At 42.8% G+C, this 268,700-nt stretch overlaps 25 protein-coding genes and 1 long non-coding RNA gene across 37 annotated transcripts; 14 read left to right on the forward strand and 12 right to left on the reverse strand.

Annotated features, from left to right (window-relative positions):
- Window positions 1-10,518: 10,518 nt before the first annotated feature.
- Window positions 10,519-20,661, reverse strand: psmb5 (proteasome 20S subunit beta 5). Its single transcript, XM_085804959.1, has 3 exons — window positions 20,423-20,661; window positions 17,557-17,863; window positions 10,519-11,165 (listed from the first exon to the last, which is right to left on the reverse strand). Exons 1-3 carry the CDS (start codon window positions 20,645-20,647, stop codon window positions 10,882-10,884), a joined length of 816 nt encoding a protein of 271 aa, XP_085661085.1. The 5' UTR covers window positions 20,648-20,661; the 3' UTR covers window positions 10,519-10,881.
- A 404-nt stretch (window positions 20,662-21,065) lies between these two features.
- Window positions 21,066-22,073, reverse strand: psmb11a (proteasome 20S subunit beta 11a). The gene has a single exon (XM_085805963.1). It carries the CDS (start codon window positions 22,071-22,073, stop codon window positions 21,066-21,068), a length of 1,008 nt encoding a protein of 335 aa, XP_085662089.1.
- A 710-nt stretch (window positions 22,074-22,783) lies between these two features.
- On the forward strand, window positions 22,784-32,513 carry prmt5 (protein arginine methyltransferase 5). Its single transcript, XM_085804960.1, has 16 exons — window positions 22,784-22,965; window positions 23,270-23,388; window positions 24,314-24,399; window positions 24,575-24,709; window positions 24,812-24,924; window positions 25,034-25,083; window positions 25,190-25,353; window positions 25,436-25,597; window positions 25,690-25,767; window positions 28,803-28,861; window positions 29,009-29,131; window positions 29,777-29,952; window positions 30,169-30,372; window positions 31,328-31,438; window positions 31,541-31,605; window positions 31,712-32,513. Exons 1-16 carry the CDS (start codon window positions 22,799-22,801, stop codon window positions 31,862-31,864), a joined length of 1,965 nt encoding a protein of 654 aa, XP_085661086.1. The 5' UTR covers window positions 22,784-22,798; the 3' UTR covers window positions 31,865-32,513.
- A 6,101-nt stretch (window positions 32,514-38,614) lies between these two features.
- On the forward strand, window positions 38,615-51,511 carry slc7a8b (solute carrier family 7 member 8b). The gene is made up of 12 exons (XM_085804961.1): window positions 38,615-38,743; window positions 39,293-39,555; window positions 43,706-43,910; window positions 44,640-44,791; window positions 46,391-46,516; window positions 47,409-47,562; window positions 48,036-48,159; window positions 48,475-48,578; window positions 49,025-49,121; window positions 49,257-49,406; window positions 50,540-50,717; window positions 50,993-51,511. The coding sequence occupies exons 2-12, from the start codon at window positions 39,360-39,362 to the stop codon at window positions 51,103-51,105; spliced, it is 1,599 nt and encodes a 532-aa protein (XP_085661087.1). The 5' UTR covers window positions 38,615-38,743; window positions 39,293-39,359; the 3' UTR covers window positions 51,106-51,511.
- A 1,356-nt stretch (window positions 51,512-52,867) lies between these two features.
- ap1g2 (adaptor related protein complex 1 subunit gamma 2) lies at window positions 52,868-77,321 on the forward strand. 3 transcript variants are annotated; one of them, XM_085804963.1, is made up of 22 exons: window positions 52,868-53,006; window positions 54,039-54,320; window positions 54,931-55,055; window positions 57,025-57,166; window positions 57,585-57,681; window positions 57,773-57,849; window positions 57,960-58,055; window positions 58,348-58,428; window positions 60,224-60,322; window positions 60,432-60,487; window positions 61,246-61,359; window positions 62,545-62,685; window positions 64,591-64,645; window positions 65,250-65,372; window positions 66,457-66,546; window positions 67,258-67,385; window positions 68,915-69,019; window positions 69,163-69,310; window positions 71,190-71,352; window positions 71,591-71,742; window positions 74,641-74,739; window positions 75,858-77,321. In XM_085804963.1, exons 2-22 carry the CDS (start codon window positions 54,120-54,122, stop codon window positions 75,948-75,950), a joined length of 2,385 nt encoding a protein of 794 aa, XP_085661089.1. In that variant the 5' UTR covers window positions 52,868-53,006; window positions 54,039-54,119; the 3' UTR covers window positions 75,951-77,321. The 3 variants fall into 3 exon arrangements, with proteins under 3 accessions (XP_085661089.1, XP_085661090.1, XP_085661088.1); XM_085804964.1 differs by having other exon boundaries at window positions 52,879-53,006; window positions 54,118-54,320; XM_085804962.1 differs by having other exon boundaries at window positions 52,902-53,013; window positions 54,118-54,320.
- A 61-nt stretch (window positions 77,322-77,382) lies between these two features.
- On the reverse strand, window positions 77,383-79,671 carry nedd8l (NEDD8 ubiquitin like modifier, like). The gene is made up of 4 exons (XM_085804966.1): window positions 79,627-79,671; window positions 78,098-78,145; window positions 77,915-77,997; window positions 77,383-77,805 (listed from the first exon to the last, which is right to left on the reverse strand). The coding sequence occupies exons 1-4, from the start codon at window positions 79,642-79,644 to the stop codon at window positions 77,691-77,693; spliced, it is 264 nt and encodes an 87-aa protein (XP_085661092.1). The 5' UTR covers window positions 79,645-79,671; the 3' UTR covers window positions 77,383-77,690.
- Window positions 79,672-80,849: 1,178 nt separating this feature from the next.
- LOC146971017 (zona pellucida sperm-binding protein 3-like) lies at window positions 80,850-83,535 on the forward strand. Its single transcript, XM_085803971.1, has 10 exons — window positions 80,850-80,952; window positions 81,036-81,226; window positions 81,305-81,408; window positions 81,809-81,900; window positions 81,978-82,158; window positions 82,243-82,348; window positions 82,770-82,858; window positions 82,989-83,080; window positions 83,166-83,250; window positions 83,337-83,535. Exons 1-10 carry the CDS (start codon window positions 80,886-80,888, stop codon window positions 83,350-83,352), a joined length of 1,023 nt encoding a protein of 340 aa, XP_085660097.1. The 5' UTR covers window positions 80,850-80,885; the 3' UTR covers window positions 83,353-83,535.
- A 1,329-nt stretch (window positions 83,536-84,864) lies between these two features.
- Window positions 84,865-86,769, forward strand: zp3f.1 (zona pellucida glycoprotein 3f, tandem duplicate 1). Its single transcript, XM_085803972.1, has 10 exons — window positions 84,865-84,938; window positions 85,044-85,210; window positions 85,291-85,394; window positions 85,481-85,569; window positions 85,650-85,830; window positions 85,924-86,029; window positions 86,113-86,198; window positions 86,284-86,375; window positions 86,450-86,523; window positions 86,627-86,769. The coding sequence occupies exons 1-9, from the start codon at window positions 84,872-84,874 to the stop codon at window positions 86,512-86,514; spliced, it is 957 nt and encodes a 318-aa protein (XP_085660098.1). The 5' UTR covers window positions 84,865-84,871; the 3' UTR covers window positions 86,515-86,523; window positions 86,627-86,769.
- A 2,748-nt stretch (window positions 86,770-89,517) lies between these two features.
- Window positions 89,518-97,927, forward strand: LOC146971019 (E3 ubiquitin-protein ligase RNF212B-like). Of its 2 annotated transcripts, none has more exons than XM_085804971.1 (12): window positions 89,518-89,614; window positions 89,730-89,803; window positions 89,908-89,982; window positions 90,245-90,351; window positions 90,441-90,543; window positions 90,643-90,671; window positions 90,782-90,822; window positions 90,917-90,941; window positions 91,030-91,096; window positions 91,653-91,710; window positions 91,855-91,885; window positions 97,506-97,927. In XM_085804971.1, the coding sequence occupies exons 1-12, from the start codon at window positions 89,518-89,520 to the stop codon at window positions 97,648-97,650; spliced, it is 852 nt and encodes a 283-aa protein (XP_085661097.1). In that variant the 3' UTR covers window positions 97,651-97,927. The 2 variants fall into 2 exon arrangements, with proteins under 2 accessions (XP_085661097.1, XP_085661098.1); XM_085804972.1 differs by lacking the exon at window positions 97,506-97,927 and adding an exon at window positions 91,985-92,125 and having other exon boundaries at window positions 89,751-89,803.
- homeza (homeobox and leucine zipper encoding a) lies at window positions 93,247-97,478 on the reverse strand. 2 transcript variants are annotated; one of them, XM_085804967.1, is made up of 3 exons: window positions 97,106-97,478; window positions 96,243-96,334; window positions 93,247-95,863 (listed from the first exon to the last, which is right to left on the reverse strand). In XM_085804967.1, exon 3 carries the CDS (start codon window positions 95,839-95,841, stop codon window positions 93,832-93,834), a length of 2,010 nt encoding a protein of 669 aa, XP_085661093.1. In that variant the 5' UTR covers window positions 95,842-95,863; window positions 96,243-96,334; window positions 97,106-97,478; the 3' UTR covers window positions 93,247-93,831. The 2 variants fall into 2 exon arrangements, with proteins under 2 accessions (XP_085661093.1, XP_085661094.1); XM_085804968.1 differs by having other exon boundaries at window positions 96,150-96,334.
- A 457-nt stretch (window positions 97,928-98,384) lies between the features above and the next one.
- Window positions 98,385-103,656, reverse strand: dhrs1 (dehydrogenase/reductase (SDR family) member 1). 2 transcript variants are annotated; one of them, XM_085804969.1, is made up of 9 exons: window positions 103,198-103,656; window positions 102,229-102,374; window positions 101,827-101,970; window positions 101,017-101,096; window positions 100,592-100,724; window positions 100,309-100,452; window positions 100,154-100,223; window positions 99,178-99,258; window positions 98,385-99,080 (listed from the first exon to the last, which is right to left on the reverse strand). In XM_085804969.1, exons 2-9 carry the CDS (start codon window positions 102,370-102,372, stop codon window positions 98,944-98,946), a joined length of 933 nt encoding a protein of 310 aa, XP_085661095.1. In that variant the 5' UTR covers window positions 102,373-102,374; window positions 103,198-103,656; the 3' UTR covers window positions 98,385-98,943. The 2 variants fall into 2 exon arrangements, with proteins under 2 accessions (XP_085661095.1, XP_085661096.1); XM_085804970.1 differs by having other exon boundaries at window positions 103,211-103,395.
- A 5,566-nt stretch (window positions 103,657-109,222) lies between these two features.
- Window positions 109,223-111,621, reverse strand: c17h14orf119 (chromosome 17 C14orf119 homolog). The gene is made up of 2 exons (XM_085804975.1): window positions 110,851-111,621; window positions 109,223-109,421 (listed from the first exon to the last, which is right to left on the reverse strand). The coding sequence occupies exons 1-2, from the start codon at window positions 111,145-111,147 to the stop codon at window positions 109,248-109,250; spliced, it is 471 nt and encodes a 156-aa protein (XP_085661101.1). The 5' UTR covers window positions 111,148-111,621; the 3' UTR covers window positions 109,223-109,247.
- A 182-nt stretch (window positions 111,622-111,803) lies between these two features.
- Window positions 111,804-129,159, forward strand: acin1a (apoptotic chromatin condensation inducer 1a). 2 transcript variants are annotated; one of them, XM_085804974.1, is made up of 19 exons: window positions 111,804-112,031; window positions 113,577-113,642; window positions 113,788-113,899; window positions 114,008-114,063; window positions 114,198-116,847; window positions 116,893-117,164; window positions 119,214-119,369; window positions 119,611-119,696; window positions 122,106-122,163; window positions 124,176-124,215; window positions 124,735-124,871; window positions 124,983-125,126; window positions 125,260-125,443; window positions 125,590-125,735; window positions 126,359-126,466; window positions 126,549-126,656; window positions 126,740-127,046; window positions 127,135-127,235; window positions 127,799-129,159. In XM_085804974.1, exons 1-19 carry the CDS (start codon window positions 111,894-111,896, stop codon window positions 128,147-128,149), a joined length of 5,220 nt encoding a protein of 1,739 aa, XP_085661100.1. In that variant the 5' UTR covers window positions 111,804-111,893; the 3' UTR covers window positions 128,150-129,159. The 2 variants fall into 2 exon arrangements, with proteins under 2 accessions (XP_085661100.1, XP_085661099.1); XM_085804973.1 differs by having other exon boundaries at window positions 114,198-117,164.
- Window positions 129,160-138,283: 9,124 nt separating this feature from the next.
- mmp14b (matrix metallopeptidase 14b (membrane-inserted)) lies at window positions 138,284-151,040 on the reverse strand. Its single transcript, XM_085804976.1, has 10 exons — window positions 150,402-151,040; window positions 143,458-143,606; window positions 143,223-143,345; window positions 142,760-143,067; window positions 142,048-142,209; window positions 141,626-141,783; window positions 141,405-141,543; window positions 141,125-141,275; window positions 139,836-139,951; window positions 138,284-139,736 (listed from the first exon to the last, which is right to left on the reverse strand). Exons 1-10 carry the CDS (start codon window positions 150,498-150,500, stop codon window positions 139,240-139,242), a joined length of 1,902 nt encoding a protein of 633 aa, XP_085661102.1. The 5' UTR covers window positions 150,501-151,040; the 3' UTR covers window positions 138,284-139,239.
- A 941-nt stretch (window positions 151,041-151,981) lies between these two features.
- Window positions 151,982-161,993, reverse strand: sall2 (spalt-like transcription factor 2). 4 transcript variants are annotated; one of them, XM_085804978.1, is made up of 4 exons: window positions 161,361-161,993; window positions 159,413-159,559; window positions 153,765-157,618; window positions 151,982-153,396 (listed from the first exon to the last, which is right to left on the reverse strand). In XM_085804978.1, exons 2-4 carry the CDS (start codon window positions 159,486-159,488, stop codon window positions 153,103-153,105), a joined length of 4,224 nt encoding a protein of 1,407 aa, XP_085661104.1. In that variant the 5' UTR covers window positions 159,489-159,559; window positions 161,361-161,993; the 3' UTR covers window positions 151,982-153,102. The 4 variants fall into 4 exon arrangements, with proteins under 4 accessions (XP_085661104.1, XP_085661106.1, XP_085661105.1 ...); XM_085804980.1 differs by lacking the exon at window positions 161,361-161,993 and adding an exon at window positions 160,547-160,565; XM_085804979.1 differs by lacking the exon at window positions 161,361-161,993 and adding an exon at window positions 159,811-160,177.
- Window positions 161,994-168,616: 6,623 nt separating this feature from the next.
- On the forward strand, window positions 168,617-175,227 carry trim110 (tripartite motif containing 110). The gene is made up of 7 exons (XM_085804982.1): window positions 168,617-169,149; window positions 169,241-169,336; window positions 170,031-170,264; window positions 172,606-172,628; window positions 172,789-172,934; window positions 173,752-174,023; window positions 174,496-175,227. Exons 1-7 carry the CDS (start codon window positions 168,658-168,660, stop codon window positions 174,763-174,765), a joined length of 1,533 nt encoding a protein of 510 aa, XP_085661108.1. The 5' UTR covers window positions 168,617-168,657; the 3' UTR covers window positions 174,766-175,227.
- Window positions 175,228-175,821: 594 nt separating this feature from the next.
- On the forward strand, window positions 175,822-176,842 carry LOC146971027 (uncharacterized). Its single transcript, XR_015038076.1, has 2 exons — window positions 175,822-176,052; window positions 176,584-176,842. It is a non-coding gene; the product is annotated as an uncharacterized LOC146971027 (long non-coding RNA).
- Window positions 176,843-176,999: 157 nt separating this feature from the next.
- cbln12 (cerebellin 12) lies at window positions 177,000-179,013 on the forward strand. Its single transcript, XM_085804983.1, has 3 exons — window positions 177,000-177,521; window positions 178,044-178,163; window positions 178,250-179,013. Exons 1-3 carry the CDS (start codon window positions 177,237-177,239, stop codon window positions 178,445-178,447), a joined length of 603 nt encoding a protein of 200 aa, XP_085661109.1. The 5' UTR covers window positions 177,000-177,236; the 3' UTR covers window positions 178,448-179,013.
- A 1,732-nt stretch (window positions 179,014-180,745) lies between these two features.
- chd8 (chromodomain helicase DNA binding protein 8) lies at window positions 180,746-202,358 on the forward strand. Of its 2 annotated transcripts, none has more exons than XM_085804984.1 (39): window positions 180,746-180,875; window positions 182,052-183,073; window positions 183,565-183,876; window positions 184,920-185,033; window positions 185,132-185,637; window positions 186,416-186,527; window positions 187,291-187,497; window positions 187,726-187,794; window positions 187,880-187,935; window positions 188,039-188,156; window positions 188,249-188,332; window positions 188,425-188,562; window positions 189,883-190,004; window positions 190,164-190,407; window positions 190,492-190,668; window positions 190,861-191,004; window positions 191,162-191,260; window positions 192,063-192,222; window positions 193,059-193,269; window positions 193,414-193,609; window positions 193,756-193,926; window positions 194,297-194,590; window positions 194,710-194,930; window positions 195,346-195,548; window positions 195,691-195,847; window positions 195,942-196,031; window positions 196,116-196,219; window positions 196,320-196,443; window positions 196,635-196,707; window positions 196,817-197,088; window positions 197,192-197,424; window positions 198,312-198,974; window positions 199,066-199,169; window positions 199,306-199,527; window positions 199,648-199,743; window positions 199,861-199,971; window positions 200,114-200,215; window positions 200,314-200,418; window positions 201,215-202,358. In XM_085804984.1, the coding sequence occupies exons 2-39, from the start codon at window positions 182,153-182,155 to the stop codon at window positions 201,584-201,586; spliced, it is 7,707 nt and encodes a 2,568-aa protein (XP_085661110.1). In that variant the 5' UTR covers window positions 180,746-180,875; window positions 182,052-182,152; the 3' UTR covers window positions 201,587-202,358. The 2 variants fall into 2 exon arrangements, with proteins under 2 accessions (XP_085661110.1, XP_085661112.1); XM_085804986.1 differs by having other exon boundaries at window positions 187,294-187,497.
- Window positions 202,359-204,366: 2,008 nt separating this feature from the next.
- Window positions 204,367-210,635, forward strand: tox4a (TOX high mobility group box family member 4 a). Of its 2 annotated transcripts, none has more exons than XM_085804987.1 (9): window positions 204,367-204,852; window positions 204,944-205,009; window positions 205,120-205,419; window positions 205,523-205,768; window positions 205,861-206,199; window positions 206,727-206,807; window positions 206,900-207,616; window positions 208,867-209,003; window positions 209,548-210,635. In XM_085804987.1, exons 1-9 carry the CDS (start codon window positions 204,748-204,750, stop codon window positions 209,603-209,605), a joined length of 2,049 nt encoding a protein of 682 aa, XP_085661113.1. In that variant the 5' UTR covers window positions 204,367-204,747; the 3' UTR covers window positions 209,606-210,635. The 2 variants fall into 2 exon arrangements, with proteins under 2 accessions (XP_085661113.1, XP_085661114.1); XM_085804988.1 differs by having other exon boundaries at window positions 204,467-204,852; window positions 205,123-205,419.
- On the reverse strand, window positions 209,619-215,600 carry LOC146971031 (nuclear factor 7, ovary-like). The gene is made up of 8 exons (XM_085804989.1): window positions 215,458-215,600; window positions 215,043-215,340; window positions 214,082-214,399; window positions 213,370-213,462; window positions 213,206-213,278; window positions 213,039-213,128; window positions 212,548-212,604; window positions 209,619-211,846 (listed from the first exon to the last, which is right to left on the reverse strand). The coding sequence occupies exons 2-8, from the start codon at window positions 215,298-215,300 to the stop codon at window positions 211,305-211,307; spliced, it is 1,431 nt and encodes a 476-aa protein (XP_085661115.1). The 5' UTR covers window positions 215,301-215,340; window positions 215,458-215,600; the 3' UTR covers window positions 209,619-211,304.
- Window positions 215,601-216,818: 1,218 nt separating this feature from the next.
- LOC146971032 (uncharacterized) lies at window positions 216,819-221,854 on the reverse strand. The gene is made up of 4 exons (XM_085804990.1): window positions 221,504-221,854; window positions 221,063-221,208; window positions 220,289-220,382; window positions 216,819-218,541 (listed from the first exon to the last, which is right to left on the reverse strand). The coding sequence occupies exons 1-4, from the start codon at window positions 221,757-221,759 to the stop codon at window positions 217,583-217,585; spliced, it is 1,455 nt and encodes a 484-aa protein (XP_085661116.1). The 5' UTR covers window positions 221,760-221,854; the 3' UTR covers window positions 216,819-217,582.
- A 3,537-nt stretch (window positions 221,855-225,391) lies between these two features.
- casq1a (calsequestrin 1a) lies at window positions 225,392-236,197 on the reverse strand. The gene is made up of 11 exons (XM_085804991.1): window positions 235,833-236,197; window positions 232,130-232,223; window positions 231,856-231,956; window positions 231,559-231,670; window positions 231,203-231,276; window positions 227,532-227,662; window positions 227,379-227,424; window positions 227,165-227,219; window positions 226,964-227,064; window positions 226,716-226,790; window positions 225,392-226,465 (listed from the first exon to the last, which is right to left on the reverse strand). Exons 1-11 carry the CDS (start codon window positions 236,067-236,069, stop codon window positions 226,106-226,108), a joined length of 1,386 nt encoding a protein of 461 aa, XP_085661117.1. The 5' UTR covers window positions 236,070-236,197; the 3' UTR covers window positions 225,392-226,105.
- Window positions 236,198-240,012: 3,815 nt separating this feature from the next.
- On the forward strand, window positions 240,013-244,704 carry LOC146971034 (crystallin J1C-like). The gene is made up of 10 exons (XM_085804993.1): window positions 240,013-240,176; window positions 240,550-240,616; window positions 240,896-241,072; window positions 241,759-241,857; window positions 241,955-242,047; window positions 242,148-242,304; window positions 243,591-243,706; window positions 243,964-244,041; window positions 244,167-244,306; window positions 244,399-244,704. The coding sequence occupies exons 2-10, from the start codon at window positions 240,550-240,552 to the stop codon at window positions 244,495-244,497; spliced, it is 1,026 nt and encodes a 341-aa protein (XP_085661119.1). The 5' UTR covers window positions 240,013-240,176; the 3' UTR covers window positions 244,498-244,704.
- A 657-nt stretch (window positions 244,705-245,361) lies between these two features.
- eif2b5 (eukaryotic translation initiation factor 2B, subunit 5 epsilon) lies at window positions 245,362-252,808 on the forward strand. The gene is made up of 16 exons (XM_085804992.1): window positions 245,362-245,558; window positions 245,815-245,939; window positions 246,016-246,201; window positions 246,299-246,476; window positions 246,561-246,641; window positions 246,722-246,799; window positions 246,890-247,202; window positions 247,303-247,448; window positions 248,849-248,993; window positions 249,080-249,181; window positions 249,278-249,379; window positions 250,008-250,098; window positions 250,186-250,309; window positions 250,430-250,555; window positions 250,672-250,782; window positions 252,402-252,808. The coding sequence occupies exons 1-16, from the start codon at window positions 245,400-245,402 to the stop codon at window positions 252,462-252,464; spliced, it is 2,130 nt and encodes a 709-aa protein (XP_085661118.1). The 5' UTR covers window positions 245,362-245,399; the 3' UTR covers window positions 252,465-252,808.
- A 1,514-nt stretch (window positions 252,809-254,322) lies between these two features.
- On the reverse strand, window positions 254,323-258,770 carry mul3 (mitochondrial E3 ubiquitin protein ligase 3). Its single transcript, XM_085804028.1, has 4 exons — window positions 258,625-258,770; window positions 258,441-258,528; window positions 256,554-256,674; window positions 254,323-255,010 (listed from the first exon to the last, which is right to left on the reverse strand). The coding sequence occupies exons 1-4, from the start codon at window positions 258,739-258,741 to the stop codon at window positions 254,518-254,520; spliced, it is 819 nt and encodes a 272-aa protein (XP_085660154.1). The 5' UTR covers window positions 258,742-258,770; the 3' UTR covers window positions 254,323-254,517.
- Between the last annotated feature and the right edge of the window lie 9,930 nt (window positions 258,771-268,700).

Raw genomic sequence — 268,700 nt, forward strand, 5'->3', positions numbered from 1 at the left:
GAAGGACAGGCATTGCTGTGCCTCACAGATACAACATCGTCATGAATAAACCTCAGCCTGGGGAAGAGTCTATATGTATACTTAGGCAATTGTATACGAAACCAAAGGTGACATTTATATACTTTCCATATTAATAGTGATATATTTTAGTTGATTTATGCTATGAGCTGCACAAGTGACTGACTTTGTTGCATTTAACTTTTTCATTTTTTGTACTATTGGTCATAATTTCACAACAGTTACTGTCAATTCAATCACTTCTTTACAAAGTAGTTTGAACTACTTTCCTTAGTTAACCACACTAGATTTAGCCCTCGATGAAGTTCAACTTCCTCCATGTAAAGTAATTGGTAGCTTGCAAAGTTCTGCTTTCAAAGTTTCTTCGCCAGCACTGCATCAAATTTAATGATACACTACTAACGTGGGCTCTTTCTAATGGGACAGTGGGACGGCCATTAGAAATTCATGCTGTGCAGCCAAGCATTGTTCCAACCTACAGATTTTTAATTTGAACTCTAGCTGAGGTCCCTAAGTGTCGAAATATACCAAAAATGTCATGCAGAATTTTGGAGAGTTGTGTTTAAATTGATGCACAAGACAGCTTGAATATTTCCATTTGATGGAACAGCACCCAACAACATGGAGTCTTGGTTTGAATATTTAACTCAGTGTAAATATCATATACAGTTGCTTTAAGGAAGAGGTCCAACCAGCCGGTGCAGGGAATGTATGATTCTGTCAAACAGTGTGGGGCAAAGTTAGGTTTCCGAGCTTAAGCGGAAACTTCATCAAATACATTGGTGTACGTGTACAGGTATTGGAGGATATCACTGCATAAGTGGGAAAAATGGTATAAACACTTTAGTGGCTCCTGAGAAAAATGTGCAAAATCCAGAAAATTGCCTCAAGTAATGGCACATGAGTCAGTGTTTGAGTCTGAAGACTAGATCAAAATTGAAAATATATATCAGTGAATGTTGAGATGGGAGGAGGTGAGCTCAGAGGGCTTTCACTCCTCATTAGCTGCTTTAAGTAAAACACTGTTAGAAGTTGAGTTGTGGGTAATGTGGAGGCCTGGAAGAAGAGTACATGGCATGGAGAAGTTCTGCTGCATCGATTTTGATACTTTATTCATAACTGTCCATCATGTGTCAAGACAAGGAGTGCTCTTTTTAGGTGACTTACTGGAGAAAGAGGATGTGAAGGGGTGAAACTGTGCTATGAAGAAAAACAGTGATGCCCTCCCCCATCACCACACCCAGGTTTTATGACATTTTAGTGTTGCAAAATATCGGGAATTTTTTTGCCAGTTAATTCCCATAAATTCCTATAAATTCCCATAATTCCCATAAATTCCCATAATTCCCATGGAAAGTTTCCAATTTGGAATATTTCCCAAATTCCCCATCTTAACTTCCCATGAAAAGTTTCTGGAAATTTACCGGAAATTTACTGGAAATTTTCCGCCCCTTTGCAACCCTAATGACATTACATTCACATGAATGTTCGGACAGACGGAGGAAGCATCAAGGTTGTGGGTGGAGAGACGAAATTGGACACAGCATCAGATCGAGCCAGCTCCATTTGCATTTCAGCAAAATGCAGCGGTTGTAGCGAGAGCCGGTTGGAGCGGAGGCAAACCAGAGGAAGCTGCACTGCAGGTTATTCTGAATATGTGAAACATGCACCATTAGGGATGAATAATAGAAGGTGGTTGTGGTTCAGGTAGCGTGTGATGCCGGCAGTCTCTGGCTAGTGCCAAGATCAAAGAGAAAGTCTTATACCCCAGATCTGAAAATGACTGATTCTGTATGAGAAACATGAACAGGTTTAACAAAATTTCACATTCACTCTATAATGTACTCCCACGTAGTTATCAATACGTGCAAACATACACTCCTACAACTAGCACAGGATCATTCCTCCCTGCATCTCAGTGTTTGCTCGTCTTTATTACTGCTACATTTACACCTGGAGAGCCCTGGTTAAACAGAGTACATATCAGTACACAAAATCTCCCCGTGAACTATATGATAATATCAGGAGGTCACAGGGCTGAGTAGCAGGTGCCATGCTGTCATTGTGCCCACAGAAAAAGAGCCAAAGCTGCTGTCAGTGCTGAGTGCTGCTGCATGAGCAGGCTGCTGAGAAAGGCCTTGGAGAGGCACTGGGGAGAGAGTGCACCATTCAATCAATGTAATGAGAGCAGATTGGTCCTGAGCAAAGAAAGGCAAGAAGGGAGACAGGGGGAGTGCAAGAGGGAGTGGGTGAGGTATAATGGGGAGAGCAGACAGAGAGAGAGGGTGGATGGTAGAAAGCAGTGGGGCAGAGAGGAAAGGAAAGTGGGAGAAGAGCGGATCGAGAATATAGCCTATAGGAGAGGGAAAAGTTGCTGATGGAGGGATAGATGGGAAACAGGCGGCCGGGGGCTGTGCATGGCAGAAATGGAGAATGGTGGTAAATACTCGAGGAGAGACGAATAAACAATTATTTTTTATCACCGCAGTGCTTACATGAAAACATTGGAGGTTGAATAACACAGAAGAGGCCTACTGCTGGGCTCTCAAACTGTCAGAGAAAAACCAAGCCACAAAGGGGAAAGGCAGAGGCGAGGATGACAAGATACTGGGGGACACACAAAAAGAGGCAGTTAGCAGAAGAAAAAGCAATGTAGCATCATTTTCTAGGCACGGCATCCAGCAACAATATTGATCAGCGAGAATGTCTCACTTGTTGAAATGTTGTTCATAGCAGGGTCCTGATATTTAATTAAACTGCCATTTCCATGATTTAGTCCATTAGCTTCTAATTCTCATAACGCCATCAATTCTGTCATTTCCACAGCAGTGACAACCTGGGCTATTGTTTGCGATCAGAGAAGCTGAACATCCAAGAGGTCATTACTCATTTCTGGCATTCGTCTCGGCTCCGGATGAAAAAGTCATAAATTATTTCTCTCACACATAATCCCGGAGCCGGAGCTGCGTGTCAATCACTCCAAGAGTCACTCGCGGCCCCCTCACCTCAGTTCCGTCACGTCCGGCCCAGCGGATCATCTATCAGCGGGCGATCGTCCGTTTGGACGGGTACCCTCTGTTATTACCCTCACGTCCTGCCCCCCAGCTGAATTACAATTGCATAGTCAGTGAAGAGCCAGGAAACTGTGAGGGCTGAGCCTGGGTAACGAGCTTTGGGGTGGGTAATTAATGCCTCCATTTCCCTGTTGGTATTGTTTGGGGGGGAAGGAGGTGGCATTGATCAGAGCAGGATCAGGCCGCAGGGAAGTGGGCGACAGGCCGAGGGCACCGTAGGGGGGCGCGAGTCAAAATGTAGAACAGAAAAAGGCATGGACGGGTGGAGAGGCGCAATAGAGAAAGGAATAAGTGTAGGGGGTTGAGGGTCTTCCGCAGGGGCTGGCCACTCTGTCATAAAGCCTCCAGCGCTGAGTGACACTTCATGCCAATAAAAACACACTGTAGTGCTGTGTTCTTCTATCAGAATAGTGAAGCAGAGACATCCAGAGGGAAATCTGGTGGAAGTCAAAGCTACATTTTTTTATAGCAGATGCTGGAGATGCTGCACTCGTCAATGATTTATACAAAATGACAGATGACAGCCTCCTTATCCCACAGTTCAAAATTATAGAAACAAAGTATAGGGTATTGCATGCAACACAAGGTCAGTCAGAGGGAAGACAAAACACCAAGTTCTACATAAACAGATCCAACAGCTCACATAAGTGAACTGCCACTAAGAACAACACGAAGTCAGGGAGAAAATCCCATTGATACTATGAAAACGACAGAATCCGCAATTCACTTTTCTCTATACCCTGAGGGACTTAGTCACCACGTATTAAAGGACGCAGTGCCATATATATATTAAAAAAAAAAAGCCAGGAGCCACATGGGAGTAAGTGGAGTGACCGTGGCAGCCACCATCGCTCTTACTGCCACATCTTTAGCTGTAGTCTCCCTGACCCTGTCTCTGTTTGCCTGGGAGGCAAGGCCCGGCGCTGTTGACGATAAAACAAACAGACAGGCCCCATTTATACAGTCAGGTGTCATGACAAGGGATAAACAGCCGACTGCTTTGGGCCTCTTGAGGCACAGTTGCACTAATAGCAGGGGCTATCATCATCCTCATCCTCACCATCACCCTCATGATCATCATCATCAAGAGCAACGATAGCGGTGTTGGCAGAAGCTCCTAAGTGCCTGCTGGGAAACGGACAAGTACTGACTCAGATTGGACAAAACTCAAGGGCTGCACTGTTTACTTTGCCGGGCTGTATTCATTCGTGTCACTGAATTAATCGAGTAAAAAAAAAAAAAAAAAGAGGAAGAAGAAAAAGAAAAAAAAAAGCAATTGCTGAAAACATTGCTGGAGAAGAGGTGGGGGCGAGGAGGGGGGGAAAAAAACAGAACAGTCTCGAGTAGTGCGAGGCGGCTGTGGCAAGCATGCGGCGGGAATGACAAGAGCACGGCTGTCATCGCGAGGGATGAAAAACAGCACCCCCCAAATGAGGCGAGGCAGCGGCTGCCTCTTGCGCCAGCGAGGAAGGGGATGCACAGGGACCGCAAACACAATTATCTTCATGCCAGCTTTGTTGTTTGTCAGAACTGGCACGCATTTAAGGACTTGGGTGTACTGATTATATGACGCCCGGAGAGCCTTCGGGGTGGACAAGAAGCAGCCAGCCGGGAGTCATTACCCCAGCCAAATAGACTTCTCATTTGTTTTTCCATCGGGGTAAAAGCATCAAAAGGAATAAATAATGGCTGCTAGATACTCAATCACCAAAGGTGTGCACCCTTGCAATGGGTGCGTTTTTCCCCTTTGAAGATCCAATTACCAAGTCCTTGCATCAAATCATAGAAAGCAACACCTCTTATGTTTGTGTATGAAAAAAAGATAGGGTTGCCAGGGCAGCCTAGGGAACGAGTTAAGATATGATCTGGCGTTTGGAATCGCATACGACCACCTGACAGATGGCATCATGTGGGCACTGAGGTTATTTTCTGACAGTGTGAAAATCATTGTGCTGGCACCTTCGAAAAATTTACCAGCTGGTCTTTTTCATGGCGTTGCTTCTAATTTAGGCAAAAAATAAAAAATAAACAAACAAACAAAAAAATAAAGCTATTTTAGGCCTTTTCATTTGGTTGTGGCTCCATCTTGCCCTGATCTTGAAAACTCTGTGGAAATATTCTGAAAGCTGGTACTGATAATAGCATCAATACCTGTTGACAACCTGCAATCTTGGTGCCAGACAGACCGCCGTCTACAGCGGCAGCACACTGTCCGTCTCTGTAAATCCGATGCCAAGGTCACACCGCGCGGACAGAGTGTGCGAGTCTAAACATGGTGGGAAAAACCACGGGTGAGAAGTGTTTCCCCCGTACATGACTAGACAGGACAGAGGGCCAGATGCCACACCAACCACACTACACATCTACACACCTTGAGCTATGAACACAATCATAACCTCAAAATGTGAACATGAGCAGCAGGAAAAGGCCAGTGAAGCCTTTAGACTGACCTGTTTTGTCAAAAAATGTGGCCCAACCTTCAAAATCACAGGTGCAGGAAAACACAGTGGTCTTTAGCTGATAACAATTCATGTTCTCAAGGGGAAGTATGCAAGTCTGGTCGCTTTTCCGCTGTTTTGCTAACCCTCCTCCTTGCCATGTGCAATTGTTTTTAACGAAGCCTGCCAGAAAGCAATCCAAGATGGATAACATTAAAGGTATAATATGTAGGAATTTCCCCCATCTAGCTGTGCGGTTGCATATCGGAACGTATTCTTGATGTTGCATTCACGTGAAATCGGGCAGATGTCAGACAGACAACAGACGCTGCATGTGAAAGGATAAACAAGCGTCTATGTAAACAAGTGGTCCGCCAGCACGAGGCAAAACAATACAGGTGTGACAATATGTTGTCATGGTGATGTCGTATTGTTTACCTGACCCACGTTTTACCGTCTTTCTCTCGTCGAGTAAAATGACATCCGGCCGTGACTGCACCTGAATGCAACATCAGTGCCTCCGTCCATCTCACACTACACCGTGGTGACAGTTTTAACAGGCGCTACCTCGAAAGCTTTCTCCGCTGCCTCTGAATGTAAAAAATGGCGATGCATGGGGCGGTGCGTGGCGCAGTGGGTAGAGCAGCCGTCCCATGTAGAGGCTAAGTCACCGGTTCGAGTCCCGCGTCGGGCAGACCTTTCCTGCATGTCATTCCCCCTCTCGCTGCCTCCCCCTTTCCTGTCTATCTCACTATGTGCTGTCCAATAAAGGCAAAAAGCCCAAAAAATATACTTAAAAAATAATAATAGGTAGCCTAATAAATGGCGATGCAACATGGCCGTCTCGGTTTGGTGCGTCCCCCCTATTTGTAACAACCTGTAACAAATTAGATTAGAAATTAGAACCTACTTTCCCGAGGGGAAATTTAAAATGTCACAGAGCAGCAGCAAGACAATACAGACAACAACACAGATCACAAACACTGAGTAAAAATACATGAAGACATAAAAACACTATAGGCCTAGTGTATTAAAACACAGAATAAAAAAAGAAATAAATATATGAATACGAGATGCATGTAGAAGGTTAAAAAGTTAAGAAGTTAAAGAAGTGCTGGGTCCAGGATGCTTATGGTGACTGAATTAATTAATTAATTAGATTGAGGAGTTGTACAGCTGTATTGCAGTGGGTATGAATGAATGTTTATATCGCTCTCTTGAGCAGCGGGGGAGTCTGTATCTGTGACTGAAAGTAGCCTAAGTAACAACTCATTCTAAGGTAGCCTACGAGAAAGCTTTCATTTGTATGTGGGTGTGATTCGACTGACAGTGAAATACACATTTATGAAAGCAATGTTTGATTTTTGCTAATAAAAAGCCAAATAAGTTACATACTGGGGCTTTAATGTGTAGGCTATGTCTTATCTGTCATAAACAAGAGATTACAGTTGCAGGGCGCGTTTGTGTTGCGGTGCCGCTGTGACATGATCTGAAACACCAGGTCAGAGGTGCTGATCTTGCAAGGTTGGGTTTCGGTCAAAAGACATTACGTGGAAGCAGAGATCCTCTATTCTTCCTGTAACAAGTTACAAGTCGGTTATTAAAGCATCACAGTTACTCCAAAGCTGTTTAATTAAGGTAAAAATGTAGCACTACTTCCTCTTTAATATTTACAGTGTTGGAGGAAAAAGTCAGAGAAAGCTTGGATTCTAGTGGTTGGACCTCAGTGGGCAGCAGTAACCTTAAATAAGCTCTTCAGTAGCTGCTGATCAGCCCAGCACAGCGTTGAAGCCGTATCCTTCAGCTGTCTGCTGTGAACCTTTCTCTACAGGTCGTTCCGCAGCATCTCTATTGAATTAAGATGTGTGCTGTGGCTGAGGTCTGACTCCATCCTGCAGAAGATCACGGCGCTATACACTGTCGTGTCACCCAGCCTCAGTGACTGAGTTACTTTCAGTAGACAGCCGCCCTGACATTAACCTGTAAAACACCTCAATAAACTCAAGCCATCCTGGTCCTGAGGCAGTAAAAAGATCAAAATCAATTCTGTCCATACTTCACCATGTTGGTATAGCACTTCCCCTTTTTACACGATAGATTGTGCTGCATGTTCTTCTCAACAAATCTGACCTTAGTCTCATCAGAGGAGCGTTTCAGATTCACAAATGTATAATTAATATAATATAATATAATATAGCCTAATATAAAATATTATATAATACTATCTATTTCTGCCTTTCTGCAGATGACACACAACTTTGTTGACATGGTGACCTTGGTAAAAGAAAAAAAAACGACTGCCTTCATAATCACGGTAAGTGGTTTTTCTCACAACCTTTCCTACAAATTTATACCGACAAGACAGATACTGATCATCTCATTTGGACAGAGCAATTGTCCATCCATGCAATGGCTATACCACTGGGGGCCGGAGCCAATCCCAGCTGACGTAGGGCGAAGGCGAGGGCGGGGCACACCCTGGACAGGTCACCGGTCTATCACAGGGTCGACATGAAGAGACGAACAATCTCAATTCACACCAATCTAGAGTCACCAATCAACCTAGTGTACATGTCTCTGGACTGTGGGAGGGGCTGAAGGACTTGAAACCCCACACTGGGGGACATGGGAACTCCACACAGACAGGCCTGGGGGTCAAACCCAGGACATTCTTGCTCTAGGGATTCCCAAACGTTCCCATGCCGAGGCCCCCGACTAGCATTAGCTTCTGGCCAAGGACCCCCATTTGCAAACACACTGAGTCTGAGGCACAAACCGCCAGGTCAACACTTACAGCTTATGACTTCATGAATGATATTTTGACTGGCAGGCAGAAAGATGAGCATGGCAAATAAGGTTTTATGTTATGTAAATTATATTTTTCAATAATGCTCTAAATATAATAATTAGATTTAATTTTGTTATTTGCATGTGTTCTCATTTTTCCTCCAATTTGTTGAGGACCCCTATAGCATCCCTTGACCCCCCAGGAGGCCCCGGCCCCCAATTTGAAAACTACGGCTCTGAGGTGACAGAGCAATTAGTTTATTCTCAAATTCTTTACTTAAATCCTGTCAGCCTTTGATCACTGTCTCAGTCTAGGTAATCTCAAACCACTTCTCTGCATTTGAGACAGACAGAATGAAGGCAAGAAGGAAAGAAAGAAAGAAATTTCAAATATCTAATCTTTTCACCCAGTGGAAAAACCTTAGACCTGCTCCACAGCCTTTATCGGCTCTCAACTGGAGTATTATTGTAACTCCCTGGGCTCTGGCAGTCTGAAGAAATATGTCCACCTTCTTTACTGCTAATTCAACACTCTGCTACCAGGGATTTCAATGGGACAACGCAACAAGAACATATTTTAGATATCCTGGCACCTTTTGTATTGTTTACGTGCTGCCTTGTGAATTCATTACAAAGTCTTTATAATTACTTTAAAAGCCCTGGATGGCTGAACGAATTACATTTGTGACCTTTAGGTGACGTGATGAAACCTTCAAAACATTACTCTTTTCTTTTTTCCGAGATCTAAACTTCTTAAGATCTAGACAAACACTGAGGTGAGGTACTTTGCCGGTCCGGCTCCTCGGTTTCAGAAGGAGCTGTGTGAGGATCCAGGCAGCGAGTCTATTCTGACGTTTTCATTGATCTACCTGCTGTAAAATGAAGTTTTTAGTGATCAAAGCCAGGGCCTCAGACCTACAGAAAACTGAAGATATGTAATTTGATTGGGGATATGTGTAACCACATTGATTTTCAATGGATGTATTAGTCCAAATGGGATGATCCTGGGTGATTTGCTTAGATTTTTTTTAAAAATTATTATTATTATTTGGTACAATTGGTACATAGGATTTTTAAGTTTACTGGTCAACTCTGCTCCATATACACACACACTGAACTGAGCCTTTCCTCAAATAGTGTCTCATTAAGCAATTATGGAGTGAAATTGCAGCCTCTCACAGAAGGCTATTTTTTTTTTTATATCAAGGCAGCCCTTCCCACGCTATACTTAGATGACAATGCAGCACGCTGGATACTTAGTGGCAGAGGGTGCAGACTTTACCCGTTATCATGAGGATGTAATTTATAGTCATATTGAGTCCATCTGAGAAACCTCTCTTTTAACCCATTGAAAGCTGGATCCTGGAAGCTTCAGGGATGGTTAAGGATCCCTTAGTGTTAAAGCTTTTATAATATTCGTTCCACTTTAGAAAATCTTCATGGACACAGTCACTGTCACTCTGCAAGTATATGCTTCTATTGATGGTGCAATTCCCCGTCAATTCTTTTACCAAGAGCAGAATCACAGTTGAGACCCGCTCGCTTCCATTTATCGAAATCCCATTTCTATTCCATCTGCTAACTAGTCACCTGTGAAACTAGTTTTTAACCATGGTTTGGAAGCGCTCCGGCGTGGGATGTCTACCCCATCCCCTTTATTAGTGTTTATTCCTAACCATAAAACTGCTGGAGGGGCACAGACTGCCAGCGCAGGTCGTTACATTGTAAAACACCATGGCAGGGTGGTACACAACATTGCACATTGAGAAGTTAAGTGTGTCGGGGAGGAATTAAAGAATAAATTTCCCCTTCCAATTAAAAGACGTATTTGTGCAACGTGAGCAGAGGAAGGGAACATTATCAATGAGGGGAAGAAAACACATTGTTACAACCGAGGAGGCACAATTACTGGGGCTGGTGGTATGCAATTAAATAGTTCTATTTAGACAGTGCTACTCTGTGGTAATAAACACACAACGTATAGATGAGACAAAAACAGCCTTTTGCATGTACCTCCAAATGCCAGCAGCTGGGGGAACAGATGACTGAAATGTAAACACAACACAATGGCAAAAGAGACGACATCAAAAGGAAGATGAGGCGATGAGACTATTTACATATAGAGTAGACTCTGAGATATACAACAGAATACCGTCAGAGACCTAAAGGTGAAAAGCAGCACTCAAACAAAAACAACACACTTGGAAAAAAAAGAACATGACAGGTTTTATTGAGAAAGATGTAGTTTCCCAGGGTATGAACCAAATTAAATATATGTAGGGCAAGCTCACACTACTCCCACACTATATTAAAGCATGTTTGAGTCATCGGGCTCCTCTCTGCAGACACTCAAATCATACTCCCATATTGTGCGGGCTGAATGGAGCTCACTGAACTGGTTAAAAATGTACAATATAAAGATTGAAGCTAGTAACAGGTCAAAACTGAGCCACAGAAGTGACACAAGTGAAGCCAATCGGCAGATGAGTCCTTTTTATTTGTGTGTCAACCCTAACTGACATTTCAGCACAACTTAGACATTGGATACTAGAATAAACTCCCGACTACGCCTGGTCTTTGTACTGCTGGTGCAGCATGAGCACGTCTTCCTGGGAGACCCTGGTCCAGCCCTCGCTGTGGACGTGGTACAGGTTGACCTGCCCTCCGCTGTAGGCGTCGCGGTACGTGGCCTGGTAGATGGCGCGGCGGCCCAGCTCGCAGGCCTCCTCCACGCTCAGGTCCTGCCGCAGGCCGCTGTCCATCACCCCGTAAGCGTACATGGAGCCCGAGCCCACGGCGAACAGGTCGCCGCACACGCGGTTTCCCTCCGAGTCCACGTAGTAGAGACCTGGAGAGAAACGACAAAAAAAAAAAAACAGGTCTCAGTTTAGTTTATTTGAAAAGGGACAATGCACATTAATAAACATTGTATAAAAAAACACACACACACATGTAAATGCACTCGAATTAGCTTAAAAAGCTAGTTTTCATCAATTATCCCTCTGCCAGATTGTACAAGGCAACCCTCATGTTGTCCTCCTGGGTCAAGGAAGGAAGGAAAGAAGGACGAAGGGGAAGATGTGAGGAGAGAAGGAAGGTAAAAAGGAAGGAAAGATAGAAGGAGGGAGGGAAAAGGTTGGGTAAATTGGGTCAAAAAGTAAGGATGAAGGGAAGGAAGGAAGTGAGGGAAAAAGGAAAGAAGGAAGGAAAGAAAAGTGGAGGGAGGGAACAGATTCGTTCAAGGAAGAAGAAGACAGAAGGAAGGGGAAAAGGACTGTGGAAAGAAGGAAAGGGAAGGATGGAAGGAGGGAACAGATTTGTTCAAAGAAGGAAGAAGGGAAAGAAGGGAGGAAAGAGGGAAGGGGAAAGGGAAGGAAAGAAAGATGAAGGGATAGGGAACAGATCAGGTCAATTGGATCAAAAGAGGAAGGAAGAAGAAGTAAGGACGACGGGAGGGAAGGAAGGAGAAAAGGATTGTCGAAAGAAGGATGGACGAAGGGAACACAACAGGGGGTTAAAAAAGAACAACAATGGAATAAAATTTTCTACCACATAGGGTAGAACACAAACACATACCAACTGCCCATAAATACATACATAATAAAATACACATTTGGACGACAACAAAGTGATGTGTGTCCACGTTCATAAATACACTCTGGACAACAATATCAACATCAGTGCTCACATCTTTGGCCGTCTACAAGCCAGTTCTTAACATTTGCTTGGAATGAGTGATATGATGGAGATTCTCTGATTGATTGTGGCACTGTGTTCCATTGATGTGGTGCTTTGAATGAGAACACAGCCTGGCTGAAAGTGGTGTTCCTTAACGGGATTATGCAATCTTTTTTTTGTCGCACCTTGCGCAGTTCTAATAGCAGAGGATTTGAACTTAATAAAACTGGATGATGGAGGAGGAGCTGAGCCATGCATGATCTTGTATACTTGACAGATGTTTTTGTATGTAATTAGGTTGTCCCAACTCAAAAGTGTATAGTTTTTAAGGATATGGAAAGGTCAAGAGAGAAGAAAGAAAGGTAAAGAGAGGGTAGGAGGAAACGGTAGGGAGTTGTGTTCCCGCTAAAGCTTCCTCTGATCTCCTGACGGTAGGTGCTGAGCTCTGTCAGGAAAAGAAACAGACATGAGATGGTGGTGTACATCCAACATCGCTGCTCTCCCACACACACACAACAAACACATGCGCTTACGAGTGTGTGCGCTCACATACACCGTGTCCTCAAGAGAGAGAATATGAACAGCTGCAACCTCTCCAAGTGAAGTCAGGCTCGCAGATATGAACAGCTGCATCCTCTTCAAGTAAAACGAAACCGGCCGCGGAACCTGCTGACGAGGTGCAGGCCGCATCACTGTCTGCCCGGGGGCCGCACTCCGGGCCTTATTGATCCCCGCGCACGCACGCCAAAAATTAACTATCGACCCGCAACATGAGCTGCACAGGTAACTGCACCTCGCACCTCAATGGGGAGCAACGACAAAAAAACAACAGCGTGTTCACATCCTGTGGACATCAGACGAGTAAAGCACACCGATGTCCCTCCACTCCATTCTGCAGTTTCTCTTCTCACTCGAATGTGGCACGGAGGGCGCTGCTTCTCTCCACACAAAACCGACTTAACATGTAATCCCCATGCGCACACTGCAGACCCACAATGCTCTGATGAACCTGTGAAGGACAGTTTGCTCCACAGCTTTGCTCGGCGGACACATGCGAGACATTTTGTTCCACGCCGTGACACACGCACGCACACAGACGCACACTCGGCAGGCCGTAGCTCTAGAGTGACGTGGATCATGGTGACTGTAGCACCAGCCTGCGAGCTCGCCCACAGCAAAGCCTGCAGATGGTAAGAAAGACTGGCTGCAAAAAGAAAAAAAAAAAAAGGCATGTTTTTCATAGCGCTTTCACAAAGACAAACCTGTGAAAATGATACTCGCACGGAGAGATGCGGGAACACATGCATACAGAGCCGCCTAATACCCACTGCTATCGCTCATCTCACACATTAAAAAACACTTCAAAATGTCCTCAGATTCTACATCCTCGCTTGCGGAGTTCCTCAGCTCCACTAGTGGCAGTCTATTAGGGGTAGAGAGCCACTTGCTTTTCCGGAAAAAAAAGAAAAAAAAGAAAAAAAAAGCAGCTTACCATTGCTTTCAACTAGCAAATTGCAGCTTCCTCAGCCTGTCGTTAGCTTGCCATGATAATCATCCAGTGCCTGTCTATGCACGGGGGTAATTTGCCATTCTGAGACCTGCCTGTTCCTCTTGAAAACTGTAAGGGACTCGTTAAAAACATAATAGGCTGGGAGAGAGTTGTAAAAGGCAGGCTCTCGTGTTGAGTAGCGTAGTTGACGGAGGTGGATGAGGACTCTTTAGGAGGTCCAAGTATAGAAGCAGAGCGGCACCGAATAACACTTCCCACATCCATTCCTTTTTTCCAAACACACCTGGGGTCTTTGTAGAGCCCCGATGCAATATCACTTATCATGCAGCTTAAACAGTGACGCAAGAAAAAAAACAAAAAAAAAACACTTAGGCTTCAATGAGCGCTCTCTGAAAAAAACAAAAAAAAATGGATGGGTGAGATTCATAAGGCCCACATTGAAGGATAAGTGGGGGCACGCTGAATGGATGGTGGAGCATTGTAACACTGGCAGCCAAGACAGACTCCTTCCACTCCATCAATCAACTGACAGGTGCTTAAGGAGGATTTTTTTTTCTTTTTTTGAAGAAACAGAGGCCGGTGCAGCTGGCTGTTCTGACAGCTTTTAGAGGTAGGTGAGGAGCACAGTGCAATGGATGGGTGGCTAGCATCAAATAGGTCAGTGTCTATCCGTCATCTGTCCTTCCCAGTAGTATTCACCACCGGATCAAGAGGAAGGAGACTCAACAGAATGAGTTGGGGTGGTGGGGGGTGGGGGGGGTCGTATCACACTCTTGGGAATGGTTATAAAACTGACATGGTACAGTTGCTCTTGTGTAATAGACTACTTCACTGTTTTGTTGTGACACATTTAATCATATCTATTATTGATCTTTTCCATGTCCATGTGAAGAGCATCAGAGGGAACTTTTTGGATCAATATAAAGCAAAGTTATGGCAGGGGGAAATCAACTGTACCATGATTACAAGTGTCACAACATTTATGTTGTTACATAGATACATATTTGTGAAGCTTCTCAACATAGCTTTTGTTTAATTCATTTCTCCATGCAGCTTAAAGGCACTCCATCAGGGGAATAAGTGCTCTTGACGTGATTGTAGCCAGCTAATGAGCTTCCCGCCTAATCACGATTGATTTAATTTACATGACATTTACCTCTGCGTTCAATCATTCACACTGCAGGACCACGGCTAAGCTCGCACACCTACTGAACTTATAAAAAGGGATCATTATTTCCCCAATTGATTAGCCGGGATTTAAAAACGTGTCATTTGTGGTTTGTTGGCATATACCGCGGGGGGGCCGTCATTGTTCACGCGGGCCGCTCTGCTCTCCAGACAAAGCCGGCATCGATCTCCACTGGGGTGTACCGGCATTATGCATGCGACCCAATTGTTCGGGGCTGAGACCCAACGTCCATCATCCCGCCGCACTCTTGCTGGCCCACAGTCCCAGCCTCATCGATTTCCCATTACTGTCTGGCTGTGGCGGCCTCTTTAAGCACACCTTCTGTGATGAACGGCCCCACACTGCGCGCCATCCAAAAAAAAAATAAAAAAAAATCAAATCACAGCTTTTGAGTTTAAGAGGGCCAGAGCATAAGAGAAGCGGCAGCACCATCTAGTGGTTGACTCTGCAAACTACTAGTGTGTTTGTACTTAGTGCAGCAGCATACAGTATGTCAAGGGCAACAAAAAACTGGAGATTTTCTTTCAACTATTGAATGCATTAAGTTTGTAGAAGGTTATTTTTGTCTGAACTGCTACTGCATTACAGGAACAGACCTGGATTACAGATGCTGTGTTAACTACAGATGTTCAGCCACAGTCTGAGAAATGATGAATGCTACCAATAAGGACACTGCCATATGATCTGTGCATTCAGAGTGGAATATTATGCTCATCACTTGAGCTGAGTGTCATCACAATGAGCTTGGTACGACACTTGCTTTAATGTCTCAATTTTGAACAATTACCACAAATCTGTTCTCATTTATTGTCATTTTAAATCTAATTTGTCTGAATAGAAACCTAGAAAAATGGGCTCAGAGTGCAGACTTGTGTCTAGGAGGTGTACTGAGCTTTTTGTCTTCAGTCTACTTCGGAGCACTGCTGCAGTGTGCGGGCTAACAACCACTGGGTTTGAGTTTCATAATTAGACTACATCCTTTATCAGCCCTGCTTTTTCTGATAATAGAAATAATTATTCTGGTTCTAATAATAGAAATAATTATTGAAACAAAATGTACATGATAACCATTACCAGTGCTGATTCAGTCCAAATTGTGTATTGCCTCTGTTGCTATGGTTTCTTCCTCGGCTTTTATGGATTTATATCTCTGTTGTTGTTGTGATTTTCAATCACCTTGCAATGTGAAAATTATGTTTGCATATAGAGATGTTTCCAAAATAAGTTAGTTGATAAGATAAATGAGCAAATTCAACAGGTATCATTTCCCTACATTGTCTTGTCTATCTCAGATGGTGGGAAAAAAAGTCACAAAATAATCAGACAGGTTGTATGTCTGTCAGCCTGTCTGAGTTGAATGTCGGCTCCCTTGGTCTCCACAGATTTAAAACATCTTTCAGACAGGCTTTGCGGAAATAATGCCTTTTTTTTGCTGTGCGTCTACTTTGCCGACAAGCTGTGAACGGACTGCAAGAGCACTTACGTTTTCAGCCCTACCTCTCATTTTGTTGCTGTCATGTTTAGTGAAATCAGAGCACAGGGAGAGAAAGCTGAGGACAGCACACACACAGCTCCCACACACAGACACAGGATATTGGTGTTAGTGTTGGTACTAAACAAAACATGGTATTTTTTTAATAATAGGCTAGTATTGGAATACTGTGCTACAGCTCTATGATAAAGTTAGCATGCTACAATAATGTTTCCCTGCACACTAATATGCCAATAGAAGGCAAATTATTTGTGCTCAGTTTTAATTTGTCCCTAAAGGTGCGTTCACACCGGACCTTTTATTTTTGTCGCTGTCGCTCGTATCGCTCTGAAAAAACCGCTCCGTCGCTCAGCTGCAGACGCTCGTCAATTTGGCACAGAGCCAGGACTCACATTTTCGCATCGATGACATCATGCCCACTGCCATGTGCTTCTGTTTACACCGGCACCACCGATTACGGCAGCCAATCAGAGCTGAGCGACTGACGGCCGGAGAGTTGGGATTTCTCATCTCGAGCGACAGGAGCGACTCGAGCGAAAAAACGCTCCGACGCTCCGTCGCTGTCGCTCCGAGCCCCAGCGTTTTTTCGCCTGGGCGATAAAACGCTCCATCGCTCGTTTGTATTGACTTAACATGTAAACCCGTCGCTCGTTCTAAAAACAAAAGGTCCGGTGTGAACGCAGCTTTACACATATTATCAAAGTAAATGGTGTTGGTGTTATCTATAGATAACTGGTACAAATAAAATAACATAACTTTAACATAAAAACTGCCTGTTGAAAACTCTACAACAGTGTTTTTCAACCTTGGGGTCGGGACCCCACATCAGGTCGCCTGGAATTCAAATGGGGTGAAATGTCCAGTAATTGATTTTTTAAAATTACTGATAAAAATATTTTTGCTGGCGCATCTTGATTGACAGCCGAAATTTGTGATTTCAAAATGGGGTCACGAGCCAAAAAAGGTTGGGAACCACTGCTCTACAAGCTAAAACAGGAATGAGGAGACCTCTAAAATCTTCAGTTAGAACTCTGAATATTCACTGCAATAGGTCACAAAATCGTGTTGTCTGTCTCTAGAGGACAAAGACAGTTTTGTCTTTTACATCTAGTTTTCAGCCGTTTTCCTTGAACCACTGAAATCTGATATTGAATTGTAGTAAAGGGCTCCAAAGCATTTCCATTGTTGATTAAGCTGCAGTTGTCTGCCAGAAAAGCAGAAAATCCTTATATTGGAACCAGAAAGCGTAAAATTGCCACTTTAACTCGCGACCTTACATCGTTGATTGATCGTGTACTAGTAAATGTATTGATGTTACCCCTTATAGAATTGCCCATTGAGAACAGTACATAAATAGCTGCTGTGTTTACCTGGGCCTCTCTTGTCCCAGCCGCACACCATGGTTCCCATGCTGAGTCCCATGCCCTTGTACTGGTACACCATGTTAGCCAGCAGCTTGGAGGCCGCTGCCACCGAGATGCGCTCCTTGTTGCGGAGCTCGTAGATGCGGCACTGTCGGGCCAGAAGACGTTCCCAGAAGCTGCAGTCTGCGGCTCCTCCGGCCATGGTGCCCAGCAGGTAGGGGTTGATCTCAATCACCTTCTTTACTGTCTGTGATGCGATGTAAGAGCCTGCGGTGGCCCGAGAGTCCACTGCAACAATAACACCATGCTGGAACTGGGAGACAACAAGGGGGCCATGTGTTAGTCGCACAAACCACACAGCAGTCGTTTGATCATTTTGTTCACATTTGGAAGCACCATTTCTGTGTGCATGTTTGTTTAAAGGGATAGTTCAACATTTTGGCAAATTGGCCCATTGCCATAATCCCTATAGTCCAAGGAGTAGGTTTGTTGCCTTTATGCCCTGTTTTCGAGGCAAATGCAGAGACTGCGTGTTGAAAAACTGCCCCCGACGGGAATGCTCATGAGCGGTTTTGCATGAATTTCCCTCTAAAACAACTCTGTCTCGTAACTTTCTGTTATTATATCATAGCGTGGTGAATGTGCAGGTCACAACTTGTCCACCAGAGCGTTTGAGTTGTTGGATTGTGTATTTGATTGGTTTGATGAGGTAAACCAAGAAATCCCATTAGCCTCCGTAGCATAGCTCTGAGCAGCTCACGGCTCTGCTCCGCCGTTCTAAAAATAGCTTGCACCGACAATTAAAGGTAACGAACCTACTCCTAAAACTATAGGGATTATGGCAATGGGCCAATTTGCCAAAATATTTAACTATCCCTTTGACACTACAGATTGCAGGATTAATAAACCAATGAAAGTGTGCATGTTAGAATTACTGCACCTGTTAGCTTCTGTGTAAACAAGGCAGAAATGTGCAGCAGCTCTACAGCTGTCACAGAGCAATACATGGTTTGAGCTCGGCCAGAAAGATAAGAGGCCAGAGGTTTTTCTTTTCCTCTTTGCTCAAAAATCCACAATCAGTGAACTGACAGTCACAACAGTGGTGCATTACTGAAATGAAGACAATAGATTTGTCCAGTCAGAGGAAGATGCCTGCTGGGGAGGTTTTCACGGAGCCGGCCTCCACCTCGCTCTGGGATTAAGGGATAAAGTTGCCGTTATTTATCTTTTCTTTTTATCAGTAAATCCCCTGAAGAGACCAAAACCTACTGCAGGAACAGTATTCAGTATTTACACTGCTCTGCTCCTTTGACAAATGGAAAGGAGAAAGTTGCTATGGCTTTTCATTCTTATGACAAGATATGAGTCTCCCAGATGGAAGACTGTGGCTCTTTTATGTGTTTTTAATAGTTTATGGACAACAATGTGACACAGAGGCAGAATTTATATGCAGCCATTACCCCATCTTGTTTGCATAAAATCCATTGTTGTTACTGGTGTTTTCATCTGTCTTGTTGATAATTACAAAATAACAGTATCCACTTATTCTTTTAGGGGAATGCAAACCCTACAGGAATCACTTGACTTTAATCTAATTTTAAGCTCTCACTAAATCTTTGCAGTACAAGTAAGCAGTGTGCCTTGAACTTTTTAGAAAACCCATCCCCTGCTTGACAGCATTATTTATATGACAGCGCTTCAGGATCTCCTACTTTGTTCTGTGCTCCCACACGAGATCCAAGGAGAATACACATGTGTGGGTGGCTGCTCGTGCTGACGTCTTGAAGGAAAATGTTTTATACTTAAATTCTTGACATTGGTGAGGTTTTACTGAAACCACATATTCAGTTTTTCTCCATTTGAATGTCATTCTCTGTTCAATTATAGTTAGATAAACACATGGAAAATACTACATGCAAAAAATAAGTTTTGATTTGTATGGTATGTTTTCCTTCCTACCATAACACCTCTTCTTTTACAACTTTAAAGCTTGCCTTGTGAATACATTAACTTACAATTTGAACTGAGATCACTTTAAAGGTTGAAAGTCAAGATTCAGTCAAGATTCATCATTAAAATTTTATATTTAACTTCTGACCTTCTAGATCCCATAATGTACAATTAATTTCAATTTCAAAAACGTTATTATACCTAGCCTCAGAGGGGCATTAATACTTTATTGGGGTTAAAAGTTTGCACTAAATGTCAAATCTGATGACTGAATGTGCGTTTTATGTATATCCCCTTCTCCTTCGCCTCTATGAGGGCGCTGTTTAAACTAGTTAGCCTAACTAGTTTAATATACTAACCTACGTTAGTACATTTCCATTTAGTTGCAACTGCTCAACAGAAGAAAGCACCTGTCACACTCGAAACGCAAAAGTTGATAAAGCTTTATGTTAAACCCAAAAAGCAGTTAGTCGGTATTCGTCATTTGCGCCATCGCCTTAACGTTACTAACATAAGCCGACTGCATGTGAGTTTGAGCACAGGCGCGGTTTACAAATTCACAATTCACAACCTGTGTGCACGTAAGGGCATAGGGCAGATGGTTACACAATGCAGGGTGCCATTAGAGTCAAAACCACACACAGACATTGTTATATTACGCATTTGCTCTTATGACAGACACGTCAAACACAAACAGTGACAAGTGGCTCCGTGAGCATCTGCAATGAGAAGGCGGTTTGTAGCCGAGCTAGCTATGCTAGCCTCAGTGTGGGTCCGTATCTACAGCCTGTGGTCCTTCCGTTAGCTCTAAAACGTGAAGCTACTCTCTGTATTAGTCACCTGACGTTTACTTGGACGGCTATGTCTATAATTTATTGCTGTTCGATGCCAGCAAGCCACAGTTACGTACTCGCTAACTTACTTTGAATGCTAAGGTGGTGGTCCCATGCAGGAACTCTATTTTCCTCTCGACGCCATCGTCGCCCCCGGCACACAGCGGGTTCTTCACCGAAAAACTGAGGCTGTCTCCGGGAGTGGCGTCAAACCCCAGGCCGCTCTGCTCGGCTCCGCAACCAAATCCAAAAGGCTGACACTTATCAAAAGAAAAATCCGCACAATCACTGTTCAACACACTAGCGAGAGCCATCTTTGTAACTGTCTGATGAACGAGCCGCTTCCGCCGCGTAAACCCAGGGACATTTATTTGAGTCATTGCGGCAGGACCCCGCAGCGCCCCCAGTGGCTGTGGAGGACTGAGGCTGGAGCGCAGTGATGGACAAAACAAGTAGCCTTGGTCAACTGGGAGGACAGACAAAGACATAAAAAAAAAAAAAAATGATTCCAAGGCACTCTCTTATTGTATTGAGGTTTATCAATTATTACATAAATACATAAATTAAATAAAGTTGCTGGAGTAAAAAAAAAAAAAAAAGAAGAAATTTCTGGCAAGAAAAGGCAGTTAAATTACGAATAGTCAAAAACTAAAAGGAAGAAATGTTATCTCTGAAAACGTGACTATTCTAACCAGTCTACAACTTGACTCCATCCCCCTTCCACTGCACCATTCATTTCAGTTCTGTCAGTCTTTTTCTTTCCTCCACTATCTTTGCCCTCCTCTCCATGTCTCTATAATACTCCTCTTTCAGATCCTCCCTCTCTCTTTGTTTCCATCCCTGGGCTGTAACATGGAAGAGGTCTACACTGTTTCCTGAGTAGGCGTCCCTGTGAGTGGCTCTGAACACAGCCTCTCTTGCCAAAGAGATGGCCTCCTCTTTGCTCAGGCTCCACCTCAGTCCTATATCCAGGATTGCATAAGCATAAGGAGAACCAGAACCCACAGAGATGACATCTCCCTGCAGTCTGGCTCCATCGCTGCACACATATATCAGCTGTGGGCCACTGTTAGAGGATGTGGGACATGCCATTGTAGGAAAATCATGGCTACTAACAGTAGCTGAGGAGCTATCGCCAGTAAAAGAGGATGCGTCTGCACACTCAGTGTTGCCTGCTTCCTTGTCCCAGCCACACAACGTGAGAGCCACACACACGTCAGTCCCTTTGAAGGGGTGCAGCATGAATGACAGGAGTTTAGCAGTGCCGCGTATTGAGAGGCGGCGATTGTGCCGCAGCTGGTAGAGTCTGATCTCTCTAGTCAGAATTCGCTCCCACAGCATGCAGTCTGCGCCACTGCCAGAGGAGGTGACCACCAAGTGGGAGTGAATTGGGGTAACCTTATGAACAGCTGGGCAGGCAACAAGCCCCCCAGCACTGGCACGTGAGTCTGCAGCTGCAATGACACCCCCTTGGAAAATAAAACCGAGGGTTGTCGTTCCATGAGACAGAGGGAAAGGCCTGCGGACTGACGTCGACCGCTTGGTTGGGAATGAAGGTCTGTGGTTGACAAAGGCAGAATTCGACAAAGGTGGTATCAAAAAGTTTAGTGGTACTTCTTGGGTTGTTGAATAGTCAGTCAGATGAAGAGATGACACTGTACTACTTCCCAAAGATGATGCAGAAAACCATTCTTGATACACAGGAGTCTCCTTGAAACCGCAAATATCTTCTAGAGCCATACTGGTGACACAAATGCAGATAGTATGAGATTTGTTGATCAGAAAATCAAAGTCAAATCATCCTGAAAAAAAGCTTTGTATATCCCTGTGTTTTAAGTGGTCACTGCTGCAACTGCTTACTCTGTTATCTACCATCTAGTGTCTATAGAAGACACACCTTTTATAGGCTAGCCCTCCAAAATATGAAAACACACACACATACACACAAAGCATTTGAGTGGACATAAATGATATTGCCTGCTGTGAAAGTGATATCCACAGAAGCCATTTTCTGCAAACGTTGTGTTTTGCTTTGAGATCAAACCATTTTGTTATTTGTGAGCAAGTCAATACTCATCTTTGTCATCATTTTCAGTTTGATGTTGAATGAGGGAACAACAGCAGGATTTTCATTTTTATAATACATTTTCTTTCGATATTCTGTAACAATTTCTCAGTAGCCTAATAATTTGTCTGAGGAAACATAAATGATAATTTGTCTAGTTATTCTTACTACTATTTTAATATTTTTCCACCTTAAAAAGTGATTGTTTTGCTAAATATTTCTGTAGAAAGTAAAAAAAAAAGAAAAGAAAAGAGAGAAAAAAAAGACATCACTGCTCCAGACCCTCGATGCACAGTTATCGCGGTAATTTACGAGTCGTGCAACTGACGGAGCTTTGAAGGCATTTCGGCTCTAAACTTCTTTGCTGTGCAATGACCGCGCACGTCCTTGCAGATCCAAGATGGCGTCAGTTTCCTCGAAAACCAGCACAACGAGATGGTCCCAGTCAATCATTCAGTCGGCTAAAATCATGGCGTCTGCCAGTACGGGGAGCAGGGTGTCCTGCGGGAGAGACTTGAACTGTGTGCCGGAGGTCGCTGACACGTTAGCCGTGGTCGCCAAACTCGGGTGAGGAACGTGCAGCACGCTACGGGTCATTTTTTCAGTAAAAGTGTTTATCAGAGAGGCGGGCTAGTTTGCTAGCGTAGTGCGTGATGCTTTGCTAAGCTAGCCGGTGAATTACCAGCACGTGCCCAATCACAACGATGCTGGACTCGGGTGTCCTGTCTCTCATACTCGTACAGGCTATACTGTCAAAGTTTGCAAGCTGCCTGGGGAATGGTTAAGCTAAAAGAGGATTTATGCTTCACCTCTGGTTGACATTATAAATCACACCAGTGTTAAAACTCTGCTTTCTCTCTCTGGTGTCCAGGTTTGATTTCCTGTGCATGCCCCTGTTCCACCCGAGGTTCAACAGAGAGTACGAGTTGGATCCCGCTAAATCCCGACCTGGTGCTCAGACCCGCTCCGATCTGCTGCTGTGTGGAAGAGGTTAGTGTTTATAGTCTGTCATCATCTGTTATGTCAGGTATTAACTTGTTGTACGCTCTTTCTATGCATGTGATAACTGTACCCGTCTATCCTAGATTAGGCCCATTGTAACACCATAGATGGATGCAGGACTTGATGGTTTTATTGAATGACAGATCAAGACTAAATTATTAACTGCAATAAGAACTCTGTTCTTCTGGTCGAACCACTCAGATAAACTCATTGTAATGAATGAACATGGTCACAGCAATTTCTGTTTCTGTCCCGGTTCAGATTCAGTTGCACTTTGACTTCTGACACCAAGGACCCCCACATTGATGAGACAAATGAAACCATGGATCCACAGTTGATAAGAATTTAGCTTGTACATGTTTTATTACAGTTAGTGTTTGAAAACCACAACCAAAATAGTCATATCTTCTGCCAATATGGTGCTTATGGATGGGGTTGTAGTTTTTTTTTGCTGGAAATCCCCAAGAACCCCACTTTGGGGTCCCTAGAGCAGTCTCACATTTTGTTTTAGAATTGGTTTATGGTCTGAGAGAATATTGCTCCTTTTGTTTGGTTTATTAACAACATGTTGATATATTTTTAAATAAATTACAACATCTGTAATTTAAAATCTGTTGGTGGAAAGTTGTTCTTCTCTGTTGATATAAGAATAATAAATTCTGGCCTTAAAAAGCAAAAAGACTGAAACTTTTATTATTGTTGCAGTAACACTGCATTTTTCAATTGGGATTAATATAAAACTCTTTCTCTGATCATCTCTAACATAAAGGACTTTCAGGACTCCCTCTTTGCTTTTTTCCATACTTGATTTTTTCCAAATATGTGTCACTGAAAGCTTAGATGACTTAGGAGAACAAAGGGTTTTATGACACTGAATATGCTTTTTTAACACGTCTATTATGCTCTGATCTAGATTGGAACACTCTTATCGTTGGGAAGCTCTCTCCATGGATCTACACAGATTCAGAAATCGAGACAGAACGCAGAAACTCAGAGGCTGTAAGTCCCTCACTTTGGACAATTGCTTTGATTTACACTTGTAAAGATGGCTGTTTTGATTCAAAGTTTTTGTGGCATGAGTGAACTCATGGCGCCCAGTCTGATTGTCTGTATCCCTTCTAACATGTCCTCCCCTTCATGCTCTCATTATTCTCTGTCCTGTGGTTCTCTCCAGGCTCTGGTGCAGGAGCTAAACTTCTCAGCTTACCTGGGTCTGCCCGTCTTCATGATTCCTCTGCGGGGCCCTAATAACGCCAATTTAGCCCGAATGCTACTAAACCATGTCCACACTGGACACCACACCTCAAATGTAAGACAAACATGCTGTGTCACAAAACAGTTTAAATGTAGGTTGCCTTGAAGGTTGCCTTGAGATAAATTAACCGCTGCTGTCCTCTCTGTGTGTGCGTAGTTCTGGATCCGTGTCCCGTTAATGTCGACAGAGGACATGCGGGAAGATCTCATTGAGAATGAGCCGACCTCTTGCATCGATGACACTAGTGTTGATGAGAAGACCTGGAGCTGGTGAGTGTCATGAAAGTCCCACTCGAGTGCTGTCTGCATGCTAAAACGGTTGTCATTGATTTCCTTTAAAATCCTGATTCACTTTGTTTACTTGCCTCTGGTCTTTCAGGTGGCACTCATTTAGAACCCTTTGTGATTACAACAAGAGGATCTGTCTCGGTGAGAGAGCACACTGTGAAGCAGCTGCCTTGGGCAAAGTCAGCGTATTAAGAAATAATTATGGTCATGTCTGCTACTAAAAATTTACTTTGTTCTATTCTTGAAGCGATTGAAGTGGGAGCGGACATGCCGTCAGAAGCTGTGATAGATAAGTGGCTCGGGGAACCTATCAAAGCAGCCATCCTTCCCACCAGCATCTTCCTAACCAATAAGAAAGGATTCCCTGTTCTGTCCAAAGCCCATCAGCGAATAATCTTCCGACTTTTCAAGGTACGAAGGAACAAGTTGTTGAAAAATTAATTTATCGACCAAATGTGGAGTTGTTTTTTAATAAAACTACCTCATTACACAGTTGGAGGCTCAGTTCATCTTCACGGGCACCAGTCGACACACTGACAAGGACTTCAGATCCTACCTGCAGTACCTGGAATACCTCAACCAGAACCGGCCAGCACCAAACGCGTATGAGCTCTTCGCCAAGGGCTATGAAGACTACCTACAGTCTCCTCTTCAGGTTAGAAAGTTCTTATCACTGTTTGTGCATCTGACTTGTTTTTAACCTTGGGATAAGGAAGACTAAAATGTTTTTTTCCCTCTTCTTTGTAGCCCCTCATGGACAACCTGGAGTCTCAGACGTATGAAGTGTTTGAGAAGGATCCCATCAAATATTCACAGTACCAGCAAGTAAGGCCATTAGACAAAGCACTAACTGCATCCACCTGAACCAGGGCTGTAAACTAACGGTCGCCACTCGCCAAATGCGACTAAAATATTCCCCTGGCGACTTAAATTTGGAGGGCTACACGCCACCGGGGCGGGTAGATGTTTGTCCTGCTTGTCCCGTGTTGTTGTTGTTGTGTCGCACTGAAGTAGCTCCCCCGACGACCCCGCTGTAGAAAACAGTTTCCCTCAGAAGCAACGTAGCCTCACGCCAGTGTCACACGCGGACACCACGGAAGCGCTACAGCGCCGCGCGCCGCGTGAGCCGGAGCCCTCCCTTCCACACCAGACGTGCATTACTCCGCGCCGGTTGACAGCGCTTTTGCCCCGCAGCTGTGTGTGTGCGCGTGCGTGCCTATCTCTCTCGCGCTCACGGAGCTATGGACCAGAGATGAGGACTCAGTTTGCGACTCAAACTCGAGTTGCACACACAGAGACTTCAGACTTGACTTGGACTCGTGTTTTGGGACTCGTGAACAATCATTATTATTATTTTTGGCTGGTGCCAGAGTGCAGCCAAACACAAGAGAGAGAGGGACAGCAGCTCCTCTGACAGCTCAGTCAGCTGCGAGTGAGTGACAGGTGACTGTAAACCGGCTTTTTTTTTTATTTATTTTTTTTATTACAGCCTATAGCCGCACCGTCCGTACAGGTGAGGCACAACGTTTGTTGTCTGGCCCTCCTTCACGGGGACTAGCTGCTGCATAACTGGTCTGGCACATATCAGGCTACTGTAGGATAAGTTGTTGTTGTTTTTTTGCTGCGAAATATGACTGAAGGCCCGTATGGAAGTCTGCACGGGTCGACACGCCCCCACGAGTTGACTGAGCTAATTAAAAAATAATAATAACAGCAGTTCATCTGTCAGACACATGCAGAGGGGCAGAGCAGCCTTGATTCTAGATACAGTTTTTCTTTAAAGGAAAATTCATTGTGTGTTTTCTTCATATTGCATTGCAATAGCCTATTTAAAATGATCATAAACAACTAATAAATAGGTACTGTATGCTAATAAAGGAGTGATAATAATACAGTAAATGCTTTAAATTTCTTAGATTTAGCTGTGCAGTATTCTTAGTAGACCGGATAGCAGCAGATGATAGAAGGGTCATTACAACCAGAAGAGACAGGAGACTTTTATTTTTTGGAGACTTGAGACTTGACTTGAACTCGTGACCAAAGACTTGAGACTTGATGAAGTCTCACCCCACAAAGACTTGAGACTTGACTTGGACTTGCAAAAAAAGACTTGTGAACATCTCTGAGTAACAGAATACAGAATAGAATAGAATAAAAGGAGTGTTTCGTTTGTTAGTTTTCCCAATTTGGAATGTTTGGATTATTCAATAAGATTACAATTATTTGGCTTTGGCTTATTTTCTAAGCATGTATTGCTATAAAATACTGTTATCTCAATGAAAAGTGCTGAAACTGATGTATATGTAACGAAAAGAGGCAATTTATTATTTGGCCGGTAAAAAATGTCCTTGGCCGGTAGATTTTTTCATCTACCGGTCCCCTTGGCAGGTGAGCCAAAAAGTTAGTTTACAGCCCTGACCTGAACATTATCACAGCGGTGGAAAACCATAGAGCGCTAGCTCTAAATCCACAAACAGAGATACAAACATAGTGCACAGAGCTGTTTTGTCTATAAAGTTGTAGTAGTAATATCGAATGGCCCTTTTCCACTAGCGCTACTCGACTCGACTCAGTTTATTGATTTTCCACCAGGGATAGGACCTGGTACCTGGTACTTTTTTTGTATTGCCTTTAGCGAGGTTCCAAGTGAGCTGAGACCGATACCAAAACATGACGTCAACTGGCTGCTGGCCACTGATTGACCAGAGTGTCGTCACTGGAAGAGTCATGAGCCCAACCTCTGACATAAGAATCGAGATTTAAAAACACACCAGAAAAAGCGACCATTCATCTGTAGTGTGACTATTATTGTTCTTTCACTAAGTTTATTGGCTGCTGTGCAGAAAACCACACCGTCGTCTACCAACTAGGTGCAGACGATTGGGTTTTGAGCTGATGAAAGGATCCAAAAAAAGAGAGCTAGACTATGACGATCCTGCCGATGTTGGGGAGGTACTATGAAGTCCTTAGTTGTAATGGAAAATGACCAAAACCAAGTCGAGTAGTGCTGTAACTGTGTAATAGAAAAGGACCATAAATGTGCAGCAGGAACTGTCTGTAGTATAGTGATCCACAGCAGTTATCGAACGCCTCTCCATCAAGAAAGCTTTTTGAAATGAAAACTACAGGTAGCCACCGCAGCACACTGAGAGGACTTAACCCTCATTCTTATTCTTCACTGTGAATTTCATTGAAGCTGTTCCTGCAAACAAGGAAAACCTGATCATTAATATTGGCGGTGGATAGGGAGTTTGTCTTATAGTCGAGCAGATCTTCAATCAGCTTGAAAAACCTTCCCTGCTTGGTGTGTAGCCAGCTAAAAGCCTCACCAAATAATTTCACCGCTAAACAAATATATGCGTTTACTTGTAGCACGCCACTGGCCTGTCTCTTTTTGTGTAAATTGAGATTAGAGGCTTAAAGGTGTCAGCGGTGAAGAATCATATGACATCATGCACAGTATATTTTTGGCGGGTCCAACAGTGAATCATAGAATAGAGTTTGATAACAGTGGTTCACTGACCAACTGTTGGGTTATTTTTTTAAATATACATCACCAGGAAGCATTTACGGTGGATCCAGATTCCTTTAGTGACTTTCTTCGTTTCTGAAAAAACCTACCTGTGATGCATTTACTGTTTGGACAGTCTGACACAGACGAGTGATCATTTCCAAGTAAATAGAGCTGAGATAACAAGTCTTTGTCTTTAATTTATATTGTCAGATGAAAATCTTGGTTAACATCTAGCGTTATTTTGTTGATCATATTTTATTCTTGTTTGATTATCTTATTTATAAAACCTGATTTAAAAGCAAGTTGATCTAAAAAGACATGCTTTGTGTTGTGTTTATATTTGCAGGCTGTATACAAGTGTCTACTTGACAGAGTTCCTGAGGAGCAGAAAGACACAAATGTCCAGTGAGTAGCAGAACACAACAACAACAACAACAACACTCTCTTCAATGAATAATACCAGACAAGTGCTACAGCTTTACAGCTGTGAGGAAAACCACAGAGCATCGACCGTAGAATTGTCTCTCAAATGATATTTTCTCTTTCACGCAGAGTGTTGATGGTGCTGGGAGCAGGCAGGGGTCCACTGGTCAATGCTTCCCTGCGTGCTGCCAGACAGGCAGACAGGAAGCTGAAGGTGTATGCTGTGGAGAAGAATCCCAATGCTGTAGTCACGTGAGTTCATTACAGCTCTGTTATTTTTTTATATACTAGTCCAGACACACTGAAACATACATAGGAAAATGTCAACACACTAACACCGAGGTATCGAATGATACACAGATGTAGGTGTGTAAAACTTTCCCAAAGTTGCACTGCCCCAGGGTTCCTATGCAAGTATGGAAAATATGGAAAAGTATGGAATTTAATATTGTACATTTCCAGGTCTAGAAAAGTATGGAAAATGGAAACTATTGTATGGAAATGTATGTCTATATTTATCTTAATACATATCTGTGTTTGGTCTTATCTGAAGTTATTTGGGTTAATTATTTTGTATGCGCTACTGTACCTAGCCACAATCTCCTGGGAATTATTTGGTGACGTAATGGCATACAAATAAAATGATGAAAACAAACGATTAATTGCACTAATTACTAAAATGTCACAAATTACTTAAATTCTTTTGACCAAGAAGTCTGGAAATTAGGGTCTGGAAAAAGTATGGAATTTAGAAATTTCAAATGTGTTGGAACCCTGTGCCTGGAATTCGATTTTTAGTATTTAAACTATAAATGCAACAACTTTTGGCACCTGGCGTTTTGAATGCTTATGTAACTGGTTTTTGCACTGCTAACATTTTTGCTGTAACTTGTTCAGGCTAGAGAACTGGCGCTTTGAGGAGTGGGGCGATCAGGTGACGGTGGTGTCATGTGACATGCGGGAGTGGGCAGCACCAGAGAAAGCTGACATCATCGTCAGCGAGCTCCTCGGATCATTCGGCGACAACGAACTCTCCCCAGAGTGCTTAGATGGAGCGCAGCGCTTCCTCAAGGGTAAATCACTGCTGTGGTTGGACACGATTCCTACAGTGGTTCTTATTTCAGAACATCAAGTATGTAGATACTGCAGCCGCTGAGCACCTTCGGCTGTTTACCATATTAAACAATGTGGAACGCGGTTTTTTTTTTACCCCTCATTACCTCCTATGCTTGGGTGCATCACCAATCGCTTTCTCTTTCCCCCTCCCCATCTCATCTTTTCACCTCCAGATGACGGAGTCAGCATCCCCTGTTCCTACACGTCCTTCCTGGCTCCTCTGTCCTCCTCCAAGCTTTACAATGAAGTGCGCAGCTGCCGCGAGCGTGACAAGGACCCAGAGTGCCACTTTGAGACTCCCTACGTCGTGCGTCTCCATAACTTCCATCAACTGGCAGAACCCAAAGCATGCTTCACCTTCACACACCCCACAAGAGGTAGATAAGAAGCACACTAAACTCTAAAGTCCACAGACATTTCCTCTAAGGAGAATTCCGGTCATTTTTGACCCCTAAATCAGTGTTGGGGGGAGCAAAAAACGTGACAAAAATTGATGCAGGCAAACCGGAGTTACACCATTGGCTAGACGGCGCTAGGGATAGCAACAACGCTAACCTATGGGGGCAATTCTTTCAACCACAACAAACACTCAAAAAACAATCAAATATCTATGGTACATGACTGGAATCCTTATGACACACCACTGAACTCATATAGTGTACAGTATAAACAGTACAAACTTTGTGTTTTTGCATGTAGTCACTCACCTCAGATAGCCGAACTCTGAAACATCCTGGAAAGACATTACTATCCAATCACAGAGCGCCTGCTCTCCCCGCCACAGAAACAAACACTTTTTCCTTGTTGTGATGATTTCTTTACAAAAATAAACTTTGGAGCAGTGCAGTGGTAATGTCCAAAATATCTCTGACCGTTTATTATTGTAAAGAAATCATCACAACAAGGAAAAAGTGTTTGTTTCTGTGGCGGGGAGAAGGCGCTCTGCGATCAGATAGTAATGTCTTTCCAGGATGTTTCAGAGTTCGGCTGTCTGAGGTGATTACATGCAAAAACACCAAGTTTATACTGTTTATACTGTACACTATATGAGTTCAGTGGTGTGTCATAAGGATTCCAGTCATAGATATTTGATTGTTTTTTGAGTGTTTGTTGTGGTTGAAAGAATTGCCCCCTTAAGTTAGCGTTGTTGCTATCCCTAGCGCCGTCTAGCCAATGGTGTAACTCTGGTTTGCCTGCATCAATTTTAGTCGCGTTTTTTGCTCCGCCCAACACTGGGTGACCATCAGGACAACGATTTAGGGGTCAAAAATGACCGGAATTCTCCTTTAATGCGACATGAAAATATTGACCATCGTTTCTCTCCTCTTTCAGACATGAACAATAACCGGTATCAGTGCCTCAGATTCACAGTTGGTTGTAACTCAGTGCTCCATGGCTTTGCTGGCTACTTTGAAACCACGCTGTACAAAGACGTCACACTCAGTAAGTCGGCTTAATGAAAAGAAAGTCCTTTCATGTTGAGATTAGGTAAAAAAAAAAAAAAAAAAAAAGAACACTAATATTGTGTGTATTTGTTTGTGTCAGGTATAAAACCAGAAACACATTCACCAGGAATGTTCTCCTGGTTCCCCATCCTCTTCCCCCTCAAAGTGAGTCATTCAGTCACTACTTATTCAATGTCCCTGTGACTTTTAGATATAAAAATAACCCAAATATTTACAGGGCAATATTCTTCTCCCCTGTCTCTTTTAATAGCAACCCATCTCCATAGCCCGGGATGACGACATCACAGTGAGATTCTGGCGTTGCAACAATGGGAAGAAGGTGTGGTACGAATGGGCCGTGACCGAGCCCTCCTGCTCCGCCATCCACAACCCAGCAGGACGCTCCTACACCATCGGCCTGTGAAGATGACACATCACACACCCGTCAACTGGCGTACACGCACACCATTCAGTCCAACTTGGTGACAGTTGAAGTGGGGTGGCCTGATGCTTTTTTTTTTTTATATATATACACACAGTTTAAACCTGGACTTAAGGTGTGAGCCCTTAGTCCCATCTGGGTTTTAAACGTTCAGTGGTTGCACTTCTGAGCTGGCCATGAAAGTTTAAGATCGGGTAAACCAGATCTTTCAGTCTGTGTTCTCAGAATTTGCTCCAGAGGTCTGTCTCAGCAGGCATGGACCATCACCTCGACACAAAGTGTGTCATTGCTGTGGCTCATCCTGATTAGGTCAAACACCTCGCCACTGGTTTGTCATGCTTTTTGTTTCTTTTTCAATGTGTTTTCCCTACCGTTCTGAACAGGCTCAATTCCACACACACACACACACACATACACACAGACACTATCCACCTAGACCTATGCCTTATCAATACACATTCCATACCAATTCTTACATACTGACAAAGCACCCTTTTCCTCAGCACAGGAGGGTGAAAAGAGGGTTACGTATTCAGGTCACATACCACGTTTTTTGGGGGCTGTCTCTTCATACCTTTTATTTTGTTTCTGTATGTTTGAATCATGTTAATAAAGACAACACTGTAATGTTCTCCAAAAGCTCTGCAAGTTCTTTGGCTCAGAGGTTAAAGGGATAGTTCACCCAAAATTCAAATTTCACTCATTATCTACTCACCCTCATGTCATCGACTAAGAGCTGTGAGAATTTTCAGAGTCCTCCGTTCCTTCTCTGATTTACGAGGGGCTCGGTGCAGCAGTATTTGTCCATATAATGGTTGTCAATGGATACCAACTTTCTTCGTCCAAAAAGACACACCAAAAAACATCCAAATACCTCCATACTGCTCGTCTGCAATGTCCCTCTTGTATTGAAGCCCCGACATGAGAAATTGTTCCGAAAAAAATTAAATAAGTCTATATTTTAAGCTTGTTTGTAGCGGAAGCTCCCAGTGTCTCATTCACTGCTCTTCCTGTGTCAGTGCAAATCTCGCGTGATTTGCACTGACCGGCGGAATAATTTCTCATGTCGGGGCTTCAATACAAGAGACGAGCAGTATGGAGGTATTTGGATGTTTTTTGGTGTGTCATTTTGGACGAAGAAAGTTGGTATCCATTGACAACTATATGGACAAATACTGCTGCGCGGACCCCCCTGTAACTCAGAGAAGGGACGGAGGACTCTGAAAATTCTCACAGCTCTTAGTCGACAATGACATGAGGGTGAGTAGATAATGAGTGAAATTTGAATTTTGGGTGAACTATCCCTTTAACAAAGTTGTGAAATATTGCATACTGACATCAGGGGCAGGTGGTAGGGATGTGACTTGTCCAGTAGATGTCACCCTCAGGGTCTAACATGCGCCACCTCCTGAGCCCCATCTGCTGCAAGTACCTCGTCTCTGGTCTCCTGACCATCACCATAAAGCCCACTAACACGCCCTGCCTGGTCTTATCATGCTTGGCGTGCTTGGCATGATAACAGCAGTTGTTTGCACGTCATACATACTGGAGTTTGTGAAGACGCACACAGAAGGGCTTTCCCTACCCGCTCACGTTCAAACAACTTTTTGGTAACGTCTTCAAAGATTGATTGTGGTTTTCATGTCATTTTTATTTGATGCTAAGGATCCCCCTTGAAAACGAGGTGATCCACCTCAAGAGGCTTTTCCTTCAATAAATAAAAAAAGTTAAAAAAAAAAAATAATAATAATAATAAAAGTTGATAATTTGACAGGTGATAAATTGAAATGCAAATTTTATCTACACGTGTAAAGAGTTTCTGTATTAAGTGTATAGACTACAGTTATTATGGTTTTAAGAAAAATGCTAAGGGTGCTATGAGAAACTGAAGACGTTAGCCTAATTATAGTTCTTGTTCTTGCAGGCAGCTAAACAATATTACACTGCCCACAACTGACCAAATAAATACCTAGATTTTCATTAGCACTCTCACAACAGTCTAAGTTCAATATTTCCTACAATATATAATAGGCCACATACACAGATACAGACAATTCCATACAAATTATAAGTAGGAAAAGTTCACCCTAATAAAACATATGAACAAAACTGAAGATATAGTCCATGAGCCAGACCACCAATCGCAATCGAAAGGGTGGGCAAATTCTTGTTGCTATTTTATTATTTCTATATATGTCCAGATTATTAATTGGTATGATAACCTTCGCACAAGAGTAGCTTAACAATATTTATCATGCATTCACTATTTTGACCATAAAAATGCCATATACACCAATTATGGCCATTCTCCGATGTTGCACATTTCATAATTTGTGTGCCACTACTGATGATTTAGAGCGCCTTTGCAGTTGCAGAAAGGCCCTGCAGATAATATTTGTTTGCACCACTAGTTTGATTGATTGATTGAAAACTTTATTGAACAACGTTAAACAAGTGTTCAAAAGGATTAAAACACAATAAAGCCAAAAGGCTTGTTTCCATTGTGGTCCTGTGTTGGCGCTAATTCCACTGGGTGCATGAGGGAGCGAGGGGGAAAATCGGCTTTAATATTGCTGTTAGGAGGAAGTAGCAGAGGACTTTTGTGAAATCACATTATACAGGTAACATTTTTAATGGTTTATATATACATCCAAGGTTAAGAAGGCTAAGATGTAGTGAGTAAAGATGACATTAACATTATAGCATATTACATCCATAGGTTTAGGGTTATTTAGGGGGAACTGGGGCATTGTTCATTAGGCTGACTGCAGAGAGGAAGAAACTGTTCTTGTGGCGTGAGGTCCTGGTCCGGATGGACCGGAGCCTTTTGCCAGAGGGGTGGGGCTGGAAGAGTTTGTGTCCAGGGTGAGAGGGGTCAGCAGCTATTCTGGCTCTGGTCTCCGGGTCCTGGAGATGTACAGCTCTTGAAGAGATGGGAGGCTTCAGCCGATCACCCTCTGGGCAGAGTGAATGACACGCTGCAGTTTGGCCTTGTCTCTGGCTGTAGCTGCAGCACACCAGACTGACATGGAGGATGTGAGGATGGATTCAGTGGTGGCAGTGTAGAAGTTCACCAGCATCTTCACAGGGAGGTGAAACTTCTTCAGCTGCAGCAGGAAGTATAGCCTATCCTCTGCTGAGGCTTCTTGGTGAGGGAGCTGATGTTCTGCTCCCATTGGAGCTCCTGGGAGATGGTGGTGCCCAGGAAGCAGAAGGACTCAACCAGGGTCGCTGTAGAGTCACAGAGGATGACAGGGGGGAGGGCAGGTGGGTCCTTTCTGAAGTCCACTATCATCTCCACTGTCTTCAGAGCGTTAGGGTTGTTCATGCTGCACCATGACACCAGAGGGTCCGTCTCGCTGCTGTAGGCCGACTCGTCCCCATCAGAGATGAGGCAGATGAGGGTGGTGTCAGCAAATTTCAGGAGCTTGACAGACTGGTGCCCAGATGTGCAGCTGTTGGTGTACAGGGAGAACAGCAGAGGAGAAAGGACGCAACCTTGGGGGGATCCAGTGCTGATGGTCCGGGTGTCAGAGACATGCTTCCCCAGCCTCATGAACTGCCGTCTGTCAGTCAGGAAGTCCGTAATCCACCTGCACATGGAGTCAGGCACATTAAGCTGGGAGAGCTTGTCACGGAGCAGAGCTGGGATGATCATATTGAAGGCAGAGCTGAAGTCCACAAACTGTATCCTGGCGTAGGATCCTGGGGAGTCCAGGTGCTAGTGGAGGGCCATGTTTACAGCGTCATCTACAGATCTGTTGGCTCTGTAGGTGAACTGTAATGTCCTTAAGGTGGGTCAAGACGAGGCACTCAAAAGTCTTCATGACCACAGAAGTCAGAGTAACGGGTCTGTAGTCATTAAGGCCTGTGAGCCTTGTCTTTTTGGGAACTGGAACAATGGCTGAGGCCTTGAAGCAAGCTGGCACATGACAGTTCTCCAGTGAGGTGTTAAAAATGTGTGTGAACACCGGAGACAGCTGATTGGCTTAGTGCTTCAGGGTGGAGGGGGAGACTTATACCCCTTTCCCACTGGCCAAAAAACCCGTTTAAACCCACAAATGCACCGACCCGCGTCAACCCGGGACGTCTGTCTGACTACCCATTTCTCCGACCATACATTTCTTTATTTTTGAGTCCATTAGTCCGACCTCCCATTTCTCCAACTTAAGTAGCCCTAACCCTCAACCTTACCCTAAACCTAACCTTAACACTGTAGAATGGGTAGTCGGAGAAATGAGCCGTTGGACTTTTCAATCGGACTGATGTATGCCCCCCCGTCGACCTGCGTCAAATGACTCGGCAAGCGACGCGGGTTAAAATCGCCTTCAATTGGCTCTGCTCTGATCGGCTTGCAGTGGGAACACCAGACCCGGCTCAACCCGCTAATTTATGTGATGACATTGGGCGTTACGTGATGCCACATCATCGCACCAGTCACGTCTCACGTAGGCTACCAAAACAAAGCTCTGCTTGCATTCAAGACTGGGATTTGAAGATCAAAGAACACTGACCAAAAAAGATTGAAAAAAAAGAAGCGACAGTCTGTTTAACTGACATGTTGTGCCGCGGACGTCCATCATAAGGCGGCCGCGGCAGACTCGCTGTCCTCCGTGGCGGGCGGCTGGGGCATGACACGGTGTTTCTCGCACTGCGAATGAAAGCGGGGCGACTGGTTTATGCGGGGGTTAGACAGACAGACCCGGCTCATTTTGGTCAGTGGGAAAGGAGCCAAATGCCGATTGTTAGCGGGTCGACCCGCATTTAAAAAACCTGCGTCGACCCGCTGATGTTAGTAGGAAAACGGCTAGAGTTTGGGCCTGCAGCTTTGCACGGGTTCAGCCGTTTAAACAGTCTCTTCACCTCTCCTTCTTTGATTTGATTTGATTTCTATGATGGAGAGAGGCGTGAGAGGTGTGGGGGAGGGTGGCACTGGGGTGTGGGGCTGTGTAGGTGATCCAAGTTTGGAGGAGCTGTTGCTGATCGATGGCTGGTGGTTGGAGGTGTGGGGGATATCAGGTCTGTCCCATTGTCTTTCAAAGCGGCAGTAGAACTGGCTGTTGGCCAGGCGTAGGTCATTGACAGAGGGAAACTTGAAATACTGTACTGGCAGTATGCTCCACATTATTTGTGACAGAAGGAGCAAGCTCTTTAGTTGATTTTAATTGTGTAAAAAAATATTTGTTTGTTCTTGTTATTGCATGAAAAGTAAAACACTCTAAAAACGTTGGCTATTTCATGTGTATGTTCTAATTTTTATCACATTTTCATTCACATATTCCTGAGGTGAGTCTATTATTTATTTATTTTTTTAAACTTTATTTTTAAGTGCAAAGTTTCAGTGTCATACAGAGACAAACATGACATATGAAACAAACAAGTCAGAACATTCAGGACACCAAGGCAAATCAATCATTTTGTCTCAGGAAGAAAAGAAACACACTACAACATTACTTCATGTAATATAGGGCCACAAATTTCCATAGATGGGAGGTGAAGAGGAAAGGGGGGCCTATGAAGAGCCAGCATAGTCCAACCAGCCAGGGGAAGGAGTACCTCCAGAGCAAGTCCATCAAAACATCAATCACAGCACCAAGGGCAAACAATGCAATATGAAAGGGAGAGAAAGGAACTGCTCTATTCTGTGTTCTCATTTACATACAAAAACCATTTTGACCAGTATTTTTGGGCTTTATTACAGTTCAGCCTTAGAGAGAAAGTCAACATCTCCATTTCATGTATATCTTTTACTGTGGCTGACCACTCTCCCACCGTCGGCGGCTCTCTGTTAAGCCATTTCCTAGTTATTGGTTTCTTGCCAGTTGTCAGTAGTATCTTTAGAAGGTATTTATCCTGGGAAGTAAGGTCAGTTGGTAGATTGCACAAATATACAGTTTGGAAATTATACTCAATGTCAAAACCAAGAATTGAATTTATTTCTTTAACGACATCTATCCAATAGTGTTGAATTACTGGACAGCACCAAAAGATGTGACTGTGGTCAGCCATTAAATTGTTACAATGAGGTGAGTCTATTATTATTACAGTAGGGTATTGATAAAAGAGAAAAACATCCTTGAAGTGATTTAGGCACCCTGAGTGGTCAACAAACAGCATAATACCGAACAAGCACTATACACAGTTTTCAAGTTTCCACTCTTCCGGTCCACCTATTCAACACATGATAACCACCACTAAGCTACCTGTTTGCAATGGTTATCATGCCAAACTGTTCACTAGAGATGTCTACCAAGTCAAAAAAACAAACTAGAAATTGCCCACCCGTTCGATTGCGGGAGGCCAATTTTGGGGTCTTGGCTCATGGACTAATAGTGTATACTTGACCTAGCCTAGAAATCTAGACGCACCCTAGCGGCAGCAAATATATTTGCTCCGTATACATTTTAATGATATAGTCTGGCTTGTCTTGACCTACATTTGAGATATAGGCTATCTGAAATGCAGTGTTTTGGACAGTAGAGTACTCAATTTAATTTGGTTATAAAATATCTAAAATTTTCAGTTTAGACTTGTTTTTCTTTTCTTTTTTTAAAATAAAAACTAAACAAAAACGAGCCTAGACACTGAAGTCGATTTGAATGGACATGGTGTATAATTTTTCAATGGAGGAGACAGACCATGGGTCCTCACCACAGGGGGCGGGGCATACGATATGTTGACAATCTGGGCTGCGCTGATTGGTTGGAAATAACCAGCTTTTCTATTTATCGAGGCTGGTCAGCTGGAGGTCTTTGTTACCCCGCTCATCGCGGTCTCCAGACAAGAATAATGACCAACATGCAACCCGTCACTTAACAGCAGCTTCCAGGGGGTTTTCAGGTCACCGCAGCTGCTGGGGAGGTGGGTCAGCACTCTTATCAATTACTTTCTCAAGTTTTATCCAGTGAAACAAAGAGCAGCGGTCTCTGCTGATGGTTAATTGCAAATTCCAGCAGCTTCGTCGGTAACTACGAGAACTCGGGTTCGGTCGCGCGCCAGGCTCGTTAAAAGAGTAGCTACATTTGAACTTAAATTCGAAATGTATCTGTTTTATTTTAACGTTTTTTAACATCTTGTTGTGTTAAACACACTGGAGAGGTTGCACAGTCTGTTTGTGGCCACTACTATAAATCCTCCAGGTGGAGTGGCCGGGCTGCTCGTCGTGTAGCACTCTGAATTATTAATGCTGGGATGTGGGCTCTAATTTTAGCTCGACTGTAGCCAACTGAAATATGGAAACCACTGCTATCAGCGTTTTTCAACTCCATCGGCTCAAGGGAAGGGAAGGTAGTGGATGAATCACTCAGCCAGTGTATCCGGGAAATAGACAATGCAATGCTGCTTTTAACTTTCTTTCTTTCTTTCTTTCTTTTTGTAAACGCTATCTTTAATTTTTAATCCATGCATCAGCTTTAGTAGGGAGACGCCGCCCCCGTCACCTGGACCACAATAGAAGGAGGGAGACACACCGGACACAATGAGTGAGGGTCCGAAGAAGCGGACCACCAGCAGCAGCAGCAGCGGGGGAGGAGGAGGTGGAGGAGGAGGGGGGCAGCCGGGGCAGCCGGAGCCCCCGGCCGCTGAGTCCGGTGAGGGGAAAGATGCAGGAGAAGGCTCCGGGGTAGCTCTGAAAAAACAGATCGGCCTGGTCAGCGCCTGTGGCATTATAGTGGGTAAGTCCATCCACACGGGCTTTGTTACCTCCTCATCAGGTGTGCTGCTACTATCACATCTTACCTTCAGACTTTGACTTTATTTTTTATTTTAGGCTATTTTTTTTTTTAGAAAATCTACAGTATTTTTTGATAAAAGGACAATCTGATGATTAATATTTACCTAATTTCTTAACAGCTACATGCCATCACTTCCTTTAAACCTAATATAAGTACTACTACCAATAACAAACCAAAGTCATGGTTTTACTTAATATTGCGTCCTCAAAAATAAAAAAAAGTCACTTTGGTTGAGTTGAAATTCCCTGCAGCTATTTGACAGCTTGACCCCAGTCATCCAGGTTATCTTTGTTAACTGTAAGCTCATGTTTAAAGTCCTTATTTAAATTTGACTTTTACAGTCGTGTAAACAAAACACAGAATTCAAGCTTCAGTGATTTTAAATAAACAAGGCATTTGCTTCGCACCCTAGGTGCTTTAACATCATCTACCCAAATCTGTCCCTTCTAAATCTAATTTAATTTCCCTGGGTCTCTCTGTTTGATTACTGGGCATGCTCACTGCTCTCCCAGCATCATGCATCCTCCATGTGCTTTCTTACTGCTGCTTTCAGGGAACTGTCATGAAAACTCTGCAGTCCCTGCCCACCTCCACATACAGAGGGAAAAAAAAACATGAGTCAATAAAAAGCAATCCCTTTAATGGGTGTTCCCCAACTGCAATTTCCATCACCATCAGAAATGCTGGAGTTTGGTTGCTGCACCACTGACAAGAAATGTCTGTTCGTAGGTTGTCTGCCTTGGCCCAAGTATAATGTATGTATGTTTATTAGGGATGTCCAACTATGCAGTAGACAAAATCTGGGCCTGTGTGGTGCCACTGTGTGCTTAAAACTGTAAAACATGTAGTCATCTCATTAAAACACTGCCCATATCAGTTACAATCTAAAGAACAAAGCTGAAGTTTAGATGTATTATGGATCAACAAAATCAGTGATACAGGGAAAAAAAATACAAAGTAACATACATGAAAAATGAACACAAAAAATGGCTGTTATAATGAATCAGTCTCTTTGAAGTATATCTGTTGACCGAAGCCCCTGTCTGTAGCTTTGCTGAATCCAACTCTAAAGTCCAGTCTTTACATGACGTGGGCTGTAATTTCATTCAAACTGCCTCTATTGTCAAAACGACTAAGTACTGTTAAATCATTATTCATCGTTTGAAGTCTCTCAGTGAATCGGAGACGACAGTTTTACCAGCCATGTAAAACTTTACAGAACTTGTTTTCAACAAAGACATTATTGTATCTGTCTCCAGACTTGGGTATGTTATTTCCTGCTGGTCTCAAGAGTCACAGGATATGAACTCATTCTTCCATTTCCTTGGGCATTAAAAGAAAAACATCATCTCTGTTAAGGCAACGGCAAATATGACATCAAAAGTCTTAGCAGCACCAATGTTGCTAATTTTTTTTGGCCAGCAGTGAGATGTATTTGACCAGTCTAAGCCTCGTCAGTTTTTGGTTTCTGGTTTTGCAACAGACTCTGAGGCTATAGATCTCATTAAAGGGATAGTTCACCCTAGAATGATATTTCGCTCATTATCTACTCACCCTCATGTTGACTAAGGGCTGGAAGAAGTTTCAGATTCCTCCGTGGCTTCTCTGAGTTACAGGGGGTCTCGGCATAGCAGTGCATGTCCATATAACGGTTGCAAAGGGACACCGGAGCTCTTCGTAAAAAAACACACACAAAAAAACATCCAAATACCTCCATGATGCTCGTATGTAATGTCCGTCTTGTGCTGAAGCCCCAAATTGCGTAATTGTCCCGAAAAAAATTAAATAAGTCTATATTTTAAGCTTGTTTGTAGCGGAAGCTTCTCGAAGCTCCTCTTCCTGGTCCGTCCAAATCTCGCGTGATTTGCGCCGGCGTCAGTGCGGTTACTGCGAATCACGCGAGATTTGGACGGACCAGGAAGAGGAGCTTCGAGAAGCTTCCGCTACAAACAAGCTTAAAATATAGACTTATTTAATTTTTTTCGGGACAATTACGCAATTTGGGGCTTCAGCACAAGACGGACATTACATACGAGCATCATGGAGGTATTTGGATGTTTTTTTGTGTGTGTTTTTTTACGAAGAGCTCCGGTGTCCCTTTGCAACCGTTATATGGACATGCACTGCTATGCCGAGACCCCCTGTAACTCAGAGAAGCCACGGAGGACTCTGAAACTTCTTCCAGCCCTTAGTCAACATGAGGGTGAGTAGATAATGAGCGAAATATCATTCTAGGGTGAACTATCCCTTTAAGGACCCACAAAGACTGAATGTTATATGCCCAATTTTGGACATTTACAGAAGAATCCATTGGGGATCAATTAGTGAAAACACTCAGTTGGCCAAGGCTAAACTGAGCACATTTGGCATGAGCTCCAAAGGAAACAGGTGATCATGTGACAGGAAATTGTAGATGTTCATTAAGTCTGCATTCTTCTTCAGTGATTCTCCAACTGCTCATCATTAATCAACAACATACCTGTACTATGTATACTTGTATCTCTTTGTAAGGAAGAGGGGTGGTTTAATTCATTTTATTCACTTTTTTTAATGTAGCCTACATTTAAAGTGGCTACAAGCAACTCTTCAGCATTATCAGCACTTGCCACTTCTAGTGTTTCCATGTTGTATTAATGGTGGCCTCATTGTTGCAAAGGCTGGATTGAATATAACAGAATGTAGTTTAGTTCAGTTTCACCACTGCTCATTTTAGAAAGGGCATCAGAAAAAGCAAAAATCTTCGCACATCTATTTCCTTGGCCGGTGCGTCGGAGGATGACAACAATTAAGTCCAAATCAAACAAAGAAGAGTTCCCGTACACATGGCCAACTTGCAGAATTTATTGCGACGTTTTGGTACTAGACCTTTTTCAAGCAAATGTTTGTGCCAACACAGGAAGCCACCTTAAATAGGAGTGGCACCAGCAACGCGTTTCGCCCTGTGGGCTTCATCAGCCTGATGAAGCCCACAGGGCGAAACGCGTTGCTGCTGTTTTTAACAATAAATTAATTGAATGTACCCCATTGTGTGCGGTGAAACCTTCTTTTCTTTTTCCATGGTTTTTGTTCCTGATACCACCTGCACCAATGTGGAGTTTTATCTGAGCTGTGCAGGGGCAATCTCTTCTCTATTTTAGAAGACAGAGGGACTTGCAATAAAAAGTGTGCAAGTAGGATACAGTAAAAATCTGAAACGGTCTGAAAGAAAAAAAGAAAGGGCATCAGAAAACACGTTCTTAGTTCAGATGGTCAAATAGACATATATAATCACTGCCATAAATCATAGGTTCACAGATGTTTCTGGCTGTCAGTACCAGCGTTGGCAGCATGGCTCCTGCTATCAGCCATGGCTGCTCTCCAAAGCGAGCAGGAGCTGTAAGAATCCCAAATTGAACTAGAAACCCAATCTCAGTGCTACGGTACAGACAGAGTCAAAGGCAGTGGGACAAATCCTGCTGAGCTGATGCCTCAGTGGGCCAGTGAGTCATAAAAAAAAAACATTGTTTTTACCGGCCCTGTCACTCTCTATATCAGCCTTCCTCTTGTCCGAGCCGATATGTTCAGGGCTGAGTGTGACCATGGCTCTCCTCACCAAGGGAATGCCCTGCCAAGGTTCTCTCTTGTTTCACCTTGTTTGCCATGTTTGTCATCACCTTCTTCGCCTCCTCTGATAATTGGGCTCTTTTTCTTTGGCTGGGTAGAACATCCACAGCTTATCTGGTTGTTCCGTTGTCTGCCCTTTCCTTTACCACCTGAGGAAAGCTACCATTAGCAGGCAGGGAAATAACAGCTAAGTTTTTGTTTTTGTAATCACAGACAACCTTTCCTTTGTGCTGTGAATCGAGATTTAATTTTTGAGCGATATTTTGTGCCCAGCAGCAGACAGAATTGCAACATGAAAGCCAGGCTTACAGGGGACCAACCCATACAGAGATGGTGTCAATATTCCTTAGAAATCACATTGTGAAATCCACATTGAAGAAGCAAACCACTTGTTGTCTATTGTTGCTTTGAATGCTAACGTTTGCCTACAGTCTCCAGTGTTCTTAATCTGTTTCTGTCTGTGTCTCTCTTTCACTCACTCACTCAGGCAACATCATTGGCTCGGGGATTTTTGTGAGTCCTAAGGGGGTCCTGGAGAATGCCAGCTCAGTGGGTGTGGCCCTCATTGTGTGGGTCACCACTGGAGTAATCACAGCTATTGGTGCTCTCTGCTACGCAGAATTAGGCGTGACCATCCCCAAGTCAGGGGGAGACTACTCCTATGTCAAAGACATCTTTGGAGGACTGGCTGGGTGAGAAGAAATGCTCTTCATGATAAACACCTGAAGGATTTACAACATTCTCATATGGTTGTTTGGTCTCAGCTCTTCTAGCAAAGCCACTACACAGAGTTAAAAAGCAAAACATGGACTGTGCTGGTGCCATGGAGTTAATGTATTATCCCCAGAATTCTTTGAAAGATACCTGAACCATATTGTACTCAGAGGGACAAATATTTGCAGTTATTAAAAATTTGTTTTCCATTATGATTTATACACTATTATATAATAATAATAAGATGTATGCCTCAAAAACACAGGACAATGGTACAAACAGAAAGATTAGATAAAATTAAAACTAAAAACTAAAAATATTTCCTGAACCTGATTAGCATGACATAAATAAAAAATGACATGGCACATTGTAGCAAGCCTTTTGTAATTAATAGGAATTTTACAGTTCACCATGTTAATAAAGCCTCATGTAATCTAGTTAGCATTTTCGGCATCCCTGAATGTCATTGACCCAGTTCTCTCATCTTCAACAACAATGCTCCAGTGCATTATTATAATGTACTTTTGTTAATATGCTTAATTCCCTTTGTTTTCCACTGCATTTTTCTGTAACAAGGGCGGGTGTTCTCACACAGTATGTTGTGCTCGTTTGTGTGCATCTATGCAGTTCTGTGCCTTTGTTGGTGTGTGACAGGAATCTTTTGCTGCGTCTCATTAACCCCCGGCTCCCTGCGCTGTCTCTCTCAGGTTTCTGCGTCTGTGGATTGCAGTGTTGGTTATCTACCCCACTAACCAGGCTGTGATTGCTCTCACTTTCTCCAACTACGTCCTGCAGCCTCTCTTCCCCTCCTGCCTCCCCCCAGAGACTGGGCTTCGACTGCTGGCTGCCGTCTGTCTGTGTAAGTGATTAAATAATACAGAACATTGAATCACAATCGGTTGAGGTTAGTGCATCATTAACAGATCATGAAGGAACATGATGCAGCCCACTTTGATGGGGAATTGGGGATGGTCATTTTAAGGCTTTGTTTCTTTAAAAAAATAGCACTTCATGTATTTCTTACAATCTAGAGCACAGTCCCTCTGAGAAACACTTGTAGGTGGAGGATTATATTGTTGGTGAAGCTTTGCAGAAACTGCTTGGCTTGACAGTGAATGCTTCATAATGTCTTTGTGTCTGTGGAGGTGTTTTGTCAGGTCTTAATTTGATAACTCTGAGATAATTAGTCTTGGGCTGGGCGACAAGTGAGATCCAAACTGCAAGCGTGGGATTTGAAATGAATGTATCAGACAATGAGGGTCGAACAAAAAGGCTGTTGAGTTGTATTCTAGGAGGCCAAAGCTGTCTATAGGAGCTGTAGTCATGATATATGGGCCATATGTGTTCACATCTCTTTTGCAGTGTGAACACACTGAGGGACCGCCTACTGACGTCCTATGTCAAATTAGTCGTAACAAAGCTTTATTATGACCTGAAAATATTTCACTAGTTGAAATTAATCTTTTTTTTGTCACTGTAAGAGCTGTGCTCTCTCACTCACTGAGTACACCAGGTCTGAACAGGGGCTTGGCCTTATTCCTGGATACTCTGACTTGACCGTAAATCTTCATAAATGTCATGTCTTTGCTGTGTAGGGGGGAAACTGACGAGAAATGCTGGTACATGCTGTGTATTATCACTCCCTGTAGTTGAAACATCGTAACTTTTAAAAAAATATACTTTATTGCAGGATTGCACAAGTCGTTAGTTCATGTTCCAGTACACATCTTTTTAGTCATTGGAGCATTCCTACAAAATGTATGCAATTTATAGTGAAAAACAAAGAAGAAGAAAAAAAAAAGTTCATGGTAAAGGGAAAAAAAGCATAAAATAGAACAAAAAAATATGTATACACAAAATTATTCTATTCAGAGATCTAGTAAACATTTCTTCCGGGCTGGACTCTTCAGTTTTATTTATTTATATAATCAATCCACTTATTCCATCTTTTCAGACATTCTGGTTCTTGATTTCTGATTCTATATGTAATTTTTTCCATTTCCAAAATATTATTTCCAGTTAATTTCCAGTTATTAAAAGAAGGTAAAATGGGTTTTTGCCAATTTCTTGTTATTTGCTTCAGAGCTGCTATTCTGAGTATTCTGTATAAGTATTTGTCTTTTTCTGTTGTAAGTTCAGCTGGTGTTATTCCTAAAACAATGCATTGTGGTTCCAATGTTTTTTTTAAATTGGAAAATCTAAAAAATAGATTCTGTAGTTTTTTTTCCAGAATGGTTTTAGTGATGGGCAGAAATAGAAAATGTGTGAGTGGTTTGCATGGTGCTCGGCACAATTTCTCCAGCAGTCTGGGGTGATGGGTGTTGTGAATTTAGACTGTATTTCTGGAGTAATGAAAAAGCGTGTGTATACCTTCCATGAGAATTCCCTCCAATATCCAATCGTCGTCTTCTATTTGTGAACATCGTAACTTAAAGCGATGTTGTCTTTCTTTGCACAGTGCTGCTGACGTGGGTGAACTGTCACAGCGTGCGCTGGGCTACGTGTGTCCAAGATGTCTTCACCACTGGCAAGCTTCTGGCCCTGGGCCTCATCATAATCATGGGCTTCGTCCAAATCTGCAAAGGTAGCTAATCTTTTCTCTTTTCTGTTTGACGTTTTCAACTTCTGTTAATTTTGTTTGATCTAATGTTCCCCAATCTTTTTGCCTTGTTGTTGAGTAGTGTCAACAAAAGCTACATATAATAACTGAATTTGCAAAACTGGTCAGCTGAGGAGTGACACTCCCCCTCTGAATGAATTTCAGTTCTTTTTTAAAGTCTGAATAGTTGAAGTTATCCAGAGGTTCAGTTCTTTATAACTGATCTCATCCCACATTCACATTCTTTTTCCTGACTCCCATTCAGAAATCATTGTCTTGGTGATAAAATGGGGAAAAACAGTTTTTGAGGAGGGCGCACAGTTACCATGGCTGTGTGTGTGTGTGTGTGTGTGTGTGTGTGTGTGTGTGTGTGTGTGCGGTCCCCTATGCCTCTCACAGGATCCGTGATCCCAGCGTGAGAGATTAAAGTCCCTCATCGCTCTTCATCCCACTCATAATCCAGATCCACTCACACATGCCCACACACACTTCTAGGCCCAACAGTGAACTCCTACTACATGTGAATTATTTGCCTCATATCCCAAAGATAGACGTTTGAGATGCAGGCTAATTAATATATAACTTTTCTTGATCAAAATTTTACCTTTATGCAGATCTAGTATTGATTAATGTTTTAAGAATATTTAGTGGGCCAAGACATCAGACCTAATCATAAAGATATTTATTTGTATAAGTGTCTAACAGATGCTATACATAAAGGATGGAGAGGAACATGTAGTACCTTATGGACACCTCAATTCAAGATCATGTTGTGTTGGGCGCCCTCTGCTGCTCAGATTGTGTTACTGAAAAGCAGGTCACCTAAAAGTTAATTTGCATTACATTGAATATCTAATATCTATTCTTTGGTTGACAGGTCACTATTACTGGTTGGAGCCAGTACACGCCTTTGAGACCTTCCGTGACTACGATGTTGGTCTCATAGCTCTGTCCTTCCTGCAAGGATCTTTTGCGTACGGAGGCTGGAACTTCCTCAATTATGTAACAGAGGAGTTGGTAGACCCATATAGGTAATACGCACTTTTTGAAACCATTCTTGCAGTATTTGCGTTCAAGTATTAACACAGAGCATTATATATGAAAAATATCAGAGTTCTAAATCTTGGAAGACAAGAAGAATTATGCACTACCCTGTGCAATACATTTTTAATATGTACCTATTAGAAAGTGAGTATCCATATCACAAAAGAGTGTGGTTTGCACCAGTTCCTCCACTTTGAGGACATGAGGAACCTTTCTGAAAGAGTGGGCAGTGTAACCTTGTATTGTCTATGTCTTGTTTTCAATATTGAACAACTCTTTATATAAATTCAGACATGATTAGACCAATATAAATGACTGTTTTCGCAATGTTGCTGGGCTTCCTGTTGTTTACACTATCCCTGCTAGTTAATTCCCCCTTCCCCCAGGTTATGTGGTCTGTGAGTTTTATCTCAGTGAATTTTCTCCTGTCTTAGTCTGAGATCTTGTCTTTTGTCCCCAGGAACCTACCGCGGGCCATCGCCATCTCCATCCCAGTGGTCACCTTCGTGTATGTGTTTGCCAACGTGGCCTACGTCACGGCCATGAGCCCCCAGGAACTGCTGGCCTCTAATGCTGTAGCAGTGGTGAGGAAACCTGATCCACAGCCTCTCTGATCTGACTGAGTGTGTGTTAATGCACGCAGAGGATGCACGTTTTTAGAAACTTGTTATCACCTTGAAATGATTTAGTTCTGTTGCCTAGCAGCGATTTAGAGCGGCAGTGCTGACCTGAAGCATGCTCATCGTTGTACCATAATGCTTGTAACGCTCAGTGCATCATGCTTTAGCATCTAGCTTTGAAATACCTTGATTAGTGGTGGATATTAAATGTGTTTTAACTGTGTACTCGTTTATCCTCCTCCTCCTCTTCTCTCTTTCTACTCCTAATATTTCTCCCAGACATTTGGAGAGAAATTGCTAGGAGTAATGTCATGGATCATGCCCATCTCTGTGGCGCTCTCCACCTTCGGGGGAGTCAATGGCTCCCTCTTCACATCGTCGCGGTCAGTTTGTCCTCCCCTGCCCTTCCCCTCCTGTCCAACCTGTCTTCTCATTGCAGCTTGTGTGCTCGCTTGCTTTTTTTTTTGTCTCATTTCCATCCAGATATTTAGATGTACACAGATAAATGGTGTAAGCAGGGTGAAAATGCACAGCTATACGGAATATAGTGGTCAAACTCATATCTGGGACCACAAACTGGATTTCAGTGAAATTACCTGATTGGAAAATAGTTGAAAATAGTGAGCCTTTGAGTGACAGTGAGAAATCTCTCATCATGTCACTCCTGGTTTGGTGCATTTTCAGCCTGCAATTCCACCTCTGCTGTTCCTTTATGCACCGTGTTTCTATAATCTCCTGAGCTGTCCCTTCAGCTGCTGAGTGTTCACGGTGAGCGAGCACCATCTGGCTCCGCTCTCAGGACTTAACCGTCCTTGGTTCTGTCTCACAGACTGTTTTTCGCCGGGGCAAGGGAAGGCCATCTCCCACGTCTGCTGGCCATGATTCATGTCACACGCTGCACTCCTATTCCGGCCTTACTGTTCACCGTGAGTCCTGCCCTAATCAGTGAAAAAAACTCAACGTTCACTTCTTTGTCCTCTTTGTTCTTTGCCCTTTCCTCCCATGTGCAAAAAATAACTTTTGTCCCACCCACCCTCCTCCCTCTCTCTTACCACATCCAGTTGATCTCCACTCTGCTGATGTTGTGCACCAGTGACATTTACACCCTCATAAACTATGTGGGTTTCATCAACTACCTCTTCTATGGCGTCACTGTCGCCGGGCAGATTGTGCTGCGCATCAAAGAGCCTGACATGTATCGACCCATCAAGGTAAAGACACGTAGGGAGTGATTTGGGTTTGAGTTTTTTTTTTTTTTTTTTTTTTTTATATATTTTTTTGGCTTTTCATGCCTTTATTCGATAGGACAGTTGAGAGTGTGACAGGAAATGGGAGGCAGAGATGGGGGGAATGACATGCAGGATAGGGCCGTCCGACGCGGGACTCGAACCGGGGCCGCCTGCAGCGAGGACTATAGCCTCAACACATGGGGCGGGTGCTCTACCAACTGAGCTAAACACCGCCCCTGGGTTTGAGTTTTGAGAGCTGTTCTGCAAAAGTATCATGCAGTGGACATCATGATGCTGTAGTGACAATACACTATACACTCACTGAGCACTTCATTGGGAACACTAGTACACCTATTCATCCATGCAGTATCCAATCAGCCAGTCATGTGGCAGCACTGTGGAGCATAAAACCATGCAGATACAGGTCAGAAGGTTCAGGTAATGGTCACATCAAACATAATAAAGCAAAGATAATTGGGAGTGTTTCTGAACCTGCTGATTAGCTGAGAGTTTAACCCAATTGAGTATTACTCAAAATGGAACAACAACAACAACAACACCTTTATCAATTAACCATTGTTTGAATAGCACCGTCTAAATATTGATGCTGGCCATGTACATCTTTATGGCAGTTTGAGGCCCTTCTCAGTAATGGTGTTGGTGTTCCTTAAAGTGTGCATTGAATGTTCTTGATATTCTGCTGTCTTTACAGGGTTTTAAAGATGACTTGATTTGGCTAAAACCTGATCTGGTAGAATCTTAATGACTTTTTCCAGTTATTTTTCACATCCACCTTTGAAATTGTGACCAGTTACTCTTCATTTATAGGTCCTGGATGGCACCCAGACGGCACAGATCAGACGGAATTTCTAATATCCAGTGTTTAACAGTACATCTCAGAGTAAATAGGAAATAGGAGTCTGATGTCTATACATGAGTGGTGGAAAAAATCGTTAATGTGAATTTTATGTTTCAGGCTTAGAACAAAATTGAATGTTAAGATGACCTGTTTACAACTGCGTACTGTCATTATTTATTTTTCCACTGAAATGCATTTCAAGATGACATGCATGTTAAGTGTCTGAGGTTTGAGAACGCTGTCCTTCATCCTGCAGGTGAGCCTCATATGGCCGGTGATCTACCTGCTGTTCTGGGCCTTCCTGCTGGTCTTCTCCCTCTACTCTGAGCCTGTGGTGTGTGGGATTGGACTGGCCATCATGATGACTGGTGTTCCTGCATATTTCCTGGGAGTGTACTGGGAAAACAAGCCACAATGTTTTGATATCACCATTGGTAAGGCAACATCACGATGGCTTGTCTGTTTTTATTGAATTTCTAGACCTTGTTTTGTTCAGTATTAGCAGCTACAATAATGTTTGATCTCTGTGGTGAATTGCTGTGTGGAGAGCTTATATTCAACCCATTTTCATTTGTAATTGGACATTTAATTCAGCTCAATCAGGCTGAAAGCCACATACTCTGTACTCTGTCAGTAGTTGTATCAAGTGTACATTCTCTTCTAATATAAAATGATTTCCCTTGCCTCTTCTATCCCCAACTGTATCCAGGTAAAATCACTCATCTGTGCCAAAAGCTCTGTTCAGTGGTCTACCCAAACATGGGGGAAAACCCAGAGGCCAGCAGTCCACAAAAGAAAGAGGAAGGAAGCGGGGAAAATTGACCCTCAAATGGCTTTTGAACACATGTACAGACAAGTCCCCAGTTGTGGTTTGTGAGTGAAGAAAGACGCATGGAGTCCCAAAAGATGACCGTACTTATTCACCTAATGAAAATCTTTGTCTAATATCGTCTTCAGCACTGGACTGTCTTACTGTTTTTCACTGGCCTTAATTCTGAAAACACTTGTTTCAGCGTCTGTGTGGTTGAGATGAAATATCACTGACACTAAACAGGTGGTGAATCACTGCCATGTTTTGTTTTCTCCTCAGTATTTATGTATTTTCCTTTGTTTGTCTTGAACTATGTTTGTGTGGAAAATATTTTATGTCTAATTTCATAATCAAAGCTGTATATAAACTACATATTGAATGTATTGTTTATATTCACCTCATCACAGCAACACTAAAAATGTCATTTCAGATGCTCTAATAATTTTTATTCTCTGTCATATTTAAATCTCTAGTCCTGATCATCACCACAGAAAGTTGATAACTTGTTTACTATCGCACATTTAGTCATCAAAGTCCTGGAGGTTTTCTGAAATATTAAACAAATGCATTAAGACAAGTTGCCCCACAAAACTGCCATGTTCATGACCCTTGACATTAATAGAAAACTCATGATAAAAATGAACGCTCCTGAGAAGTCTCTCAGCAAAACATGTTTAACATATGGCGACCATATAATTATTATATAATCTGTGTTGTGACTTTTATTAATTTTTTTGTCTCAGACTTTTTTGGTACCTCAGTTATCAGGGTTCATAGCTGCCTCCATAGTCTCACTTTGTGTTGGTTGTGCTAACTTCCTTATCTATCCATAAATATTTCATCCACCTGTTGGAACCATAGACTGTGGTTGGAACACCTGACGTAGAGGGGGTGGAGTCCACGCACAATGAGTGATCAAATTGCGGAAGTCAGTGGAAGGAATGACAAGTCTAGGTGGGTCAAGATGTCATATTGCCATGAATAAGGCTGGAAGCAAGATGGTTTATACTTCAAAATAAAGGTGAAGCCGTAATCAAGTCAAATCTTTTAACTTGATGCAGCCTATCTTATTTTTTGATATATGATAACCATTCATCAAGTAGCCTACAGTCTACATATACGCACAAAGGTGGAAGAACTTTTTGGCTTGGCATCAGCATTATATGTCCAAGTAGATAGGCTATGTTCTTAGCAATTGATGGAATTACTGAAAATCAGTGAGCACATAGTAAACGTGTTTGTCTCTTTTACAGTCTATGGTTTGTCTAGTCTTGTGGCCTGACTCCTGAGCTGTCGATGGTATGAGCAGTGGTAGAAAAAACCACAAGCCTTTAGGCTACTTACATAATGTGACTTGGCAAAGTCGAAATTTCTTTGAAAGCATATTTAAATTGCTCTAAAAAGGCCAGTTATTTCCTGAACTAAAACAAAAACAAAAAAAAAGCATGTCGGAACATAGCTGAACATTTATTAATTTGTTACAATAGAACGAAACTGTAGCCTATTTTGATTGTGTAATTCGTCAAATGTGACCTGAGTGGCGTAGGCTGCTGGGGTGAATTTAGACAGATTCATTCGCAACAAAACACAAGAATTTCCTAACTCAAGTCACAGAAAAAAAATCACCCTGAGACCAGGCTATTACATCAAATCATGTGTAATAATCATGGATGTCCAATGGTAATAATCCCTCGAGACAGTTTCCTGAAACAAAGCGGAATCTGAATACGCGGGTTTTATTTTGAAGGTCAGGACAGGAAGTCGCCGTGATTACTCGGGTAATCTTGACGCTACATGGCCGTTACCTCAGTATTGGGGTTTCCAGCCAACTGACTACCGCCGTGTGTAAGAGGGGGTTCGGGTTGAACCGGTCTACTTTGTAAATACTGGCGACTCCCCGCGCAGTGTAGAGGTACGTTGTTGTTGTTGTTTTGGACACTAAACCATTCAAACGAAGCAGCTGTCGTGCTAACTCAGCTAGCTCTTTAGCTCGGCAGTCTCTCAGAGCGGAGCGGAGCAGAGCAGGCTTGACAGCATCTGCAAGGTTAGCTCAGCTCGGTCACTCGGCTAGCCCCCGGCTCATTTCACTGACCCGCATCCTCCACCGTGGTGGGGGCGTCACGCGAACTTCTGGGATAACTCGTCAATTGAAATGTGTTTTACTGCGCCAATAACTCATTTATAAGCGGATATTGTGCAGCAACTGTCCATTAAGGCAGTTGTAGATGTGAACAAGTGTAAACAATCTGTCACTGGACTGAGCAGCCATTGTTAACCAGACTTTAAAGGTAGTTTAGGTCGTGATACTGTTGGGATCCTCTCCTCAGAGACAGTGCTGCTCTGCTTATACTACCAACCTTACAACACATCTACAGGCTGAAATACTGACTGATAATGTCACTCTTCCTCTGTTGATATTCATTCATAATATATTTGACATTTCCTTAAAGGTATAATATGTAGGAATTACCCCCATCTAGCGGTGCGGTTGCATATCGGAACGGATTCTTGATGTTGCATTCACGTGAAATCGGGCAGACGTCAACAGACTGCACCTGAATGCAACATTAGTGCCTCAGTCCTTCCTCACACTACACAGTGGTGACAGTTTTAACAGGCGCTACCTGGAAAACTTTCTCCCCGAGCCGACAGCTCCGGTGAGTTTCTATGGTTATCTACGGTCACGCTGCCACTCAACGTAAAAAATGGTGATGCAACATGGCCGCCTCGGTTCGGTGCGTCGCCCACTTATGTATTTGTAACGACTTGTAACAACTAATTTTAAGGTACGAGAAAGCTTTCATTTGTATGCCGGTGTGATTCGACTTCAGTGAAATACGTATTTATAAAAGCAATATTTGATTTTTGCTAATAAAAAGCCAAATAAGTTACATACTGCGGCTTTAACACCACACCTTATACACACATATAAACACACATACAGGCACCCCACCCACCCACACACACACACACTCACACACACACACACACACACACACACACACACACACACACACACACAGCCATGTCTCCATCAGTACCCCTGCAGGAGATGATCCGGGCCATCAGGTCAGCCAGGACCCAGTGTGAGGAGCGGGGCGTCATCCAGAGGGAGTGTGCAGCCATCCGGGCACAGTTCAGACAGAGTGACAATGGTGCACGATCGCACAACCTGGCCAAGCTGCTCTACGTGCACATGTTGGGCTACCCTGCTCACTTTGGTCAGGTGAGGGGATTTTTGCTAATTCCTGTCATGGGGTTTTGCTTCAGTTAGTGGGTTCGCAAGGGTTTCAAACCAACATGGCAGCTGAAGTGACTGTTTTTTAATTAATGACTGAATTGTTCCAAATTGCAATAAACCAGTCCAGTCCCATTGCCAAGCTGCTGTGGCTCGAACACTGATCCTTTACAGTTATAATGTGTGCTCTGCAGAAAATGTGTGGGTGCATGACAGAGCTTGAATATGTGGAGAAATTAGATATCATTGTGTATTAAATAAACACAATAACTTAGACTGATACTAGTAATGTAACCTCTTCTCTATGTGCATGCCAGAACTTTCTGCCTCAGACTTCCCCTTGCCATCCCCCAGTCATACTTCCCTCAAGCAAAGTCTTCAGCTTTTGGAGCCCATGTCAAAGTCTGTTAGTCCACGAGGCTGGGCAGCACTGGAACTGGGCCACCGAGTCCGTCCCAACTCCGGGGGTTGCTGCTCTGGAGCTGTGTGGCGCTGAGCCTGCCCTCCAGCAGAGACAGCCTTCAGGCCATCATCAGCAGTGCTAGTGGTGTTTTGAAGTAACGTCTCAGTTGAAGGACATGTTGCTTTTTCCTACTAGATGGAGTGTGTTCGGATGATAGCCAGCCCTCGCTACAGCGAGAAGCGTGTGGGATATCTGGGAGCCATGATGCTGCTGGATGAAAAGCAGGACGCCAGCCTGCTCATCACCAACTCCATCAAGAAGTGAGGACAGCACGACACTAAACAATATAAAGTCATCTTAAAGCAAAATTACAAACTCAAATTATGTTGGATATTTGATCTTTTATCCATGTGTTTGGTATTTATATTGAATTTGAGTATCATTTCATGCATTTTTATATATCAGAGTCTTTTTATAGAGCTGAGGGAGTCGCTGCACATGTGAAAGAAATGGTCTTAAACCTTTAGTTGGAGCTGTACACCGTCTGATAAATGATGTCTCTTGAGGCTGCATTAGTTGTGGCTGAAACTGAAACAATTTCAGTTCCTCAGACCACTGTAGTCTGCTCATCATCACTGCAGCATTAGCCATTACAAGCCTAGTACACACACAGTGTATGTGGGTAATGTAATCCTGACTTTGATGTTATAGGACTTTAGTGCTACGTTTGAGGACTGCTTTAATGAACACTTAGTCTTGCTCAGCCAGACTTACAGTGCTGCGTCAGCTCTGGAGAATGCTCTGGCTGCGCCCATCATCCTTCTGCTACAGATGAGAAAACACTCTGGCCTGTTTGCGTCTCTTTAAAGCGATCAGTGACGGTGCTGCTGCAAAATAGTGTCCGAGGTCGACTTGTCTTGGAGAAGCGGTCACATGTCTGGAGATGAGCACTTAAAACAGAAGGTTCCTCACAAACAGATCACCCACAAAACAACAGAGGTCGTATGTCGACTGTTAGTGTATAAGCCAAACCTGGAATAGGCAGCCAGAGTCTACATCCTGTGAATCACATTGATGAGTATTTAATAGATGGCTTGTCAATATACACATGCAAAGACATTGACACACAGTGTAAACTGTGTAAATAAAATTTGTATTATTGAGTTATATATATAAATACATCAATGTTACACTGTGTCATCAAACATTCGGTGTCACTGGGAAATTGACTTCATCCAGTGCCACTCTCACACAAACCATCAGACACTAATGTGGTAGGATAACCCTGTCTGTTGATGTAGACTAATGCGTACCAGACCACCAGTCATATGTTTGTCCATTACGTTCATCTGGCAGAAAAGTTATTCAGGTTAAAAAAACACAAACATTTATGACTGAGCAACAAATATGAACAAATTATACTCGGTTATAAATAGTTTCAGGGTTTCCGCTACATGTGATTATTTGTGGCGCACCGCCACGGCAAAATAAAAGCCGCCACACCTTCAGAATGATGATTTTATGAAGATGAAGATGTTAAAACAATGTAAAGCAGAGTTTCCACTACCAGTTACCATTACTTTGCACCCCTTTCCACTACACAGTTACAACTCTACTCGACTTGGTTTAGGTGCTTTTCAGTCACAGCTGAGTTCTTCATAGTTCCTCCTCCGCGGGGGCGGGGTCATCATTTCACGGCGGCTACGTCTCACTCTCTTTTTTTCGAGCCTCTTGTCAGCTCCAAACTCACTCATCTGCACCTCGTTACACTGAGTTTTAAACTGTTGTATGTGACAAGAGGAAGTGGAGGCCACATTTACAGTATACAAAGCAGATGTAGGTCTTAATTATACCACGGGCAGTAGTTTTGCTCTTGCATCACATGATTGCTCTCTCCCCTCAACTCTTCACTTATCTGTCTGCTCATCTACAGATATAATTATTATTATGGTCATTATAAAAGTCAGTGTATAACAATAGGGCTGGCAGTGGTGATGCAGCAGCGACAGTGTGAGCTGTCAGTCACAGGAGAGGTGATGAAAGAGGTGCATCAGCTCATTCCCACTTATTATATTATCACTAGTCAAATCACAGAGCCTCAGGCCTGCACTGCTGTCAACAGGCTGTCTGATCTCATTTCAAGTAAATACAGTAAACCCATTACACACAGTGGGGAACAGTGCATAAGAAAATAGAATCATAGCTTCTCACCAAGTAGACCAAATGGAGGATATTAAGTCTTAAATCTACACCATAATCACTGTGTGTTTCTGTGTGTGTGTTTCTCAGTGATCTGGCTCACAGTAACCAGTACATACAGTCTCTGGCTCTGTGCACTCTGGCCTGTATGGGCTCAGCTGAGATGTGCAGAGACCTGGCACCAGAGATCGACAGGCTGCTCCGAGCCTCCAACTCCTATATCAAGAAAAAGGTGAGGACCCCACCGGGGTTATTTGTGATTTATTCAGCTGTACTCACACTTATTAGCATTTTTGCCGTTAACGTTGTGTATGAGGAACCCAATCTATCGCTGTGATGATTGTGTCATTATTACATTTACCCAGGCGTGAAAGATAAATTATGTTTTTCCTGTCTTCTCAGTGAAATGTCGTATCCTCTGTTTAATGTGTAGCGATGAACCAAAATGAAGATAATTAAATGTTCATTTGAAGCTAATATGATTTATTATGTTGCACTCATCACTAGCGTTGGCAGTCGTCCAGTTGAATCCTACCGTCTCACCACTGTCGTACTATGACTTGTGAATACTGTCCTCTGTCAGCAGAAACACAGACAGTGTGGTTGTAGTGATGTAACGGTGCTGATGACTCGGCCCACTGTTCTTTCAGGCTGCTCTCTGTGCTGTTCACATTGTGAGAAAAGTCCACGAACTCGGGGAGCTTTTCACTCCGGCTGCCCGCTCCCTCCTCTCTGAGAAGAACCACGGTCAGTGGATCTTAAAGGCACAGTCCGGCGATCTCGTCTCACATTGTACTGTCTCCAAACGCTCTCACTTTATTCTCCCTTTTATCTGCAGGTGTGTTACATGGAGCTGTGGTGCTCATCACTGAGCTGTGTGAGCGCAATCCAGAGACACTGGAACGCTTCAGGAAGGTACAAGAAACACACACACATGCGCATACATATCCTGATCTGTTAAGTTCAGTGTCTCCACACACCCACTGTGTTGTAATCTGTTTGTGTTGTGTGTTTGTGTCTGTCAGACGGTGCCAGACCTGGTTCAGATCATGAAAAGTCTGGTCATCTCGGGTTATTCTCCAGAGCACGATGTGGCAGGAATCAGTGATCCCTTCCTACAGGTCAGCCAGCCTTCACCCCGACCTCTGTTACAGTATCATGTCTCTTTTTTGATTTATTTGATGATGTGTTGTTTATTTTTTTCATATTTACTTTTGTAGTTTGAAAGATGAAACGTTTTGTTGGCATTGCAGTTTCCAAGTCATTGGAAGTGTCGAGCTTTTAGGAGATTCGTTTGAAATCAGTCAGCTGCATTTGACTTACTCTGTTTATTTATGGTTTCTGTCTTTTGTTTCATTTTGTCATTAACATATACACCACTCATCTCATCCTCCTGTTTCTGCCGGTCCTCAGGTTCGCATCTTGAGGTTGCTGAGGATCCTCGGTCGCAACAATGAATCAGCCAGTGACGCCATGAATGACCTACTTGCTCAGGTCCATTACTCACTTACAGATGGGCCATTTGTGGTCTGTTGTCTGTGTTCTCTGCATCATGAAGTGAACATTTTTACTTTTTATTTATCATTTCATAAAGAGAACGTGCTGTCACATCACTTCGAAATTTTCTAATGATAACGTTTCTGCTGTTGTTAGCCTTGATTGTTATCTACAGTATTTATTCATCCATTGTCTATAGTGCTTACCCATGCAGGGCTCCATTGATTGATATATTTATTCCAAACTAACTTGAATACATCACTTCCTGTCTATTTCATTATTCTCCCCAGAAAGCCTTATCAGACACACACATTTAAAAAACGTCAGACTTGTGTCAGCTGTTCTGTAGCCATAAGCAGAACTTGGGGTTGTGTGAGGTACTTGTCTGTAGTCAGTGTATCCCCTGCAGTAGATTTGAGAGCACTGACACAGATCAGTGATGTGCTGCTGCTGTGGCACTGCTGACAAAAGCCAGTATCAGTCTAAGTGCGCTCTTTATTCTGAATATGTTCACTTCTTTATCTTAACATCAGACAGCACTTTTCCTGTGGAACTACATTTTCTCAACCGATAAACTACCACCTTCCAACACAAGGGAATCGACTGCACAGCTGTGTTAGAGCTAAGATCAGCTGAGTCAGAAGTTTGAGTCAGAACGAACTAAGAGTTGGTGCACTTGTGTGTAGGAATGTAGTAGTACAAAGGCTGAGAAAGGAAAGCTCTTGTGAAGGTGAAGAAGTGAAAATATCCAGAATAAAGTTACACTCATTCTGATCTTGTGGTTAAACACTAGGGCTGGGTAACACTACTGATTTACTGAATTGATTTGATTGCGATTCACAAGGTCCTGACTCGAGTCGATATTGATTCATTTGGAGATATTTCAGTTTTAATAACCAATTTGCTTGGTTATGAAAGAGATTTTCACAAAACTAATAATGCAAATTGTACAAAGATGGAACTCTCAAGCCTGACGTATGATTGAAAATATACATCTTTATATTAAGTTGACCGAAAAAGCAGTTACATGAATGCACATTTATTTAAAGTGACCCACTCCAGAAGTAATCAGTGAAACAGTGCAATGGTTTACATTAAAAGATTGACCTGCCATAATCCCTATAGTCATAGCAGTAGGTTCGTTATTTTTATTGTCAGTGCAAGCTATTTTTAGAACGGCGGAGCAGAGCTGCGAGCTGCTCAGAGCTACACTACGGAGGCTAATGGGATTTCTTGGTTTCCCTCATCAATCTCATCAAATACACAATCCAACAACTCCACAACGCTCTGGTGGACAAGTTGTGACCTGCACATTCACCACGCGATGAGATAACGGCGTGTTACAAGATGGAGTTGTTTTTGAGGCAAATGCAGAGACTGCTTGTTGAAAAACTGTCCCTGAAGGCAACGCGCATCAGCAGTTTTGCATGAATTTACCTCAAAAACAACTCTGTGTCGTAACGTTCCGTTATTATCTCATAGCGTGATGAGTGTGCAGGTCACAACTTGTCCACCAGAGCGCTTTGGAGTTGTTGGATTGTGTATTTAATGAGTTGATGTGGGAAACCAAGAAATTCCATTAGCTGGCGACTCTGCTCCACCGTTCTAAAAATTGCACCGACAATTAAAGGTGACGAACCTACTCCTAAAACTATAGGGATTATGGCAATGGGCCAATTTTCCAAAATGTTGAACTATCCCTTTAATGTCTATTATTGTCGATTCAGGGAGATGGCTGGATGTTGTTGACTGACTCATGTATTGATGTGTGTATGTTTGACTTGCTGTACAGGTGGCCACCAACACTGACAGCACCAAGACTGTGGGCAACGCTGTGCTGTATGAGACTGTTCTCACTGTGCTGGACATCAAGTCAGAGAGCGGCCTCAGGGTGAGCGACCAGCAGCAACCTCTCACTGCGTTTAACCACATTAATACATAGTGGATAGTGTTAGCTGAATAACTAATGCACATGTTACTTCATTGCACCTGTGCCACAGGTCCTGGCTGTCAACATCCTGGGAAGGTTCCTCCTGAACAACGACAGGAACATTCGGTGAGAGATGTTTCCCCTTCGGTCCTCCCTGCCCACGTTCCTGCGTTTCCTTCCTTTTCAATTTCTTCCTTCCTCTCTCTCTTATCTCCTGTGGTCACTCTGCTTTTTCTGTTGCACAAAAGCCAAACAGCAAACTCACTGCAGGCAGAGACACAAACCTCCCGGCCGGCTGTTATCAGTCTGAGCTCACTAATCACTTTCCCTGGAGCCTTTCCTCTAGAGCGGCAGCAGAAGGCCGCAGTCCGTCTGTTTATGCTGATCTCTTCATTTGCAAGGACACCTGTCAGAGGCTCCTTGGGAGTTTTGTTACGTTACTATTCTGTAGGTCTGTCTCTGTCGGGGGGACAGACCTGTCTGGTTTCTAGGTGCAGGACCTGTGGATGTCTCTGTGGCAGTGTGACAGTAATAGGTCTGGTTTATTCCTGCGAGAACTGCCCGACTAGATAACATCTCTCCTGTGCTGGCATAAATACTTAATCAGCTCATGAGGCATTTCAAGTGGAAACATTAATTATTCAGTCTGTGTTAATGAGAAAGTTACATTTGTACAGCGCTGTAAAGCTGTCTCCATTGTTAACGGATGGTTAGAAATTATTTTTAAAAGGATTTATTAGCTGAATATATGCTGTGCTATGCTTCACACTCAGAATCAAACTGACCTCGGTGAATGCAGCTCACGTTCACCTCTTCATCACAACGGAGCATGAAGCGTAAAGCCTGACATCTTTAATTTTTTGCCGTCGTTCACGTGTGCACAGGTATATCGCCATGACTTCTCTTCAGAGGATTGTGGGGACAGATCACATTGCAGTACAGCGCCACAGGGGAACCATAGTGGACTGCCTGAAGGACCAGGATGCTTCAGTCAAACGGTAACGTCCGCCTGTTCTCCACACAGCTGCTTTTCCACTGTCAACTCCTTATGTATGTTGTGAGAGTTTTCTTACATGGTTTAGAGATGTTTGTTTGTTTTTCATATTTATGAATAATTAGCATTTTGTGGTGGCAGTCAAATAAATCAAATTCCCAAATGTCGGACATGTAAGAATTGAAACCTCTTTAAAAGTATGTCATATCTTTGTTTGAATGTTTGTAACATTCTCCGATTAGAATTCATGTTTGATGGCAGTGGGACATGAATTGTGAATCATAGAGCCAAATCTGGCCCACTGTTACTGAAGCTGATATTTTATTATATATTGAAACAATATTTTACCTTGAGTTGTACACATCAGATCTTTACTTTACTTTATTTGTTTATTTAGTCGGGACAATGCATATTAATGAACAGTGAGTACTAGAGTACCCACAGTAAATACACCCGATTTAGCACATGTGCTAAATTACATCCGTAGTCCCCAAAACAATACAACAATTAACATAAAAAGTCCATAAAGACGGAGGACCAGTAGATAACAGAAAAGGTACATAGTTACAGGGTTGGGCATGATTCTTTAAATTGTAAAAAATCGATTACAGGATTTTAAATAAATCTACAATAAGAATTTAATAGGAGGGCACTGATGTTACCTCATGACACCTAACTCTGCTGCAGAGTGAGGAGGGGCAGGAGGATCTGATCTAGGAAAACGTTGCAGAGGAAAATCTCAAACAGTAGGAGTTGGCCTGTTTGACCAGGACAGATTTACGTCAACAGTGAAGCAAGCCCCTGTTTATCATGTATGCATAAGCAAAAGTCAGTTTTATCTCCAGGGCAACACAGATTAAACATAGAATTTGCATTTATAAATATAGAAATAATCAAAGTAAACACACTGAACATAGCTTCAGGCAGAAACACATGATTGAGGTGATGATGTGTGTCTTCCTGTTGTAAGAGCACTTGGATGAAATCGTGGATGTTGATGGATGCAGCGAGACATTCACTGTCACTCCCACTTGAACTGCACCGGCTGTAAACATCCAGAGCTCCGCTGTACCAACAGAACCAACTGTGGTCCACATTTCTGTGAAATGATTTGAGTTAATAATGAAACATCACCACGCTCACAGCAGAGTTTTATTTCCCATGACCATCTCTCTCCTCCCACCTCCAGTCGTGCACTGGATCTCTCCTTAGCTCTGGTGTCGGCCTCCAACATCCGCTCCATGATGAAGGAGCTGCTCCTCTTCCTCTCCTCCTGCCCCCTGGAGCTCAGAGCTCAAGCTGCCAACGGCATATTCAACGCAGCCGAAAGGTGAGGGAAGCACTGCCGACACACTAACATGCGCACATACGTGGTTGTATCACATACGTACACACCATGTACCTGTGCATGCAACACGCTGACATTCATCTGTGCATGTGGAAGCGTCTGATGTGTGAAACCAGGAGAACTGTGATCTGGTGTGAAAGCTGCAACAAAAACTCTGCCTGAATTAGTATGTACTGTATGTGGCTACATGTGTTGCTCTGTCCGTCTCCACCCTCAGTAGCCCCTTTTAAACACAGATCCTGCTACAACACTGTAAAGGGATACTTCACCCAAAATCAATAATTCACCAATTTTCTACTCACCGTCATGCCAAGGAAGGGTTCGGAGAACTTTCAGAGTTATGAAAACGCTTTTGGAGTTCCAGGGGGGGTCCTGCTGGCAACGGGTTTTCATATATTGGTGGCAAATGGTGGCGAATAGTGCTCACTTTTAATGCTGCGTTCATAACAACTCGGACGTCGGAATTCCCAACTCGGAAATATCCGACTTCTGGCAAAATTGCGTTCACGCTGCAGGAACTCGGAAGAGAAAAAACATGGATACCCGAAGGAAGTTTGGCATATTGTGGCTCAAAGCTGAATACGAAAAATATATGCAGCAGTAAATTGTGTTTATTTTAGAGACAAATGAAGAGGAGAGCAGACACCGCAGATGAGTGCACATATAACGTTATAGCCTAGATAACGGTAAAACGTTATTTCCGTCACATACGAGGACTACAGTTTCACACAATACAACAATCACAGCTTAATATAAATGTATTTCATATAGGCTACTGCAATAATACACAAAAAATATGCATTAAAACCTTAACAAATAACTTAAAATGTCTATATTCTAACCGTTTAAGACAAGGGCTACCATGTTTTGATGTTGTCGTGATGTCAAGTCGGAAAGTTGGAGCTCTGAAATAGTTTCCGACCTGTAATTTCCGAGTTCGACGCCGTTCAATTTGTTTTTGACAACTCGGAGCTCGTTTTTTTCCGACTTCCGAGTTGTCTTGAACGCAGCATAAATCTTCCAAAAACACACACATGAAACATCCAAATACCTCCTCATCTGTACTGACCCAAGTGTCCTGAAGCCACGACATGAAAAAGTTGTTCTGAAAAAATGTATGTGATGATCTCTGTTTTTATCCTTGTTGTAGCAGTAGCTCCCAGTGGCTCTGTTGATGTTTGTGCACATGTGCGAGATTTACTGCGAGATGTTCGTTCGTCGTTGTAAACCATCGGATGTATGATGTAAACACGGAAGAACATCTCGCTTCATAGTGTGTGTTTTGGAGCACTATCCGCTGCCATTATATGAAAATCCGTTGCCAGCCGGACCCCCCCCCTCGGGAACTCCAAAAGCGTTTTGATGACTCCGAAAGTTCTCCAGACCCTTCCTTGGCATGACGGTGAGTAGAAAATGAATTATAGATTTTGGGTGAAGTATCCCTTTAACCCAACTAAGATGTACGATGTGGCCCAGTGTGTGATTTTCAGATGGTACGCTCTCATCGTAGACAGCAGGGTCACTGTCCCACCTAGCCTCTCTGTCATACAGATGCCACTCTGGCTTTGTCACAACCTCTGCTGCCGTCACGAAGGCGGTTCATCCTCCCAAATCCTGTGTTCACATCTTTTTATACCGAACAGCGAGGAGGCAGATTAACAGAGCGGCCCTGCCTCGGAGCAGGCTGCATAAAAGGGGCTAATGACATCCCTGTCTATCTACCCTTCACTGTGTCTGCTGCACATCACTCCACCACTTAATGCACTTCTCTGTTTATGTGTGTGTGTGTGTTTTTGTGAACAAGCGGTGGTAAGATGCAGATGCGGTTGTGTGTGAGCGTTTCTGAGTCACCACTGAGTTAGCTGTGTGTGTCTCTGTCTCTGTCAGGTATGCACCTTCCCAGCGCTGGCACATTGACACCATCCTGCATGTCCTCACCACGGTAAATACAGACCGAGCCCCGCACCGCTGCACACTCACATCATTAATGTTTGATGCCACAGTGCAGACACCAGGGGCCACATGAATAAAGAGTCCATACGCACTGTGGTGCTAAATATTTTATTTGTGCATCTTCTATCTAGACTAGAAACAGTGCGCTGTATGAACTTTGTACTACTACTCTCTGTACAAACCTTCAGACCTGCAGCCCAGTGGCCGATAAAAGCTTTTTATCCTGTTCTAATTCTTTCATTTTGCAATCTGAAAATCTAAAATCCTTACTTTTCATTTTGTCCCGCGTGTCGGTGAGAGAGTAAATGACACCCACATGATCGCTGTAAAAGCTAATGCTGACACTAATCCTTTGTTTTGCTGAATGATGCAGAGAGAGGGGGGGTGTATAGACAGGGTATTGATGGAAATGTGGCATAAATTAAGAGTTCATTCAGCCAAATATCTGTTGTTATGTATATGAACTGTGAAATGAATGAAAGCGTCCCCCCCAAGTGAGGTCGTTGTGTCTTGGAGGAAATGTAGGACGACCCAGATACTACACCAGCTGTCTGGCTGTGCATGTGTTTGACTATGGTTCCCCACTCTGCCAGGCAGGGGGCGACGTGAGAGATGAGACGGTTCCCAACCTGATCCAGCTCATCACCAACACCTCTGAGCTGCACTGTTACACCGTCCACAAGCTGTACCGGGCCCTGCTCACCGACATCTCTCAGGTGTGTGTCTCTAAGAGTCTCCTGCTCTCACAGTTGTAGGTGGATTATGGTTGTTGGTCAGTTAAATGATGTGGGTTGTTTTACAGTGTTCCTGTATCATAAAATAATTAAGATAAGGAAGTGAGACAACATTCATCAAAGATTACTTTATCTCCAACTGTATATTAGCTCTACTTTTTATCTCAGTTCAAATGACTTTATTAGTATAACTGGTTAAGTCAGGTTTGTTTGTTTGTCTTAAAGGAGAAAAATAATTTAAAAGTAGGAGGAACTGTTAAGAAAATAACAAAACGGAAAAGTATAACATGTAGTATATATACTATGCAGTTCTGTTTGCAAGTAAAATAAAACAAACCACAGGACATTGTGTGTATGTTGTGAAGAACGTCATCATCCCACTGTTCAGTTGTCTCAAAGAGGAGACGTCTGGAAAACTTAAAAGTTGACATGCAGGAATTACAGGCTTGTGCACGCTCCAAATGCAGTAAAGAGAAGCATACAGTAGAAGCAGAGACACACCAACACACACACACACACACACACACCCTCATCATTTCACACACCGATGACTGTAGTTCAAGTGCACCTGATGTTTTCATATTCAGAGATCAAGAGATTCTGCTGAAGGTAAATAGCCTAAATCCGTCCTCTTAAGGTGAACCAAATGAGATTTATTCGTGTTGTAAAAATGTATCTTAATTGAGTAAATTCTGTAAATAAATTACAAAATGTTCTCATCTTAGAAAAAAAAGTCAGTGTCATTGCTGAAGCAGTGGGAGCAGGTTTGGTTCTGTGGCAGTGAGAATAGCTGGGCTTTCAGTTTGAAATTGGCTGATGCAACCAGGTTTATTTTTGGAAGCAAGTCAGATGAGCAGCCATGTAGTCATCTGCAGCGTGCTGCAGTTCCCGTCTTCTGCCACATTCATTTACCGTGAAATCAGGAAAAGAGGCGTTAATGTGTCAAACTGACACTGACCAGTGAGCCAGTCTGCCAAGAACCTCATCATGTCTTTTATGATTACGTATTTAACATGTCTTGAGAAACAGTGACTGTCTAGTAACGTGTCCTATCTTCTCGGTGCAGCAATCCCTGGTGCAGGTGGCCTGCTGGTGTATAGGAGAGTATGGAGACCTGCTGCTAAGAGGAGAGTGCCAGGAGACTGAGCCCGTGCAGGTACACCAAGGACAACAAATGCTGATCTTTTCAAGTTCATGAATATTATGGCTCTTAATCACTGAACAGCACAATTAAATATAATTGAGATAACTGTTTCATTTGCAGTCCTGGATACCTGCTGTCTGTTACTGTGGGTTTTACCTGCCACAAACACAGTGCTGTGTTTGGATGCAAAGCAGTTACTTATAGAAACTCACATTTCAGAGGCGACGTTTGATTTAAAAGGGGATTCTGGGAAGAGCAGTGTAAATAAACTCTGAAGTCTGATGAAATATGTGTGAGATACACATCTACACAGTTTATACAAAAGTAAACTAATAGATGTGAAAATAAATAAAAGTATATAAGAGTCCAGAGTGCACCTACGCTGATGGTAAGGGATGCTGTTCTTTAATACAGTACCTGTCTGGTGCTTCTAGCAGATCCTTGCATTCATTAAATAGATGTAGCACTAAGCACAGACCAGGGCTTCTCACTGCACTGAAGCTTTAGTCTCACTTGTAAGTCACTGTGGATAAAAGCATCTGCCAAATGAGTAAATTAAAAAGTAATTGAAGATTAAAATATGTCCCCGGTGCCAAAGTCCAATACCAAGAGTCTTAATTAATTCTAAGTCCTTTCTTAATTTTCTAACCCTGGAAACTGGAGGTCTGTATGTAATGTGTCTTATTAGTGTGTCTTCTCTACATTGACACGTTTCTTGATCAGGTCACCGAGGACGATGTGCTGGACGCCTTGGAAACAGTTCTGCAGTCCCACATGTCGTCTCCAGCGACCAGAGGCTTCGCTCTCACTGCCACCATGAAACTGAGCACACGCATCACTGATAATGTGGAGTAAGAGACACTTTCTGTCACTCACAGCAAATCACTGTTAAGACCAGAAACAATATCTTTGAGTGACTTGGTCAAATGTTGACAGACAGACTGGCCTGGTCGCTAATGGATACTGATAGAGATTATGAATGTTTTGCCTTTTAATTTAAGTTTAGGGCAGTGAGTTGTTGAGACAAGAGATGCAATTTCTTCTTCTTTTTTTTCTCTTTAGGTTCAATCAATAGACATTTTTGCCTCTGCATACAATTTGTGTAGAACCATACATTTTTTCTGTAGCTTCAGCTACTTAAAGATTATACATGAACATAAAATAGCTGGTAACACAACTTTGCATATGAATGAATGAATGAATGAATTTATATTTATTTAAGTACCATCCACCAATTAAGGCGGGTTTACAGGGCTTACAAGACACATTTCATATTTAGACAACAAACAAAATCATCAGAGTACAGACAAAACAAAAACCAACGGAATTCACATAAATAATTCATATATAAGCTTACATACAGACATACATAGACACACCACCACAATGACATCCATATACCAGGCAGCTCCACAGCATCCAGAACTGGCTGCCTCACCTTTGTGAAACCTTCCATGTTATCATGAAGGCTATCAGTCAGTTTTTCCAAATGACTATGCTCATTACCTCCTTGTACCAATCGTCCAATGTAAGAATGTCCCCATGAATCCAGGATTTAAGAATAGTCTTTCTTGCGATATCATTCAATGACGTGATGCAACCCAGTGTCAAATGGTGTAACTGGTATTTTTTTCATAAAAATCTGACTTTATACAGGAAAATAAATCTGGACTCAAGTGTGGAATAAATGTAATTCATTCATTGTAACACCATGTTTTTTAACAAAATTTTCACAATTTGTCACATAATTTAGAAAAAAAGCTGTGTTGTTAGGATATGTCCTGCTCACTGTTGCCAAAATGCATTAATATTTAAATATAGAAACACAGTAAATAATCTATTTCAACTTCATTTTTTCAGAAGAAGAAAGTACAAAGTACAAAATATCATTCCTTTGTGGTTACACCTTTGGACATTTCCAGGGGCATTCAGTCTTACTTTTGTAAAAAAAAAAAAAAAGAAAGGTTCAAATGTCATTTCAAATGACAGAACCAACATGAATATAAAATGTACATTTTAACAGCTCTGATGCATGCTTTTGTCACTGACCCGTATACAAGATTATCATGATGAGTTTCGCTTTGTGACTGTTCCTTGGCTGCCAAAACACACTATAGAGGTGATAGGTCCAAGTTATGTCCAATCAAGGCGTCCAACTCTTTCTTCACCTCATTCCAAAATATTTGTATCTTCGAACATTTCCAAAACATATGTGCATGAGCACCAATTTCTCTGTCACACTTATTACAGTTAGAGAGACTGAGACCAAGCCTGCCTCTCATCAAAGGCATCTGTGTAATATTTAGAATTGTCTCTCTCCGTCATTATTACAACGAGATGCGGTTTCTAAACGGCTTTCCAAATGTCTTTTCATCTCCAGCCGGATCAGAAGCATCGTCAGCATCTACGGCAGCTGTATAGACGTGGAGCTCCAGCAGAGGGCAGTTGAATACAACGCTCTGTTCAAGAAGTATGACCACATGAGGTACGCCACAGCTTGATGGAGACGTCATTTTGACCTCTAGCGCGTTTTGCTTACAGCTGCTGTTATCAGTGGTGGTGCAAACTACTTCTTGTTCTTCTTCTGGCCAATCAAAAGCTAAAGGTGTTCCTCCTCCTCTCTCACAGGGCGGCGGTGCTGGAGCGGATGCCCGTGATTGAGAAGAACTCCCCGGGTCACACCAACGGAGAGTCAGCAGGGGAAACCGTCAAGGAGATCCAGCCAGCCAAAGTGAAGCAGGGGGAGCCACTGCCCCCGCTTCAGCCTGCTAACCAGGTACATGATGGGAAATGATAGAGATGCTGTTGTGTTATATGAGAGCAGCTGAGCCACCCGGAGGCCCGAAACAAATCACAAATGTCGTGGGCAGCGTTAAGCGAAGGAGGTAGCCATGGTGCCCTCACAAAATAAGAAACTTGTCGTGTTGGAATATTTACACTATTTCATTGTCTGCTCAGAAAACACCTCAAACAACCGCAGGCTTTAGTTGTTGACGCACTGTGCACATTTTAAAACTTCAGCAAGGAAGTGGAGGAGAGTGACCAGTGGCAGGCAGCAGGCTCATACTCACTAGAACCACATCCACTGAGTCAGAGTAGGCGGTAGTAGTAGTCTTAGATCATCAAACAAGGCTCCTCTGGGTGTGAGAGTGTCAAGGGATAGTTCGACATTTTTGGCAAATTGGCCCATTGCTATAATCCCTACAGTCATAGCAGTAGGTTCGTTACCTTTAATTGTAAGTGCAAGCTATTTTTAGAGCCACGAGCTGCTCAGAGCTACGCTACAGAGGCTAATTTCTTGGTTTCCCTCATCAAACTCATCAAATATACAATCCAACAACTCCAAAACGCTCTGGTGGACAAGTTGTGACCTGCACATTCATCACACTATGAGATAATAACAGACGTTTAGAGTTGTTTTAGAGGTAAATTCAGAGACTGCTTGCTGAAAAGCTGCCTCCAACGGGAATGCGCATCAGTTGTTTTGCATGAATTTCCCTCTAAAACAACTCTGGTCTGGTAACGTTCTGTTATTATCTCATAGCGTGGTGAATGCGCAGGTCACAACTTGTCCACCAGAGCGTTGTGGAGTTGTTGGATTGTGTATTTGATGAGTTTGATGAGGGAAACCAAGAAATCCCATTAGTCTCCGTAGCGTAGCTCTGAGCAGCTCACGGCTCTGCTCCGCCGTTATAAAAATAGCTTTCACCGACAATTAAAGGTAACTCCTAAGTAGGGTTGCAAAATTCCGGGAATTTTCAAAGTTGGAAACTTTCCATGGGAATTAATGGGAATATATGGGAATTAACGGGAATATATGGGAATTAATGGGAATATATGGGAATAAACGGGAATAAATCCGAAATTTACAAAATTGACTGGTGAGGGTGAGTAAAATTTTACTCAACATTCATGTTTTTGTGGTTCAGTAAAATAATTGATTGTTCATACAAAAATTAAAACTTGATAAAGTTCTACTCACAAAATAAATCTGTTGAAATGTCATGTTTTTTAATTATATTATTTTGCATGGATGTCTGCGTATGACAAAACTATATATTTACATTTATGTTTGGATATGATACAGTTTGTCTACATTAATTACCCCCAATTTCCAGTTAATTCCCATACATTCCCAATAATTCCCACACATTTCCATAATTCCCATAATTCCCATGGAAAGTTTCCAATTTGGAATATTTCCAAAATTCCCCATCTTAACTTCCCATGGAAAGTTTCTGGAAATTTTCCGGAAATTTACTGGAAATTTTCCACCCCTTTGCAACCCTACTCCTAAGACTAAGAGTTGTTGTTGTTGTATAATGAACAGTGCACTCACTCAGTCAACCTGGACACTGGGTGCACTGTCAATGCCTGTGTGGTCATACAAATGATCAGTGCTGTGTGAGCGCAGGTTTGTGTGCTGGCCTCACATTTTCAATCATTTTCTATTAAATCTGAGGTGATGCAGCAGCAAATACTCAATGATCAAACACCTGAGAGAGGACACACAACTGCAGGACAGTTCTGTCTCTTTTGCAGTCGTCAGTTTATTTACTTACCATTCTTACCCTCATAGTATATTAAAAGCATGTTTGTGATAATGTTCAAAAGAAGACGGCTCAGTTTATCTCCCTGTCCCTGCTGACCTTCAGGTGTGTGACCTCTTGGACCTGCTGGGCGGCTCCGATGAGCCTCTGCAGCCCAGCCCAGCACAGCTCAGTTCAGCACCAGGCCTGTCCATCAACGCTGCCAGCTCTGCAGGCGGAGAGCTGCTGGATCTGCTGGGAGGGTTAGAGCCAACACCCCTGGCACCAGGTGCGATACACACATCCAAACACACACTTCACATGCAAGTAGATACTGAAAGAGAGACAGAAACATGGCGGGGGAATTTTGGAAACAGAACCAGAGTATGCAAAATGTAGTGAACTGAAACTTGTGTTCATTTCTCTCAGTTAGATATCTCCACAAATCACCTAAAATAGTGTCACTATTGTTGGTTTTGTTGTAATTGAATGCAGCATTTTTATAATACAGTATGTTCTTTCCATAGCTCCCACAGTGACGGTGTATGATAAAGGAGGTGTGACTTTGACACTCGGCTGTGAGAAACAGTCCGACTCGGTCCTGACAGTCACACTCATAGCCTCCAACTCCACTGACTCAGACATGAGTGGCTTCACCCTGCAGGCTGCTGTACCCAAGGTTTGTTGCACTATCATCCCACTTCACACAGCCAGGCCTCATGTGTCCTCCTCTGTCCTCCTCTGTCCTCCTCTGTCCTCTGTGGAGTTCATCACAAACTTTCATACGTCAGAGCAAACAGTGGGATATTTCTGTTTACTTCTAAATGTCCAGACATTTTGACACAAAATTGTGTTATTTTTAATTAGGGACAACTAATTACAATGAACAAAGTCTCTCTATGACTAGTGTTAAAGGGATACTTCACCCAAAATCGATAATTCACCAATTTTTTACTCACCGTCATGCCAAGGAAGAGTTTGGAGAACTTTCAGAGTTATCCAAACTCTTCCAGGGGGGGTCCAGCTGGTAACGGATTTTCATATAATGGCAGCGGATAGAGCTCACTTTTGAATCATCCAAAACACACACTATGAAACATCCAAATACCTCCATACTGTTCGTCTGTACTGACCCAAGTGTCCTAGTGTCCTGAAGCCGTGACATGAAAAAGTTGTTAGGAAAAAATGATCTCTGTTTTTAGCCTTGTTGTAGTAATAGCTCTCAGTGGCTGCACAAGATGCGCGAGATGTTCTTCCGTGTTTACATCAGACATCCAATGGTTTACAACAACGAAGGAACATCTGGCAGCAAATCCCGCTCATGCACACAAACATCAGCAGTGCCACTGGGAGCTACTGCTACAACAAGGATAAAAACAGAGATCAATTAAATTTTTTCCTAACAACTTTTTCATGTCACGGCTTCGAGACACTTGGGCCAGTACAGACGAGCAGTATGGAGGTATTTGGATGTTTCATAGTGTGCGTTTTGGACGATTCAAAAGTGAGCACTATCCGCCGCCATTATATGAATCCGTTGCCAGCCGGACCCCCCCTGGAACTCCTAAAGCGTTTTGATAACTCCGAAAGTTCTCCAAACCCTTCCTTGGCATGACGGTGAGTAGAATTGTTTAGAATTGTTTATTAAGGATCCCCATTAGCTGGTACCTTAGTAGCCAGCTAGTCCTCCTGGGGTCCACACAAAATATACATATACACAACATATCATACAAGAAAATTGGTGAATTGGTGAATTATTGATTTTGGGTGAAGTATCCCTTTAAAAGGTTTCTGTGGAGCTGGGCAGGTGTGGGAGCTCAGACTGATGTGGTGGATGAGTAAAGCAGTTGCAACTGTCAACACACATTTACTCCAGCTCCATCTTGTAGCTGCAGTTCCACCTTCATTTAACCAGGCTCAGGCTGCTGCTCACTACTGTTCCCTAAGGATCAGTCTGTTCCTAGGAGCTGTGGGTTTCACTGACCCGAGGGGAACCTTGTGTAAACATAGAGAATTGTAAATGGTTTTTAAACATTTCTTTAAAGTCCCACTCCCGCGACCCTTTTCGGCCATTTTAAAACCAGCTCATTAGCCATGCACATTAGCAATGTACCTCTGGGGGGTGGGCGGAGACTGCGCTGCTCTGCACCCGCCCAGCCACCTCCTCGCACCCCACCCCCCCGCTTGCTGACAGCTGGACATTGTACAATTACAGATTCAGCGCGTTTAGCGTAAAACTCCACACTGGGATTCGATCCCAGACTGGAACATAGTCCTTGCTCATGGTGCAAGCTGCTCTACCAGGTGAGCTATACCTATTATACCTAGACAGCTACACCGAGCTGTGAAGGCTTTCACCTCTGAGCCAGATGCAGAGCGGGGCGGGAGCTTGTAGCACTAGTGCCCTCCCCTGGAGCTGTGACACCCTCAACTCCAGTCTTCCTGAAACTGCCAGTTCGCGTCTGCCATTGGTTCACAGCAGTTTGAAGGCAGAAAAACTCTGAAATGCAATTTTGCACTTCCTTCTCTGCTGATAAGTGCTCTAACACAAGAAAAATGCCACAGGAACATGTGAAAAGCTCAGAAAACACGATTTTCACGGGAGTGGGTCTTTAAAGGGACATTGTGTAACGTCTCCTGTTATCTATTTATGAAAATCGATTATTTGGTTCAAAAGTCTGTTTTTCATTAATCAGTAATCCCCCCATCAACAAACTGAAGTGTTCCTTTCAGCTCTGAATTAGCCGTTCATATCATTCATATCTACATGGAGCGGGTAAGCTCGGTGCTGGCTGCCATGTGGTGTCTCCATGTTTTTACGTTCAGTGGTAGCGTGACAGTAGGAAACCACGGAAACTCACCGGAGACATCGGAGCTGTCGGCTCAGGTCGAGGTGGCATCTGTGAAAAGTCACCGCGGTAACGCAGTGAGGAGGAACGGAGCGTTACACTGATGCTGCATTCACCTGCAGTCGGGCAGACGGCTGTCGGTAACAAACCAGATGTCATTTTAGTCACAGGAGTCCAGAGAAAGCCGGTAAAACGTGGGTCGGGTAAACAATATGACATCGCCATGACAACATATTGTCACGTGTATTGTTTTGCCTCGTGCTGACGGACCACTTGTTTACACTTGTTTATGCCGTTACGTGCAGCGGCTGTCGTCCGTCTGCCGTCTGCCCAGTTTCACATGAATGCAGCATGAAATATACGATTGAGTTGCTTGCGATATACAACCGCAACGCTAGTACGCAATGTACCTTTAAATTATATCAAAATAATCATTTCTACCTTTACAATATTACTGTCATTTAAACCTCAGTGTCTGGAGATAACATTTACACAAAATAAGTCTGACACTGAAACTTGTAGAATCCAGTTTCCTTTGGTTTGTAGTCAGATGTTTCTTCAAGGTGTTGTGGGGGGTGCGCTGGAGAATTTGGACTCATGACCTCAGCATGTGTGACATCTTGGCCACGGCCCTGTTGGTGGGTCAGTGTTAAGAGTCTGTCATGTTTTCAACAACATGAATGCGTTCGGTGCTTTAAACTTCAAAGTTGTATTTGATCTCCTTCCAGAGTGTCCAGTTACACATGAAGGCCCCCAGTGGGGACTTTCTCCCCGCACGAGGCGCAGCTAAGGTGACCCAGATGGTGGTCCTCAACAACCCAAACAAGGTGGGTGTGTAAAAGGCTGAGACACAAAGCTCAGACCAACACTGGTCGGTTATAGACAGTTTGATCAATCACATGTGAGATTTTTTTAAAATGACAAGACATTGACCTCCACCTTTAAACGTAGTTAATGTTGAATTATTGTACAAATACATGAGAATTATTCTTCAAACACACAAACTTGTTGTGTCTGCAAAAGGCTATCCAGCCATGTTTAACTCTTAAGGGGAGACACTACAGGTGAACAGATATCACCATGAAACTTCCCAAGTTTATCACTCACATTAAGACAAATATTTTTTGTATTTCAAGTTTTGTCAAATTTTATGTTTAAATATGTAAATGAGGCCATATCTGACAAAAACATGTCCAGAACTGAAATCTGAAAAATGGATAAAGCTCCATTAAAAATTATTGTTTTATTTTGTTGACATATTAGAGTCTGAAGTTTTTACAGAGGGGAGTTTGGATATCTCTTTTTCACTTTAAATGAGAAACTACTGTCACCAGCCCTAAAAAATCCAATTCTGCCATGTTTTTAGGAATAGAATGTTGTATAAATCAGGCTTTGAATGATATATCAACAACCTTCAGAATATAGACAGGAATAAAACTGGAAGGTTTGGTGTCTGTAAGTGCTGCTGAAGTGGAGATTTCAGGCTCAGAGTCTGAGGAAAAACTCATTTTGAGAAAACAGCCTTTAAAGACTAAATTTCATAGATTGTTAATGTAAATCATACTTTTATGATTGGTTGCGGATACAAAGGAAATGACAATTTTTGGAGCCTACATCATTGTTCGGGCGAGAGAGAGCTTTACAATGATACCTGACATGACCTGGTAAAGCAAGCACAGCACAGTATGCCACAGTAGCATGTTAACTTTTGGTGAATTTAGGAGAAATCTACCAACAAAAGAGATAAAATGAAGTAAAACAACCACCTTAATGTGGATTTTCTACCATTTCTTTTGACTTTTCTGAGAGAATACATGTTAAGGAAGAAAAATAGCCCAAAATCTCAAAATTGATCAGTGCATGAAAAAACAGTGTTTTTGCCTGTAGTGTCTCGCCTCACTGTATCTATTAATCAATGCATCTGAATCCCTCCCTCCCCATCCAGGTGAACCTGAAGATGAGGATCCGTGTCTCTCACACCACCCCGGGATCAGCCTTTCAGGACACAGTCCAGGTCGACTCGTTCCCAGGACTCTGACAGCGTTGGGTCAGTCCAGCTGGACCATGACGACAGTCGGTGGATGAGTCAGCAGGCGTCGCCCTCACCGGCGGTCTGCTGTAGAAACCCTCCACATCACAGCCCAGGCTGCTGTTGCTCAAATTTCCCTGTTTGGTTTGTGTTTTTTAAGGCTAAAAAACAAAAAAAAACAAGAGTTCTTTCACAGGAAATCATCGCCTCGTGTATGGAGTCACATTGTTTCCCCTCCCTGCTGCAACTCAAGTACAGTTGTGTTTTGATGACACAAGCTCTGGAATATGCAGGTATAATGTGGAAATACTTTAACAGTGGTATTTCTTCTAACACCCTTTGGAACGACAGCTCTCCACACAAATGTCCACTAAATATCATCAAGGCTTTTTTCCAGCTACTCCAGTCGATTATATCCAGAATGTCTCACTCCATAATTACATACTTTAACGTGGCTTCAGTCCGTCAGTAAAAGCCACCAGATCAACTCTCCCACACAGCACTCCGTACATGTCAACACCGAGTCATTCCTCGCTCTTCCTTTATTTGCCTCTGCCTTCACCTCTGCGTTGAAAAGCAGCGCGACACTAATGAACCACTCCTGCACTACACTTGATTTTATTTGGAAATGCAAAAATGTGAGTCTGAGGAGTAGAAGATTTTAAACACAACCACGTGTCTTGCATTTAGTTGTCTTCTGTTACTCCTTGTTTTCCTGCCTCAGTCAGCTCAACAGCTCAGAGTATCTGTTCCCTAATAATTTTCCCCTGTGCCTTTCATCCCCTCAGAAACCAAGGTCTTTAAAAAAAATGTAATTATATTTAGTTTTGAAGTCTAAAAAAATGGCTTTAAATGTAAGTACTGTAGTCAGATAAACATGTTTTTATCATTCCCATACAAGCAACAATTGCTTTTTATGACTGGTATCTCCTGGTCAATTGTTTACAGAGGCTCTGTACTAAGTGGTTTTATTTTCTGAAGACTGTGTATAGTAATACGATTCAAATGATGCCATTTACAAGATGTATATTTTCAATATTAAGTATGTAAGCACAATTAGATATAGTTTGGAAATCTCTAATGCAACCCAAACAGTGGGCTGTAAAACTCATTAGATGAATAAAGTTTCAACCATTACCTTAGGAGGATAACTCATGTCATAATCACAGACCTCTTTTACAAACACTGGAGACTGGATATAAACAATGGTGCTCTCAATTGATTTCAGTGCAATCTCCACCAGACTGTTTCAGATCACCATGTTGGCTAAAAATGTACAGAAAAGACCAGGGGCAGTGTTCTATCAACTGTTTATATTGTCTTTGAATCTTCAGTCTCATGCCATTTTCTAATAAAAAAATCAGTTTTCAGATTCCTCAACAGTGACTTTTCTCTGTGTGTGTGTTTGTGAATGCGTGTGTATTCGAGGACAACACTTAAATTAACTTCAGCATTTATTCACAAGCAAAAAGACCACAGTGTTCTCAAACTGTCTCTTGTTCTGCATGGGTGCCTGCATCAACTTATCAAACTCAGAAAGCCAATGTGGGATTACGAAAAAACATCTACCAAGGAATAAGAACGTCTTTTTGTTGTTGTTCTTGATCTTTTTTTTTTTAATCTTTTTTTTTCTTTTTTCTTTGCATTGGCCCAGGAGCGTGGGATTTTGAATCTCTGTGCTGTAACATGGTTAGATGGTGACAGACACCTAGAGCGTTGGCACTGGGCTGGCCCCACGACAACAGCCACTCATGACGAGGAGCACAGGTGTCTGTGGACCGCTGATCCTCCTCTTAGCGCCAACACAAGATGGAGCACCGAGCCTCCCTGGATCTTGTAGTCTGCTGCCGTCTTCTCATCGTTCCTGAGGAGAGAGGACGAGGTGTTTGTTTTTTTTAGGGGAGGACACAGGACTAACGGAGCTTCAATGCAAACTACAACAAAGCCAGACGGTTCAGGATGGAGGAACTCACATCTGTTTTCCACTGTAGATGAGTCTTTGTTGCTGTGGGGGGATCCCCTCCTTCTCCTCTACCCGCTCTTTAATTCGCTCCACCTTGACACACACACACACACACACACACAGGACATACAGATATAATACACTGTTGTGTCTTCATTCTGGCTTGTGAGAACAGTTGATGTCATGTCATCACCTTGTCTGTGGGCTCAATGTCGATCTCTATTTCTTTTCCAGTGAGAGTCTGAAACACAGTGTCAACATCATCACATCAGCACCAGATCTGCTTCCTCATTATTTCCAACAGGACTTTTCAGTCAACACAGGAAGAATTCAAAAATCAACTCAGTTATGTATGTATGAATTTGAACTATCTATTGTTAATATTCTTATTCTAACTGATAATGACCTCAGTCCTGCCAACAGCAGCCGGTGGATTCACCATTCATAAAGGCACTGGCCACCAAATTAACGAGGATGTACCCTGATGTTGACCCTTCATGTGATAAATGTAAAGGCTCACCTGCCTCACTCCATCACATCTGCCCTACAAAGGCAAAGTGCAGTATCTGTACAAATGCCAAACTGAGAAAAACAGCTTTTTGTGTTTTTCATTGTCAGGTTTAAGCATCAAATTATGAATAACTACCAAGTTTATAATTGATTAGATAAAGGTAGACTGAATTAAATGTATTTTGTAGTTTGTCTTTCTGACCAATTTTGACCGTTTTATGGCAGATACTGCACTTTGGCTTGGTATTAGCTACAGATACTGCACTTTGCCTTGGTTTTACTCCAAATTATAGAGTAAATTATAGAATGTAGGGAGTACAGTACTCTTTGCAGATACTGCACTTTGCCTTGGTTTCACAGTGCTTTTTTGGATAGACAGCAAAATAAAAAGCCCAATGACTCTGGAAATTTTAGCAGAACCAATATCAAATTCTACCAGATTGAAGAGAATATGCCACACTTTTGATTGGTCAAAAAAAAAAATGCAGATACTGCACTTTGCCTTTGTAGGGCAGACATGTACTGGACATGTCCCTCTGTAGGTAACTTTTGGACATCAGAAACCCTTCATTACCGAGCCCAATAGCCTAATCCATTGACTGGTATTTTTTGGCATTGCTCCAGATTTGGATTTGCCTAAAGCTATTACTCAACTTTCTGGTTTTTGCTTCTTTACTAGCTCGACATGCTATGTCACCTAAGTGGAGGGATCCAGCTCCTCCTTCCCATTCACACTGGCTCAGAGACATGATGTCCTGCATGACTCTAGAAAAGATCAGACACACTATTCGGGGATCAGAGAATAAATTCTATAAAATGTGGCGCCCCTTCTCGGTGTTTTATGAGAACCCCACAACAATAATTTCTAGCCCATCATGTAGTTTGTTCTCTGGCTAAAGACTCCGTGAGCTGGTTGTCCTGCTGTGGTGTTGTGTTGTTAGCGAGCTATCAAACAACACAGCGACTACATGACACAGCACAGCAGCCTGTTAGCGGCCGACTGGCTGCTCCTCTCAGTCCCCTGTCCTCCCCAGGCTGAAACCTAACGGTCCAACACAGACTGAGCTTCACCCGAGCCGGACAACAACCTCCCCCTGCCCCGGGGCAACGTTACATTAGCGCAGCGGTCAGTGCAGTTAGCGGGAGACTCAACAACAGAGGCAGCGACGGACCGGCGGGGGAGCGGTGGCGTAGATGAAACGGTGCTCTTACCTTAACTTTGATCAGCATGTTGAATACACAGTATACACTACAAGTTTTTTAAATCACACAAAGTGCTGACTGTCCGAAACACTTCATAAACTAGCGTTTTACAACCTGCTTGTCTGGCTGCTGGAGTTTACTTCCTGTGTCACACGCTAAACGCTCCGGACGTCACGGCCGCGCCGAGGACGAGGAAAAATGGTTCCGCTCAAACAAAACAACCCTAAACAGAGAGACCCCCTTCAGTGATTTATCATTATACATCGCATAGATGTAGCCTATATACTAGCTCTGGAAAAAATAAAGAGACCACTCCCAAAATGATCAATTTCTCTGGTTTTACTATGTATAGGTATGTGTTTGACTAAAATTAAATTAAAAAAAAAAAAAGTTTTATTCTATCAACCACCAACAACGTTTCTCCAAAAATTGAAATAAAAATATTGTCATTTAGAGCTTTTATTGGCTGAAAATGACTAAACTAGTCTAAATAACAAAAAATATCAAGTCTTTTCAGACCTTGAATAAAATGCAAAGAAAACATGTTCATATTTATTCCTAAACAACACAGCAAGAATATTTTAACTCAGGAAGAGTTTATAAATCAGTTTTTGTGGGATAATGTCAATGTTTAATCCCAGCAGTTTTTATAATCTTCCTATAAAATCAGATGTGGTTCATCAGTGTCTCATTAAGTAGAATGAGTTGTGTTTGTGTCTTTAAAAAAGAAAAGAAAAGAATAACTGTCATACATGTAGCGATGCTTTTAAGAAACATTTGTGAAAGTGGTCTCTTATTTTTTTCCAGAGCTTATATATATTAACGGTTATATATGTAAGCATCATTTAATGATGTAGCTGATCAAACAGGTGTATCATATTTTAGGTAATACTCTGAGTAAAATATTAACCAGTAAGTAATGACTAATTGTCTGTCAAACAGCAGTGGAATAGCTAGAGTAGCTGCCTCTGAAATGTAGCATAAATAGTCTAACCAAAGATTTTAGTCTTTTTTTTTTTTTCCTTTTCTTTTTTGTAAATATAGCCTACTTTACCAAAAAAGCAAATAAACAAACAAAAACAGGAGGAATCATCCACTGCATTTGAAAATTAGTAAAATAGAAACCACAAAGTGAATGTAGCCTATTAATGATGAGAATCTACAACTGATCAAACACCATCCTCCCTTCACAGGTGTTGCTCGTTTAGCTAATTAGGCAGGAAGTCTATAAGGTGAGACAGCTCCACTGAGCTTTGGATCATTTAGTTATGTTGAGTCATCACTACCTCGGTGTGTTAATCGTTGCTGTTTTTGCAACAACTCTTACTAATGCAGGTAGCCTATTTGGACCTACATGTAGAAATGTACTAATAATATGCAGAAATTGTTTTCTTCTTACCATGAGAGTGTATTTGCAGAAATCAACGTAGTCTGTGAGAAAGATGGGAAGAAGGTGAGAGTCTCATGGAGGATCTCTGCGGACCTGGTGCCGTACGCAGCTCGTCTCTTCCTTGGAAGCTGCATGCCATCTCAGCTGAAGGGCTTGCCCACCGGTGAGGGGGAAGCACTGTTCAACTACGGGCTCACTGACTGCAACTTCAAAAAACTGGTAAGGTGCCTGAAATGTATGCGTTAGGTTCTATTCAGCCACAAAGGAAATTTAATAACCGGTTTTCCCTCTGCACAGATAAAAGGAAAGCGACTTATCTATCAGAATGAACTGACTTTCAGGCCACAGGCAAAACCGAAACCTGCCACCTTTGTGTATCCCATCGAGTGTGTCTATAAAAGGTAAAGTATAATTTCTGGTTGAGCCTTTAGTTCAGTGGTTCCCAACCTTTTTGGCTCGTGACCCCATTTTGACATCACAAATTTCTGGTGACCCCCGTCAATCAAGATGCACCTGCTCAGATATTTGTATATGCCGCATTTTATTTGAACTCGATTTATATTTGAGAAAGTGAAAGTATAGATATAGTTGTTTAAGACTGAGTGTGGTGTTTTTTAATCATAATTTTAAAAAGACTAATAATAAAAATAAAAAACAGTAATTTTTTAAATCAATTACTAGACATTTCAGGCGACCCCATTTGAATTCCAGGCGACCCCATGTGGGGTCCCGACCCCAAGGTTGAAAATCACTTCTTTAGTTTAATGCTGAAATGTGAGAAATCTGACTCTTCTGTTTCAGACCTGAGTCGTGGATCCCTCCCTTCCTGAACCCTGGATCAGGTGTTTCTGACGGCCGGGGTGGGCTGGTCTTCCACATGGCTCTCCTTAATGGTGGGTCTTCTCACTGCCAAATACAACACGAGCACATGCAGAGACCCATTCTAACTCTTCTTTACTTTCCCCTACAGAACAGTTGACGGGTTTAGCCAAGACAAATGTCATCCCTCTTGGCTCTTTCATGCCACTGTGGGCAGCAGTGGAACAGAAGTCCCATCAACCTTTGCTGCTGCTGATGGAGGAATGTGTGGCAGCAACAACGCCAGAGCTGCAGCCTGGCAGCCAGGTTTACCCCGTCGTCGGCAACAAGGGGTAGGATACACATACTGGTTAGTGTTCAGTTGTTGTACTTTGTAGGACATCAGATGGCCAATATAATATTTAAAACTCCTCCAGATGTCTTATGGAAAGCAAGACAGGAAATGCCATGTTCCTTCCTCGATACCACTCGTCTGCCATCATCCTCTACCTGCAGTCCTTCAAGTTTGGCCTTGGACAAGAGGTGAGAGGTTGGCAGATGGTTTATAGCTGCTACACTGCAAAAACTCAAAATCTTTACAAGAATTTTTGTTTTATTTCTTGTCAAAATGTCTCATTTCTAGTCAAAACTGATCTCATGCCACTTACATAAGACTCATCACCTAAAAATGTACTTATCTTTAGATAATTTTCACTTGTTTCAAACAAATTTTCACTTGAAATAAGTAGAAAAATCTGCCAGTGAAAGCAAGTCTTTAAGTGAAAATATGCTTGAAAGATGTAAAAAAGTGTCTAAAAACAAGCTACTTTTTAATGTGATGAGTCTTATTTTAAGTATAATGAGATTGTTTTTGACTAGAAATAAGACAAATATTCTTGGTGAGATTTTGCAGTGTATCAGGAGTATGTCACTCAAACACACTGACTCCTTTTGCACTCCTCAGGTGTACATCCACTGTAAACTTGTTGCATGGGATCCTGAAGTTCTTGACGAGAGCAAGAAAGCCTGCCATTATGTCAAGGAAAGTGGAAGGTAATCATGGTTTAGTTGTGACATTTTGGAAAATACAAGAATTCACTGATGAAGAGAAGGATGATGCCACTCACTTGCCACACGAGCCGTTTTGCTTCATCACATACCCACTACGATTGTTGTTTCTCAGCTGGGAACTACTCGATGACCCGTTTCAGAGCTCCTTCTGTAGCTGCTGTGACTCGACCTGCACATCTCGCTCCAAAAGAGGAGCTGAATGGGGTATCATTTCATGGCAGTTTAGGTATTTCAAGTTTGTGTTCTCTTCCTTTCCATCAATTTATTTGTCTCCTCTCCCCTTTTGCAGAGTCCCACAGCTGGAGTCACAATTCTGTGTTGGGACCCCTGATCGTTGTGGAGCAGTCGGACACACAGGAGCAGCAATCTGAGGTGTAAAGATAAACTGTTTAAGGTTTCTGGTATGATAGTTGGGATTGGAAAACTAACATTAAGGATTAAATGTTCTGTTTCTTGACAGGATGAACCCACTCTAAGCGTATGGTGACTCTGACCCTGCGCAGTAGTGAAGGGCCAGTAGAAGATGTCTTCTGACTTACAAGATGTTGAGACATGAACTTTACATGATCTTGATTTTTCACATGTGTTAAAATGTACTCTAGTAATGGTCCAAAACATTTGTCTCATCCTCTGATGTACAATAAAACTGGTTAAATTCCTGTTATGATTCTTCTTCATTAATTCGTCTTTTTAGCAGCAGCTTTGTCCTCTTTCTAGTCTGCTATAATAAACCAGCCAAGAGCACTACAGCTGCTATTCATCACTTTAAGCAGATTTTGGCTGAAATTTTTAATGATGACTTCAGGCTTTACTTTTAAAAATGATATGCTGCAGTAGTGGGTTTTCTGTGATCATCCCACAACTCTAGGAAATGAGCTGAAATAAAATGTGATCCTTTCAGATCATAGTTGTATATGTCTGCCTGAGGTGTAACCTACAACCTGCCACACCAGTGCAAGTTGTCCAAAGCTTATAAAATCATAACTTGCCCCAGTTTATCATTAGTGTCTGTCTACACTCAAGGCAACTGACCCAACAGACTTCCAATTTTTGGTTTTGCACTTGAAGGACTGCCTGAATTATTTATATCTGTGACACTAGATGATACATTTATGATCAGTGGCCTCCAGGTCCTCTGACCCACCTCTCTTGCCAAAGATATGAAAGGATCTATCCACTAAATTCAGACACAACCATTTTTCTTTCCCTGAATTCCTCACAGGTCTCATCCATTTATATCTCAAGCACCAGCAGAGTCTGGACGCGAGTCCTTGAATTTTGATATGACTGATTACACACTGCGCTGTCACACATCATAGGTGTATCGAGATTCCAGACCACATACAAAAGTGACTCGGATCATTACTGAAAATGTCACGGGGATTACCCCGTTAACCCTGGCATTAATCAGCTGATTCTGAGTCAGGCAGGTTAATGAGAACTATGGACCAAGATGTTCTTAATGTATGGCCCTAAATCATCACTGGCCCTAGGATTTTGGTGGCCCTAAACAAGATTTTGTTTGTGGCCCCCAAAACACTCCAAGCACAAACACTACTCACACTGCTTACAAGTGAATGAACAGACACATGTTTTTGTGTCAAATGAATTGAAGCAGCTGTTTCCCTTAAACAACCACACAGAGTGTTTATGCCATACATGTAAATTGGATGGACACAGGCCCGAGTGCAAAAAAACAATTTAGTCAAAATATGTTAAATTTATAAATCAAATTTTAGTTCTCTAGTGAAGCTGACTTTTTTTTTTTAAATGCACAATAAATCATTCACCTTAAAAGTGCCACTTCACATTGTATTTGAATGAGCTGAATTAAAAGTAAAACAAGTTGTCTTACACCTGTTGTAATTAGACTGATGGCTGCTGCACCTGAGACTGTTGACACACCAGGTGTAAGATGTTAACTTGATTAGTGGCTGCCAGTCAGCAGTGAGAAGCCATAAAAGCAGCAGTAGTGTGAGTTTCCACTACTCAGTCATGATGGCTTTCCTTTGGGCAGGTGCTTTGTTCTCGATCCTGGTTGCTGCCGTTTCGGTTAATGCAGGTATTGTTGCTTCACGGTTTGTTCAGTCTTTTATAAACAAGTCTGATTCCAACTGTCTGGGTACAAACTTGAGTTTTGTTTTTTCCTGTGTCATATCCCTGACAGACATAAAGCTGGACTGTAGGCCCAACTTTGTGACGCTGGTGTGGACAGAGAGCAGAGCCCAGGCTGACCCGTCACTGTTTCGTCTCGGCAACTGTTTTCCCACCAGCTTCACAGCCAGGGAGGCTGTTTTCAGTGTGGACCTCGATGATTGTAACTTCAGGAGAATGGTGAGTAGACTGATTTAGCTCAGTGCTTTTTTAAGTAAACCATATTCTCTACAGCTTGCTGACATTTGTTCCCTTCATAGGTCACAGGAGATCAGCTGATGTATACCAATGATCTGACCTATGTTTCTTCTCCTGATTCTCACTTGGTCCCCTTCACTCACCCAGTTGTCTGTGCATATGACAGGTTTGTGTTCATTCTACTTAATCAGTGGATGTTAAAGGTTGATCTCAATCTGATCTTCTGATCTCAATCTGTTTTACATTGTGTAGGCCAAAAGACTGGTATCCACTTATCTATGATCCTGTGTTTAACACGTATGGTCAAGGAGATCTGGTGTTCCATATTGGGCTTATGAATGGTAGGTGTCGACACACACACTAAACCTCAATGGAGCTTGCAGAACAGCCACAATAACTCTGTGACTATATGTCTCTCTAGACGACTTCTCAGGCCCTGCTGAATCTACAAGTTTTACCTTGGGCTCCTTTATCCCAATCATGGCCAGTGTGGAGCAGAAAACCCATCAGCCCTTGCTGCTCCTTCTTGAGGAATGTGTGGCAGCTGCTACACCAGAGCTGCAGCCAGAAAGCAATTTATATCCAATAATCACAAATAAGGGGTACTCTCTCTGATGATGATAATTAGTGCAGACTTTTTTTTTTTTGGCCTGACATGGAAGAAACTAACTTTTCTTTCTTTTGCTTTGGCACAGGTGTCTTGTGGACAGTAAGACATCTCGCTCAAAATTTGAACCAAGGGAAATATCATCAGAGATCCGCCTATCTCTTCAGGCTTTTAGGTTTGAACTTGGAAATGAGGTAGGCTAATTGTGTGTAAATGCCTATTTCAAAGACGAACATTGATTCAGTGCCTTACAACCCCGCTTCTCTTCACTCAACAGATGTTTATCCACTGTAAACTTGTGGCTTGGGATCCCATCGATATTGACAACACAAAGAAGACCTGCCACTATGTTAAAGACCATGGGTAAAAAAGCTTGTAACAAACTGGGACAATTTATGCTTTGCACTTGAGTCAAATCATAATTGGTGACATTTCTGCTCTATTTCAGCTGGGAACTTCTGGACAACCCTTCATATAGTAATCTGTGTGACTGCTGTGACTCAAGCTGCAAGTCCAGGAAGATGAGGAGTACAGCCTCAGGTTTGTGAAGTGCAATGTCTGGACTGAACTGGTCTCATTGTAGCCTACTTGCTCTAATGGCACTCTGTATACAGGGAAGTTTGGTGTTGTACAAAAAGCTGTTCTTGGGCCATTTACCATCACAGATGTAAATTCCTGAAGCATCCAAGTGAGAAATGACTTGATTTTACTTTACAATACATCACTCTGCTTGAACTGCCTTTTATAATAAAAAAAAAAACTTAATCTTTTTTTTTTTTTTTCTTTTCCAGAAATGGCTCGACCTTATGGACTGGCTCCTTCGATCTGAATTGGGTTTTTATTTGATTTTCTGAGCTTCGATGAGCTTTGGTCTTTGTCTCTTTGCATTTCAGATCTGTGGCCATTAAACATTTATCCAAACCACTTAACTTCAGATCATTTGGTCTGTTTGTCTTGTTTTTGAAATGTATTGGGCTAGGTAAGACAACTTGTGAAGGGAAAACAAAAAGCCAGTACATGGAAAATGGCATCAAATTGTGACTTCAGTTTTAACATGGCCTACCAGAGGTTCAGATGGCACTGTCCGTTGGAGATGCAAACGGTAGTTATAGGCTTCTCCTTATTTTGCAGTTGATCCTGTAATCCACTCTGCAACATGTCGCAAGCTGGTTTGACAGAAAACTGGTCTGGCAAATATTAATGAAAGCAATAAGGCTATATGGTCACTTTTGGCCAAGAGGGAAAGGCATCTGCAACCAATTCTCTCAAAAGAAATGGTTGCACATCCACATTAAGGTTATTTTACTCGTCTCTTTTGTTTTCTCCTGTTAACATGCTACTGTGTGCTTGTTAATGTCAGGTATCATTGTAAAGCTCTCTCTCTCTCCCTCTCTCTCCTGAACAATTGTGTAGGCTTGTCAATTGTTATTTCCTTTGTCAATTGTTATTTCCTTTGTATCACAACCAAAGTATGATTTACATGAACAATCTATGGAATTTTACAGTTCAAGTCTTTGAGGCCTTTTTCTCAATTAGTTTTTCCCAATTAGTTTTTCCTCATACTGAGCCCGAAATCTCCACTTCAGCAGCACTTGCAGACACCAAACCTTAGTTTTATTCCTGTCTATATTCTGAAGGTTTTTACAAAGGGGATTGTTGATATATCATTCAAAGCCTGATTTATACATTTCCTTAAAACATTGGTGACATTTTCTCATTTACAAAGTGATAAACAGAGATATCCAAAATCCCCTCTGTAAAAACTTCTGACTTGTCAACAAAATAAAACAAGAATTTTGAAAGGGGCTTTAGTCTATCCATTTTTCAGATTTCAGTTCTGGAAATATTAGCACATAGGCCTATCAGATATTGCCTCATTTACATAGCCTATTTAAACAAAATTTGACAAAACTTGTAATACAAAAAATATTTGTCTTAAAGCAGAAGTAAGCGGAATGTTGGTGTTAAAGTCTTAAATAATATCTTCCGACAGCAATCACTTACATAGAGTGTTTGGTCCGAAACACTGGTCTGTCAGTCACTCTGCTCTGCTGTAAGCTGAGGAGAAAACTTCTTGTATTGTATCCTACAACCTTTATCCACTGAGGAGAGAGAGCGGCATGAAGGGCTGTGTGTGCAGCCAAGGGATGCGCTTGAATGTGGTGACGTAGGGACGAGGGCGGGGACTGCTAACTCCATCGGCTGACAAGAAGTTAGCCAAAACGACCGGATCGCTTACTTCTGCTTTAAGCATAGACTGTAAAAAGTTAAGTGATAAACTTGGGAAGTTTCATGATATCTGTTATTTAATTTAATTTTTTTACCCTATTCACCTGTACCTCCCCTTAAAAAAAATACTGTTTACAACCTGAGACCAAGGCCAGCAAGAGCGAGGGGAAAACACTTTTTTTTTTTTTTAGGGGAAAACACCGGAAAACACTTATCATTAAACCGTCCTCGTACGTCACTCATAACGGAAAACGCACGAGCCACACTTATTTGAGCCGTGGTGGACTGCTGAGCATAGAAACGTTTCTATATCTATGCTGCTGAGCGTCTGAAAACGTTTTGAAAGTCAACTTCTTCTGAGCACGGTCAGGGTAATGTAATAACTCAAAAAGGCAAACATTTCCTAAGTCATGTTGTGAAAGTTTCGAATGACCAACTTTGTTGTCTTGTCAGCATGTAGCTACTGTTGGTTAGCTAGCAAGCAAACTCTGCTAATATGTCATGGCAACCGCTGGACCGAAAAACATGCAAGCAAGCGGGATACGGTTGAGCTGTGTGTATTGCGTAGGCAGCATTTCATTTTCATTTTTTGATTTATTTCATTCATGGTATACATACTTCACATGGTGGCACATATTTACATAATGTACACATAGTCACCATAATTTAAATGGAGCAGCATGAAGAAAAATGTATAGTACCTGCCCCTCTCTATTTACATTGGCTTACTATTAACACCAATATTATACTCTATTTAAAAAAAATAAAGATGATGAAACATATAATAACAAGAAAACAAACAAGCGAAATAGCAGTGGACACCACTAGTCTATCTATCTTTTCTTTTTTTCCCCGCCCTTCTTCTTCTCTTTCTCCTTTTTTGTAGGCGCTTATCTTTTCTTTTTTAAACATTTTCTTTAACTGAGATATACTTGTACAACTTTTCAGTTCCTTGCTTTGTGAATGCCATAGTTTTACACCTGCAACAGAAATACACATTTGTTTTAAGCTTAGCCTTGCAAATGAATGTTTAAAATCAAGTTTCAGTCTGTTGTCCTCTTCCTCCAGTTTGAACAAGTTCTGTAAATGTTCTGGTAATGATCTGTTCTTTGCTATACACATTATTTTTAAGATCTGAAGTTCTATTAAATCGGCCACGTTCAATAAATAATGTTGTTGCATGGGGTTGCAGGGGCGGTTTATAAGCCAGTCAAGCTCTACCACACTAAACAGGGAAAGCCATTTATTAATACACGGTCATTATGCTGATGGAAAAAGAAAAAGAGGCTAGCCTCTGTTAGCATAAACAGCAACAGTACAAACAAGTGTTTTATGTAAACTATTATTGTTCACACCTAATTATGATCACTTATGAAATATTAATATTTCAGGCAACATTGAAAAATAATCACATATGTGAGTTTGTGCTTATTTGCAGAAGAGGCAACCCACAATGGACTGGTTCCACTGTAACGTGTGCTTCAAGAGGAGCGGGTCGAAGTTTGCTGTGTCCAGCTGTGGCCACATCTGCTGTGAAGCATGCATTAAAAGTACGACAATTATCTATCTGCTCTGGCTCCCAAGTTAAATTTTCGCCCACTTTTTTAACTAATTATCTCAGACTCTCAGACCACACACCATGTGATAAAAAAGTTCACCCCCCAGCGATGATGTCTTTTCTCTCAGAGCAGTGCAGCATATGTGGAGCCACCTGCAGTTATCTGACCATCACTGATCAGGTTGGTGAGTCTGACATATTCACTGTGGATAACTGTCTCATGCCACCTACAGAGGATATCGTCACACAGCCAATACATTATACATGCACACATTTCTATTTCAGATGAAGCCACAGGAAAAAGTTTTTTTCAAGGACCCCGTGAAGCTCATCCAGTCACGGGTGGAACACATATCACAGGTCTGTCTCCTCTGTGCAGCATGCACCCTGAGCTCCGTCACGTCAGTCCATTTTAATTGCTATACCAGGATTTTAAATGTCAGAGCAGTGGGTGAGTCATTCAGCATGAGACCAAAAGATTAAAAGCTTCACTTTAGCATCACCATGCTTTAAGATCATTTGGGAATCTCTGACCTCTCCTATCCACAAGGTAAAGTTGATCCATGCGGTATTTTACTTTGACTGAAAGAATCTTTAATAGTGATGTCTTCATGCTCCTCAGGTTGCACTGTTTCAGCGGACACAGATGGAGAGAGTCTCAGCACACTTCAAACACAAGTCTGCTGAATTGGATGTGCGTCTGAAGGAAGTCAGTGAGCAGGGCTACAGGTGATTTCAGTGTCTGTTGCTGTTTCCTGGTGGCTGTGCAATTAAAACCGTGTTTACAACAGTATCCTCCTAATTTCTGTTATCGTAAGGCAACTCTCCGAGCTGAAAAGAGAGAATACAATCTTGAAAAGGGAACTTTCAGAGCTGAAAAGAGAAACTGCTGAGTTAAAAAAGCCACTTTCTCAGAGAAGGGTAAATGTTCCAAAACTTTGTTGAAAACATTTAAACAGTCATTTTAAAGTTGGTGCATCAAATGTCTCATTTACTCTGAACAATTTCTGCTTGGAACAGGTTTCTCCAGGACAGTTTCAAACAGATGGGTAAAAAAGTCAAAGAACCCCCCGAATAATCATGTATTAAACACTGTTCAGCATTTAACTTGTTAAAATGATTGAATATACACTGAATTATGTTATTTTCTGTTATATAGTGCTCAAAGGACAACACTTCCCGTGGCTGTCACCTCCCCAGGTAAAAATTTAAGTTGAACTGTTGATTATGTTTTAAATGTCAGTCAATTTTATGTTAATTTGAAGAGGATGTATACATCTTTTTGTTTTACCAGTTACCCCTCGTTCAAGAACAATCAGGTATGCATTTCATTCTCTTTTGACTTCATTATCACATATCCCTACTGAAGAAAATATCTTCAGCTCAGATATGTTGTGTCTTCCTCAGTCAGTTTGGCTCAGCAGAGTCCCAGGGGTGGGCCAGAGACAGGGTTCCCATTCTCTCCTCCCACGCAGTAAGTCTTTATATAATGTTCTCTTGACTTAGATGAATGTTTTAGTTTAAAAACATTGAAAAATAAACACAGAATATACATGTATAGTTCAAGTCCTGTTCAACCTTTAAAGTCCCTTGTTGGCGTAATAATTACTGCAAAAAAGGAAAAAAAAAGCCTCATGGCCCACTTACTGGCTTTTGCTAGAACTACATCTCATTGTCTCCCTCTGTGGATACAGTTTGTTCCCTTCTTGTGAATATACCATGATCATGATACGTGAGGAAACTTGGACAGAGTGAACTTCATCCCTTGATGAAGACAATGGAATGAGGTTGAAAGTTTTATATATAAAAAAAAGTTAGCAAGTGGATCATGATTGGAGATTTCCTTTGTCAAATGGCTTTTTCTGGGGTCAGCATTGCAGCACATTTGATAAGTAATTACACATTTATAGATCAGGTCCTTGTTAGTAAACATGATAGACTGCTACAGACTGTTGTATGTAGAATTCTACAAACTTTTTAATCCTTTTAGCAAAAGATTAAAACTTTACACCCTCTTCTGTTTTTGCCAGACTCCTGGATCAGCTACATCTATTTCCAGCCATAGTTCTCATAATGAATATGCACACAGTAAGTCCACACAGGTTGCATAAATGCTTTTCTTTCTCCGATATGGGCTCTGTTGTTAAACTGAGTACACTCACTACATCCAAAACTGAAGTTTTCTTTTCTCCTTCTTCTTTTTTTTTTTTTTTTTTTTACAATTTTATAAAGGAACACCCACAGCCTTCAGCACCTCTACAAGGTAAGAAATGATGTCCAAATAACTCTACCATGCCAAAGCATCTTGATGTGAAGATTTCCTCATGTAGTTGCTGAGTAAGTACATCTCTGTTGCCCTCAGAACTCAGCATCAGACTCCTGTTTTCCAGTTCCCTTTCATGAGTGGATTATCAATTCGGTCTCCCAGGCATTGATAAAACAGCAGAGTGCCAGTGACGTTCTTGTTGTTCTTGTTGTCAGAACTGTCACAACATGTTCAGATAAATTTGTTTTCACCTAGAAACAGTTGGCACAAGTGATGAGACACTGTGTAATTTAGATATTTCATAATTATTAATCTTACATGGACATTGTACCCATGTTACCATGTCATTATTTTGTTGAGGAATTAAACTGTGACATGACGACACATTTTAGCAGCATTGTTTTCTAAAGCATTTGTTCACATTACTTTCAGTCACTTACTTTGTTTTGCTCACAACACAGAAATTACATTGACAGTTTGATCACTCATAATAAACTGGATTCACTACATCACACAAAAACCATTGCTGGCACACATGGTTATAAATGCAAAACCTTTACTGGCTTCCAGTGACACATTTGTGAAATGAGATTTTTTTTTCAAAGTGTGAAAAAGTACATTGAAACCACCTATAAAGGTGGAAACAAAGTGTTATGGACATTGCCTCACAGCATGACACTTGCATTAACCTTTCATGACTAATAGGATGACAAAATAGTGATGCACACTGCTTTGTCAACAGTCTGGTTGCCTAACCTCCGTCCAGACATTTCTAGGAAACTATGCTCCGACTCTCCCGCAGGTCAACTTCTGCCCTTCTGCGTGTATTTTTGCACCACACAGCAATGTATGAGATAACTAATGAATACATGAATAAAGAATTCATTTTTGAACTATAATTAATAATCTGAGTTGACAGAAACAGAATGGTATTTTTCCTTTGGATTAAAACCCATTGCTACTTACACAATATATGGACCCCCTTTTGTTATCTACTTTGCCTATGTTTTAAATCATCAAGTCACACTCTACACCTATTAAGACAAAAGAGAAACATACTGACTGAATCAATTACGGCTAATCAAAATTGAAAAAGTCAGTTCTGATATATGTATGATATTAATGTGACTGCTGCTCCCCTGACACTGCTAACCTTTACTATTAAAAGTAGTTAAATGTAAATGACGAGCAAATTATTCTAATGGTAAATCATATTACAAGACTAAAAGAACATCAGGAATGTATTTTAGAGTGTGCTGTAGACTGTCAAATTAGATGGAACATTATTTTTAGTTTTCAACAGATATGACTAAAAGGGTTTTCTTGTTAATAGATCAAGAATGACACTGTCTAGTTCTGAATTCATCTTTTGAAAAAGAATTGGTTTTAATGAACATAATGGCAGCAGGCTCTAAAACCAAAGTGCAAGATGTCATTTTAAAGTGTACATGTCCAGTGTGCTTCTCATGATAAGGAATTATTGGCTGTAAAGGAATGATGACACACAGTGATCAGTCAACATATTCATAAACATAAACATATTCTGGAGCAGTTACTTATCCGCTATACTCAGGTACCAAAAGTACAACCAGTTTAAATTATACTGCTACAATAGCATACTAGAAAATCTGTAGTAGTGATATCTAAACAAAAATAATAAGCTCAAAAATATCGCAAACCAGTGTACAAGTTACTGTTCTATTTACAGCAACACAGGCAGCACAATTATAATTCAAGTCCAAATATATTAGGATAAGCAAGAAATGCAGCATATATAAAAACGCAAACCTGATTTAGGGCTTGTACTGGGAAGACTGGATGTTTCAAACCTGCCTCAATTTAAAGCAATTTAAACCAAAGTAATAACTATGCTTGTTGGTGCAAAGGATGTGAGGAGCACTCCACCTACACTGATAAACGTTCTAAAGTCCTGTTCCAGTGTCTCAATCAGTAACAATAGGTTCTTGGTCAGTCTCCCCAACATCCTGAGTTGCAAACCAGTCTCGCACTTGCTGGTAGCTCATTCTTGATTTCTTGCATAGAGAGTCAAGGTCTTTTTCATGTAGTGAGCCTGTTGAAAGGTAATACGCTATCAATGGCTGGGTGTCAGGAGAATCTGTACTTGTTCCATTTGCTTGAGATTTTCGTTTGCGGCTACCCCCAACTCGATTAGATATCCCAGAGCCACTTCCATTAGTTAAACCACTGCTACTTTGCTGGGCAGCCAATTCTGCCAAGAACTGGTCACGGACTCCCTTCACCCAGCGTAGCTGGCCATTTTTGACAGCATACCGTGTGTCACCAAACCACTGAATGACATCTGCTCTGGGTAAACCTGTAAGCTTAACAAGTTCAGTGTAATCGTCACTCTTGGGCCACTGGCAGCGCAAGAAGTGCTGCTTTAACACATCCAGCTGCTCCTTGGTCTTTCTTGGTCGCCCAGCAGGAGTAAGAGCAGGAGATGTGGATGCAGATGAGGAAGCCCCTGAGACGCGCAAGGGTGTTTGTGAAGGACTTGCTTTGGCCGAGTGGGGTGACTTCTTTGATGTACTATTGCTGTTTGAAAGCGGTTTAGTAGGTGAGGCAGTCGGTGGTGGGGTGCCAGAGGTGGAAGAGAATGGGGAGGATTTTAAGGTGTCTGATGATTCCTGTGGAACATCTGGCTCAACCTTGCAGGTCTTGGTCAATTGTAAGGGTTGCTCCTCACTTTGCTCCTCATCTTTAAAACTGTCACCATCACCAGAAAGTTCCTCCATAGCATCAGACTCTTCTGCCTCAAGAACCTTATCCCCAAATGCTTCCAGGGTGTTGGACAAAAAGTTCTGAAAGAAATGTGAATTTTTAGCCCCGTTGCTACGGGCTCCCTCACTGCCCTTCACACTGTTAAGATGACGAGTCTTTTGAGTAATAAGTGGTAGAGGTTGAGTTTGTTGATCATGTTTACCCCCAACAGCAGTGTGTTTAGAATAGCTCTGGGCTGCTGCCAGGCTTCCTCGGCCAACCCTAAGCTGGTAACGGCTGTCACTGAACCATTTACGAATGTCATTGCGGCTCAGCCCAGTTTCTTCCTGCAAACGTCTTAGCTCTGCCTCTGCAGGCCAATTCTCTCTCAGGAAGCTCTTTCGAAGAGCGGCGAGCTGAGCCTTAGACTTTTTGTAGCGCCCATGGCGGTGCTGTTGTGAAGATGACTCCGAAAGGTCAAGGGTGACATCAGTTGCTGTACTTGCTGGTGCGTCTGCTGGTGGGCGGTAGAAGTATGAATCCTGAGGAGGTGGAAGAGTGGAACTGAAACATGGGACAGAGGGTTTGGCTGGTTTATAGGAATCTGGTGACTCACACTTTGGTTTCATTTTCTGGGGAGTTAAACTGGAGGGAACACTCTCCACTTCATTGCTCTCCTTTTCCTCATTTGCCGGTTCCTCACAAATTTCACTCTTATCCTTTACATTGGCTTCCTCATTTGTTTCAGTAGAGTCGGCACAAAGCTCAGGCACTGCCAGCTTCCGCCGTGTCTCCTCTATCTCCTCTGAAGACCAGCTGATGCCATATTTAATTCTCTGCACCATAAACCACACTTTGACTTTGTCCAGTGGCAAGGAACATAGCCTGGCCAGGGTGCTAACCTCACGGGATGATGGGTATGGAAATAAGTTAAAGGCTTGGACCAGCTCTGGGATTGTGTCAAGTTCACGGGTCTGATCAGACTGTGTCCATACTAATTTCAGTCCCTCTGACACCAGAGGCAGACACACAACAGAGTTGTGGTTAGTGGTGAAACTAGCCACACCGCTTGCGTTACTCTCTGCTGAGCTAGCAGAGTGGCGCAAATCCTTGGAGGGCCGTTTAGCTATTAGCTTTCCTTCACATTCTGTCTTTGTTGCTTTTCCTTCAAAGGACTCCTTCAGGCCCACAAGTAGTCCATTTCTGCCATTGTGTTCAGTGTAGGTTGCCATCTGGGACGTCAAAATCTTTCACCTAAAAGAGAGACACAAACGGCAAGTTAGTTGTTGAGATGTTTTTCTTGTCTTCAGAATACATAGCTGCAGGGAAAAAACAAGATTTCTTCTGAAGAACACAGTCAAGTGTACAGGGTATAATGTTTTTAAAAAGTTTCTGTTCTCATTCATTCTCAAAGTCAATTATCCGACAGCTGTTTCCCCTTCCCCCCTACTTTACACCCCTTTTCTTAACTCCCAGTGAAACTAGTCGTATACTCTCGGTCCAGACTGGGTTCCCCTCCCCCCAAAGTGTGGTGACTGACTTTTGTTATGTGTGAGTGGGGGGATCGGCCACAAAGGGTGGGAGCGTGTGGAATGGGCATCTATGAAAAATCCATCACAGTCTACTTTCTCACCCCTTCCCAGTCGGGCTTTGTTCCACTTCCAAGTACTCAGTCCCAAAAGATAAGTGTAGCCTCCTCACAAAGGCCGACGCCACAACAGAAACCTGTGGAGGGAGAAAATTAGTTACATTAGTCATACTCAAGTTTAAGTCTAAACATGCTACAAAGTTAGTGTTGAATATAAAATATTCCCAAAGAAAAGTGGTTTGAAAAATAAAATACTTTTTTTTTTTTTTGCCTAAGCAACAGGTGTTGGACCAGCACCTCAACATATGACAATAGATACTCAGTGAAAGAGTCAGAAGCCTACAGGGAAATATGATTCAGATTTTACTTTTTACCCAGGAAAGACATTTTTATTCCCACTGCAGTCTTATCGGTACCTATTTATATGTTGTTTGTAACTACGGAGTGGACAGTGCCTTATAAATAACTGTATCCTCTTCATTTTTGGAAGGGGTTGTTGATTTGGTCAACAGAGGAAATGTTGCGCATTTAGTTAGGAGGTTACGCCATGGCCGACGATTTAGGTCGCTCAAGCCACGCAAGAAATGTTCAAGTGTACCAAAAACATAGCTAACAATCATGAGATTATTGTATTAGTCAGCCGTGACACACTGAACCCACAGGGATGAGCTCACTCGGCGGCCTCCCCCCTGCCTCTTTCATATTTTTTAATCGTAATTACGCTGCGAGAGTTTTCACACAGCGTCTTTGTTTTAGAGTAACAAAGCTGTAAAAGTTGCTCCCTGGGCCACTGGTAATAGCGGTCCAGTGTCTCCCCCCTTTATGGCGTACTAACTAAAAACGCTTCACACTGCACAGGCGCACTTCGCCATCAGACACGCTTCAGTGAAACATAAAAATAAACTTACCGAAAATGCCCAAAAAACAACCCTTTCTCCCCGAAGTCCGTTTGAGCGAAGGGGAAACAAAGGGAAGCCAGAGTTTCCTCTCTGCCTCGACGCTTTTTTATGGCCGAAGTTTAGATGAAGCCCAGGGAAACAATACCGTCTGTCTGTCTGTTTGACCCTTGTCTTATTTATCAAGCACCTCGACGATTTACGGGCGGAATACAAAGATGCGAAGCGACCAAGTTTGTCGCTTTTCGCGCGAGTTCAGTCGTCGGCTGATTATTCTCGCCGTGGAGGGTTTCGGGTCTGTAAATCCGTTAGGTTCGGGTTTGAATCGGAGTCGCCGTTACTTCGTCCTCCTCGGTCTGTCCGTTGTTGCTTTTGTTCTTTAACTGAGAAGTGTTTCCCCCTGTCCGGCCAGATCGAGGCGAGGCGGAGCTGAGGACCAGGAAGCCCAGAAGGCCCAACGACTCTCCCACAGTGGCGGTGGGTGGGTGTGCCAGTCTGGGAGAGCAGACCGTGGATTGGAGGGAGGAGGCGCTTGTATAATAAATCCGTGGCAGTAGGCTAAACATTTTCACGTCAACCACCCACCCGCACCCCCCTTTACCAGGGCCACAACACATCTGAGAGGGGTTTCAATGAGAATCTTTATCCTCTTGAATTTAAACACCGCATTCACTCAGCTGGAATGAATAACAGCGTTTTTCAGTGTTTATGTTGGGATCTCTTTTGCAAGACCCCCCCGAGGTCCTTGAATTTAAGCATTAGAGCTTATTCAGATTTAACAACATACAACCATTTCTAGCATTAAGCATAATTTTAGATTTCAAATACAGATTGCACCAATTTTGAAGCAATATGCATTTAGGCATGCTACTAAATTATAAGCAAAGACCAGAATCATTATTAAATGTAGTACCGTATGGCCTTTCAAACCTTCTTGTTTGGAAATTAAACTTACAAATATAGAATAAAATACAACACTTAAAAAAAAACTAACAAGAAATAGTTTCCATGGTGTACATTTCCTTTATCAAGTGTTCAGCGATACTGTGTCCCTAAGCAATATTCTGTAAATTTGTACGAGCTTCAGCTTCAGTATCATGATGTTCCGTCTCTGATGATATGGCTTCTAGATCTTAGTTTTCAGTATCTCATTCAATAGTAGTATTTATAATACGTTTAATGCCATATAGTAGAATATATGCAGAAAAGAATCTTTCTGTAAACAAATCCATTCTGTTGATGTACATGCCATTTACATCTACTTTAAAGGAATGAGAGATGTAAACAGAACCAAGTTGATATTGGTTTATTTACCAAACACAGTAGTGGTTATGTACATGTATGTGCATTTCATAGAAATATAACAAGGTTTTAGGTGTAAAAATACACAAACAACGTATGTTTCTAGAATTTAGCTTAACACATTTTGCATGCAAGAAAATACATTCTATGTAGTTATAATAATAACTAATTTTTCCACATTGTGTGGCTTAACTCACAGCTGACACTCATTAGTGTTAATGTTAAAAAATAGAAAATATGATTCTTCATGTTTACCTCAGAGGATTACATTCATTAAGTACTCAAGTAGGAATGGATATACACAGTTATTTAAATAATACTCCTTCAAAAAAAAAAAGAAATCAAGTGAGAAATACATAGAGTGATAATAGGTCAGTTTATATACTGTAGTTAACCCTGTTTGGGCTTGTTCGTTTTCTTGTCATCCTGAAGCCAGCCCTAATGAATTTGATCAACAACCATGAGATAGGCTTTTATAGGTTTGCTAGTGTTGGGATCTCCTGAAACACAACAGTACACCGCCACTTCAGTACTGATACAGGAAATGTTTAGAACCGGCTACTTGCCAGGGTGAGCACAAAGCGTGGCAGGCGGAGGAATCCTGGGACAACAACTGAGAGCCAGGAGAGATAGGGAACCTGGCTCAGGAGGAATTTTAGGGAAGTGTAATCAACTACACTCCGCCCTGTAAATAAACATGTTAAAAGTGTTAGAATTAAGTGCCTAGACACAATGATAACTTCAAAACATTAATATTCAAATATAATCAAATACAAATTTACCATCAACATCCCGTATCCCATAGCGTCTTGCCAGGTCACAAGTCATTATGATTTTCCCAGTCAGCGACATCAGTCTTTTATCTGTCAGACAGAGAACATTCTGTTTCAAAATAGGCCAAGATTGAAAATGAACAGACCTCTCTAAGATAATCAGTTGCACTGATGATGGTTTTCAGCATGTATAGTGCCAGTTTGTGAAAATCATGTTACACTGAACAGCAAATGTTTACCAACATTTACTGGACATGAGGTGTGTAACAGTATGTGTCCATGTGGCATTTTTTCCTTGAGTGCTGGTCTCTACTTTCAATTATTTCTAATTTGAAGATTCATAATGAAAATGTGTTGTGACTGCGACAGTTATACCCACTGGTGCTTAGGGCTGTCCACTTGTGATCAGATACATTGAGATTGTTGTTAAGGTAAGGTCAGAAAAGACCTAAAATGCTCCTTGTGGGTGTTGTGCTTTAATCGCTATACTATCAACAATGAAAAACAAAGCAACGTTGCTGTTCTATCATACAGTGGTGGTAGTAAAATGTTGTCAGAGAAACAAAACCCAAAGCCTGAAGTGTTGTCCACAGCCACGTGACACTTCCCTGCGAGAGAAAAATACTACATCAGGGCTTCAGACTAACTTTTTTTTTTTACTAGGAACACAGTGGCCCCTAACTTAAAATTTTAGGAGCAAAAGTAGAAAATGCTGGGGCGCACACCGTAACCTGTAAAGCAAATATTTACATTTCCTTTTCGTTCATGATCCTCACACACATTGGCCTGTTACCTGTGATGACAGATTCCAGATTCCACATTTCACCAGTGTTAAAAAAAAAAAAAGAAGAAGCAAATTTACTGGTGGCACATGGGCAAGTAAATCTTAGAGGCAAAATGCCCCCATTTAGGGGCAGTCTGTAACATGGACCCATGCATTTCATTCCATTTAACAATCTCACTGAAGTGAAGTGAATAATCCTACCTTTTGCCAGGTTGACAATGCACCTCCCACTCATCTCTGTGGTTTCTCCATTTGCAAAGACATCTTTATACTGAAGAGAAAGAAAGACCTGAGATTTGGCAAAAATACTTAAAAAGTAACCATGAACAAAAATGTGCTGTTAGAGAGCCATCTACCTTTGAGTTGACACCAGCCGGTGCTTCTTTCTCCAGTACCATCTGGGATATCAGCTCTGTTTGTACGGCCCCTGGCCACAGGCTGACTGAGGCCACTCCCCTACTCTTCAGCTCAACGGCCATGTCTGCTGCCAGCCTGTCACACTGGAAAGAAACCACAATACAAAACAGGTTCAGATAACACTGACAATGTGCCAAAATCCAACTGATGATTACATGGTTATATACTGAATATATGCTGTGTTTGTGTTGATAGCTAGGCCTTTATGAGTATAGTTCTTACTGCAGCTTTGCCAACACCGTATGGCACATTGAAGAGATACTGGAGCCCCCCCATGGATGAGATGGTGACGATCAAACCTCGACCTTGAGCCACCATCAGCCGAGAAGCATAAACTGAAAAGAAATAGTGGCCCCTGTCCCAGAGAAACAAATAGGATAAGTTGAATAATATTTATACTCTACTATAAAAATACCTCTAACAATGTGTTAATAAATACTGATGAATTTCAAAGGAAACATATCACATCTCACTCTTCCTGTTTTTCGGACACAGGGAATTCCTACTAAACATATCATGTAAACAGAGAAGCAAGTTGAGTAACAGCTGACGTCAGGGAAAACTCACTAGATACCAGATCATGACTAAACAGTTTGCAGACAATTACTCGGTCAACTCATCAGACATGACTAAGCGCATAAACATACCTCAGACCTGTGTTGTTGATGGAATCCCAAATAGACGGGTCAGTTTCCCAGAACTTCTTCCCCATACTCTCAAAAATAGCCTGAAATAACACATCATGTTTCAAGTTCAGGTAAATCACACACTGGTCCTCTTACCAGCTGCTTATACAGTGTCACTCTACATTACATGTACAGCAATTTACCCATTTCATGTACATACTCATGCTGCGTTCAAGACAACTCGGAAGTCGGAAAAAAACGAGCTCCGAGTTGTAAAAAATGAATTGAACGGCGTCGAACTCGGAAATTACAGGTCGGGAACTCGGGTATCATATCAGAGCCCCGACTTTCCGACTTGACGTCACGACAACATCAAAACATGGCAGCCCTCGTCTTAAACAGTTAGAATTTAGACATTTTTATTTATTTGTTGAGGTTTTAATGCATATTTTTGTGTATTATTGCAGTAGCCTATATGAAATACGTTTATATTAAGGTGTGATCGTTGTATGGTGTGAAATTGCAGTCCTCGTTTGTGACGGAAATAACGTTTAACTGTTATCAAGGCTGTAACATTATATGTGCACTCATCTGTGGCATCTCCTCTCCTCCAAAATAAACATAATTTACTGCTGCATTTATTTTTCATATTCAGCTATGAGCCACAATATGCCAAACTTCCTTCAGGTATCCATGTTTTTTTTCTCCCGAGTTCCTGCAGCGTGAACGCAATGATGTCGGAAGTCGGAAATTTCCAAGTTGGGAATCCCGACCTCCGAGTTGTTATGAACGCAGCATCAGTCTTGTTCCATGTCAGTGAAATAAACATACCTGTACTCCAGCATAGGCATTGTTGACCAGGACATCCAACCTGCCATTCTGTTCACGTTTGATCCGTTCAAACAGGTCTTCAATGTCTGTATCTTTAGTAGAATCACAGATGACTGGCACACAGTCGCCACCTCTCTCCTTAACCTGAGAACAAAGACACAACTACTTGAAACACATCTGCTATACCATAAAGTAATATATAATGTTTTCTAATCCATCATCCATCCATCCATCGAACACTGGCTGGAGGAAGGAGTTTATATTTTTGGGAGCTTAGCCTATTGATTACAAAGTGATGGCATCGTTGTCATCGAGAGATAGGTTAATGGGCATTGCTTTTCAATCTCTGCCCAATAACTGTCTGCTTCATCTCTACTGTCAAATTCAAGCTCAAAATTTCACCTCTGCCGCAGTTTTTTTCAGTGCCTTCTCCTGGCGCCCGGTGATGTAGACGGTGGCTCCGGCCTCAGACAGCTGGAGAGCTATTCCCCTGCCAATGCCTCTGGACGCACCAGTTACAACACACACCCAGCCAGACAGGGCCATCTCTGGGGGAGGAAAACAGCACATACACACAGTAAGCTCAAATACACATTGTAAACTCAAAGTGCACAACATGAATGTTGATATAAAGGGTTTGAATATGATTAGAGATCAAATTGGGATAAAGGGAAAAGGGAAGAGGAAAGAAAGTTGCTTAAATGGAACTGAGGTCACTGCCAATTGTCCATAGTTCACTTGAAATCTGTGGCTGTCTTACACAACTACATTTGGCTTACACAACAACTCGTTATTTGGCATTGGTGGAGTGAAACTGATACAACAAGGTTATCAAGGGAGTCATAGCAGTGATTAATGATTCACTAGTGACAGTTATTAACCACAGTAAAGACTGTTGCCCAAATTAGATGGACAACTTATTAAAAAACACACACACACACACACACACACAAATTTACCATAGAAGTCTGAGAGGTACTGATCCCAGCAGAAATACCTTAAATAACAAGGTCGATTCACCCACAATAAAAACACACCCTCCTGTAATTTTTTCTGGTACTTGGGTATTCAAACTCAATAATATTTTCAGTTACTATTATTTCTGTTGCAACTACAGTATGTTCATCTCATTACAACAAAATCTACTGACACAACTCGAGACTTTTCTAACAAGTGATTTAGTCAGAGTTTTCAAAAGAACTGCCGACACGCCTACACGACTTCATTAAAATATTGCACTGCAGCTGCTACATTAGATTGAAATTCATGCCTACCAGACTTCATCACCAAACAGTTGATCTATTTAAAGAAAACTTTACAAAGACCGCACGTGCTTAAGTGCATCGAGGGAAAAAAAGGGCAATACCTTACCACAGAATAAGTGCTGAGTGTAGTCTCTGAAGTGGAGAAGATATTTCTTACGCCGAAGCCGAGAAGGAAATGTATCGGTGACTGTATCAACGCCGTTTATATTGCTACTGTGAGTAATGCCCAACTGCCTCGAGCTACACTGTGATGACAATTGTTAAAGGCGTCCAAGAAACCATGTCCACCGTAGTATCGCGAGAAGACGAAACCATCTGACCGCCCCCCTTCCCTTTAACCTCGAAGAGACCAATATAACTTATACACCCACATTAAAAGATAAACTGGTTATGAAATGACCAAACGGTCAAAGACGTGTTGCGTTTAATGTCTCTGTGAACTACACCGACGCTCATGAACAGCGCGAGCTTCTTTCTGCTATCCTCTTGAATAGATCATATTTAAATCATGGAGCTGGCTTTTGTGGTTCAGCTGACCGCAGTTTACACAACGACTGGTTAAATCGGGCTATCGAAGGTTGTTTGAGGTATAGGTCACTACATTCATCACACGATGGCGCTGCAACCCTCCTGAACATCAGTGCATCGAGGGCAGTTTACAGACATAAAATACTGGTAATAACCTAATACTGAATGTTCCAGGAATATTTTAAGTCTCCAATGTTTTGTAATTTGTATATGATGGCAATTTGGTGGATTAAAAAGAAATGCTACACAGGATATTTAATATAATATATGGTTATATATTAATTAATTGCAGCGCATTACGTTTATTTAATTTAAAAAGCCTTACTACCCTTTAATAAGAGTACAAACATTTTAGATGTCAGGATTTTATAACAAACTAACAGACATGAACAAATCTTTTCTCATGTGCTATTGAAGGCTAACTTGTTTAATGCAGAACAACAGTTGTATATGTCTTACTATATTTTTTTGCATATTTGTGGCTGTTAAAATGTTAGTTATGAAAAAAGACAGGTCTGCACTATTTCTAGTGTAAGTATTGCTTGACTGACCAGTCACTGTATGCTGCTGTGAGTGAGCATGTAATTTCACAGCTGACTTTGCAGATCTGATATGAATTAGGTAATCATTTTTGAAACAACTGGTTTATCCACAGGAACGTGTGCTGTTCTTTCATTCTTTCTGCCAAACTCATGTTACTGCAGCCACCGCCTACGTTTTTTTTAATCTTAAGTATGCGTGACTAATTGTTCCCATGGTATCATCCCCAAGGTAGTGTTGTGTACAGTATGAATTGCCTTGGATAAGGCCTATTACAAAACTCAAAAAGGTCCATTTGAATCATGTAATAGGGCGCATAATACACTTGCTCACTTTGTATATTGTTTTAATATCACCAGTTTAATATATTGGGCAGTGAGCCCACACCCCCAAACAGTGATCACATGGATCCAGGTGTTTATAAAAGCATTAGAACTGCTGATAAAAGTAGAAAACTTCATTTCAGAGTACAGACAGACCAATGGCTAGAGGTTTTCACTTCATAAAAGGCCTCTGATTATCTCCTGTATCTTTAAAGTTTCTCACAGCAGAAATGATAACGAAGAGACAGCAATCCATTTACAGTATATTACATTAAGTTAGTAAGCCGTAAAGAACATGGACATTTTTTTTTTTATCTCCGACTATTTTATTCAGCTGATTGTTACTTTGTGTCCTCAGTCCACCATGATGAGGCGGTTTTCATCAAACATACAGACAGTTCAGATGTTGACTACAGCCATTCACAGATCCCAATGAGTCCCCAAAATTGTGATGTGATGTGAGTAAACTTTTTTATGCAATTTTATGGGCAGTCCTCAGACACCATCTATGTTTTCCTCAGATAAAATCACAGTTGATCCCAAGAATGTAAATGTATTTAATGAATACTTCTCGTGGTCAAGCATATCTCATATGTTGTGACTATACTAACTCATCACAATTCAAAAACTTTTTTTTGTCTCTTATGTAAAGTAACCTCTTAGGTTTTTGTCTGTAGAACACTATGAGCTTCTCAAACAATACAGCAAATTGTCTTTAGTTTGGCTTAATCCTTACTGTGGGTTAGGGCTGGCATGCAGTGATGACTATAACATTGCCAAACATAGTCTGGTGATGGTCTATTTCTTTGGATTTGCTGAATTTACATTTAACATCGCTATATTTCATTATTCCTTGTTTCAATACTTTCACTTCATCAGCATTACAAGAACAACTGGGCAGGAAGATCACTGAGCTGTGATGCACTGAAGTTGAAAACTTGGCTATTCATACATCTGTCCACGTCTGTCAATTTCTTCTTTTTAAGTATAACAGCAAATCAGGATCCCACATGTCCTGACACATAGTCTGTGGTGTATCCTTCAGTCCTGGAGCTGATTTCTGTGAGCAGAAAGACCACAGCAATAGTTTTTATTTAACTGCGTTTTTTCAGGTCTTGAAGTTTCTATATTAAGTGCAACTGAAGGGATTAAAGAAACAACTGCAAAACATTCAATCCAATGCCAAGATACTCAGTGTTCTTCACTGCCATAATTAAATGTAATGACCACAGTGAGGCTGATAGGGATGCGTGAGGAGCATTTAAGTTGAACACAGATTTGTCTGTTTTTTTGCAGAACAAAGGGAAAAGAATAATGAGCTGATCCAAAAACCTGAGGAGCTGACATCAAGAAGCGCTCAACCACAAAGAAGTGAGTATGATACACAATTTTTATTGATTGTTCATGTTTTTAGTGTTTCAAGGGCTTCATTCAGCGAGATGAAAGAGGCAAGAGGATAGTCAGAGCTGAGATCTGTTAGACAAGATTAAAGGTAGGAAACTGAAGGAAAATGTCTGTTTTACTCCTAATGGGTATTTAAACAAAACCTCCAACACTCCGTCTCTGTTTAAATTACAGAGAATGAACTGGAAAACATCAGAAACTGGAATAGTAGAAAAGACGCTGATGCTGGACTCATGTGACTTGACGATCAATAATCTGTGCGAGTGTTTTGCTCAGATTGGGTGAGAAGAAATACATAATTGGGGGGAAGTTATTAATTGCCTTCAGAATACTAAAAGCAGTTGTTTTTTTAAGCGGCTGATATCATGAAGCTTCACTGGATGAAATATCATACCTATCTGAAACAAATGCTGAGAAGAACAAAGTTTGTGACGCTAAGCACAATTGATGTCATTACTTTGTATTTAATAAATCTCTTAAATTTAAGAACAAAACTCTCTGTGTCTTTGTCTCTGTAAGTGAAGATCACTGACCTGAGGAAAAAAGGGCTGCTGAAAAAAATACCAATGGTTTTTCGACCTGTCACTTTCATATCTTTTAACATTTTGTATGCAAGAGTAGATGTTATAAATACTGCAGAGTTTGTTCTCTATTATAAACATCCTGGAACCCTGCTCTTTTGTCTGGAATCTGTTTGAGGATACCTATTTGGGTTTTCATCTGGTTGTGGTTATTTTTGTCCTTTCTCTCAGAGCTAGAGGAGTAACTTCAAACACAACAGAGTGAACAAAAACTGGAAAATACAGACATAGGTGAGTGCTGTTCACTGCAGTGTCTTAAATATATATGTTCCATTGCTGAGAATTAGGCTGGGACATAGTCTTCTTTAAGACTGCAACATGTTTTTTTACACTTTGTTTTTGAATAGATTAAACAAATGAGATACAACATATTAATGTGTCTTATCTACAGGTGCAGATTGGTTGGTTGTGTTACCTTTAGCTAGAACCAGATTTTCCAATTTATACGTTATCTTGGATTACTGGCAACATCTTTGTATTTATATCTTCTCATGTAACTCTCAAATGTTGAACAAGTACTGTACAGCTTGCTGCTTCAGTTTACAACATCGACTGGTATTTCTGTTTTACCCTTAAAGCAATAAGTCAATGTGCTGCAATGATGGCAGCACCCGGTGTGAGGTGAGATCCTCACTGCGACCTTATTTTCACTCTACACATACATCTGTTCATGGGATCCAATGAGAGTGTTTGAACTGAATATTTAATCAAACAGATTTACAAAGACAGCTGCCACAGAGTCAGGAGGATGCAGACAGCCTGCAGCTGAAAGAGAGGGAAACTGCCTTCAAACAGCTGCAGCAGGAGCTTCCAGACCAGACTAGGGAGAACAAAAAAGTTTAACTCTCTGTCTCTGCTCATACATAAAATAAGTGGATGCAATCAGGTTTACCAGAGGAAATATAATAGTGAACTTAAAGCAGCCAGTTTAACAGTGGGGCCCCTGCACCTGGAGGGCTTATGTTCTATTCTGTTTTTTATCTATTCATATCATCAAATACATTTCGAGAGACAAGCAGAGCGGACTGCAGACAGTGTTGATGACCTACAGCAGCAGCTGCATGAGAAGGGTGACTACGAGCAGCTACAGCAAGACTTAGACAATCAGACTGTGGAATACCACAGAGTGATGGACGACTACAACAGTAGTTCAAACCTCTGGAAATGCTCATACACACAATAAGTCAATTTTTGCAGCGTGATAGAGAAGATATTGCGGCTGATATTTTCTGTTTCAGTGCTAGACTTGCAAACAGAATATAAGGTTTAGTTTTGCTTTTATGTTTGTTTGTTTTCTTGCTTGTTTGTTTGTTTGTTTTTTTCATATTGTAACAATGTTGGGTAGCTTTACTTTTTTTTGTTTGTTTTTTCTCTGCTATTTAAAAATGGATTTACTACAATATATTTAAATACTGGTAACCTTATTGGTTCCGGTTTTTTTTTTCTTCCTCTGGTTTGGTTTAGTTTAGTTTAGTTTGTTCGTTTGCTTGTTAGTTGTTGTCTATGTCTTATTGTGAGTTTGTTTGTTTTTTATATTGTAAGAATGCTGGGTAGCTTAATTTGGTATGTAGGACAGGCATTAATATAAGCATTATGCTTCTGCCTGTGCCTTTTCAGTCACTATTTTGTCGATAATGTTTGCTATTGTGTGATGTGACTGAATAAAGAATTTCAAATCAAATCAAATCAAACACTCAGGTCTGTTCAAGATGAACACACAAACACACCATAAAAACAACACCAACACTAAAAAATACTGTTCTCTCTTTCTCCGCAGATCCTCAAAACAAACAAAACAATATGGATGATCCATAAAACTGAGTCACACTCAAGTTCAGTTCATTTATTTGATGACTATCAAGACCAGTTTAATGTCAGTCTTCCTGCCCTGAGCAGGTCTGGTAAACGTAACTGGGAGGTGTCTGTTGCTGGGATACTTTGTTACCACCTTGGCATGGCCAGTGAATCTGCTCCCAGAAGGTATTGATTACATTCAGTCCAACAAATGGCTTCTGGTCTATAATACTGAACAAACAGGACCAATACAGAGCTATTGTTTCTGTTTCAGTTAAGGTGTCAGAATATTTTGCTGGAATAAAAAAAAAAGGGTCAGGCCTCTTTTAATAATGCACACATGCATATTTGTGGATCAAAGGTTTACAGGCTAAATGTATCCATGCATTAGTTACTGTGTTGAAGATGGTGGAAGTCAAGCTCCAACTCCTGGATCACCTGATTGGATAAGATAAGGAACTGTGCATGTTTTAATGTACAAAGTCTCACTTATAATCACCCCAGGAGCTAATAATAGAATTGCAGTGAGTAGCGTAGGTCTTGCAAACACTTTTGTTATTACTGCTGTTGTATGCTTCAGACAATAAAAATACAAAAAGATAAACAATGCATTTTGTTAAATCTTCTTTGTATATCAAAAAAGATCAGTCTTTGTTCTCTTGTCTGTGTCGTTCCAGGTGTCTTCATCAATAGGCCCAGTACACAAAAAAGGCCTCTAAATGTATTTTTTCTTACACCCGGATGTTAAACTTGTTTATTTCAAGTAATCACCACTAAGCCCGTTACACACACTCACACACAAAAAACTGAGCTTAAAATGAAAGGTTTTACCTTTCAACAATAAGTCCCAGTATGGTAACAAACATTTTTCTGGAAAAAAAAAACAAAAAATATCTCTGGTCTAGTACAAAGTCCCCACCACATGTCATATCTAAAACACATTTTTATTATCATTACTTGCTTTTCTATCACAATGCAAACATTGGTCAGTCTCTTCCTGCTGTTCCAGCGACGCTGCTGTAAAAATGGGCAACAAATTCTGGATCCCTCTCCTCCAGGATGTGCAGGAAATGATTCCTCTCTTCCTCTCTCCAGGTCTCAAACCACTGGGTCCACAGGCGCAGCTGGCATTCAAAGATGTTCGGTAGCCTGTCTCTGACCTTGTCAGGATGCACAGAGAGGAACAGGTTGTTAAATATCATATAAGACACATTTTAAACCAAAACTATTAGGTATCCACTCAGTTAACTGTAACATAAGAAAGAAACAACAATTATTTTTTAGATATAGGCCTGTTGTTGGACAAAAGAGTCATTGCAATTGCTTGGGAGGAGGTGGATAGACCAAGGATAGGTAATGGCTAATGGCTTTCAGAATTAACATCAACTCTGCCCTTAGACAAGACCATGTATGCCATCAGGGGACAAGCAACCAATTATTGATTACATCTTAGAAATTTTCTTGCAAATAAATACGTATCTTATATAATGGAAGCATCTGGGGATGGCCTATAAGTGGCCCTCTGCAGTTCACTTGGAGAAGATGTTTACTGTTTGGTGTTGAATGCCAATTAACTATATGTGTAGTCAGTGTATACTTGTGAGTATGCGCAGGATACAGTTAGTAATGTGTACGTATAGCCAGGGGCGTTTCTAGACACTCTGGAGGCCCCAGGCAAGAGGTAACTTGGAGGCCCCCACCCCCAACTGGGACAACAAACATTAACTGTTAATGAATCAAAAAATCCCAAACCATTGATGATTCAATTCTGCATACTATGCCAACCCAGTCTCATATAAAACTTACCGTGGCTATGTTGGTCCAAAGTACAAAAACATAGAGGGTTTACAATAACGGCTCTTAAATTGTATGACTGTTACATTTTTTCTGACTATTTTTTTTGCGTCCACGTGCGTCACGTGACTTTCAAGTTTCTGGCCGATATTTTTTTAAATCATTTTTAGTGGAAAAATCAATATTTTGAGGTAGTTTCTGCATAAAATGTTCTTTTGATTATATTTCTAGCGAGAAATATATATTTTATTTTCAAAATATTCGCTCAGTGAATGTACATATTCACTTGATTGCTTGTTGTTGCTATGTCGCTAGGGTGGTTACATTTTTATATATGATACTGGGTTGACTAGGCACAACATTCGATGTACACAGCCAGTGGCAACATCAGTTTGTCACCGATATGGACCAATGTCAGCCGTCCCTGGGGGCCCCATTCCAGCATAGGGCCCTATAGGCAATTGCCTGGGCTGCCTGCCCTGTTGCAACGCCTCTGCGTATACCCCCTTTTTACTTATTTATTATTTATATTATCATTATTTTATTGTGTACTTAAGTTTTTTCCCCATTCTCTATTATTTACTTATGTGGCTGTTCTGTTGTTATGTCTTAATCATAGGTGTGTGGGTGGAGGTAGGTTCTACATGGTTTGGGGCAGGAGCATTATGTCCCAGTGGTTATATATGTGTGTTAATATGTTTGGAAAGAAATAACGATATTGTTGGGGGGAAGAAAATGCCACATATGACACTGTGGGACATCTATCTGGAAGTGACAGTGCAGTAGACAGCCTACCTGTAGGGTACTGAGTGAATCTAGGAGGGTGCACACTTTCCCTGGGACAGCTTTCCCCAGCAGGTCCTGGAGGAACCGCTCCCTCTGAGTGGCGGTCCAGCCCTGGAACCAGCTCAGGACGCACCGCTGCTCCTGGAGGGTCGCATAGGAGATGGGCTCTTCTTGACCCGCACTCGCAGAGACGCAGGACAGGTTCTCGAGGCTGGGGGGGCTGACTACACCCTGGGGAGCCGAGGGAAAGTCCTCCGAGCTGGGAGTGCAGCAGCCGCCGGCACCGGTCCAGTGTTGTGTCGCCATGGTCGGTGATCCTCTGTTGAACCTCTGAGCCTGGAGCGAGTTGCTGCACTGGATGTCTGTGGTTACGAGTCCGTGGCTGTTAGCGAGCCGCTGGTACTGCAGCTGATTTAGGCGTTGACTGACATACTTGGACCGTGAAACCTTTGGCTACATCGGTTTCTGTCGGCCTGGGGAGAAACAGCTACTCCTGTGCTGTTGTTTATCAGCAGCTCCTCTGGTGTGGGGATAACGATATGTAGCTTAGCATATGTCTACACACACACACACACACACAGCCGGAAGAGCAGGGATTTAAAGGTCAACATTACTATTAACGTCAACTAGTCATCACTCAATTTGGTGTGTGTCCATACTTATTAAGACGTGGAGTTAAATCACCTTAGCATCCGTGCAACTGAAGTTTAACGATGTTGAACGAGTGTTGCGCTAATCCAGCCACCAAACAGGAAGAGTGCGCAGTTAACCAGCTCTGTTGTTTGGGACATCAAGCTTGCGCACGTTTTGCGCAAAGTTCGCCGTTCACCAAATAAAAAATAAAATAAAACAATTATTTTTAAAACAATTTTATTATAATATGTGAAGAATTAATTCATTAATATGTTGATATAAATATAATAATGCCGTTTTTTTTTTAATGTTGAAACGTTTTTATTTATTTGATATTTGATTAGGGGGAAGTCGTCGACGATGACGCTGCGTGGAGGAAGGCGTTGCTCTTCGCTGCTAACTGACTAGAGGAACGGAAAATGGCGGACCTCGAAGACGTTACGCTGGACGGGAGACCGCTCCAGTCTCTTCGAGTTGCGGACTTAAAAGCTGCTCTCGAGGAGAGAGGGCTGTCGAAAAGCGGGCAGAAGAATGCGCTCATTAAAAGACTCAAGGGGGTGAGTTCGGCTGCAAACACGGGACCACGGTCGGTGCGAGCTAACGTTAACGAGGAGACGGGCTGATGCTCTCCTGAGGGCCGACAACTGAGTATCGTTACTGCCGAGCGGCGGAGTTATCGAGGTTGATGACCACAAGCCAGCCGAGAAATGCATTGATTGCACTAGGCTGTGGTCGATCGTTGTGTTCACCGCGTAGAGGTGTGGTAGCCGTAACAAGAGCAGGACTTCACACAACTTGGTGGCTAATTTCAAAGTGTGTGTAGGGTGATGTTGTCCTGTTAGCACGTTAGCTCCCCGGGCTAACGCAGTGAGTTGAGCGGTGGCCTTGGCTCGCTGCTGTGTATGTTCCCGTTAACGGCGTTTGTCCCAAACACGGCTGCTGTGCACGGGTTTAGCCGAGAGGTTGACGTTACACATGTTATTTAGTTAACTTCTATCAGCCAACACGTAGTGTGTAATGAGCAATAGTGCAAACTATCTCCGTCAACACATTTTGTCGTGTTCCGCCAAATATAGGACTGGTTCTGCTCCAAAATGTTCTCCGTGCCCATGAGCTGCCTTGGGTCCTGTCTGAGCCAGTTTGTTTACATTGCGGTGCTTATTCAGCCTTATCTACTCTGCCGTGAAAGTTGGGCCATTCTTTTCTTTTGTTTTTTTTTAACTTCTTATTTCGATCTCCACTGAATTGCCCCATGAAGGTAGAAAGTGGTTTTTACTTGTGTTTTCCAACGTTTGACGTCTTGTTTTCTGATGTGGCGCCATGACACCCCCTGTCTCAGTTGTGTAATCTGAACATGGTTATTCATTTAGAGAGGCATGTTGTTTTTACTTTAAAAAAAAAAAAAAAAATTCCCAGACTAAGGTCTGCCAAAGTCCCTGCTAAAATGTGGAAGTTATGACTGCACAGTTGTGTTCAGTTGAGGCCTGTTGGCTTCAAAGAAAGAACCAGTAATTTACAGGACATCTGTATAGTCTTGATATTGTAGTGTTGACAACACAGCAATATCAAGACATGGCAATGGTGCAGGGTGAAATGATTTAAGCAGCTGTGTTTAAGTGGTGGAAGATCAAAATATGTCAGATTTACACAGGGTTGGGTCACAGGTCTTTTCTCACATTATTCTTAACCTGCTTTGCTTTGGACTGTGGCTTGTAGGTTGACTTGCTCCTCAGGGTCTGATTGTCCCCTGAAAACGTAACCATATTGCTTGTTTGCTTCTGACCAGGGAAGTTTGCTAGTTGCCTTCCACTGTATTGAAGGCAAAATTCTCCACATCTAAAATTGTAATTGCAGTGATGCAGAGAGCTGTTTGTCCCTTCTATGTCGATGCTATGGCCCTCGGCGTCTCACAGTGCTTTGAAATGTTCGTAATTACGTATTACGTCGTAATTAGAATGAAAACTGTTTAGTGCACAATAACTAGGCTGACAAAAATGACATGGATGTTGACAAGTAAAACCGCTCTTGTCAGCTCTTCGACTCTGAAAAATACCTGCCTGTTATTTGCATTGAATGAATACAATTCCTTGTCTTAATAACAGGCTCTTATGCTGGAGAATCTCCAGAGGACCTCCACCGCTCATGTTGGACTGCAGCCAAACTCTCAGGTTAGTGATCCCAAAAATGCTTTTACTTTCTGTTCAAAAGCTAAAGCCACTTAAAATGACCTCCTACACAAAACTGGAAAAAATATTTCAGTATAATTAGCCCTTAACACTTGCAGCCTATATCTAATGTTCTCTCTGACTTTAGATTGGTGAGGAAATGAGCCAGAACAGCTTTATCAAGCAGTATCTGGCTAAACAACAGGAGCTCCTGAGGCAGCGTCTGGAGAGAGAGGCTCGTGAAGCATACGAAACAAACGGTAGGTGTTGTTTAGGCACTGCAGGTAAATGTGGCAATGCATCTATCTTTGGTCAGTATGCAAAATGTTTTTTTGATTTAATTTTGCTAACTTGTCTTTCTTAAACAGAGCAAGAGGATCATGCAGAAGTCAACAACAGCACCTCATGTCCTCCTCAAGCCCAGGTAGGATGTCATGTTTTTTTTCTAACCCATTGGAATCGGTAACATTTTGTAGTCCTTGTATCTAGAGATTTCCTAGATATAATTGTGAAAACTTATGACAAAACAAGTCTCAGTTCCCTTTCTGTTCTCATCAGGATGTTACACCAGCATTGGCTGAGCAGCAAAAACCACCCGGCCCCTCCGGCGGAGAGGCAATGTTCGCCGCAGGGAACGAAGGAGAGAGCAACAGGAACCAGGGGGCCGACCCTCCGGCTTCCGGCTCAGTGGCCATGCGCGGTCACGGCGGCGAACTCCGTCCAGAAAGGGTCTCCGCATCCAGCGAAGCCCCTGCCGACAGCGACGACGAGGACAGCGACGACGGAGAGGAGGACGGCGACGACGACGACTGGGACAGCGGTGCTCGAAGGAGAAGCCTGAGAGAGCCGGCCAGAGCCCCCGCCACCAGAGAGCGGTCCGGAGCGTCCTGTCAGCCCCAGCAGCAACACATCCCTTCCCTTCTATCTCCTCAGCTCCGCCAGCCAACACCTCCCCCCTCCCCGCCGCCAGAGCTGTCGTTTCCCCTGCCCGACACCCCTAAACAGAGCCCCCCTAGTCCAGATGTAGCCCCAGCTAGGCACTCGCCCAGCACCTCTAGCTCTGGTTCTTCCAGCAGCGGCAGCCGCAGTAGCAGCCCAGAGCCGCAGAGGAGTGGACATGCCGAACGCAAGCCCGGCCCGCTGACCCTCCTGGCGCGCAAAATGGAGTCTGAAGGCGCCTTCTCCGGAGCGGGATGGCACGGTGGCGACGGGGAAGGCGATAGGCAGGATAGCAGTTCACCTTCAGCCGCAGCGTTCCCTGGCAGAGGGCCGCCGGAGGGTCTGGTATCTGCCATCACCCACACAGCCAGCACCGCAGGCCATGCGCCATTTCCCATGATCCCCGGCACCAACCAGGGTGTCACAGGAGCACAGTCGGCCCATATTCAAGTACCCGTGAGTGTGCTCAAGGCCACTGCAACAGAAGAGAGGGACAGAGAGAGGGAATCCGAGATAGAACGAGAAAAGGCTTTTGAGTTGGAAAGGCAGGAGAAGCAGAGAAAACTCGAGCAAGAGCGCGCGATGGAGGCAGAGCGCGAAAGAGCTCTCGCATTAGAGAGAGTGGAAAAGCAAAGAGCTTTGGAGAAGGAGCGACTTGAGCGACAGCAGGCCCTAGAAAGAGAAGAACGAGAAAAAGCTTTGCAGAGGGAGAGAGAGCTTGCTCTGGAGCGCGAGAGGCAGGAGAGGGAACTCGCTTTGGCTAGAGAAAGAGAGGAGCGAGAGCAAGCCTTAGCACGAGAGAGGGCCCTGGAGCTGGAGAGGCAGAAAGAGATGGAGAGGCAGAAAGAGATGGAGAGACAGAGGGCTCTGGAGCAGCAACGCTTACAGAGAGAAAGAGAGGAGAAGGAGAAGCGAGAGAGAGAGGAGAAAGAGAAACGAGAGAGAGAGGAGAAGGAGAAACGAGAGAGAGAGGAGAGGGAGAGAGCGTTGGAGCTAGAAAGAGCCAAGGCTTTGGAGAAGGAAAGAGAGGAAAGAGAAAGGGCTCTTGAGCAAGAGAGGTTGGAGAGAGAGAGAGCTCTGGAGGCTGAGAGAAAGGAGAGGGAGAGGGTTGAAAGAGAGATGGCTTTGGAGCAAGAGAGGTTAGAACGGGAAAGGATAGAGCGAGAGAAGGCCTTAGAACAGGAGAGAAAAGAGAGAGAGAGAGCCTTGGAGCAAGAGAGACTGGAGAGGGAACGGGCCTTGGAGGAAGAGAGGATAGAGAGGGAGAAAGCGATAGAACGAGAGAGAATTGAGAGAGAGAAAGCCCTAGAGCGAGAGAGAGTAGAGCGTGAAAAAGCTCTCCAGCAGGAAAGGTTGGAGAGGGAGAGAGCTCTAGAGCAGGAGAGGTTAGAGCTGGAGAGGAAGGAGAAGGAGAGAATTGAAAGAGAGAAAGAACTGGAGCGAGAGAGGATGGAGAGGGAGAAGGCCTTGGAACGGGAACGGGAGGCAAAACAGAAGGCGGAGAGGGAGGCAGCTCTGGAACGGGAGAGGGTGGAGAAGGAAAGGGCTGAGAAGGAGAAGAAGGAAAGGCTAGAGAGGGAGAAAGCTCTAGAAGAGGAGAAACTTGAAAGGGAGAGAAAGGAGAAAGAGAGAGCTCTGGAGGAAGAGAGGGAGAGGGCCCTGGAACGTGAGAGGTTAGAGAAAGAGAAAGCCATACAGAAAGAGAAGGAGGAGCAGGAGAGGGCCCTGGAGCAGGAGAGAGAGAGAGCTAGGGTGGCTGAAAAGGAGAGGGAGAGTCACCTCCCTCCATCCAAACGTGGCCGAGAGCTTGGTCTCACCCCCCTGCCCACTCCTCCCCCCCTCTCCACAGGACCAGCTAGAAAATCCTCGGCTGATGCAGGAGAGCAGGAAGAGGTCCATGCTCCAATGTCCAGGAGTGAAACCCAACAAGCAGCAGAGTCCGGTGCGTCGGTGTCACCAACACCTCTGTCGCCACAGTCCTCATTTAAGAAGTTCCGGTTTTTAAGGGACTCACCGGTTCAGCCCCAATCTTCCTCCACTTCCATGGTCATCAAGCGGCCTCGTACCTTCTCCGATACCCCCCAGCCTCTGGCCTCGCCTGTCCTCCCCCCGACCAGCCTTGGGGAGCGACAGCAGGAAGGGCACAAGCCCCCCTCCGCCGAACAGGATCACGCACAGATGCAATCAAAACAGGAGGTTGTCGCCGGGCCTCCGGGATCTGCCGGGATCCAGCCTGAGAAGGAGGAGGCGGCCGCCGGCCCCACACTAAGTTCCACGAAAGAACGGGCCGCGGGCCTCGCGTCGGACGACAAAGTACAGGCGGGTTCGGCAAAGACTGAACAGGCTCCCGAGGAATCCACCAAACCCGTAAAAGAAGCGGATGACGGCAAACGTCCTTCAAGCCCGGTGGATGCTTCAGAGCGGAAAGGAAGAGATGCAAAGAAGGAGGCAAAACAACCAAGACAGAGATCATCATCTAATGAGTCCTCCTCGTCAGATTCAGACTCTGGATCCTCCTCATCTGGGTCCTCTAGGTCATCCACATCCTCTCAAGAGGAAGCCTCCTCCACCTCCAGAGGCAGAAGGGTAAGTGGTTTAAAAGGAACCTTTGACTGTCCTTGACATACAATGTCATTTTCCACTAATAAGCAGAAATAAAAACTTTCTCTCTCCAAAATAAAAACATGTGAAGATATAAAGTGCAACAAACTTATATTATTAGCCTGATTTAAATTAAAGTACAAAAAACATAACCGTAGCCTAATTTAAATTCAAATACAAAACACATAGTCCACTCCTTGATAAGCCATAATAAAAAAAATCACTGGTTTGTTTCTGAAACTGGCATAATAAGTTGAATGCCAAAAACATGAGTGAAGATATGACAAGTAATCTCCAGGACGTGGCTTCGGTGCACGTTGGCATTTCCAGCAGATAGACGTGTGCTGAATTTCCACACAGCGTGGATTAACAGCCTCCCAGGATGTAGACACGGCATGAGTTTTACATACAACAGGAAAGGTGTCACAGGGTTGGTGTTTGTGTATTCACAACCCAACAGGTCATAAAACTGTTGTGCCCAACCGGCTGCCCGGCATCAGCGTGCTACGCATAATGTTGCCTTATTCGTCGAGTCGTCATTCAAATCGCATTAACAGAGCAGGTGGTGTACCTGTGCTTCCTGCTGCACTTATTTGCTTGGAAACAAATATTGTGGCACAATTGGTGTTTAGACATATGACTACAAAGAAGCAGGCTGTCTTTCTGCTCACCAGATCTGCATTTTGACCCTAACCCTAAACAAAGAAACACAAAAATAAAGAGCAGCAGAAATTTGGGTATTTGATGCAAATTAAAGCAGAGGATAGAAGACAAAAGACAGACGGAGAGAAAAGCGGATAGAGAGGATTAAGGTAAATGCTCGGAGAGTTTAAGAGGACAGTAAAAATTCCTTCAGATCCTTTTTGAATATAAAGTGAGAAGACATGGACCTAATTCACTCCAAAGCTTGGGGCCTCTAAAGGTAATATTAAACTGGTGACTTGATGTTTGAGAGGACGGTAAGAAGAAACTGTTATTACTGAGCCTCGTTTCATATAAATGAACATCTCAATTATGTAAAGTAACTGAAAGACATTGTTTCCTGTTTACAAACGTATGTATGAATAGACATGTTTAATAGACATTCACTTTGTGAGTTGGTATTTTCTAAAAAGAGGCGCAGATGGTGCGTATCTACTCCAATGGGAGATCAATCTCAAAAACCTCTTATGAATTATGAGTACCGGTAGTCTTTTGAGATAAGTGGGGTAAGCTGCCCAGACAATATTAGGGGAACAAAAAGCTATAGTATAGGGTAAGATGAGCTGAGGAGTGAATTGGGGGAAAAACTCTTTCTCAATATGCCTAGCATCTTCGTAGATGTTTTGCATACAAGATCAATATGAGTGGACCAATTTAAGCGTTCATCTAATATGACACTTTGAAAATTTGGTTGACTGAGCTTGTGAAATTTCAGCTTCATTGATTAGAATTTTGGCTTGCTCCCCAGGATAGTACTTATTGATGTTAGAAAAAGATCATGAAGTTGCATTTCTTCACATTGAGGGTTAGCTTGTTACGTTGAAACCAATGGGCAGCTGTAGATAGTTCCTCAATAGCACAGCTTAGGGAAGGAGAGAAGGCTCAGGATTGTCTGCAGTTTCCAGTGCATTTAAGGCAAAGTGTGACTGGCACATGTTTCACCCCCAGAATGTCAGTCGTTACTGAAATTGTTTATCAGCAACACTGACTGGCACTGTGTAGAAGTGAAGAGTAAGTGTAAGGGCATCTTAATCTGTAGACGGGTCGTGTGACCTCTGCATTTTAAAACTTCACTGGCTCTTTCAACGGTTGTGTCCTACGTCTGATCAATATATCTTTTGTTACATACACAACACTCACTGGCTTTTAATGTGTGGACGCTTCTGAAGGTGTGTCGACAGCATAGCTAGAGTTGCATAAGTATTATGTAGATTATGTAGGTAAAAAAAACACTGCATACAAAGACACATGGTTGTTACATGTATAAGACAAACTAGATGGTTTTTTGTGTTTGATGCATTAAAATGTGTCTCTGCTGTCTGTCTCTGTAAGGATGGGAAACCTGGAAGAGATTCCTCGCCACAGCGCAGGGTGACAGTAGAGGCTCAGGCTGAGGGCTTAAAGGAAATCCCGAAAGCCTCCTCCCGCAAAAGAGAGATGTCTGGAGAGAGGAGTAACACTACTGCTGATGGAGACAGTCACACCAAGGTCTGTTACTTAGTAATTGACATGCCACCAGATAAAAAAAAAATATATATATATATCTGTGCCAACTGTGTGAAACAAAAAACAAAAAAGGTTCAAACTTGAGTTATGCAACTGACAAATCTCATTACGGCTTTTATCTGCTCTATTTTCTATTTAAGGGTGTTACCTTAACTACATCAGTGACTTCAAATGCAAGATATCTTTCACACCTAATTCATTTCCTGTCCCTTTGAATCCCCAGAAACCCTTCTCTGAAGCGCCATCCCAAGAGGAGACGCAAAGGAAAAGAAAGCACAGTGAAGGAGAGGACGATAAGGACAAGCAAAGGTCTGGTTGTCAATCTTGGACTTCTAAAACTCATCCTACTCATTGTCTTTGTGTCACCCAAGTGAATTCAAGTGCATCTATGAAGCACTGCAATCTGCAACAGGGTGTTTGGTGATGGTCGAGACTGTTGAAGTTTAGTTTTAACTCAGCTCTTCAACAGTCAGCCATGAGTCATCAGTATTATAGAACTTTTAAAACAGGCAGGGGCTCTGCTCATTTTATGAATGTTGTTTGTAAAATATTTGTGTGAAAATTGGTTTAGCATTGTCAAAACTAATTTGGTGTTCAGTATTTTCACGCTCATTCTGGATACTCTGTGTCTGATTGGTTGGTTGTTGTCGGCCTTGCCTGTTGTATAAATGCTACAGACCATGTTTGAAACCTTTTCTAGCGGTGTATGAACTGGGATCCATCCCTTTTATGAGGAGGGATTTACACTCAAGGAAATGTGCTTCCAGAGTGAATGGTTTATTCATTTGAAGGAACCGTAACATTTGATTATGTTACATTGTGATCAAGGTGACATTTTGTGGCACTGATACTTTTTCATGTAAAATGGCAATATGTATTTTATTTGGCTATAGTTTGTGTAGCATTTTAATGAAACCACTCATTGAATGTGTAGATGTTGACAATCGTACCATGAATGGCTCATAAGTCATAGCAAAGTGCTTCTTATTGGGCAGAAGCAGTGAGTCCAGTTGGTAATGAGTGTGGGCCAAATGATCTTTTAACTGTTCAAGACTGGAGCGAAGCCAAGTTTGCCATTGAGTGAAGGGGTTCAGCTTTGCAGATGAGGTCAGTTAAGTGTTGCAGTTAAAAGGCGTGTGTGAATAAATGATAGGAATAATGTGGTTGGATACATTCCCAGTTGTAAATTTGACACAGCGTCAAGTCCACACTGACGGATAGATTTACCACTCTGTTCTGCAGGAGTTATAGGTTGTGTTAATTAATTTTACAACTTAGCTATGACTCTAAACACCAGGCTTATCAAAACCTCTGGAAAAATCAATAAGTGTCTATTACATGGCTTCACTTTAATAGACTCCAGACCACAATGCCACTGGGGTCCTCCAGAGCTTATATTCCAGATGTGTAATATAATGAAAAAAGATGGAAAAGGCGTCACTGTTGTTGGGATGATCTTGAACACATGTAAAAGCTTGACAGTGTAAGATGCTGAGGTAATTTAGTGGTCATTGTTTCTATGACAAGTGTTACTTGACAATCGCTATGAGATCATAAGAAATCCCATCAGGCCGCCGTAATATGCGTTATTAAGACAATACAGTGGTGTCTCAGTAGATGCTGCTATTGAATTTCCCATCAGGCGATTGATGAGGCTGCCTTAAAGCCGGTGTGGCTGAGAAGATGCGGGTCCTTTTTAATACATGATCATTTTTTTCACTCGTTGCAATATGGCTGTGCTCCGTCGATGGTTTTAGCTGCCGATGCCGGCCCGTGGCTCCGTCCAGACTGCGGCTCGGTGAGACGGCAGGCGAGGCTTTGAACCGTCGCAGGCTTTGTTTGACAGCGGAGTGCGGACATGAACGTGTCCGAAGCGGAGTAGTCTCTGGTGAGAGGACGACAGGAGGGAGGGAGGGAGCAGAGGTGGCTCGTCGGGTTGCGACGCAGTCGTTTTTAGCAGCAGCAGCCTCAACAGCAGCCCGTGTGCTGCGTTTTTAACCGAGCACACCGTCTCTTTTGCTGTGAAGTCCCCTCCTCCCCCCACAACCCCCAAGTTAATTTTAGTCGGAACGAGTGGACGTGTTCACGTGTGCGCGCATGAGGCTGGCATGACAACGTGATGCTCGCGCTCATTTGTCAGGTGTTGTGTGGCTGTGGAAGAGCGGCGGGCTCGGTGTGGAGGAGGAGGACGGACTGCGGCGCCGGTGTTTCCCTGGACGCTGCTGCTGCTCTGTCTCTGTCTCTTTCTCAGTCACAGAAATGACTGTGGTCGACCGCGTGATGCGTTAAAGGCGCAGTTATCTTACCGTCACCTGGCTACTGTTTGTCTTTCACCAGACTAGTTTCTGCCGCAGAGATTTTTAATACGTCTTTTTTCCCTCTCTCTCTGGCTCATGTCTTGTCAAAAGGAAGTTCATATCCATATTAAGTGTTGCACTGCTTACATGCAAAATGTTCTTAAATAACTATTATAGTACTTTTCATTGCAAGTCAGTTAAATCTGAATTATGTGCACTTCACATAATTCCATTGGTCTATATCCTTAGTTCTGACTTAAATTTCATTTCAAGTTGAACTGACATGTGAGAAGTTCACTGTGTGTTTTATTGATGATATTATTATATATTTTGTTGTTACGGCCTATTTTTAAGAAGATTTTCCTCTCCTAACAATCTTCTTCCCTCTTCTCTTGCTTTTACGCATTTTGACACCACACAGGCAGGAGGAGAAGACTGCTATGGCAGAGCCTGAGAAACTCTCAGAGACCAGCGAGGAGGTAAGGCACCTGAAGAATCATGAATCATCTTGGTTCTCAAAGCTGCTAGTAGCCAAGGACATGGATGGGTGGATCCATTTCAGTCTATATAGTTGCATCTTTTTTTATTCACACATAGTTGTCTTTTATCAACCTGAATACAACACACCATAAGCCATTTGATTGTATGTCTGTATTCATTGTTGGAGATTTTTTGATTTACCTCTAAAGGTGTTTCACTTTGAAGGCTTAATGAGCCAGTCTCACAAGTGTTAGATTGTGTGTAGGAAGTTACATTTTTAAGTTGGCTGTTTGTGAAACCTTTGTTGCCACTGTCATAGGCAGAAACAGCAAGGGCATTTTCTTACTGTGGCTGATGTTTAAACCCCAAATGATTGCTTTGTTATAAAGGTGCTCATGCCTCTTCCATTGCCCCTATTGGTTACCTGCATACTACCTCTGAACTACTACCACTTCTACTTCTACTCCTACTACTGCTACTGCTGCACCTGTTCCACTGTCCCCAAGAACCCAGAGCTGGCCACAGCTAAGCCCCCGAGGCTGCACTGCAGAGGGACACTCCCGGCAACAAAGGCTGCCCCATTTTCATGGATATGGCTGGCAAGAGTAATTGATTGGACTGGAAGACTCAAAGAAGGTGTTGGCTAGTCAATGTCATCCACCTCTCTTGACCTTTTATCTGCTATGTGACCTCCAAGTCAACCTGGAGAAAAGACAGCTAAACATCTGCGCTCACATCAAGTCCAGGCTGCTGTGAAGCCCTGTGAACATCTGAGTAGTTTTTGGGGTCGTTCCACTTTGAGACACGTTCAGCCCACTTGCAAATAAATGTGGGACTAAAAGGACATTTCATTTAAAGCGGTGAACTGTAACATTCTCGTGCAACATGCATATGACGGACATTTTGGATTTTGTTGATCTCCTGGAATGGGATTCACCTTCCTCCAGCATATGCACTCCTCGGGTATGACAGGAGTTTTCAAAGAGGCCAAGTCTTTCATCTGGACTCACTGAGCCTGAGAGTTTTTATGTGAATTGAAGAAGGACTTATTTAATCTCCCATCTACCACAAGCATTGCCAGATTTCTGCTACTTTGTGACTCTCGGTGTGAAGCTACTGCTCCTCAGATACAGCCGAACACTGAAACCAGACTTCTGGATGTGTGTGCGCAGTGACTGTTGACAGCACTCATCATCTGGTCGACTACCGCCTCCACATCTTTAAAAGGACTAATGCCAAAACACCTGAGGATGACTGCTTTGGACTAAAGCATGTCCAAGTCCCTACCCCCAATGAACTATTGAATCCATCCAGCCAGCCAACCAGCTTTCAGATTTCCATCCAAACATCTCAGCCACCTTTGATTGGACCCTTGTTGCCTAGATACAGTACATGCAGTCGTGATTGGGCCATATCCAAACCAGTAAGGATCAGGTGTCAGTGGTACCAGGGAATAAGTAGATGTTTACCCAATTTTTTTTTTTTAATTTCATACAGTTGTTTTGAAAATGCTTAGTTTCCAGTCATTCCCTCAAGTAGTCTTTGGTGGGAGAAGCAGCCTTTTTTGAATGTTTATTATTGGGGTACTGCAGTTTAATCTAAAATTCTCCAAACCTTTGTTTTATAATCGTTGAACATAAAGTAAAAAAAGAAAAATGCTCAGGGATTTAAACTGCAGTATTTCCATCATATAGTTGTTTGTTTGATAGAGACTGCAACTACAGTTTACTATATCAGGAATGTATGAATGTAGATCATCAAATAATTATGAATGTCACATGATTAACTTAAACACAGAGCAGCACACTTTGGTGCCTTTAGTAAACCTGACTTAATACCCTGCACAGCAGTTTCTATCATTCACTCTCAGTCCCTAGTTGTCCCCCTCTCTATTATTATTCCACCTCTCCTCCAGCCTGTCCTTGACCATTTGTCTCTGCCCCTGGTGTCAGTGTCTGCCTCTCACCTCTCCCATGTGTCTTGGGTTGTTTTTTATCTCCTTGTGTTTCAGACACCAAAGGCCTTCTCAGCTCGTAAGATCTCTCTTAGCAGTAAGTACACTCTCCCAACTTAGTCTCTACCAAAATGTGATCGTATGAGATCATTAGTTTTCTGCTTTTTCCATCTCATCTTATTGACCTTATTGATATTTTAGGGATGTCACGATTACTTATTTTCCCAATTAATTGTGGTATTGAATTAGTTAATCATAAAGATTCCTGAATACCGTCACTTTCCCCCCCAAAAAAATGTCGGAACCATTTTGGCAGATGTGCGCCAAAGTAAAGGTAAATGCACAGATACTGGTCCATTTACCTAATATAACACTACTAGTTTGAATGTGTAAAATCAAATATAGTCGAAATATAATTACATTACTAAATTATTTACACAAAGTGTTGTGAAATTAATCAATGCATAATAATCGTAATACTGGATTATTTCTCTGACAATAATCTATAATTGTGACATCCCTAATATATTTATATTGTATTGATGGCCAAGTATGCTTATGCTGGATGTAACATAAGCCTGAGAATTAAATGAGTTTTTCTCCGTCCTTTTACTAGGCAACAAATTGTCCCCAGTCAGTGCAGAGAGTGAGCAGGAGTCTGGGGGTGCAGCTGGTCGCAAGAGGAGGTGGGGTTCCAGCACAGCTGTCACCGCTAAGAAACCTTCCATCAGCATCACCACAGACTCGCTTAAGGTACTTGCAGCCTAGTAATATGATTTTATGTTGTGGTTACACCTGCACAGTGTCTGACCTCTGTGTTGAGTGTGGGAGGTGGTGTGCATCACCTGTGCTCTTTGTCTCCAGTCTCTGATCCCAGACATCCGGCCGACTCTCGGCCAGGAGGCCATAGTGGACCTGCACCCAGAGGAAGCCGTCCTCTCTGGGATTGAGGATGAGGAGAGGGAGCGCTCTGACCAGGACCTCCAGATCCGTCGCACTGTCACGCAGGTCAGTCTACAGCTTCCTCTCCGATGCGATAGAATAAGAACTGCCTACACTGTGACGTCTAAGGTGCTCTTCAGGAAAGGCTGATGTTTACTCTTTGAGAATCGCTGATGTTGATCCCCATCTTCAATCGCAGGTGGTGCACTCAGAGAGCCAGGAGAACGGACAGAAAGAGGCGAAGAGGAGCAGACATGAGGACATGGACGAGGAAGATCTACAAGGAGAAAGAGCGCATGAGGAGAAAATGGACACCCCGTTTCCTGCAGCAGTGGAAACACACTCACCATCACATACCAGCCACGATGTAGAAATCAACACTGGTAATAAAATCATCACAAAATGGTTTTTATCTCTTAGATCCATGAAGCATCCTGAAGCGTTTTCATAGATTTAACTTTTATAGTTGTATGTTATTTAGCTTTTTAACTCACTGTATTATTTACTTTCTCCACTCTGTGCATCCCAGTGACCCCTGGCGACACGCTCATCCGACGCTCCATCAGCCAACAGAAAACAGGTGTTTCTATCACAATCGATGACCCTGTTCGCACGGCGCGGCAGCCTTCACCACCTCGTGGCAAAGTCTCCAACATTGTCCACGTCTCCAACCTGGTAAGATAACACTAAGCTGCTTTACACCCTGGTCACAGACATTAAAGTTGTCCTAAATAAGGTTAGAGTTTAGTAACTTTTTATCTATTCTGGATCCAGTATCAAATAAATGATAGAATTAATGTCCCAAACTGTAAAACTATCAGTCAACACCAGCTAGAAGTGAAAAACCAGAGCCAGAGTTGGGTACAGATGGGATCGGTTCTTAAAAACAATTATTTCAAATAATTATCAAGAAGAATACATTCACAACAGGATTAGCCAGTTATTCATTCATTGTCATGGAGGCGCTCATCCTGTTGGTTATAGGTTTAGAATAGTGCTGGCATTGTGTGGCACATATGCCGAGGACATCAGACCGTTTATGATATGATGTTGAACTTGTTGACAAAACTCTACAATCAGGCCACAGTTATTTTTGGAATTTGATTATTTCCAGGTTAATTTTTTGGGACCTCGGTATGTGTCGTCATCTGCAGGCCTAACCCACCTCAGACACATGCCTAAGAGATATCCATAGAAATAGTTTATATTTGTAGCTATATCAGGCTAATATGCCTTGTGTTATACATGCTTGGTGTTTTTATACTTGTTGTGTAACTGCTACATAATATTTCGTTTAGGTGAGGCCGTTCACTTTGGGGCAGCTTAAGGAGCTGCTCAGCCGAACTGGCACCCTGGTGGACGACGGCTTCTGGATTGACAAAATCAAATCTCACTGCTACGTCACTGTGAGTTACTGCCAGCATGTGTGAACCAGTTCGTCTCTCCTGTGGAAGGCTTGTTGTCTCATCATCCTGTCTCTTTGTTTAGTACACAAGCTCAGAGGAGGCGGTTGCCACGCGGGAAGCGCTTCATGGAGTGAAATGGCCTCAGAGCAACCCAAAAGTCCTCAGCGTTGACTTCTGTCAGCAAGATGAGGTAAGACCGTCTTTATCATCCGTCTGTTTTTTGTCTCTTGGGCCTGAGAATATCCACCGCCTCACAATACCTCCGCTTTGTAGCTGGACTTCCACAAAGGCCTGGGTGCAGCCGACAGACCTGGAGCCGAGGAGCAAGGGCCTGCCGCCGGCCGCGGTCGGACAGCAGGCCTGCCCTCGCTCCTCCCCGAGCGAGACCAGTGGGCCGAGCGCGAGCGAGAAATGGAGCGTCGGGAGAGGGCCCGGGCGGAGAGGGAGTGGGACCGTGACAAGGTGAGAGAGTTCGGGAAACCCGGAGAAGAGAAGGAGGGAGGTCCACGAAGGTCGCGCTCACGGGAGAGACGGCGTAAGGAGAGGGGAAAGAGCAAGGAGAAGAAGACCGACAAGAAGGGTAGGACATGAAGTCATGGGATGGGATTGTACTTACCTTAGAGTCAAAATAGACCTGTTTTAAACATTCTGACTGTTTTCTCTGGCAGAGAAAGCAGCTGAGGATCCTCCCGCCAAGCTGCTCGATGACCTATTCCGCAAAACTAAAGCGGCTCCTTGCATATACTGGCTGCCACTCACAGAGGAACAGGTGAGACGGTTCAGACTGTTCAGGTTAAAGTCCCCCTCCAACGACCCTTCTTGGTTATTGTAAAGCATTCTCTGTGGTCTTTAAATTGGGATTATGAAGTACCAGCACCAGTAGCTCATTAGCAATGCGCCTCTGAGTGGTGGGTGGAGACTTAATTTGTTTTTTCTCAGTGAGAAACCGTGGCGGACCCATACAGACTGTTGCGGGCCGCCTTGTACCGAGCTCTCTGGCCTTTCACCTCTGAACCAGAGCTTGTAGCACTATGCCCCGCCCTGGGGTTGTGACGCCGTCAACCCCAGTCTCCCTGCCACTGCCAGTTTCGTCTGCCATTGGTTCACAGCTATTTGAATCCAGAAAAACTCAGAAATGCAATTTTGTACTTACTTTTCTGCTGATATGTCCTCTAACATCAGAAAAATGCCACAGGAACATGTGAAAAGCACGAAAAACACGATGGAGGGGGTCTTTAATGCTGCTTTAATGTGTAACTGAGGTACATGACCTAGATGGTGCATTCATGTAACATATGGAAGTCTTACTCTGGGTGTCTTCTTCATTTTTAGTTTGTTCAGCGAGAAGCAGCCAGAGCAGAGCGGATGAAGGAGCGTGAGAAACGGAGGAAAGAGCAAGAGGAGGAGGAGGAGAAAAAAAGGGAAGAGGAGCGCAAGGAGAGGATGAAAGCCGGCGGCGGTGGCGGCGGCACAACAGGAGACCGGAGCGAGGGTGAGAAGGACAAGGACAGAGAGAGGGACAGGGACAGAGACCGGGGTAGAGACCGAGACAGAGAGAGGGAGAGGGAGAGGGAGAGGGAAAATGACAAACGCAGGGATGGCTACCGTAGGCCGGGTGGCAGCGGGGCGGGCGGGGGCCGGCGCTCACGCAGCCGCAGCGACCCGCGAGAGAGGCGGCGTTAACGGCAAATCGTCGAATGGAACTGTCCCAGAGACCACCCTCTTCCATTTGCCTTTCACTACATGTACTTTGTTACAACTAAGACCCAACAGAGGACCAACTGATGTCATCACCATCTCGCAAATTGTCACCTTTTTTTATTTCTAAGCACATCTACACCTACACCGTCATGCTTAAAAGGGGACCATGGTTTTTTGCAGTGTTGTTTCCCAGAGTGCTGTACGTCTTGCTCCCGTCAAGGTTTGATATATATTTTTCTTTATACATTTGCCTCTTTTTTTCTTTGGATTTTTGCTTTGACCGGCACAGCAGTATGGCACACTGGGTAATTTTGATTGATTCCCTCAACGTTCCCCACAAAAGTGTAGGTGCCAATTATGATTTGCAATCGATTATTGCCATCGCCTCAGTGTTTTAACAGCTCCGCAGTTTCGGATGAAGAATCCTTTTGTTGCTGCATGTAGTCCACGGTTCTCCTCGCCAGTCCTGTCTAAAGAAAAAAACGCCACCCTGCGCGCAGAGGCTGGCATAAATCTGAACATACTGGAATAAGTGTGTTTGGCTTTTTGTACAGACATATAAGATTAATCAAAATCAAGTCTTTTAACGAGGCAGCTCGGGGGTATTTTTGGACAGATGTGGAATAACTACTAAGGCAACGCAGTGTTTGTCTCTCCACTCTGCTTAGTTCATGAGATGAGACGAGTCTGCGGAAGAGAATATTTGTCTGTCACACCTGACACAAGTTATAATTATGTCCTTATCATTGATTCTCTTCTTCCTCCCTCCTTTCCTCCTCTTCCTCCAGTTCTCTTACCCTGTAGAGTCCATACAGGCCCAAGAGGGGAGGTTGCATTATGAGTTTTCTCACCAATGGTTTTAATATTGTTTTTTAATCGTTATTTTATCATTTAGTACAAAGGTTTGTTTTTGTTTTGTTTTTTAATTTTCTTCTTTGAGTACGCCTATCGTGGTGAATGTACAAATAATAAAAAATTGAAGTTTGAAATTATTGCAATGCTTCTTTTTCCGTTCTCCCTGCTCAGGGAGTTTGGAGTGGATTTTTATTTTTCATTTGTTCTCGGGGATGACAGAAAAAGTGTAAAAACTCTGGGAATAGCTTAGTTAAAACTTAGTACACATGTTGTAAGTTAAATAGGTGGTTGCACTTAAAATCCACAAGGTGTCAGTCACAGCACATTGTGGATCATATCAGCTCATGTCACTTGATTAAAGCAATCAAGTTAAACTCAAAATATGAGAAAATATTTTACACATACAACTTATCAGCAATATCCATTGTCTCTATTTTGGAAAATAATCTTTTCCCGCCAGTGCCATGTCAAGATAATGACCAGTGGCATTTTCCTTCTTTAAGCTGTTATCCTAACCCTGTGGTTTCCTCTGAACTGGGAGTGTTTACCCTCTTTACCTTCTCTCTGCATTGCCCACCCTTTCCTCCTTTTAGTTCCATGTTAATCATGCATTTGCCCTCTTCCCACTTCTACTGCCTTGTTCCATCTCTTCAAGTCTTGACGTTCATCCTGCAGAGCTCAGCAGTGCTTCTATGTAATTACAGCCCTATGGTCGCTGAGCATAACATTTTTCTGCCCTGATGCAACTCAGTGTGTCTGGACTGTGCTAGGACCAGTGAATCCTTACCCCTGGCATCTCTCTGGCAGCCCAAGAAGACATTTCTAAGTGGGGCAGCCTGGTTGGAACAAGAACACTTGAAAAAGACTTTGTCTTCCACCTCTAATGACTGTTTATCTGTCATCCTGAAGATAGTTTTTCGGCAAGAATAGCGTCTATGTGAGCATGTATGTGTGTCGCAGCATCTGTTGGTCGGTTTAATCCAGGCAGTTGGTGGTTTTGAAGATAGTTGAACTTGAGGGCAAAGTGATATTCTTGCCAAATATAAAGTTAGAGTTAAGATTGCTCCTATTGAGATCTAGGATATTGTTTTTGCACTAAGTAGAGAAGGCAAGATAATAATGGCTTATCAATGAGCCTCCGCTTCTCTCTGAAAGACAATGTCATCAGAGACAAATGTGAAAAGACCAACTGCAACTTTACAACACTTACTGTAAAAGTATGACTGGGTGTAGAATGTATAGATGAAGTGCATACTTTTAAAATAATAGTTGGAATGTGTCTGTGAATATGAGACTACATGAAAACAAATATAAAAGTCTCAGTCAGCTCCTGAGGGAAATAGCTGGCTCTGTGGTCTACAGCTAGTTGCTAACTTTTGTTGCTGGGTAGGTAGCTTTCTGCTGCGAATAGCTGTGCACACAGGAAATGATGCTGATTAGAGCAGTAGGAGTGAACCAAAACAGTTAAGTTACAGAGCCCAAAAAACAAAACAACCAGTTGAATGATGCTGAAACTCTCTACAACAGAGTGTAGCTGCAGAATCAGGTGATTAGGTTACTAACTCTGAGGGGGTAGAACCTCTCTGGGCTTGTTTATCACTATCATGTGGGTTTATGCTCTAAATGGGCAGAACCATATTTTTTTTGTACCGGTTTATTTGGATCCTGTTTTTGTATTTACTTTGAGCTGCTGTGGAAATAACAACCAGAAATGCTGTTCAAGTTCTTCCCAAGAAGCATGAGGTTTACTCCTCAAACATTAAACAGAAGTTAAATCTGCTTTATAAAAAGCACCATAGACCATAAACTCTGCCCTCTGACATTTATTTTCTCAAATTTGAATTTAAAAAACTGTTTTGAACATCTGCACAACTGAACTTTCAGATTACCACAACAACAAAAAAACTTTTATCTGTCATCACTGGGCCAGGCTTATCAAAAGCTGGACAAAGACTACTAATATCTTAAGTGTTTAAGATATTGACCGATTAACTTGAATGCAAACATCATAATTCATGCTCAATTTGTCCAGTCATCATAAATCTTGGTGGATATTTCCTGTCCATCTGTAGGAACGGGCTCTCCAGAGGAACACGAGCCCAGTCGTCCAGATGGTGGTGCTTTATTAAGGCTGAAAAATGCAATTTTGGAAAACCCCCCTCACACCAAAAGTGTGACTTCAAATTTGTCACAGCTTAATGTGCTCTACTAAAAAACCACTTAGACAATAAAACTACATCATGATGGATTTTCCCCGTTATCTTTTTCTAGGAATGACCTGGTTGATCAGCTGTTGATTGGTATTGGACGATTTTCATGAAGAAATACATGATCGGAAAATTTTAATTAATGCTTTGTGTAAAACGGATCATCCTGGGGTTAAAAGGTTCCTTAAAGCTTGACATGTTTTTGTAGTTTTGGCCAACAGACTTGAGCAGGTCATGTCTATAAGCTCAAACACAGACCAAAGTCAACAGCTGTTGATGTTTAGTCAGATGTACCACTAGGGAAGGCTACGAATGCAAAAAAAAAAAAAAGAACGAAAATAAACAGGTTGTGACACAACACAAATTAAACTATGAATCAGAAATTGTCCAAACATTGCACGATATGTTTCATGATAATGTTGAACCATGTTTGTTTAGAAATTGCTCAATGGAGTCCAGTCATTGCACAACTCGGCTTATAAAATTATCTTAAAATTGGTTAGCAGCTGCTTACTGAGCAGTCAGCGTTCAACACACTTCATTCTTCGACTCATCAAGAGCTGATGGAAAGCAATGCCAATGTTAACTCTGGTCTGGTGAAAATAGCAGGCTAACCAGCTGGCCACAGCCCAGCTCGGTACTTTCCGATAGCAACGGTAGCCTCCTCCAATCTGTCTTGAAGACAGAGCTGCTCAGTAAGACAATGATGGCTCAAGTTGTTGTGGAGCATCAATCACCACCACCGCCTGCCTCCAACAAGAAGCCACGTTCTGCAGCAGAAAGCATTTGGACCCTTTCAAAACCCTGCCAGTTTTTTTGCAGATGCTTCACCACAAGGATTTTGCTGAGAAGTTGCTTAAGTCTTTAAAAATTAGCATCAACAGCTATCTTACAACTGTTATTGTACTTCGTCAACATCTAAGCTGCAGCTTTAACCTCAGGGTGAACAACAGAGTTCAGCGAGTGCTGAACCTACCAGCTCCGTCCGATGCCAGACCTGGAACAGATCCATGAGCCCAGCAGATCTAAAGTGAAACAGCTGGTCAGCACCGTGTCCACACATGTAGAGATGACTCAAAACAATGTTTCCACAGTTGTGGGTCTTTTGACAGAACCACCGGTGGGAGCCGGGCAGGGAGGACCACCACCTGTGTACGGTGCAGATCTCAGGTCAGTGGTATAGGCCTCCGCCACCAGTCAGTCAGCTGAGCAAGGACAATCCTATGCTGAGGAGTGGGCAGTAAAAACCATATGTTTTTGCTTTGTAAGCAACCCCCCCCCTCCCCCCCATCCTCCGCCTCCACTTTACCTCCCCTCCCCTCTGCCTTCCCCTCCTCAGTGAAACCACATAGGTCTTTGTGTCCACCGCGTAGGAACGCGCTGCAGAGGCCCAACAAGCTCCACTTTCAAAGACGACCTCTGATGTGGCCTCTCTGATCTTTGTCTCGCTGACTTTCCTCTTGCCCTCCTCTGACTTGGAGTTTTTTTTAAATTTCTCTGTCTGTATCCTATTTACCCATGCTCTCTCTCTCTCTCTCTCTCTCTCTCACACACACATGCATGCTCATGAATTTCCTTTTATTCTTCACCGAGAGGAAGCCGGGTTGTGTCATGCAAACATATGTGAGAAGAGTTTGGAGAGATGATGAAAGACGGCCATATCTCCACAGTCAGTCTTAGCACTCCTTAAACTTCCCTTGATATATACACAACACACCCTCCCCCCCTCCTCCTCCTTCAGCCCCCACCTCCTCCTCTTCCTCGTGATGACATGTATGTGCTTATGGAAACCAGATGTGGCCTGTTGTGATGGAGGAGGCGGTGAGAGAAAGAGAAAAACCATGCATGAGGTTGTGTGATACTTCATTAACAAGCTGCAGGAGTTGTGGGGAGGGCGAAGAGGCTCTGGGCTCTCTTGTGGTCTCCAGAGTTCAGACAGTGACTCTACATATATTTAGATGTCAGATGAAAATGTGCCCACTATCCAGTCTGGGCCTGCAGCGAAGCAGGGGGGTTTCCTTGCGGATGCGACTGGGTCAGGACGAGGGTAGCTGGGCTTGTAGAACCTGATTCAGCATCTGCTGTGATGGAGGTGTTTTCCTGCAGCGCTTAGGAGAGAGAGGAAAAAAAAGCGAGCTCAGGAGGCTGAAATGTTGATTGTCCAACTTTCCTGCACCTGTATTTTTTTCTCCCACACAATACCCCTCTCCGACATTCAGGAGGGACTGCTCCCACGGCACCACACCCAATCCAAAGAGCACGTATTGTGTGGAGCCTAACAAAAACACAGGCATACAGCGTTTAACTGGCGGCTTTAAGCAGATTCAGCACGGTGGGGGCAGAGACAGACAAAACTGCACAGCAAAGAAAACAAAGATCTCAAACCAAGCACTTGATGAAACTGAGAAAACTGAGATTGGGACATCTGGGGTGCTCGAAGAATGTGTTCAACTAATAGTGTGTGTGAGGGGGGGAGTTATTTTCCATGCATAGCTCCTTGTGTAGCTAAATGGAATAATAAGATGCAGACATAACGGAAAAAGTATTAGTTATTGATCCCCCTGCTTCCACTGGCTGTGTACACCACAAATACACTGTGTGTGTGTGTGTGTGTGTGTGTGTGTGTGTGTGTGAGAGAGAGAGAGAGAGACAGACATGTTGGAGCAGCTCAGAAATACTACTGCACCCTTCCAGAGTGAGTAGCACTTTGTTTAAAGGTCAACATATCTTCTATTTAAAACGCCACATGAATAGAGGGCAAACCCTGCCCGGAGCCTGATGAGGTTTTTCACAGCATTTTTTGTGTGAGTGGGAAGCACAGAGTGACTAACAGCTTTAGTAAAGGCTGCATTAACAGTTTATCAGCCAGTGCGATGGTAGTGGTATTGGTGTTGGCTCTCTGGGGGTATTTACTGGCCCCTGAACAGGCCGATGACCACCGGGCTATTGTCCTGCGTCCTGACGTGTCACATCCAGTCAGTCATCCTGTTGTTTCTGCACCTTTGTTTTAAATGCTCTCTGTTATAAATTCCCACTGAACTTGCAGGTGGCAGAGGGGGCCAGTGTGCCGTGCACATCCTCCTGAAAACACGGCAAAGGAGCTGATTCCCACCGGGAGGCAGGTGAGAAAACATAGAGGGAGAAGGATGTGAATGTGAAAAAGCTGTCAGGAGTCTCTGATTTACTGAGACCATTCCCAAAATGATCAGTTTCTCTGGTTTTACTATAGGTATGTGTTTGAGTAAAATTAAATAAAACATTTTTTTTATTCTATCAACTACCAACAACATTTCTCCCAAAATTGAAATAAAAAATATTGTAATTTAGAGCTTTTATTGGCTAATGACTAAACTAGTCTAAATAACAACAAAAAATCAAGTCTTTTCAGACCTTGAATAATAATAATGCAAAGAAAACATGTTCATATTTATTCCTAAACAACACGAGAATATTTTAATTCAGGAAGATTTTATAAATCAGTTTTTGTGGGATAATGTCAATGTTTAATCCCAGCAGTGGTTTTTATAATTGTCCTATAAAACCAGATGTGGTTCAGGTGATGACCTCATCAGTGTCTCATTAAGTAGAATGAGTTGTGTTTGTGTTGGTATTTAAAAAAGAAAAGAAAAGAATGACTGTCATACATGTAAAGATGCTTTTAAGAAACATTTGTGAAAGTGGTCTCTTATTTTTTTTCCAGAGCTATATATATATATATATATATATATGTATGTGTGTGTGTGTGTGTGTGTGTGTGTACCCAGCTTCAGCTGCATCAACAGTGGATGTTCACTTTTCTCCTTCTATCTCACGGTCAGCAGACATGTTCCTTCATGAAGTGAAAACATGGCCTGACTCTGGTGGTCATTTAACAAATGTAACCTTTTTTTCTTTCCCCACCACAGCTCACGCTCAGCACTGAAAACAGATTTCATGCCAGTCCCTCACGTTTTCCTTGGACACATTCCAGCCAGCCAGACAAAAGGCCATGACATCACCTCCTCTCTGTGGAGGAGGAGGAGGTGGAGGAGGAGGAGGTGAACGCTGCTGCAAGTTCAAAGTCTGCACATCCTATATCTACATGTCTTTTAAAGTTGTGTGAGAGTGAGGGCAAACCCTCCTGCTCCCTGTTTGTTGTATTAGCGCTTGGTGCAGGATGTGGCAGAGCTTTAACTGATGCAAATGAAAGCCATGTGTAACCTATATAGCCACTCACCAGCTCCCCCAAGAAATGCAGCTTTCCACCATCCCACATCCTTGTTACCAGGCAGAGCACAACACCAACTGTTCATCATTCTGGTTTTTTTTTTTTATTATTTTGTTTTATGGGAAGGTTACTCAGTCCTCTCTCTGAGGTTGGTCCTGCAATTACTGTATTATATTCGTTTTGGCCATTTGGAGACACAATAGCCAAGAGCAGGACTTCCCCTATTGGGAAGTTTCCATTCATCAGCCTGCAGGCTACGCACATGCCAACTGAAACAGGCACAGGAAGTGTCCAGCACAAGGGGAAAGACAGGAACATAAAAGGAGCGGGCTAATGATGTTTGAATTTAACCAAGAGAGATAAAATGATGAGAATAGTAAGATGTGATGCAAGCCACTGATGTGAGTTTATGTTTGTCGCTCAGCTTTCGTAAACAGGAGGAATCAGGAATCAGAAAGGACCTTTTCATCTATCTGGGTGAAATGTGAGAGCGAGAGGAGTGGAGATGGCCGGGAGACGCTGGAACATGGTGGTGGAGTCCTTTTGTTGGACTTGGTGAAAAAAGAAGTGAGTCATTTCGCAGACAGTGAAGAAAAAGCTCTCCAGTTACACACAGAAAAGAAAAGAGAGGACTGTGGGGAGGAATTATGCTGAGGCGATCCTTTTTTTTCTTTTTTTTTTTTTCACTCTGCAGAATCAGCTGGGGGAAGACAGAAAACATCAAGTCGTGACCCACTGCTAAATTTCTGACTTGTGTGTGGGTCACAGCAACCAGTGGAGCGAGGAAAACATCGCACACACACTGAAATCTGAAACAAAAAACATGATTCCTACATGACGTATCCTCCATTGTGGCCCTGCAACAGTTGAAAAGGCAATTAAACAGATCCCAAGCAGCTCCCCTCCCCCCACCCCCTCACTGCCATGTCCTGCTGTTTGTCTGGCCCACATGATGCAGTCGGAATTCCAGATGTTGCTCATGGAATTCTGCTCCATCTCTGGCCTCCAAATGTGACTTAACCCTCCTCGCTCTTCCTTCATCTCCTCCTCCCTTGAAACCCCCCCCCCCCTCAAGCAAAAGAAAAACCCTCGTGACTGCTCCCTCCACAGCCCCAGCTCTTCAAAACACTGCAGCAAAGTGGAGACAAATGGGCGCCCTAAATCTTTTCGGCACAATAGGAAAATACTTCATCATTTTAATTGCATGAAGTCCCATTGCAGTAATCATAACATATGATAGAAACACTGACCCCCCCCACCCACTCACTTTCTCCCGCAGTCAGTCATCTTTACGGTGGGTCCAACGTCTGTATGGCAGTTGTTCATTAGTGGGATCATTAAGGAGCGGGGAGACGCCTAGCTCTGCTGTTCTGGCTTTTATTGGCTCATGGTGGATGGGAGTGTTCACATACACAGTGCATAATGCACAAATAAAAGCATTTATAGCTGTACAAAACATGAGAGCGTGTTTGTGATGCTATATTTGTGAGGACCTATGACTATGATGATCTAAAGCCTGAATCCTGAAGAAAAGATGTCCTCACTTTGCTCGACCCCCCCCCCTCATCATCCTGCTCTTCGGTCCTCACAAGTATGGAAGAACACACACACCTCTCCCTCCTTCGCCGTATAGCTGAGATATGTTTTCCTGCTGTGCAGCAATAGCTTTACACAATCGTCCTCATCCCTGTTTCTACTTAAGCTTTGGATCCAGTCCGTGTTTTCCGACCCAGTTTCTGGCCTGCCAGTTTCCGAGCCCCAGTAACACAGAGTGGTGCGGTCGGGGAGCAAGAAACCTGGAGGTCCAGGAAGACTAGGGAAGACCAGATGGAAGAGTGATGTGATCAATATGAGTGGTAAAGGAGAAGAGTCTAGGTAAGAGCTGGATTATTTGCGAACATTTAACCCTAAATTAAAATATTATGACAACCACCAGCAGTTAAAGGTCTGTATTTACACTCCTGATGCTCCGTTTGAAATGTTCATATCTATTACAGGACATATTTGTGGGTTTAACCATTGCAATGTACTCTAGTTTTATAACTCCTCTCGCTCTTCTCCCTGAAGTTCTGAGGGTTTTGTCTCTGAGCCTCTCTTCTGATTGGCTGACTGTTGTCTGAGTGACGCACAGCTGGGCGAACCACAGGTAGCGTGGCAAATGCAAATGTTGATGAATTGGACCAAACTGAGGTCAATCGAAGTCAGACTGAAATTCTACAAAAGAGTTAGCCAATGTTGTGTAGCATTACTACTCTTGGGAACGTTGTGTTGGCTTCCTGACATCCAATGATTATGCAGCTTTTTTCTCAACATCTCATTGGCTTGTAGATTTGTTAGCTCCACTGCAGAGTGACCACTTGCTGTCTATGCTTAATAAAGTTAAAACAACCAAAACAGGTTGGACGGCGGGGCCTGGTTGGACAGGAAGCATGGCTGTACAGCTGTGATGTCACAAAATTACAAAATCCTGACAGCTCATTGGAATATGTGTGCACTTTAACACTAAGACCTTCTCTATAATTAAAAACAACACATGGAAATCTCACTTTCTACAGTATGTGACCTTTAAGAGAAAGAGACAGAAAGAGAGAAAGATGAAGTGAACGGTTTACAAAGTGAGAATCAAAGCACAGAAAGCCTTTTGAAATTACTTTATTTTGTAAGAAAAGCTTAAAAATATAAGTGAGTAAGGACACACACACAATCTCGTTGAGAAAACTAGATCATTATCATTATTATCATCATGACTAGTATCATTATCATTGTCGTTAAACTACTTATAACCCCTGACTAGTAATGTAGCACCATGATTTGAAAACTGTAAACAAGTACAATGACAAAAAGGAGTCATTTTCAGATTGTCAATTTATTTTCATTTGAGATGGATTCAAGGTAAAAAAAAAAATAATAATAAACAATCAAGTTTCAAGAATACATAACCCCCTTCCCCATTCACTGTCCCCACATATAAAATTAAGGCCACTTTCAAAACTGAATGTCACTGTCCAGCAGGACTTTTTAATGACAATGTACAAAACACATTCTTTACACAGAGGACAACAACAATAATAGTAATAGTCAAAATAATAATGACAACATCATTTATAATAATAATCAGAACTAGACATTGATATAAAAAAAGGAGAAGACACAGTTGGATTTATTGCTTCACTCTGATATGAGTGTATCTCATGCTTCGTAAGGTTTAATGTTTTGTTTCCCTTTCATGGTCCATACTGGCTCTGACATGGTTCTTTACTGGAAGATTAAGGAACACAATGACTGTACCACTGTGGTTTTTCAAAATGTGTGTGTTTATGGGATTGCGTGCAAGTTTACGAGGGGGAAGAACGAACAAATCAAACACACAGTTTGCTTGCGCGAGAGAACATGCTAGAATGGGCGTCTCGATGATGCAGGTTCAAAGCGGAAATTCACGAGGACACAAACACTGACCACTGACAAAAACTAAAAATAAGACATTGAAAAAGGCTAAAACAAACAGCAATGAGCTGGCGTCAGTTACCGCGAGGAGACGGGCAGAGAAGGAAGGGAGAGAGAAAAAAAGAGGTAAAGGCCTAAAACATGGAAGGACGGAGTGGTCGAGAGACAGAGCAAAAGGAAATCTGGCAGTGGTAAAAAATATTTTTAAAATGCAAGTCTGGCGCTTTTCCTTCTGCTCTTTCTCCTGTTTCACCTCTTTCTCTCCTGCTCTGTTATCTGTGTTTGACATTTCCTTCCACTTTCTTTTTCTTTCTCTCCCTGGCTCTTGCTCCCCTCCCCTCCCTTCCCTCCTCCTCTGTCTACACCTTGTCCAATAAAGATCGTTGGCAGTAGAGGAGTCGGCGTGGGGTACCGTACCGGCGGAAAAACACCAAGGCTGCCAGCGTTGCGATCACACACACTAAGAGGAAGAGCGGCACCACCACCGCTGCTGCCCCGGCTCCACCACCGGACCCTCCTTCCTGATCCACTTCAATAATGATCACCTCTTTGTCCTCTCCCTTCTCCCTCTCTCTCTCTCTCTCCCTCTCCCTTTCCCTCTCCCTCTCTCTCTCCCTCTCCCTTTCCCTCTCTCTATCCCTCTCTCTATCTCTATCTCTGTCCTTGTCCTCCTGCTCCTTGTCTCTGTCCTTGTCCTTGTCGTGTCCACCTCCTCCTCTTCCTCCGTCCGTCTTGGGGTCTTCATTGGGACAGCCCATCCAGTCGCGAAGGGCTGATTTGGGGTATCCTGGCTCCACACGCATCATCTGGTTGTTGAACTTCCAGTACTTGTTGGCTTTGTAGAAGTAGGTGTAAGCTGAGGGATGGAAGCACACGGTGAGCAACAAACCGGTGGTGAGAAAAGCAACTTTCACAAGTATCGTCATCGTAGTAATAATAGAAACAGAATCCGTACCTTGATCTTTGCTCATGAAGGCTGCCTTGATGTTGTCAGGCACTCCCTGCCACACATTAATAGCTTTTGGATACCCATCGTCAACACTTCTCATGTCTTCATTGAAACGGTAATATCTGAGCAGAAGATGAGAGGGCAGAAGTAAAGAGAGTTTAGTTTATGGTCACATTCAGAGCCCCCAAAAGACTTGAGACAACAATGACTTTAGATTTGACTTGGACTTCCTCTAAAGGTCTTGAGGCTTGTTCTGACAAACCTAAGATTTTAAACTGTATTTCCATTAAAGCCAGCTTTAAAGGATGAGATTTGACTTGTCTTTAAAGAGACTTGTGAGACCTGACTTGGATTTGTCCAAAGGGACTTAACACTTAACTTGGACTTCTCTCAAGTAACTTGAGATTTGGCCTAGCGTCTCCCCAAAAGATTCATTACTTGACTCTGGCTAAAATCATTTAAAATGACCAAACTGTGTGATGCGTACGTCTGGGACTTGCCTTAAAGGGTTTGGAACTTGACTTAGGACTTGTTCTGACAGATGTGAAACTATATTGGGATTTTGCCTGTAGGTTTTGTGGTTTCGTTTGGAATGGCCCTAAATGGCGTTTGACTTTCCCTGAAAGACTCCTGAAAATACTTTATCCCTAAAGGAGTTATGAAGTGACTAGGACTTAAAACGCTTCACTTGAGACTTATTCCATAGAACTGAGACCTGATGTGCTTTAGAAATAAACTTGGTTGATTGATTTCAACTCTTCTCAAATGACACAAATCCAAACTGGCTCTTGACCCGGAAAACTTCAACCCCTACTCCGAATCGACGTGTGTGTTCCTGCTGAACCTAAACACTTGGCTGAATACGAAATGGTCTGCAGAGTGTTTAAGTGTTGTTTCCTCAGAAGCAGCAACTCTTCACCTCTTCCAATACGTCTGAGGACTCATGGACTTTGTTTAAGTAGGTGGCTGTTTGCACCATGATAATCACTGACTTCTGCGTATAACCCACCTTTTTTATAACAATGACTATGGTTTAAATATAAGGGGGCGCTGCACGCCTTAAAGTTTCCTCAGGGTTTGTTTTCATGTTTAAATGAGAAGCAGGTTTTGTAGCTCAGGGTTAGTGATTGACTTCATGTGTTTCAACCTTTTATGGTCAGCAGTCAAACATGCTGTATCTTTCAGTGAAGGTGACGCAAATGGACTTTCCTTGAAACTCCTTCTTGATAAACATCAGCACAGTTTCATCACAGCATGACACACACACACACGCAAGCGCAGTGAAGATGACTAACTTGTTGGCTCTGAAGAAGAATGTTTGTCCAGTCGGTGTGTAGTACAGAGCCGCATCTAGTCGGTCTTTGGGGAGTCCGCTGCCCATTTCCTTCAGACTTCTGGGGTAACCAGAGTCCAGAATAGATTCACTGAACACCCAGTACCTGTCCCCTAGAGACACAGAGAGACAGAATGAGGCACAGAGGGAACAGAAACAGAAACAGAACCATAACAGGTATCTGCAAGACATTTCCTGTTTGGCAAAGAGTAGTTTTAATGAGTTTTAAAGCTCTGGCTTACCTTTAAAGAAAGCAAATTTCCCATCTTCCCTTTCAAAAGCAGCATTAACATGAGTGGGTAATCCCCTCCAAAAGTGACCAATCGGCATGGGGTATCCATCCAGCACATGGTTGTTACGCACTCGCCAGAACCACTTATCCTGAGAGGGAAAAGGAGAATTTAAAACTGTCCAGTGGCCAAACTGTTGAATCAAAACTTCAACTATGAGACGGTGGGTTTACCTTGAACACAAACATCTCTCCTCTCAGGGTGGCGATGGTGTCAAAGTGCCCGTCACAGATGTTGGGGCCAAAGCGAGGCTTGTCTGGTGCATATGTGGGATCAGGGTTGTAAGGTGAACGGGGTGTGACAGGAGGGGGCTGAGGGCCTGATCCTGAGCCTGTGTGGAAAAAGGACACGAGGGAAATCTTTAGAGTGGATATTCTGTTATATTAAATGAGGCTTCATCACACAGTTTCACAAGGGTTTGGAGCAAAAGAGGAGTTTAGGTTTGAGCTAGTTTGTTATTTGGTCATAGATTTGTGATAGACTGTCTCTAAAGCAACTCGAGCTCCAAACCCTTTATAATGTAAACTAGACAACAAAACAGATAATGGCCTTTTTTCTGGCAATGATTTGAACCAAAACTTTGTTGATAACATACCATAGAGTTGCTGTATCCCTCTGCGGTCATCATCAGGAAGTATGAAGTTTTCGGTGTCCATCCACTGGTAGAAAGGAGCCATAATGGCTGAGGGGTCGTTGGAGTGCTCCAGACCCAGAGCATGGCCCAGTTCGTGCACCGCAACCAGGAATACATCATTACCTGAAACAATATCAACCACAAGACAATTTATGATGACTTTTTCTGGACAATCTGAGTAAAGCAGGAGACAGGAGAAAGGAACAAAAAAATTTCCTGATGAAACAATGAGTTATGAAGGAGGAGGAGGAGTAAATGCTCCAGTTTCCTCATTTTGAAGTGACTCACTCAAACTCACCCAATAACCTGACAGATTAAAGGATCAAAAATAAAAATAGCTGTGGTGTCACATGAAAATGTGCTGGACTCAAACAGCTGACACTGCACAGCCGTGTGTTTTCCACAATTCAGAAATAAACACGTCTCCATTTCTGCAGTATCAACATTCCCTGGAGGATTCACTCCTTAAAATGTACTGATACAAGACTGGACGTGTTGCTGCCTGTGTTGTGCTTGTGACAGCGAAATAAAAAACAAGGAGTCCTGTCTCCCAACATCATGTAACAACAAGTAACTCCCACTATTTGAGCTTTTTCTTGTGTTGTCAGTGATTCACTGAAGAAAACAAATCGTGTTTATCAGAAGGTCAGACTGGATGTATCCTTGTCCTTACCCATCAGATCCCGGTTTCCAACCGTCCATGGCTCGGCAGCGTCAAAGTGGGTGTCTCCGCCGATGCCATTACCAGGGAAATAGGCATGCGCCAGGAAGCCCCCCTCACCATCGAACGGGCTGGCGTCACCATGGAAACCCTCACCAAAGAAGAGCATGATGTCGGCGAACTCCTCTACCTTGTCCCGTATGTAACTGTAGGGGATTTCCCGGAAACGCAGAGAGGTGACACTCTCCCACACCTTGAAGGCCTTCCTGATGGCCTCATGGGTCTCGTACTCACCCACCTTAGGCGTGTAGTTCTGTATACTGAGGAATGTTTAAACAAGGGGGAAGGGGAGGATGGGAGAGATAAGAAAGAGTTATTTCCACTTAACTAGGAAAACTAATCAAAGTGTAAGAATAGTTTACACCGTGTCCCTGTAGATGCATCACATTCTTCAAAAGCAGCACTGTTGACTTACGAGAAAGTGACTTCATTTTTGTTCCATCTCAGGCCCTGGATGGCGTATCGCTTCCTCCTCAGGTTGCTCTTCAGCTCAGCACCAAACTTATCTGGCACTCCACAGCGCGGCCGCCTCATGGCCCTGCCACACAACACAACACAACTCCACTTACAACAAGTTGGGGAACAACTGTATCACTTTTGATATGTTTGACCCAAGCTCCATGAACAGAAAACTGCTGTCTGATACTCACGCAACGGTCTTGTCGTCGAAGGAGCCGGTGATGGTGAGGCCGTAGAACCTCTGCATGGCGGCGATGGCTGAGGAGACGGAGTGAGGGGAGCGGAGGGCGTGGGTCCTCAGGTCCCCCGGGGGCAGGTAACCATACTGCTGTAGCCATGACTACAAGACAAAGCAAAAAAAAAAAGAAAAAAAGGGAGAAAACATTGAAAATGAGGAAACTCCAGTCTTAGTATCTAAGAAAAAAAGGGCTTGGATTAGAAACAGATGCAAAAACATTTCCCTAAGTCACCTGATTTCTGTTGTGGTGATTCAGGGTAAACCAAGTGTCTGGTACGATGTTGATTATCAGACGCAGTGACCACAAGTTCAGGATGTTTGTGTGCGCTTGCAGCAAATACACATTTCTAACTGACATCAAAAATAAGCTCTTAAATAATGTCTCTCAGTGTTTTGGTATCTTGTAGCCAGCAGGAGCAACATCAGTTTCAGGCACCTGGCCCGACTCCACGCAATGACTAAACACAAAAGCTATTCAACCATCAACATTTGGCTCTCCGGCGAGCACCACTGAAGTCCAGGTCAACATGAAAGAACGCTGCCAAGTTTAAACCCCTAAGAAAAAAAAAAAAAAACTTCAAACAAAGGCAGTTCAAGTTACAATAAAACCAGAAACTGGAGAAGGAAAACCCCCACACAGAGTTAGGCTACAGATTAACTTCAGTATCGACTCTGAAGTTATTCTGTGACCACTTGTTTGTGTTTCAGTGCAGATTGTGACAGTTATAACTTAAGTCGCTGAGTTTGGACATGATTAAAGCATTTGTTTAAACCATTTGGAGCACATATTACGATGGTCACTGAGTTCTCCAGTGATCCAGATCCCTCAGTCTCCGCTATGATTGACCTTACTTTCCCCTGGAAACCCATTTCGCTGCGGTGCTGGTTTGACATCTGGACCGGTGCCAGCGGCTTCGCGCCGCACCCCCACACAGTTTCTCCTAAACTCTTTCCCTCTCAAAGTGGAGCTGAAAAATAACACTGAGGCCATTGTGAGTGCAGTGAAAACCGAGACCACTTTGATATTCTGCTGTGCACAGTGACTTTGTGCGCTTGTAATGCGCTTTTAGGATGTGTTTTATTGTTTGGATACAGTATGAGCTTGACTGATGAAAGTTTCCAGACTTTTTTGTGTCTGTGTCTTTATGGAGGCTGATTTTTTTTCCTTACACAGGACGACTTGATGTGATCTATTATGTAATTATTCCACGTTTTGTATAAGATTGGAAAAGCCATAATCCTAGTGAGTGTATATGTGCTGAGCAGGGGATTGGGAGAGAAGAGCGGAAGATAGGGAGTGTCCCAGGGTGAGACTCAGGCCTTGGGCAACCTCAGCCAACGTCTCCAGTCAAGCAGCAGCGTCAGTCAGTAATTTCACTGGGAATTTCTTCCTAGTCGCATCCAAACCTCAAAGACAAACTCTTCCCCCCACGTCCATGTCTCTGTCTTCGCCTCGTCACTCCTCCCTCATCCCTCTCTTATGGAAAACCCAGAGACTTGAGGGTAAATACTGACGAACAACCACACCCAGAGCCACTCCATTATTCCTGTATATCTGTTGCTAATAGCTGCTAAATACATTGAAAGTAAAAAAAACCTGCCGGCGCCCTTTTTCCACTGAGAAAATACAGCACAAGGCAAATGTATGAGTTCATAGACTATAGGTCTGTAGGTTTATACATGACTATACTTGCATGAATAGCCCTGGTGATTATCCAGCCTTGCACTCAAGCTTGGGCTGTAAGTGAATGGCAGTTTGGGAGCCCTTGAAGGTCTAATCTCTCCCTCTGTGTCTTTGGGAGACATGGAGGTCTCGGTGTTTAGACTTCACCCCTGAATGAGCCCTTTCTGGGTCTGACTCACCCATGCAGCTCCAGTGGACACATAAAGACTCACTGTTTGCCACTGTTACAGCACATCCACATAAGCAGGAAAGAGAGGAGCGCAAGGAGGGAAAGATGGACTTAGTTACATCTGAAGGTTGTAATTAAGAGCTATAATGAGGCTCCTGAAGTTTGTGGGTCTTCTAATAATTATTAATGTTGCTTTTCCTCTCTCTGAGTTCGACTTTAGCACCACATTCTCTGTGAGTATCACAAAGTGGGTGTTTAAGGCCTGATTTGACACATTCACTGTGTTTTCTTTTGGGCAAACTCCTGACTTTTCCCTCAGCAGTCAAAAGGCTGCTGTTGAATGACACCGAACACTTGTTTTAACTATAGGGCCTCCACGCCTCTTTCACAAGTCCCTCAGGTGACTTGACAAAGTCTTATTCACCGTCACACTAGACTATTTTTGACCACACTAATGGGGCTGAGTAACTAAAGCAGCAGCAGGAAGAGGAAATGGTCACTATTTACTGTGGCATAGGAGATGACTACAGGCTTTTGATGTAGACCGGTGGTTCCCAGCCTTGTTTGTCAGTTGGCTTTTAGACACAGATAAACTCACTTTACTGAAAGCCTGCAATTATTCATCCATGTTCAGTCTATTCTAGCTATTCACCCTTCATAACAATCTCCACTACTTAGCTATTACTTTTTGCAACTTCACCAACTACTTACCCATGATTCTTAGTACATTTTAAGTCTCTGCTTAGCTAATATAATATGTGATATATTTTCTTGCATCAAATCATTTCTATTTTTTTTAAATTCAGTTGAGCTACTCCACAGTCTTTCCATATACGCTCTGGAAACTGCAGCAGTAATGGCGCACAGAACCCTTGGTTGTGATGTGAACTGCTTCAAACCGCTGTATGGACACATGTGTGAGTGTTAGAGTCAATCCAGATAATACACAGACACAAAGAAGCAAAGGATCTTTGAGTTAAGTCAAACCCTGGGTTTTGAGGTCAAGGGCGCAGCTCGCTCGTACGCAGCCATGTGAGTTTATTGTTTAATGGAAGATCTAGAAGAATCAAACAGTGGTTGCTATGGATGTCAGTGGGCAGAGCGCTCATTTTACATAGGATGAGAAAAGGAGAAGGAGGGATTGCATTTCAGAAAAAGAAAAAGAGTCAGTTGTTCCGTTCAGTGAGGGCCAATGGAAAGAAACTCTGGTCAACAGCGATGGGAGTCCAACTGATGCATGCTGGGTATACAACACACACACACACACACACACACACACACACACACACACACACACACACACACAGCTCCTCATTACACATCCACTCACTCTGTCCAGAGGGCTGCACTATTATGTCAGATGATTCATAAACGTATGAAATTATAGCTCCCAATTCACTCGTAGAAGCCCGTTATTGGCTGTTAACGTGTGATTTTGTGTGGTTGTGTATGTGAGGGGCTTGGTGTGTGTAGCTACATTTGGTACCACACATAAAACCAAACTGTTTAAACTCTTTATTGAGTTTGCTTGAGGCTATTGCTGCAGGAGGACTACGTTTCGGAGCGTTCCTATCCACACGGCCCTCAGCACACATCTAGAAACCTTTTGCAGCATGTGTGTGTGCGTGTGTGTGTAATCCCCAGCTGCTGTCTATTAAAACAACTCCTCCATGGCCAACGACAATAAGAGCTGGTGACACAAGAGTGGAAAAACACACATCCCTGCGAGTATCATTTGACTAATGGGTCGATCCTGAACAAATCACGATGACACAGGTTTGTCACGGGGGGAAAAAAATAAAACTTCTCTGAAAATGTTGCTCATTTCTCACTTTCTTTATGATAGAAATGAGGCAATACCTTTGTGCATTACCTTATTTCCTGTAACACCTCCTGTCTGCTCTCAGGGCCTCCCACTGGTGACCATCAGGATGTGGGCTTTGTCTAAAAAGTACGCACCCTTCCTTCCTTACTCCCTGCCTTTCCTCCCCCTTCCTCTAAATGACTAGTCAGACAACAGGATGGGTCTTGTAAAGTTACTACTCTAACCAATTAGAATATTTCTTATGCTCGTTAAGGGCACGAGGGCAGATATCACACAGGATGTGTGCATGACAACTGTGATTCACACCCCATCCCATTCAGCTTCAATTTCCGACTGTTCCTTTTTTTCCCCAGATTGCATCACTCCCATGGTCACAATGCCTTCCTTTCTATGCATCAACAGCGTGCTCACTGTTCTCTCTGTCTCACCCTCATCATCTCAGCTCATGTCCATTTGTCTTCCTTTGTAGTGAATGATCTCAGCTTATAGCCATTCCTGTGTGCGTGTGCATAAGAGAGGATTTGTGGCCACTTTGGAGAAAATGTGTGTGTGTGTGTGTGTTAGGGGCAGGTGGCTGCTGACACACCAAGGTACACCAACTGCCCACTTCCTGTCTGCCACAGACCACAGGAAGTGACCTCTGCATCCTTAAAGCACCCGACTGTTTATCTCTCTCACGCAGACCCTCTGACCAACATGCAACCGCTCACTTAATTAGACTCAGTGTTAAGTGAAGCACAAACATCCCACTCAGTAGCTGAGTGGTGGTGAGATACTGCTGACTTGTGGGTTTGTGGAGGAAGCATGAGATCACGGACATGCGCTATCTGAACAAGGAAAGTTAAAACTTTTTTTTTTAAAAGACGATCATAAAACAGAGGAGGGAAATTACTAAATTAACATGAATTTAAATTAAATTCTCCCGTTGCCTCGGCTTATGTCTTACTTTAGTGCAAATCCCCACTGCAACCGTTAAAGCTAAGTTCCCTGTGTTGATACTGCTGTTGCTCTTGTCGACAGTGATGATCTAAAAAGTTCAACTTTTTTTAGATGACTCAACCTATTTACAAAGTGTTTAATATTTCGTAACTCATCTCTATGTTTCAGTTTCAACATTCAATTCTGTTTCTCTGGAACAATGGCAGGCAAAATCACCTTCTTCTTCCACCTGCTTTATTTTTATTCTTTTCTCCCACCGGCCTTTTTGTTGATATATTAAATAGGTCAGACTTTGTTTGAAGCGCTACATCTGCCCAACATGTTCAGTCTCATTTATGTCCTCCAGTGAAGCCTAGAAGATGCCTCGCTTGCTCCATTAAATATTTTTAGCTTGTACTGGAAACGGAACCAAAGGAAGTCAGGGCATTGCAAATTTAAATGAAGCCATATTTGTTATTATATCATGAATGATCTTTATGGGACTTCTTACATAAAAATCTATTCTTTAGTTGGACTTTGCCACAGTCATGGGTGACGACAGTAGCCTACGTCACAAATACTCTTGTTGTTAAAAAATGTGCTTCTGCTGTGTTATTCTTTAACTATCAATCGATTATTAATCATTAACATGTAAAATAGTCGGTAAAATAATTACTGTATGTTGGAGCCATTTCTTTACAGTAGAATATCCAGGTAGTGGCTATATGCAAAAGTGGCAGCTATAGTAATGAAGATTTCAAAGAATGTCCTTAAATTTACAATACTGATTGACATATATAGGCTATAATTGCCAAAGTGTTAGTATGTGTAATTAGATTTAGACGTGATGGCAGGCTCCACTCCTGTATTTTGAATTATGGCAGTGAGATGACTCTTGTGTTTACATTTTACAGAGTGGGCCTTTAGGTTGACAGACTAATGTAGGTCAGTGGAGTCAGCTCAGCTTTCTTCCACTGGCACAGCTGGAAATATAATTCCATAGTCGTGATTAGAGAGACATTTGGCGCCAGTGTGTGATCTAGCAGAATCATTTAGACCTCTCAACTCCCACACATGCACACACACTGAGTTAGTATTTACTAATTATGCTGAAGGAGGCAGGTGTGTAGGGGTGCAGTAACAGTCACTTCCTGTAACATTAATGCAGAACCTCCTAACACAGTTGGACTGGAGGACTGCTGATGCTGCAGACATGAAAGATCAGAACATAGCCAGAGAGAAAAAAGAACAAAGTAGAACAGAAAAGAACAGATGAGAGACAGAAAAATCTCTGACACTACTTAGTTCCATGGTGCTTCAACTCAGTGGGTTATTGAAAGTCTTTAATGTACAGAGCTGGAGTTCAAACTGTGGCGAGTGTTTTTCCACAGCTGCCCTTCGCTGAGATGCTGCAGAACCTCTCAGATTGTAAAACCCACTTCGCCCAAGTCCACAGGACACATGTCAACAATTACATCTCCCCATCCCTCAGAGTACATCTGTACCCACAGCTCTCTTGCCCCCCCTCCACCGGGCTCCTAACCCCCCCAACCCTCCCCTCCACTCCCCATCTCCAGTCCCACAAAAATTGCCTCTGTCTCTGCCCTGACCACAATACAAGCTCATGCATTTCTCCTCATTTGCTTTTTCTCTTGCTCTCGCTGCTTTTGCCCTCTCAGCATTTCTCAGTGTTTTCATGAGCGCTATCATCATTATGGGCTGCTTCCTCTAACCCAGGGTCACAGCCCTTCCCATGTTCCTGCGCCACCACAAGACAAATGCAGAGATTTGCAGTTTTAACTGTGCTATACTGGTTTTGTTTAAGGTGGCCACAAACACAACATAAGCACATCATTATGAGCAAATTTATCCTGAAATGAAATCAGACCATAACATTTATTGAAATGAGTTACTAAAAAGTTAATTCAGTCTTACAGGTAAAGAAAAGACTACTCAATAATTTAAACTCCACTTGTATTTTGTTATCTTGTGGCTTTTTCATGGTCACTTATTTTGTTTTATTTGTCAAGTATGGATTTATTTATCTATATTCAGTTATCTATTTTAGATTTAATGTCTTATTCCTCCAGTTGAGATTTATTTATGTGGCTTTATACCACAGATCTGGATTTATTTATGTGGCTTTGTCTGGGTTTATTTAACTTGATTCCTATTGTCAGAATTTGTTTATCTGCGTTTTTGCTATGGATTCATTTGAGACTCTCCTAGTCTATGTTTATGTGCCTGTCTTTAACTCTGTAATCTAGATTGATTCTCCACCTTTGTTTTTTCCCCCCTCACCTCTGGATTGACTTGTCGCTCTGTCGCTCCCTGTGCGCTCAGCTCCCACACCACCGCCAGCAGCAGCAGTAGGACAAGCGATTTCAGCTCCAGTGCCATCACTTGGTTCTCCAGCGGAAAAAAACAGTGAAAAACGAACAGATCTCCTCGTTACACTTCGCGCAACCTTCTCCTTGCTATTTGTCAAAACATTATCTGCGGAAACTTATCCCCATCAGCCAAAGTCCTGGCGCAAACGAGATCGACTTGGCGCAGAGCGCAAAAAAAGTTCCCCGAAGATGTGCAGCAGTGAGCCTCTGCAACTTATAACTTGTGTTACTTAAACCACGACAAGTATTTGTCCAGTCTGTGCATTCTTCTCGAGTTTTGGTGAATTTATTTAACACAATTATCGGACGTTACTTGAAGCAGGAAGTCAGAGAGGGGCTTCTGGAGCTGCAGGCTGCGCGTACACTTTATGTCCAAATTCGGCTTTGCGCTTTGCTCCAGATGTTGCAGCCGACTTTGTTTTCATGAAGCAATCTTAACTCCTCGCTGTCCTCTCTCTGTCCTATCCTTCAGTCGGCTTATTTTGATCCCCTCTCCTCTCCCTCTCTCTCCGCTGCAGACGTGGTAGTTTGATACTCCCCGGAGACCTTTAGCTGGAAAGTAGAGGGTTGTAAAGCTCCCCCTCCTAAATCAGCCCGCCCCTCTGACATGGAGGGCTGGAATCAACTTGGTGACCTTGGCATTAGACTTGGCACGGTCAGCCCTTATCCTCAGGCAAAGATTAAATGACTTAGCCTAATTCTCCCTAAAATGCAAGAAGCTGTATTGACAGAAAAGAGCGTAAACACTATGCTGCGTGATGAATCCCACAACAAATGTTTTTGCCAAGATGATTTTGGATTCTCTCTCTCTCAACTTTCTATAGGAATATTTTTAAGATGTGGTCATTTTTAGGTTTTATCAGTACTGTCCGTGTTAAGGAAAAAGAGAAATTGCGCCCTCTAATGCACACATTGCGCATACATTTAAATAGTAAATCACATGATCCATATTCCTGCATCCATACCTTCCACTGCTTTGTATTTTGCGTTGCTGCTTGCTTTAAAAGAAGAAACTTTGTTCTCTGACTGATATAGTGAAATCTTGTTGGTTTGGTTTCAGATCACAACAGTAAACTGCCACATGTATTATGTCTGTTGCCATGAGGTCATTTGTTCATTGTAATGGCAGCTATAGATTTCATGGCACATAGGATGACTGCTGTGGACATGATGCTTTGTAGCTGCATGTGCACAAAGTCTTTTAAAACACACATGTTTTCTGTAACCTACCTTATGTGTTCACATGCTGCAGCTCAGCTGTTGTGTTGGCCACAGCTGAGGAAAGACAGTTGGCCTCCTCCTCTTGGTCGATGTGACAACAACAGAAGAGAGATCAGATTGTCTTGGGAGCGATCAATGACATCGGTCCAGTTTGGACAAGACTCAAGTGTCTACAAGCATTCTTGCAAGCTGTGTTCATGGTGAAAGAAAAGCCAGAGCACAAGTTATGACACTTTTGAGTAAAAATTCTCTTCAACAAGATGAAGGGGGTTTTCTTTCCAAATTGTTTTTTAATGCAGATATATTGAACGTATAGCTTACAACAAACAGACATAGACTTCTGATATATATATAGTAACTTAAGAGTTTTAGTAACTTTAGTAACTGAAAATAGTGTTACAGATAATACATTTGGACCAAACAACAATCATAATATTCACAAAGCTGAAGGTCAAAGGTCACACAAAAGACCATGTCCTCACTGGGCTCACAAACACTGCAATTGTGCTTCTGGTTTGACAGGACAATATAGTGAAAAATAAACCACAATGACGAGTAAGTAGTTTTTCTGGATCACATAATGGGGGACAAAAGACTTACTATTCCCCACAGAAAAAAAACATTCATATCGATGGCCTTGATTGCCCAATTTTGTTGTGTTCACCTATTTCTTCCTTTTTATCAGTTCACTCTGCACTTGAAGGAGAGAATCCTTTAGTTATGAAATGGACCAAGGTCGTACTATTTGCAAAGAAATTTTCTTTTGGTTAGCTTGAGCCTCCTTTGGTGCCATTTGGATCAGATTTGGTACATGGCACAACAAGAGTACCAAAACACTTACACAATGACATAAAATCAATTAAAACTATTCTTTTAATACGTTCTGTTGACTCACTAATAATGATCAGAAATGTTCAAATGTAGTAAACTGTACCCACCTGGACCTGGTGGCAAGTACAAACAGATACTGTGAATTGTTAGGCCCATGACTGGTATGAAACATTGATACAACAGGAATACTCTTTCTCCATATCCAAACATAGATTCTTTATGTTAGACTGTGCTTCCAACTATTACGGACCTCAGCCAAAGGCAGTGTCCCTTTTTTTTTTTTTTTTTAACAAATCCAGGAATTAATGGACTCACTTTGTTACTTCATGAATATTTTCATTTGTATTTGTACAATAGCTGTCTCTTTTTTTAAACACAAGACCAAGCTGATTGACTCACAACTTTCACATACAAACATAATTACTCTGACTATCAAACTGACAGGCTACTTGAAATGTGTTAAGGAAGCAGTACTACGCAAAAGTTCATACAGTTTCACCAAAAGGTAAACATTGATTGAAAACACCAAAAAAGAATCCAGCCAATCACGTTGACTTGAGTTATGACCCTTCACCGGACTCCTCCCCGGCTTCAGAAACTCTTGGATCTGACAGAGACTGAGCAGGTTCTGACTCATTCTCCTCTTGGGGTCCAGCAGCTGGGTCATCATTTGGCTCATTACTGGTGTTGAGGAAGGCTTGGTACTGGTTCCAGAAACCGGTCGAGCTCCTGGTGGCAGGAATGTTCAAGGAAGTCATAGATGTGGAAGAAGGAAGCTGATCAGCAGAGGAACGGCTACTCCGGGCTGGTGGACGTGATGTTTTCGATACAACACCGTGGTGTTTCATGTGACCCTGAGGGTGAACAGAGTGAGATTAATTCTAGATGCAATCTCCATCCTGATCATATCTATTATTAGGTAAGAGTTAGTAGAGGTAAAACTATCAAACATGCCAAGGTAATGTAGTGTAATATTCATGGGCAGTTTCATCTGCCAACTGAAAACAGCATCTATCATTTTTATTTATGGGGCATATATGTCAACACAGTCTGCGTCTTCTTAATGTTTCATGATGAAAATGCCCATTATTATGATTTATTAGCCTCAAATTCATATATATAAAAAAGAATGTGTTAATAAACCTCTTTAATATTGGCTCAACCTCCTGAAAAAAGTACTGTTAATATATCTATACATCTTATCAATGGATAATAACCTCACCTTCAGTCCACTACGACTGGCATACTCTTTTCCACACTCAGCACAGCAATAGGTCTTCTTCTCAGGACGAGACAACGGAGACGGCAGGGTAGGGGCAAGGTTGATGGGGACAGAGGCATCCAGTGTTTCACTTGGAGCTAATCCGCTAATCTTGACACCTTCTGCCCGCTCTTCCCTCCGATAGGAACCAAAATGGAAGCTCTGACGTGTCTCCCTTGTGAAACTGGCAGCTCTCTGTGATGCAGCCCTTACATCAACGCCAGTAGATTCTGCCGTCTCCAAAGTGTTCATCATTTTGGGATCTTCATCAGGCACAGTTGCTGGGTCTTCCTTTGGTGTTGTTGGTGGAGGAGACTGATCTTTGTCTTCTTCCATGGGTTCTGGGGACTGGGGCCTTGGGGAGACTGAGTCTGATTCCAAGGTTGTTGTTGCATTAATATTAGCATCTTGACTCAAGCTGGGGTTGGAGGAGGTACTGGGACAGGTGTAAGCAAAGGGGGTACCAAGGGCAGGTGTGCTTTGTGAGTCCTCCAGGTTTGCACTGGGGCCAAGGAAAGCATCACACGAGATAGATGCTTCATCCTCTCCAGATTCCAGTGGTACCATGGCAGTAGGTGACACTGTGGTTTTGGTAACAGTGGAAGAAAGTGGTGAGGGGGTGGATTTAGAAGGATGGACATCAGCAGTGGCTTGATCAACCTGTTTGTCTTCTCCAGTTGGGGAACTTTGATCTGTCTGCTGAGAGGCTGGCAATGGGGCACTGACACAAAGGACAGGAGGGTCAGCACTGCCGGGTGGTGGAGTTTGTGTGGTGGGATTCATGAAGGGATCAGGACTAAGGTCAGAGGGGGGGATTGGGTCTGGGCTGCAGGATGCAGACTTGCTGGGAGTTTTTGTGAAATCAGCAGATTTCATACTGCCAGAGACAGGGACTGAGCCAGCTGCTGGAGTTTGAAACTGTGGGCTCTTGGAGTGGCTGGCTACAGAACTTGCTCTACTAGAGGCAATGTTTGGGTCAGAGGACTGGGACTGAGACTGCGACAAAGGTTTTGTATTAGTTTCAGTGGACAAGTCGTGTGCAGAGTCCTCTGTGCCATCTGGTGGCAACTGTCCACCAAGGTGCATACGGATGTGGTGCTGAAGCACTAGAGCGTTGGTGAACTTGCGCTGGCAGAGTGGACAAGAGTTCTGGACACGTGCATTTGGTGGTCGGGCATGATGAGTGGCCAGATGTGACCGCAGGCTACCTTTGGTGGAGAAGGATCGTCCACATATCTTACATGGGAAAGGACGTTCTCCAAGGTGTGTAGCCTGGTGCAGACGCAGCGCTCTGGGGCAGCTCAGCACCCGTAAACACACCCCACACTGATTGGTTGCTAGGTTAGCTGCTGGACCTGTGATGTTTACTGATGGTAGCATCCCTCCAGCCATGACACCTGCTCCATTGGCGCCCATGCCGAGGGCAGCGACCATCTCCTGGGTGAAGTTTGAAACAGAAGTGGTAAGAGTAGAAGATGGTGGGGACGCCATGACATAGGTGGTAGAAGTGCTGGCATTTGTGAAACGACTGTTGGCTGAACTTGCTGAAGAGGTAGTGGTACTGCTAGATAACATCTCCAGCATGGAGGTGGAAGAGGAGGAAGACGTCCATGTAGAAGAGGAGCTGGAAGGAGCCTTCTCCAGCTTCTCCACCAGCCTCTGCAGCTTGGAGGTTTCAGATGTGGGAGTGGAGGATGCCAGGGAGGACGGAGTGCTGGTGGTTGGACCTAGGGCTTTGGGAAAGGAGGAAAATGGGAAGGAGAGCTGAGAGTGGCTTGAAGAGGCAAGTTGGAGGGAGCCCGCAGTAGAGGGTAGAGGGGTGCGTAGCAAACCCAAGGCTGGATGGTTGTAGAGGGATGAGTGTGCTGCAGGGGTAGAGGAAGAAGTGGAGACAGATGGGAAAAGGAACTTAGGCAGGTGGGCTAACTGGGAGTAAGCCGCAGAAGAAAGCATTGGGGCATGAGGGGGTGTGTTCTCATCAAAGTGCTGCTGCTTGGCACCCTTGAATAATCCCGTGAGGGTGGAGGACGAAGACAAAGAAGGGTTCGAGAGGAGGGAGGAGGCCAGAGAAGAGGTGGTGGCTGAGGATGTGGCAGATGAGTGGGATGAGCCTGAGGCGATAGAGGCCGCAGCGGCTACAGCTGCAGCCCTATTCAGCTGCAGGATAGAGTGGGAAATCAATGCCAGATCCACAGTAGGGGGCAGGGGCAGGGTGGAAGGGGCAGATCCTCCAGAGGTACCCAAAGAAAAGCTAGTGCTGGTACCACCGGCCTCCAAATTATCTCCACACGTTTCATCATCAGGCCTACTTTTTCGCTTTTTCTGAATCATACTGACACCGCTGCTACTGCTACCACTGCTCATGGTCTGTCCCATATCTGCTCCCCCACTGACCCCTAACGCTACCCCAAACAGAGAAGGTGGCAGGAGTGAAAGTGAGAGCTCTGGGTTTTGCTCACGATGGCGTAGGAAGTGCACCTTGAGGTTGCCCCGCGTGGTGAAGCGGCTGAGGCACACCGGACACTGGTAGGGCCGTTCCCCTGTGTGTGAGCGCAGATGTATCTGCAGGGCAGAGTCACTGCTGAACATTTTCCCACAAAAGCGGCAGCCATGTTGGAGACGGCCAGCGTTGGAGGAGCTGGATAAAGGGGAGGAGTCTCCCCCAGAGACAGACTGCAAAGCATGTTGGGAGTTTGGGACAATAGATACTGATGTGGAGAGGGATGAGTTTAGAAAAGACAGGCCACTGTGTCCGGTCACTGAAGTGGTATTTGGAGATTTTTCGTGAAGATAGCGGTTGGGCAGAGCTAAAGACAGGGCTAGAGGATAGTTGGAGGAAGCCATGGAGATGGTAGCAGAAGAAGTGGTGGATGGAGCTGAGGACTGAGAGCTCATTCCCAGATAGCCATGAGTCCCTGACGTCCCTCCTGTCCCTTCTGCCTGGGGCTTGTGGGGCTGCAGGATTTGAGATGAGGAAGTGCTCGCCTTTGTGGGTTTGTTGGCATGAGAGGGAAGCAGGGAGGAGAAACATGCCAGGAGAGGAGCAACAGAGGTGGAAGGCTGAGATGGAGTTGGCTGGTTAGTTGGGCTGGCTGCCCCTTTGCTGCCTTCCAAGCAAAGCTGAGGCAGGGGGGGGAGGAGATGCTGGGAGGGTGTGTCTATGGTGTACGAGGCTCCACCAAGGCGTAGCACCTGCCTACAGATCTCCTCTGTAATCTGCATCTGGTGGATCTGCCTTTGCTGCAGCACCCGCAGCTCCTCCAGGATCAGAGCGATGCTCAGCTGGGCCCTGGACGGTGCAGCCGAGGCAGATGTCACTCCAGGGCTGGGAGTGGGAGTGACGGGGCTCGGGGGGCCCTCGGGCACACGGCTAGGGCTTCCAGGGTGAGGTGGAGGACATAGGGAGGCAGAGGATGATGATGAAGAAGATGAGGTGGTGGTGGTGGCTGACAGCCCCAACTTGGGAGAAGCCATGTGTGCACTTCGGGAAGGGTGGACGAGGGAACCTTCAGAAGACGTGGGGCTGCAATCAGACGGTTGGTGCACGGGTGGATGTTGAGTTTGGGAAGACAGAGAGGAGGAATGGCAGTCAGGTGGGAGGGAGGGCGGTGGGTCTTTGAGGGCCTGCTGTGAAGGCTGGCTCGGTGAGTAAGGTAATACTGGACCCTCAGGGGGCAGAGACGGGGCTGGACACCCTTTGAGGGATGAACTGAGAGCAAGGAACAGCTGGGAGCTTTGAGGAGAAGAAGATGGAGAACACAAGGGAGAATCCGGAATAAATGGGAGGGACTGCGACTTCACTGCCGAAGGTTCATCTAGAGAAATTGAAAGGAGAAAATCTAAATGTAATTTCAGCATTTATGATGACAAACAAATCTGTACTTTTTAAAATATATATATTTTTGCCATCAACAATTTTAAACTATGAATTTCCACAAACACCACAAACAAATCTGGCAGTGAGAGGAGCAGTCTTTCATTTGCTGACTCCTTGCTGTCTAGGAAATGGAAGCATTAAGGTGACTTTTAACCCCTCTGTTGAATTTCCACCTTCTTATCATTCTCCACTGCTTTCTTTCCCCTTTTGTCCTGTCCATCCTCATCAACTGTGGCCTCCTCTCCACTGTCGCCACACACAAATACGCACACACGGTGATGCATGAAGGAACACATGCTTGCGCATACACACACACAGATTTGACTGGTCTGCAAAAAAATATACTGCTTACCCTTAATGGAGCCTACCTTGTTTCTAGGGCAACATGCACAAGACAATGGAGAGATGCAAGACAAGACTTTACCCCACCCCCCACCCAAATAAAATAGAAGCCACATCCACACACTCATACTAAAACAGTCTTCCATCCCTCTCTCCCTTTCTTCCTCCATTCAATCTGTCTTTCTTTCATCTCCTCAGGAGCCCATCCCCCAGTAAACCCAATGAGGTGCTAAATGTTAAGGCCTGCTTGGGTACTGGACACTGTACTAGGAGCCTGATTGGCCGGTAGACTTGACCTTCCACGCTCCCGGGGTCACATTCCTGATATGTTTAGGGCCAGGCAGAGGAAGAGAGGTGGCGTGCAAAGAAAACAAACAGGCCTGCAGACAGACATGATGACTCACAGGCCATCACCCAGCTAAGTTAACTCAGGAAAGCAGAGAGGCACAGAAGTGAAAGCACATGCACACAGTATAGCTGTCAATACACAACACAGAGCCACGTTGTATGCACAAGATCTCTCATGCACACGCAAACACATACAGAACTTACAGCTGTGTGTGTGAAAGCTACAGTTTTATGACACATTGTGAGCTCTAGTCCCGTAACTGGAGTGGACTGACAGACACAAATACACACACACACGCGCGCACGGTCACATACACACTTCTTCGTGGGTATGTTCATGCCTCAGTGCCCGGCAACAAAGCTGAAAGCGGACAATAGGGTCTAATGCTATTGCGGTTAGAACACCTTATTCAGTGCCTCAAAGTTTCCTTTAACTTGACCTTCTCATGCTCATCCTTTTTGCTCTTAGCAAACATTTTCAAATCCCCTATGTGCTCTTTTTTCCACAGATATTTCTCTGTGGATTTTACTGTATGTCCCCAGATTCTGGGTGGTCCGTGTCTTTGAACCTGGCAGTGAGGAGGAGTGAAGACAGTTGGGTTTTTACAGGGCAAAGAAAGCTGCTAATGGCTGCAACCACGGAGAATGAATTAAAGACTGTGCAGGCCAGTAATTCCAACAGGCCTTAGTGTCTGTGCCTGCACCTAAATATAGACTCCCATTCAAATACAAATTAAACTTAACTGTTTGATGAATCTGGTACAGTCAATTTCTAAATGATGATTCCCATTAAATTATTAGGCTGAACCACTATTTCCCATAGACGTCTGGACAAGTCGTCTGAGGTGAAAAAGGTTAAAGCATTAGTTGAAGTGCAGTATTAGCACAGCATAGTAGAAGATATACCAACACTTTAAAGTATCAACTGACACAAACACTGAATACTGAGGATGAGTGACTATTTGAGGGCTGAATTTTCCATCAAATGTGAATGCCAACTTACTGCATAAGCAACACTCTAATAACACAGTCTATTTCTCACCATGCTCAAGTATCCGACAGGCACCGAGGGTCAGGCTCATAAGCTGCTGGGGTCGTTTCTGTTTCCGACGGGACATGCTTCTGCAGGACGGGACCGACGCAGGGGCGCATTGGCCAACACGAAAGTTTTACTCTGTCTCCCTGCACACTGAAAAAAGGTAAGTGTCTAAATTACTTCACGGGGAAAAGAAAGAATGAAGAAAACGTGAATATCATCTCCCCCCCAAAAAAAGAAAGGAGAAAAAAAAGTGAAACTGAATGCTCCGTGTGGATTAGTCCCAATAAAGTGGGTCCATGTTGGTGGCATTGTGGAGCAGAGAAAAGAAAAACAGCACTGAAGTGCCAAAGAGGCTTGTGTGACAGTTTCTCTCAACAAGTTTCCCTTTTCTCAAAACTCACCGCTGGCCCTCCTTCTCTTCTTTACACACACACACACACACACACACACACACACACACACACACACACACACACACACACACACACACACACACACACACACACACACACACACACACACACACACACACACACACACAGTTCACTTGTTCATCCACTACTTTGCATTCAAATGGCGAGTGAACACCCCTTCTTTTGAGCCAAGAGTCCACTGCCTGTCTTTAGTAAACCCTCATACACTGACGCTTCGTTTCTTCACATAATGGCCTTCGCTCCGACTTTCGACTGCTAATACGAAGCCGTAAAACCTCAACCTAAACCTCACCGGAGGGAATCCGTCTGTGCGTAACTGAGACACAGCGCGCACAGGTGAACGCTCAGGTTAAATGCGTTCTGCTAGACATATTATGTCACAGGCTACCATCTCGCACATGGACACACACACACACACACACACACACACACACACACACACACACACACACACACACACACACACACACACACACACACACACACCTTCAGGTCTAATCAAGGTGTGTGTGCGGGGTTTCAGGATGAACAGGCTTCAGCAGCCTGAGCTCAGTAAACAGCGACTGAAATGAGGTGGAATTTGCAACAATGGCGTTGAGGGGGCACAGCTGAGTGAACATCACCCTCTCAGAGCCTCTCCAACACATAAGGCCACTGACTGGAGGCACAATGCTCCCTTTTCACTCTCATCCCGACTGCTTACCACGTGGAGAGAGGTAGTGAAAGAAAGACACAGCCGGAGTGAGGAGGGGGAAAAAAAAAAAAAAAAAAAAAATCATTTTTCACCATGTGACACCCCCTCAAACACCTCAGCACCTCCTCTCTGTCTCTGCAGCTTGGACAAAATAAGAAAAATACATAAACACAAAGTCTGGATCATTTAGGTTTACTGTACAGAAGAGAAGCCAGGTGATGGTGAGAGTCTGAATTATTTAGACCAGGCCCTCCATTGTCGGACAGTGGGAATCCAATTCATTTAATTTACTGTAACAGTTTAACACCGTCTCATGTTAATTCTGTGTCGGGCCTGTAGACTATTGTCTTTGTAAACCAAGCCGTGATTGCAGAATATTATCAACGGATCAAAAATAAAATCGTTAAATATACTCGTTATCGCGTAATAAATCATAATCTGTCGACGAAATTGAAGTGATAAGTCAAATAGTTATCAAATAGTCCAACCGAGAGTATCGTTGCTTTTTTCCAACCGCAACTCTATTGTGCCAACAACGCATTCGTGTTTTTCGTGCCATCTTGCCAATATGATCGCGTATACGACCAGCCGCACGTCTGTTACACCAATGTTTGGAAACAAGCGCAAAATACGGCCGAGCGATGCGCGTTCCCGCTACTGTACGGCGACCTGTTGCACGCCACGCGCGCTCCCACATCATAACAAGTTATGATTCATAAAATATTATGACTTCTCCGAAAAATACAGTCCCGGATGTGCATTTCCCCCACAGGCCGCTCGTCGCCGACACAGCCCGGATAAATACAACATAAAAACAACTTACCATGTTTGAATCGATGATTTTTGGAAGCGGTAGTCTATTGTATAATGACAAGGGGATGGAAAAAGGCTCAGAGCTTATGTTGGGTGAGATCGGCTCCGTCTCTCAGCCGGGACACTGGCGCAGCATTTCCCTATTCACTCCCAGGGATGCGCAGTCGGACAGCCGCATTTTTTTCAATTATTTATCTCCGTCGCAAAAACGCGTTTCTTTCTCTTATGACAAAGGGTTATTATGGCTCAATGTATTTACTCATAGTCCAGTGGCAGCGGGAGCAGCAGGGGCGGTGCACGGAGCAGTGGCCGCTACAGGGGGAGGATTATTTTTCTTGGCCGTGCGTGCTGCTCTTCCTCCTCTCTTTGTATTTGTCGGGCCTGCTCCTGTCCGGCCTGTCTGCGCTCTCTGCGGTACTGTCTGTCTGTCTGTCTGTCTGGTTAGCGGGCTAGCTGTCTGTCTCTCTGTCGGTTATAATTAATGGCCCTCGCCGCCAGACGGTCCTCTGGGAAACGGTGACCACAGTTACCTCCACATTGGCTCTCAATGTGCATCTCACACAGGAGTGCAGGCCCGGGAGCACACACCTCTGATGCTGGGCTCAATCAGTCTGACGGTGATACACATTAGATTTGCACAAGTCAGGACGATCGTAGAGAAACCCATTATTAGGCTATGTATATATTTGAAATTAAATAAATAAATAAAAAAGTAGAAAAAAAAAATTTTTTTTTAGTGGCTTCACACTCTAACACAGGCATAAACTTCCTCTTCACAATCAGATTTTAGTTATTCAAAGACAATACACTGAAACAATGGAAGTAAATTAAGCTAATAGTAGTTCAGTATGGTGTCTTGGGTAAATAGTAAATAGTAATATTACAGTTACCTCTTGATGAAATGATGTAATATTAAATGTTTGCCTCCAGGTCAGTATCACATTATTACAGGGTAAATTATCCCCCTTCAAGATTTTTAAAGTAGCTACATTATTGATATTTTATTCATTCTCTTAACTCAGGCTGTACTGTATGGTGACATAGTCCTCCCCCTGTGATGACAGGTTAATGTCTGCTGAAGACAAGTTTAATCAGGATAATTCAGCCGGTTCTCCCTCTGCAGGACTGCTGTAAGAGGCTGCTAAAATAGCCCGTATGTGTCAGCGTGTAAGAGCAGTATTGTGCAGTGTAGAAGGTCAACAGCGTTTTACAGCGTGACAGGAGCACAGTGTCTCTTTGTCAGCTAATGACGGTGCTGTGACAGGACAGTCTTGTTACTGAGCGTTGCTGGGCCAACTTTCCAGCTTGGCATTTTTTATCAACTTGATCTTAATGTGAAGTCCTCTCATCAACTCACAGCCATGTCACTGAGATCATGGGTTTATGTCTTACATCAGGAACACCACTAGGTGTCTCTCAGAGACAAAGATTAGAGGCTTGTTGCAGGACGACACTAAATACACAACAAGTAGGCCTATATGATGTAGGCCTACATGTTTTTACGTAAAACAGGTTATGCCCCAAAGCTGTGGAACAGCCTGCCGGAGGATCAAACAAACATTGACACTCTCAAACGTAGGCTAAAAACCCATCTCTTTAATCTGGCCTTTATGTTATAGTCTCATAGTGATTTTATTCTATTTTACAGTTTTACATTCTTCTATTTTGTTACTTTTTCTCTCTTACTGTTTTTTTTCTTCTTTTGAGTGTTTTTTGTATATATTTTGTCCTATATTTTTATCCTGCATTTTATTTATTTATATGTTGTTGTTAAAAGTTGTTATTTTTTATTTTTTTATTGTTGTTTTTAATCTTCGTGCATTAGTCTCTATGTTATTTTTGTTTCACCTCTTTTATACAGTAGGCTATATACTTTTTCAATCAAAATGTAAAGCACTTTGAACGGCATTTATTTGCTTTGAAAGCTGCTATATAAATAAAATTTGATTGATTGATTGATTGATAAGCAAAAACACAACAGTAACAGATAGTGGTAATAAACTTATATTGATAGTCAGGTGACCCACTTCCTTTGGTTGAGCTGCTACAGTCAGAGGAGCTCCTGAACCTCTTGTTGCTGCTGTATAGCTGCTTCACCGTCCTGCCACAATGTTGTGGAGATGGTGGTTGAGATGTCCTGCATGTGTGACTCAGCAACAGTCCTAAGTGAGTCCAGACTCCTGCCAGTCACAGTCCCGGCCTTTTTTTTTAACAAGTTTGTCCAGTCTCCTTGTGTTCAACTCAGACATGCTGCTGCTCCAGCAGGCTGCAGCATTAAACACTTCACTGGCCACCACTGACTGATAAAACATGAGCAGCCTTTCACTGCAGATGTCAAAGGTCCTGAGCCTCTTGAGAGAAAAAACAGCCAGCTTTGCTCCAGTTTGAGTTTTTATACGTTTGTAATGCCATGTGTGATTTCAAAGTGTAATGGTTCTACACTGTACCTGAATATGAATTATTTGGTGCTCATTATTCTGTGACACATGGCATGCTGCAAGGTTTGATGCTCCACAGAAACACATGCAGCATCATTGTCACACTTTGAAAACGGCAGTTCAAATGTTTGGTCCATGACTCAGAAGCTCTGGTCTTAGGACTTTAACATGCTGGACTTGGATTCATCTGGTTACTGGACTGGAGTCAGCTGCATAACAGTGCTGATTAAAACAGCTGATAGGACTTGAAAAGCTGCTCTAGATTAGATTGGATGTGCTCTCATTTTTTCCACAGAGCATTCTTCACCTGACTTCATTTTTCCTACTTTGTGAGATCTTATCTAAGAACTGAAACGTCTGGTTTGTGACGTAATTCAAAGATTCAAAGGAGTCAGGCAGTATATGAGGAAAAGATAATTCAGCGAGCGTGAGAGATGAAAAACTTTCTCTTCGATGCAGCTCCTATCTTAAATTACTTATTAACTTAAGTGTAAGGCAGCTGCTGTCTGGGAAGTGTCGGTTAGCCTGTCCTAGAACGCTTTGAGCTTCATCGGGTTTTGTGGAGGTGTCGCGCAGCAAGGAAATGTTTTCACTGTGTTCTTTTTACGTCTCTCCTAATAAGAACAGACAAAAAAAGAGTTTAATGAGAGTTAAGTGATCAAAGTGAATGGTAAAGTTATTGGTAAATTATGCGTGCTCAATACCAACTCAACCTTCAATTTGATCTGAGCTATCACCTGGAAAATTTTGTGAAACCGTTTACAGTTGTGATGCTGGTGCAATAACAATTTCTGTCCACAGACATGATATCACCTGCAAAGGCCATAGAAGTCAAAATCAACCTCAGTGGTAGCGCCCACTAAACTAAAGGAGCTTACTGACAAAGTAGAAATTTTAAACTGATCATGTTAGCCTACTAGAAGAAAAATCCCTGAACAAGACATGAATGTTTGTACCAAACAATATTCACGGTAATTCACCTGATAGTTGGTGAGACGTTATAGCCTACACAAACCACCAATAAATGTAAAGATGGCACCAAAGGATGAGTTGAGGGATCTCCAAGATAGGTCATCTGGGAACACTGGATTTCTTGTGGGGGGAAAAGTGCAAAAGTGCCAATAAAAGAGTTTTGAAATGTTAATTTAAATGAACACATGAAATAAAAGATTAGTGTTGCTGCTTTTTATCCTCCCAATGCTCATCGCAAGGTCTTCCTCTCTTCACTTGCAAATCTCTTCAAACACCTCATTGAGACACTCTTCTTGCCTGACTCACTTGTATTTGTATTTACGTTGTTCTGTGCCACCATCCACTCAACATACCCCACAAGTCTTTTAACTGGAGCCAGATCACCAGCCTTGAAGCTGAAGCTGTGGTACTTTTTTGTGACTGGAGGGTGCTGCCTTCATTCTCTTAATGAGCTGTTCCACGGGGGCCTTCACGCCAGCTGAAAAACTACGAGACAGCCTCCAAACATCAGGAGCCAGAGAGCCCATGTGCTGCCTGATGGACCCCACACCCCACACTGCAATCTGGTTCCAGTTAAAACAATCCTCTCTGTAAAAGATCCTTCAACCATCATCTGGTCAAATGCAAAAATATCCCCATTAGCCTCAGTTGTACTTTGTGTAAACGTGTTAATTGGCACATGCTCGCATGCTAACATGGTGACGTATGGTGATATGGCAAACATTATCTCTGTTTTACCGTCAGCATTGTGAGTATGTTAGCATTTAGCTAAGTAGTGCTTCAGTGGAGACCACAGAGCTGCTTGCATGGCAGTTTCAATAATCATTGAAGATTTTAACCTTTAAAGTTGAATTAATCAATTTGGATTAGATAGGCTATTGTGACTCCATTTTTTTTAAATTAGGTGTAACCAATAAAATAGTATTAGGCAATGAATAACTAATTATCAGGCTGGCACTCTAAGGATAATTTCAACTCCTCACTTTCCTCCTACTGTCACATCCGTTGTTATGGAAACATTACCTTGTAACTTTTTAAGCGAGTGAACTCACCCATGAACCATAAGCATATGAAACTGCAGACTGGTGTGTATGAGTAAATGATACATTAAACCCCACAGCAGAAGAAAATGTTCCTCTAGTGTATGTAAATCTAGTTAACCACCACCCCACCCCCTCAGCACATAGCTTACAGCTCTCCACACCTGCCTCCACCTGTAGGATTCCATTATTTATGTTGACAGAATCAGCCTGAGGACGATTTTGTGGTTATATTTGAAATGCTATGGAAATATCCTGCCACCTATATTGAACATGTTAAGTTCATCAGTTTTCAAGCAAAGCATAGTGAACCACTGCTCATGTGCGTGATATCAGCTGTGGCTCAGGAGGTAGAGCGGGTCGTCCACTAACCGGAAGGCCGGTGGTTCGATTCCCGGCTCCCCTAGTCCGCATGTCGGAGTGTCCTTGGGCAAGACACTGAACCCACACTTGCCCTCCGATGTATCATCGGATGTATGATTGTGTGTGAATGATTAGTTCCCATTGCCTGTCTGCGAACAGTGCTGTATGAATGTGTGTGAAAGGGTGAATGCGACCATTACATTGTAAAGCGCTTTGAGTGGTCCAAGTGACTAGAAAAGCGCTATATAAGTGCAAGACCATTTACCATAATCTTTTTCCATGTCCCATATAATGTGTATAGACTTTCTTATGTTAATTTTATTTTTATGTTTAAAAATTTGAGCAAAAATTGACTAGAAATAACTAAAACAAGCCTTTTGTGTAAAAAATAACAAAACTAGTTTACCTAATAATTTTCCCCACTACCCACCTGCTCTCTCAGTGTCACATGACCTCTGTGAGTCCACTGCCATTTCTGAAGCAATCCCTAGGGGGGAGGTGAACCTGTTGGGGATTAGCCTACACAGTCAACACAGTGACCACACAACCTGTCCAGTCACGGTCACGGGCTGTAACGCCAGGGCACCGACAGGTAAGATGCATCACTTTTGTTTTCTCAGTTAGTTCAAATAATGAAACATTTCAGTTGCGATAAACATTTTGTAAAATGTTGTTAATACATGTTAAAGCCGAGCACGTGGAGAGCAAATTAGGCCAAGAAGCTGTCAAGGATGATCTCCTGATCCTTCTACCACACCAGCCTGGGTGTGAGTCAAGTTAACACCTGCCCAGGGTCAGTATTACTTTACATTTACACCAATATTTTCTTTTATTTTCTAAATAGCCACGCACTGTATGCCAATGTTTTCCCAGTAAATTATTTGGCCTAATTGAATCAAATTATCTCACAACACTCTGGTTTAGTTCAGTTTGTGTTTTAAATAGGCCCTGATTAAACATTATGTCATTTGTAGACATTAGTTTGTTATGGTGATGTGCTTCCTCATGTTAGGTCTTGAGGTGTTATTTTTGTCCTTCTGCACATTTCCTAGTAATGGTGGTCACATTGTTAAGTACTCTATTCATAGAGCACAGTAGGCAAAAGCCCAGTAGACAGGATTACTGGTCTGAGTGCACAGTTGGAGTGAAACAGGGACTTCCCACTTGCCAACAGCTCATTACTTGCTGTGTCTTGTACTCTGTCTGGGCCTTAGTGCTTCTGACATGTAATAACAGTATGTAACTCATCTGTCATTTAGAGCCACAACATGGCTGGTGACAGTTTGTCAGGGTGCCGTCAGACCTAATTTCTGTTGATTGGATTTTTATTTTTTTTGAACCAAGTATTTATTGACGTTCATATGTATTAACACATATCTTTTAGTTTACATCAGATTTTTCTTTCTGTTACATACGTACATATGAAAAAGGTTATTTATGAAATGTATAAACTGAACAGTCAAACAAATAACAGTTTGGCAAACAACTTAGGCTCACTGGACTGTTTCTGACATTCTTCTAAATCACAACTTTTACAGTTCTGAGATAGCATAGATTGACAATGTTTCACATTGGTAGATTGAAGATTTGCTTACAGGGCCCCATCTTGTTGTGAAAATGTCCATCTTAAGATGAAGGTGTGCTGTTATCTTCTCACATATACCTTTTTCACTCTCTCCTGCCACTGGGGTATAGCAGGAGGGAGCGGTTTTAACCACAAGACAGTTATCATCTTCCTAGCTATTAATAATAGGACATGTAATAGATACCGCTTCTTTTTTTTCCCCATCTTCCCTTAGGGAGTGCTCCTATAATATAAAATTGTGGGGTCAGAGGTCAATCAATGTTTAATATAGAAAATAATTCTTTTTGAATCCCTTCCCAATAGTTTTTCAACTTTTAAGCATGTGTTTATTAGTTTTTGTTTGCAGTTTACAGCAAATCAAACAAGACATTCTTACAAGCAAGAAACAGAGCAAACTTTTTCTCCATATTCTCCCTCCCTTCCCCTCCTCCTCTTGCTAAATAAGTAAAACATTAAAATAAAGCAAAAAGGAAGGCAAAATAATAATAATAATAATAAATAAATAGATAAATAAAAGTAGACAAATACTGATAACAGTTATATGATGAATTTCAAGGGTGTTTCAGGACGTTATATCACACATTCTACTCCCTCAGAGCCTCCTCCTGCTGAAGCAAATTACCAACATTAACATCATGTCTTAAAAAACTTATAAAAGATCTCCAGATGTCATCAAAAACATGATGTTTCTGTTTAATAATGTACGTTATCTTTTCCAATGTCATGTTTGATGCCATCTCTTTAATCCATCTTCCAATTCTTGGTGCATCAACGTTTTTCCAATTAAGGGAATGGACAGTCCCAATTAATTGGATTTCACATGTGTTTTTTTCCCCTCCCTCTCCCTCCTCTGTACAAACTCGCTTTATGTGACACCATCACACACCAGGATCCTTCCTTCCACTCACCATGGCGTCCCTGGAGGAAGAGCTGACCTGCTCCGTGTGCCGAGACATCTTCAGCCAGGCCCACCCCCTGCCCTGCGGCCACAGCTTCTGCCCGGCCTGCATCCGCGAGGCCTGGAGCGGCCAGGGCGAGGACAAGGTTCAGTTCACCTGTCCCCAGTGCCAGGAGGAGCACGGCGAAGTGCTGTGCGACTGCTGCTGCCCCTCCGAGGCAGAAGAAGGGCAGCCGTCGCTGGCCGTCAAGACCTGCCTGAGGTGTGAGGTGTCGTTGTGTGCTGAACACCTCCAGCCCCATCTGAGGAGGCCGGCCTTCAGCACCCATCTGCTGGTGGAGCCGCTGGGCGACCTGTCCCAGCGAAGGTGTCCGACGCACACAGAGATATTCCGCTACTACTGCGCCGATGAGAGGGTGTATGTGTGCGGCGACTGTCTGCTGGAGGGAGGCCACCTTCAGCACAAAGTGAAAGCGCTGAGACAGGTGGAAGATGATCTGAAGGTGAGCTGGAATAAAAATAAATGCGGCGTTCATAGGTTTTGTTTCTGCACCAATGTGAGGCTGCCAGAATACTGAGAGTGTGATTTCACAGGTCATTCTCCAGACGCTGCTCAAAAAAGCAGAGGATAAGCTGAAAGATGGAGAGCGACTCCTCAAAGAGCACGAGAATATTGATTCCAGTATGGCTGTGAGTAACAATATTTAAACTAAACACAGTGCAACATTGTCTGTCTCAGGAGAAGATGTTTTGGCTCATTGATAAGACTCAGACCGACCTGGCTCCGCTGATGATATACAGTATATATATGGTAACACTTTAGATTAGGAACACATATTCACCATTAACCAGGTGCTTATTAATATGCATAGCCTAAGTAGCTTACTAGCTCCTTCTTAGTAATTATTAGTAACCTTATTCTACATAGCCTTATTCTACCTCTATTACACCATGAATCAAGATTTTTCCTGATATTATCTCCTAATTATCGCTTATTCATTGTAAATGAATGCATTAATGCTATACTAATTCAGAGTGATAAAGGAAGAATTACTGTTCTTGTGCTACTGCCCCTGTACAAGGCCCCAATAACCCACTGGTTATTCACATCATTATTCAGAAACAACAATGCATTCATTTACAATGAATAAGCGATAATTAGGAGTTAATATCAGGAAAAATCTTAATTCATGGTGTAATAGAGGTAGAATAAGACTATGTAGAATAAGGTTATTAATAATTACTAAGAAGGAGCTAGTAAGCTACTTATATGCATATTAATAAGCACTAATGGTGAATATATGTTCCCTAATCTAAAGTATTACCGTTTATGTATCAGTCACTGATCTGGCACCGACCACCGCTCCTCCATTGCTGCTTGCAGGAGTCTCAGAATAAGGATGACACGCAGGTGGAGCGGCTGGGCTCGAACCTGCAGGTTCATGTGAAGAAGCTGGTGACGGCCCTGAGGGAGATCACCAAGACGGAGAGACAGCAGGTCATCCAGCAGGTGAACGAGGACTGCTCTAAAGTGAAAGACGACATGAAAAAGACACTGAGCATCCAGCACTACCTGGCCTCGCTGCTGGCTGAGACAGACCCCTTCCTGCTCATCTGGGTAAGATCAGCACCAGTGTATTCACCTGGAAAAGGTCTGAGGTGTCTAAATGAATTATTGATACAGTTAAGATTCTGAAATATTTCTGGATTCCTGCAGCAGCATTATACAAATGACAATGGTCATCCCTTGACTTTTCCTCACAAAAGCCTCAACAGATATTGGATGGATTACAATTAAAGTTGTTACAAACATTAATAATCATCTCGGGTTGAAACATAACCACTGTGAACCCTTAAAGCAGAAGTAAGTGATATATTTGTGTTAATATAAGTCTTAAATAGTTATATCTTCCGACAGCAATCACTTACATAGAGTGTTTGGTCTGAAACACGGGTCTGTCAGTCACTCTGCTCTGCTCTGAGCCGAGGAGAAAACATTTATCGTATCCTACAGTTTTTATCCAATGAGGAGAGAGAACGGCATGCAGGGCTGTGTGTGCAGCCAAGGACGCCGTGAATGTGGCGACGTAGGGACGAGGACTGTTATGGTGCGTTCAAGGAAACTCGTATTTTTCCGACCGTGAAGTGGTACCAGTTCGATCTGGTACGAGTTCACCGGTCGGAAGTTACGAGTGGCCGTTATAGTGACTTTCACCGGTAAAACAGGTCGGAAAAACACGAGTGGGTTGCCTGGAACGCTACAAAGTCGTAAGTTGTGACTTGAAGCTGTAATTTACGATTTCAAAAGCCTGCCTGGAACGCAGCATTAGCGAAAACGACCGGACCACTTACTTCTGCTTTAACTTTTTATCCAGAGCAATAATTCCACTTCATGGCCCACTAATATCTTCTCAGAGAACTTTTTAGAACAATATTTATCTTTTTGTTTGATCAAACTCAAACCCAAACTTTATTTATTTATATAGCACTTTCATACATAATAAAAATGCAACACAAAGTGCTTTACATGTTAAAAATGTCTCTTGGGGGCGGTGCGTGGCGCAGTGGTTAAAGCGGTCGCCCCATGTAGAGAGTCCTCAACGCAGGCGTCCCCGGTTCGAGTCCCGCGTCGGGCAGACCTTTCCTGCATGTCATTCCCCCTCTCTCTGCCTCCCCCTTTCCTGTCTATCTCTACTGTGCTATCAAATAAAAGGCGAAAAAGCCAAAAAATATACTTTAAAAAAAATGCCTCTTGATTTCCCCCCTCCCTTTTAATTCTTCCTGTTGCCAACCAGCTATTCCAGGTTTTGCCATAAATGTATGTTTTAGTGCAGGATCAAACTGAAATAGGTCTACAGTATGGTTATAGGAACTGAGGTCCTATAATTGTCTAATCACAGTGACAGACTTTGACGAAGTAAAGGTTTTGAAACATTTTGATGTTTTAAAGATAATTCCATCTTTTAAAATTCTGAAACATTAGCCTATATTTATTTTGAACACTTTTCTAAATATATATTTTTCCACCAAAACTGTACTGTTCTACCAATGGTTGTTCCCTGGAGTCGTCCACTGGGCCACAGTTCACAGGCTAAGAACCACTGTTCTGGTGCCATCACCTGGTCAAACTGCAACATACCAAATGCCCCACTGGGGAACTCCCCTAGCCCCTCCCTTCCCTAAAACCTGTTAACCTGGTCAATGCTTTTGCACTTTGACACTTACATTGCTTTAAGCCACATGCAGGTATTTGTTCATTATGTTAAATGAGCACACTAATGTTTACTATATTAACACTAAACACTAAATGCAACTGTAGTAGTTGATATCATTTTGCAGCAGAGTTACAGAGCTGCTACAGGATCTGTGGAGGGTTTGATTTAGTTTCCATTCATTCATGCTATTCTTGATACAGTAATGTAGCTTATATGTTGGCCTTCAGTAAACAAACTGATGACAGCCAGAGTGACGTGTACAGACAGTTGAATGACGATGTGAGGGTAAGACCTGTGAAAATGCTTAAATACTTTTAAATGGTACCAAATTGGTGTGAAAGTAGGATATAAAAACTGTTAGATAACTGTATGATACTACTACAACCATTCAGTTCACCTTGGTACACAAGGCACGTATCGGATTTTCTGGAGTGTATTTTAAGTAGGTGGAAATAGCACTGATGTTTACAATTTAAATCCATAGAGGATGCTGTCGTCAGTTAGAGCTTGTTAGTGGGTTTAAAAGAGTCCAAGCAGCTACAGTCTGCAGCATGACTGTTGTTATTGGTGCTGTCAAGGCCATGGTATCATGGAATAAAGACGGGGTTGGTTATAGTTTAACCTTGCCTTTGTCTGCTGTCTTGTCCCGCTGGGCTCATTCACAGGAATAACTGTAAGTCTTTCTTCAAATGAATCCTGTCATGTCTTATGTTTCTTAGCTGTTCTTGACTCTTCTTTCCTCAGGCCTTTCAATCAGATGACACAAAGTAAGTCCCGAATAAATCAGTCATGTTACGTTCGGTGTGTTGATGTGTGTATTTTGACAGTTCATGCCTGTCATGAAATGTCTGTGCTGTAAACGACATATAGGCCTTAAAATGACAAACCTTTCAATATGTGTTTTCTTTGCTCTCTCTCTCTCTCTAGGTTACTAGCTGACCTGAACTGTCCACTGTTCGTCCCTGACACTGTCAGTGTGGACAGGAAACATATCTTGGAGGACATAGAGAGCAAGTATCGAGACTTCATCACCTCCACCCTCCGCTGTCTAAGTGAACTCAAGAGGGAGCTCTGTGAGTAGCAGATTTAGTCTCATTTATTTAAGGGAGCAGTTTTATGTTTTGGGAAAATTTACTTGTTCACTGTTTAGTTAGATGGGCAGATACATCTTCATATCTGTTGGTTAATTATAAAGCTGCAGCTACTGAGCACAGCTTCGTTTAGCATAAAGGGTGGAAACAGAAGGAAACAGAATGACTAGCACCTCCAAAGCTCATTAATTAACACATCTAATCTTTTTTGTTTAATCCTGCTCGTCATCACACACTGAAACCTTAACTTGTTAATTTTACACTTTGATTTTTGTACAAACTAAATGAACACTGTGTGCAGGTAGATTTCTTTCTTTCTTTCTTTCTTTCTTTCTTTCTTTCTTTCTTTCTTTCTTTCTTTCTTTCTTTCTTTCTTTCTTTCTTTCTTTCTTTTCTACACAGCGCCATGTTAGCTGTTTCTACCTGTTTCTAGTGTTTGTGTTATGCTAAGCAAACTGACTCCAGGTGTAGCTCCATGTTTAACAGACAGACATGAGAGTGGCATCAATCGTCACATCTAATGAACACCATGTAGCAAAATTTCCAAAATATTTAAAATTCCTCCAATAATGAAATTTTATGTACATTTTATTTACTTATGTTTTATTACATTCTGTGATTTATATCACAGGTTTTTAAAGGTGTGATAATTATATAAAAATGCTTTGTTTTTATTTCTCCACACTGTGGATTCTGTTGTGTTCACCAGAATCATAATTAACTGGCAAAAATGACCACAAATAATGTGATATAAGCAAATAAATGATCATAAATATTATTTAATTTCCTCCTCTGACAGTAACCAGTCCTTTGACTCTGGACACAAACACTGCTCATCCTCTCTTGAGCGTCGCTGATGACCTTCGCTCAGCAACGCGCGTTAAAACCCGTCTGCCCTGCGCTGCTCATCCAGAACGTTTCGACCACTGGCCGCAGGTTCTCACTGTCCAGACTTTCTCATCTGGGACTCACTACTGGGAGCTGGAGGCTGAGGGATTCTGGGACATTGGTGTCTGCTATAAAAGTATCGGACGCAAGGGAAAAGAAGACAACGCCTTTGGGAACAACAAGGTAAACAGTATGTGTCTCTTGGTTTAGCTGCTAGCTCTTCGAGGTACTATATGCCATATTTTTTTTAACAGTAATTAGCTGTTTTCATAAAGAAATATATATATCAGTATGGATCTTCTATGCCAGTGGTATTTGAACTGACATGAACTCTTCTCTGGCACCTCTGAGATTGTTTTGTCTCGCTTCAGTGAAATGAAAAGGAAGTTTTGCTATAGGAGAAAGACAGAAGTATTGTGTTGTGAATCAATAGTCTGTCTGAGCCCTGAAGCAACAATATTTTTTCCATCAAATAGACCCTTGTAGAGCAATTTACAACATTTATACTAAGGTTTCAAAATTTGACACAGCACTGCTAATATTAAAATACACCCTTCTGTTGAAATATACAATATAATCAAGGTACACTATGGTTTGTTGATGAGCCTCTTTACATTTTAACCCAAATGTTCCTTGTGGTCACTTCACTCCCCAGGTGTCGTGGAGCTTGACGCAGCAGCATGACAGGAAGCTGGCGGCCTGGCACAATCGCAGGAAGACCCGCCTCACGCACCAAATGACTGGCAATCGCGTCGCTGTAGCTGTGGACTATGGAGTAGGCACCATCACCTACTCTGAGGTGGGACCATCTGGCAGCCTGACCCACCTCCACACTTTCTCCACCACGTTCACCCAGCCCGTGTGCTTGGGCTTCGGACTCTACAAAGCCGAGCTCAGCAGCAGCATCTCGATTGTGAAAGTCTGAGGTGAAGGAACCGGGAAGGAAAACCAGAGAGAAACCAACCCTGTTGGAAACTGTGCTGGTTTGACTTAGATAAAGCTACTCCAAGACAATTCAGTTCTGATTAACTTTCCACATTTGGAACCACACGAGTTTGTGCTGGAACTTTTGCCAAATGGAAGTTTTTAGCTGAGCTCGTCCTCCGAAACCACTGAAAACTGTGATCAGGTGATAGCGGCATGGAAATGATTTCCAACACACAACAGTGCGAAAGGACCACTGATGCATGAATATGAGGCGAATTTGATGAAAGCAAATGATGACTCATTTGAAAAAGGCCAGAAAATTGGTTTCCGTAGCAAGATTACAAGATTACTATGTGTTTTTCATTCCACAGTGATTCAAAATGTAAGTGACTGGCTAGTGAGGAAACACTCTGCTGCCAGCTTATCAGACACACCGAGCTAAAACTTGAGCTTAAATCAATAGCCCACTTCAGTATATGCTAATGCTGTTTTTCAACTTATTTGACATTTTGGATGCTCTATGTTATGGTGCTGTTGAATTTGTTTGCACCACACAACCTTTTCTTGCATAGTCATACATGTGAAACTAAATGACAGAAGTTTTTTTTTCCTGTTTTTGGAGCTGTGCACAGGCCTACTACCTCTGTTTGAAAGTTGAATTCTGTGTATTTTTTCCATTGATGTCTAGCTGTGCCTATATATTCTCCATCGGGCTGGTGAAGAACGTATAATCCAGCCTTATATATATCTGCTAAAGCGTCTGGTGCAAAGGTATAGTTACACATCCACAGAGCAGTGGAGCCGCAAATGTTTTCATTCACATGAAGGTGCACAAGCAACCTTGATCCTTTTTAACTCAGCTTGAAGACACAAGAGAAGGAATCACTGATTTGATTGGATATTAAAGAAAAAAGGGGAAAACAACTGCCACTCACTCTCTAACTGTACTCTTTGAAGTCTCTCAGATACCCAATTATCATCCTATTTTCTTTATTTCACTGTAAAGGTGAGTGGGCGGATGAAACATAGAGGGTGAGAAATAAGCAGACGGAAAGGGGGGTGGCTGAGAGAGAGAGAGGGAGCGAGAGAGAGAGAGACACACACACAGGGAGAGAGACAGAGGGATGAGAGCGTACTCCGTCTTGGTTACACTCAGTTGGACTGCCGTACGGTGAAATATCGTGATAGAGGAGCAAGACAGGAAGGATTTTTTGACTGTATTAAAAAATCCTGCTGGGACTGTTCTCACCTGATATGGAATACAAGCTTGTGCAGATGGAAAGAGGTGATCATCTCTATTTTTCATTCACTTTTAATACTAGAATTGTACTTTATAGAGCAAACAGTAGTCTGGTCACATTACATCACTTGTTTTTAAGGTTAATAATAGATAATATTGCACTGTGATCCCTTCCTTTTGCTTAAAGACTATCGATTGGCATTTCAAAATGTTCATTTGGAACTTAATTGAGGGCAAAAGTGACTCGTAAGTTGAATGTGTATGAGGTAACAGACAGGCTGTTGCACCTGAAGAGAAAATCAAATAAACTGCAAAAGTAATAACTAGTGCATGTGTAAGTGTGAAAAAAAAGGCAAGTGAGAGAAAAGTGTGTGTGTGTTTGTTGTGTGTGAGGGAATGCGTGTTGAACAGCGCTGGGAGGGAGGGAGTGGGGGATACGTGTAAAAGACAGATGGTCACTCAGTGGAGTTGTTCCCCTACTCCCTCTCTCTTTCTCGCTCCCTTCTGGGTCCTACATCCTTCCCCTGTCACCTCTCCAGAATCTTACCTCATCTGTTTTTTTTCTCTCCTCCTCAGCTCCCCTCAGCATCTTTTGCATCCCCGTCGCCACCATTTAAAAGCCTGAGCTGGGATCTTCACTTCCCTCTACCTTTATCTCTTCAGATCTTTCCCTCTCCTCCCCGCCCGCTTCCCCTTCTGCCTTCTTGTCTTATTTTTTTTTGCTGAGGAAATCAACTTGAAAATACCAAGAGATTTTTCTGTGACTGTCATTCTGGCCCCCCACTGACACAGCACGTAGGACACTGGGGAGATTTGGGATTTGTGGGGGCAGACACACACACACACACACACACACACACACACACACACACACACACAAACACACGAAACTGACAGAAAAACAAAAAGGCTCTGAGTGACAGCTATGGTCAACGAGCCATTCTGAGCTTCATTTGAATGTAAATTCATTTTGTGACACATCTGCTGTGTTGATGGCCACCTGAGTGCAGCTGACACCACTGACACCTGTGTAGAAGTTGATGGTCGAACAGATTTCTCACTTTCTCTCTTAATCCATCGGCTCTGAACTCTGAGAGAGGCTTAAATTTCCACAAGGACAATTTCTTTTCATCATAGCATGTTTATTTACACTTCACGTCGTCCTCAGTGACACTTCTTCACAGTAGAATCACTCACGCATATTAAACTAAAACAGCCAAGGATCAGTCATGCGTCCGTGGTCAATCCACTCTGACCTCCCTCTATTATTGCTGAGTCTGCTCGTGTTGTGGGGACCCATGGGCTCCAGAGGCCAGAATGACACAGAGCCCATCATCCTGGAGGGGAAATGCTTGGTCGTATGCGACTCCACCCCTTCATCCGAACCAGCCGGGAACGCCCTGGGTATGTCAGTCCGCTCCGGCTCTGGGCGAGTGGCCTTCTCCGCCAGCCGCCAGACCAACCACGAGCCCACCGACATGAGCAACCGCACCATGATCATCTATTTTGATAATGTGAGTGTGTGGATGCTATATACCATTCTTTTCTTTTTTCTTTTATAAAAAGGCCATTGTTGTTCAAAACGGTTTCAAAATAGTGTGAAAAATGTGGAAAGCAGCGTGCCACCAAGACAAAAAAATATATACATCACTTTTTCTCCCACTCAGCTTGGGTAAGCGGTTTGCTACTCAAAGTATTTTTAGTCTGAGGCCTGGTTTCTGCCAATAAGATGCACATGTAAATTGGATTCTGACAGTGAGGTAAACACTGATGTTTTGGACTAACCACAAAATCACTGGATTATACTGCATGGACTGTTTGCATTTTCACTGACTTTGTGAAAATGGGTGTATTAAAATATGAATCAGGAGTTAGGAGGAAGTCTGAGATCTAACACAATAATGTTCCAGCTGAGTCTGGAGGGAGTAAAGGTAGATAGAGGGAGGGTGAGGCATATTTCTTTATTAGGTCCATGTTTTTCTCTCTGTATCCTTCACTGTTTCATGTATAACATCCTGTATCGTCTCTTTGATCAGATTCTGGTGAATGTCGGCACTCATTTTGACCAAGAGAGCAGTGTCTTCCTGGCACCAAGGAGAGGAGTGTACAGCTTCAACTTCCATGTTGTAAAAGCCTATAATAGACAAACTATCCAGGTAAAGCACCTCAACTATGGCACTTAGAGTTGTTACTCCAGTGAAGCAGCACACACTCCCTAATTCCTCTACGTTGTCTACTCTAGGTCAGCCTGATGGTGAACGGCTGGCCAATGATTTCAGCTTTTGCAGGGGACCAGGACGTGACCAGAGAAGCAGCCACCAATGCCGGCCTGGTGATTATGGAGAAGGGGGATAAGGCCTACCTCAGACTGGAGAGAGGCAACCTGATGGGAGGCTGGAAGTACTCCACCTTCTCTGGGTTTCTGGTCTTCCCCTTGTGAGGAAGGTGAATGGGGAGCAGGTTGAAGTGTGGTGTGGGTGATAGGAGAGGAGGAGAGTGACTTATAGGAAGGAGTGACAAAGCAGAGAAGGAGAAAGAAGAAAAGTTTCAATCTGTAACTCATTATAAAGCGCATGAAAGAATGTGTTTTATGCAAAATTAAAATAATTATCACCTGAAAAAAAGAACAATGGAAAAAGTGGACAAAAGAGGTTTATGTGTGATTTTACTTTGCTCTGTTTCTGTGTATAAATATTTGATGGGTTGACATATTTTAATTGTGACAAAGTCATAAAGTAGCCATGTGCAATGTGGGCTCCTGTGCATTAGATGAGAACATCTGTCTTTTTTTCATTCAAAGTGTTTGAAACACTGCTGCGCTCCACATGGCGTCCTGTCTCGCTTACAAACGTGTCAGACTTACCTTTTGTTCTGCTGTTGTCATATGACTGATGCTCCTCTATATGCCTGTTGGTCTCCTGCAACAAATGTTTATTTACACAGAAATTTCTATTGAGGAGAAATATCAAAAATAATAAAGTTGACTGAATATATTACCTTTCATAAGTGTGCAGGAAATAATTCATTGTCACACATTTCTTTCCACAATAGACAATGAATCCATCCTATGAATCATTGCCTGATCAACATACAAAAATAACTAGGTTGATGCTGTAATATGCGAGAAAGAGAGGTGTGAAAGTTAAATATTCTCATGCAAAACAGTGCTTCTCCTCCCTCTCATGATAATCTACCCGGTGCCACGGCAGCTGTTTGTAAATATAGCTCTCACCAGCAGAGTCGGTGTTGGCGTGGCCCAAGCAGAGCAGCGTGGGGCAGAGAGTCAGCGTGGTGAATAGCAGATACTCCTCGCAGGGCTGCAGACAGATGGAAGCTTTGGCGAGCAGGCAGGCTCATCTCTGCAGGGCTGCTATGGATAAAGTGTGGTGCGCTGTCACATGTAGTCACTTACGCTTCCCTGGTTCATGACCACCACCTCTCTCTCTCCCACTCTCTCTATTGTCTCTCTCACTCTCCCTCTCTCTCTGCCTCTCACTCACTTTTATATGCACTCCCACGTTATTGGCATCATGCTTTTATGATTTAAGGGATGAACCGGTAAGTAGTTCTAAAAATGGAAAATCATGACTTTAATTCATGATGTCACATCAATGCACTGACTGAAGGAGACTTCATAGTAAAAGATGGCAGACTCCATAAACATATTCTATCTTTTCCTGATGATCTCCCTTCTAATGCAGGCAGTGAGGGCCTATATGATCCTTTAACTATATATGATCTTCAACTTGATACATTTTTGTAGCATTTAAGATGAAATGATAAATATGATATGAAAATGAAGACTGAGGCCTGAACATGCTGTGTAGCCCCAGATCCCAATGGACCTGCAGTATTTGCAGGTTTGCTGTGCAGCTTGTACCATTGATTGTAACATTAGGGAATTTACAGTAGGTACATCATCTGACCTGATAAGGACCTTCACGTGGACTTTATTACCTGATCTTGAGGCCGGTATAAAAGTAGTTGTAGTTCTAGTTGGGACATTAACTCTTGTAGTTTATTTACATTTCTATATACCCAAATCAACAGGGAGTTAATAGGGTCCCATTATAGCCCAGCAGAACAAAAACATGGGATTATTCTAACCATGATGAAAACAAAAACTGAAAGTCTGATTGAAGAGCTTCAATGGTTGATAATCATCATTTCAGTGTGTGAGCGCTAGAGGGCGCCAACCCTCAATTACAATCACTCATAAGAGCAGTCAAGTCATCACATTATCAATTACCACTCATCTCAAAATGAAGTCATAAATACCACGAATCCTCCCACTTACGAACGAATTATGGATGTATATTTATATACAGCAAGAAAAACCATTTAAGGAGCTATCTCTATTCATTTAATGGCCTCAATGGATTCCTGAGCTGAGGACAATGTAATAAAACGCTGAAAAAACCGATGGTGTGTCATTTACAAACAGGCCTGTTGCGCTGTGCCCCCCGTGAACCATTACACATGATTGAAACGCCGTGTTTTTTTCCCCAGTCAGCTCTACGGGGCCTGTGCTCTCTACCCTGAGCATCTGTGGCCGTAAAAACAGCGATGTTGAAGATCAGTCAGTCAAATGATTCCAGCTAGGCCGCATTTATTGTTTTCTCAACCGAACTATGGTTCCCATCCCGCCCAGTCGCGGCCACACGAGTGACGGACAGACGGCTCAGCCAATCGGATTAAGGTATGCTGCCGGCTCAGGCGGAAACGGACCAATCAGCGTTTAATAGCCACCGAGGGGCACGCTTTCTACGCTCTCTCTGGCAAGAATGTTAGTTCCTGCTCTTCCCTGGCCGTTTCCTGTAATCGTACAGTGTTGTGAGACGGAGAAAGCCATGTGTGTCGATGCAAAGGTAAATTTAGCACCCCGAAATTATTACTGTGAGAGTTTGGGCAGTTATTACGATGGTTATTTTCAGGTATTTTTGCCAAAAATTAGACGCAGGCCAACCGAAACAGTATTGCGGCCTAACCCGTGTCTGAACGTTGACGGGCAATGGTTATTGTGGCACGTTGCTTTGGTTTGGTCCGGTTTGTTGATGAGATTGAAGGAGTCCGGTAGACTGAATGGTTGGTGGTAAATGGCAGAGAAGCGAACTATCGGCTCCAAACCTTCAATGGACCGTGTTTAAGAGCCTCAACATGTTTTCGGTGCCACACACGCTGTTGTAATAGGTCACATCTTGGTCGCGGTACAAGCTAATGCTAACCGACGGGTTTGTGAGAAAGACTGCAATACGACCGGAGGGGAAAGCATCCTACCACTCCAGCATCAGTACCCTCCTCGACTGAGTTCACTAGTAACTATTTCCATTCACTGAATGTTTCCTGGCTAGTTTAACGTCGTGTATTAACACCGATGCTCCCTACTTTCTGTTGTGTGTTTATCTAAAACGCTTAATATCGCATCGAGAGCAATTTCGGTCCGAGACCATGTGTTAGATCATGTCACAATCAAAACGTGTGCTTTTCACAATCCAGTTGTAGTATCTACATTTATCTTAAATGTCGTTTTAAGTTTATTTTTCTTTCTAAGTTTATAATTGTGTTCATTGTGTGATGGTGCTCATCACTTACAGTAGCGTAAACTTGATATCAGTCACAGCTCTTCGGACGGAAGATGCGAGTGTGTTTATATGATAGTTGGCCGTGATAAAGTAAACTATATATAATGTGTTTGTTCATCTACAATCAAACTTAACTTAATGAACGGTGCTGTGATGTTCATTTATATTTGAGAGAAAAAGAAAATCCCCAAAATCTTGGAGCTGGAAAGAAAACCAGGACCTGACACAACAGAATCTGTTGACATTTGCCAAGCCTGTGTCTTCCTCTTTCTTTCTTTCTTTCTTTCTTTCTTTCTTTCTTTCTTTCTTTCTTTCTTTCTCATATTTAAACACAGTCTTATTGGTAACAGAGTGAGTTGTTCAGCATGTGTATCTACAGTGAACACTGCAGCATTTGTGTAAATAATGTAAAAGTCTTAATATTGTGCCTGCATGACATCACTATCTCTTTTCTTTTTCCAGCTGTTTACCTAAAAGTTGAGAAGAACTGGTCAACGACTACTTAGCGTCAATCTCGGAGTCTTTTTAATATTGTGCCCGTCTCCCTGTGTGGAGTGGGCAAGATGGCAGATCCCATCATGGACCTCTTTGAGGACACACCTCTGTTTAACCTTGATGCCCTGCCGGACGACTCCTTCTCTCAGGGCTCCACAGACCCTGTGGAGGAGGCCCTCAAGCTGGCGCTGGGCCAGGTGGACCCGCCGGCCGACTCGGAGCCCGCTCCTGAGCTGACGGTCAGCACAGGCCTCGGTGTTCCTGTAGCAGCCCCCGTCATCCCGGAACCTGCGCCCGTTCAGGTCCCCGTTCAGCAGCCGGTGCAAGTGGCGACCGCTCAGACTGTTTCCATCGCCGCAGCTCCTGCTACCGTCGATACCGTACCTCAGATCCAGGCCCAGACCACCACCATACCCATCGTCAGCCAAACCTCCAGTAGCACTGTCCTGCTGAGCTCACCTCTGACTGTTTCCACCTCCGCAGCCACCACCACCGTCACGGCGCCGCAGCTCACACAGATAACTCACCAGCTCACTCCCCAGCAGTTGGCCGCCATCACACAGCAGGCCGGTGGGAAAATCGTCATCCTTAAAGGGCCGCAGGGTCAAGCCCAGGTGCTGCAGACTGTATCAGGAGGCCAGACCGGTGGGAAGGTGATCCGCGTGTTGTCTGGCACTCCTCTCAAACCCGGCATGTCCATACTGCAGGGGGGAACTGTCTTGAATCAGGCGAGCCCAGGACAAGCTCAAGTCAAGGTGGGCGCCGGGGTGCAGAGGCTGCTGCAGTCTCCCAACGGGCCGGTCAAACAAGTGCTGCTCACGTCCATGCCCCAGGGGACGGCGGGCCAGCAGGTTCAGGTTCAAATCCCAGCCCAAGCACAGATGGCTCAAGGCCAGACTCAAGTTCAAGTCCAGCCCCAGGGCCAGACGGCTCAGATCCAGGTCCAGGGCCAGGTGCAGCTCCAGCCGGCCATGCAGGCCCAAACACAGGTAAGCAACATTTCATTTAATTTATTTAGATCTCCATTAGCTTTGGCAAAGGCCATCGCTATTCTTCCTGGAGTCTACCTTCACAGATGAACTGTCCATTGCAATAGATAATTACAGAAACACATCACACCATAAACACAATAACAACATCCATAACCACAACAACTCACAACGATCTACAAGACAAAACAAGACAAAACAACAAAACAAAAACAATACAAACAACATATACATATTACTGGACCTTATTCATTTCCACAGTGTAGCCATTACCATAGTTGTAAAATAATCAGATGTTCAAAAACATACGTTCCTCATAATTACATTAACTAACATTAACAGGTCGACTACAAGGTGTGACCACTCAACACAACAGCAGGGGATGCTGACTGGTTTATGGTTTAGGGTTCAGGTCATTGCCAAGTTTAACAAGTTGTATATTTATGTCGGTCTTCTCTTGACTTTATCTCATGCCTTGTGTCTGATTCCAGGGCGGCGAACCCAAACGGATCACCCTAGTCCTCCAGCAGCCCTCCCAGGCTGCCTCTGCAGGTCAAGGGGTGACGACCCAGCAGCAGGTCACACAAGTGCAGCAGGTTCAAACGACCCAAGGGGGACAACAAGCCCAGGCTCCAACTAGACTGGTGTTGGGTCAGCTACCTGGAGGCAAGTTGGTGCTTCAGGGAAGCCAGCTCGCTGCGCTGACCCAGGCTCGAGCCGCCGGCCAGGCTGGGGGACAGCCCAAAGTCCTCACAATTCAGCTGCAGGTGCAGCAGCAGCCCAACCAACAAGGAGGAGTCAAGGTGAGAAATCTGTGTGACGTGTGTGAAGTGCTGAAGCTTCCTGTTTTCCCGCAGGACATCATTTCTTCTCGTTCTCGGCTTTTCCTATTCTTCTGTTTTGTGACTAATCACTCAGATTTTTCTTGATTAAAATATCATGGTCTTATAAGAAATCACGAAAACTGTCAGATATTCTCTGTAACAGCTTATGGGGGCTATTTGGTGATCTTGAACGTTACCGGTGCTGATGGAGGCAAATGTGTTTTTTTCCTCCACATTGACTGGTTGAAGGCAGGTTTTTAATCATTCCCCAGTGGTCAGTTTTTGACAATGCTGTTATTATGAAATCTGACACACTGACATGTTGCAGTGACCACAACAAATGTGGCCTGTCACTGTGTAACTAATATTATTATGAATTAGAGAAGATGCATCAGATTTCCACACAATGTCATTCCAGGAGACTTACCAGTTAAACTGAAAATAAGCAGTGTTCCCCCTGCACACACTCATTCATTGTGTTTGTAACTCTACGTGTAACTGTAAATCATATTCAGCAAAATGATCCAACTGTAATGAATGAATTTACATTTTGCATGTGCTTCTGTTTAGCATGTTGTTATAAACAGCCTGTGTTGTATCTGCAACCACCTTAAAGCAGCATCATTGGACTTTGGGAAAATATGCATGTTTGCTGTCTTATCCAGAGTTACAGCAGAAAAGATCCATTTCTATTTACTTTCTATAGATTTAGAAGACGTTGGTGTTTGATCTTAAGCCTTTCTTAGCACAAAGAGAGAAAGCAGAAGAAAAAACCTCTGGCCAAGGTGCCTTTCATAATCTCTTAAACCATCAGCACTCAATACATCCTGGACCAATATCTGTACTAGAGCACAAATATGAAATTGATAATGATACAGTGACTTCAAACTAGAAGATTTAACAAAATCTTCTTTTGAATCCTACTGCTTTATCACGTTATAATCTCATTGTAAAGTTTCTAATCGATTTGTTTGGTTATTTTCCAAGGAGACTGACCTGAGCTCTCTCTTTCACCCTCACAGTACCAACTGGTTTCAGGAACAGGAAACACTGGCGGCCCCCAGGTACTGCAGATCTCTCAGGGCCAAGGAGGACAGAGAGTTGCAGTGCCCCTCAAAATGCTTCTGCAGCCACAGGTAAACCTCCAGATGTGCAAAGAATGTCTCATATTTTTTAAAGTGAAATAAAAATCAGAGAGAAACTGGATTAAAAACATTTGTCCTCTTTTACTCAGACGAGTGCAGCATCCTCAGTGGGTGGCACGGTCTCCGTGGTGAAGGTCATCAACACGTCCGCCGCGGGCCCCTCCGCCACCACCACCACCACGACGCCGTCCCAGGCCATCCGCATCACCAAGGCGCCCGGTGAGCCCGCCTCTGTCCGACGGGTAGAGATCCTGTGCAAGCAGGAGAAGGCGAACCGCATCGTTGCCGAGGCGATAGCTCGGGCCAAAGCACGAGGTGAGAAGAACCTCCCTCGAGTTCTGAACCAGGATGAGCTTCCGAGCACGCAGACCTCTCCTGAGATGGGCGGCACCATAACTGTGGTGTCCGCCACCAAGAAAAAGTCCAGTGGAGGGAGCAAGAAGAAAAGCCCCGTTGCTGGGGCAACAACGCCCAAATCTGCTGCAGCATCCGACAAAAAGAGCAAAGTGAAGACACCAGGAGGAACAGCTGGAGTGGCCGGAGGCACAGTAATACCCGGGACTGGGAACAAGAGCAAAAGCAAGACTAAGACGAAGTAAGTGATGCGTATGTGATGCGTCGGTGACGGGAGGAAATCAAAGTTTAATCTTACGGCTGAAATACACTGGGAACGGTCGCAACGCGAAACGTGTGTCTTCCGACACCCGCAGCAGCTCGCGCCCATTCAGTCAATGGAAGCTCCTCCACCGGCCATGTGAGCGACACGCACTCCAGCGGCCGTCGCGCGGTGTTTCTCTTCTTTTTCGCGCCGGGTCTATTTTATTTCCTCGTCGCGTGGCTACGCGGCCCTCCAACAGGTAGAAAACTACAGAGAACTGTGTATAAAACGAATATATTACGTTTAAAAGTGATTAAAATTAATGTCTCATGTACCAGAGGCAAAGCCAGTAGCAGTGCAACATTATGGGGTTTGTTTTTTTACATTGTGGATCCATGATCGTGTAGTTAAACAGTTAATTGATACCATTTAATATAGTCTGCACTTGCAAACCCTACATAGTCAGCAAATTACCTGTGAAAAAGGTACTGTCAATCCATTTTAACAGGAGGGATGTAAAAATGTGTTGAGATGCATAAAGTGCACTCATTTACTGCAGGCTTGACAAGGTGAAGCTGACAGCTGCAACAACAAACAGTGAAGCCGTGTCGCGTCGCGTCCGTGCCTGGTGTAGCAGGTAAAAAACTCCGCTCCGCCCCGCTTACGTATCGCGTCGCAGCCGTTCCCAGTGTATTCCTGGCGTTATACAACACAATGTTTATTGTGTTTTACCACAACTTCATTGTGTGCCTGTCTTCCCTCTACCCTCCTGCAGCACTATTACTTTAGTGGGAGCAAAGAAAAGAAAGAGGAACGCGTCCTCAGACCACTCTGATGGGGAGCTGAGCCCTGCTTCACCTGCTGCGCTGGACGATGACCTGATTATGGTATGTTCATACAATTATCCCAAGATTAGATCCCAATAGTCAACACCACAATCAGTAGAGCATTAAAGCAGCTTCTGCTTAGGTTCCCTTTATCAAAGCATGATGTAAAATGTAAAATCACAACTGTTGCAAACTATTGCATTAAATTTGCATGACATCCTAAAGGTTGTGTTTGATATTGCGATTGAATGTGTAAAATGTTCCACAATTTTGAAGTAGAACTTCCAGGTGAAGTGACAAGAAAAGATACTTAAAGCAAAAGTAAGCGATCCGGTCGTTTTGGCTAACTTCCTGTCAGCCAATGGAGTTAGCAGTCCCCGCCCTCGTCCCTACGTCACCACATTCACGCGCATCCCATGGCTGCACACACAGAGAGGACCGCCCCTTTATGCCGTTCTCTCTCCTCATTGGATAAAGGTTGTAGGATACAAGGAAACACTCTATATAAGTGATTGCTGTCGGAAGATATAACTATTTAAGACTTAGATTTATATTAACACAAATATTCCGCTTACTTCTGCTTTAATACAAACACAGTGTCTCTAGAGGACTTGTGACACGAGAGAACCAGATTTATAAAGACACTGCTGCGTGTTCTACACGATCTGCAACTCACACATCCATTTAGTGTCTGAATTGAAGGGGGAAAAATAGTGAACACGGTTCAAGTGGAACATGTCATCATATCCATCCCTCTCATTTGACAGTGATGACATGTATTGCTGGTGAACTTGTATTAAACTTTGCTTTTCTTTCTGGCCAGAAGAGGCGCTCCAATCGTGTGGTGAAGAGGAAGAAGTACACAGAGGACCTGGACATCAAGATAACGGATGATGAGGACGAGCAGGAAGATGTCGACGTTACTACGACCGCCGCCGCCGTGGCCTCCATCAGTGGTGGGACAGCAGCGCAGCTTAAGCAGGAACTGGAGCTGGATGTTGACGGACAGCCCAGCATGCAGTTCTTTGTGGTGAGTGTGAAACTAATAGAATATTTCCAATATTTCTTTTCTTAGGAGAGCTTGAAATACACACAGGACTTCTTCGTTAATTTGTCTTGTCAAACCTTGTAATAAGTTTGTTTTTTATGTCCTTCTCTGTTTGTGTTTGGTTCCCTGTAACTGTAGCACCTAATAAAAAAAAAAAATACACAAAGTTGTTTGCTTGCAGATTGATGTTGTATCGTTTTTTTTTTACAGGAAAACCCGAGTGAGGAAGATGCTGCGATTGTAGACAAAGTTCTGTCTATGAGATTAACAAAGAAAGAAGTATGTTAAATGTATTTAAAATGTAGTTCCATGACTTGTGTTGCATTTTTTGTTAATTACATTAACACCTGCTCTTCTCTTCAAGGTTACCCAGGGCCAGTACATCAATGTTGAAGAATTCTTTGTGAAATACAAGAACTAGTAAGTTTCCTTATCTCACCTCCACAAAACTTTGGCACTTGACAGTTTTTTATTTCTCGAGTAAACGTCCAAATGAGTAAAACTTAACTCTCTTGTCCTCCAGTTCATATTTACACTGTGAGTGGGCCAGTTTGAACCAGCTGGAAAAGGATAAGAGGATCCACCAGAAGATCAAGAGGTTCAAGACCAAACACGCACAAATGAGGCGCATCTTCCAGGAGGTGAGAGGAACATGCTGATAGAGTTAGGGTCAGGGTTAACACTCTAAATTTGTAGTTCAACTGCTTAAACTATAGTTTTTGGTTCTCTTCAGGACGAGGAGCCTTTTAACCCAGACTACATGGAGGTGGACAGGATCCTGGACGTATCCCACAGTGTGGACAAGGACAACGGCGAGGTGAGGAAACGCATTTCCAGTCGCTCCTCTCTTGCCTGTGTAGCTGAACTCTGGCTGCAGTAAATAATGTGCTTCCACTCTTTTCCCTCCAGCCTGTTATCTACTACCTGGTGAAGTGGTGCTCTCTGCCTTATGAAGACGCCACTTGGGAGCTGAAGGAGGACGTGGACGAGGGCAAGGTTGAAGAATTCGGCAAAATCCAAAACCGACAACCTCGCCTGAAGAGAGCGGTGAGTAGTCAAATTAGAGATATTTTTAACCACCTGTTCTTAAACACATTTGAATTTCACATTGAAAACAAACTGATGGACTGAAATCTGAAATATAAACAATGAGGTTGCAGAACCTGCTTTTGTTTCACGTTGAAGCCATGTCAATGTGTTGAGTCACTGTTTGCATGTCAAATACTATTAAAGGAGAATTGACTACAAGCTTCAGATGATAAGAGACAAATCATTAATATCTTCACTGGAGATGCAGCAGGACATCATTCATTGTAAATTAAATATAATTTTTTGTCAATCATTTTTATCAAATACATTATCTTAAAGAGGAACTATGCAAGTCTGGTCGCTTTTCTTCTGTTTTGCTAACCCTCCACTTGGCCATGTGCATTTGTTTTTAATGAAGCCGGCGAAAAATCTATACATGGAGCGGTGGATAACGGTATATAACATTAGACTAGACTTTAGACATTTATTGTCCCTCTAGGGAAATTCTTTTTCACATGACCATTTACATTTCGTTTCACCAGATACATACAAACACACACAGATTACAACACATTGCCACACATTTTTACACTCTAACATTAATGATGTTACGACATGTATGTTTATGTAGTCTTGGGCTACGTTTACACGGAAACGATCTGAACAGAAAACGCAAAAGTGACGTTGCGTTCTCACTTTTTATTTCGCGTTTAGACAAGCGTTTTTGGGGTGTAAATCTGCGTGCATACGGTGACGTAAAAGTCTGTGGAATCCGACATGTTTGTTGTTATTTTCCTTTGCTGGCGCATGCCTGTGATGAAAATGCAGAGCAGACTTTTGCGTTTTCAGCCCTTTTCATCCGCAAGCGTTGTTGTGTAAACAGGGCCTTAACTGTCATAAACAAAAGATTGCGGGTTACGGAGCGCGTTTTTGTTGCGGTGCACAGCGACAAAGTACTACACTGATGCAAGGTTGGTTTTCAGCCATGAGATGCCAGGTGGAAGGCAGAGAGCCTCCATTCTCACTCATAACAAGTCACAAGTCATGTAGTTAACTATCACAATCAGTCCAGTAAAAATGTAGCATAGCCACAGGAGAAATCCTACTTAGTTCCTCTTTACATCAGACAGTTAAAAAAGTGACCAGCATGAGTCAAGCAGCATGTTGTGGTGCAAGACGTTGAGAAAGAGTCAACTTAATGCAATATTCAATGGACTGGACTAACAACGGCTTCTTTCCAAGTCAGAATTACTAATGATGATGTCAGGATGATACCTCAGGTGTAGCATAACCAGCAGAGGTACTTTTCTTTTCATTGATTTGTTCTTCTGTCATCAGGCACGGCCTGCATCAGGTACATGGAAGAAGCTGGAAGAGACCAGAGAGTACAAGAATGGCAACACACTCAGAGAGTACCAGCTGGAGGGAGTCAACTGGCTGCTCTTCAACTGGTACAACAGGTAATAATCAAACAAGAAGGAGTGAGTGAAGGAGTAGCAGTAAAAGCATCAGGATAAGGATCATATGAGGTTGGCCTCGTTTCAGCTGTAAAAGGTTTGAAAAGATGTTTGTTACCGTAATTGCTTCATTATTGACATTCCCCATCTCTTGTGTCTCAGGCAAAATTGTATCCTGGCAGACGAGATGGGTCTGGGGAAGACCATCCAGTCCATCGCGCTGCTGTCGGAGGTGTACGCTGCTGGAATCCAAGGCCCCTTCCTCGTCATAGCTCCACTCTCTACCATAACCAACTGGGAGAGGGAGTTCTCCACGTGGACTCACATGAACGCCATCGTCTACCACGGCAGCCTGGCCAGCCGGCAGATGATCCAGCAGTACGAGATGTACTGCAAGGACGATAAGGTGGCGTTACCGTTGACATTTAGCGTCTTTTTAACTTTACTGATGTTGAACAGGTCTGATGAAAACTGTCTCTCTGTGTTACAGGAGCATTTAATCCCTGGTGCGTATAAGTTTGATGCCCTCATCACAACTTTTGAGATGGTGCTGTCCGACTGCCCCGAGCTGAGGGAGATATCGTGGCGCTGTGTCATCATTGACGAGGCTCATCGTCTGAAGAATCGCAACTGCAAGCTGTTGGACAGTTTGAAGATGCTGGATCTGGTGAGTGGACCACAGCTACTGGATCACTGCTGCTCCAACAGCCTCACTGTTACATGTTGCTGCTCAGTGTTTTGTTGTTTTTTTATGCATAATTGTTAGCGTTTCCTCATCTTTTATGCTCCCCTCACTTATTTCCTGGTCCTTCTTGTGTTAATTCATCGCCTCTTATTCCTTTTCTATGGCTTCTCCCAGGAACACAAAGTGCTGCTGACCGGCACTCCTCTCCAGAACACGGTGGAGGAACTCTTCAGTCTGCTTCATTTCCTGGAGCCTGCTCAGTTTCCATCTGAGACAGAATTCCTCAGAGACTTTGGAGACCTCAAAACAGAAGAGCAGGTGTGAAATAAAAATTCATGTTGGCACTAAAACATTCAAATTGACACACTTAAACCTGATCATTGTCTCTTTTGACTTTGCTGTTTTGTCATATCTAAAGTTTTACTATTGATGATCATCTGTAATTGAACAAGTGCTTTTTTTTTGGGTTGCTTAGGTTCAAAAGCTGCAGGCCATCTTGAAACCCATGATGTTAAGAAGGCTCAAGGAAGACGTTGAGAAAAACTTGGCCCCCAAACAGGAAACCATCATCGAGGTTAGTTTAAATGTCTTCTGGTCTCTGTGAACGACAAACTGTTGTGTTTGAATGTTAGACAACAATTTATCTGTCCTGTCTTTCTAAAAAAATCTTTTGAATGGGGAAATGTTTATGTTTTGTCTATGGGTTTACCTAAAATTCTAAATATGATAACAACATTCAGAAGATGTATCTAGACAGGTCTGCAGTAGCTGCATGCATGTTGGCTGCCCTCCTCCTCTCCCACATCTGTCTTCCTTAGCCACAGCGATCCCTTCCCGATCATATCTTACTGCCTCAGCTACCACAGCAGTGCTGCTACAAGCCTGGAAATATACCAAAGAAATTGAATTGGGTAGCTGTCCTCGTTGGTCTGACTGTTCATCTTTCAGTTGTGGTTGCTTTTAAGTTTTTAGGTACTATAATTTTCTAATATTCCTGGTCCACTGTCTCCACCCCTCCTCAGGATAAGCTCTTTGAGTCTTTTATAAATATTTGTCAGTGTTGGTATGGATTAAGTGAGCAAACATTCACGGTCAGAGTTAAAGAATTTACATTAATGAATCCACTTGCATGAACAGCCATCACTGATGACTAGCAGCTTTGCCAGCCGTCTTCTCCAGAGGGGAACAGCCAGTAACAATCCTTCCTCTTGCATATGATGTGCACAGAGAGGAGAGGAGCCATTTAGACTGTGTGCGAGCAATGAAATAAGATTTTACCCAAATATGTGGAGTGCAGTGTCATGCTGTAATCAAAATAATGTCATATGTCGTAAACTCTGGTGAATTCTAAAGTCTGACTGTGTTTTTCCTCTCAGGTTGAGTTGACGGACATCCAGAAGAAGTACTACCGAGCCATCTTGGAGCGGAACTTCAGTTTCCTCAGTTTAGGGGCAAACAGTAACAGCAATGTCCCCAATCTGCTCAACACTATGATGGAGCTGCGCAAGTGCTGCAACCACCCCTACCTCATCAATGGTATTGTATCACAATATTAAGTCACTCTCCTGCAGACAGTGTTGATAACTTAACATTTATCCTCTTCGCTGATGTCGGCAGTAGAGATTGTGTGGCTCTGTTCAGGCTTGCTAATGTACAGATCTGGATCCTTTTCCAGTAATATCTGATCTGAATTGTTCCATACTGCCCATAAAATCATTCAACGTCCAGTTCTGTGTATTATTATCTCTACACTTGGCTGACTGAAACGGTGCTGCAGATGGTGCCATTATTCTTTGTTCTGTGTATTTTTGGTACCAACTGAGCTTATGTTAAATCAGAGGAGGAATGTTTTCCCTAAAGCTGCCTACACATAAGTAGTCTAAGCTGCATTTGCAGGTTGGGACTCTGCAATCAAAGAACTGTGAATTAGTGCTGATAAAAAAATTAAAAAAAAAAAGAATTTTCTATTGGACTGCTGTTTTTGGAAACTTAAAATCACAAAGTCACATATTTCCTCATTAGATGCATTGATACTGATGATGTAAAATATAACCGCCACTCACTCTGTAGGAAACAATGGCTTTTTGTTTCAAGGTGATTTCTCTTGTGACCGTATTGAAAGCTTAACCCTGACTTTCTACAGTCATGGGTTAGTTGGAGCCGATTCCAATGTCATGCACATTTGTTCGTTTTTTATTTTTCTTCTGGAGGACCCATCTGTTTTAAGTGAAAGCTCCAACAATACATTTTAAATAATCTTAATACTGTAGCTGTTATTCATTAGGCATCAGTGCAGCATTAAATTATTTTATTGTGATGAACAAACAAGTTGATGCCTTATTAAAAAATGGACATCTGTCTCTCTTTTCCAGGCGCGGAGGAGAAGATCGTAGCAGAGTTGCGGGAGGTGTACGACCCACTGGCCCCTGATTTCCATTTGCAGGCCCTGATTCGGTCGGCTGGTAAGCTGGTGCTACTGGACAAGCTGCTGCCTCGCCTCAAGGCTGGCGGCCACAAAGTGCTCATCTTCTCCCAGATGGTGCGCTGCTTAGACATTCTGGAGGACTACCTCATCAACAAGAGGTACGAGGCGCTAAGTGCTTTTCAATATATTCATATTTCGTAATGCCAAGCAAATATTGGCAGCTGTCATCAGGTTAGGGACTTATGTGATAATTAATATAAAGGTGTTCTAATGGAACTTTATACTTTTTTTTTTTTTAACAGATACCTTTATGAGCGAATTGATGGCAGAGTGCGTGGGAACTTGCGACAGGCTGCCATCGATCGCTTCAGCAAGCCTGACTCAGACCGCTTCGTCTTCCTGCTGTGTACCCGCGCTGGCGGCCTGGGAATTAACCTCACTGCTGCTGACACCTGTGTGATATTTGACTCTGACTGGAACCCTCAAAATGACCTGCAGGTACAAGACTGTGCTAAACTGTCTGGTATTATGGGCTGTTATCGTGACAGTCGCGCTGAACTGAACATGTTTCCATCTAGACACATGCACAGTCATCGTTTAAGATGCTTCTCTGAGCACCTCTTTTTTTTTTTGTCCTGTTCCAGGCCCAAGCAAGGTGTCATCGTATTGGTCAGTCCAAGGCGGTCAAGGTTTACCGTCTGATAACCAGGAACTCCTATGAGAGGGAGATGCTGGATAAAGCAAGTCTGAAGCTCGGACTGGACCGGGCCGTCCTGCAAAGCATGAGTGGCAACAAAGAAAGCAACGTCAATGGGGTAAGGAAACTATGAATCACAATCTCAACCCAGGGCCCAGAGGTCACGCACTGTACAGTAAACACACATGATAATTATGCACTCATAATACTGATCTCATGTGGTATTCAGGGGCACTAATTGTAGCCCACTGTCTGATTGTTGGTGATAACACAAAAATTGTATTTTCTGTGCTAAATTGTTTCAACGAATCATCTGTACTTGATTGTGCTTCAGAAATCAGTATTTCTATCTGTGGGTGTGATGGGAAGCGTGTCCCAGTGAGATTCATTAAACCCTCGACACACCTGCCGAAATATGTGGCACAAGCGAACACTCGCTCACCGATACCTCAGTTACGACTGTAAATGCCCTTCTGTGTCTTCTTCAGCAAATCCAGCAGTTCTCCAAGAAGGAGATCGAGGACCTCCTGAGGAAGGGAGCATACGCTGCCATCATGGATGAGAATGACGAGGGCAGTCGTTTTTGTGAGGAGGACATCGACCAGATCCTTCAGCGGAGAGCCACCACCATCACCATTGAGAGTGAGGGCAAGGGCTCCACCTTCTCCAAGGCCAGCTTTGTAGCCTCTGAGAACCGCAACGACATCGCCCTGGATGACCCTGAGTTCTGGGAGAAGTGGGCCAAGAAGGCCGACATAGACATGGACACCATCAACCGGAAGGTAAAACTTTTGGTTTTTGTTCTCCCCCTTTTTGTCATCATCACCATGGTGACATTGCTGAATGCCATGACACATAAATACTGTGGATTTTTTCTCTGCTAAAATGTTCCCTCCCACAGAACACCCTCGTGATCGACACTCCCCGAGTTCGCAAGCAGACGCGTCAGTATTCCACTTTACGAGGCGAAGGTGGAGACCTGTCCGACCTGGAAAGTGACGACGAGTATCCACCTGCCAACTCCAGACAGTCTCGTTCCTCTCGACGCTCTGACCGCCACAGCGGAGGGGGATACGGCCGGACGGACTGTTTCCGGGTAGAGAAACATCTGCTCGTCTACGGGTATGTACACTTAAAACTCAAATTCAGCTTTTGTGTAATTTTTAAGTTAAGTATTTTGTCAATTTATACTCTTTATGCTACGTTCACATGGAGTCCGGTAAACTGCAGACGGTAAACGGCAAATGCCGCCGGACAGAATGGTAAAAACAAACAAACTGTCGGACGGCGCGGCACAACGGCAAGACGCGTCACCATGTTGCTATGGCACCGTCAACATACTGACGTACACGTCACGTTCAGTTGAGGTTTACCGTCGCGGCAGACGGCAAAAGTTAAAATATTTTTTATATATTTTTACCGCCGTTCTCTCGTCCACTAACATGGAGTCCGGCATGCCGTCTGCCGTTTACCGGACTCCATGTGAATGCAGCATTACTCTTGTTTTCATTGTGCATCCTGTTGTGTTCTTCTACAGCTGGGGTCGATGGAAGGACATCCTGTCTCATGCCAGATGTAAGCGGCGTTTGAGTGAACGTGATGTTGAAACCATCTGCCGTGTCATCCTGGTCTTTTGCCTGCTCCACTACCGCGGAGACGAGAACATCAAGAGTTTCATCTGGGAGCTCATCACGCCACCGGAGAACGGGCGTGAACCCACAACACTACTCAACCACTCTGGTAAGAAGCTTCACAGTTTCAAACTGCAACCTAAAACCTTAGATTAAGTGTCTATGAAGACTGAAGACTTTTCCAGTTTTAAGTTGTTTACATTCTTCTTTCACATATTTTACATCTGTGATATTTTCTTTCCTCCACCCAGGCCTGTCGATCCCTGTTCCAAGAGGCAGGAAGGGTAAGAGGGTAAAGGCCCAGAGCACATTTGATGTTCAGAAGGTGGAGTGGATCCGCAAGTACAACCCGGACACTCTGCTGCTGGACGACAGCTACCGCAAACATCTCAAGCACCAGTGCAACAAGTCAGTGAAGCTCAATCAGCTCGTGGTGTTTTCCTCTATGTCGACGTGTTTTCTTTCCTACTCAAACATTAAAACATCTTCTCTCTCCCCTCAGGGTGTTGCTGAGGGTGCGTATGCTCTACTACCTGAAACAAGAGGTGATCGGGGAACATGCGGAAGCCGTCCTCAAAGGGGCTAACATCCGGTATGCAATAGAGCCAAGCACACACACACACTCACTTTCTCTAGTTAATATTTTCAACATGGTTAAATGTGAACGGTTTTGCAGGGATGTCGACATCTGGATGCCTGAGATGGAGCAGCAGGAGGTACCAATGGGATGGTGGGATACTGTGGCAGACCGCTCCCTGCTCGCAGGCGTTTACAAACATGGTATGTTCCCACTCTCCGTCGAGGCCCATAACATTTTCATTAGTAGGTTCACTTGTCTGCTCTTTTGGTGTAACAGCCTCCACTTTGTCCGTATCACCAGGTTACGAGATGTACACCACCATGCGTGCTGATCCCTGCCTCTGCTTCCTGGAGAGAGCTGGTCGGCCCGACGACAAGGCCATTGATGCTGAGCAGCACACCGGTGACACCGAGATGGGAGACGAGTGAGTGACGCCTACATTGTTGATTTTTAGTTTCTACTTTTTACTAAATTCACTTGTTGGAAATGCTGTAGACATACAGATGTTTTATAATTTGTTATATTTCTTACATCTGTCTTGAATTAAATCTGCATGCACTTTTAATGGACAGAATGCACACTTCTATTTGACTTTTTATGGTTTGTGTTGTGCAGTGCTGACTACGATAAATACTCAGAGGATCCAGAGTTCAAACCCGGGTCGAGACACAAAGATCTTTTCGATGAGGTATGAGTCAAAGTCATCACATTAAAGTAGTTCAGTCTGCATGGGTGAATATTTTGGGATCAACTGTGACCGAATATTGAATGTGTCTCTGTTTGACATCGTCGTCCAGGCCGACTCTATGAACGTGGACGATGAGATATCGGTGGAAGACAAGGCGGGGCCGCTGATCACAGACAGCATGCTGAGCCAGAGCGGTGCTTCTAACTGGCCCTCAAGCTCGTCGCTCACGGCGCGGTTGCGGCGTCTCATCACGGCTTTCCAGCGCAGCTACAGGCAGGAGCAGCTGAAGATCGAAGCTGAGGCAAAGGGCGACCGCAGGCGCCGGCGGTGTGAACAGGCCAGCAAGCTGAAGGAGATCGCACGGCAGGAGCGCCAGCAGAGGTACAGGTTTTTTGCTTTTATAGCAGTTCTCAAAATGTCCTATTGCAGTCCCATTGTCAGATCAGCACCACCTCACCCTCTTTGTCCACTGCCATTCTCCTAGGTGGACACGTAGGGAGGAGTGTGACTTCTACCGCGTGGTGTCAACCTTTGGTGTAGAAAAGGTGAAAAAGGAACCAGGACTTCCTGAGGAAGGAGAAGCGGATTTCGACTGGAACCGCTTCCGAACCTTTGCCCGTCTGGATAAAAAAACTGATGAGAGCCTCAGTCGATACTTCCGCTGTTTTGTCGCCATGTGCCGGAGGGTCTGCCACCTGCGCCCAGGACGTGGGGAAGGTAACTACTGCTCAATGCATCATCAGCATACTAACTAAATCAGGGATTCCCAAACTGTGGTGCGTGCACCCCCTGTGGTGCGCAAACTTCTGCTAGGGGGTGCGTGACATGGAAAGGGTTATGGCAACGCTATGGTCTTATGTTTTTATTAATAATTAAATAACTCAGACATTATATTAAATTATGTTTAAATAGAACAATTCAAGAAGATTATTTGTTGAGCTGAATTAAAAACGTTTTAACTGGGGATGCGTCATCTAAGTCAGAAAGTAGAAAGGGATGCATGGCCTAAAGAGTTTGAGAACTAATATACTAAATCATAGAAGTAGTTATATTACCAGTACCAGGCTACAATGTTGGGAGCTCCATGTAGTTTGAGGTCAATAAAACCCTCCCATCTTCATTTGACTTACTGGAAACAAGATGTTTTAACTTCACTCTAACTACTAACTAAATAAAGCGGAGCACATTGAGTTTACAAGTAGCCTGACAAGCCAGACTATATCATTAACATGTATAGTCTGGCAGCGACCGGTAGACCTCGGCTCAATCCAGGGGGCGGGATGAAGGCTGTCTTTCAAACTGCCTCTGCACCAATAGGGTAGCGCTACGACTAATCAGAGCAAAGAGCAGGATGTCGTTAGCCTGACAAGCCAATTAAAATGTATGTCGTCATCGCGTTAAGCCCGCCCAACGACTCTCTAAACAGATAGAGCGCTGTGATTGGTGAACACAAACGGCGATCGAGACTCAAAAAGTTCCTATGGCTCGTTTCTAGACCCACCTACGGAGCAAATATATTTGCTGCCCCTAGGGTGCGTCTAGATTTCTAGGCTAGTTTACAAGCACTTCATCAATCTCTAATCTTGTACTGTTCTTTCCTTCAGATCCATCAGAGCAAACCCAGACCGTGGCCCCCATCACTGAGGAGCGTGCATCCCGTACCCTTTACCGCATCAGCCTCCTGCGCCGCCTCCGTGAGCGGGTCCTGCCCCACCCGGCCTTGGAGGAGCGTCTGGCTCTGGCCCCGCCCAGCTCGGAGCTGCCCACCTGGTGGAACATACCGGACCACGATCGTCAGCTGATGCTGGGCGCCGCTCTGCACGGCGTCAGCCGCACCGAGCTCTCCATCTTCTCAGACCCGCAGTTCACCTTCACTCAGACCAGGGACGAGTTCATCCAGAACCAGCAGGCCCCACCCCCTCCGCCCCCACCCCCGGCTCTACCCATCATGCCCCTCATCCAGCCCAAGATGCAGGAGGAGCTGCCTGGAGTGAAGGAGGAGGGAGCCGATGAGGAGGGAGCCGATGAGGCCCAGCTGCTGGTCGCTGAAATCAGCAGCAACCTCCAGAGCACGCCATTGAGTCACCACGATGGAAAAGTGCCGGGGCCAGACTGGAACTTCAAGAGGAGCAGGGGCAGGGGAGGGAGGAGGAAGGGAGAGGGGGGGTCCGATTCTGATTCAGACTCTGATTCGGGCTCATCGTCCTCAGAGCGATCTGGCAGCAGCGATGACAGCGGAGAGAGTGAGGAAGAGGGGGAAGGTAGAGGTAAGTTCATAGAGGAAGAAGAGAAGTGTTCAATGCTCCAAAAAAACATCTATCATAATTATACTGTTTTTTTTTATTTTATCCTTTGCAGGTCTGAAGGTGTGTGACGGGGATGAAGATAATAGTTTACTCTCCATGACGCCATCTCAGGATGGTATTCCTCCCCCTGACCCTCTCAGACTGGACTGGCCAAAGGTAATTTATTTACTCTTAAAACCAGACTTGTCTAAACTCAACACCGATTTCAAAGCCTTTATTTTGAAGGAATGAAACCACCTGTTTATTATGTTGTTGTGAATGGCTGTCTCATGGGACTCGTCCTCTGTCTCAGGACCGTGTGCTCATCAACCGCCTGGACAGTCTGTGTACGCTGGTGCTGAGCGGTCAGTGGCCCTCAGGACGGCGCTATGTGCCTGAGGCTCAGCTCAACCCGAGCTCAGAGCTAGTAGGAGATGAGATGGCCTACACAAGGGTGATCCGTAAACCCAGCAGCATGCCTGGTGGCTCTGGAGCAGAAGGAGAAGATGGAGAGTTCACTGTGAAACTCCTCAAGGTAAGAAAAAGGATAGAGGAGGTAGAAGCAAAAAGCTGTTATGTCGAGTTCACTTGTGTGTATTTGAGTCTGATGGTTATGAAGCTCTAAAGTAGAGGCCTGTCTGTCTCACCCTGCCAGGAGGAGGGGCTGAAGTTGACCTTCTCTAAGCAGGCCCTGATGCCCAACGGGTCAGGGGGAGAGAGCAGCAGCCGCAAGAAACGCAAGGACCAAGAGGTACATGTGATAAGGTTACATGTGTTCCTCTGTGACTGTGGCAGAGTTAGATTCAGAAACAAACTGCTTTGGTTTGGCTTTGGTTTGGTTTGATCAGTTTGTTTCTGTCTTTCTCAGTTGTCGGACCCAGATGGACTCGATCCACTGGAGCGCACTCCCCGACGCAGGGACCCTCCCACCTGGCTGAAGGAGAACCCAGACTATGAGGTGGAGGGAGACATGCTGGAGGTAAATTTGTGACACTTATCTGTTAAGGAATTGGACCAAACCTAAAATGTCTAAATTATCTTTGTCTGGCCAGAAAAACAAAACGTCAGTAACTAAATTTCTGCCTTACGGCACCACATCTGACCGTGTCTCTTTTCTGCAGCTTCTTGTGAACAGGAGCAAGAGGAAGAGGAGAAGGAGGGCAGATAAAGCCCTGACAGGCAGTGAAAAGGTCAAAATCATTAACATGCGGACAGGAAAGAAGGTCAGACATGATTGATATAATAAACACAACTCTCTTGATTGGATTTTTTTTGGCCGTGTCAGAGCTTACTAACTTAAATATCCAAATGTTCTGTGAAGGTTGGAGCTGCATTCTGTCCAATGCTGCAAGATCTGAGGGAATATCTGGAGGAGAACGCTGACAATGCTGTAGCACCCGAGTGGTCTGAAACCGTTCGCAACTCTGTACGTAATCATTATATTACACTGTTAGAAATTCCAGGCTATGTTTCTTTTACTGTGTTTTAAAGGGATATTTCAACATTTTTGCAAATTGGCCCATTGCCGTAATCCCTATAGTCATAGCAGTGGGTTCGTTACCTTTAATTGTCGGTGAAAGCTATTTTTAGAACAGCGGAGCAGAGCCGTGAGCTGCTCAGAGCTACGCTACAGAGGCTGGGATTTCTTGGTTTCCCTCATCACACTCATCAAATACACAATCCAACAACTCCACAACGCTCTCATGGACAAGTTGTGACCTGCACATTCACCACGCTATGAGATAATAACAGAACGTTACCAGACAGAGTTGTTTTCTCTGTCTTTTCTCATGCAAAACAGCTGATGTCCGTTCCTGTTGGGGGCAGTTTTTCATCAAGCAGTCTCTGCATTTGCCTCAAAAACAACTCTGTCTCGTAATGTTCCATTATTATCTCATAGTGTGGTGAATGTGCAGGTCACAACTTGTCCACCAGAGCGTTTTGGAGTTGTTGGATTGTGTATTTGATGAGGGAAACCAAGAAATCCCATCAGTCTCCGTAGCGTAGCTCTGAGCAGCTCGCGGCTCTGCTCCGCTGTTCTAAAAATAGCTTGCACCGACAATTAAAGGTAACGAACCTACTCTATACTATTAATACTACTACTACTACTATAAGGATTATGACAACAGGCCAATTTGCCAAAATGTTGAACTATCCCTTTAAGATGACATTAGGCTCTGTCGACTCTCTAAAATGTCTAACAACAATTCTCCCTCCTACAGGGCTTCCTGCCTGAGACCTTCTTCCACCGACTGTTGACTGAACACATAGAGATCCCCAAGAAAAGCCGACGTCACCATCATCATCACCACCACCACCACCACCACCACCACACACCAGAGCCCGCCCCTGAAGACCCCACCCTGGACGGAGTTGAAGAGGAGACCCTGGTCTCAGACGGTGCGTACATGATGGACGAGGAGGACCTGGAGACCACCCACCACTTCCTCACCAGTCCGGACTTTGACGTTAAAATGGAGGGCGGCGACAGCCTTTCCCAAGGCGACTACGACAGCTCGGATCAAGAGGCACTATTGGACGATGTCATCATAGCACAGAAGGACTCTGACTCCTCATCAAGCTCGGAGGATTGACTGAACCCCACTCCTCCAACACATCTGACTTAGTCCCCTTCTCAACATTGAATCATGTTATTCCTCGTCTTTTATTTTTACCATGTTATGTATCGAATTATGGATGAATGTGCGTTTTTGTTGCTACTTTTATTCATTTATTTTATATAGGATTTTTTTCCATGAAAGGAGCAGGTTTGCACCCATCCGTTTTCTTTTTCATCACTGAGAATTGTGTTCCATCTTTCTCCTGACCCTCTTCAATAACCTCTGACAAAATGGCAAAAAGCTGAGCTTTCTTACTTCACAACTCATCATTCTCCTCCTCTTCCTCAAAAACCTATGAATTATTCCCATCACATTCCCAGCCGTGACCAAAAGGGGACCCCTGCTGTACAGACCCTTTTCTTATCCAAGAACCTCAATGCTGGTCCTCTAACGCTACATGAAACTGGACATGTGTACTGAACAGAGCCTGGATCCAGATCCCACAATCCCCCTCTCATCTGGTCATACCCTCTGTGTCCAGGCAAGTCTGTGAACTAATAGGGGATCCAGTGTGTGGATGTACTGTTATTGTTTTCACTCTGTGGGAGGGGCGGGGATCGAGAGGGGTGGGGTGGGGGAAGTGGTGTATTAGTTACTGAAGCAGTACTAGGAGGATGGGTGTAATGTACAATGTAGAGCTGGTCAGTTGTGTACAATGGTGCAAATATGACGGCAATGAGTTACTATTCTTGTTTTATGATCTGACTGTATCTGTGATATGAATAACAGCAATCTAAAGTGAAAACATGCTTGTGTGTATTATTGTGACATTGGACCAAATGTGGAGGTTTACTGTTTGTTCACAAGTAGATGGTCAAATGTAGGAGCCACAAGTGCTCCTGTTCAAAATGATCTATAAATTATTAATGGCAGTAGTCTTCTAATGCCCAGCATTGGAGACTTGTTGTGAACATCATGCTCAGTGCTTAATGGTACTCGACAGGAACAGTTATTTAGAATCAGGTTGGAGATCCTGCTGTACGTACTTAGCCACTTTTCCACTCAGTATTTCATTACCTTATTTTTGTAAAATTATCTTTCTGAATGATAGTAAGACATGTTCACTGGATGATTATACTATATTCAAAACTAAATGAATATCTGTTGCTGTACTTTATTTTTTGACAGTGCATATGATGGGAACCCATTGTGTATAAAAAAAAAAACTAAATATAAAGTGTGAAAAATGATAAGCCCGCGCAGCAAGCAGCTCAGAATATGTAGTGCACCACTATATCAACAAATAACAGTAACATGGCGAGATACATGGGCCATGATACAGCAAGACATTATCCTGGAAATAATCCCAGAATTCACTTGTAGACTCAACAAAAGCCTCAATGTGAAGTTGTGCAAGTGAGTAACCCCTGAGGACGGAGGTAAGAGACTGATTTGTCATAATGCCATCCTATTAAGATACACTTCATTAATTTGACAAATCATCCATTCAGAGACCAACATATGGACAGATGCTTTTCACAGGCTGAGTGACTTTGCTCTTGATGTTTATTAATTAGTCCATATTGGAATGACATAATATTCAGCTCTGAAGAGTGATTAAGCCCAGTCTGATCCGTGCCAGCTGTTAACAGGCTGTAGCTGAGATGAATGAAGCGCTGATGGATGGTGGGTGTCCTGACGTGAAAATGAAAAACAAAGCAAAGCTCAGAAGATGGAGGAACATTAAATCCTGAGGCAGTTTGAAATATTAAACCAGTACCTGCATACACGAGGCAACAATACAGTGGGTGACACACACACCTGCTGCTGTACGATGACAGATGGCTTGAGGTGTTTCATAAAACTGAGCCCCAGGGTCTTTCACTTTAATAAAAGATATGACCTTAAATTATATATAGCAGCCTGGCAGCTTTGTATATATGTATTATTTAATTTCTTTATACTGGTAGTATTAGGAGAATGCAGTAGAGATGAAGGAGATGGGTTAAAGGTCAGAGGGAGCAGCCTGCAAACACCACGACAAACTGAAAATCTAGTTTGAATTGACCTTGAGTCATTCAAACATCGAAAAGCATTTTACAACCAGAAACTGGTGCATGATAATAATAATAATATCGCAACTCATTCATGTCAAATTAATTCCAGTAGGCAGTTATTACCTGAGGGCAAGACCAGAGAAAATTGTGTTAAGTTCAATTGTATGAGATTAGATGTTGTCCCATCAGTGTTAAAATGCCAGGATCAGGGTGTGTGATGATGCAACCACCCTGATCCTGACTGAAGAGTTATCACATTATATCATTATTAGCCTACATGTTGTTACATAATGCACTGTAATTACAGCCTCATCTCAGTTCACCTCTATCTGGGAGAGTGAAGGCCGTTGATTGGTTTCCTGACCGCTTGCAGTAGGAGGTACTGCTGCTTTCAATGACTTCTGTTTGCTCGGCGTAGAAGATACGAGAAGTTTTTTTTTCCTTTTTGTTTTTTTCAAAACTTGTTAGAACAATAAAGTAGATATTCTGGTGGCTGCTGTTTCATTTTCTCTATAAATGACATTAAAATCATCACAAGTTGGATATTTAACGTTTTAATTGCCCAAACCAAAAGCCAATCGAACAAAAATCTCTTAAAGACTAGTTTTAGCCTCATAGTCTAGAAAATGTCCACACTATTGTTTCTTGAACGTCTTATTTTAACATCACACAGCAAAAAGTTTACACATTGACCAAGTGTTTGGTGGTCCACAGTGTTTCGAACAATAACAGCGTCGTCACCGACGGCCCCTGAACGCAGCACGAGCCATTGTGGTTGGTTGAGAGGTGGTGCTAGCTTCACCGCAGCTTATGAATGAGTTTGATGCTGGGCCTCCAATAAACACCGAGGGGAGTTGTAGATTTTTAGCCACATTTATCATTATTTAGCTGTTGTTGCCCCCTTGTCCTGGACCCCCCCTCGGACTTTACAGCGAAACTAGCTCAGCCTCATGTCTCCGACCTTAACATCAGGCTAACCGACTGTAATGAGCTAGCCGGCTAACTCCTAGCATCTTTAGTTAATGTAGAGATATCTGACCTAAATGGGTTGTAAATCAAGAATTTACAACATTTCCCGTTTACAACAAAGTATACGACGTATGTTATAGTCTGTTGAGGGTAAACCTTTCACAAAAAATGGACCTTAATTTCTACTCTGACTTGTCGGATGGTTGCGCTCAAAATGTTGATTCGGAGTTTTTGGACTCTCAGGCATACGGTGGATACTCTGAGGAAAACAAGGTAACCTGCGGTCCGGTTTATTATTTAATCTGTTTGCTGAGAATACTGAGGGTGTTATAGTTGTCCGTTAGATGCTAACAGTGTGTTTCAGTTTCCAGAGGGCAGCGACAGTTACCTCACCATCAGTGGAGCGGGCCACCCGTTTCTGTCCGCTGAGGTGAGGGCGTTCATTGAGCAACATGGCAGAGCAGTGGTAATGTGTTAATGCATCCTCCTGTCTGGTGTTTACACGTGTTTCTGTTGTTCTCTCTGTCTCTAAACATACAGCAGACGTTTCACACTCCAAGTCTCGGGGATGAAGTTTTTGAGATCCCTCCCATCTCCCTCGACCCAGACCCGGCTCTGGGCATCAGTGATGCGGTGTCCCACTTTGAGTTGACAGACGGCTCAGACGGCACCGGGGGGCCTCCCGGTTCCCGGAGCCTCGTCAGTAACCTGGTGGTGGAGGCCAATGACCCGTCCTTTGCTTCCACCTTTGTGAACTCTGGGTCCCAGGGCCTGGAGCAGCTGAACCTGGGGGCCATGGGCCAGGCTGGAGGGGGGGCCCTGCTCAGCTCGTCTGCCCTGGTGAGTGCCCTGCCTGTGGGCCCTGGCATGGAGTACTGTTGGGTGTATTTAGATGTTCGTTTCTGAGTGTTTGCAATGTTTTGTTTTTCTGATCACTTTGCAGGAACTAGGGAATTCCAGTGGTTCACATTTCAGCAGCTCATCTCCTATGACCATTGATGTCCAGCTTGGGGACATCGGTCACGGTCTCCTGGGCAGCAGTCAGCTCAGTACAATCAACCAGTCAGAACTGTCCCTGGGTCTCGGGGGTGGAAACATGGGGCACCATTCGGAGACGCCAGAGCAGCCGCTGTCAGCGACACCGTCTCCAGCAGGCTCCCTGCAGGACGAGGACATGGATGACTTCAAGGTGGCGATGGCTCTTGTGTTACTGTACCTTAGATTCCATGCAACGTCTCAGATCCTGCAGCTAACCTGTGTTCCCCTTCTCTCTTTACTCAGAGGAGCGTGCTGGTAGACTCCCCCATGTGTCTGTCCTCTTCCTCTGTCGTCTCCCACATGTCCTCCCACCCCGCTCTGCCGTCCGCCGTCTCCCCAGCTACGGCCAGGCGGGGCGGAGGCAAGCCAGCCACACTGGCCGCAGTGAGCGGGGCTGTGGGCGCAAAGAAAGGAAGGAAGAAGAAAGATCCAAACGAACCACAGAAGCCTGTTTCAGCCTACGCCTTGTTCTTCAGAGACACCCAGGCAGCTATTAAGGGCCAGAACCCCAACGCATCTTTTGGAGAGGTGTCTAAAATCGTGGCCTCCATGTGGGACAGCCTGGCTGAGGAACAGAAACAGGTATGAGCACACACATGCTTATAGTATATTAAGTATATTAATGTCCACCTGTGTTGGTTTTGGTGAAGAAGCACACAGACAGTTGGTGCGTACTTAGTTTATTTGCACATTATATAGCAGTGGTTCCCAACCTTTTTTGACCCCATTTTGACATCACAAATTTCTTTCTTTTTTTTAAAATCAATTTACTAGACATTTCAGGCGACCCTATTTGAATTTCAGGTGACCCAACATGGGGTCCCGAACCCAAGGTTGAAAAACACTGTTATATAGCCTACGTTACGTAAAAACAATGAAAATAGTGAAATTAAACATTGTGCAGGAGAGGTGGAAGCCAAAAAATGCTTATGAAAATACCTCCCAATAAAGCAATTTACATACAAAATGAAAGATAAAGATGGACAGATCCAGAAGTGCTACAAATCTTTGCCAAAGAAAGATTTTTTCAGTTGTTTTTTGAACAAAGCCAGTGTAGATATTGATTTTAGTGCTCACTTAAAAATATGTTCTTGTTTTGTCTTCACAAGGTGTACAAGAGGAAAACGGAAGCAGCCAAAAAGGAATATTTAAAAGCACTGGCAGCTTACAAAGCCAACCAGCTCTCACAGGTAACATCACGTTGTCCTCCGAGGACACACACTCTCCTGGTGTCTTTTGCTTACATGGATTTCCGAACTTATTTCATTTGTTTATATTCCAGCCTGCGGCTGAGGAGATGGAGATCGCCCCTTCACCACCTCCACCTGTCGTCATCCCGACTCACACGGCGCTCACCGCTGCCGCTCTCCAGGCGAACCGCCTCGCTCCCAACAGCCTGGAGGAGAACACCATCACCAACATTTGCGCCTCCAACATCATCCTGGATGTCCCAGAGATGACCACACGCTCCCGCACCGGTGCAAACAAAGTCTCCGCCCCAGCAGCAGCGGCTCCGCCAGCCCAGACCATCACCAAGATCATAATCCCAAAGCACATGCTGCAGGCGGGGGGGCAGGTGGTGACGGTGTTGCCCGGGGGGGTCCGCACCTTGCAGCCCACGCTGGTGGTGTCGGGCGCCTCCCGTCAGCCGCCCCCGCTGCAGCAGATGCAGAACGCTCCTCCGCCGCCGCGGCTGCAGCAGATGGCGCCAGCACCTCCACCGCTGCAGGCCAAGCCCCGGGAGGGAAGCACGGCGCTGGGTCTCCCCCTGTCCGTCACCGCTACGCCCCCGCCTCCGCTCCAGATAAAGATAGTACCTGCCTCCTTGCAAAGCAAAGAGGCCCTGCCAATCATTGTCCCTAATACGGCCGCTCCATCGGGGACTATGACTGCTTCTGCCCAGTCTGCACCCATGGTGTCGGTGCAGGTGATGAACTCTGCCGATGTGTCAAGCAGTCCAGACGAGGAGGACGTTACAGAGCTGCTGCACTCAGAGGAGGTAAATGTTGCTGCTGTCATTTCTTTAAGGTAGTTTTTTCCTCAGCTTCATGTGATTGACTAATTGATATAATTTGGGATATTTATTTTCTTCGAAAACTGGCTCATACTTTATCTCTAAACAGCTCCAAGCTGTTGTCATAGCAACTGACTCCCAACTTTCAGACATTATTCAGATCTGACTTTGGTTAAAGTTTTAATGGAAGTGCCAAATCTTTCCCATTTGCCGTTTCACACGTCAGAAGAAGGTACATTTTATTCCTCCTACTCAACTTCATAACAGAGCCGAATAATCTCAGAACTGTTTTAGTTCACAAGCGCTGAGTTGATTTCATATGCCATGTACCATTTCATAGTCAGGTCTGACTTGTAGTGTTTTTTTTTATTCAACATGAGCGGCCTTGAAGTGAGAACAATCCCATATCTGCAGCAAGCAAGAATGTGGGAGTATCCGCCCCCTGGCTGACAGTTGATGATTTCAGGCAGGTAGTTGTAAATTCCCACGAGTCAAAACTCAATGTCCGGGGAAAGAATGCAGATAAAGAGTTACTCCTCTACCACGGTCCAGTGCAGCACAGCTCTAACCGGAGCTCCTTCTCTCTCTGGACATATGATAGGTTACATTTTTCCAATCACAATGAAAAGACAGGCCGCAAATGCAACAGCACCAAAGTTTTCCAAATAGAGTGGAAATCACCTGCGATTGTGAAAGTGTCATTTTTTTTAAGGTTGCAATGCATACACTGGATTTAAAAAAGTCCAGTCCGGTTAGTACATTTTTTTTTTATAAGAAAAGAACATCTGTATAAAATCTGTGAAAGATTTAATGAGAAGTGGCGCTCGGTGGAAGGCTGCGGGACGAATACATGGCCAGTGAATTGAGATGAGAGACGCGCTGCGGGCACAGACGCTGTTGCCTGGATGTTTCATCAGTTTTATGGCAGAGTGGCAGAGAGAAAACCACAGCTGAAAACGCTGGGGAAGTGAAAATCACTGTTGACTTAACCCAATGCAAATTGACGCAGCTTCAGCATTTTCACAGGGGGAAAATTATACTTTCCAGATGTGTGTGATAGACTACATAGACTGCAACTGCTGTCACACTGAGTATTGAAGTGTGTGGGTGCTTATGCAGTCAGTTATGTGTGAAGTGGCAAAACATGCATGAAAAAGTCAAAGAGGGGCAAAAGATTATTTTAGTCCCACTTTTGCTTCCACTGTGTCAATATTAATGATGCTCTTCTTTCTCAGGACGAGATGGAGGTGAATGGGTCCAGTGATGTTACTAAGAGTGTGTGTGTGAGGGCGGGCTGCAACAACCCAGCGGTGGAGAGCGATGACTGGGACAAAGAGTACTGCAGCAACGAGTGTGTGGCCAATCACTGCAGGTGTGTAGAGAGGTTTCAAGCGTTCGCTGGTATAATGTATATTTCCCTTAAAGCCCCAGTGTGTAATTTATTTGGCTTTTTATTAGCAAAAATCAAATATTGCTTTCATAAATACATATTTCACTGAAGTTGAATCACACCCACATACAAATGAAAGCTTTCTTGTACCTTAGAATGAGTTGTTAGAAGTCGCACTGATGTTGCATTCAGGTGCAGTCAGGCAGACGGCCGTCGGCAAGCCAACCGGATGTCATTTTCCTCCAAACGTGGGTCAGGTAAACAATACGACATCACCATGACAACATATTGTCAGGCCTGTATTGTTTTGCCTCGTGCTGGCGGACCACTTGTTTACATAGACGCTTGTTTATCCTGTTACATGCAGCGTCTGTTGTCTGTCTGACTTCTGCCCGATTTCACGTGAATGCAACATCAAGAATACGCTCCAATATGCAACCGCACCGCTAGATGGGGGGAATTCCTACATATTATACCTTTAAACACTCAAGAATGTTTTATAAAATTGGTATTTTGTGTTTTTCAGAGATGTGTTCATGGCGTGGTGCTCCATCAGGGGTCAGAACATGGGGACGGTGAAGTAAAGAGCAGCTACTACCAGGCTCACCAACAGGAAGTTTATTTTTCATCAAGAGCCACTGTTTCAAAACAAACAAACAAAAAAGGACAGATGCAGAACTGATGCAGCCCTGAAATGTCAACAGCATTTTGCTGCAGGTTCCTACGTGTTGTAAATCTCTCTGTTTTCTATATGTACTGTAGCTTTCACAGTTACTGTTTATGGTCAAAGACGAACAAGTAGTATTGCTAAACTGGAGCAGAAGTTAAGAGTCAAGACGTTCTACGCTGGTATTTTTGTACTTTTAATGACAGACATGTCTGTGTATTATTATCTTTGAGGACGTACACAGCTTTTAGTCAGGCATCACAGGACTTTATGGCAGCTAGAGAAAGGATCAGCACAATGAAGTGTAAAAGATGTTCAAGATAATGGGATTCACTAAAGTTTTTTTTTTTTTTGAGGCCAGCCAGGTCAGTTTATAATTAACTGGAAATTGTATCGTGTTTTTGACAATGGCTACAACAGGTAAGAGTAGAGACAGTCTTGTGATGGAATCACACCAACTTGTCAGCATGTGACCCAAAAACATAAATATGCCTGGTAGGCTTTGCTACATTGTTACAGTAGTACTCAGTATTCATGGGTTGTTAAAATCAGCCTTCATTTTGATCTTAACTACACACCTGTAAAGTTTTCTAAGTGCATCAGTTGCTGTCGTGCTGGCAAAGACATTTTTACAACAGTTTTAAGAGATGAGTGAACAGTGCTTACTATTTCCAAATCCAAGTCTGAAGTCTTTTGATGTTTAATCGAGAGGAGAGAAACCAGAAGGATTTAAAAGAGAAAAAAACTGACACAACTGAGAATGCCTTGGTTTGAAGACAGAAGACAGTTTGTACCACCGTATACCTTGTTTTTGTACTGAGAATATTTGGCCGGTTCGGCTCAATAATGCCTTCATTTTTGTAAAACATTCTATTTCGATCATTGTCAGTTGTTTAAGAAAATGCTTGACTTTCATGTTTTCTTAATAAATGAGAAAAAGAGCTCAATCTAGTGGCTTTTTGTTTTTTGCCATGTCCCTTAAAGGAAGAACTTAAACCGACTACTTTATCTCTAAAGACCAGAGGAGAGAAGTTGGAGTACTCCTCACACTGAGCTTACTCATTAAACCTCAACTGAAACACTGAGAAAACCTTCAGGGTTCAACATCATGATCACAGCGTCTTTGTTATTCTGATGGAGACAATCCTAAAGCATTGTCTACTGTCTATGTTGTTATCATAGTTACTGCAAGAATAGTTTGTTTGTTTTCCATTTTAAATTAAAAGGGGCTTTATCTTTACTGATTGTCATTCATTTAAATAGCTTCTATATTGAGATTGAAATAATTATATCATATACTATATATATATATATATATATAGATATAGAGAGAGAGAGAGAGAATAAGCTATTTTGTTTCAGTGCAGTCATAGCTCCGTATTGATTTCCCACTTTGTATAAAAAATACTCTATATTGCACAGTTAAATTAATGCACATCCTACAATCAAAGGAAAAAACACTTGATTAACATACAAATCATAAAAGACTTTGCAATATAAAAATATACCTGAGGCAAATGTTCCATTTCATGGCTGTGACTTAGTTTGGTCTCTTCTCTTAGACTGACTTAAGGCAGTCTGGGTGCAGTAGTTGTATCAGGAGTTTCTAGGATTATTCAGGAAGCGCTGAGAGACAGAATGGAGGCTCTGCTGGGCGGATCCACACGGTACAGCCCCAAACCCAGACACACTGGCTGAGTCAGCTTGGCCTTGAACTCGTGCAGCTTGGTGACGGTGGACTCCTTCACAGCGCTGAATGTGATGTTGCCCTTCTCAAAGTGAACCATCACTGCTATCCGGCTGCTCTGCAGGGTCCCAGGGAGGATCGTTTTTCCTCCATCATGATAAGCAAACAGCTTGCCTTTGCTGTTGTGTGTTAGGCTCCACGAGTTGTCGTTGTTTCCGAAGGCGCTGCTGTGTTTGCTCTTGCGTTGGATGTCCTTGTAAGAGACAGCGATGTCCCAGTAGCCCTCGGCCTCCACCTCCCAGATGTGGGTGCCGGAGGAGAAGCACAGGGCGGACAGGACCTGCGGAGCTTCAGCAAAGCGCTTCTTACTGCTGGGATAACCCAGCTTGGTTTTCACTCTCTCCACCGTTTTGAAGTCAGCAGAGAATCCAAGGAACGGACTCGCGGTGTCCACGTCCAGCATGAGGATTCCTGAGACACAGACACACCAATGGGGTTCACATTAACCACTTTGATGCAACTTCAATACACAACTAGTAATTAGCATGACAATCACTTTTTTATATATAATTTAACCAATTTGCTCAGAATTTTCTGTTTTACTTGTGTTTTTGATTTGTTTTTTTGTCAGTTCAGTAATTCACAAACTCTCCCTCTCAAACCACAACAATTAATCTGTGTGCAGTATATAGTAATTAGAGTTATTTGTGTGTTGTCCTGCATATGACATGTGTCATATGTGTAACAGTGCACTCTAGTGTTCCAGTTAGTTGTGTTTAAATCATATTCAGGTTAAGAAAACTGAATATTTCAGTTCTGAGAAACCAGGATTCTGGTAGACTGGAGTTATGTGATAGATACTGATGTCAGCCAGGTGATGGTCAAACACGCTGAAAAAAAATGGGAGACTGACGATGGTGATACAAATCTTTATTGGTGCTCTCATGTTCTCTTTACTGATGATAAGTCCAGAGTTGTTCAGGTGAGAGAGTCCAGAGAGAGAGAGAGTTGATCAACTATTGGAGCAACTTTTGAGCATTTTAGAGTCTTTACTGACAGCTTCTCCATCAGGCTCATCAGTGTTTGTGGAGCACAAACACACTGCAGTTCCTTCTGTTACCTTGAACATTGTCATTCAGATGCCCTGGTTTTAACTCATCAGTCATTCGTACCTTTATCTTCAGTTTCTGGAGGAGTGCGGATCTCCGATGGACGCTCAACCAAGATTTCTGTGTAGGGATTCAAAAAATTTTAATGGAAGAATATTCATTGTAAAAAAAAAAAACAACAACAACTGAGTGATTATACTAGTTTGACCTCTTCATATGAGCATCCCTGAATATGTAAAGCATACAACAGTGCTGGTTTTCTAACCCACACGGGTTCAGGTGCATACATTTGTATATTCAATCTGATAAGCCAACAGAAATATCATTACACTATCGTTTTATTAGCATCATAATGTATTTATTCATTTATCAAATGAAGTATCTATGTAAAAGTTCTAATTTGATCCCTGTTGTTTAACACATAGTTGCTTGTTGTAAAATAGGTTTTGGGAATATTACATACACATCACATTTTATATTTTTGTCCATTTCCAACCAGTTTTATGTCTCAGTATTAATCTCATTAACTTGGTTGTTGACACTTGACCTCCTACCTGCGATCTTGGAATAGATTTGATGCAAATTGTTCTGCTGCTTGTCCAGTGCTTCTGTTAGCATCTGATTTTCCACAGAATAGTTGTAGGCTGGCGGGAAACAAGGACAGACATCACCGAGTGCACGTGCCCACGCAATCATATGACAAAGGGAATCATTCTCTTACCATAATACAGAACTATGAACCACAAACAGAGCAGCACCACGGAAACGCTGCTCAGGCCGGACGAGTTTAGTTTCTGTTAGAGGGAAAAATTTACAAGATGTGAAAAGTGCACAGATGCAAATCCCTAAAAATCACATGTTAAGGACGTAGTCAGCGTGACTCACATTGAGTTGGATGTCTTCCTTCAGTCTTTTCACAGACTTGGTGGATTCTTTCATTTGCTCCTTGAGCGTCGTGAAGCGTTGGTCCATGTACTCCTGTTGAATGCACACACAGTGTTACCTTTAACAAACGCTCACATCCAATTCTACCGTGCCATTTGTCCCTTAGTTGACTTTAAAGGGATAGTTCACCTAAAATTGAAATTTCACTCATTATCGCATTATTCGCATTTTGGGGCTTCAATACAAGACGGACATTACATATGAGCAGCATGGAGGTATTTGGATGTTTTTTGGTGTGTCTTTTTGTTACGAAGACAGTTGGTATCCATTTGCAACCGTTATTATGGACATGCACTGCTACGCCGAGACCCTCTGTAACTCAGAGAAGCCACGGAGCACTCTGAAACTTCTCCCAGTACAGCCCTTAGTCCACATGAGGGTGAGTAGATAATGAGTGAAATTTCAATTTTGGGTGAACTATCCCTTTAAGTTAAAAACATTTCTTAAAGTCTGCATGATAAAGAAACAATCAATGAAGCGGTGTGAATGAGGGTCAGACTGTCAAAGACCAGAAAATCCAGTTTCTCCACAGTGACGTCAACAACACAACTTCCCCGCAGTGCTTTTACAAGAAACTGTTGCCACTACCACTTTCTTTTTTTGTAAATGATAAGACGTCTCCTGGATAGTTAGTTATATTATTCAAACTCACGGTTAACTGTCTCCGTAGGACAGTGGAGGCTTCACTTTCATGGTTCTGTTGCTTCTTCTCCAGGGCACACAGGTTGCAAAGGTAGCGCCTGGATGAGTTGCAGTAGTACCTCAGCACCTCGTCGTCATGCTGAGGGCATTTCCTCTCCTGGAGGTCACCCAGAGGCCGGACCAGCGGGTGTCCCGTGAAGACCGGCAGCTCCTGGTGGTCCTTAACGTGCTCTTTGCACATCGACACCTCACACTTCAGACACGTCTTTATGGCCAAGATTTTTTTGTCTGGGCAGCAGTCACAGTACACATTTTTTGTCTGGTCCTCCTGGTTAAAAACATCCAATGTGGAGATATTTAGATACATCAAAATACATTTTTTAAAAAACAGCTCTGGAAAAAAAAAAAAAAAAAGAGACCACTTAAAAGCATCTCTACATGTATGACAGTCATTCTTTTCTTTTCTTTTTTAAATACCAACACAAACACAACTCATTCTACTTAATGAGACACTGATGAGGTCATCACCTGAACCACATCTGGTTTTATATAAAAACCACTGCTGGGATTAAACATTGACATTATCCCACAAAAACTGATTTATAAACTCTTCCTGAGTTAAAATATTCTTGCTGTGTTTAGGAATAAATATGAACATGTTTTCTTTGTATTATTATTATTCAAGACTTGATATTTTTGTTATTTAGACTAGTTTAGTCATATTCAGCCAATAAAAGCTCTAAATGACAATATTTTTATTTCAATTTTGGGAGAAATGTTGTCGGTAGCTGATAGAATAAAACTAATTTAATTTTTAAATGTAATTTTACTCAAACACATACCTATAAATAGTAAAATCAGAGAAACTGATCATTCTGGGAGTGGTCTCTTAAATTTTTTCCAGAGCTGTATATATTTTAATTATAATGTTAGCACTGATTGTGGGTGATAATGTGAAGAAAGGCAGGTACCTTCCTCTTCCTGGTCTCCCTGAAGTTTTCTGCGATGTTAGCCAGATTGTAGCTCTTCTGGACCTGAATGACCTGTCCAAAAAAAGACCTGCAGTCGGGGCATCGGAAGGGAAGGTCTGAGGTGTGATCCCTCATGTTCTCCAGACACTTCATACACATGCTGTGACCACAGGGCAGCTGCCGGGGATCTTTGAAGATGTCCCTGCACACTGTGCACGTTAACATCTCCTCCAGTTCGGTTTTATCTGCGTCTTCCATTCTTGATCTCTTTCTTTCCCTCGCAGAGAGCAGGTGAGGACTGTAACAGCAGAGAAGAGAGGGGTAACTGAGCTGCTGTTTTTTATAAACACGTCATATTGTTATCAATAACTCATTAGGCTCAACACAAGATCGTGGATACAAAAATAAACCCTACCGTTAAGGTTAAAGCTGAGCTCAGGCCTCGGTGCTGTTCGTCTCCTGTCTGCAGTAAACACATTTCTAAAAGTGAAAGCACCGCTGAGTTGAAGTTGGTACTTCCTGGTGGGCGGGGCCTGACAGGAAGAGGCGACCACGAGCCTGCAGAGATGAGATAAAAGTTTAAAGTTGAATACAGGATTACATCATCGAAATACTGATATGGGCTCATAAAATACGCAACATTTTTGAATCCTTATTTTATCATCTTAAAACAATAGCCTAAGTAAAAGAAAACAACCACCGAACTGACCGAATTCGGACCGTTCACACAGCAGGTGCATATTTTTTTATAAATGAATACGGCTGAATATATTGTCCTGGCTAAACTAAACGACAAACATTAATCACTTTTATTGTTTCCACATGTGTGAGTGCACACGCGCTGTAAACATGTAATTAAAGAACCCGCAGTAAAGTGTCTCTGTAATAAACTAGAATATCAATTTGTCTGCGATGTTAAATACACGATTTAGAAAAGACATTTGCTCATATCTACAAATGGAATAAAGCAGTCTGCAACATACTCTTTCCAATTTTCCGACGTTTATAGCGTTTAATTTAAGCATTGTCCTACCTGCTCAAAGTTTCACAATAGACACCGTTTCCTGTGTCATCTCTTTGCTTCCATGGTTACATAACTAACAGGTACTTGGTCTATGATCCATGATTAGTAGCCTAATCATTGCTTTCTACATCGACCAAATGTAGATAACTTAAAGACTGGAGTATTGGGATAAATATTATATCATGGCGTTATTACTCAGATCTTCTATGCTAAACGGAGCATGTCTAGTACAAACTACTGTATTTTACCATGGAAATAAGGCAAACTTATTTGTGCCATGGGGGTCAAACTATTTCACAAGGCCTATAAACTGGCAATAAAACTAGGTAAGTCAGTTGATAAAGTCTTACTTAGTAATGAACCACAAGCCTGCATTTATAAAAGTTAATGAGTAACTGACAATAAACCTTAAACTCTACTATCACATTAAGTCGTAAATAGGGAAACATTTTGAGTTTTAATCTTACAAGCAGTGAAAACGAGTGGTCTGAAGATGTCCAGTCACTGTTTCCCAGAAGGAGAGGTCACATTCATGTTTTAACCACTCATTGAGAATGCCAGTTTAAGGGCAGAGGATATTGTAAAGCCCTGAGACAACCGGTTTGTAAAAATGGGCAAATAAACTTGCCTTGCCTTATGGAAGAGGATTCTCTCAGGATTCATGAAACAAATTCAACTTTTAATTTTGCCAAAGTTTTTTTTATTAATATAAGAGAAAAGTGTTATCTATCATAAGTTGAAAAAGATGAAGACAGACATGTGTAAGTGTAATATTAAGGAATATAAACCCTTTAAACCCGTCTTTAAAGATAGAAAAGTGACAACATTTGTTTCACCATGTGTCCTCATCGTATTACAATCGTTATTCCAAAGTGTTCACCCTGAAATCAGATTTCTAATAGAGCCAGCATGACCACTAGGTTGTAGGAAGAAGTATACATACATACATTCAGTGATTAAAGTTGGAGCACAAAATCAGCAAACACCGGGAAATAAGAGACATGACAAAGTGAAGTTTCATAAGAAAAAATAGTGACATAAAAAGGAACAGGGAAAAGAAATGCCACTGACACTTTAAACCATTTACAAAACAACAACATCCAAACAGCAGCAGAGGACTCATTGTAGTACAGAACCAGTTAACTTTCTCAGACGATGTAATGCTAAAACGTGTTGGGCCATCGTAAGACTTTTACACACTGCCCCAGTCCCAATACTGGCTCACAGTCACATGACAAAAACAATACGGCAAGATACAAGAAAAGTAAGATAAGACAAAACATCAGTAGTACATGTTACTTAAAAAAAAATGCCACCATTGAACTGCAACTGATTTTTGTCCTTAAACATTAATCTCTCTAGAATTGCTCTAAATCTCAGCAATTAGTCTTGGTCCTTTCATAGCTTTAACTCTTCTCATCGCAACTTTACATGGCCTTTCTTCCAGAAACAAGCATCAGTGATTTCAGTCTGAGGTAGAAAACACCACTGGCCACTGACAGCTGTTTTCCCACAGCTATTTGCCAGCAATCGTCCTGAATGAAGGGACAAAGAACCCACACTGGCTCAAGTTGTGCTGCTGCAGGTTCCTCATGATCCTGAACGTCTTCCCACACGCCACGCAGCTGAAAGGCTTTTCTCCGGTGTGAAACCTCAGGTGTGCCTTCAGATTGTCTCGCAGTCTGAAGCTTTTCCCGCACTGCGTGCAGTTGTATGGCATCTCCCCCGTGTGGAACCTCACATGGCGGCGGAGGCTCTTCCTCAGCGCAAACGTCTTTGAGCATACTGAACACGAGTATGGCTTTTCTCCGCTGTGGAAGCGCTCGTGGCGCCGAAGAATCTTTCGCCGTTTGAACGTTTTCCCGCATTTGTTGCAGTCGTATCCATCTCGTGAGTGGGTGACGACCCCCTGCAGACGCCAAATGCCATCGTCGGACGGGGTGAAGCAGCAGAGGCGGTGGCCCGTGTGAGGACCTTGGTGGCGTCGGAGGTCTTTTGGCAGACGTGGAGCTGCAGTTTTGCAGTTGGCGACATCGTCCTGTAGCTTAATCTCTGACTCGGACACTGTGAGCACGTTCACCAGTTGTACTGCACATGGACGCAAGAGCTTCTCATCTGGAGAAGTCAGTTTCAGTTTCATGTGGAGGTCGTCATTCATCTCCTTTGGGGTGTGGATCCGTTCCCAAACCCCGACCTGAACGGGAGTGGCGGCTCCGTCAGATGGAGACGGGCTGTAGGCGGTTCCCTTGGCGACGCTGACGCAGGCCGGCTGAGGCTCGGCTTGAGCAGGCTCCTTTAAACTCTCCAGTTTGGGAGTTGGTGACTCCGTCTTAAGGATCAATGGGCAAACAAAGTTCACCTTCTCCTCGGAGGTGACGCTGCTTGTGTCTGCCTGGATCACCAGAGGCTTTTGTTTTGTCGGAGAACTCTGTGTGTCTCCGGGCCCTAATGCGTCTGTCCACGTCTCTGCACACACTGAAAGAGATTTGATCACATTTTTAATCATAATTCACAATCCCACATCTTTTCATTCAACTTCAACATCCCCTCACATTATTTCCATGAAGCTCCTGGTTGAGATGTAGTGCTATGATCCCCATTGTCATGTTTATACTGTATCTCTCTTATATAACCAAAGGATGCTAGTTTGATATTTACAACCCTAATTCCAGGATCTAGCAACAAACACCAGCTAATGGGAAAGACACCACTGCATAGATCTACTTCCCCTAAAAACTGTGTTTTTTGTTTGTTTGTTTTTTTAAAATTAATGGCTCTTTAAGCGACACAGTTTGTGACACCTGTGAGAACACTAAATATTGGATTTGGCATTTCTATGTAATCACGTGTATATCCATCAACCATGCTTCCTCTTTCTTAAGTGTGTCTGCTGCACAGGACTTCCTGGAAATGAGGCCAGTGAGATAACTGCCAGTGTACCACAGGGGTATATATTATCTCTTTCAACAGCTCCATGCGTTTTAAAGCAAAATTAAGTACACATATAAATTAATCCAGATTATTTCATGTCACTTCTTTTTCTCTGACCACTGACTGACTATAAAATAAATCCTGATCTGGTGGTCCTTTGCTGCATGTCATTCCCCCTCTCTCAACTATCCTATCAATTAAAGGCAAAACCCCCAAAAATATTAAAAAACAACAAAAACAAAACACTAACAAGTACATTAATACTGGACCGAAGTGTTCAGTATTTAAGTATCTTCTCCTGGTGACGTATTAACTAGTGCCACGATGCTCCCGCTGTGACCTCTAGAGTTAAAGGGATAGTTCACCCAAAATTCAAAATTCAAACTTCTTGGCGTTACGGGGGGGTCCACGCAGCAGTATTTGTCCATATGATGGTTGTGAATGGTGCTCACTTTTCTTCGTCCAAAAAGACACACCAAAACCCCCCCCCCGTAACTCCGAGAAGGCACGGAGGACTCTGAACATTCTCCCAGCCCTTAGTCGACATGAGGGTGAGTAGATAATGAGTGAAATTTGAATTTTGGGTGAACTATCCCTTTAAACAGAACAGTTAAAGCTTAAAGAATGGTTACCGTCTCACCAAATCTGCACCCATGAATAAATGAAATACTGACTAGCACTTTAATACAGTACTATTGTAGCCCCTATTTCTTACCGTATCTTATTTTGTATTGTAATTTATTGTGAATCTGCTGCTAATTTTCAGTTTTTTCTTATATTTATGCAGATAACAATGCCATGCAGTGCTGCATGGCATTATCTGTTTTCTTATTTCTTATCTTTTACTGATATACTGTAAATGCTGCTAGTACTCTGTCCTCTCTTATATGTATGCAGGTTGCTATCTGTTTTCTTATTGTTGTAACTGCTGCTAATACTATGGTTTTTCATACTTACGCAACTAGCTTCCTGTTATCTTTTTGTATGGTATGCCTGTCTGTCTTTAAATGTGAGGACTACAGATGGAAATTAGCTTTGAGCTCAAGATAGAGTGTTTTAAATGAGATTATTATAAACTACAGCAAAGATGTTTGTGGTGTTTATCATCTACTTCCACTTAGAGACAGATAACTTCATTACAGTATAAAAGTATAGTTCAAACTAGGAGTGTTCAGTATTGTTTCATCTGTTCTCAGTAATGCAAACTGTCCATGAATAAAAGAACAAGTTAGACTGGTTGTTTCTGGTCTGTCAGTTTTGTAACCCTCATTGCTGTTATTTCTTTCCTTACCATGCAAAACAACTTCTGTTTGGGCATCGCTATCAGAAGGACGCTCTGTTTCAAGGATGCCCATCTCTACCATTTCCATAGCTTCTGCTAAAACCTGAGGAAAGAGGAGACACAACACATTTACACATGTTAGAACAACAGGGGCTTGAGGCAACATAATCTATTATTTAAAAAAAACATGACACAGAGCACTGGGCCAGGCTGTGGTGACCTGCTGATGTCTCAGATTTACTATTCATTTTTATATGCTAGTGAGGGTCTTATTTTGTCTCATTTGCTCAAATTATGTTATGGTTTTTGAATAATTTTCTATGTGATTTTCTAGTTATCTTCTATATTTATTTATCTATTGTTCCAGGTCTTTAACAATTTCTTTGCGACCTGGGATTTGAGCTGTCATGGATATGATCCAGTTGTTTGTATGTATTGCTTGTCAAGATGGGGTTTTGTGATTGCAGCAGGTGAAAATTATGAGTCACTGCCCACCTTCATCCTCCCCCACCCCAAACACCTCCAGATGACCTGAAGAAGACCCATAGGTGGTCGAAATGTTGTTTATTATCCATTTATAATAATAATAAAAAAGTGAGCTTTATTTAGCAGTGTTCTGACATTTGCTCTTTTTATTCTACTACTTTTTTCTCCTGCACCTGCCTACTTGGATGTGCGTGCACTTTCCTCCTTTGCTTTCAGTCACAGAGCCGCCCACAGTTTGACTCTGGCCTGGTTCTTGTCATTCAGGACTGATTTACAGCCATGGAAATCCTCACTGACCTGGTCCTTCAGAGGAGACCAGTCGAGGTTAACGGGGACATTATCCTCAGCCAGGAGGATTTCGGGTGGAATGAGGCACTCCTCCACCACCGACACCTCCCCCTTGCCCTCCCGAAGACAATCACCATCTGAAAGAAGAGGGGGACCTGTGGACAAGAGTGGGGGGAGGGGTCAACACACACATACACATTCCTTTGCACTAGGTTTAAATGGGGAACCACGGGGGTGCAGCAGTGCATGCACGATTTTAAAAACACGACAAACACAAACACGTTGTGCTAAATGTGTGCTGACTTCTTTAACACATGTTTCGGTGTTTTGTTTTTCTTTCATGCATTTCAACTAACTGCTAGTCTGCACTGTCCTCGTGCATCTGTCCCTGCAGTCTAACCGCGGACGTAAACAGGAAGTCGTAGCGTTTAAATGTCCAAAATCACATACCCGAGAGCTCCCACAGCGGAAAAATACCGTCGTCCACTTGCACTCCGATGCTGCGTTTGGTGTCCGCATAGGAGACACTGTCAGCTTTCTCAAATGTGTCATTCTCCTCACTTTTGACTTGACGGAGGCCCACATCCACAGCCGAGGCTTGGTATCTGCTCTCGAACAGTTTGGTCAACTCCACCGTGGCCGCCCGGACCAGCGCCCCCAGCACCGACTCCACCTGCGTCTGGAGGTTCACGACGGACGCAGACATTTTGTGCGTGTGCACAAGTCAGAATTTGCGCCAAAAAATAATTCACGACACGCAGAATGTGCAAAAAAAAAAATCTGTGCAGGTCTTTTATTTACTAGTCACAGCCACATGGCTCTCGCACAGAGAAGGGGCGTGTCTGTCAGTGGCGCAGGCGCGGGAGAGGCCTGACCGTGTGACCAGACTGAGAGAGGGGAGGGGGATGGAGCCAAAACAAGAGAGGAGGAACGGATGGAAGCCGTGTGATTTTCAATGGCTAAAACCAAACACATGTCTACACTTCTTCCACACTTTTCTCAACTCTAAGAGCGCAAAACCCAATTTGTATACAACCATTCACCAAACCCCTGACTCTTCCTGCAAAACCAAACAACGGCCTCAAAACTTTCCATCTGTCATTACACAAAACAATGCTCTGGACATGATGTTATAAAAAAAAAAAGAAAAAAAAAAGTTAGTTCACAGTAGGCTAGATGCATTTTTGTTCTGACAGGCAGTTGGTGTTGGTGTGGTAAGAACAGTGTCATCACACCTTCATGGCAGTCTTGCAAATAGCCTACTGTATTTTATAACTGCATGTATGCAAATATACAGTAGCCTATCTGATGTCAGGATGAAAAAACATCAAAACTGACATTGCGTGTTCGTTTATTCCAAGAGAGGACAAACAACGATGTTCCAGTTAACTATTTATTAAATTGGATCATCAAAGGAAATCAGATACAAGAAACTCTCCTGTTCAGGAAATTGCAGTCTGCAAGCAGTTAGCTGCAATCACCATCCCAAGAGAGCGAGAATTCTCTGTCATCTGCAATTTGCATCTGGCCAAGACAAAGGCGTTACATTGGTTTTTAATATTTCGCACTATGTGTGTGTAATTAACTCTTACTGGTCAAAAAACAGGTGGGGAGTGGCTGTGGTTTAGACTTCGCCCTCCCTTCGTTGGTGCCCTCTGGCTGGCACGGGTTGGCCCCATCTTCCCAGCACACAAACCTCTGGGCCTGAAACACAACAAAGCCCTCCCTACACTGACATAACTTTCCACCCAGGTGTCTGAGGGGTCAGGGCAGATAATACAGACCATTAAAACTCTTCCTCACAATGCTTCATTCAGCAGCCCACAGGCCTCTCATCCTCTCCTCCCTTCGGCCTGGGAGATGTTTTGATTTCACTCTGTGTGCTCTCAACTTTGCCTCTGAATGATCAAACAGGTTACTGGTATTCATTGCATTATGAATTAAGCTGAACGCAAATCTATATGGTTTGCTTTAAACAGGGGGTTAGTCAAGAATATAAGACACGATAGGTTAGTTAAAACATGAGACTAAACTTTACTACTACTTAAAGTGAACGCATAAACAGGTAGGCTATATAAAGGCAAATGTTTCACACCACGCAGGATTAACTTGTTTAATTGGGTAAAATGAGTAAGTGCTCAGTCTAATAAAACAATCATCAGTGAGATATATTCAGTGTTGATCAGTACTGTCAAAGTGGAGAATATATCAGTGTTAGATGAGGTAACTGTGTGCAGTTTTGCAGTCTCCAGTGTAGAGACACAGGTTCAGCTTTATTTCATCAGTCAGTAAAACATTGTTCTGTTTTATTTATTAATCAGTAAGGCACAATATCAACTTCAGTTAGTAAAAGGCAAACATTCAATGTTAAGACAATTTTCACCCTAACACTGACTAGGCCGACAAACTGTGTGACTACCCTCTTACAGTACAATACCACTGGCAAGGTGATGTTCTGAAAACATTTGTTTGAGGGTATAGTCAGTCATCCTGTGGACATTTTTTGACAAAAAAAGCTATTTCAGTTTTCTGCTCTGAATCTCTCGACTGGACATCACAGGTGACAAGACAGGCAGTTAAAAAAAAACGCATGGACAGTGGTAGGAGAGTAGGCTATGCACAAAGTACAGTAAAAGCAGCAGAGCATGAGTAAAATGGTTCAACTGCAGAAGGAGGAGGAGCGAGTGGAAATTAATTGCTCTTGAAGAGCTTTACAGGTGTGTTTAGGAATTTGTTATGGCAAGTCTGAAAGAACTGATGGAGGTGAGGCCAGCAAGGCTTTCCAAGCGCAGGGTTTTTTGGAGTTGTTTCCAGCTGTCGGCAGCTGCAAAGGAGGAGTGTTCCTAGGCCTTTAACAGAATGAGTGATGTAGACTCCGCTGAAATGACATGTCCAATTGTCTTCCTTGATTCCGCTGCCCTCCTCTTCCTCCTCTTCCTTTCTCTTTCTCTCAGATTATTTCTAGGCCTATCCCTTCTACACCCTTCAACACCCAGTGCCCTATGAACTGGCTTATTGGTTTCCTCAGTGTGATCGGTTTTGAGTCTTTGTGTCAGTTGTGCTTTAATTGTGTTTAACTTTGTACAATTATGCAACACCAGTGCATCACAGTGTTTAAGTCCCTTGCCATCATAATTGTGATTTCATTTGTGCAGCCATTAGCAGTCATGGGATGCCATGCCACCTTGGGGCCGTCTACAAACTAACATCTTGTCTCATCTCTGGATCGTCTTTGAGATGTCTTGTTTGCTCCTGAGCAGCAGTTTCAAGACAGATTTGGGATAATGTCAGTTTTAATTGTGCTATCCTGGTACATGAGTGGTTCAACAGCAACCCAACTTTCAACTTCTATTTACTGTACCCAAATAAAGATTTTTTTTTCTCTGCATGGCACTGGAAGCTGCATGACTGACAACCCTGAAAACCTCCTCCAAGCCATGGAGTTGGCCTGTGGTGATGTTAGTGTGGAGTCCTGCCAGGGCTGAATCACACCAGAGGTTGCTGACTATGGAGAACAGAGCCTGTTCTGATCCTAAGGTAGAATAAATCACCTGAGTTTGATTTTGCAGTTACATTACAGAATAATATGCATTTCATTTCTCTTTGCCCTTTTTTGTTTTACTTTTGCCAAAGCTAGGTTTTACTGCATGCAAGTTCTGCATTCAGACGTTCATTGCTGTAACTGAGCTGTAAATGTTTTTCCATATTTACTTTATAAAGAATGAAAGATGGAGCTATTTTATTATGTATTGTGATATTAGTTTAGAAATTATTGGGTTAGGTCCAAACTATAGGTTAGAAATGATAATAATGATGGAGATGTTTTTATTTTTGACACTTGATTGACTATTTTGAGCACAGATAAGAATGTTTTGATGTATTTTGTTCGAGTTTTGCTTAAAGAGTCAGATGTTTGGCTACTGAGTTTTGTCTCCACAGTTTTGAGGAAATCACAGAAGGTTTCAGGAAATTTGTCAATCTGAAAAACTAACAGATGTTTATTAAAAACGATGCAGTCTAATTACTGAAAGTCGGAGAAGAACACTGATGTCATGGTTGTCTGTGCATGTGAAGGGCATCTTTTTAAAAACTGGATATGTAGCCTACAGCAAACAAAATTGGTAGAAAATTACCTTGTGCTGCTGTGTGCCATTTTGTGTGTACTACCACTAGAGAGCACCAAAGACATGGTAATCTACTAGCGTTGGGACATTTCTGTGTTTAACTTTCTGTCCCATATACTGCAAGATTATTATGGCTTCAAAATCACAGTAAATTAATATATTTTTGGCTTAGAATTCACACATGCACACAGCAAGAAACTATACAGTGGTGGAGTTTCTGTCCAAGCTGTCATTTATTTAAGACTTCACAGTAAGTTAAATTTCTCTTGTTACAAAAATAGAATATTCAGATGATGAATAGAATCCATCATCATAGAAAACATCCATATGATGTACAGCACTTTCAGTGTACAACATTACATTGATTTCACAGAGAAGGCTGGTGATACTAAAGACCCGTCAGAAAAGCCTGCTAGCACCCTCGGATCTGACTTCACCTGTTTCGATACTGGGGCAAACAAAAAAGAAATGTGAACATAAATAAAACACATTCGAACTGCAACAGACTCCACAGATGGACTCAGACATAATGCATACAACATTGCAACCCCTCCAGTACTTTGGAAAATAAAAACTTTAATAATATAAAAATCAATAGCAGTTGAAGGTTTTGAAAGAATTTCTTTTTTTATTGTACCAGACAGTGTTACATGTGGGAATAAAGATACTGTGGGATCTTATAAAGTACTTTGTTACATGGAGTATTAGTGAATATGAAGGGGGGTGGGGGGCTGGGGGGGTAAATGAATAATGGAATATTGTTCTGGCGAGATACAGATGGAGGATGATGAACAGATGAGATATCAAAATGAACTGGTGAGTTCAACATAACAGAGAGTTACAAAAGAAGATGTTTTGACACAGTTAATGATGTTGACTCTTGAAACGGCATTGGTCAGACTTTGAGAGAAAATTATGACTTAATGATTTAATAATCGTCATCATCATCGTCGTCATCATCGTCATCATCATCATCGTCGTCATCATCGTCATCGTCGTCATCATCATCATCGTCGTCGTCGTCGTCATCATCGTCGTCATCATCATCATCATCATCGTCGTCATCATCATCGTCATCGTCGTCATCATCATCATCGTCATCGTCGTCGTCATCATCATCATCATCATCATCATCATCATCGTCATCGTCGTCGTCATCATCATCATCATCATCATCATCATCATCAGGATCGATTTCACCAGACAGGACATCCTCAATCCAGTCCTCCAGCTCATCTTCAGAGGGCAGGTCGTCCTCGTCGTCCATGTCCATCCACACACTGTCACCCTGCAGAGCCAGAGAGAGACAACAAACTGAAACAAACCGACCAACAAGCTCACTACAGAACCACGTTTGAAGAAAAGGCGACTATTTTTCCTTCCTCTCTGACTTGTGGTTCATTTGGCAGCTTTTCCTGCTGCGACTGATTCCACTAATTGCATTGGCACTGTACAGGAACAGACGTGCGTCATTTGTGGTTAAAAGCCACAAATTCCCACAAATATGAATAAAACGGCAGAGGTAGGCTATTACTTACATCATCAGCATCGACAACACCAATTTGTGGAGAGGACAGGTCAATGTCAAAGATCTTCTCCCAGTGTGGCACCAGCTGCAGAGGAATAAAGAAAAATGCAGGAATCAGTGCTGTCAGTGCCAATAATAACGCACATGAAAAATGTCTTTTAGTGTGCTTCAAGCTCTCACAGATTCATAACTTCATCTCATTTCAGTTGAGTACAACTCTCCCAACCACACTCTATTTTCACTGCTTTGTATTGTTACCAGAGGGAAGTCATCAGGGTCAATCCAGACAATGCTGAGGTCGGGGTTGTGAGTGTTATCTTCAGCCACTTCTTTCAGGATCTCCAGGAACTCAAAACCGTCTGTGGAGAAGACCACAGAGAAACTAAAGGTAAACTATTACAGGGTGGTGGTGTTTCTGTCAGTAGTGGGTTCATTACAGTAAGTTTAGGGTTCCTTTACCTGGGTCAGACTCCTCAGCGAAGGCAATGATGTGTTCACCATCGACATCATCCTCCTGCGAAAAAAAAGGAACAATAATGAGCAGCCTCTGTACAATTTCATGAATCCATAACTTGTTCTGGAGCTGTAATCCAATCAAAGCTTTTCACAGAAGAATAGCCCAACAATCGCTGGCTGGGTGTGTGTGTGTGTGTGTGTGTGTGTGGTCTCTTACCCAGATCTCGTACATGTTGTGAGGCTGCAGCTTCCTCAGGGTTGGTCTTGAAAAGAAAACGAGATCAAGTAGATTTAAGGCAAGCTGCTGTTATTTTGGAGGGACCAGCTTCTTCTCATGTCACTATTTGAGCATAGCACCAGTGAGATTTACCTGTCATTACGTTCAATGAATTTTACCAGCTCATCCTCAGTGTAAGGCTTTCCAGGGATGACCACTGGATCATCCATGAAGGGTTCATAGAAGTCAACTTCATTAAGCTTCAGATCCAGAGCCTTGGCCACCTGTAACCCCCCCACCGAAGGAAATGAAGAGGTGTGAGGATATCGGTATATGACAATAAGCCTACAAGCTAGTTTGTGGATAAAACGCCCATCGCCTGAGCCTCGACATCATGCATGTAGGTTCTGCCATTCCTCCCTAGCCAACATTAACAGCTACAGCAGGGAAAATAAGTATTGAACACGTCAACATTTTTCTCAGAAAATATATTTCTAATAGAGCTATTGAGCTATTGACATGAAATTTTCACCAGATGTCGGCATCAACCCAAGTAATGCACACATACATGCATGATGGCCAATAGCAAAGAGCTGTCTAAGAGCTGTCTAAAGACCTACGCAACCAAAGATTTCAGACAGAAGAGTCAAAACAATAATCAGAAGGGTTCCCTAACAGTCCAGGACCACTGGTGGAGAGCTTCAGAAAGACCTGGAATCAGCAGGTACAGTTGTTTCAAAGAAAACAATAAGTAATGCACTCAACAGCCATGGCCTCCATGCACGCACACCATGCAAGACATGGAGGCCATGGCGATACTGACAAACTCCAGCTGCTTTCTTGGCTTTACATACCTTTTTGCCCCTCCTTTTCTTCATGTGTTCAATACTTATTCCCTGTGTCATTTCACTTTATTACACATATCTTAATTTATGGACATTAATGTTCGGATTTCTTTGTATGTGTGCATTACTTGGGTTGATGCCGACATCTGGTGAAAATTCCATGTCAATAGCTCTATTAGAAATATATTTTCTGTGAAAAATGTTGACGTGTTCAATACTTATTTTCCCCGCTGTATCTACCAATCTTCCGAGGAGCCTCAGCACTTGCTGACAAGATGTTATAGGCTAATGGGTCCATCATAAGGGCAGCCTGGCGGCTTCAGTGACTTGTTATCAGAAAGTACCAGTACTGGACCAGAGCAAACTGGTTAGCATGCTAACTTTAGAAAAAGAATAAAATAGAAAGAAACAAAACAAGAGGGTCGATTTACAACTCTTGAACCAGGTCTAGGTGACTAAAGGAAGATGCTTGCTGCAGTGTTTCTGATGAGCAAACAGGTGTTTATGCTAACATTGGCGTATGTTCCCACAGCCTTATGTTCCCACAGCCCTATGTTCCCACAGCCCTATGTTCCCACAGCCCTATGTTCCCACAGCCTATATGTTCCCACAGCCCTATGTTCCCACAGCCTTATGTTCCCACAGCATATGTTCCCACATTTGAGATTTATCACATGGTGGATGCTCTGCTATATGTGGAAAGATGTCTATGGGTGTAATGTTATGGGAACATAATTTTTAGTGGGGAAAAAAAGTTAGAAATGTGGGAACATAGGGCTGTGGGAACGGTTACATGCTGTCATTCCGACATCCCACCATTCCAACATAGGCCTACCGCTATTCTGACATGCCATCGTCCCGCCATTCTGACAAGGCTTTATCAAAGGAAATGTACGTTTCTCAGGTGACTCCCTCCTACTTCTTTGGACTCTACTTCTGGACTCTCTCTTATCTATCTGGCCTGTCTATCCTCTACTTGGTCTTTTTACTAAACTTAACCAACTCCTTTCATCATTGCCTAAACCCAACCAGTGCAAAATCTTCTGGGGAAAAAATACGCTAAAGGATTTTTTGGAAAGGCAGGATGTTTAAAAAAAGGGAAAAAATACTGTCATTCCGACCATAGGAGGTAGGAATTGTCGGAATGATAGAAAAGTGTTGCCATTTAGACAATAGAGGCCTATGTCGGACTGGTGGGACGTCGGAATGGCGGTTGCCCCCCTGTGGGAACATAGGGCTGTGGGAACATAGGAATGATCATCCTATGTTCCCACAGCCCTATGTTCCCACATTTCTAATTTTTGTTGTCACTGAAAATTAGGCCCTATGTTCCCACAGCCCTTTGGTCCCACCATTGGTTGGGTTTAGGCAATGAAGAAAGGAGTTGGTTAAGTTTAGTAAAAAGACTAGGTAGAGGCTAGACAGGCCAGATAGATTAGAGTCCAGTGGGAACATAGGGCTGTGGGAACATAGGCACGCTCCCACGTTTACGTAGCAATAGCTAACTTAAAAGACCCCTTTTACTGGCTTTTAATCACTCTTTTTGCATTAACCATCATCAGTGTTAATTACTTGTCACTTTGTACAACCTAATCTGACTGTTAAACTAAGAGGATGTATGTAAGCGATCCAGTCGTTTTGGCTAACTTCTTGTCAGCCGATGGCATTAGCAGTCCCCACCCTCGTCATGGATCTATTGGTCCTCGTCCCTATGTCACCATATTCACGCGCATCCCTTGGCTGCACACACAGCCCTTCATGCCGTTCTCTCTCCTCATTGGATAAAGCTTGTAGGATACAAGGAAAGTTTTCTCCTCAGCTCAGAGCAGATCAGACTGACTGACAGACCCGTGTTTCAGACCAAACACTCTATGTAAGTGATTGCTGTCGGAAGATATAACTATTTAAAGGGATAGTTCACCCTAGAATGATATTTCGCTCATTATCTACTCACCCTCATGTTGACTAAGGGCTGGAAGAATTCTCAGAGTCCACCGTCCCTTCTCTGAGTTACAGGGGGTCTTGGCGTAGCAGTGCATGTCCATATAACGGTTGCAAAGGGACACCAGAGCTCTTCGTAAAAAAACACACACAAAAAAACATCCAAATACCTCCATGATGCTCGTATGTAATGTCCGTCTTGTGCTGAAGCCCCAAATTGCGTAATTGTCCCGAAAAAAATTAAATAAGTCTATATTTTAAGCTTGTTTGTAGCGGAAGCTTCTCAAAGCGTGATTCGCAGTAACTGCACTGACGCCGGCGCAAATCACACGAGATTTGGACGGACCAGGAAGAGGAGCTTCGAGAAGCTTCCGCTACAAACATGCTTGGAATGTGGACTTATTTAATTTTTTTCGGGACAATTACGCAATTTGGGGCTTCAGCACAAGACAGACATTACATACGAGCATCATGGAGGTATTTGGATGTTTTTTTGTGTGTGTTTTTTTACGAAGAGCTCTGGTGTCCCTTTGCAACCGTTGGACATGCACTGCTACGCCAAGACCCCCTGTAACTCAGAGAAGGGACGATGGACTCTGAGAATTCTTCCAGCCCTTAGTCAACATGAGGGTGAGTAGATAATGAGCGAAATATCATTCTAGGGTGAACTATCCCTTTAAGACTTATATTAACACAAAAATATCGCTTACTTCTGCTTTAAACCGTGACAATGTCCTGTTTAAACATCAGTACCTATAGGTTTCAGAGAAAAACATGTGCTCAAAGTCAGTTACTAAACTCAGTCAGTCTCATCTACACTGGATAAGAAAATAAACTAATGGGCTGAATTTTTTTAAATCTATCAAAAGCCTCTTATTTGGCAGTTTAATGAATTAAAGACTAGAATGTTAGGTATATGTTAGGTATAAGTTTTAAATACATCCAATAAATATGGAAGAGGATTAGGGCCAAACTACATGTTTTTGACGCACGTGTGGCCCTTATGTTTTAGTCAGATCAAACAGAATAATCACTTACCTTGGGGTTGAATGTGGCATAGAACTTGATGTGAGGGTGGAACTCCTCTGCAGCGTCATCAAACGCCTCAAAATCTGAAATTGTATAGACAACCATCAAGTTGTTTCAGTAGGTCACCTCCTGTATGAAATATCTAAGAATGTCGACTTGTTGTTCTCATCATTACTGTTGCTCTGTGTGTGCTCAATTAAATCTGCTTAAAGGTCAAAACAGCAACTGAGGGTTAAATTGAGCAGTATGAGCCTGATCGCTGTTGCATTTGTTTGATTGGTGCAATTATGAGCAATAGTTTTGAAAAGCAACTGTAAAAAAGAGATTGCAACAGGTCACCATACCATCACAGTACAGATTCTTACGTTCTGACTTGTGACTCTTAAAGTAGCCCACCAGTTTGATGTCCTCTTCGATGTGTTTAAAGCCTTTCAGTTCCATAGTGTTGTCAATAATTTCCACTGGGTCATCAAGAACCTATGAAAGAAATGGAAAGGAACACGGAAGAGAAAAGGGGCAGACAATAGAGATGGAGATGACAGAAAAAGGATAAAGCCACAATAAGATTTAGTGGGTCATCTTTATAGACAATAAATGCTTATTTGGAGACTTTTTTTTGCTTAAACAAGGCAGGCTAACTGGGAGATTATATCCTCACGAACATCATAGATGAACTCCACAAGAGTGTCTGCTGCAAGTTCGCCATCATATTCTATGACCTCGTCGTCAGTGAAGATAAAGATGCTGTCGGACTCTTCAAGGCCTGAGGAAATGGAGAGGACATTAAGTGTTTTGACGCCAGCGGACATAAACAGAGCGATATTATCTTTTTTCAGACTAGTACATTCAGAATATTAGTGATTACACATGACTTGCCAAGTGGCTGATAATGTGATACCGGTCTGATATGTTTCAAGTGTCTGCAGCTGTATTTACCTAACTTCTTTGCAACGGCCTTGTCGTGCTTTACATCAATGAGACCGACTCCGATATCCTCATCATCAAACTCATCCAGGACCTGGGCTACAAGCTGTAAAACAAAGACACTGTCACATACATGGAGACATGTCTCTGATTTGTTAGTTCAGTATGAGTGGATCTCATGTGTTCAAGGACATTTTACACTGATAATACCAGCTTTTTTGACAAAGTCATCCCACTCAGTCATTTCATTACCATAAAAGCCTCCTTTTCAGAGCGCTGCTTATGCACTTTCTAAATCTGTATGAAACTTGAACCTCATGACTGACAGTCAGTTCTACCAATGGCAGTTGCACATTCACGGCCTGACTGCATTGAGGAAGTGGTTTGAGGGTGGGCTCTGTGTGTTTGCTGGGTAAAAAGTACACACACACACACACACACACACACACACACACACACACACACACACACACACACACACACACACACACACACACACACACACACACTCTGGTGTCAAAGATCTTGAGCAGCTGCTTTTACTGGCATAAATAGTTTGACTAAATAGACTGTCTTGCAGCTCGTTGTGCAGATAATTCTCGGCATTTCTTTTAACTTGATTGGAGTTGCAGATGGGTGGGGCTTGGTAAAGCATGTTCAGAGTTTTGTAGCGTAGTGAATGGTCAATTGCAAAATATATAAAAAATCTTCTAAGCAGTTATATGCATGAACACGATCAACATTTTATGAAAGCACGAATCTTGTGCTGAGTGTGGTACTTTAGTTTTACTGTGACTTAGACATTTTTGCATGGGCCTATATTTTGTTGCAGACCCCACCCTTCTGGCATTTAAGCAGCAGGCTAAAATAAACTTTTAAAGGGCAAGTGATTGAGGTGACTAAGGCTTGATGCTATCCAAGCAACTGAGGATGGTACATTTGAGGATAAAATGTAATAGCAGATATGCAACAGGGGTGTTACCTTATTGACAGATTGTCTCATACATTCATATTAATAGACTGGATTAAATTATATCATAACTTTTCAGAGTATCTATTTCATAGTCTTTTTCACTCAGTTTTCCTCATGAGAGTTCTGTATGTTAGATATAGATCATAGACCATAGATCTACTGGTGATTGCTCTGCATAGATGTACCGTATATAAAAAAGAAATAATTTCATTTTGATCCATTAAAAGTAAAAATACAGAAGAAGTAAAGAAACTAAATAACATAAAAAAGATATTAGATAAAAAAAATTAATATAATTTACATTTGTTTATCATGTCACACTTATTTTTCTTTTCTTTTTTTTTTTTTTTTACAGAAGTTTATTCTCTATTCACAAATAAAATATGAAAATGATTTCATATCCGTCCTCCAAATATAAAACATGAGTTGTCTTTGGACCGTAGTGTTCAGAATGTGTATCTGCAGTAATGTGCCTGATATCATTTCTCTGGAGTAACTAAACCCACTTAACTGCATGTGAAGTTAAACCTACAGCCTCGGTGTATGGGATGGGATTTCACAGCTTGATATCTGCATGTTTTCCAAGTATCTCTCACTAATGGACAGTCCTCTCCATTTTGATACACTAAGTGAATACAGAGGAAACATAGTACATCCATGTATTTATCTGTAATCTGTTTCTGGGCAGCGAGCCATTTCATGTGCAGTGTGTTTAATTTGGAGAATGCCAGCCCACAAAAGTCAATGGAGAGAGAAAAATATTAAGTATTAGATCTAACGCATATTTCTGACACACATCAGTCTCAGTGTTGCACCACCTAAGCGATCAAATCGGTTTTCTTTGACTGAGGAAGAAAAAACACAAGACTCCCTCACTCTCGTTCTGTCGTATTTCATTGGATTTTCATTGACCCCGAAAGGTCATCCTGACCTCTGAAAGCCTTTTTGCCACTGTCTGTTGCTAATAATAAAACCTCATCAAATGTAAATCATAATACATTCATAAGGAGACACACAAGCCTTCAGGGAGCTCGGCACACCACAAAAGCATCTTGGGATAAATATAGCACCAGAAGCCACACCAGCATCAGGGACTATTTTGGTGAGGTGGGAGTAATGTTCAGCGATCTGGGATCCGCTGACAAGTACAGTACTGCAAGTGTCAATCACAGTGCAGAGCTGAGCCGGCACTACTGCAGCCAGCCTGAGGCCAGGTCCACCGCCCCCCCACGGAGACTCAACAGGCTGATGAAATGCTACTTTATGCCAAGGAGAGCAGCCCCTATCATTCACGCTCTGTTTTGATTATTAATCTTTTACTTCCGATTATTATCCATAGCTATTATTTCTCCTCTCCTCTCATTTGGTTTTTAAATATTTAATGATATTTTATGACAAATTCAATCCAATTTGTTCATTGCCACATGTCAGTGATAATGTATACATTTAGGTGCACAAAAATAATATTGATATGTTTTTTTTTTTTTGCAAATAATTAGAGTATGTAATAAATCAAAGAAAGAGTGTGTAAAAGAGCTGCCTTTGCACTGTACATTTGCCATGCAAAATGCCATACAATATTGTCATAACACAATCCAATAATATGAATGTAAAAATCTGTTATTACTCAAATCACATTTTTATAGAACTGCATCGCACAGTGCAATGAAGCAAAGAGAGGATGCCTCTTTAAAAGATCAAGTTGTACTAACATGTCTAAAAAGTAATCCACCCTACACAGAAAGTGAGGGCTCAGATTTGGAAATATTTCTTGAAAAATCCACACACTGTCTACATCAGCTGTAACTTTCACTTCCACCACAATTTTTTTTTGTTTTTCTTGGCTTTAAACTGTCCACCCAGAAGAAAGAAAATGAAAGGAACGATAACAAATAATACAAATGTAACCTTTCTGGGGAAAATGGTGGTGTGCTATGGAGTATGTGATGTTTAATAAGCAGTGTTTTTCTTATGTAACCAGAGAACCAAAGTAGGTCAGGTGTGGTTCGATGTGTTTGTGAGCTGAAACTTTGTGGTGAGGGAATGATGTCATGTCTTTCTGAGAGGAATGTGATGGAACTGCTGATAGGAGGCTGAAGGTGTGAGTGGCATCCTGGTGGACGTGTATTAAGTGCATCAGCTCCCACATACACACCCACACACACACACACACACACACACACACACACACACATACACAAACACACAGGTCATATGCATTGCCAGAAAAAATGATATCTTGGGCCTCAACAGCTCCGCGTTGACGACACTGTCGACACACTGCAGACTTGGGACATATTTTTAAAGACTTAACTTATCAGCATTTCTGGATTCAGCAAAGCTATTTTCTGCCTTGTAGCATCAATTTCATATGATAACACCTCCTGTTGTCAATTACACATTTAACACTTTTCAGATCTGGAAAAAATATCCCTTCCCCCAGCTGTGAATAAGAATCTGTCTTAAAAAAATGTATATCTTAAGGTTTTATGTCAAATTCAACCAGAATTACTGTTGTAAAATTCACATCTACACAATTTAAAATCTAGTAGTAGTAGTAGTAGTAATGTATTTGTCCCCGTAGGGAACAAATAAAATCTATGCAACCAAACTAAATTAAAGAAATATCAAAGTCCCAACCTTACTCCAAGCAACAACAAAACTTTGCATGATGTTTCTAGTTCTTCATCAGTATCCTATCATACTTAATGACTTCTATACATAATTCCCATCTCAACCCACCTCAAGGGCCAACTCCTCAATTTCAAACTGTCTCTGGGCGACGCGGCTGGTTCCGGGATGGTCATGGTAGTACACCACCATGACATCGTACTTCTTCATCACGGACTTATAGTTCTTGATATTGAGGTCGTGGACACGGTCCTTGCCATCATACTCTGGGAAGTCCAAGCAGTCCTTAGACAACGATAACCCCCCAAAGGACAGCAAAACCGCCACAAGCACCCAGGTCCACTTCATGGCTTCTCTCTAAGATAATGCAGATGTACTTGTAGTTTCAAAGTAAACAAAGAAAAGGGGGGAAAAATAAAAATAGTTTGGTAAAAGTATGGAGAACCCCTTCCAATCCGCGTCACCCAGAAGAGAGCAAGACCAACTCCTGCATCCACCTTATTAAAAACCCCACATGGGCAACTGGCCGTGGGGCACAGGGTGCAAGAGGGGTTGGGCTAAGTTTGACATAGGTGTTAGTGTGTGTCTATGTGGGGTGTAATTGAGCATGGGAAAGATGAGGCGGGGGGTGGGCAGTGTGGTTGCTGGGGTGACAGCTTTTCATGTGTATGTGTGTGTGTGTGTGTGTTGCAGACTTGTCAAAGTGGGTGGAGTGACGAGACGAGGACCAACCTTCTCTCCTTTTCTCTCCATCCATACGACCAGGGGGATGGGGATGGTGACGGCGCTGGAGGTGAAGGAAGATGGTGCATGTCAGGGAATAAAGGTGGGATGTGTCACAGACGCCTGAAAACCTCTCAGCTTCAAAAGAAGGAGCGCAATGATGGATTTAGTGGAGGCTGTGAATACGAGGCACTCTTTTCCCATATTAAGTGTAGACGGTGGCTTGGATCCCAGCTAAAAATAATGGATGTGGGACAGGGAAGAGCATATCAGGAGGTGGTGGTGGGGGGGTGCTGGTGTCTAATTTGCTTCTGCTGGCACAGTGGTAGCGCTAGAATGTAGAGCTGGGTCATACAGGGACATGGAGAGGGGAAGAGAGTGGTAAGGAGCGGGCGCTGCACCTGCTGAGGATTGAGTGTATAGGTGTCACTTAGCCCTGACTCAAGGAGAAAGTGAAACAGAGTTTTACAGTGTTTGGAGTTTTGAAATAGTTTGCAGTCTGAGCCTGATACATATACAGTACACGTGTGTCCTGTAAGACGTGTGCATGTGCTGTATGCCTGAGATGATCGCATGTGATATTACTTTACAAATTGAAAGGGAAGAGGTAAGCTATAAATAAATGCAGTCAATCTTAGTACTTCTTTCAACCCCTTGCACACCCCAGTAACCCCCCCCCAACACACACACACACACACACACACACACACACACACACACACACACACACACACACAAGCATCACACAATTTTTTTTCTTCTGTTGCAAGACCTGCAGACCTACAGTACCAAGGTGGAAAGATTGTGTTTGAAGGTAGGACAGATGCACTGACAGCATCTCTCTCTCTCTGTGTGTGTGTGTGTGTGTGTGTGTGTGTGTGTGGTGGGGTCGGTGTCTGTGACTGTGAAAAGTCAAGATGAATAGTGGCTCACTGTAAACATCTAATAAAATGACATGAGAGCTCAAAAGGAAGGGGAGGTGTCTCAAGTGACTTCATTTACACCTCATGTAGTGACACTACGTCACACCCTCTACATCTGAACCCCCCCCCCCCCCCACACACACACACACACATCGATCTACACAGTATATTATGTTTTTTTTTTAATTATCTGCCCTTCTGTTCTCTATGAGCTTATAATGGTGATTTAGTTTTGCAACTTGCCAAACAATAATTAGGCTACTAAAAGATGTATAGCCTGTTCATGGAAAGGGGATAAACCTTGTACTACTTCGCAATGGTTAAAAGGGATGTCTTTTTACTTGGCTTTAGAAAAGATAAGCTACATCACGAAAAATAAGCTTGACAATTTTGGAAAATCTGGAAGGTTTTCTGTAATTTCCTTGAGAAAAATGATATTGAAGTAGATGGCTGGAATGATGAGCTGAACTGAAGATTTATCTATCTTTTCATTTTATCTTGATTTAGTATACTCATTTAGACCTTTACATACATTTATATGTATCTCTGTGTGTATATATATAAATGTACTCATTTATTTATGTACTTATGTTTTATTTATTTATCTTTCTACCAACACGATTCTAACACATGCAATGATATAGTGTCCTTTCCCTTTTTTTTCTCCTTCTTTCAGTTATTTATTTTATTTTCATCATTATTATTGCTATTATTATTGTTGTTTTCTTGTATGTGCCTTCTTGTTTCATGTTGTTCACTGTTTGTAAAGTAACAAAATGTGCAATAAACATATGTTTTAAAAAATAATAATAATTAGGCTACTATCAATAATAAAGACACTGACTTCTGTGAGATGACTCAGTAACATAATTTTAGAACTTTTATGATCAAGAAACCTTATCCTGGTCATTTTCAACAATACTATATAGGCTCCTTAATTGAGTCAACTGTCTGTCCTCTGACGTGATTTTTTCCTGATCATTTATTGTAAACTGTTTGTGTAAAGTGACTTGCTATTTCTATTATTGTAATTAATTTTGTAAAGTGTACCGAGACCATGTTGCACCATGGTGATTTTACACTTTAAATAAACTAAACTAAACTAATAATGGTTTGTTCATGAGAGGCAATTCATGGAGTCATGGAGTCATTGCTGCGATTACCTATCCTCGTCAGCAGATGGTGCTTTTCTTTCTTCTTTTTTTTGTAAACTCAGAGTTTAACAGTCTACCACTTTGAACATGTGTGACATTGTATGCACTACATGGGTCATCCTAGTGTCCTTCCTCTGCCCCCAGGTTTATTGTAGTCAGTACACAAAATGTCTCCACTAATGGAGTTAACAGGATTGCAACATGGCCTTATAACTACTTCAAAGACTATGTTATCACTTATTACAAGGAGAATACCAATCACTGTAAATTTTCCACCACACACTTTTTAAAAAATTGTCATTAAAAAAAGTTACTGAAAACTGGCACTATAAAGGACTTTACAAACCTTTACACTGCTCACCTTTTCATTCACTGGCTAAAGGCAATACTTCACTGTCATTGTCATCAAGTGTATTCAGAGGGTGACCACAGGGGGGCAGGGTTCACCCACCAAAGGGAGCTGCTTTCTATTTGTAGAGAGCTCCAACACCTCATTGAGGTCATAAAAACAAAAAATCATGATTTTGAGCCCTCTTCTTCAAAATCACCTGGATTTTTGTAGATAGAGGGTTCTGAGTCTGTCTGACCAATAGAAAAACAGGAGGCAGGTGAAAACAAACAGTTGTGTAAATGCATCAAGTATTTACCTGCAGCTGGGGGCTGGTGAGCCAGTGTAGTGGCTCACGACAGAGTCTGCCCAAGACTCTTCTCTCCAGAGGTTCCTGCAGGCTCTGCTCTTCTGCTCCCTCTTTCTCTTTGTGCTCTGAGCAGCCCAGAGAGACAGACAAAGGGATGAAGTGAAGTACAGTTCAGTTAGTCCTCTCAGCCCGCTGCTCAGTGGACTCAGTCTGTTACCTGTCTGACAATCAGGGCCGTTGTATAGGGGAGAAAGGTGATGATAATTCTAGGGGCCCAGCGCCCAGTATAGGGCCCACAAAAAACCCCAGTAGTCTAATCTTTGTATGACTGAATTATTCTGCATAAGACCCTAACTACTCATAGTAATGCTGCATTAGCATCAAAACAAAGTAGGCTAAATAAAAAATGATAATATAAGAAAAAAAGTGGAAAGGTTAGGGGCCCACTTTAGTATTCTTTCAGGGGCCCCAGAATTCCTAGCAACAGCCCTGTCTGACAATCATTGCATTTTATCCACAATTCAGTATCACCCTGCTCTGGTGCTGTCAGAGAGAGAACACTGGTTATAGTAGCAGCCACTAAATGATTAGGCTACTATGGGTTCACCTTGATACTATTTGATTTGTTATAAACCCGCTGTTCAGATAGCTATTTAAAAAAAACATTTCTTTGGAAATATTTTCTTTTGATAATACAGCCTAATATGCTGCTATAATATAATATAATATGCTATAATATGCTATAATATGCTATAATATAATATAATATAATATATCTGTAGATCTTCTAAGTAAAACCACAGACCCCTAACATCAGTAACTGTTATGTCATTGTCTCCCTGTGGGCGGTGCTAAAGAGGAAACACTTGCATAACATGGCGCTGGATCAAAACTACACAGGGTGAATGTTAGCAGTGGATCAATCAAGTCGACATTAGAGGCTGTCGAGAGGTCGGGAGGACGCTGTGTTTCAGTGTAGTCTCTCTGTACATTTACACCAACTGGACTGAGTCCAAGGTAAGACTGTCAGTGTCAACCAGCATGTCTGATAACGTTAGGTCAGTTAGCTGTCTACAACGCGGTAGGCTACCGTCTCTGCAGCTGCTACTTACATTAATCTAGTCTTTTGTTTTGATGAATCTATAAAACATTTAAAATGTAATAATAAAAAGGTGAATAATGCCCCGGACAGGTGACATCTGCAGACGTCTTCTTCACGTGATCATAACCGCAGAGTAAACACCAGCTGAGACGATCAAGTTGATTTGACTGACTATCCAGAAAGTATAGCCTATTATTCTAGATTTCTTTTTCTAGTCTGCTCTAATAAAGTAACCAAAACATCGACGAAAACCTACTTCTCCATTAATACTTCCTGTATTTTCCACAGATGGCCTCGGCTCTGGCGAACAGAGCGATGGGAGCCATTGTTGGATCAGCTGTTGCAGATGCAGCAGGTAATAAAAGTCTAAAGTCCATCATACTTATTAATGCTATGTGTTGTCATGTTACATATTTTATGCTTTGAGTAAATATCACTCTATTTAAAGTAAAAATCCTATCTTCACATTTCAGCTCAGGTATTTCCCTGATATAATTATTAAATCCTTTAACTTTAAAAGCTCCACCAGTGGTTTGACATATCAAACACAAATCACATGCAGTTTTCATTATTAGTCAGCCGTTCAGTTTCTGGTCTCCAGTCTTTTAACTGACCTGATGACTTGACCCCTCAGCGCAGCCTCTCCACTGGGTCTACGACCTCCAGAAGCTGCAGGGGATCCTGGCTCAGGATCCAAACCCTGAGTTCCGCTCCGAGTCCGCCAACCCGTTTTACAGGAGGCAGACGGGCCAGCAGAGCTGCTATGGAGACCAGGCCTACGTTCTGCTGGAGTCCCTGTCTGAATGTGGAGGTGGGTTTCATCTTACTGGTTACGCTTAAATGCTACTTGCCAAACCATGGTAAGGTGTGTGATCAAATGTGCACTTCCTTCCATTGTTCATTTTTCAATACTCAATACTGTACCTGCTTGGAAACTTATATTTAAGAATGAAGAGCAGCATGAAGAGTAGCTGCTATTTTGCGCTGATTAATTAAAAAAAAAAAAAAATCAAGTAAAGAGGTTTCCTGTGTTTTTCTCCATGTGAAAACCCTTTTAAACAGGACTGGACTACTATGTTTCTCTGAAACCAACAGTACCAGTCAAAAGTTTGGACACACTTTCTCATTCAACTGTTTTTCTTTATTTTGAATATGAAGGAACACATATTTTCTAGTAAACCCAAAAGTGTTCATTAAAAATAAAGTGTTTTCTGTCACCTGACCTAAACCCAATTGAGATGGTTTGGTATGAGTTGGACCAAGTGAAAGCAAAACAGCCAACAAGAGCTCAGCTCCTCTGGGAACTCCTTCAAGACTGTTTGAAAACTGTTTCAGGTGACGACCTGATTGTTTCTGGTGGGACTACTACAACATAGCAAACTTTACATTTGGGCATACTATTTAAGCTCTATGTAGGCTTTAACAAATTATTCTGATCAAATGTATGGCTAAACAGTTTGAGTTGTATGCTTGTCTTTGCCTGTCCTCTCTGACCAGGTCTAAATGTTGAGGATCTGAAGCAGCGCACGCTGAAGTTCTTTGGGCCTGGATCAGAGTATGACACGCCCATCAATGATCCTTACAGAGAGAGAGGAGGTAGGAAAGTCTTCCAGTGTTTTTTTTTTTTTTTCTTTTTTTCAAATAAAGAATAAATTCACCTCACTGGTGGGTGCTGTACTTCTGTGTATAACAGGACCAAGACCACAGCTGCCCATTGAGGGACCATGGAGACATGCAAGTTTGAAGGGCTTCCTGAAAAACGTGGATGCGGGCAAAGAGGAGACGGGTAAAGACCTGGATTGACTGTTGCAACAGTGCAGTGTAATTATAGCATTTTGAGAGATAAGCATAGTCAACCAGTGTATTTGCTGTCGTATTCGTCACAGGATGTGAGAACGACTGTCAGATCGATGGAATCACCAGATTGGCCCCTATAGTGGCTTTCTATGCAGGAAAGCCTGACATGCTGGAGAAGGTTGAACTGGCCACTCGTGTCACCCAGAACAATGATGAATGTGTGGCTGAGACTCTGGCAGCAGCAAGGTCAGTGTCTCTATAATACACTGATTCACTCTCCAACTTTCATATGTTCACCAAACTAATGCACTGATGATTTAGGTACTGTTCACTTACAAATCTGGGGTTTGAATGCCTTTATTTCAAATTAAAGGGATAGTTCACCCAAAATTGAAATTTCACTCATTATCTACTCACCCTCATGTCGACTAAGGGCTTGGAGAAGTTTCAGAGTTATCCGTGGCTTCTCTGAGTTACAGGGGGTCTCGGCGTAGCAGTGCATGTCCATATAACGGAAGCTTCCGCTACAAAACAAGCTTGAAATATAGACTTATTTAATTTTTTTCGGGACAATTTCGCATTTCGGGGCTTCAATACAAGACAGACATTACATACGAGCAGCATGGAGGTATTTGGATGTTTTTTGGTGTGTCTTTTTGTTACGAAGACAGTTGGTATCCATTTGCAACCGTTATATGGACATGCACTGCTACGCCGAGACCCCCTGTAACTCAGAGAAGCCACGGAGGACTCTGAAACTTCTCCCAGCCCTTAGTCGACAGGAGGGTGAGTAGATAATGAGTGAAATTTCAATTTTGGGCGAACTATCCCTTTAAAGAAGGACACCTTCCAGTCTGGAAGTTTATCTTATAGTAGCTAGTATCCGCAACACGCTTCTTACTTCAGCAGTGACACTGAGAGAAGATGAGACCACAAATGTGAAAATAAAGTGCAGACTTAATGCAACCAGATCACAGCTATGACTGTGATGGATAACACACTTAAAACATCTATACATTGTTAAGTATAATCTATCTGTCTGCTGTTTTTTTTTGGGGGGGGGGGTTAAATTCTAGATTTTGATAATAAAATTGTAAATGTAATCTAGAGAATTTAATTGAGGTTTGTTGTGATTTTCTGTCTTCTCATCAGTAATGTGACTCATCACTGTAAAGGGTACACAGCAGAACTTTTAGTATTGTTTTATTCCTCACAAGAGGTAAATCCAGTTATTAATTTGATTATTATGTATTGTAATGCATCGTAAAAAAAAGAGAAGAAAATAATAATTTTTAGCATGTAAAGCTCAATGTACATATCTTAATGCTCTGTGCTAAGAAATGTTGATGTTTATCACTGGACGTGTGTTTGGTCATTGGTTGGTGAAACTTGGAGGTTTTACTTTTTAAACAAGTAAAACTATACACTCTAATTTAATCATAAAAACAAATAGGAGAAGAAAACCATGTATCAATTGGAGATAGGGCTTCTCTAAAATGAAAAAGTAGGTTGTAAATGTACTTATTTTCCAGGATTCTGGAGCATTTCATCCTGAATGGTCCTGATCCCAAAGCCTTGGACACAGTGCTCAATCAGCTCAGTGATGAAAACAGAAAGCAGCCACAGGACCTGGACAAAGCAGTCAGTGGTATGTGAGGCCTGCAGCATTGTTGCTTCAATATGTTCCAGTCATGGGACTGAGTCATGGGATTAACAGATTTAACCCTCCTCAATCTCTTTCTTCCTCATTTCACACCTCTATACTAATTTGTTACAAATTGAGTGATTAACACATTTAAACATGGTCAGTCAGACTAATTCCTCAGTCTGAAATCAAATGATAATGAAAAACAAAACATGTTTGTTTAATGTAATAATAAAGTTCACATTATTTGTCTGTTTCAGGCCACATTCACCAGGTGAAGGAGAATCTCTCCAAGACTCCCAAGGAGCTGATCCCCACTGTGTTTCCAAACACCTGAGGTATCCTCTTTAACCTCTTTGATTAACAGATCTCACTTTTACTGAGCAAAGATAAATGATCAAGTTCAACCTGTAACTCAACAACCAACCTTCATGTCATCCGCCCCTGGTCGTGCTTCCTTCAGGTTTGCCAGGTGCGTTCCAAGCAGCGCTGCATGGAGTCCTGACGGCTGAGCAGTATGAGCAGGCTGTCAGAGACACCATGAGCTGTGGGGGATGCACCTGCAGTCGGGGATCCTTCATTGGGGCATGTCTTGGGGCTCAGGTAAGACGGTGAATCTTGCTTTTGTTACATTTAGCAGTATACCAGTGTTGTTAGTAGGACGGTTTGTCAAATGGTACTTTTGATTCTCCTAGGTTGGACTGGAGGGAATTCCATCGGCCTGGACGTATAAAACCCTGCGATATGAATCGGTGTTGGCACATGCCAAGAAGATAACCAAACAGCACCAATAGCTTCCGGGCAGTGAGTGTGTTTTACTGTCTGGAGCAGCCAAGAACATCATGAAAAGCTGTAGAGCTTTAACAGAGCAGTGAATGAAGGTTCTTGTCTAAACTGTCAAACGACAGGAGCCAGATGGTTTTGTCCCTGTTGAAGTTAAACATGTTGGTTCAGATGTACTTGTGAAAGTGTACCTACAATAAAAACATTTTTTAAAATGCCTCAAGTATAAGCTTTTGTCCACTGTGCAATATATGCACTGTTTGAACACCAGTGATGGTAAAGGAAGATTTTACCTTTTCACCTGGAAAAGTGTACAGTAAATCATTATCTTCCTTGATTATTTAATAAGCATAATTTATAGTGTCTTTAAAGAATTGAATGAAGATCACATCCAATACTGTTCTCAGTTCAAATAAACTTAAAAATAAATAAATATATATATATCTGAATAAGATGCTTTTTAAATTATTTTCTCAATTGACTTTTTTTCTTCAATAAAGTAAGAATGTATATAGTGTCACAAGGATCTTCAGTCTATTGGCAACGTATCAATCAGAAGATGTTTACACTTTTGTGATAAGGACTGTATTTACTCAGTGGAGGGACCCTAACTCTTGCTAATGGTAATAAAATATATAATTTTGATACCGCCTACCATAATGCCCATACCTTACCCTATTGATACATATTAATATCGGACAGATATTAACTGTGCTGCCATTGTCAGACTGCAGTGCAAGACTCTGTGCTTTTTGCACGGTAAGTAAATTGATAATTTAACCATAGCTTCATTGTTTACTTTCCTGCCACTCACCAAACGCGAACACTAGACACGCCGAAGATTGTCCGTCGCCGCCACCGTAGTTGTACCTGACGACAGAGTTGGACAGCAGTTGGGGAGTCAGGCAGAAACATGGCCAGTAAAGGAGGAAAACAGAGCCGTGCGGCTCCTGGTCTTCCAGGTAGAAAGGGTGCAGGGGAGCAGGAGGAGGAGGAGCAGCCGCTGCAGGCCGTGTTGGTCGCTGACAGCTTCAACCGGAGGTTTTTCCCGGTGACTAAAGACCAGCCGCGGGTAGGTAGCGAGCTAGGCTAACCGAGATGCTAACGGCAGCTAACTTGTGTCCACGCTGTAAACAGAGACAAACAGGGACATAGCTGCACTGGCACAGAGGAAACCACTTCACAACATCTAAACATTAAACATTTAAACAGTTGGTTTATGTTGTTTGGTTGTTTTTGTGTATTAATGCTGGTGGAGCCACCCACATGTCATGTAGTTACTTTGACTCAGACAGCTAACGTCATCTGTCACATTGTCACTGATGAAGGCTTTGCTGCCGCTGGGTAATGTTGCCATGATCGACTACACCCTGGAGTTCCTCACGTCCACCGGGGTCCAGGAGACGTTTGTCTTCTGCTGCTGGATGGCCAGTAAGATCAAGGACCACTTACTGTAAGTTTCTCTCTGACACTTCTTCTCTGTGTGCGTCCCAATGAATGGTTTTAACCGCTGACTCTGTGTCTGACAGAAAATCAAAGTGGTGTCGGCCCACCTCTCCAAACACAGTCCACATCATCACCTCAGAGCTGTACCGCTCCCTGGGGGATGTGCTCAGAGATGTCGATGCAAAGAACCTTGTGCGCTCAGACTTTGTGTTGGTTTATGGAGATGTGGTGTCGAATATAGATGTCAGCCAGGCGCTGCAGGAGCACAGGTGAGATTGTCTCCACTCTTTTTATACAATCAGGATCCCCCCAGGGCTGTTTTTGTCTCAAATCTAAACATTTGTTGTAATTTTTCCTTGCTCGCAGGCATCGTCGAAAGGTGGAGAAGAACATCTCAGTGATGACGATGATGTTTAAGGAGTCATCACCGGGCCACAGGTCTCGCTGTGAGGAAGATGATGCCATTGTTGCTATGAACAGCAAGAGCCAGCGGATCTTACACTACCAGAAGACACAAGGGCTGAAGAAACTCCAGTTTCCTATGGTAACGGAGCGTTCCAGTAGTGCATCACATCTGTCACATAATTTGGACTGATGGGTGACAGTTACTCCTGTTTGTGTCTTGCAGAACATTTTCCACAGTGGAAGTGATGAGTTTGAAATCAGACACGACCTCCTTGACTGTCACATCAGTATCTGCTCCCCACAGGTCAGGTTTGAAACCTGACATAATACTGTTCCATTCATTTTAACTGTCTGTTGTAACAATGGCTTTTCACAATTCTTCAGGTTGCTGAACTCTTCACTGACAATTTTGACTACCAAACTAGGAATGACTTTGTCAGAGGGATCTTAGTCAATGAAGAGGTATTACACAGCCATAATTTACTTTTACTTGAATATTTACATACACATTGATGTGTTCGGATCAGATCATGGTTTGTTTTCTTGCTTCAGATCCTGGGAAACCAGATACACATGCACGTCACCAAGGACGGTTACGGTGCCAGAGTGTCCAACCTGCTCATGTACGATTCGGTGTCGTCGGACCTGGTGAGACGATGGGTTTACCCTCTTACGCCTGAGGCCAACTTCACGGACCAAGAGGGACGGAGCTGCACGTACTCTCGCCACAACGTCTACAGAGGCTCCGGGGTCAGCCTGGGCCACGGCAGCCAGATGGTGGAGAACGTCCTCATTGGCTGTGACACCAGCATCGGCGCAAACTGTCACATTTCCAATAGCGTCATCGGCAACAATTGCACTATAGGTGTGAGCTCGCTCGTCCAGCACCGTTGAAAAAGTGACAGCATGCATTTTTTTTTTTTAAACATGTGTGATTTACATGCATCTTGTTTTCATCACGACAGGTGACAATGTAATCCTGAACCATGCCTACATCTGGAATAACGTTCACATTGCCAGTAACGTGACGATCAGCCAGTCTGTGGTCTGTGATAAGGCTGATGTCAAAGAAGGTGTGATGCTCAATAAACAGTGTGTCCTTGCATATAATGTAAGTATTATCATCATACTGAGGTCAAATGATTGTTATGACTATGCCACAATATACTTCTTATGTCACTGAGTTTGCATTTTTTTGCCATGTTAAAGGGATAGTTCAACATTTTGGCAAATTGGCCAAGGTTCGTTACCTTTAATTGTGACCTGCACATTCACCACGCTATGAGATAATAGCTGTGTTTCCACTGCAGGAGTTCCTGGTAAAGGGAGGGGGTGGGAACTTCTACAGGAACCGTCCTCTCACTCGGCCCTCTCAGTGGCCGTGTCTCCACTGCAGAGTAGGACCCCTCGGCGACGTCATGAGTTTCGATCGCCGCTTAATCGTTGTGCGTCACCCAGGCAGGTCACAAGCACATGCACAAAAATCATAACAACAACGAAGAAGGATGGAAGGAGCTGAGGCGGTAGGCGTGTTTCTGGTTTGTGTGTTTGTGCACATGGCGGCTGATTGTAATCCTGCTTGAGTTTTTAAAAATTTTTTTTTACTTTTCACGGCATTGTTTTGCGGCGTGATGGATCCCCAGTGTGTCGAGGTGCGCTGATATTTTCATTTCGCCGCGATGACTCAAACCCTCTGAAATTACCCCGAAGTTCCTGCAATGGAAACGCGCCTAATAACGGAACGTTACAAGACAGAAATGTTTTCGAGGCAAATGCAGAGACTGCTTGCTGAAAAACTGCACCCAACGAGAACGCGCATCATCGGTTTTGCATGAATTCACCTCGAAAACAACTCTGTCTCATGGCAATGGGCCAAAATGTTGAACTATCCCTTTAACGCTGCACAAAGCAACTTTGCATTTGGAATCTCTAAAACCTCATGGATAGTTTATTAGAAATTAGAAGTGAAATTTACTTACTATTACTATTTACTACCACAAGAGTTTGGCAGCAAATGATTTAAAGCACTTTCTTGGCTATTTTGAATACCATCTATTTTCACTTATGGCAGGGAGACAAGATATTTTGGTAACCCTTTAATTTACAGGCCATTAATTACGTGATAATATCAAGAAATAGCCAAGAAATAACAATTAATTGTGTCATAATGTCTAGAAATAGCCTAGAAATCATGCTCAATTTCATAGTAATGCTGAGAAATCTAGCCAAGAAATAACGATTGATTGCGTCAAAATAACCCAGAAATAACGGTCAATTGCAAGGACTTGGTGGAGAAAGATTCTGGCCTTTCCTCAAAAATTCAAAGCATGAAAACCATGTGTAATCTTTTTCCTTTATGAAAAACATGACATTACTATGAATTTGACCGTTATTTCTTGGCTATTTCTTGACATTATCATGTAATTAATGGCCTGTAAATTAAAGGGTACCAATATTTTATGAATATGCCTTCTGTATTGCTCCATTTAAATTTCTGTGATTCTGTGACAGGTGGTGATTGGACCAAACGTGTCTCTACCAGAGGGCACAGTGGTGTCCATGCACCACCCAGAGGAGGAGGAGGAGGAGGATGACGATGAATTTCTCAGTGATGATGCCGAGGTCGGTCAAAATAAAGACAAGACCAAACAGAAAGGTGTGTACTGACGAATGCATACGTTGTCAAAACTTCTGAAATGTTTCTGGTCGTGGTGTCACAGAGCGTTTTGTTCTGTCCTCCAGTTTTCAACCCAGCGGAGGTTGGAGCAGAGGGACAGGGCTACATCTGGAAGGCCAACAGCCTGGACGATACAGAGGACGAGGAGCTGTTGCAGTGTCTCTGGGGTAGGATGGCGTCTTCGTGTTTGTAAAAGTAGCATTTCCCAGGATGCTTTAGTCCTCATCACAGCAGCAACTTGTCATTTGTGTCTTATCCAATAGGTTTGGTGTTGAACCCTGATGTTGAGAGTGAAAGCGAGGACAGTGAGCCTGATGGTCCAGATGATCCAGTTATTCCCTCACCTGAGATGGACGATGTTAAAGGTGAGAGGGGTCAGGAAACACATGAAAATGAGAAACATCACACATGATTTACAAATGATTTTTGTCTATATACAGAAAATTCAGCCTCATGTGATTTCTTCAGACCACATGTTATAATTAATGTATTACATGACTGAACGGCACCATTTTTATGTCGTTTCCTGGTTCTGTTCCCTAAACTGCTCATTCAGTTGTTGTGAGTTGGTCTGGTAATTTGAGGTGTGTATGAATTGCTGTTAATTGCTGAGTTTCCTGCTAAAACCAAAGTGTACTTTGATGTTAATTAGAAGGAAATATAAGATAGCATGATATAGTCTGACAGTCACTGCTGAACATATGGAAAAAGAAGAGACATTTAACTGCAGTAAATGAATTATAGATGAATATTTACTGAGGTTTAACTGGGTCTTTCTGATGGAAATCACCAGCTGTTTTTAAACTCAAGACAACCAACAGCCTTTGTCACTTCCTGCCTGTCAGATTACATCGTCACCTATAATACATAAAACCTATAAAAACAGTCAATAAGGATCAAAGTTGATTCTTCTGTATATCAGAGTCAGAAGAATGTGCTCTTAAAGTCTGATGGAGACATCCTCCTGTCTGACTCTGTCCTGCTCATGTTTAGTCTTCCAGATGGAGGTGCTGGGGACTCTGCAGAGAGGCTTGGAGGAAAACATTGGCTGTGACAATCTGGTACTGGAGATTAACTCTCTAAAGTAAGGGCCGCTTTGTAATGACCTGCAATGCCTTTTCTGTCTTTTACCACTATAGCACATTCAGACTGACACCCTGTCTCTCCTCAGATATGCCTACAACATCACTCTGAAGGAGGTGATGCAGATTTTAACCAGGGTGGTCCTGGAGTACCCTTTCCAGCAGCAGGGACCTCAGCTCACTGCAGCACAATATGTTGCTGTGCTCCTGCCGGTGAATAAACTCCCAGATTTGTAACATAGATGTTGTTTACATCACATTGTTTAACCATAGTCTAGATAGGAAGAGATATTCTGAATGGATAAGTCACAGTTATCTTTGTCCTCCTCTCAGCTGTTGAAGAAATGGGCACCGGTGTTTAAGAACTACGTGAAGAGAGCTCAGGACCATCTGGACTGTCTGTCAGCCTTTGAGGAGCACTTCCTGGAGCAGGAGAGCCACTGGCCCGCCATGGTCAAGGTAAGAACCAATCAGTGACCCGCTGATTCTTAGAAACATCAAACCTCGGTTACAACACAAGACGTGGCTCGTCAGACCGAACCAGTCGTGTGATCCTGGTTGTTTTCATCCTTCAGGTGCTGATGAACATGTACCAGCTGGAGATCCTGGAGGAGGAGATGATCCTGCGCTGGTTCTCCCAGGGGGCCACCACCGACAAGAGCAGACAGCTCCGCAAGAACCAGGGGGTACGTACAGGGTTAACTCACTCACACGCAACAGTTACACAGTAGAAGGTTGACGTGTGGTTGCTGTAGTCGGAGGTCTGTGTAAAAAACAGTGGAAGAGTGATCTGTCTCCACCTGGTCCAGTGGAGAATTAAAAATAAAAGATTGTTAAAGAGGAACTAAGCAGGATTTCTCCCGTGGTTATGCTACATTTTTACCTGAATTAAAAAGCTCCGGAGTGATTGAGATAGTTAGCTACATGACTTGTGACTTGTTATGGGTGACGGAGGCTCTCAGTCTTCCACCTGGCGTCTCATGGCTGAAAACCAACCATGCACCATCAGTGTAGTACCTGGCTGCCGCCCCGGTGTCTCGTCTTTGCACACCACAACACAAACGCGGTCCATAACCCGTAATCTTTTGTTTATGACATTTAAGTTTTTGTTGTAAACAAATGCACATGGCCAGGCGGAGCAAAACAGCGGAAAAGGACTTGCATAGTTGAGTTGAGTACTTTTATTGTCAGAATCACTTCTGAAATTTTTCTTGCGTCCAAGACACTTGTTCCTTGTGACAAAGAAACATTACAAAATATAAACACAATATAACATCAAACAAACATCAAACAAAATATCACATCAAACAATGCAAAAAAAAACAAACAACAGAATATAACACAAGACAAACATCAGACATGTGACGTGCTATACGTACGTATCAAAGTGGCTGCAGTGCCTCCAAGTCTCTACACTAAGCTGTTCAACATTTTAACTGATTGAGGAATAAAATAGTTCCTCAGTGTATTTAATCTAGCCACAGGGACTTTATATCTCCTGTTGGATGGCAGCAACTGATAGTTTACAAATAAAACATGTGTCCGGTCGGACAGAATATTGTCTGCCAGGGACAGCATTCGTCTAGTGCAGAGTTCCTCTTTAAATCCTCCAGTCCTCCCATCAAACTGGCCTGCTCTCCCTGCTTTCCCTGTGTATGACCCAGTCTGCCCACCAGAAGCTCTTCCTTGACTGAACAATCCCAGTTTCTTCCATATTCCATGTTGCAAACAGTTTTCCTGTCAGTCAGCATCTATTGCATGTCTGCCCATCCTAGGTGAGGAATCCCTACTCTGTTGCTCACCCTGAGGTTTCTCCTGTTTTTCTTGGTAGTCAGTGGATGTGAGGATCTAAGTGTAGGGGATGTTGTTATGATGCTGTGTAAAGACCTGTAAGACAAACTGTTTGTAAAAATTGGCTATACAAATAGACTTGCTTTGCCTTTAACAGAGATAACCAAGTAAATTTCAGAATAAAGGAAATGATTCACAGATTTCAAATAATGGCTGTAATAGATATTGATGGATATTTGTGATTAAAGACATTTTTTAGTCTTCATTAAGTTTATTAAGGAATAAAATAAATAAATGAATGTAAGTTGTATCAAACCTGACTTACCTTGGATAAGATAAACAGATAAATGGACACCATTGTTATATCACTGTAGTGATTAATTTGATCTGTATCCTTGTTTAAATATGTAAGAGTGCAGTTGCTCCTATCTGACCTGTTCAGCAGGATAACTGCATGTTTAGTAATGATGAATTCCTAACTGCTCTGTTTGTGCGTCTGTTTTTCCACCAACAGCTTCAGAAGTTCATCCAGTGGCTGGAGGAGGCTGAGGAGTCTTCAGAGGACGACGGAGAATAATGAGGAGCTCTTGAGAGGACAAAGAGGATTCTGTAAAACTTGACGACTGCTGTGTTAATGAAGGGATTCAGGCTGTTTGACCCTCTACGGCAGCTTTCTGTCCCCGGTAACCATCAGGATCTGCTCCGTACAGCTGAAGCTGACATACAAAAACATAAACATCATAGTGCCACGTCATATAAGGGCTGTGTGCTGCGAATGTCACTTTCCAAATAAAGCAGAAAGACTCTAAGGCTGCTTGGAAATATGTACCATTTAAAAAATAAGAACCATCTGTCTCACTATTTTGTCAACTGCACAAAATAGCCACTCAAAATAAAACAGCTGATACAAGGTTTTGAAAAGACGTTTTATTACCATTACTCCATTCAAAACTAAAACCACCACCTTTGAAAAAATACCAGTTATCTTTTTTTGTTGCCCTTTTTATAATCTAAAACAACTGAACACTGACTGCAGGTCAGAACAGAGTAAAGAGGTAGAAGATTAGCAGCTAAACTGATATACACTGAATCATAGTTATTGTGGATTTCATGCCATCTGGTCTAAATACTGACTGCAATCTTGGACTGATAATTATTTCTCTGATCAGATTCACAGTAAAAGCCTTGTAAAGTAAATGCAAAAAATTATCAAAATAAAAGCCTGGTTATAGTTTTTGACATACAGTGTAAAATTAATTACAAAAGTGACATGAAATTTTTTGGCTCTTTTGATTTGATCAGAAAACACTGAGCCAGAGACCAGACAGAAACATATGATCATAAACAATCATACAAATCTCACATTATCTGGTTTAAGGTTTTGGTTTTTAGTATTTTAAATTCTGACAAGTGGTTACAAATATATAAAGTGGTCCATTAAAACAATCCTGAAAAGACACAACATACAGGGAACATGATGTGACGTTACTGAAAACACATGATTTACCTGTTCACATCTTAATGTATCTTCTTTTAAAGGACAATTCCAGGCGAATTCAACTCGGGGGTGTATTTTCCTATCATTTTAGGTCTAAAAGAAGGAATCTGAAGATTTTCAGTTTAATCGCTCCTGTTTTGCGGTAGCTGCGTCTGTCCCCGCATCGCCACGGCAGCAATAAATGGGAGTGGATGTAAGTTCCGCTGTTTAGGCTGTTTACATCCCTCAAAGCCGCAATTTTTTTCCACAGACAGCGTCAGATGGCTACTCAAACATGCACCGAGAAGTTTATTTACTTCAAGCAAGCCGACATGTTTGTAAAACTAGATCTAATTCAAAGTCTTCCGGAGTCTCGCGCGAGACCCAGTTGCCGTGCTCGGTGTGTTCACATGAAGTGGGAAAAGCTACCGTTTGTGTCATAAACACAGGAATATCAACTCTTGACTTGCTTCAAGTAAAAAAAACTTCTCGGCGCATGTTTGAGTAGCCATCTGACGCTGTCTGTGGAAAAAAATGTACACTTCAAGCAAGTAAAGAGTTGATATTCCTGTGTTTATGACACAAGCGGTAGCTCCGACTGCGCCTGAATACACCGAGCACTGCAACTTAGGGCTCGCGCGAGACTCCGGGAGACTTTGAATTAGATCGACTTTTACAAACATGTCGGCTTGCTTGAAGTAAATAAACTTCTCGGTGCATGTTTGAGTCGCCATCTGACGCTGTCTGTGGAAAAAAATTGCGGCTTTGAGGGCTGTAAATAGCCTAAACAGCGGAACTTACATCCACTCCCATTCATTGCTGCCGTGGCGATGCAGGGACAGACACAACTACCGCAAAACAGGAGCAATTAAACTGAAAATCTTCAGATTCCTTCTTTTAGACCTAAAATGATAGGAAAATACACCCCCGAGTTGAATTCGCCTGGAATTGTCCTTTAAGAAGTTGTTTTAATGTCTTGTAAAATGTTGTGTTATCTATTTGTGTAATATGTTGGTTTTTGCGTTGTGCCTCCATCATGTCCACTGTACAACATGATGTAAATACTTATCGACAGCAGAAATGAATCTAACGACCTGGACTGTGCTGTGGAAGCTACGTGGACGAAACAGCTGATGCAGTGGATTCCCTTCCTTCAGGCCTTCTTGGATCTGTCATCCTTCCCTAAGTTGTAGATGAGGCTGGCGAGAAGCGACGCCCCCGTGAGGCCGGTGACAGCAGTCAGCACCTTCCACATGCTGGCCGAGCTCTCGTGTCTGTCCATAAAGCTCCTGTAGTCGGAGGGCACCAGGATGAACTTGCGTCCGTCCTGCGGGGCCTGCAGCCTCATCACCTGGCCCCCCTCCAGCACCACCTCCCCAAACCCGGTCAGGGTGCTCCCCACCCGGAGCATCTCCTCGCTCTCCTCCATCGCCTCGGGTTTCTCCCCGGCGACCAACTGCAGCGTAACGTTCGCCAAGCTCTCCTCGGCTTTTCTCAGTCTGTAGTAAACCCTCTCCAGGAAGCAGCCGGACGCCTCCAGAGGGTTCTGCACCTTCACGTATAAGTCAGTGATGTAGGCTCCTGGGCTGACCAGGCTGAAGGCCACTGAGTTGCTGCTCTCCTTCCTGTTCATTGTCCGAGAGTTCCTGCAAAATTATTATGACAAATAACTGTTATTTATTAGAGATGCACCGATCCGATACCCGGATCGGATATCGGCTCCGATATCGACTAATTAGCTGGATCGGATATTGGATGAATGAGGCCGATCCAGCATTCCGATCCAGTCATTTTTTAATCATTAATATTATACACAGCAATACAGTTACAGCGGTCTAGTGCTATTTATTTATTTTTGCTGCTAATGTACACTTTGTTATTTGTTAATAAATAATATTAAAGGAACAACAAGGAGTTTTGGAAAAGCGAAGCGTTTTCACTAGGGGTGTCACGATCGAAATTACGTCACGATCTCGAGCATCGAAGTCAAAGAGAGGATCTGGGACTGATGCACTGTGGGCCACCGCCAGTCTGATCAGGTCCTGATCATCAGGTCCATGGCAGCACAGCAGCTGTAGCTCTGCCCCGCTGTCTGTCACATGACTTTCGCGTATCAGCGCAATCTCGTTTACATTGCATTAAGCCGACATCAGGAGAATAATGAGACACGACGGTAAATTAATGAAAATAAAATTATGATAATATACAGATATAAATATATTTGTTTCAAAACCTTGGGGGCAATTTTGGCCCCTGGATCATGATTTTTGGGGGCATGTTACCTTTATATTGTAAAGAAATTATTTAAATGTGACCATTAGTGCCTAATGTGATACATTATGGAAATTGCATCACTTATATGTATCCCGTCTTTTGAAATAAGATTTACTGTACAAAATTTGATGAATAAAACCAATGATCGTAGACTAGACTAGTCTGAAAATAGCATAGGCATCTGTGCTGTAAGAAAAAGAAAAAAAATCGAGAATCAAATCGAATCGTGACCCTAAAATCGAAAACACACCCCTAGTTTTCACACTACATTTATGAGCCTCCGTGAACTGTGAAATTCTTTGACCGGCGCAAGACGGACTCATGTTTTCATTCATCAAGAATTAAAGTCAGAGGTTCAAAGACGATCACATACCGTCGTAGTTCCGACCATTCGGCTGTGTTATTCTCATGACTCGCCACGAAATCGAAAGTAAAGAAACGCTGGTCGGCTCGACCAGCATCTCCGCCACCACTAATAATAACAAAATAACGATGGAGACAAAACGATATATTTATCGAAAATGGGCCCATTAACAAGTGCGGGTAGCGTAGATTCATCCACATTAATATGAGACTTTTAAATAACCAAATAGAAACTCCTCGTTGTCCCTTTAATAATATTACTATTATTATTATTATTAATATTAATATACATTTATATCTGTGTTAATTTGTTACCTTTTTTTTTAACAAGGCTAAATGTTTATGTCAAGCCTGATGCCTTCACTCACATGGCAAGGTATACGGTTCATTCATTCAACAGTAGTATCGGATCGGTATTGGGTATCGGGTATCGGGCGATACGCTCAGCCCAGGTATCGGTATGGATTGGAAAAAACTGGATTGGTGCATCTCTATTATTTATATGTTCACATGATAATAAAAAAAACATTGTGCTGTGTGCTCATTATGTACCATGTCTTAGTGAGGCTGTTCCAGTATTTCCAGTGCTCCTCCGTGGCGATCTTCTGAATCACACCAAAGCATCGTGGGACAAACTTGCTGGCCAGAGGCTCCGCTTCTGCCTGAACCATACCTGCAAACACACAGTAAGAGTTATATTTTTTAAACTCATTCTTTATTCAATTTTAAGAAAAAATAACACAAAAAAACAACAACAAAAAACAGCAGTAGGGATACATGTCTTTTGTTGTGATATTACAATGTTTTTAACTTCATTCAGAGTCTCCAGTGGCGTCTCTACGGTGAGATTTATTTATACGTTGTCTATTTGTCCCATTTAGTGTTGAATTCCGTTTGTTGGAGTCTCTGTATATATGTGAGTCTTTCCATGTTGTAGTTAGTATATCTCCTCGACTGTGTCCAACCAGTTCCTCAGAGTGGGAGAGCCTTCACTACACCATTTCCTCATGACTGCTTTCTTGGTCACAGCCAGAAGTATTTTGACCAAATATTTGTCCTCACACTGTACATTTTCCCTTGTCAGGTTACATAGATATAACCAGAGATGGCAAAAGTACCCAGATTCTTTACTTGAGTAGAAGTAAAAGTACCTGTGTAAAAAACGACTTAAGTAAAAGTGAAAGTACTGATCCAAATATCTACTCAAGTAAAAGTAAAAAGTACAGGCTCTGAAATTTACTCAAAAGTATTATTAAAAGTAAAAAGCATTTCCATTGCACAATTCACTGCAAAGCAAATAACCACACGATAATTTATCTTGAATCCATTTCATCAATGTTATTGTTTGTTGTAACAAACATTGTTCACATAGCCTAAGTTTACCTGCCGGACACAAAATGTATCCTAATGTACTTCACTATGGTCAATCGTAGGCATTTGTATTGTACACTTCAGGTTCACACATCACACTTATGAACATTCAATTTTGGACCAGGATTGGCTTCTAAACTGTGGTGTCACAAATCATGCTTGTAGTCCCAATTAATAATCTTGTGGATTGAGACACTTTAGGGGGGTTAGCCTATTATTTTCCACTAGCGCGACTCGGCTCGACACGTCTCTTAGTTTTTTTGTTTTTTGGGGGGCTTTTCCACTAGTACTCAGCTCAAGTCGAGCTGTAATTTTATTTTGCCACGGAAACCCTGATATATTAAAAAAAGTAACGAGCATTTGGGGGAAATGTAAGGAGTAGAAAGTACCGATATTTGCGTTAAAAATTTACTGAGTAAAAGTAAAAAGTTGTCAGAAAAATAAATACTTCTAAAAGTACAAAGTACCTGACAATTCTACTTAAGTACAGTATGAAGTATTTGTACTTCGTTACTTGCCATCACTGGATATAACACCTCAAATGACATTGGTAGTTTGTGTGGCAAGGTGAAGAGGGCCCGGGCGGGGATTGAACCCGCACCTCCCGGGTAAGAGAGTTACATCCCCTTGGCCAAGTAGCCAGGGCGCATGATCAATTGGGGGCATAGTGACAGGAACCTCAACTGTCACATTTGTATCCCAGTATTTTCCCCAATTCAACCCATATATCATTCCAGTATTTTTTTTTTTTTTTTTACCTTAGTACATTCCCAAAAACTATGAGTATGACCTGCTTTTTGCTCCAGCATGCTTGTTGTATGGATAAGAGAATTTCTTTTTAATTTCAGGAGTGATAAAGAATCTGAATAGAAAAGAATCTTTTTCCAGCAGAATTCTTTCCACATCCTGGAGCTTGTGGTGGTTCGCTGTACATCACATATGTTATACCAGTCTTCTTCTGTTAGCAGTGTAGTAAGAGATATTTTAATCAGCCCCACAGCTGACCCCATTGATTTAGTTAATTATCTGTTAATTATCTTGATTTAATTATCTGAGCAGAGTTTGTACCTTCCACAGCAACATACTGGAGCCGCCTGTAGGGAGTGGACCTCAGGACCCGGACCAGGTGTTGGTCTGGTTTGAAAATGGGGATTTCCTGAAGAGAAAAAAAAATCACAAGGAGGAAATATTGACAAGATGATAAAACTTTGTCTGAATTAGAAGTGTGTGTGTGTCCTGATGGTGAACTTGCCTTCAGCTTCTGCAGCTCCTTCTTCTTCTCCTGGTATAAATGGTAGAAGAGGCCGGAGAAGGCGAAGCTGGAGCCGACACCGATCAGCACCAGCGGGTTTACAGGGAGGTCACTCATCGTGTGGGTGCAGAGGTGCTAGTACACTGACAGACAGAAGCACAGCACACTCATTATCTGATTAAAGGGCCTTTCACACCGAACGCGGCAGGCGGCGGAAGGCGGCAGCAAACCCATTCATTGTGTACGTGCTACCGCGGCGCACCGGCGAACAGCTCTGCGCCGAGCTGAGCGGCACGCGAGGTGGGCGCATGCCGCGGCGGCGCGCTGCGCCCGAATTAAAAAATGTTTAATCTGGGCGCAGCGCGCTGTGACGACATCTCGGCGCGTCCAATAGGAGAGGATGTAGTGGAGTCTGAAAAAAAATCAGCCGCTTGCAGAGAGAAAACAAACGACCAGACGTTCAGTTAAAGTGACGGGATGCATGAAGTGAGTTGTCATGGATCAGACCAACTCTCTCTAACAGGCTGTTAAACTGCTCCCTGCTCAGCCTGACGCTAAAGTTCACCTGGAAGCGGTCGTTTTGTAGCTCCTGGCGAACATATCTTTGCATATACCCCCCCAAATCCTGTCTTGTTTGTTCGGTTGCTCAGCAACTCGCGCCATATGTGTACGCGCTGCCGCCCTGCTCTGCGCCTGTCTGCGCTGTACCTCGCGGTGGGCGCAACGCATACCGCGCTCGGTGTGAAAGGCCTTTAACGCAGATCCACGTCGCGTGTTTTACTGGAATAATCAGATGAAGCGCACGTGAGGAAGAGGAATAAAATTTACCTGTTGGCGTAGGTGGGTGAGAAGGTGACTCATGAGTAGTTTGGTCCCAGAAAACGAAAACAAAACCTTTGAATGTTTTATTTCCTGTTTTGCCAGTGCTACGTCATGTGTCAACAGCCAATAGGAACTAAGCTTCGTTTTGCCGCTGAGGCCTGTGGCCGCCAGGCGGCAGCAGCGTCCTGTTGTTACAGCAGACACATGAAACCTGTTGTCTCAGTCCCAGTTTCAGTAGCTCAACTGGTTTCTGTCACTCATCCCGTGCAGGGCCGGCTCTAGGCATAGGCGAGATAGTGTTAGTGTTTTCTGTGTAGAAAAAAAACCCCAAAACAAATAAATAAACAATGACAAACATAAAATTGTGTATAGTCACACACACAGCAGATACCTGTCTGCAGCAGGAATGCTCTCCAGCCGTTTTCCTGTTAGAAACGCCGCATTTTTAATTAGATGTGTGGCACAAATGCCGGCGCGTTTGCGCGACCGTCTCGATATGTTTTTTTGTTTGTTTTCTTTTTCATATTTCGGTCATTTACGCAGTAGAAATGCGGTTCAACTACTGTGATCGGGAGACTCTCCTCTTTCAAATACGCACGGCCGCACGCCCTTGATGACCTGTCAATCAAAACAACTGTGAAGCACTTCGAAACAGCAGAGTCGTTCAGAGGGATAGAGAGAGAGAGAAGCAGTGAGGATGATGACGGTGCTTCAGAGGTTTAAAGTTCTGACTAATTTGATGAGGAAGATTATGAAAAAAGAATCGAGAGTAGATATTTCAGCCTGCTCAGACAGCAGGGCCAGTGGGCCACAGCTCCAGATCAGCTCCAGCTCTGTATTCAGACCTGCTGAGCTCTCAAACTAGTTTTTTTTTTTTAACCTCTCAAACAGTACCACAGTGACAACACATATAGGGTACATTATATAGGCTAAATATTGTAAATCTTGTGTGTTTTTTGTCTATTTAGTTGATATTTGGAGACAATTTCTCATTTCGGGCTACACACATCTCATGAAGTTTGAAATGTGTGAAGTCAATATTTAGCTTCTGTTATCCCACATTTGAGACATTTGGTGAGAATGACAGGTAGGCCTAACATTTATGCTCAAAAAACAATTTCACACATTTTTTCTACACTTATCGCCTTTTAGAACACGGCTCTCTTGAATACTCGATTCTGATTGGTCAATCACCAATATTCTGCGGTGTTTATTTCTCGATAGACCACCGCTGAGCGGACCGTTGCTAGGGACTCCATAGCAACGGCCGACTCTGCATGTCCGGTCACGGCCGCTGTTTTGCTGAGCCTCCTCCCGTTCGTGCATTTGAAGCCTTTGATAATCAAACAGTGGATCGATGGATTACCATACACGTTACGTGTATTTTGTGTAGTCCTATCTGTCATAAACAAGAGATTATGGGATGCGTTTGTGTCGCGGAGCTACAGAGAGGAGAGGAGCTGTGACACGGTCAGAAGTTCTGATGCAAGTTTACTTTTCAGCCACGATGTGGAAATAACTTAGGAGCCTCCACTCTCCCTGTAACAGGTTACAAGTCGTTTATCTAACATCACTATTAGTCCGAAGCTATTTAATGACGGTAAAAATGAAACATAAAGTAAATATCCTGCATACTTTCTCTTTTCTGTGCTGCGCTGGTCAGAGCGGCGTCCCGAGCAACGGTCTAATTTTACATGAATAAAATCTCTTTTTATCATTATTTTGTGTTACATTATTGAATGATTTAGTTGTAGGCCGTGTTCTAAGCGGGATAATGTATAGTTGTATGGAACCCCTCCGCTTCGCGTCGGGGTTCCATACAACCTGTCGGGGTTTATTTCTCCATAACAACCTCCGAACTATACATTATCCCTTACATATCATACAGTATATTCCACTGCTTTTGTGAAGCCCAGACTTTCGTATACCCATTTCAAGCACCACAACAGTTTGTTCTCATGATTGTGAAGAGACTGATTTTTTCATGTCTTCACCCAGGATTTACTCAATGCAATTTTACTGATTGTATGTGCAAGTTGTGTATCTCAGGGTCAGAGGGGACATAGATACACTGCTATGTTATCGTTATGATCATTATGATCATTGTTGGGGGGGGCGGGGGGGGGGCGCCAGAGAGTAATCTCGCCTAGGGCACCAAAATGGCTAGAGCCGGCCCTGCGTGGAGGAGGACGTTTTCAAATTGTTTACTTGTAGTCAGTGAAAGTAACAATTTACCAAAACCATAAAACACTGTAAAAACAAACTTCAACAAAACAACAACAACAAACAAACATCCCATGACATGAAAACCCCCTGAAGATGTCCATCACATACCACTGACCCACCGCTTCCCCCACAGTTTGGAAAATTACTTTTCAACATTTATAAAAATGTGTTAGGCTACTTAAATCTCTCATTTCATCCAATTTATTCACTATTATTGTTTTTATGGGATAGGACAATTTTATAAGTAACTTATCATTATAGATATTTTCACATTAGTCTAATTATGAGTTGTGCATAAATTGAGTAAATGGGTTGAAGAACTAATTGCAGTAAATAGATACACAAAAAGATTTATTCGACAAAAATACTACATTAGAAAAAGATTTAACCCCAAACATGTTAATTTCTCTCTCTCCCTTTCTGGTTCTTTCTTTCTTTCTTTCTTTCTTTCTTTCTTTCTTTCTTTCTGCTTTAGGTCTCTTTTACAAAAGAGAGGACTTGATGCAGGCACCCAAATAAACCAGGTTAGATAGCCCAAGTTGTTGAATGTTGAAATTTGAACGAGGGAGTAATAAATGGTCAGTGGTGGGTTTTACATTTTTTTTTTAGATTGGCTTGTTTATGATCAGAAAACTGAGTTTGGTTTTCGCCACAGATGAAGCAGTTTTTAGGTGTAAGTCTGGTTCTGCTAGAAGAGCCAAAGGCTTGGTATAGGCCTAAGTACTATTGACTATTAGTTTTGTGGTTAGAGTTTTAGAAAAGCATACAGGGTTTCAGGAAATGTGTTTCAGCAATTCTGAGAAACAAACAGAAACTATAACATTGGAAAATAAATTAAAAATGAAGAAGCAAAAAGGGACTACCTGAAGTTGTACTTAAACAGTAAAATAAATAAATAAAACAAGTTGTTAATTAAATATATTTATATATAATAATAGCTACAGCATCTCAGCAGTTAGCAGTAGACCATACATCTCATATAGCTTAGTATCTTATATAATTATTACAAACACTGATTTCAGGAATGACAACTCTAATTGTAATGTCTTTACTGTTTAATACCTTCTGCACGTCATAGTGGTTTACTGCCTGTTGTCATGGTGTGATATTGATTAACGCTGCCAATCAAAATGATGCAGCCATGACAGCGATGATTTGCAGGCTGACTCATCCTCCATATATGGAGGGTGTGTAACCTCGTTTCACTGTGGGCTGTCTCCATGAGGTGTGAGCAGTTCCTCCTTCATTTAAACCTTCACATATTGTTTATCATAATGACCTCTGAAGGTCTGAGGAGGTCAGTGTATACAGGAGAAAAGCCACAGAGAGAAGTATTGAATAGCAGAATGATTTCTTCATGACCTCTGACATTTATCTTGTTTCCATGTGGAGAGGCCTTGATCATCAAGTGATCATCTCTGCAGCAGCGAATCCGGATCACATTGTTTTTAATTGAAAATTGCTTTGACGTAATACATGTGTGAATCATAAAGCACAACTCCACACTTTTCTTTTTCTCTGCCGGTCTCTCTGTGTGTCCTGACTAGCAGACATTGCTCTAAACAGGATTTGACATGGAATTCACATGTTTTTAAAGTGTATATTTTCCTGTATTTCAGGTGCTGACGTCATCTGTTTTTTCCAGACTTTCGTCTTTCTGCGGGTCGTAAAAGAGTTGCTGAAACTGACGATGCATCTGCACGACTGGAAACACTGATGAAGTAAATCTCTGCTGGTCCATGAACACTCAAGGACAAGTCTGACTCTCCAACTTTCATTCTGTTTATTTCAACAGCTGACGCCCAGAGGAAGAGAAGAAAGAAGAAGTGAGGAGAGAAGGTAAGAGAAGAGAAGAAAAAAGGAGAGAGGAGAAGGAAAGAAAAGCCAGGGAGGGAGGAGTAGAGAGAGGAGAGAAGGGATGAGGAGACAAGAAAAGAAAAGAAAAGAAAAGAAAAGACAGGGGAAAAGGAGAAGAGATAAAATGAGAAGAAAAGAGATACCACTATAGAGAGCTGCCTTTGTCCCTTTATACTTCTTCTGCTCGTCTTGATCCAGGCGCTGCCTGTCTCTCCTCAGTCCGTCTGTCCTTGGCTGCTGCTCACTGAATAAAATACAATGGCTTTTTTCAGCTCAGTTCAAAATAATGTCATCAGCTCTCTTATTGAACACCTTTCACCGAAACACCCACTCCCTTAGGCTATTGCAGCAAACCTGCATGGAACAAACTCTTGTGATGACACACGACACTGACATGCGTGTTTGCAGGGCAGTATGGAAATAGTTCACCTATATTACCTGGCTGGACAGCAGCTGTGGTCCAGATCTGATGTGTCTGTGTGGGAACGCAGTGGCTCTGCAGGAAAAACACAACAAAAAAATCAGGACAAAATAAGAAATCTGTTCTTAGGCAAATGAATCGTAGTTATTCTTGTTTCAGCAGCAAAATTCCCAGAATCCTCTTTTCTGTCTTTCGAAGGCTCCAGATTCTCTGATATTTGTTTTAAAGATGCAGTCATAGTTTTGGCCCTTCCCCTCACTGATGAGTGACAATGGAGAAAAGACACACTGCGTCAGAGCTGCAAGCCAAGGTGTTCATGCCAAACCATCACCTACTCTGTGAGACAGCGGTGAGTGGTTGGCAGAGGAGCTTTAGGCGCAGTTATCCCATTATGATAGATGGCTAATACAAATGCTTCCATTTTTATTGCGTACGTCAGAAGCACCTGACAGTAAGAGACTTTGTGGCCTTGAAAAAATGTGGCTCTGGTATTTCAGACAAAAAATCAATTTACTGTAACATGTTACCTCAGTAACACTAGCCTACCTTTATTTGTTAAGGAAAATTGTACTGTGGATTTTTCCTTAAAGGGATACGCCAACATTTTTTTTGTGTCTTACCTCACTCCTGAGTCCATGACCAGCAGATAGACACCATCCTTTCGACTGTGCATGCAGTAACAAGGGAGAGCCTGTATCGCACATAAGTAGCTTAGCTCAAACGCTGGAAGTGCATAGGTAGTGTTAGCCTGCCTCCACCTAAAGTCATCAGAGACACTTTTCAGCAACTCTAAACGGAAACCAGCGGGCCAATCTTTGTCTCAGAGCTGACAGAACTCTCCGCTAAGGCATCTTGAGTGGTCAAATGCCGGTAACGGGACGAGATCGGTCAAAACGGAGGGTTCAAGCAAAGACGGTTTATTTTGGTTCAAGCTAGCTACATCGAGGGTTAAAGCAATAGTTCACCCAAGATTGAAATTTCACTCATTAGCCTATCTACTCACCTTCATGTCGACTAAGGGCTGGGAGAAGTTTCAGAGTTATCCGTGGCTTCTCTGAGTTACAGGGGGTCTGCTGTGTCCTGCTGTTATTGTTGGCTGACTACCAAGATGCCAAAGGCAGATTTCCACTGTGTTTTTAAACCATTGGACAATAAAGTCTTCTTATCTTATCTTATGTTATCTGTTTACAATTTTGTTCTGATGAATTCGGCGCTACTCAAGCTAGCCGTTGTGACCAACGCACTTCCGGTTACTTTCACAAAATAAAACACCCGTTGCCCTACAGAAAACCATGACGATAGAATTTGTGCTTTTACTTTGAAATAGGAAGTTAAAGGGATGGTTCACCCAAAATTGAAATTGCACTCATTATCTACTCACCCTCATGTCGACTAAGGGCTGGGAGAAGTTTCAGAGTTTTCCATGGCTTCTCTGAGTTACAGGGGGTCTCGGCGTAGCAGTGCATGTCAATATAACGGTTGCAAATGGATACCAACTGTCTTCGTAACAAAAAGTCACACCAAAAAACATCCAAATACATCCATAGTGCTCGTATGTAATGTCCGTCTTGTATTGAAGCCCCAAAATGCGAAATTGTCCCGAAAAAAATTAAATAAGTCCACTTTTCAAGCTTGTTTTGTAGCGGAAGCTTCTCAAAGCTCCTCTTTCCGGTTCGTCATATCTGGACTAACTGGGAAGAGGACAGAGTCTGTCTGGGAAGACGTCCAGAAGAGGACCAGGGTCTGTTGGTTCGTCCAAATTTAATGAACCGGGAAGAGGAGCTTTGAGAAGCTTCCGCTATAAACAAGCTTGAAAAATAGACTTATTTAATTTTTTTTGGGACAATTTCGCATTTCGGGGCTTCAATACAAGACGGACATTACATACGAGCAGCATGGAGGTATTTGGATGTTTTTTGGTGTGTCTTTTTGTTACGAAGACAGTTGGTATCCATTTGCAACCGTTATATTGACATGCACTGCTACGCCGATACCCCCTGTAACTCAGAGAAGCCATGGAAAACTCTGAAACTTCTCCCAGTCCTTAGTCGACATGAGGGTGAGTAGATAATGAGTGCAATTTCAATTTTGGGTGAACCATCCCTTTAACTTCCTATTTCAAAGTAAAAGCACAAATTCTATCGTCATGGTTTTCTGTAGGGCAACGGGTGTTTTATTTTGTGAAAGTAACCGGAAGTGCGTTGGTCACAACGGCTAGCTTGAGTAGCGCCGAATTCATCAGAACAAAATTGTAAACAGATAACATAAGATAAGATAAGAAGACTTTATTGTCCAATGGTTTAAAAACACAGTGGAAATCTGCCTTTGGCATCTTGGTAGTCAGCCAACAATAACAGCAGGACACATCTAGCACAGTAACAATAAAATAAATAAACACATGAAATAAACACATGAACAACAATACAGTATCATACAACAGCTGCGGTTTCACTGTAGCTCAAAGTTCACCTGAGGATGCTCTGGTTCAGGATATCCACTGCAGACGGCACAAATGACTTTTTGTACCTTGCTTTTTTAGCTAAGGGAACTCTGAGCCTCCTTCCCGATGGCATCAAAACAAATGCGGAATTGAGAGGGTGGGTGGCGTCACTGTAAATTTGAGTGGCTTTTTTGGCCATAGAACGATTGTATATTTCCTGAAGCTGCATTTGCTTGTCTCCTGTTATCTTACTGGCCTGGTTAACTACCTGGGTCAACTTATTCCTGTGTCTGACTGGGAGGTTCCCATACCAGGAGATGATATTAAAGGAGAGAACACTCTCAGTGAGTGACCGGTAGACCATGGTCAGGGTTTGTTTACTGGCGTTAAAGCTCTTCAATTGTCTGAGAAGATGGAGCCGCTGTCTTGCTTTTTTGTAAATGTTGTCTGCATTTCCCTGGAAGGTGAGGTTGTTGTCTATGGTTGTGCCAAGATATTTAAACTCACTGACCTGCACCACACCCTCCCCTCTCATGCTAACAGGCCTGAAGATAGACTCTGTGCATTCTGCTCCTGGTATAGACAAATTAACGACGCACTGCTGATCTAAACGGCTACTTTCTCGCCTAAAAATGTTTGAAATGTCGATAAAGTGATATATTTACAGAGTTTAGAGCTAAAATGAAATCAGCTTCTGACTGCTGATTTTGGCTCGGGTAGGAGGCAGGCTAACACTATACACTTCCAGCGTTTGAGCTAAGCTAATTACGGGCGCTACGGGCTCTATCTCCCTTGTTACTGCACGCACAGTCGAAAGGATGGTGTCTATCTGCTTGTCATGGACTCGGGAGTGAGGCAAGACACGGAAAAAAAATGTTGCCGTATCCCTTTAAAATTTTACATATTTGCATTTACATAGACTTGAAGAAATAGACACATCTGTGTGTGTGTGTGACAAGAGTCAAAAGCCTGGCCTGTGGCTCTGTGAGGTCACAGGGGCAGCTGCTTTGAGCCAAAAGCTTATGTCAGCATGTCAACTGCATGTTATGTTCACAATGTATGTTCACCATTTTACTTTAGCTTGTTAGCATGTAAACACTGGAGCATTAACACTGAAAACAAAGAATAGCTTAGACTGATGACAATGTCATCTACGTATTCTGCAGGTATTATTGACTGTGTCATGGCCTGAATGGTAGAGATGGAAAAACAAGTGCCTTACCAACTGTTATATCATACTGTGAATTGACAACACACACTACAATAAAAATTGTAGTGAACTTTATTTTTAAAGGTTGGGTTGTAGCAAAATGTAGGAAATGTAAATGTAGCATTGATTACATTGAGAGAGACTTGAGCAATGTTTGTTTGGTTTTCAGGCAGCAACAAGTTGGACTTAACAGAAATTTAAATTCTATATCTAATTACAATTTGAATGCTGATGTGAACTAGGCTATACTTAGGTGATATCTTAGCCTATTATTTATTTTTTCATTAATTTATTTAATTTTGGCCATTTTCATTAGTTGACAGGATAATGGATGGTCAGAGGAAATGGGGCAGAGAGAAGGGGAAAGACATGAAGAAAACAGTCTGTCTGGCTGGCTGGGGGTCAGACTGGTGACTTGTCTGTATATTACATTTGCGCCCATGTGGTACACACTTCAAGCACTCTTTGGGCTATTGGGCTACAGCTATTGGGTTGCTTGCGAAAGTAGGAAACTTGCAACTCCAATATGATATGAATACAGCATTTCATAAACCTAAGTCCTGGACAACTGTAAATTTGACCTGATGGCACTGAAGATGGAACCTGGAGGGCGATCAAACTTACTGCAATTCATCCTCACAGGATTCATTTTCACGATGATCTGAGCTTCAATACTTATTGTGGCATTTCACCTCAGACCACAAATGTCAGCCTCATGATGGCGCTATAGGGAAAACTGATGGAAGTCATAATGATTCATCCTGTGGGACCACGAATGTAAAAACCATCCTTCAGTTGACATTGATGAAAAAATCGAGGCATGTTTTTATCAAACTCCTTCAACAGCGGCGAGACAATACCAAAAATGCATCTTTAACGAAATAAAATCAGAGCTGTTTCTTTCAGTTCCTGAAAAGATGACATTTTTGTGACTTCATGGTTGACAAGATGGAATAGTAGGCGTGTTACTCATCTCGTTGTTTCATCAGGATTTATGGACACTCACATCAGGGTATTAAAGCAAACACACACAGACACTGTGCACACAAACAGATTTACATTGCTCTCTGGTTCCCTGCTGGGAAGTTAATTTCACTCTC

The sequence above is a fragment of the Trachurus japonicus genome, chromosome 17 (genome assembly GCF_045865225.1).
Source record: "Trachurus japonicus isolate A0001 chromosome 17, Traja_1.0".
NCBI classification, from domain to species: Eukaryota; Metazoa; Chordata; class Actinopteri; order Carangiformes; family Carangidae; genus Trachurus; species Trachurus japonicus.

What these genes read in the sequence shown, in the direction of transcription:
- psmb5 (XM_085804959.1), bottom strand. Translation starts at nt 20,647, where the DNA reads ATGGCTCTCGCTAGTGTGTTGAACAGTGATTGTGCGGATTTTTCTTTT. An exon ending in CCACCACCTTAGCATTCAAA is followed by an intron (nt 17,864 to 20,422) that starts GTAAGTTAGCGA and finishes GTTGTCTCCCAG; the next exon opens with TTCCAGCATGGTGTTATTGT. An exon ending in CTGGGACAAGAGAGGCCCAG is followed by an intron (nt 11,166 to 17,556) that starts GTAAACACAGCA and finishes GTTTCTCTCCAG; the next exon opens with GTCTCTACTACGTGGACTCG.
- psmb11a (XM_085805963.1), bottom strand. Translation starts at nt 22,073, where the DNA reads ATGGCTCTAGAAGATATTTGCGGTTTCAAGGAGACTCCTGTGTATCAA.
- prmt5 (XM_085804960.1), top strand. Translation starts at nt 22,799, where the DNA reads ATGGCGTCAGTTTCCTCGAAAACCAGCACAACGAGATGGTCCCAGTCA. An exon ending in TCTGCTGCTGTGTGGAAGAG is followed by an intron (nt 23,389 to 24,313) that starts GTTAGTGTTTAT and finishes GCTCTGATCTAG; the next exon opens with ATTGGAACACTCTTATCGTT. An exon ending in AACGCAGAAACTCAGAGGCT is followed by an intron (nt 24,400 to 24,574) that starts GTAAGTCCCTCA and finishes GGTTCTCTCCAG; the next exon opens with GCTCTGGTGCAGGAGCTAAA.
- slc7a8b (XM_085804961.1), top strand. Translation starts at nt 39,360, where the DNA reads ATGAGTGAGGGTCCGAAGAAGCGGACCACCAGCAGCAGCAGCAGCGGG. An exon ending in CTTCGTCCAAATCTGCAAAG is followed by an intron (nt 46,517 to 47,408) that starts GTAGCTAATCTT and finishes TTTGGTTGACAG; the next exon opens with GTCACTATTACTGGTTGGAG. An exon ending in TTCCGGCCTTACTGTTCACC is followed by an intron (nt 49,122 to 49,256) that starts GTGAGTCCTGCC and finishes TACCACATCCAG; the next exon opens with TTGATCTCCACTCTGCTGAT.
- ap1g2 (XM_085804963.1), top strand. Translation starts at nt 54,120, where the DNA reads ATGTCTCCATCAGTACCCCTGCAGGAGATGATCCGGGCCATCAGGTCA. An exon ending in TGCTCACCGACATCTCTCAG is followed by an intron (nt 65,373 to 66,456) that starts GTGTGTGTCTCT and finishes TTCTCGGTGCAG; the next exon opens with CAATCCCTGGTGCAGGTGGC. An exon ending in AGGAGACTGAGCCCGTGCAG is followed by an intron (nt 66,547 to 67,257) that starts GTACACCAAGGA and finishes TTTCTTGATCAG; the next exon opens with GTCACCGAGGACGATGTGCT.
- nedd8l (XM_085804966.1), bottom strand. An exon ending in ACATTGAGCCCACAGACAAG is followed by an intron (nt 77,998 to 78,097) that starts GTGATGACATGA and finishes GTGTGTGTCAAG; the next exon opens with GTGGAGCGAATTAAAGAGCG. An exon ending in ATCTACAGTGGAAAACAGAT is followed by an intron (nt 77,806 to 77,914) that starts GTGAGTTCCTCC and finishes CTCTCTCCTCAG; the next exon opens with GAACGATGAGAAGACGGCAG.
- LOC146971017 (XM_085803971.1), top strand. Translation starts at nt 80,886, where the DNA reads ATGTTGAGTCATCACTACCTCGGTGTGTTAATCGTTGCTGTTTTTGCA. An exon ending in CCACATGGCTCTCCTTAATG is followed by an intron (nt 81,901 to 81,977) that starts GTGGGTCTTCTC and finishes TTTCCCCTACAG; the next exon opens with AACAGTTGACGGGTTTAGCC. An exon ending in AGTTTGGCCTTGGACAAGAG is followed by an intron (nt 82,349 to 82,769) that starts GTGAGAGGTTGG and finishes TGCACTCCTCAG; the next exon opens with GTGTACATCCACTGTAAACT.
- zp3f.1 (XM_085803972.1), top strand. Translation starts at nt 84,872, where the DNA reads ATGATGGCTTTCCTTTGGGCAGGTGCTTTGTTCTCGATCCTGGTTGCT. An exon ending in ATTGTAACTTCAGGAGAATG is followed by an intron (nt 85,211 to 85,290) that starts GTGAGTAGACTG and finishes TTCCCTTCATAG; the next exon opens with GTCACAGGAGATCAGCTGAT. An exon ending in GGTTTGAACTTGGAAATGAG is followed by an intron (nt 86,030 to 86,112) that starts GTAGGCTAATTG and finishes TTCACTCAACAG; the next exon opens with ATGTTTATCCACTGTAAACT.
- LOC146971019 (XM_085804971.1), top strand. Translation starts at nt 89,518, where the DNA reads ATGGACTGGTTCCACTGTAACGTGTGCTTCAAGAGGAGCGGGTCGAAG. An exon ending in GTCAGTGAGCAGGGCTACAG is followed by an intron (nt 90,352 to 90,440) that starts GTGATTTCAGTG and finishes TGTTATCGTAAG; the next exon opens with GCAACTCTCCGAGCTGAAAA. An exon ending in GCCTTCAGCACCTCTACAAG is followed by an intron (nt 91,886 to 97,505) that starts GTAAGAAATGAT and finishes CTGTCCGGCCAG; the next exon opens with ATCGAGGCGAGGCGGAGCTG.
- homeza (XM_085804967.1), bottom strand. Translation starts at nt 95,841, where the DNA reads ATGGCAACCTACACTGAACACAATGGCAGAAATGGACTACTTGTGGGC.
- dhrs1 (XM_085804969.1), bottom strand. Translation starts at nt 102,372, where the DNA reads ATGGCCCTGTCTGGCTGGGTGTGTGTTGTAACTGGTGCGTCCAGAGGC. An exon ending in ATGCCTATGCTGGAGTACAG is followed by an intron (nt 101,097 to 101,826) that starts GTATGTTTATTT and finishes GTGTTATTTCAG; the next exon opens with GCTATTTTTGAGAGTATGGG. An exon ending in TGGGATACGGGATGTTGATG is followed by an intron (nt 99,081 to 99,177) that starts GTAAATTTGTAT and finishes GTTTATTTACAG; the next exon opens with GGCGGAGTGTAGTTGATTAC.
- c17h14orf119 (XM_085804975.1), bottom strand. Translation starts at nt 111,147, where the DNA reads ATGGCGACACAACACTGGACCGGTGCCGGCGGCTGCTGCACTCCCAGC. An exon ending in ATTCACTCAGTACCCTACAG is followed by an intron (nt 109,422 to 110,850) that starts GTAGGCTGTCTA and finishes CATCCTGACAAG; the next exon opens with GTCAGAGACAGGCTACCGAA.
- acin1a (XM_085804973.1), top strand. Translation starts at nt 111,894, where the DNA reads ATGGCGGACCTCGAAGACGTTACGCTGGACGGGAGACCGCTCCAGTCT. An exon ending in TGAAGCATACGAAACAAACG is followed by an intron (nt 113,900 to 114,007) that starts GTAGGTGTTGTT and finishes TTTCTTAAACAG; the next exon opens with AGCAAGAGGATCATGCAGAA. An exon ending in AATCTCACTGCTACGTCACT is followed by an intron (nt 126,467 to 126,548) that starts GTGAGTTACTGC and finishes CTCTTTGTTTAG; the next exon opens with TACACAAGCTCAGAGGAGGC.
- mmp14b (XM_085804976.1), bottom strand. Translation starts at nt 150,500, where the DNA reads ATGGCACTGGAGCTGAAATCGCTTGTCCTACTGCTGCTGCTGGCGGTG. An exon ending in AGCGACAAGTCAATCCAGAG is followed by an intron (nt 143,607 to 150,401) that starts GTGAGGGGGGAA and finishes TTTGTCTTGTAG; the next exon opens with TCATGGCTACAGCAGTATGG. An exon ending in GAAATTTGCTTTCTTTAAAG is followed by an intron (nt 141,276 to 141,404) that starts GTAAGCCAGAGC and finishes CTGTGTCTCTAG; the next exon opens with GGGACAGGTACTGGGTGTTC.
- sall2 (XM_085804978.1), bottom strand. Translation starts at nt 159,488, where the DNA reads ATGTCCCGTCGGAAACAGAAACGACCCCAGCAGCTTATGAGCCTGACC. An exon ending in CTGTCGGATACTTGAGCATG is followed by an intron (nt 157,619 to 159,412) that starts GTGAGAAATAGA and finishes CAATTTCTCTAG; the next exon opens with ATGAACCTTCGGCAGTGAAG. An exon ending in CCAGTCGTAGTGGACTGAAG is followed by an intron (nt 153,397 to 153,764) that starts GTGAGGTTATTA and finishes GTTCACCCTCAG; the next exon opens with GGTCACATGAAACACCACGG.
- trim110 (XM_085804982.1), top strand. Translation starts at nt 168,658, where the DNA reads ATGGCGTCCCTGGAGGAAGAGCTGACCTGCTCCGTGTGCCGAGACATC. An exon ending in ACCCCTTCCTGCTCATCTGG is followed by an intron (nt 170,265 to 172,605) that starts GTAAGATCAGCA and finishes TTCTTTCCTCAG; the next exon opens with GCCTTTCAATCAGATGACAC. An exon ending in ACGCCTTTGGGAACAACAAG is followed by an intron (nt 174,024 to 174,495) that starts GTAAACAGTATG and finishes TTCACTCCCCAG; the next exon opens with GTGTCGTGGAGCTTGACGCA.
- cbln12 (XM_085804983.1), top strand. Translation starts at nt 177,237, where the DNA reads ATGCGTCCGTGGTCAATCCACTCTGACCTCCCTCTATTATTGCTGAGT. An exon ending in TGATCATCTATTTTGATAAT is followed by an intron (nt 177,522 to 178,043) that starts GTGAGTGTGTGG and finishes CTCTTTGATCAG; the next exon opens with ATTCTGGTGAATGTCGGCAC. An exon ending in ATAATAGACAAACTATCCAG is followed by an intron (nt 178,164 to 178,249) that starts GTAAAGCACCTC and finishes TGTCTACTCTAG; the next exon opens with GTCAGCCTGATGGTGAACGG.
- chd8 (XM_085804984.1), top strand. Translation starts at nt 182,153, where the DNA reads ATGGCAGATCCCATCATGGACCTCTTTGAGGACACACCTCTGTTTAAC. An exon ending in ACCAACAAGGAGGAGTCAAG is followed by an intron (nt 183,877 to 184,919) that starts GTGAGAAATCTG and finishes TCACCCTCACAG; the next exon opens with TACCAACTGGTTTCAGGAAC. An exon ending in AACACTACTCAACCACTCTG is followed by an intron (nt 195,549 to 195,690) that starts GTAAGAAGCTTC and finishes TCCTCCACCCAG; the next exon opens with GCCTGTCGATCCCTGTTCCA.
- tox4a (XM_085804987.1), top strand. Translation starts at nt 204,748, where the DNA reads ATGGACCTTAATTTCTACTCTGACTTGTCGGATGGTTGCGCTCAAAAT. An exon ending in ACCCGTTTCTGTCCGCTGAG is followed by an intron (nt 205,010 to 205,119) that starts GTGAGGGCGTTC and finishes CTAAACATACAG; the next exon opens with CAGACGTTTCACACTCCAAG. An exon ending in AGGACATGGATGACTTCAAG is followed by an intron (nt 205,769 to 205,860) that starts GTGGCGATGGCT and finishes CTCTTTACTCAG; the next exon opens with AGGAGCGTGCTGGTAGACTC.
- LOC146971031 (XM_085804989.1), bottom strand. Translation starts at nt 215,300, where the DNA reads ATGGAAGACGCAGATAAAACCGAACTGGAGGAGATGTTAACGTGCACA. An exon ending in AGGAAGACATCCAACTCAAT is followed by an intron (nt 213,279 to 213,369) that starts GTGAGTCACGCT and finishes TCCCTCTAACAG; the next exon opens with AAACTAAACTCGTCCGGCCT. An exon ending in AATCTATTCCAAGATCGCAG is followed by an intron (nt 212,605 to 213,038) that starts GTAGGAGGTCAA and finishes ATCCCTACACAG; the next exon opens with AAATCTTGGTTGAGCGTCCA.
- LOC146971032 (XM_085804990.1), bottom strand. Translation starts at nt 221,759, where the DNA reads ATGTCTGCGTCCGTCGTGAACCTCCAGACGCAGGTGGAGTCGGTGCTG. An exon ending in TCCGCTGTGGGAGCTCTCGG is followed by an intron (nt 221,209 to 221,503) that starts GTATGTGATTTT and finishes TCTTGTCCACAG; the next exon opens with GTCCCCCTCTTCTTTCAGAT. An exon ending in GGTCTCCTCTGAAGGACCAG is followed by an intron (nt 220,383 to 221,062) that starts GTCAGTGAGGAT and finishes CTCTTTCCTCAG; the next exon opens with GTTTTAGCAGAAGCTATGGA.
- casq1a (XM_085804991.1), bottom strand. Translation starts at nt 236,069, where the DNA reads ATGAAGTGGACCTGGGTGCTTGTGGCGGTTTTGCTGTCCTTTGGGGGG. An exon ending in TAAGAGTCACAAGTCAGAAC is followed by an intron (nt 231,277 to 231,558) that starts GTAAGAATCTGT and finishes ATACAATTTCAG; the next exon opens with ATTTTGAGGCGTTTGATGAC. An exon ending in ACCCTGATGACTTCCCTCTG is followed by an intron (nt 226,791 to 226,963) that starts GTAACAATACAA and finishes ATTCCTCTGCAG; the next exon opens with CTGGTGCCACACTGGGAGAA.
- eif2b5 (XM_085804992.1), top strand. Translation starts at nt 245,400, where the DNA reads ATGGCCAGTAAAGGAGGAAAACAGAGCCGTGCGGCTCCTGGTCTTCCA. An exon ending in AGAAACTCCAGTTTCCTATG is followed by an intron (nt 246,477 to 246,560) that starts GTAACGGAGCGT and finishes TGTGTCTTGCAG; the next exon opens with AACATTTTCCACAGTGGAAG. An exon ending in ACTGGCCCGCCATGGTCAAG is followed by an intron (nt 250,556 to 250,671) that starts GTAAGAACCAAT and finishes TTCATCCTTCAG; the next exon opens with GTGCTGATGAACATGTACCA.
- mul3 (XM_085804028.1), bottom strand. Translation starts at nt 258,741, where the DNA reads ATGAGTGACCTCCCTGTAAACCCGCTGGTGCTGATCGGTGTCGGCTCC. An exon ending in AGGAGCTGCAGAAGCTGAAG is followed by an intron (nt 258,529 to 258,624) that starts GCAAGTTCACCA and finishes TTTTCTCTTCAG; the next exon opens with GAAATCCCCATTTTCAAACC. An exon ending in AACAGCCTCACTAAGACATG is followed by an intron (nt 255,011 to 256,553) that starts GTACATAATGAG and finishes ATAATTTTGCAG; the next exon opens with GAACTCTCGGACAATGAACA.